Below are 288358 nucleotides of genomic sequence, written 5' to 3'. Positions count from 1 at the left end.
ATTTCAAATATGTTTTTTGCTTTTCGCATCTCCAAAATAAACCAGAAAAAAACATTTTGTAGCTGTGTGAATTTGATATTTTTGTAATAGTATTCAAAAAGAATAATATCAACAATTTTGTGGCTTTATCAATTCGTAACAAGAAAATCGAATGAGTATATGTTCTCCCATATAGTCTATGCCGTTAATTCAGCATGGTCAACGGTCATGCTGAGGGTGATGGGCTCGATTCCCGGTGGGTCCTGGAACTTTTCTTAAAGGAAATTTTCTCGACCTCGAGGACCTCGAGAGAAGTTTTGTGCCTGCCGCACGATAAACACATGTAAAATGGCAGAGAAAGTTCTTAGTTATAATTGTTATATTTATAGAACACTGAGAAGCAGGCTTTGTCTCTGTGGGGACATAACGCCACTAAGAAAATGAAGATGTTCTCCCAGGAACATTTCGATGGCAATCACCCTCATTCTTGTTTTCGATCGAATCTACTTTCGAACGAAAATCGTTCGCATTCCCGTTTACGCCAGCAAAATCAAATGGCCTACTGATTCGATCGAACCAAAAACGTTCGAAAGTCGATACGTCCGTAAACAAGAATGAGGGTGAATGTGATATGCGATGAAAGGGATACACTCATGTGTATGAACCTCTGCACGAATTTATGCTGGCCTTGCACTCACACGAAATTTGACGTTTGAGAGGTGTCGGCACCGCTCAAACGTCAAATTATCTGTGAGTTTAAGCAGGCCAACATAAATTCGTACAGAAGTTCATACAGTTTCGGGAAAATCCCACAATTAACGCAAAATCAACGGAGTCGTTAACGTTAATTTAACGCTTAGCGTTAACGTTAACGTTGATCAACGGCCCTGAAAAATCAACGCAAAAAACGTTAATCGTTACAATTAACGTTAACGAGTTAACGTAACGGCGTTAATCGTTGATTAACGTTAACAACCCTGTTTCATACTCAGTCGCCGGGTGCTAGAACAGACGCTGATTAAGCCACATCTCCTTTGGGAACAGACGCTGGAGACGCATTTCCTCAGTCTAGTTGTAGCTGAAGTAAGAAGGATAACAGTACCCACACACTTAGAAATTCTGAAATTTCCACGAAACGGAATCACCAAAAAACGTAAATGTTTTCAAGACTGAATCACAAATTGGACTCAATTTTACGCGCATCATGTAAGTGCTGGTTGGTTAACAAATCCGTTTCACCAGAAACGTAGAATCAGTATCACGTTCATCAGCCTCCTTTCAACTCGGTGGAACAGCCGAGAGATAAGAGATGTGGCTCACGATCAGCTGATCCGGAGTTCGAATGCCATGCATGACAATATTTGACTTTCCTATGTTTTATCTGTCAAATCGGTTCTAGCGATTGCTAGACGGTAAGAAAAAATAAGTTTTATTTTGGGGGTGCCTTGAAAGACGTAAATTTACATGTTATAACCCCTAAATTTGTGTTTTTGAAGATGCTCGTATATGTCAGGTTCAGGACACTTAAAATTACATGATATTTTCTAGGTGTGCAGGCTGTTCTACCAGACACAATTCTTAGCTAGCGGTTTTTTTCATCGACTGTTCCATGTCGTACAAACTTATGCGGACCAGTGCTATGCTGGATCGTACAAGGAGTTAACTTAATCATTTCTGGAGGATTTCCGGTAAGCTAAAGCGGGTTCTGCTGCTTTCGTGTTTGCTCATATAGTTTCACGTTTTACCGGGTATTATGCTGCAGCATGATGCATCTCCTCCAAAATCTCTCAGTTCTCTTCGTCAAAACAATCGTTCCTTCAACTCCATGTCACGTACTCTACTGTACTCGGCTACGTTGTCTATTAAAACTCTGCGCGAATACGAGGGCGCCAGTCGGTTGCTTCAGTGACGTATTGAGGCGGTCGTCAGTACCGAACATAGTTGACCATAATGTTTTTGACGTAGCTTGACAATCGGCAGGAAGTGATCAGTCTCGATGTTCAGAGTCAATGGTAAGGCTAGGAGCGCGTGTTGAATACCGCACTTTGCTTACAGTACCATCCCCTCCAGCAGCGGTGGTTTCAGTCCTACGGATAAAACAGAACAAGAAGGCGTTCACTAGATCTCTAAGGGTCCATTCCTTTACCTCAGCTCAACCGGTAAGCCAGGCTTACTCATATAGGTAAACCTGGTTTAACGCTTAAGCCGTTGTGCGGTATTTGGAGGCATGATTCATGAATGAGTTTTCTTCACGTTGAACGGGATTTTTTTTATCTTATAGCATTTTCCCAGGTTTCGGCTACCTTCTAGATGCTGGGTTTGCGTAGAGTAATTCATCCTTCTCCAGCACGACACCAAAGATAAGAAGGACACGTCGTTTGAAAAGTTCGAGTGTTTGCAGGTCCTCCTCATGTTCGAGTGTTTGCAGGTCCATATCTCGTGTCTGTTGTGGAATACCCAAGGAAATAGCGGTCTTATAGGTGTTTTGGGCATTTGATTCGAGGGTGAATCTGCTTTGACCACAGTTTTTTATGAAGCCCGTAGTAGGCAAGACTTTCACGATTGATGCATTTTCGAATATCAAATCTCACATTATTGTCAGCCGTCGGTATGAAGATGCAAGGTATACGATTTCCTCCACTACCTCGAAACCTTCACGTAGTTTTGTGTATGTGTTGTCCATCGAAGCTTTGATCAGTCTGATCAACTTCCCAGGAAAGCCGTTTTCGTCTATTATTTTGCATATCTCTGAGCTGTGGATACTGTCATATGCTGCCTTGATGTCGATGAATAGGTGATGCGTTATCAGGTCCCATATTAACGGCATTACCTGAAGATTTTTCATTTGGTGTAAATCTGGATTGTTGTCAACCGGTCGTCAACGAGCCCGCTTGATGAAGGATTGGACTTTGATCTGAGATTTGACGGCACATAGAGGTGGCATTCAAAATGGTGAATGCTCAGAAGTTCTCACATTCCAAACGGTTACCTTACTTGTGAATATGACAAATTATCCCTATCATCCACTCCTCCGGTTCCCTTACGGTTCAGTGAATGTCATGCTTTACTTGGTGTTTGATTTGGATCATATCCGGCCCCTACTGTATTGGAGTAGTCGTTTCATCTGATGCCTTGTTTTCTCGTGTATACATTTTCAGTACCAGGTGCTCACCGAAGTGTTTCTTCCACTTTTCAATCACCTTACCTCTGTTTTCCCCGAGTACTCCAAAATCTCCCCGCAATTCGTCGTTCCTAGTGCCGATAGAATAAGTTCCGATCCCCAGAAAACACTGATCAAATGCTAGTTCAGCAATCTATCGCGATCTTGATCCAGTCTACAACAGCAGAAATAGGCAAAACATGAGGCCGCTCTGGAAGGCCAAAAGAGCAATCCCAAAACCCCCTTATTCCTTTCTAGCCGTCACCCTGTGATCCGGTTTTCCTCGACGATTTGGAGCTACTGCTTCCGACATTTTTTTCCTGCCCTGTTGGGGAAATTAAGCCAACAGGGGGAAAAAAAAAACACCATCAATTTCATTGTGTCCGCGAATGATACCCACTCGGACATAAACTAGCCTTTCTCTTCAGGTTTTTTTGATACTTACACCAGAAGGTGTATTCATGTCAAGTAATTTGTAACAAAGCATCGTACTATTTTGCATTCCTCACAACACAACAATACATCATTTCTAGCTTCTATTTAAAGTTTTTTCCTACAGGGTGCGGCAGGAAAAAATGCGAAAACTTCAAGGCGCTATCACACACTGAACATGGGATATATATGACTCTCAGTGTATCAGTCAATGTGAAAAACCAGAACATACTAATCCAGAGCCATGTAGTTTCACATACTAGATGAAATAATCACATATGTATGATGACATTGTAGAGAAAATTAAAAATTGTGTTTTATCGGATATGAAATTTAGCGACCTGTGTAATTTTCAGAGGTTTGAAAATATTGACTGTCTTAAACTTCAAGCGCAGTCTTGTAAACATTCTAAATTATTTTTTTTTATAAAATTTGCCTGTTAGAGGTCACGGAATGTTGAAACATAGATTGGTTAACGTCAAATGGACGAACATGAGGGTTGAAGTTGAAAAAATCCTTTCGCATTGTTTCCTGCCACATACTGTAGATCTAGTGTTACACACTTTCCAAACCGAGTCAGTAAATCGTTTTCACGAAATTTCTTCTCATTTGTTGTTTTTTTTCCGGATCTTTGGCAACTCTAACTACGTAGCAGTGGTGAGTTTACTTCATTTGCTCCATTTGAAGTTCTAGTTGACAATCGTCTCTTCGTTTTGGATGTGGATTCCCGTTCGTTGTTCTTCTTCTTCTTCTTACTTCTGATTCGGTGGTGCTTTTCTTTTGCGCACACACCTCCTAATGGACCGGCATCGCAGGCCATATGTCCAACCTGTCACTATTTATACTCCGTGGAGTTTACAAAGTTTCTTCTTTATCGACTGTTTTTGGTATGGTACAGTGAATTCCTGTTAGTCCGTAGACTTTTACAATTCTGTTTTACCGTCCGGAGACTGACTTTTCTTTTATAGTCCGTAGACTTCCCCACTCACCCCTGGAGGGGGTGGGAATTGAACCCATGACCTTCTGATTCATAGTCAGAAGCCTAACCACTACGCTAGATCCCCCCCCCCCCGTTCGTTGTTATCGCTGCTCTCGTTGTCGTCGTCATCGTTGCATTGTTTATCGTCGTTGTTGTCATCTTTCTCTTCGTTTACTCCATCGTCCAATTCCTTGCTAGTGTCCCTTTGAACTAATATCGGTTCGATAGCAATGACATTGTAAATCATCTGCTCTGGAGCAGAATTGGAAGTTGATGTTTGATCCTGCTTTCGCTCTTGCTCAGGTAATTTGTTATGGTTAGAGTAAGGAACGGTGGTGCTTTCGTTGTTGGTGACAATGCATGATGGCACTGGTTTGTCGTATTCTCACAACTTTTACTCCGTTGGGTATCTGTTTAAAAACTTCATTGTAGACGGTGGTCACTTTGTCAGAGTTCTGCATGTGATCAAAAATTACGGCATTGGGCATTTGAGGTGGAACATCATGAATTCTAACGTTGATGACACTGCTCTCTACGAACACCGATATTTTGTAATGTATTACATTACATTCCAAGGAGTGTTGACAATTGTGTTTGTTGTCGAATCTCGTAGCGGTACTAAAGTCAGTCATTTCGATGAACGCATACTTCTTTAGGTTATGGAGTTTAATATTTTTAACGTCAGCTCTATCGAGCTGAATTACCTTTTCTTTGCCGGCTCCGAACGTTTTGAAAGGACGCTGAAGTCCACGACTTAAAAGTTCTTCTTTTGCTATGACATTTAGTATCGAGCAGATACAAAACATTTTCACAACAGGAAGTAACAGAACTAAGTGTGGAATCCGAGGTCTTCTTTTCCCATTCAGTCGATTCCACATCGGCCGATTTTGAACCGTACTAGGGTATCGGGATGCTTCGTTGGCATAGTCCCCTCATTCGGCCTATCTCAACGTTAACCAAAAACTCAAACAAACACGCCGAATTGGATATTGGAAAAGCTTTGCGCCAAACAACTGTAACATTTCGTTTTCAATTTTAGCACTTTGGAGTATTAAAATTGTATGAAAATGTCACTTTGTTTAGCTTTTGTAGACGCCATGATTCTTCAGCTTAGTGGGTAGTCTATACACATGGTCAAAAATGGCATGATTCTGGAATATTTCGAATTACCTTTTCAATAACTGAACATTTGATGCGACGGTCAAAGATGCTAGTTTGAATTTGTGTGTTTGTTTTTAACGAATAATAACTATTTTACAAATTACATGTGGGCCGAAAATTGAGGACATTTTTTTCACTATGTACCCAAATCTTGGCCCATCAGTAAAGTGACGTCAAAAACACCGATAAAGTGACGCCAACAACATTGCTTGCGTAAAAACCAGAAAGAACGAACAGAAAAAAATAGATTTTGTGTGCGGTGACTATAGAAATAGGGGAAATTACCTATTCTCGGCCGTTTTGTTCTCTTCGTCTAAGGGGGTTTTTTGAAACCTATTGAGCTATGAGTTGGTCTCAAATCCTTCCCAACTAAGCTGAATTATATAGCCAAGTTTCAGACAATTTGGCTGACAAAAACCCCCCTTGACGAAGAGAACAAACCTGCCGATAATACCCATTGTCACCCTATAACACAAAAATCGGGTTGCATTGTTTTCGTTACTAAAAAAGAGAGAACTTTAGTTTAAGTGATTTATTTATAGTTTTTTGAAAATTTGGCTCCGAAAATGTAATTTGAAAGTATGATTGGTGAACAAACAGAGATAATACCTCAGCAGAAATTTTGAAAAAATAAGATAATAAGTGGTTCTAGTGCATGGAAAGCAATAGGCCAACGTTGTATCCACTAATAGGCCAATTTTTGTACCATAGACCAACGTTGCATACCATCGCATCGAATCTTTTCAACTTAGTTAAGTAAATTCTTGAATATTTACGTTAGTTTACTTCTAATTGGTGAAACATGCATTGCCTAGAGTGCGTAATAGGGTCAACATATTATTTATAGTGCTATTAATTCATGAGTTATGGTCAAAATTGTCGAGGCGGTTTGCAAATTAGGCCAAGGAATGATCCATATACCCTATAACACAAAATAACACAGACATTCGTCCGTCACATCAACGTTCATTAAATTGAAGTATCTTCGCGCAGCATGCGCCGGATGTGTAACCACGGTATGGGGCTGTCCATAAACCACGTGGTCATTTTTTTAAGACTTCTCAACACCCACCCCCCCCCCCCCCCCGTGGTCATTAGTCCATACAATTTTTTTTTTCGTCCATACAAAATGGTCATTGACCAAACCCCCCCTCATGACCACGTGGTTTATGGACAGCCCCTATACAACATGCAGAGGGTGATACATTCCGGAAATCCGACGGTTTTTTGATGACGTGATTTAATCGTTCAAAGGCCAGTAGTACACAGGGTCAAATATTTGACAAGGAAAGAAATCAAGAAACCACATCAGTTTGACACTAATGAAAATTCGATCGAGTAAACAAGATGTTTGAGCATTGGTTTCTTTTTGGACAACTACCCGAGTAGAGGAAAAGAACTCAATAATAGCATATTTTGATATGGAGATCAAAAAGTGATATGGGTTTGATTGACATAAGAGATAAAAGATCTAAAATTAAAATCAAAAATTTACTCCTGGAACATCATCATCATATCATATTTAGATTTTGTAAGATCTAACCAATAGCAGCGAGCTATTCGTTTGATCTTGAAAAATCAAATTTTGATATTGTTCAGATGTTCCAGGAACATTTTTCAGATATTATTTTCAGATCTTTTATCTCTTATATCAATCAAACCAATATCACGTTTTGATCGTCAGTATTTTACCTCTACCCGGGTATTTGACCCTGTGTACTAACAGCTAAAGGCATGATAAACATGATCAAGTGCTTCACACATTTGATGTTTAAATAGATATTTACTTACACTGTGTTGGTCTTAAAAGATGAATCATTATGTGATTTCATATAGTTCCAATGGATAAACTTTTGATTATTATGTTATATGTTCAGATATAAACAAAACTCTCGAAATTTCGCAAAACCAGTTACCTAGTTCTAGCATTAAGGGGGCGAAATGCTTTCGATCGAGGAATTTGGTCGTATCCATCAGCGGTAACTTCTGCGATAACGTAGAAGATTCAGTCGTCATAGTCGCGTACTGAATGTTTCAATCCAGCGCCAGTTGGATTCTGGTCGAAGGAGTCCTACCGAAGCAGGAGATAAACATAACCGAAACCAATTTCATGTTGGTAAAACACATTTTTGAGACGAATCTTCTACCAGCTTCTATCGTAATAATACTGTGACGGCGTAGATCAAAGCCCAGAATTGTGGAGCAGACCATGTGTGATGGTTAGAACACGTGACTAACACGCCGAGGACCTGGGATCGAAACCCACTCCCGAAAAACTCATGTGGGTTCTTCCTTCAGAAGGGAAGTAAAGCAGTAAAGCTCGGGTCCCGCGATGAACTCACCTAAGGCTAAAAATCTCGCAAATACAGAAAAAAAAGGCCAGAAGACAGGGACACAGGCGAATTTATGAAAAAAATGCAACGCCAGATAATGCTTTCCATTACTCATCTCTGAAGAAGAGGAAGTAGAAGTTTCCCATGCTCCTTTATTTAAGCCATAAGAAGTTTATTCCAGGATTACTGCAGGAGTTTATTCAGGATTTCATCTGAAGTTTCCTCGGGAATTTTATCAGGAGTTCAATTTGACATTCCTAAAAAAGATCCATCTGGGTTTCCTCCAGCAATCCCTGGATTTTTATTTCGACCTTACGTCCCTTTGACCACTTGTATTTTTGACCTTTCAACTTATTGTTCTGGTTATTTTTTTGACCATTCGACCTTTTGTCATTTCGATCTTTTGACTGTCGACCTTATGACCTTGGACATTTTGACCTTCCAGCTTTTGTCATATATCCTGACTGATGTGGATTCCTGGACACTGCGATGTGACCGGCAATGATGCAGCTGATCAATTAGTTGGAACCGGCCCATCGGGACCGCGCTACAAGATACGACATACCAGGAAGCATTCGCGACGCTCTAAAAGACGATTTGTCTTCGCTGGTGGCGCACGGTGCCAAAATCTCGATTATTATCAAACTTTCATTATTACCTCGGATTTTTCTTCGAAAATGATTAGTATTTGGGCTACATTTTTATGATCGGAAAACTAGAAAATATTCTATGGCCCTAAACTGTATGTAATGAATTTTAGTATGAAAAACAGCCTAAATCATGTCTGATGCCTTAGGCAGTTATCGTACTCGCGTTCAAGCTGCACGTAGAATACGTCCTTGTCATCATCAGGGCTTCCAAAATTAGGGCTGTGCACGTTAATTATGCTGAAGTTGAAGAAACGGCCCTTCCCAAGTAACAATCAGCATGCCTTGAAGGTTTATTCATGTTTTATCCTGGTTTTATACGAGTATGTCAAAAAGCTAGTTGTTCTAAACTAGTTTTATGTTGTCGTTTTTTACTTTGAACCTTTTGCGTTTCATAAAACTATCATATAACTTCTGCTATAAACATCTTCAGTTAAAGACTTGCAAGTCGACATGAATTGGTTTTATCACTTATTATATACCATTTCAATAAAACTTGCATTTGCGGTTGCTGTCGGAGAGATTTTTTATGTAAACAAATACACAAAACTGTGAGGCAACGCATAAAACCAACAAAACATTTCGTGGCCGTATCATAAACCAAAAAAATGCTGTGGTAAAACCACTAGTTCTATCATGAGCTCAGTTATGACTACCTTAGGAGGGTTAGCCCTATTGGAGGAATCATCAGGAACACAGAGTTTTATCAGAAAAATATGTCGCCTAGCCGGGATATTTCATGTAAATACAGAAAAAATATTACTCAATTTTATGATTTCACGTACAGCTCAAGATCAAATTAAACCATACAACACGTTTCCGTCATTTTATTTTGTCAGAAAAATTACATAATGTCTTTTGTCTTTTAAACTCCGCTGTGTTGAAAAAACCTTTTTTGCACCCAATTCCACCGTGTAAATTAAATGCATTTAACTTCCAAATTATGCATAGTTTGTGTGGCGCACTTAGTTTTTGTCATTATCACAGTCACATTCACCACAAATTTTCCGTGGCATGTCTCCTGACACGTATTAAATAGGAAAACAAATCTGAATTCTATATCTGCATCTTTCCAATTGATGGCTGGATAAATAACCAAGCATAATTTATTCTGACTATCGAACATTGCGAGTGAAAAATAATCAAAACAATTATTTGACAAGTCAGAAGATGGTTTTATTTAGAAGATTGATAAAACTATGATACAACCCGAAATCCTAAGCCGGTTTGCATACGAAGTCCTGTAGACCCTTATAAGACTGGGCCAACTAGCCAGAACGTGGGCTTATTGAGGCATACAAGAACTCGAGAGCATTTTCAAGTCGGCATCAATGGTTATATGCTTAGGATTTTTGAATCGCTAAAAAACTTTGATAAAATTAAAATTGTTACTTGGGTTGTGCTCAACCTGAACATTCTTCCGTTGATGAAAAGTATTCCTAGCTCACGTGTATTGGAACAACTCTGATAGATGGTATGACTACCTCCAAACGTTTGCACCATGGATTTTATCCAACAAAGCTCCTGGAATCGTAGCAATCTCACGGTCTTTCAGAAGATTGGTGAGTATACGAGTGCTCCCAACGATCTTGAGTCCTTTTTGTTCACTGGGGACAAAAACTGCCGTTGGTATCGGTTCGTATTACTCTGTTGGTGATTATCCGTTGCAGTACTGCTGGCTCACATGGCCGGACATCAAACCTTTACTTTTCAGACAAACACTGTAAAGTTCAACTTGGAGTCCTTCCCTGACCCTGGCACGTTGATCAGCGGTCCCTAACATGGGGATCAGACGCTGTTGTGAGCCACTCCCCCTGGAGAACAGACGCTCAGATTTTCAGAAGTATACACACACCACCCTCCCTTCCCTGTCAGCCTACGACCAAAGCTCCCGCCATCAGGGTTGTTTAACCAGCAGAGGCTAATGGTACTCAATGGGATCCAAATTGCGCGAACTACTCAGCTTTTTCCGTGGCGAGCTGAATCGAGATAAATACTGTTCCTTTTCATTTCAACTAGTGTTAGCATCCTAATACATATATCATTTTTCAACCTCAACAGTAAGGCCGTCTACAATCTAATCCACAGTTGCTTCTATTCAACTTTTTGGTATTTTACTTGTTAACATTTTTACCAAGTGCATAATATCTTCATGGGATTCAATTGGTGTTTTTCGGTGATGATTTAAAACTCATTTTTACTCTTCTTTACGTTTCAACATATTTTATTGCTTTCGGTCATCTTCAGAAGATTCTGAAGATGACCGAAAGCAATAAAGTAGGTTGAAACGTAAAGAAGAGTAAAAACGAGTTTTAAATCATCACCGAAAAACACCAATTGAATCCCATGAAGATAAAGTAAACGGTGATCAAAACAACGATAAGATAAGTGCATAATATATCCTGATATTCAAGTATTGAATTCTGTTCATTATAATGTACACATTACACAGAATGTCAGATTCTATAGTTTGGATATCAAATTTCAGTGAATTATGCTCTTAAAGTTGACTGGAATATATGAATACATTAGAAGGTATACGAATCAAATGTATTCTCAATTACAACCTGTAAAATAAGCACAATTCAAAACTGTTCAAGTTGTTAATTTACCCAATCCATCAACAATGCTCGTCCATCGCGCACCCACATGACCGAAAATTCGATGCACTTATCCAGGAGGAGGCCACTTTCCATGTGCCTCCACCCATCCGCCCCAACCACAGGCACCAGCGCCAGCACCAGCGTGGGCCGCATCCCTTGCACATGCGCCCTCCGGTCCACCCACCCAGAGCACGGGCCGTTTTGACAGCTCTGTTTTCACCCAACAGACCGGCACTGCAACCTGAATGGCTCCGGTTTGTTTTTCCTTTTACGCCAACCCGAGCCAGGCCCCGCTCGCACACGGTTGGAGCCCGGAAGTTGCCGAAGAAGAGCGGCGCACTCTGCTGAACTGCTGAATTGCATTCGGGACCTCTACTTCCCCGTTGGAGCCGAGCCGGGAACGAACTTTTCCAACGAAATTCGGGTTTGCGACCCGAAGAGCGACGACGACAGCTGACCGATAACGACGGGCAGATAGTAATGGCATTGGATCACAGAACACACAGCATCCTCCGTGCGATGCGATGCGAACTCAACCGATAGCCAGATGCAACGCAACGAGAGTTCGAAGGCACAGCAATTTATTTATAAAATCGGAATAATCTATTCATACCTTTTTCTGTCGCTTCATCACCGAGAATGTGCCGGGCATGTTTAGGCCGTGCATCGGATTGCCATTTTTTTTTCTCGCCACCGGTGACCGAGAGTCGGATCGATTTTACCCCGTTTCTCGTGTTTCCGTGCCCGGGTTATTCAAGTGCAGGTAGGCACTGCTTCTGTGTGGTGCCCGCCGTAGCAGGTGTTCTGTCCTAGCCGTGTGGGAAATTCGATTCAAGCCTATTTTCCTCCTGAGCGGTCGCTGTAGGAAAATTTTGTTTGCGACAATTAAATCCGAAATATGACTAAAAAACTTTAATTCAGAGAAGCTTATGTAGTGAAAGCGCAAGCGGTCATCACAGGTATAATCAACGAGATCAAACTGAGAGCGACCGGATCGATCCCCGTTCAATCCATTATATTTTAAAAACGCATCAAGGATATTTAGAACAGCATCAAGCATGCTGTTGAAAAAACCAAACAAAACGAATCTAGCATGGGAGTAATCGCAAGCAGAAATCACAACATTGACTGGGAAGTAGAAAAACTACTCTTACGTTTACATGAAGCTTCACATTTGATTGCATGAGAGTTCCATCAGAAACTCTTGAAAAAATCTCCAAATAAATATCGAAGGATTCATTTGAAAAATTCTCTAGACGGTTCCGAGGATTCCTGTAAAAATCCTCCAGAAATTTCCTCAGAAATCCCTCCAGGAAATATACATGAAATTCTTATAGGAATGTTTTCGGATATTTCACTGAGAATTCTTTGAAAAAATATTCTTGGGTTTCTTTAAGAAAATTCATAGTTTTCATTAGTATTTTCTTCAGAGTTTTCTAGAGATTACCACAAAAAATGTTGTTAGTACTCTTTTATATTACCTTCCTTGGATTCCCTCCAAGATTGCTACGTGCATTACCTTAGAACATCTTCCATGGAATGCTTCAGATTTTTTGTCTAGAGGAGTAAAAATTTACTTGGTCATGTGCGCTAACTCCCGTCACATAAGACGGAAAATAGCCAAACATTACAGATCTTCCAATTTTCCTTTGCCAATGCCCCATTAGATGGAAGCAAAAAGATGTAGATTATCATTAACCAACCTCTTTAGCACTGAAATTCGAATAATTAACCTAAATTTATTGTTGCAATTTCACTTCACTTACAAGTTGACAGTTTTTCTCGTTTTGCGTACGACGAAGGACACCCAAGGAGTAGATAGGTTGTTTTTCATCACCGTTCAATTTTCAATTCACTAGATTCACCTGTTGAGCCTCCCTTCTATTGACACCCCACAAAAGCTCTGTGGGACTTCACAGTTGGATTTCACTGCTGCAGAATTAACTATCGAGCGATCACGCTGTTGTATTTTGTACAACACGTCGCTTTTGTACTCAGCTTTAGTGTGGCGCTGACGGTGGTAACCAACCGCGCGAGTTACGGAAGGTTAGGCATAATTTGCTCAATTTATTACATAAATCATTTTTTTCTCGTCGGTAAAATGTAAACAACAAGTTGTCTTCGTCTAGGAAAGATGCAAGCAAATATGGGAGTGGATTTTCTGCATACGAAACATCGTATTCCGCAACCACAGCAAAAGATTTCTTCGCTGCACTGTGATGGTGTATTATTATCTGGTGGCCAAATTTTTTGACCAAAATTTAAAATGTTTTTATCATTTTTCCTACGTCCCACAGTGGGACGAATTCAAAAAGAAGCCTTTGATGTTCTGTAAAGATCAAACATAATAAAAATATGAAAAAAAATTACACTGAAAACCCCATTTTAAAGTGGTTGTTTTCAATTTGATTTTTTTTTTTTCAAAAATACCACACGATCCCGTAATGTTTCTTATGTACTTCGATAGTGGATGAGTAACTGTGTGCGTGGTGCAAAAAATTAGCTGCTAATATCTGCTACTCTTAAAGTTGCAAGACTTCGAAATTTGTACCAAAAAAGTGAAAAAATTACCGTACTACCTTTGAATGATGAGATAGAACTTTGTAGTCTTCCGAAAAGATATGCATTTTTACAGTATCTACAACTTTGCTGAACATTGTGAACCCGAGAAAATTGAAACAAAAAAGTTATGTCGAAAAAACACTTTTTTAGCTAGTGTTACACTATATGCTTATATTGATGCTCATAACTTTGTAAGTTTTGGAGATAGAATGTTCCCATCTTCGGCAAAGTTTCTCAAAATGGCTTATTTACAATGTTTTAATAGTGGTCGATCGATTTTGACCACTAATTAAATAAACTATTTATTTTTATCTTGGTGTATTACCCCCTTAACCTAAAAAATGTTACACCTTTAAAAAGTATTTAAAAAACTATGAAACTTCTCCGAAGACACCAAATGGCTATAACTAATAGTTTTGCCGCAAAACCCAATGTCCCACATTTTTTGACTTCGTCCCACTGTGCGTCCCCTTCAATTTACAAGCTTTCTACTTTTTGAATAATCACCTACGGTCATAAATTTTGACCATCCTGCGTACCATAGTTTCACAGAGAAGGCCTGCCGGGGATTGAATCCAAATTGTGCCCGAAATAGACGTGGACTAGACGGAACCAGAATTCCAGTGAAACAATTATTCAATCTTATTTTTTTAAGGAAATTATTTTACAATATTAGTTTTACGATATGGATGGTTAGTTATAAATAAGTATTTGATACCAATCTGGCAATAAGGCGTTAGGAAAGTTGCAAGAAAAATTTCGAGCATTACTAGTCAGTGTTTAAATAGACGGGAATTAGATAAAAACACAATTTCCATCAGAACTTCATCCAAATTTTCCACCAGAAATTTATTCAAAAAATTCTTGTGAAAAGCTTCCATGGGTTTCCTCAGAAATTCCTCTATAGATTCATCCAGGAAATCATAAACAAATTCCTTCAGAAACGCTTTCAGGATTTCTTTCAAAACATCAAAATTTTCATATTTTTTCCATATTTTTTTTTTAGAAAATATTACTCTATTTTTTTCCAAAGCTCCTTTCAAAAATGTTTCCAATGATTCCAAATGAAAAATCCCTGGAGAGTCTCTCGGAAATTCGTTATGATATTCTTTCAAAAATATTGCTATGAGAAAACACATATTGATTTCTTCCAAAATTGCTACATAGTTTCGTTTAAAATTGGTTTCATGAATTTGGTCTTGACATAGGCGCCAACTTAGGGGGGCAAGCATGGTTTCGCTCCGCAATATTTGACGATTTTTCGATTTTCCCATACAAAAAATCAGAAAAAATCAGGCTTTGCACCCCCAATAATTAGATTAAGTTGGCGCGTCTGGGTCTTAAAATCTACCAAGGTTTTATTCAAAAACTCCACCAGAGATTTCTTCAGAAATTCTTCCAGGAATATTGTAAGGGCTTCTTACATTCCCTCGAAATGTGTTTTTTTTTTTCAGAATTTTCGCCTAGTATTCTTCTATGTTGAAATCCATGGGTTCCTTCTAAAACTCCGCCAGAGATTACTTTATAAATTCGTCTTAGGAAATAATCTTTCTGAATACATCAGTAATGCTTTCAAAACTGTTATCATAAATTCTTCCAGTGATTTGTTCACAAATTGATAAAGAATAACCTTTGAAAATTCCAGCAAGAATGGATCCATGAAATTCTTCAGATTTCCAGGGAATCTTGGATTTTACATTATTACTCGCATTATTCAGGCAGCGATCTCTGCAGGAGTTTATAAAGAGGTTCCTTCAGGGTTTCCGCTAAGTATTTCTCAAAGAAATTGCTCCGGCATGAATTAACCTAACAATTTCTCCACGAAACATGTTCAATGAATTTCTTCAAGAATTCCTTCAATAATATCTCGATTTTTTTTAATCTTTACAGAAGCTTAGCAAAGCATTATCCTAGGTATTCCAACAAATATTCATTCAGAATTACGTCAATATTTTGCTCCAGGAATACCCCTAGAAAATCCTCCAACATCTTCTTTAAATTATTTTTGAAAAACTTTCCTAAGTATTGCCTTGATTTCTCCTCCTAGATAAAAAAAATATGAGAAACTTCTGGAGAGACTCTGTAAGCAGCTTCAAGGTAAAAATTACTTGAGAAATTTTATAAAATATTTGTAAAGAAATCCTTAGAGGAAGTTTTGAATAAAATTTTTAAAAATGCGTGTAGAAATTGCATACAAAATTACTGGTGAAATACTTGATGAAACCCTCCAATATATTTCTTATTGATCCAAGGAGGTCTTTCTGAAGGAGTCATTGGAAAAACTCCTGGAGATACCTATGGCGGAGTTCAGGCCCGTGCACAGAAGTGGCGCCAAGGGAGGGGTTTTTCCCGATTTCGGCAAAAGTCGGAGGGGCGCCTAGTGTATTAAGCGTCGGTAATGGGGAGGGTTTAACACCCAAAACCCCCCCCCCCTTGTGCACGGGCTTGGCGGAGTTCTTAGATGAGTTTCTATATAATTTCTAAAGGGATTCGTAAACAAAAAAGAAAAAAATTCTGAAGTAAATTTTGCTGAGATAAAAAAAAATCCTGTAGGAAGTTTTCGGAGAATCACTGAATTCATTTCTAAAAAAACATTTTCTGAAGGAGTGTTTAAAAATACCCGGGGGAATTGCAGAACCCTCTGCAAAATGCCATGTAATAGATTCTGTAGAATTTTTTGCAGGAATTGCTAAGAAAATCTTTGGAGAATTCCTCGAAGCATTTTCGAGCATATTTCTGAAGGAATTGCTGAGGAAAGGTCCATATGAACCTCTAGAGGAATTTCCGAAAAACCGCTTTTAAGTTTTCGAGAGATATTCCTGAATACATTCCTGGAAGAATCCCTGATTATATAGAGTTAAACTTGAAGGAGAAACTCCAGCAAGAAAAAAATCTCTCAAATAATCTCAGAACCTTCATAAAAAAATACTTGGAACTACATTTAAAAAAAAAGGAATTGTTTAAAAAATTCTAAAAGATTTTCTTGAGAAATTTCTAAAAGAAATCTTGGATAACACTCAAATAATATCTCCTGGAAAAAACTCTGATGATATTCTTGGAGGAAATCCTTCAGAAATGTTCAAAGAAATATATGTAGCAATCGTAGAATGAATTTCCTGAAGAATCCCTGAGGAATCTTAGCAAGAACTTCTGAAGGATTTTTTGAAGAAACACGTTTACTAGCTTCATGATAAACTGTTTGAGAAACTTTTTGAGAAAATCCTGAAAAAACCTAAATCCGGAAATGAACCTTGGAAAAAATCCTGAAAGAATCTCTGGGGCAACTATTGCAGAAATAAAAATAGAAAATCCTGCAAAAATCCAATTTTTACGCAAATTCCAGATCTTCTTTTATATATATATATATATATATATATATATATATATATATATATATATATATATATATATATATATATCATAGGAATCCCTGAGGGTAATTGTGAGGAGTTATGGAGTGGTTTCTCCAGAATACTTAATTCTTAATAAGGTGCAATATTGAAGTAATTTCAATGGAGTCGAACCAGTACAGAATAAGCTTAAACTTGAAAACTTTGATTAACCAGCTCTGATTTGACCATGACGGCACTGCAAGCAGACTTGACGATTCAGTAACTACCTCCATTTTGGACATATACCAATAACGTACCAACCCAACGTAGCCGATCGGACATTGATCTGTAGATGGACTAGATCACGCCCGACGTCGCCGTAAAGGTAATCTTGATCTTTTCTTGACGAGTGTAAGATCGATTTGTGTTGTTTTGTCTCGCGTCACGAGTCATTTTGTTCTTACGCTAGGGCAACTAAAAAAATAAATTGCGTATTAAAATAGAATCCACATAAAGGAAACAGCATGGAACGAACTCACCGAATAATCGCAACCAGCTAGTTGTCTAAATTTGCCACTGAATGAAGCACCCAAACGTTTTGCCCTCTAAACCACATCGAAGCATCACTCGCTTACACCGCTTGCTGAATCTCCAGTCGCCGAACGAAGCACAAATCGAAAAAAAAAATCGAGAGAATTATCGTTAGCTAGTGTACACGAATCTAGAATAATACACTGGAACCATTTTTTATGCACCTGGATGGGGTGCATAAATAAAAATATGCATAAAAAAGGAATATTTTGCATAAATTATGTTGAGGTTGTATGAGGGAACTTAATTTGTGAGAACAGATCTTGCTCCTGGGTGCCAAGGGGATTTCCCGGAAGTTCCCAGAGAGCCCAAAGAAAGAGGTGCTTCAGGGGCATTTCAGGGGGTTGTTTCAGGGGATTTCATAAGCATTTCAAGGGCGTTCCGTCAGGTTTCATTGGATTTTTATTAGGATTACGAGGATGTACGAGGACATTTCAAAGGCTTTTAAGACAGTTCTAGAAGCGTTCCAAGGGGTTTGAGGTTTTTTTTTTTCTGATTGAAGGGCATTTCAATGGGGTTACGGAGGTTTAGGAGCGTTTCAATGTTTTTCAGGTTACGTATCATGAGGGGTTCCAGGAACACTTTTGGATCAAAGGGGAGTTCAGGGGCATTTCGAATACGAGGAATTCAAGGACTTTCAATGGGGTTATGGTTGTTCCAGAGGCGTTTCATGGCACTTTAGTGCGTTTCAAAGGGTTTCAAGGGTTTTTGTGAAGGTATCTCTACAAATCCTCTAAAACATCCTGGAATGCTTCCAAAATCTTCTTAAAGCCCCCTTGAACTACATGTAACGCACCTGAGACCCTCCAAAACCCCAAAAACGTCTTTGTAACGCCTTCGTAACGCTTCTGAAATTCGCTAAAAATCCTCTGAAACCTTCTGGAATGCTTTCCAAATCCACCTTAAACCCCCTTGAACCGCAGCTCAGACTATTCAAAACCCGTGAAAAAGCCTCCGTAGCGCCTCCATAACGCCTTTTGAACCTGCTGAAAATCCTCCGAAACTTCCTGAAATGCTTCTAAAATTCCCCCCTAAAACGCCCTAGAACTCCATGTAACGCACCTGAGACCTTCCGAAACCACCTTAAACGTATCCGTAACACCTCCAAAATCCGTCAAAAAATTTCTGAAACTCTCTGCCTTTGAAATGCCCCTCAGATCACCAAAAACGCCCCTGGAATCTGCTCCGAAAATCAATGTTCCCACAATCTCATGAGATTCCCTGGAAGCCCCTGAAGCCCTTTGTTAGAACTGTTTAACCCTTCTGCCCATGTTAGCATAGTCGATGTAACCACCATTGCCAATGTCAGCATACAAAAGCTTATATGTATCGCATGTGCATATTTCTGACCAGTTTTAATTAGTAAAGTGCAAGATTCAACCGTCACTCAGATGTCAACGAGGAAAAAATCGTGAATTTAATCTTTATTCATTATCAAAATTGCAAATGTGTGTTGAAAACTACAGTGGCGCTTACATCGACTATGCGTATTAGGGTAGTGCTTCTGAATTCTCCTTGTACTCTACTGAAACCCTTTGGGTCCCCTGGAACAACCTTTCAGCTTCCATTTACTTTCCTCCATAAACGTCCCCTAGTCGTCGTTGCCATGGTAACCGTCATTATTACACTTAGGCTGAGTGTACCAGTTATCGCCATAATAATTCCCTATTTGGCTATAGTGGTTATTTGAGATAATTAAAAATTTTGTATCATTTGAAGAGTTTTAATGACAAGATACATTTAAATGCTTGCTAATAAGACTTTCATAATACGTCAAAGATTGAAAACTTTCTGAATTTCCACTATGGCCAAATAGGGAACCATTATGGCGATAACTGGTACACTTGCCCTATGCAAAATATTGGTGCTGAGTAGCTGCATAAAAAAAAGGTTTTCTCGAAACCTCCTGAAGCCCCTGAACCCCCGTGCAAACCCTGAAACCAACCTGAATCCTCTATGTACCCTGTACCCCTGCATTATCTGCATCCTCACTGAAGCGTTCTACTGCACACTAGCGAAATACCCTCCTCTTATGCTGGAGAACTGCAGTTTCTGTAACCAACAAGATAGTGTCTAGGATCGACCTCTCCTTCTGGATGCCGAACAGGTTATTCTAGAGTCCATCTACACCCTCGATATTCCACAGTATTGTGTTGAGGATAATCCTCTTGAGCGCTTTTCCCTCCATGTCGAGAAAGTATGTTGGTCTATATACCGACAGACCACTGCACTGGCCGTACTACTAAAACCTCTAGCAAGCCTCCCTCGTTCAAACATTTGGGCATAGCAGATCGGATATCTAATGATTAGAGCATCTGCAATAGCTACTTTTATAGCAAGATTAGAAGCTCCGTTCAGCATTGAGGCTTAACATACTCTAAGAGTTTTTTAAAACCTAGTAAGTTGCTCATCGGTGACCTTTAACTGATAGGCAGCCCCTGTTCCTAACGGTTCTACGGAAGGAAGCCAATAATTTGGATCATGATGCGAGAAGAGTCCTGCGAAGGTCCACTCCAGCATCTCTGGATATATCGTTTTTAACCGTTATGTGTCCGACAAACTTTTTGCCTTGCTTTTTGCTTTTTTCTACACCGTGCTTTTTAAATGGGCGCTGGGTACCCGGGTACCCATAAGGGTTAAAGTATGACGCTTCCGCCTGCTACAGTTTGGCCTTGGCCTTGTCGCTCTTTCCCACTAGCTGTTGTTATTCCTAGTTCCAGTCGAAACTGAACTCGTTAAATCCTTCTAGTCGATCTAGTGAACCGCCACGTGGTTGCTGTGAGTTCAGACATGATCTACCTCTCAGCTCGAGCTACCCAAGACTATGTCGATGATCGACTTCGCTACGTTCCGGTTAAAAAGGTACTTTTATAAACGACAGCCAGATCAACATGCATGGCTATGGCCTCGTGCAAGATCTGACTCCACCCGTTCGTGAAATTGCTACCCCAATCTACGACCCAGGCATTGAAGTCACCCGCTATTGCCACCGGCCTGCGCCTTGTCATCTCAGTCATGATACAGTCCAGTATGTATCTGTGTGAACTACTCGCTAGACCACTGAAGAGGCGCATAATAGCTACAGAAGAAGGTCCCGTTGACCCCGTCCAACCACGAAGCCCTCGTAAGATGTAAACACCAACACCTAGGAGAAGTATTTAACAGTTGTCTTTATAACTACCTTTTTGAATCCATCCGCGACCAAATACCCTTTACTCGGGCAACGAATTACGGATTCACTATAATGCATATCTGAACCTACAAATGACCTCCTGAAACACTCGTGGATCCCTTTATTAACCCGGGAGCGGACGCATCGTGTACTGAGTACACGCACCACGAAAAATGCACGCTTGTGATACACAGCGTGAACGTAGTGCCATTGCAGGTAGTCGAAAACGCGACTGCTCGAAGGTAAACCTCTATGAAGCCTCCCTAGACATCCCCTGAACCCCTCAGAAATCCTTCTGAAATTCTTTGAAATTCTTGTTAAGCCTTGGCATGGTATTCTATTCACGACTGTAATAAACTGATTCTATTCATGATATTTTTCAGTAAATTTTGCATTTGTTCACCCTGGACCTGAAAGTTGGGGTGTATCTTATGGTGGCATCCAATAAGCTTCGAATCCAAACTTATCCCCGAAAGAGAAAGCATGGACAAAAGTAGGAGTCTATGGGAACTGAAATCGAAATCGTTCACTTCGTTAAACCGGCTTTCTGATCTGAATCTCATTCATCTCGCTGCTCAGTCCTGTTTGTTCATCTCGTTATCGTATCATAATATTATGATTTGAATATTTAATACAAATTTGATGCGTTGGGCATGACATTCGATGAATATTGAATGATGATGAATTATGACGACTCGGTTGCTGGGGCGCTGGGTTGCTGGGTGGTGTGAAGTCCTACTGTCCTGGGGGAAAGAAGCCCGAGGCAGGAAATGGTTTCGGAAAGTGTTACAGCAGCTGGTGTGCGGTGTTTCGGTGGTTTTCCCGTGGAATGTCAAGTGGCACTGCTGCCGCCGGTCAGTGGCACCTTTGGTCTAGGTATGGCTATGGCTAGTCCTGCCTGCCATCGCTGGCCAGTTGGGAGCTTGTTTGTGGCCGGGTTGGATAATTTGATTTATTTATCAGAGCATTTGTGCACCGACAGGCACCGACCGAATGACCCTTGGGCCATCTGTGTTTACCCCCGTTCGTTGGTTGTTGGAGGATGCACTTCAGCGGTGTAAATTTAGGTCATCAATCAAGCAACAGCCGTACGGTACATATGTGGATTGAGCAAGAAAAATGCTTACGACGTAAATTAGGTTACGGAAATCGATTTATGGGCTTTGAAGTTTGCTGTTACATTGATTAGACCTAATTAAATTTATTTTGAATGTTTAACGGGGAGAAGTGTACCGTTTCAACCAAAAATAGGTTCATGTTATGGGTGTCGTCCGCTTGTGACTGTTATTTACTATCGGACTCCTGTTATCTTCCCCATACCTAATATGGTTAGCATGAGTTGCACAGTTTTGAAACCTGAAACTCAATGCAGCCATCTTGGATTTTCTGATCACCATTTTCGGACTCTAGACATCTTCCTCGATGTATGTATGTATCAGATGTATGAAAATCATTTCAACGTTTAATGCAGAGCATTTGAGTTCGATCATTGCAAAAAGAATTTATTCTATCTGATCTGCATTCAACAACCGTAAAATGACACTGCCATCACTTTAACCCCTGTTGTAAACTGACCTACCGCAATATAATCGAAACGGACACGTGTGACAAATTACTGCGAATCAGGATATCATCATCATCAAGTACAGCACAACTCCGTGCACACCATAATTCCCTCCCAATTCCTCCGAATCAAACGACAAGCCACAAAAGAGCAACACAGCAATCGAATGCACTTAGCCCGAGGCGGCATTATTGCATGCAACAAACACGGCCTGCACTTAGTTAGTTACTGGCCCGAGTCGAGTGCTGGGGCTCAGCTCGGCTGCAGCATGACGAGATTAAGAGCTTATCATTAGGACATGCATTCGATCTAATCGTTTTAAACGCCATCCTGATACGACTAGTTAGTCGATTATTGGCATTGAGTCGGAAAATTCGACTCTTCCTTCGGATGATACCCACAGTCAGTCCAACATAGGAAGGCACTTCAATCGAAGAGTATTGAATGTGGTTGGTCATCAGTAAGCATAACAACAACAACAGCAGCAGCAGCAACAGAAACATCAATAGTAAGAAGTCCACTTGACTGCACTAGGTAACATGTCGTGCCGTGTCGGGTTGGGATATGCTGCCTTGCCACACAGTGTTTCACAGAGACAATAACAGATTAGAACCGTATGTAGTCCGGAAAATTTGGTTAATTGCTGCCATTTTGCTTGGCCCTGTTATTCCATTCCAAGCAACTGGGCGAGAGTCAAAGTTCACCGGAAAACATTGGCCCCCAGCCCAGCCGTATATTAGGAAGTGTATTCTTTGAAGTAGCTGAACGGCAGAGGAACGACATAACAAGGATTAAACGCAACACCCTAGCTGACCGCAATATCTGCAAACATAGTGCAACATAATGTTTACCGGGACAATTTGTTTCCCGAGGCATTTCCTCTCGGGTTTGAGATAGAAAAGATTGAATCTCGGTAGGGTGATTTTTCGGCAAAGTGTGGATTGAGAGATTTTATCGTTTAGAATTGGGTGCTTTACTAATTCCTGCATTTGATGAATGTATTAGTACAATTCCTGATTTCTAATTTTGTTTTAATATTTTATTGAATCCATGAGAAAGCTACAGTTACAGAAAGCTACTGAAATGGCTCTGGCAAAACTACTTAAAGGAATGACAAAAACGGTACCCAAGTAACAGCCACTAACAAGGTTTTTCTTTTTCAGAAGTACAATAATAGAAGACCCTGAAGGCATCCTTACTAAATTCCAAAAAAGGTTTCAGGCAGAATTTTGAATTTTGAATTTCATCAGAGTTTCAATAAAATACTCAGAGATTTCCCTGGAATATCTAAAGAATTCGCTGAAAGATTTTCTGCATGCCTGGAAGAACTGTTGAAGCAATACATAAATGTCTGTAAAGATTGCTACATCTATCCTTAAAGAGATAACAGCAATAACAAAAAAAAAAAGGAGTGATCCATGTAGGAATTTCCAAAGCAATCTATAGGAGGGGGTGGGGGGGGTTCTTGTAGCAATAACAAGAAATATTTCTGGGGTAATTTCTGAAAAGATTCTTGGAGGGATTCAAGAGGAATTTCCGGAGGGATTCCTGGAGTAATCCCTGGAGGGATTCCTGGAGGGATTCCTGGAGTAATCCCTGGAGGGATTCCTGGAGTAATCCCTGGAGGGATTCCTGGAGTAATCCCTGGAGGGATTCCTGGAGTAATCCCTGGAGGGATTCCTGGAGTAATCCCTGGAGGGATTCCTGGAGTAATCCCTGGAGGGATTCCTGGAGTAATCCCTGGAGGGATTCCTGGAGTAATCCCTGGAGGGATTCCTGGAGTAATCCCTGGAGGGATTCCCGGAGTAATCCCTGGAGGGATTCCTGGAGTAACCCCTGGAGGGATTCCTGGAGTAATCCCTGGAGGGATTCCTGGAGTAATCCCTGGAGGGATTCCTGGAGTAATCCCTGGAGGGATTCCTGGAGTAATCCCTGGAGGGATTCCTGGAGTAATCCCTGGAGGGATTCCTGGAGTAATCCCTGGAGGGATTCCTGGAGTAATCCCTGGAAGGATTCCTGAAGTAATCCCTCGAAGGATTCCTGAAGTAATCCCTGGAGGGATTCCTGGAGTAATCCCTGGAGGGATTCCTGGAGTAATCCCTGGAGGGATTCCTGGAGTAATCCCTGGAGGGATTCCTGGAGTAATCCCTGGAGGGATTCCTGGAGTAATCCCTGGAGGGATTCCTGGAGTAATCCCTGGAGGGATTCCTGGAGTAATCCCTGGAGGGATTCCTGGAGTAATCCCTGGAGGGATTCCTTGAGTAATCCCTGGAGGGATTCCTGGAGTAATCCCTGGAGGGATTCCTGGAGTAATCCCTGGAGGGATTCCTGGAGTAATCCCTGGAGGGATTCCTGGAGTAATCCCTGGAGGGATTCCTGGAGTAATCCCTGGAGGGATTCCTGGAGTAAACCCTGGAGGGATTCCTGGAGTGATCCCTGGAGTGATCCCTGGAGGGATTCCTGGAGTAATCCCTGGAGTAATCCCTGGAGGGATTCCTAGAGTAATCCCTGGAGGGATTCCTGGAGTAATCCCTGGAGGGATTCCTGGAGTAATCCCTGGAGGGATTCCTGGAGTAATCCCTGGAGGGATTCCTGGAGTAATCCCTGGAGGGATTCCTGGAGTAATCCCTGGAGGGATTCCTGGAGTAATCCCTGGAGGGATTCCTGGAGTAATCCCTGGAGGGATTCCTGGAGTAATCCCTGGAGGGATTCCTGGAGTAATCCCTGGAGGGATTCCTGGAGTAATCCCTGGAGGGATTCCTGGAGTAATCCCTGGAGGGATTCCTGGAGTAATCCCTGGAGGGATTCCTGGAGTAATCCCTGGAGGGATTCCTGGAGTAATCCCTGGAGGGATTCCTGGAGTAATCCCTGGAGGGATTCCTGGAGTAATCCCTGGAGGGATTCCTGGAGTAATCCCTGGAGGGATTCCTGGAGTAATCCCTGGAGGGATTCCTGGAGTAATCCCTGGAGGGATTCCTGAAGTAATCCCTGGAGGGATTGCTGGAGTAATCCCTGGAGGGATTCCTGGAGTAATCCCTGGAAGGATTCCTGAAGTAATCCCTGGAGGGATTCCTGGAGTAATCCCTGGAGGGATTCCTTGAGTAATCCCTGGAGGGATTTCTGGAGTAATCCCTGGAGGGATTCCTGGAGTAATCCCTGGAGGGATTCCTGGAGTAATCCCTGGAGGGATTCCTTGAGTAATCCCTGGAGGGATTTCTGGAGTAATCCCTGGAGGGATTCCTGGAGTAATCCCTGGAGGGATTCCTGGAGTAATCCCTGGAGGGATTCCTGGAGTAATCCCTGGAGGGATTCCTGGAGTAATCCCTGGAGGGATTCCTGGAGTAATCCCTGGAGGGATTCCAGGAGTAATCCCTGGAGGGATTCCTGGAGTAATCCCTGGAGGGATTCCTGGAGTAATCCCTGGAGGGATTCCAGGAGTAATCCCTGGAGGGATTCCTGGAGTAATCCCTGGAGGGATTCCTGGAGTAATCCCTGGAGGGATTCCTGGAGTAATCCCTGGAGGGATTCCTGGAGTAATCCCTGGAGGGATTCCTGGAGTAATCCCTGGAGGGATTCCTGGAGTAATCCCTGGAGGGATTCCTGGAGTAATCCCTGGAGGGATTCCTGGAGTAATCCCTGGAGGGATTCCTGGAGTAATCCCTGGAGGGATTCCTGGAGTAATCCCTGGAGGGATTCCTGGAGTAATCCCTGGAGGGGTTCCTGGAGTAATCCCTGGAGGGATTCCTGGAGTAATCCCTGGAGGGATTCCTGGAGTAATCCCTGGAGGAATTCCTGGAGTAATCCCTGGAGGGATTCCTGGAGTAATCCCTGGAGGGATTCCTGGAGTAATCCCTGGAGGGATTCCTGGGGCAATCCCTGGAGAGATTCCTGGGGTAATCTGGAAGGATTCCTGCGGCAATTACTAGAGCGATTCCAGGGACAATCCTTGGAAAGAAAACAGAGGTAATTCATGAAAGGATTCCTGGGGCAATCGTTGAAAGGATTCTAGGGGTAACAACTCCATGGAGTGAACCCAGGGGAATTTTTGGGGTTATCTCTAGTTGGGTTGCTGGGGTTATCCCTGAAGGGATTCTTCAGATATTCCCTTGAGGCAATGCTTTCCAAACTGTGCACTGCGGCGCCCTGGTACGCCGTGAACATCACGGTGGAGCGCCGCAGGCTCTTGAGCCAAACCAAAAAGAAAAAAAAATGTAGGAACGTATTTTTTTGTTTGAGGAACTCAGAAGTGTTGAGTTTTAGATTCTATCAACAGCTTGTATTTAAAAGAAAATAATTCAAAAAAAATATTAAAGTTCTTTCCAGAATAATTTCCGTCATTCTCCCGGTCTTTTCTCTTCTGGTTAGGATGAAAAATTAAGGAAAACTATGTTACATTCAGAAATTCTTTAAAAAACGAAATATTCAGGCATTTTTTTTATAAATTTTGTGTACAAAAGACACTCCTAAAAGTTTATCAACTGTTTCAATGGTCGTTCAAATTAGTCATCCAAAACTCGTGTGAAAGATAGCCCTTCAAACTATCCTCAAGAAATAATTATCAAACGCATGGTAATGAATGATCCATAATCATCCTGGTCATGAACATTTTTTTTTATTTTCGTTTTCTTAAATTTTCCACACTATATTCTTAACTAGCCATTCTTGAAATCCCTGGCGGGATTCCAAGGAGTAATCCTCGAAGGGATTCCAAGGAATCCTGGAACAATTCCTAGAGGTGTCCTGAAGCAATCCCTGATGCAATTCCAAGAGGAATTCCTGAAGCAATAATTGGGACAACTCCTGGAAGGATTCCTGTGGCGATCACAGGAGGGATTCCACGAACAATACCTGAAGAGATTCCAGGTTATTCCTTGGAAGGATCCTTGGGGTAATCCCTGAAGGATCCTGAGCTAATCTCTGAAGGGATTCCAGGAGGCAAACTCTGGAAGGAGTCCAAAGGACAATCCCTGGAGAGATTCCAAGGGGCAACGCCTACAGGGATTCGAAGGGACAAACTCTGAGGCAATTTATAGAGGGATTCCAAGGAATCCTGGAACAATTCCTAGAGGTGTCCTAGAGCAATCCCTAGAAGCATCCATGGTGCAATTTCAAAAAGGATTCCTGAAGAAATAATTGAGACACCCCTGCAAGGATTCCTGTGGCAATCACAGGAGGAATTCCAGGGATAATCCCTGAAGAGATTCCTGGGGTAATCCCTGGAGAGACTCCAAAGGGGCAATGCCTGGAGGGATTCCTAGAATAATCCCCATAAACAATCCCTAAAGGTGTTCTAAAGAAGTCCTAGAGGGCTAGAGGGATTCCTGAAGAAATTTGTGAGTCGGTCACTAGGAACTGAATGGACTCCAGCAGCAATCCATGGAAGTATTCTGAAAGTAATCCCTAGAGAGATTCTTGCAGTAACCCCTAGGGGGTTCCTGGAGCAATCTTTGGAAGAATTCCTGCAACAATCCCTTAATGGATTCCTGGGGACGGAGGAATTTCTTAAAAGATTCATGGAGCAATCCCAGGAGAGATTGTTTTGGCAGTCCCTTAGAAGTTTTCTGGAAATAGTCTGAAAGGGTTTTTGGAGCAATCTTTGAAAGCACCTTTGCAGCAGTTTTAGAATACTAATGCAATCATTGAATCAATTTCTGGAGAAATTGTTGGAGATCCTCGAGAAATTCAGATCCAGATTTCAATAAAGAATTCAAGAATTGGTTCATGAAGTAGCTTCTGGAGATATTCCCGAAACTCTTTTTTGCTATTACTATTACGACTCCGAACGATCTTACCATCGAAGAGAAATGAACCTCCATTATCAAGTGAATGAGGCATTCTGCCAATTTCTGAATTCCAAATCTCTTCCAAACCCAGCCCATCATTAACAAGATTTGTACGACAATAACAAATGAGAAATAATAAGGGCTCCTGTAATTATGCGGTTTGCTTGAATTATTCCTAAACCAACCACCACAAATTTCCATCGCCACTCGGACCGAGGAAGCGCTGGCGCTGCGTTGAATCCTTTCGGACCATCCGGATGATATGGCATAAGGATCTCTGACCGCACGATTCGTTCCGCTGCTGTTCCACGCCAAATTCCCCGTTGCGACCAAGAGAGGGGGGCCGACAGCAAGCAAGTGTAATCGCAGACAAGCGTCCCGTGAAACCACAAGTTGAAAATCGTGGCCACCATCATCCCCCCAACACCGCATCGGAAAGGCGTTTTGGACATTTCTGGCAGTGCTAGTAGTGGGCTTGGCGTGCAACAGCAGTCAGAGGGTCGAGGAAGGAAAAAAAACACGGTCGGTCCTCTTATCCTCAGGGGAACGTTCATCCTTTTTGGCTTTGTTTGGTCCTCGCGCGCGTGGTCACATCTCTTCTGCGCTAACATCGGACTCTGGTTGCTGTCGTAGGACGATGCGATGCAATGCAGTCAGAGCCGGATCAGGCTGGGGGACATGTGGATTACACAAGATCGAGGGCCCTCAAAGCATTCAAGAATGATGTTTACGCCTGATTTAAATTATTGTTGAAGTAGCTCGTCAATTGCAAAGTGAAATCATAGAGCAACAAAATCTTATTTTAGTGCACTTGCACCCACCCTGCCTACAATGAGCCATATCCAGGGGAAGTAAGGAAGACCCCGAAAGCACATTACAATAAAAAGCAATCAGTATGAAAATCAAATTACACCCAGGGCAGCAAATTTGCAGTGAATTGTTTTTATCTCTCTCCGCAGGAGTTTTATAGGGCCCATATAGCCGAGGCGGTAAACGCACGGGTATTCAGCATGACCATGCTGAGGGTGACGGGTTCTATTCCCGGTCGGTCCAGGATCTTTTCGTAAAGGAAATTTCCTTGACTTCCTTGGGCATAGAGTATCTTCGTGCCTGCCACACGATATACACATGCAAAATGGTCATTGGCAGAGGAAGCTCTCAGTTAAAAACTGTGGAAGTGCTCATTGAACACTAAGCTGAGAAGCAGGCTTTGTCCCAGTGAGGACGTTACGCCAAGAAGAGGAGGAGGAGGAGCAGGAGTTTTATCCTTGTCGGACGGCGGTGGGTGGAGTAAGGATCTTCCATATCGTTGGCCCGTCGCTTTTTGTCACCCTGTGTGGGTCGGAACTCGGAAGGGCACACATTTTCACACTTTTTTTGTTGCTTTCCTCCGAAAGTCCTCATATGAATGTGAATGTGCATGTGAATTGTGGATACGGTTGGTGGATAACTGCCACCAGTCACAAGTGAAAGCGGCCACCCACCCTCTTGGAACTCACTGAAACAAACCGTTGCTGGTTGAGCCTGAGGGCAATTATAATCAACTTCATATTCATTACTTTCTTCAACGATGAAACGTCGATTACATAGGGTAAAGGTACTCTTTTAAACGTTATGCCTCTATGTCCAACCTGTTTAAAAAGCAGAAGATTTGGACACCAAATGTGCCCGTTCATTTTGTTAACATCTCTTTTTACTTATAACAAAACATACATAAACAAGAAACAACGTTCAACCCTTTGTTCTAAGTAGGGCACTATGCTGAAGACGGGTCCTGTTACCCTAAGCCCAGACAGATGTACATAACCATAGCTTGTTACTGCGAAACGGAATGAGACTTGCCAAAGGATGGAAGCGACAAATGATAATCTGATAATGACATGAGGAATAGTGTCTCGAAAGGAATGACGATGGCGTGCCACGAATGGAAGATAACCATTTAATCAATTAGTGACCTATTCTTTTGCAGAGTTAGAGGGTTAGAAATACACGTCAGTTCTAGAAGAGTTATGATTAGGGTCATGACATATACTTTATTCCTTTCGTGACGAATCAGCACAATTGTGCTGTTGGGAAAAATCAGTTTTGAATATTTTCATTTTCACCTGTTTAGTCTTTGTTTTAAGCTATGTAAACACACTGAATGCGAAACTGGACGCTTTTCCTCATTTTTTTTTTGGTTTTTGATTTTTTTATTAAATAACGAAGCAATATTTTTAAAATCGGTTTTAATACACAGTTAGAGAATGGATCGAGTTATCTCCTGGATTTTTTTTTTCAGGTGTAAAACTTTTACCAATTTTTCACAAACCATATTTTTCTGAAAATCCATTCAAAAATGGTTTCCTTAACACTGAAAAACATTTTCCAGTTGAAAAAAAAAATCAGGAGATACCATGATCCTTTCTCTAACTGCGTACGAAATATTGCTTCGTTATTTAATAAAAAATCTAAAACCAAAAAGTGGGGAAATGCTTCCAGTTTCACCTTAAGTAAGATTGCCGAGACGCAAGAATTTCTCAAGAAATTGCAAGAGAAATTCGTTAAAAACTTTCGAAGAAGTTGCCGAAGAAACAAGAGAGTTATCGAATTATTCCGAAAAATACTGCCGCTGGAATTTGCAATATAATTGCTGGAGAAATCCCACAAATTCCGAAATTATTGCAGGAAAAAATCTCAAAAACAAATCGAAGGAAATTCCCAAATAAATTTAAGAAATAATGTTTGATAAAATGAGCTGAAAAACTACTACCGCAGGACTTTCCTCACAAATTTATTGCTTAAGAAACCACCAATGAAACTCCTAAATTATTTGCCCAAAGAAATTTCGAAGATATTGCCAACTTTCATAACAACTCACGACTTCGAATGAGTGTAATCAGTTTCCTACCTTTTAATTCCGCCCTATTTTGCTTATCCTTTGACAGATACGCGTATTTCGACTATCCTCAGTGTCAGTTATCCACAGATTAAAGGGTTCGAGGGTTCGAACAGTCGGTCCAAGATCAATTCAAGAATGATTCCCGAAAGTATTGCTGTGGAGAAATCGCTGAAGAAATCTTAAGAGAAATTTTTCAAGAAAATTCTCAAAAGAATTGCTAAAGAAATTGCCGAAAAAAATCCCAAATTTTTTTTTTTTTGAAATTTTGTTGAAGGAACTTCCAAAAGAATCTACGAATATTTCCACTAAATGTTGGCGTATTGTGTATTTCAAATAAATTACTTTCCCAAACAAATTTGCCTGATAAATATCCAAAGCGACTTCGGTTTGAACACTAAAATATTGTCGACAAAATTTTCAAACTATTTGCCGGAAAAACATTAAATAAAATAAACAAATAATTCTCCAAAGTGCTGCCGTGGAAATTATCCAAGAAAATCATAGAGAAATCCGAAATAGAATTTCTGAACAAATTCCCTTGGGAATTGCCAAGATTAATTCCGAATAAATTGCAAATTATTTGTCGAAAAAAATAATTAATGAATAATTCTCAAAAATATTTGTACAGGAATTTTCAAAGGTTTTGCTGCGCAAACTGAAAAAAAAAATAAAAAATGTATGAAGGATTGTTAAAGAAATTCCTTTAAAAATTTTCGAAAGAAATTTCGAAAGAAAGAATTTCAAATATTTTTCAAATATATTGCCGAATGAAATTTTAATGCAGTGGGGCACGTGAGATTTTACATTTCAAAATAATCCTTCATGCCAAAGGATTTTTAAAAGAATTTGCTAATAATTCTCCAAAATAATGCCGCAGAGTTTTCCAAAGAAATCTCCAAATGATGTGCTGGAAGACTTTCCGAAAAATTCTGGAGGAAACATTTTTTTTCCTGTATTAACGAGATTTTTAGCCCTAGGCTAGTTCATCTCGGGCGCATTGGAGGAAACCCTGCAGAAACTTACGAAGAAATTGCTGAAGGTATTTCTAATTGTTCTTCTATTTACTTGCCGAATAAATTTTTGAAGATTTCCAAAAAACAACTATCGAATTATTTCCGACATTATTGCTGCCAGACTTTCCAAATAAATTGCTTGAGAAAGCGAATTCTGCTTTCTGAGAGCCGCAAAGAAATTTTCGAAGAAATTCTTAAAATATTTATCGAAAACATTTTTGAGCACATTGCCAAAAGGACGCCTAAAAAAATTAACGAATAACTCTCCAAAATATTGCCGAGAGAATTATCAAATGAATTGCCGGAAAAATCGCAAAAAAATCAGATACTTCTTGCAGAATTGCAGAAGAAATTGCCAAAAATGTTTGAATAAATTTGCGAAAGAACTTCCTACAGCTTAAATTTTTTATACAAAATACTGCTTGATTGTTTAAAAAAATTCTGGTCTCAAAAAATTCAAAAAAAAAAAAAGATTTTCATAAGAAATTCATAAATAAAAAAAAATATATTTAAACATATCTTTCTTTAAAAATAACATTGTTTTTCAACGAAATCAAAATTTGAGAAAATGACAAAGAGACAAAAAACTAGCGGATTATTTCCGAAAATATTACCGCAGGAGTCTACCGCAATAAATTGCCGAAAGAATGTTTGAAGAAATGGCCAATCTATAAAATTGCCAACTTTCAAAACAAAAACAGAAGCAGTGTAAAAAACTAGCTTAATCCTTTGGAGCCGGACGGGTCTTATATGACCCCGATATAGAAACGACTGTATGAATTCACACTTTCAATTAAACAGAAAACTGTATCAAACCTCTTGCAAATTGAGTCCTCAATTAACCCGTAAACACCCGGGACCATCTACTTTTGGCAGAAATGCATTATCTTCTTTGTTTTTAAACATTTTATTGGAATATAGTCAAGGGGAATAGTTGTGCTAAGAAATGCATGGTACCTCCCCCCTTTGCACTCTTCCCCCTTTTGCTGGTAGCCTAAAATTCGTGGCTTTTTTTTTGTATTTTTTTATAAATTCTACATGTTTCTCCTCAAATTCCATCTTTTTGCTAATCATCTGTAGTTTTCCCTGATCCTTGACATGCAATGTATTACTACCCATCATAGTCTGTTGAAGTTTTGATCCCAGAGCTATTCTAAGGCCTCCAAAGTACTCCGAAGTTTGTGTCACAAATCCAACATTCTACTCCAAATTTTATACGATGAATCATCACAGAACATAGCCTACGGTACTCAGAAAGCCTCAAAGCTTCCCTAGAATATTCACGGTACATGAATTGGGTGATCTAGGTCATCCAAACTACTCTGGAATTCATTTTCTTTAGATCTACAACATCTACCACCATTTGTGATCACTCTGTTCATGACATTTAGTCACGTTGATGTCCATTAGACTTCGTAAAACACTTTGAAGTTTAGGTTACGATATCCACATTCTGTATCATGCTTTGAATGTAAAAAATATTCGTGGGATGTAGTCTGCAGTATACTGCTGATGGAGCCTCAGTGCACAACTGTACGCCTTCTGGTACATTCATGGGGTATTCCAGGCTTTCCAAACTATTTGGAATTGAGACCTTCAAGTTCTACAGGCTCTACTCTTGTTTCTGTTCACGATTGTGTCTGTTGCACCTCATAATATCGCGAGTATCTCTATGTGTTGCTATTTGGGTGTCCACTGGTATTCAAATAGACCCAATATATTTTGCAGTATGGGTCGCAATATCTGTAAATCTTATGATATTTTTATTGTAGCAAATGTTCGCCGAATAAATCTTCATTACTCTTAGAGCCTCGGAGTGCAATTCTGATAACTTGGTGATCTAGGTCATCCAAATTATTCAGGAATTAAGACCTTCAAGCTCCACTAGCTCTACTGAATCTCTTTACTTGGTCGGTGTAGCTTCTCCAAAAAATCCCCAGGATTTCTTCCAAGACTTTCGCCAAGAATTCCTCGAGTAATCTTTCCAGATATTCCTCCAAGTATTCCTGGAAGAATTCTCCCAGGAATATTTCAAGAAATTCCTCGAAAATTCTTCCAGGAGTTCCTCCAAGTATTCTACCAGAAATTCATACATGAATGCCTCCAGAAATTTCTCCAAGAATTCCTTCCGGAATTCCACCAGGAATTTCTTCAAGAATTTCTCCAGATATCACTCTGAAAATTCTGCCAAGATTTCCTCAAAGAAACCCTATAGGCATTCCTCCAACAATTTCTCCAGGAATTCCTCATAGACTTCTGCTTAGAAATTCTCCAAACATTCCTCCAGAAATTCCCCCAAGAGTTTCTCCAGGAATTCCTCAAAGAATTTCTCCAGTAATACGCAGGTGATCGTCCAGAAATTCTTCCAAAAATTACTCCAGAGCAGTGATGCCAGACGATTTTTTTAAAAATCTGTATCGCTCTCTTCAAAAATCTGTATCCCATACAAAATTTGTGTGAATAATCTGTATCCCATACAAAAATAAAAAAGCTCTACCAGCTCAAAAATCTGTACTTTATATAAAATGAAATCTGTACGGATGCTCAAAAATCTGAATAATCCAGATAAATCTGTATGTATGTCATCCCTGCTCCAGAGATTCATCCGAGATTACCTTCAGGCATTTTTCCAGAAATTCCACGAGGAATTCGTGAAGAAATTTTTCATGGAATTCCAACAGAAATTTTTTTTTTTTAAGATTGCTAAACTTCCCTACAACTACGAACTTCCACATCTCGAGCACAAACCTGAAGGTAAATGTGGGACGCGGCCGAGAATGATTACTGCAGACACGAATCGAGTGTTGTGGTGAAGAATTGTTGATTCAGTTATAATATAATTGCCATTAAGGCTAAATAAACAAAAAAATGCAGTAATGACGGTAATGTTGTGTAATATAAACCAGCAAAAAAGATATTATTACGGCTGTGGACTCCTTGTTGCATGTTGTCCTATTGCAGGACAGTGTGTATGCTTCCGAATATTCCGAAGCTATGTCATAGTCTCTGATTGTATTCTGTGAGCTCCAGCATAACTCTATATAGCCAAAACAGAAACTTCAATTGATGTAGAATCTACATGTTAGATTTTGGGCATTATAATAGTTTGGATGACCCCCAGCAGATCTGATGTTGTCCATTGAACATTAAGAAGACTTACTGGACATGATAGAATACAAACGTAGCTTTGTATAATGAAATATATTACCGTTACACCCGTAGACGTTTAAACTCAACAATAGTTTGAAACTACTATGATATCCTGACTGATCTGATACTGTCTTTTGAACTTTCAGAAGTCTTACTGAACATGGTGTGTAGAATACACATCGTAGCTTCATACAAATGAAAGAAGTTACTGTTACACCCGTGGATTTAAGGATCTAATCTCAAGAACAGTTTGGATAACCAAGGATATCCCAGATCGGGTTGATCTGATACTATCTTACTGACATGATAGATAACTGAAGACATAATAGATTACAAATCGTAGCTTTGTATAATGAAAGTAGTTACCGTTACACTTGTAGACTTCAGGATCTAAATTTAAGAACAGTTTGGATGACCTAGGACGTCCCGACTGACTGATAATGTCTTTTGAACTTTCAGAAAGCTTACTGGACAGGATAGATTACAAATCGTAGATTTATGTAAAAAAAAGTTACTCTAAACTCAAGAACAGTATGGATGACCTAGGATAACCAGAAAAAATATTCTGCATAATATTCTATCCTTTTAACCCATTAACGCCCAAGGTGTCCCACAATTTGAATCTTTAAATATATTTGTTATCAAGGGACAAGTTCCAATAAAATAAGCATGATTTAACGAAAAAATGGAAGTCTATGGTGTAGTTCCAAAAAAATTCTTCATTGTGGGTCCTTAATATCTGATAATTTTCTCAAGTTCTATTTCAACACTACTTCTACGCTATCCTTATATTCTGATCCGTATAGATACAAAACAGCTCAAACAAGTGAGAGAGATGATAATTACTCACAAAGGTTAGAAAGAGGACTTATAAATTGGGGCAGAAATCTAACCCGATAAACGCCTTAAAGTATGCAAGGCCTTTGTAAGTTCATGTAGTTTCAACTGCAGTGTTCAATATTTCTCGAATTCGGGCAAAGACCACGGTCCACACAAATTAATTTCTTTTTTGTATGAACGAAAGACCATTGGGAGGGGGGGGGGGGGGGGTGTGGTTGGTTTCGGAATCCACCAAAAAAATTACCACGTGGTTTATGGACAGCCCGCTAGCTATTTAAACTCCGAATATCGTTAAGTTGCAGCTTTGTTTCATAGGAATTACAAATAACATCGTATTTAACATCGATTTATGGAGGCGGAGCTTACATATTCCTCACAAGTGGCAATACAGTCAGCTTGCATTAAATGTTATGCTATGTAACACACATGAAACATCTTACTCTGGTTTGTTTGTTCAGATTAGGTTCCAAATGTGTTGCGGAAAACTTGCGCGTCTTTTCATTTTGACAGCTTTCTAATTTGTGGCAAAGACGGTACAATGAAGTAACGCGTAACTTCAGTAGCTTTTATGGTGCATTGAGCAGCAAATCTTTCACAGAGCTTCTGGTGTAATATGTAAGGTGAGTAGTTAATACTCCTGGTGTCCATGGTTCGAGTCTAAATATATTTTTTTCATTTTTTTTATCATTCCCCCTAGCTCAAGTTGCACAACGATTTAAAATTTGCGCTTTTTGCGTTTCAAAGAAGAAGCAATTGTGTTCTGTTGTCCTTAATTTGAACAGTGAATACATTGCACTGATGTTGCTGGTACTGGTTTTGAAACAAGTCGTGTTGCTTGGGTACCTTACTGTCCTCTTAATCGTTTAGTTTACCCTACTCTCTACCCTCATTCTTCATCTACCTTCAACCCTTCTCACCATCCCTACTCACCATCTTCTCTATTGTCTACCCTACCCCCTACCCTAACCTTCTACTCCACCCCCTCTACTCTATCCTTCACCCAAACTCTCTACCCGACCGTCTGCTCCACCGTTTACCCTACCCGCTACCCTACCATCTACTCTGACCCTCTACCTCACCTTCTACTCTTTTACTCATCAAGCTTGATCAATAGATACCCATCTTGGATATGGTCCGCCATCTTGGATTTCAAAATGGCGTCAGCTATTCATTTTTGAGTTCTACTCATGAAGCCCGATCGATAGATACCCATATTGCATAGTATCCGAAGCAGCATTACCGTTAAATAGCATACATTATGGACGCCATTTTGAATTCCAATACCCCTACTACCACCTCCACATCCTTAGGAACATGTATGCCAAATTTGATAGAAATTTCTTGACGCATTCCAGAGTTATGCCGGAACATACAGATATATATACATACGTACATACATACACGCAACCTGAGATTGGCAGATTCTAATACAGTTGGGTATGAAACATATACAAATATTGTATTAGGGCCTTGCAAATACAAAAATTGGTAGGTGGCAGTATACCAAAAATTGTATTGGCTTCCTAGAACCTGGAAAAGGAAAATTTCGCATGTGTGCGTGTGCTCTGTCGCACTGGTTTCTCATTATTTGTTCTATTTTTAGACTGATCATGGCAACAGCGGCGGCATCAAATACCAATACATGTTTAAAAAGAAATACGGGCGGCGGCGAGATTCGAACCGAGACACTATCATGGTGATACACGGTATCCTGCGCTCTAACCAGCACGGCTAAAACTGCACATAAATAGACAAGAGGCTGAAAGCCATCATGATCAACACAAACGTGGCTTGGTGATGGAAGTGATACAGCCGCCACACTGCACAATGGGTCCAGAGCCGTATTTGCGAAGACAAAACTGTTTAAGCTTCAGCTTTAAGTTTTTAGACACATATTGTGTTTTAGAAAGTTTATTTTCAATTGTTAACCCTATTCCTTATTATTGTTATGTTAGGGTGGTTCGTCTGGTTAAACTGATTCAAAAATCTGCTTTCTAATAATTTTATTTGCGATGCCATGATGTATGGTGATGGATCGTTTAATTACAAATTCCACCAATAAACGGCAAATTTTAAATTTCATATATCTCAGGACTCTCACCACTTAGAAAGTTGGTGTCTTCGACAACGTTGTTAAGTGAGTCAAGGGATTACAGTTAATGGTCCACTAGGCGGCGCTAGTTACACATTTGCAAAATCATTCAAATGATTGATATTTTTTCGTGCAGTAATCAACAAGCTGTAAGTTTGTTTTCTTTGAACGTGTCTAAGTCAAGTCAAAGGTTTTTCAAAGAGCTATGTATTAGTCATAATTGTGCAATGTCGCATTTCATTCGGTCCCCTTGATCCAGAGATATAGCAATTAAACGAAGAACACTCAAATATGAACTACTTTATTAGAGTTGCTCCAATTTTATGTAAAGTTATCCAATCGAGCCCAAATTTGTACCGTTTATAGCTTACTAGTTGTGCAACTGGCAGGAAAAATTTGAGAATATTTGGTGCATTATTGAAAAAGTTACAGCTTGCTGAATATATTTGAAATAATAAATTAAAGTTGCATGCTTCAATTAATTCGTAACTACCGCCGCCTACTGACAGAACCTTGAACCAATCAGCTAATCAACTGAGCGGCCGTAACCAACCTAACAACATCGCCGAAGACATCAACTTTCTAAGTGATCTGAGTCCTGAGATATATGGAATATAATATTTGTTTGCTCACTAGCGCTGCCTTGTGGTGGAATTTTGAATCAAACGGCTCATCATTTGTTAGTTCTTGACCAGCCAAATAATATTGCCGAAGACACCAACTCTCTAAGTAATCAGGATGATGAGATATTTGGTATAAACATTTCATCAGTATTACGTCTGTTTGTCTCTGGTATGACAGATATCACAGACAGCAAGACGTAGCACTGGCGAAATTTCCATACCGTACATCTTAGCACCATGATTACTTAAATATTCGGTATACTTGGCAAAGTTGTTAGGCCAGCCAAGGTTTTACTGGTGATGGGCCGTTTGATTTAAAATTCCACCACTAGGTAGCGCTGACGATAAATTAATTATTATATTCCATATATCTCAGAACTCTGATTACTTAGAAAGTTGGTTTCTTCGGCAATGTTGTTTGGTTTATTAAGGCGTTTCAGTTGATTAGCTGATTGGTTCAGGATTCTGCCAGTAGACGGCGCTAGTTGCAAATTAGTAGAAGCTTGTATCTTTAACTTATTATCTCGAATATATTCAGCAACCTGTAACTTTCTATAATGTGTAGGGAATATTCTCAAATTTTGTCTGCTAGTTGCACAACTAATACGCTATAAATGGTACAAATTTGAGCTCGATTGGATAATTTTACATGAAGTTGGAGCGACTCTAGTAAAATGTTTCATATTTGAGTGTTCTTCGTTAAACTGCTATATCTCTGGATTAAGTGAACCAAATGAAATGAAATTTTGCACATTTATGACTAATATATAGCTCTTTGAAAAACCTTTTGACTTGACTTAAATATGTTCAAAAAAAAAACTATTGATTGATTGATTGATTTGTCTTTATTAAAGAGACTTTCAGCCCTTGGCTGGTTCGTCTCTATCTCGAAAGAAAACTAAATTACAGCTTTTTGATTGCTTTACGAAAAAAAACATTCATTTCCATAATTTTGCAAATGTGTAACTTGCGCTTCCTTGTGGCAAAATTTCGAAACAAGTGGACCATTAACTGTAAGCCCTTGACCTACCAAACAACATTGTCAAAGACACCAACTTTGTAAGTGACCAGAATTCTGAGATATATTAAATTTAAAATTTGCTTGACCTCTAGCACCGCCTAGTGGTAAATACAAAAGCATGCTAAGTTTTAAAAATTGCCTAAAACATTTTTAGCAAGTTGTATCCTTTTATAAAGTCCACCAAAACTATTCAAATTTCGATTACTTGTTCCTCAACGAGTTTGATTTAATTGGTGCAAATTTGGGCTTGATTGATTATTCAACTTTACACGAAATTAGAGCCCTTCTATCTATATCTAGTTTTTGGCTTCCGTTTATCAAATTACTGTACCTTAGGACTAAGCGAACCGAATTAAATTAAATTTTGAAAGTTTGTGACTAATGTATTGGTCTTCATGTATCGTTGGACTCGACTAAAATATGACCAAAGGCAAAAAAAAAAACAATTTATTGAATACTTTTCGAAAAGTTCTAATGATTCGAATGTTTTATCCAAGGGATGAAAGTCTCTTTAATAAAGACAAATCAATCAAATCAATCGAATGTTTTATTTTTGTAAATTTGCTATGACTTTGTAAAACATTCTGATATTGTATGGAGAATAATTAATCAGCAGATTTTTGGATAAGTCACACTTGATTGATCGTAATCAATTCACAATAATGAAAAAAAAAGAAATGACAGAACTTGGCAGAAACATTTTTGTCTTCGTAAATACGACTCTAGACCCATTGTGCACTGAAAAGCCCGCATCCAGCAGGTTGCTGTTTGCAAGTGGAAAATTCCATGTAGACAATAGGACGCGAAGCTCAGCAGCGAAGCGAAAGTTATTTTTAGACGCAACCCGGTTCAACTTCTCGGGTTTGAATGGAGGTGTTTGTGTGTAGTGGTATGGAAGCTATGGAACCGTGTAGTGCATCTTAATACAACGAATGGATTATGATTTATCACATTTTCTGTACGTTTTTAATACATAAATTGGTAGAAAAGGCATATCGCAATTTTTGGTAGCTTTTCTTGTTTTGCGTGTATAAACATATAAATAGACAAACATATAAACACACAAGCATATAAACATACAATCACACACACATCGACTTTTGAATGTATTGAATATTAACTCTTCCGATTAATTATAAATTATGTATTAACACTTAAACTACTGAAGGGGTGAAACTCCCGCGAACTACCAAAGGTCCAAAAAAAGTCGGAAGTCCAACTTTGGCAAGGCATTTCTCGGCCGTTTTTCAACCGATTTTAAAACTTTTTTTTCGCGATAGAACCGGACAGGCTTCAAGAACATCGTCCATTTAAAAAAAAATGTAAAATAGATGCGTCTACCCAAAGTTTGGCTTTAAATTTCCAATAGAATTTTGATAAAATTTTAAAGTTCACATCACACTAATATTTTGTTTTATCAAAAAATGTACAAAAATATCACATTTTTACACAAAAAAGCCAAAAAGCCAAACTTTAAATCAATGACATGTAGTTTTTATACTTTGAATTTATCGTAGTAGTTTAGTTGATTTATTAGAACAATACTAGTGATGTTTTTGTAACACTCATATCTTATTTCACTCGAAATACTAGGAAAATGCCGCATTTTTCACACAAAGTTGTCAACAAATAAAAATTGGATGCAATCAATGTCACGAAATTATTCGTAATAAAGTAATAGAAAAGTTTTGGAATCGGTTGAAAAACGACCGAGAAATGCCTTATCAAAGTTAGACTTCCGACTTTTTTTGGACCCTTGGTAGTTTAGGAGTTAACCTTTGTCAAGATTCCAGGGAAATATTTTTTTTTGCATAGGAAGTGAAGCTCATAGATCGTGACAATACACAGATCGAAAAAAGAGTATAAAATTCTGTGACATATGATGCACATGTTTGGAGCGTGGGATATCACAGAAGTTTACATGACATATCATGTAAAAGTCATAAAATATCATGTAAATTTACATTATATGTCATGTAAATCTGCATGACTCTGAGAGTTTACATGACATATAACACAAATTTACATGATTTATCATGTAAGCCATCATAACACTAAGTTTACATGAATAAAATGAAGTTTACATGACGTGTAAATCTCATTATTTTTATCTGTGTATGTAATCTTTGTAGCATCGTTCACGCCACTTAGTGAAACAGTCACAAACTATATCATCCACTATGAGCAAGGTATGGATGTGGAGAACATCTTCTCTAAAGAAAGTAATTCTAAAATTTGGCAAATATCTGGAGATATTCACATCAAAAAGACTGTTCTATTTATAGCGTTGGGCGTTCGGGGCATCTGTCCTACAAATAGGACGCTGAAAGGATATGGGTTAATGCTGTTAAGCACCAATACCTTAGAAACATGTAGAAAAATTGCTGTAATAACGTTTAAAAATCCGGCTTCAAAGGGTTAAGGCTCAAACTCACAAAAACAAAAAGATTTGACGAAAGCATTTTTGAGGAAATTTCAAATAAGCTTTTTAAAGAATATTACCAAAGAACTATTCAAATTCTTAAATAAAAAATTCAGATTTTTTCCTAGTGTTGAAAGAGTGTTTGACATCACTTCCAAAAATCTATATTGCAGTGATAGAATTGTATTCAAAACTACCCCAACAGTTGTCTTGTAATGGAGCACTTTTAGAATAATCAACATGTTAAATTTTCTTACGAAATGAGGAGTAAGCCATACTGGCACAGCAAGAGAGAAGAGTATATCATCGACGTAAAGGCGTACAGGATTTTATGTTACCCAAATTTTAAGAATCAAATAGTTCGAAATAAATAATAATGCATGTAAAATATTACTCCTCAATCAAGACATCCAAGCTTGAGATATCCAAATCAAACTGCTTTTAAATTGTAATTCTGAGTGCAAACTCGTTCGCAACAATCAACCCCAAATTTACTCGTCTGGCGAGTGTGGATATGGCTTTTCCTTTGATGATGATGATGATGACGACAACGACCGCGCCGCCGACAACGACGACGATGATCATGCTGATGATGTGGTTCATGGCTACGACAACACCATTCGATTCTAACAGTTTGGAGTGGATGAGAATGTCTAAACCTAGTACCTAGCTCTGGTGCTACTGCTGCCACTGCAATCAAGGGCTTTCGAATGTGGTTTCCGTTTATGCCCTCTCAAATCCCACTGCATTGGCATCTGCAACTAGCAGCAGCAGCAGTAGCACCAACATTATCATCATCTGGTCCTTTCAGTCTCGTATGTCAACTACTCTAATGCGCTTCCTGCAATTCTTGCCTCACTTCCACCCTCGCACAGTGCGACATACTTAGTCCTTCCTTGATTTCATACATTCACTCGGAAAGAAGGAAATACAACAAAATTTCAAAGCTTTGTAGATAAAGACGCCTGTCTGGGGACGTTGGGGTTGATTTCACTATCTAAAAAGCTCGTTTCTTGTATTAGAGAAGTATCAAAATAACAATGATCTTTTACCTTTTATAGTTGCTTTCGCATTATTTTTGATGAATGTGACGTTTCACTTGGTATTTCGCAATGGCACGTCTTTTCTGTTAGGCCCGTTTGACACCGGTTCACACACCTCCCTCGTTACTAGCTGAAGAGACGGCTGTGGCAAGAAGAGAGTTACAGGGAAATAAAACGTTGTTTACAGGCCCTGAATTCGGAATCAGGTTGAGCCCGTTTAGCTCTAGTTTTTTTTTCTCTCCCACCCCTATTCGCCGATAGTGAATTCGATTGGCAAAAAGTAGGAAATAAATCAGACTCGAAATCTTTATCTGGTCCACCGGATGCGAATTGGATTTTTTCCGTCCACGCCGGCTGCTGGCTGACCCGTGTGCTTTCTTGCGAAGATGCGCTGCTGCCTCACATGTCCAAATGAACCAAATCAACAGAGAAAACGGAGAAGTGAGCGAGCTGGCGAGCAAGCGTGTGCAAAATTTAATTTATTGACATGTTGCAAACCAGAAGAGGTCCCTGCTTACTCTAGAGAGGCCTGGTATCACTTCACCCGGATAGATAGAGGTGAGTTCCTGAGTGTGTACTCGAGATACGATTATGTGGGGATATCCACTCGAGGCCGAGATTGGAATCCCGGGATAAGAGGATACGCACGATGGCCTTTCGATTTACTATCATCCTCTTGAAGGGGACGCCCATTCACATAAACACACTACTGAAGTTAGTCGCTTGACCACTTATTTGATCTTTGAACGAAGATAAGGTTTCGCCTTCAGCTGGTGTTTCGCGGTTGGTTAGGGTGTACGATATGTGATATTTAAATTGGGGAGGAATTGTGTTTTAATATATGATTTAATTTTATATTTATTTATTTCATCGCAGACAGACAAAGTAGAAAACAAAAACGAAACAAAAAAAAACCTATTATTCTATGTTTACACTCATTGCACAATTATGGGTCACACACAATTATTAGTCACTTTTCACTTTAATAGATAAATACTATTTAATTGCAAGCTTTTGTTAGCCATTATCATTTTTCGTTCATAAGTTGATTTGTTTTGTGTCATTATACGTATCGCACACGGGCTTATACGTCAAAACATACATTTTTTCGATATTTTTTGTTCGGCGCAAAACCATATGTCAAAGTAACGCTTCGATTGTGAATATCGGAAAGTGCGTGCGCTGCTTTCGTAAGCTCTGTAAAAGCGAGCTTCAGTGATTTTCAAGTGCAAAATGTTATCGGCACCAGAACAAAGGTATAATTAACGTTCTAAATGTAGAAATTCATGTGATTGCAGCTAATTAAAGCTTATTTCCATAATTGTGCAATGAGTGTATCTCATTTGAAACACAGGTTTCGACTTATTTATATCAAGCATCACATCGTCAAACCCTCTTTAATAAACAGTATTCGGGTAATTCCGTGGTGCTATGACCTGGAATGTGGAACTTCAGGGTGATCACTATTTTGAATGCTGCCTAAAAAGTGCTATCCCAGATCATCTTCCGTTGTCTGTCACTAAAAACGAATGAGTTCGTGGGAAGTTATCAAACCGGCTTCATCGACGGCCGGTCGACAAGGGAGCAGCTCTTCACCGTACGGCAAATTCTCCAGAAATGCCGTGAATACCGGGTACCAACGTATCACCTGTTCATCGACTTCAAAGCGGCATACGACAGTATCGACCGCGCAGAGCTATGGACAAAACCGGCTTTTCTGGGAAGCTGACTAGACTGATTAAAGCAACGATAGACGGTGTGCAAAGCTGCAATGTATGTATGCATGTATGTATGTATGACCTGGAATAGTGAGTAAAGAAACATTCTGAACTGTTTTGGGAGAATAAGGACTGTTCAATTTATAAAACGGACAACTTTCTTGTGCGATATCTTTTTTATTTTTCAATAAAATCATTATCAATTTTTTGCATAACTTTCTATAGCTATTCTCAAATGTAGGAAAAATATAACATTGTGCAAAATGTTCTTTATTGTGTAACTGATGCGGTTTTCGTAAAACATCAATAAAAATCCATTTCTCAAAATTCGACATTACTTTCCACATACTTAACATGCACATTTTCATGAAATTTTTAATGTATTGGAATCTTATACTATCCTAATAAAGGTAAAGCTCAATAGTTGGTCAGTAATAACGCACAAAGCAGGCTCCAGCTTGATATAGTGAGTTGCCTTGTTTTCATAGAAATTATTAAAAAATGGTCATTTAAGTCCTGTGTTGCAATAGCATAACGGATTCGGCTAAAAATTTTTCCAGAGTAGTAGAATATTGCTCTCTAAATGACACAGAAGGAAAAATTGCTTTTAATTGCCTTTTTCATCAAAAATTTAATCCATAAAGATGGGCATATTAAAAAATTTCATACTTTTTGCTGCATTGATGCAGATTTTCGACTCTAGCGAATCTTGTTATAATTTATTTTCAACAAAGTTGGTCCTATGTTATTGTACACCTTATTTAATAATAATCAGATGCAAAGTTTTTATTTCCAACATCATTGTTACGCAAAATTTGCATTAGGTTGCATTGTTATTTGGAAGAACCTTCAAAGAACGAAACTGTTTTGATTACTGTGTCTGTAATGGCGCACAGTAACCAAACCAGCAATGCTATTAAGAAGCAGTTTTCTGCTTTTAAAACCAGATCATTCCCACTTTCGACTGGATGCATAAAAAAATTGAATATTTAATATTTTCATGCCCTTTTTGCTTTACAATTGAATTTTATTCAAAAAATCGAATCTCACTTGAGACTTCAATATCTCAACACTTAATTTTCCAATTTAGTTTAAATTTTGCCAGTATGTTTATTACTCATGCTGCTGCAGCGTGGCACACACTTTTCTGGTATTAAAAACGATATACCATAATTGAACAGTGATTTTATATATATTTTCAATTAACAGCAGTCGAAAAATTCACCTCATTTAACACCTGGCCGATTTTCCATTAAATAAAACTATTTTTATTCGATTCAAAAATGATTACTATAATGAAAGATGGTGTACTGAACAACGAAGCAAGGGTTGTTAAATTTGAACAAAGCGTCTTCTTTTTATAGCCTTGTAAAGTTGTCCGTTTTATAAATTGAACAGTCCTTAATACGACGTCTTGGGCATACAATATCTTCGTACCTGCCACACGATATACTCGTGTAAAACGCTCATGAGCAGAGAAATCTCTTAAATTACTGTGGAAGTGCTTATAGAACACTAAGCTGAGAAACCAGTTGTGCCAAGGTGGGGACATTACGACAGAAAGAGGAAATTTCCATTGAATTTAGAAATCAATTTGGGTTGTTTGCCTATTGTTGAACGCTTTGAAATATCTGTTACAAATTTGTCATACTTTCATTTTCAGGTTTCATGGGTTTTTCATAAGGGCTTCGGAGGGGCTCCCGGAGGTTCCTTGGGGCTTCTAAGCGGGTTTTAGGGCGTTCAGGAAGGTTTCGGAAAGGGTCTCTGGGACATTCAGGGGGACTTTTTAGACGGATTTTAGGGGATTTCAGCGGTCATTCACGGTCTTTCAGGAATCCAGGTGATATCAAGGGATAATATCCCCAAGAACGCCACTACAATCGCCTTGAATAAGCCAAAAACTCCCTTATGCCCATTGGGGCCCATGGAACAGGCGTGAAAAACGTCATAAAATGTAATTTTGTTATTTGATAATTTCTCTGGCCCTATTAAGACATGTTTATCGACTACATCATGGATTTTTCATCACTTATCACCATTAAGGATTGGTTATTTAAACGGACGGAAAACACCGGAAGTGGTGGAACTGTTAAATCATGACATTTTTTCATCAAATGCCATCAAATGACATTTCCCACCCATGCCCTAGAACAACCCTGGGACGCCCCTGAAACCCCTTAAAACCTCTGGATCGCTTTTAAAATTACCTGAAGCCCTCTGGAACGCCACTGAGCCCCCTTGTAAACTCTTAAAGCCTCATGAAACTCTCCTGAAACACCCCTGAATCTCCATGTGTCGTAGCTACAGTAGGGTACAGTGAATAGCCCGTAACCGGTTTTAATAACAGTTATATTTATGATTCAACTGTAAGTAAATTTCAATGGTAAGTACACATTTTACAATCGCCGATCTAGTCCCCAACCTTTGGAACGACTAGCTGTAAACTTATTTAGTTCAAACTGAGCACAACTTGCTTCGCCAACAACCTTTACAATACTGATTTTCTCCGTCCCTCGTGTTAATCAGTCAGATCAGTCTGAGTCTTGCTATCACTCCGCTGAGACTCTGAAACCACGTGAACACCTAAAAATAAATCCCCATGAGACAACCGCGAATGCCTGGGGAAACTCCTAGATGAATTTCTGGAGGCATTGTTGGTGAGTGGAATCCTTGGAGTGAATTCTGGAGGAATTGCTGGAGGAATCCCTGGAGCAATTCCTGTATTGCTAGATATTTTCTACCTGGAAGAATCTCAGGCGAAATTCCAAGGCGAAACCCTAGATCAATTCCTGGAGAAATTCTTGGAGAAGAAATTTTTCGATAAATGCCATGAGGAATCCCTGGTAAAATTCCTGGTTGAATTCCTGGGGAAATATCTGGAAGAACTTCTGAAGGAATCCCTGGAGGATTTCTGGAGAAATTCCTGCAGGAATTACCGAAGGAATTCCTAGAGGGGTTCCTGGAGGAATTTGTGAAGAAATTCTTGGAGAAATTCCTGGAGCCGTTCATGGAAAAATCCTGAATGAAATCCTGGAGAAATGCAGAGCCCAATTCCTATAGGAATCCCTGGCGGTATTTCTGAAGCAATTCGTAAAGGTATCTCTGGAGGGATTCTTTGAGAATTCCTTGATACCTGGATGAATTCCAGGAGGAATTCCAGTGGAAATTTCTGAAGGAATCCCCGGAGGATTTCCTGGAGAAGTTCCTGGAGAAGTTGATGTAGATATTCTGAAGGAATTCCTGGAGGAGTCCCTTGAGAAATTCCTGATTAAAAACTTGGTGTATTGCCAAGAGGAATGCCTGGAACAATGCATAGAGAAATATCTGGAGGAATCCTTATAGAAGTTCCTAAAAGAATTCCTGGAGGAATCTCTGGAGAAACTCCTGGAGGAACCCCTGAAAAAATCTCTGGAAGAGTTCGTGGAGGAATATCTGGAGGAAATGCTAGAGAAATCCCGATAGGAATCTCCAAAGGCATTTCTGTAGAAAGCCCTGCTGAAATTCATGAAAAAATCTTAAAGGCATCGCTGTAGGAATTCCCAGAGAAATTTCTGGAATAACTCCCGAAGGACGAATCCCTTGATGAACTCCTGGAGGAATTCCTAGACCAGGAATCTTCAGGAAGGGCTTCTGAAGAAATCCCAGGAGCAGGTACTGGAGAAATCCTGGAGCAATATTAAAGCGAGTTCGTGGAGGAACACCTGGAGGAATCTCTGTAGCAGTTCCTGAAGGAATCTCAGGAGAAACCCCAGGAGGAATCTGGAAAGCAATCCCTAAACTTTTTTGAATTTTTCCGACTGTGAGAGTTGCAGTAGCAATTTCTTTCTGGCTTGCTATGAGTTGGCTCATGAAACAATTATTGTTGCTTCATCAGATTGATCATAAGATCCAAACCGGGATCAAAATGTTGGAGCAAAAATATGTTTTTCGTGAGCCACCACATAAGACTGCAAGCCAGAATGAAATTACCACTGTAATACTTAAACAATTCCTGGAGGAAGTTTTGGATTAACTCTTGAAGGAATTTTCGAAAGAATTACAGGAGGAATTCCTGAAGATTTCCAAATTCTGAAGGAATCCTTGCAGGGATTAAAAAAATCCCTCTGGAGTTGTTCCTGAAGGTATCACTGAAGGCATTCTTGGAGGAATACCTGGAGGAATTCTTGAAAAAAAAAACCCTATGAGGAATTCCGGTAGCAATCCCATGAGAAATTCCTTAGGAAATCGTAGTAGAACAATTTTAATGGACTCCTGGAAAATTTTCTGAAAGAATCCGTGTCTACATTATTTTCTGGACGAATTATTGAAAGAATCCTTGGATGGACCCCAAATGTACAAAATTTGAGGAATTTTTGGATTAATTATGAATACCGTCAATGGGGGTGACAATGGGTCTGGGGGTGAGATTGGGTCAAAACGGGGAAACATAAAATTTGAAATAGCTTATCAACTATCGCTAATTTATATTGAAAACTTTACATTATTTCAAAGAGAAGATGTTTTTATACGTCGTGATGCAGAATAAGATGTTTAGCAATAATCGTTTTTAATTAAAGTTGTGGCTAAACTCATATGATGAAACTACTAGTAAATTACATTGAAAAAATTTCTCCTTCGTAATGTTTCACACAAGTACCTAACCATAAATTTTCTTATAAGTGGTTAGCTGTAGGTATAACCTGGTTGATGCATCGAAAAAAGCGGGCTGTCAATGCACTTTTTATTTAAAATTTCAATATTTTCGATCCTATATCTGAATATGAAGAATGGGGGTGAAATTGGGTTATTCAGTTCCCATTTGACATTAGAGTGGTGCCATGTTTACCGTATCTTCATAAAAACACGCTATTTTTATGTCGAAGAAGTGGCAAGCGAGTGTATTCATACGTTTAGTGCCTAAAATAATTTATAACAATAAACCCATGCGTTTGGACAGCTCCTCTAATCATCAGCAAATCTTTAGTGTACTGCAATATCGTAAGCTCGCAAAATAGACTTAATAGCGATCTTCTTCTCCACTCATTTTTGAAATTTTAGGGAAATATCGTGAAACTACCAGACGGTAGTAGGATCCAGTAAATACCGGGACTATTAAACCGGTAACATAGCACAATGTCGGAAAGCGAACGAACGTCGAATTGCGGCATACGAGATTGCTTATTGAGTTTTCAACTTGAACTTTATGAATTAAGAGTGCCATATGAGGATCATTCATAAAATACATAAAAATACTAAAAAAGAAGAATAAGTCTGTCGTTGTGTTGGGACTCAGACAGAATTTATTTAAAAATCCGTTTAAATGGTACTGCGGGAGAGGGTCTCATAATGTGAAATCTTGTGTAACATAATATTTGAACGCTCCATCTTGAGAAGGAGTGATTTGCTTTGGCAATATACAGGGTGTTAGGTTCCCGAGTGCAAACTTTTTAAAGGGTGATAGAGGACCATAAATGGAGGAAAAAATGGTTCTACGCATATGGTCAAATCTCAACCGTTACGTAGTTATTGAACTTCCCATGTTTATAACTCTTATTGCCTTAACTGGCAATAACTTGAAAATGGTCAAACTTATCGAAGTTTTTTTACCCTTATTCGAAAGCTTATTGAATTTTCTAACAAATGGCATGTTTGAATCGATTGGTTTAGTTAAATAACTAAGTTTTCTAGAGCAAAATGACTAAAAATACTGTATTTTTATTGGTTGTTGTCAATTATCTTTGAAACATGCGTGATAAATAAAAATTCTTTCTTAGGCAAAGTTGTGGCCCCTGTTACACTCTACAATTCGGTCTTTGACACCAAACTTCTAGCTCTTATCGTTTTCTTGCAATTTTGATTTGAATGTGCGGCACAATGCGCAAAAAAGTGCTTTCCATGACAGTTGCAAATTTATGATCTGAAATGCGATGTTAAAATCGAAATTGCAACACAACGATAAGAGATAGAAGTTTGGTGTCAAAGAACGAATTGTAGAGTGTAACAGGAGCCACAACTTTGCCAAAGGAAGAATTTTAATTTATTACGCATGTTTCAAAGATAATTGACAAAAACCAATAAAAATACACTATTTTTATCTATTTTGCTCTAGAAAACTTAGTTATTCAACCAAACCAATCGATTCAAAGATGCCATTTGTTAGAAAATTCAATAATCTTTCGAATAAGGGTAAAAAAACTTCGATAAGTTCGACCATTTTCAAGTTATTGCCAGTTAAGGCAATAAGAGTCATAAACATGGGAAGTTCAATAACTACGTAACGATTGAGATTTGACCATATGCGTAGAACAATTTTTTTCTCCATTTATGGTCCTCTATCACCCTTTAAAAAGTTTGCACTCGGGAACCTAACACCCTGTAGAGGTCAATGATGTACATAAGAATTTATAACGGAGGGTTTGGTTAAACATTTCTTATGCAGTATACTAAAAATATCATGTTTCTTTTCAAACAATCTTTCAATGCGCCCCTCCCCCATTGTAACCTTCCCCTCCTCTCATGGAGGTTGAAACTTTAAATGGAGATGATTATGGAGGCATAAAATGGCGATACAACATACAAACGTTATTTTATCGAATTTTAACCATTTTTTCGGTTGTATTTGCCCTTTTAGGTGGATTAATCATCTTTTAAAATTACCTAAGCTTTTATTCGTCATAGTTACATTGTATTTCAAGTAGGTTTACAAGATATGATCAATAAAATTAACTTATATTTTTAGATAGGTGACTTCGAATACTTTGACCCATTCTCACCCCCTCTAAGAGGTGAGATTGGGTCAATTTTCAACCATTTGTTGTTTAGTAAGCAATTCATATAATGTGATACTTTCTTGCTAAACTATCATTACCACATAGAAGAGCATACACACCAAATAAAAAGTTATCCCGACTTCAATTGCATTTACTATTTAACAAACTATCTTTGAGTATCGTTTTTTTGAACCATTCTCATCCCCAACGTCGGAAATTTCTATTAAAATTGTCAGAAAGAATTCCTGAAAAAAAATCCTACAGAAATACTTCGAATAATTTCAGATGCAATTACACTACATACTGGAAAAACTTGTAATTAGAAGGCACATATTGCCCATTTTACTCACTTGTAGTTAGTGGGCACAAACAGGAGTGTGTTGTGGATTGGCATCCAAGCCGAAAAGAGAGATGAGTATGTGAAATAGGAGTGTTCACGGTGCGTCTTCGGAGTCAGTTTGACTTTCTATTCCGCAGAACTATTATCTGTTCTGTGGCTTAGTTGGTTAAAGCGCCGGTCAAGCGAATACGGAGCCGTGGGTTAGAATCCCACCAGAACGAGATTTTTTTCACAAATTTCATCTCTCAATTTGTCAATTAGCAACATTTCGTGTCTTCTGATTACAAGTTTTTCCAGTATGTTTCAGACATACCGGCAAATCTGGTAAAGTGCCAGTAAAATGGGCAATATGTGTCATTGCAATTACACTAGTTTACAGCATTTTTGAACTCGGTAAGCTGATGATCATTTTTGGTGTAGAATCATGCCCTGAAATTGAAAATGCGAAAGAAAAAATTATAGTAGAGCGAAAATTTTTTCAACTTTCCATACAAGGTTGATGATTTAAAATCGATTTTTGTTCTATTTTTAAGCAAAGTCACTCACTTCAAACATCTCATTTTCCGTAATAAATGCACCGATTGAGCTGAATTTTTTACTGTAACTCGCCTACATACGATATGTCAAATAAACGTTGAGAAAGAATTTTTAGATTGTATTTTCTTATTGAAAAAAATACATTTCTTCATATATTTGGAAATTTGGCTAAAATTTAAGGAGATTGTCCCTAAAGCTCGCCAATATATTGAATTTCATCAATCTTACACAAAACTTGCATTCAGATGATCGAATGGTATTATAATAAGCTTTAAATTTATGGAAAAAAGATTTAAAATTGGTTAAACAAAACGCAAGATATTTAAATTTTAATAAATTCCATATTTTTTATAAGTTGTAAGACTCGATATTGAGCTAGAAGCACTCGAAAACTGTTCTACTTAAAAATTTTGAAGATCGGTATTGAAATCAGCGTTAAATTGTGAGCATGAGCATATATGACCACACAATTCGTAGTTGCTACTCCGTTATTGACCAGAGCAATCGAAATTGCACAAGGAATTAATGAATAGGGCTTGGGACTAGCTTATTTTTCTCAGTGTGCACAGTTCGAGAGCTCTCAATTATAGTAAGGCCAAAAACGGCGCCGGCCACGTCCTTGCGGTCATCGAGGATGGGAGGGAATGTTAGTGAGACAAACGTTGTTATAAAGACCGCGAATCGCTGCATCTCCACGTTTGTCTCAGGAAGGAATTTTTGTTATTAGGGTAGGGTACATTGTCAATCTGGGAGTCACCTATGGTTGGTGATGTAATTTGACAATGGATTAATAAACACTAACTTTCGCGCACAATCGTCCATTTTTCTAAACGAAAACATATCTAATAAAATAAATCTTGTCACGCGTCTCCACCCCATCAGGGAGTAGAAACTTTTAGCCCATTCCACGCAGAAATCAACTGAACGCAACAAACGACATATCAATAAACCAAACCATATACATTCACAACATGTTACAACATAATACTAAACACCCGCGCATCTAATGTTTTCGTTTTCGCGCGAGATAATTGCGATCGCGGACGCTTATGCTACGATACTCACTCCATACAGGAGCGATGCATGCACAGCAAAGAACAACACGATACTCTCGACCATTTTCCGCACTTAAACAATCTAAAAATAAAATCTTATCGCGCGTCTCCACCACAATATGAAGTAGAAGTCTTTAGTTCAATCCACACAGGAATGAACTGAACGCGACGCTTAGAGTTATATTTACTAAAGAATGTATCGTAGGATCATGATTCACTTTGGTCATATAACTTTTTGATTTTGAATCATGCCGTGAAGACTTTCGCGCTATTGTTCGCTTCACGCGGAAAGCAAACAACGGATCATTCACGTCAGATAATCGATAATCGCAAAACTTAATATTATCTGCAAAAAAGAGTCAGCGCCGTTACTTGAAGTGACGGACTATACAAAGTGTGCTTTAGAGAACACAAAATAAAGTCTACGACTATCAAAGTCATGTTATTTTACAACGAACATTCACAATAAAATAATAGCATGAAACGAGCTCACCCATTTACGTGTTGTCGCTGGTTGTCTGTGTATCTCGACGTCGAACAAATCACAAAGGCAAGCGCGCACTAATTTGGATGATTTGCTGCAAAGCTACCGCACAACTCCGATCTTCAGCTACCGCACGATCGAAACGGAATCAATTTCGGCTCTAACACTCGCGTGCCATAAACTAGCTGTATATGTAATGTATCCTTGCATTTGCATCTACGCACATGCTTTAAAATGGGGACTTCGATATGGTGCCCCGCGAAGACACCACCGACACATAATGATAAAAGACGAGAAAAAAAACGAACACACGCGCGCCGACCGGGTGGCTTTACGAAGCCAGCGCGCGAGGCTCTGCTGCTGTCGAACTACACAAATTCATGTCAGGCAAAGAAAGATCTCCAATTAATGACAGTGGAAGTGCTCAAAGAACTCTAAGTTGAAGTGAATCAGGCCAGCATTTCTTGGAACAAGCCTGGAACAATCACTATCGGAACATCGCAAACGTCCGTAGAGGAATTCACAAAGAAGAATGTTTTGGAAAAGTCCCTTGAGGATTTTTTTGGAAAAGTCCCTGAAGGACTTACCTTACCGGTCAGGCTAAGGCCGGGGTGGCCTCTGCTGTACATAGTAGCCGCCTCCATTCCACTCGGTCCATGGCTGTTTGTCTCCAGTTCCGCACTCTGCGTAGGGTCCGCAGATCGTCCTCCACTTGGTCGACCCACCTAGCTCGCTGCGCTCCACGTCTTCTTGTACCGGTCGGATGACTCTCGAGAACCATTTTAGTCGGGTTGCTATCCGACATCCTGATGACGTGACCCGCCCACCGTAGCCTCCCGATTTTCGCGGTATGGACGATGGTTGGTTCTCCCAGCAGCTGATGCAGCTCGTGGTTCATTCGCCTTCTCCAAGTCCCGTCTTCCATCTGCACTCCGCCGTAGATGGTACGCAACACCTTCCGTTCGAAAACTCCAAGGGCGCGTTGGTCCTCTGCACGTAGGGTCCATGTTTCGTGCCCATAGAGGACGACCGGTCTAATCAACGTTTTGTAGATGGTTAACTTCGTGTTACGGCGAACTTTATTCGATCGTAGAGTTCTGCGGAGTCCAAAGTAGGCACGATTTCCTGCCACAATGCGCCTCTGAATTTCTCTGCTGGTGTCGTTGTCGTCGGTCACCAGTGAGCCCAAGTACACGAATTCTTCAACCGCCTCGATTTCATCACCGTCGATATGAATTCGGGGTGGCGGGCGCGGTGATTCCTCCCTGGAGCCCTTTGCCATCATGTACTTTGTCTTCGACATATTAATGACTAATCCGATTCGCCTCAAATTTACGAGCAATAATATCAATATCATCGGCGAAACCAAGCAGCTGAACGGACTTCGTGAAAATCGTCCCACTCGTGTTTATCCCCGCTCTTCTTATTACACCCTCCAAAGCAATGTTGAACAGCAAGCACGAAAGACCATCACCTTGCCGTAACCCTCTGCGAGATTCGAAGGGACTCGAGAGTGTCCCTGATACTCGAACTACGCACATCACTCGATCCATCGTCGCTTTAATCAACCGTATCAGTTTATCCGGGAATCCGTATTCGTGCATAATCTGCCATAGCTGTTCTCGATCGATTGTATCATACGCCGATTTGAAATCGATGAACAAGTGATGTGTGGGCACGTTGTATTCGCGGCATTTCTGCAACACCTGGCGGATGGCGAACATCTGGTCCGTTGTAGCGCGTTCACCCATGAATCCAGCCTGATATTGCCCCACGAACTCTCTTGCAATCGGTGATAGACGGCGGCATAAAATTTGGGAGAGTATCTTGTAGGCAGCGCTCAGTAGTGTGATCGCGCGGTAGTTTCCGCAATCCAACTTGTCGCCCTTTTTGTAGATGGGACACACGATACCTTCCATCCATTCCTCCGGTAATACTTCCTCCTCCCAAATCTTGGTAATGACCCAGTGTAGTGCTCTCACCAGTGCTTCTCCACCGTATTTTAGAAGCTCGCTTGGTAGTTGATCTGCTCCAGCGGCTTTGTTGTTTTTCAACCGGCCAACCTCCTCCTCAATCTCTTGAAGGTCAGGGGCCGGAAGTCTTTCGTCCTGTGCACATACTCCTAGATCTGTTACCACGCCAGCTTCGGTACTTGCAACGTCGCCATTGAGGTGCTCATCGTAATGCTGCCGCCACCTCTCGACCACCTCACGCTCGCTCGTGAGAATATTCTCGTGAGAATAAGTCCCTGAAGGAATCACTGGTGTAATTCCAGAAGAATTTCTTGGGTGAATTCCTGAAGGTGTCCTGAGAGGAATTCATAAATAAATCCTATGTTTTATGCTCTTAGCATGACGTATGTTTGAATTGAAAACTAATGAATTCGTGAATTTTGAGTTACCAAGCTTGTTATGTAGTTAAATTAGAGAAATACTTGGCGCAATTTCATGTGTTTTTCCAATAAAAAAAAAGTTTGATGCTTATGGATGAAATCCTAAATTAATAAAATTTAGAATAAAATAGATTATTTCTTGGAAGATATTTTCTGGAAATCTTGAGTTGGCTTTATCGGTGAGAGGGGGTCACGCCCACCTCCTGCCCCCCTCTGGCTACGCCCATGATTTTGCCTACAAGGAATCCTCCAGTGATTCTTGCCAGAATTCCTCCAAAACCACTGATTGGACTGCACCTGGGATTTGTACAGAAATTGCTTATGTGATTATTTCATGAATACCTTAAAGAATTTACTAGGAATACCTTTGCATTTCGGTTGAAATTGCTCCCGAGATACCTCCAGGAATTTATCTAGGGATTTCTTCATGGATTCCTTCAAGTGTTCTTTTTTTTTTGGTTTTTTCCTCGGGGAGTCGTATTTGTTTCAAAAATATGTATTTTTCATCCGTTTTATTTAGGATTTTCGAACAAAAATCCCAAATATTATATGACATTGTCATTATACTATCATCCCAGTGTATTTCGATAAACAAAAGATCAGCACACCCTAGTCACTTCCGATATAGGCCGAAGTCAAACCCCAGATCATAAATCGAAGCCATGGTTACATGGGTGAAAGAAAGTTAAAGTGACACTTTGATTGGGATGTGACCCATTCAATAGTCGAAAAAGTTCTGTCAATTGCAGCCTCCACAAGTTGCTGCCCTTTTGGATGCCCATCTGACCGAAAGCGGTGGGCACATAAATAATCATTGGATCGGAAAATTAAGATTACATTAAGATTTATACCGATCCAAATCCTCCACGGCTGACCAACTGTGGCTCCAGTTCCTGAGTAAAAGTTGTTTGTTTCTCTGGAAACGGTCTTCCTTCTCAGTTGAAGAACATTTTGCAATATTTATTTCCTCGGAAAACCGACTGGATGACTGTCAACCAGCCAACCAATAAAATCGGTGCATTAAATTCTTCGCAAAATCTTCCCCTTGTCGCCTCGCAGTCGCACCGTGCTGCCGCAAGGCTGGTTGCAATGCAAGACAGTGGGGGCCAAAGTATGATTACTTCTACATCCACCTCACGAAGCGCACAAATCGTGAGCCGGATCAACTCAAACTTCGGTTCGGAAGCTTCGGTTGCACACCGGGGGAAAAGAAATTCTAGCAAGAGGACCCTTTCATCCTCGAAAATCCTTCCCAACTATTTATCGGATCAGGTTTTATTGTTTTTATCTCTTCGCTCGAAGACTTCTTTGAGACGCTGGCTGCTGCTGTTCGTTCGTCCTTTCGGGAGCGCCAAATGCACGTTCCAACCTTCCGGGTAGGAAGCAACTTGTTCGTGAGTTTCCTTCCTTGAGTTTTTTTCTTTTCAATCCACATTCGACTCGCTTCCGAGGGCCATGGTTGAGTGATAAACGCATCCCGGGGAACTTTGTGTAGTGCAATCCAGGATACCTACCCATATCCATTTACCATGACGCGGTGCGATACCACTTGTGTGTGGCTCATGGACTGCACCTTTCCGAAAGAAGATACAAACGCGGCAAAAGATTTCCGAAAGCCACGTGGCGGTGGTGCGGTGGTCTCCTCTGTCTATAAAAATCCTATCAGAAAAGATTTAAAAATCTCTCTTCCGGAAACGGAAAACTTTTTCATTTTGTGCCAACTTGGGAAATGCGCTTGCTTCCCCGTAAGCTAGTTTACCTCTCTGTAGTTGAATATTGATTAGACTGGTGCGAAAACAGTGTTGATGCATTCAAAAAAGAATGATTAAAATCCTTTGATTTTCGGCTCATAAGACTGTTGCATTGCTTTAGTTAATTATTAGCTATTAATTAGTTAACTATTAACTAATTAATAATTAGTTAATAAGCTATTAATAAGCTATTAATTAGTAAATTATTAACCTATTAATTAAAAGACGCGGACACGTTCAATGCTTCCAGTGAGCTTTTTGCTCTTTTAAGGAAGCACGACACTAGACAACGGACTAGCATGCAACGCCCAGTGGCACAGCCGAAAACTTTTCCTGACAGCTGCGGCGGGAATCGAACCCGCGCTCCTCAGCACGATGCGACTAAGAGCTTGGTGACCCTAGCCGCACGACCACGGAGCCACAGAGTTATTATCTCTGAGAAAGCTCAAAAGCCGGAACAAAACATTGGTGAAGATTGGCAGGTTTTAAAAAAATCACTTTCTTAGAATCCAGTGCAATTTTAAATAATGTATATATTCTATCCAGTAAGTAGGTTTAAAATAAGAAATAGTATTTCAGTCTAAATTTTAGTACTAGTAGTAAAGCATAAAATAATGTGCTTAATTTTTGCGACAACTCATTTAGAATTGTACGGTTGACGGTGTGGATCGGGAGTTTTCCATTATCAGTCTATTTATTTATATTGTTGAAATGGGACCAGTCTCTTCGAATTGAATTTGTAGCAGACTAGAATTATTTGAACTAGAAAACTTTTACAGCCTTTTCTTAGTTAGTGTGCTATGCACCTGCTCTAGGATGGATTTTAATCATCTATATCTAAGTGTACAATTAGCTTTTAGTTGAAATACACGTTAATGAAAATTAAAAAAAAAAAAATCATCCACAAATGTCCTGCCGATGCAAATTTTCGTAATCCAAACTGTGATGATATACATTCATATCTTAAAATTAAATTTAGAGCATTGAAATCATTAAACAATGTTAAAAAAAACTCCTTAAACCCTGGCCACTTACACCATTCTATAAAATCATTAAAGCAATCTGCATTACAATAGTTATTTATGCCACGAGCTGCAAAATGATGATTTTTAGAGCACCAGTTTACATTTATCCAACGAAACTTGCCGAGTTGGATAAATACGACGAGTACTGTAAAAATCGAATTTTGCAACGAGTTGCATACAACATTTTTTGCAATGTCAAAAATATTGTGGAATATGATTATTTTCATCAGTACCATCATGCTTGGCGGTAATTCAATGGGTACGACCACGTGCTCCATCATGCTAGACACGAAATTTGGATCAAGCAAGCCGTGCTATAACTGTCGCAGTTTACAAGACAACTAAGGTTGAAGATCAAAATTGCTGTTGACATTCAATCAATTTTATTTTTGGTATTTTTGTAGACAATGTTGTGCCCAACAACTCTGTTGAAGGCCATAATATGATCCGACGCTTGCGAAAATGTGCAATGTGAAGGGGAACATTTAAATTCCATTTGAGATCATCATCTTTCTCTTCTTTCTTTTCTTTTTCTTGACGTAACGTTCCCACTGGAACGAAGTCTGCTTCTCAGCTTTTGTGCTATGACCACTACCACGATTTTGTCCGTGAGTGCTCGTAGTTGCACCTAAACCACTGGGACGCTCGAAATGCCCCGAAAACCCACTAAAACTCCCCTGTGACCCCCAGGAATCCGTGGAACCTCCATGAGCCACTGAAGTGCCGCTGGGAATCCCTTCAAACCTCTGGAACCTCTTTAACTTCGTAGTACTCCCTGAACCTCCCTGGGAATTCCAGAAGCGCCCCTGAATCCACCAGAAAAGATCTTGAGACTTCAGATGTCCTTCCTAAACCGCTTGGGACCCTCTGAAATGCCCTTGAGACTACCTATAATATCGCTGAGATCCTCTATAAATGCCCTGAAATGCGCCTGTCAAAGTAACACACTTGTCACAGAAAAGTCACGGCAACGCAGGTTTTGGTTGCGCTGAGGTCACTGTGACTTAATTCTAGCAATTAAGTATGTTTTATGTTAGAAGTAAATCATCGTGGCTTTTGCGCTGCCGTGACTCTTCTGTGACAAGTGTGTTACTTGGGTACAACTCTCCTGAAACGACTCTAAAACGACCTTGAAACCCCCTAAAACCCCTCTGAGACCCCCTTAGACGTCCCTGAGACCTTCTGAATCTGCCCTGAGATCGCATGGTACCTCCTGAAACCCCTAAAGACCCCGACGAAACGCCACTGAAATCTCCTGAAACCCTCTGAATCCCCATGGGACCTCCTGAAACGCTCTTGAGACCTCCTGGGACCCTCTGGAACTTCCCTGGAATCTCTTGAGATCGATTGAAGTGCCCCTGAGATCTCCTGAAAAGTCCCTTAGACCATGTGGTGCACCCTTGAGCTCCAGTGGAGTCCCCGGGAATCCTCTGAGACCCTCTACAATGCTCCTGAGGACCCTTGTACCCTCTGGGACTTCATGGTACCTCCTGAATCTCGCTGGCATCACCTTAAAACGTCCCTGAGGTCTCTTGGAACCCCGTGAAGCCCCATGGGGCTCCCTGAAACGCACTTGCAACTTTCCGTTGCTCTTCCCTATTAAAACTATCTAGCCGCCGTTTGTTATCATATTACATTTTCTTATACACAATCATGGTTCAGAATAGCACTTCATCTTATGCAGGGTACAAAAAAGGTGCAATCTTGAATAATGTATGAAAATAGATTATTTAAATGGTTTTAGTGAACCCAGAATGAGCTTCGACATTTTTCTCAGCACTGTTACTGAGAAAGTAAAATGAGGAATACTTGTAGGAATCCCAGAATAATTTTTTTCTGGAACCACTGAAACAAATTATGCAAAAATCTCTACATGGACATTCGTTTGGGGATTGGCAATGAAATCTCTTGAGATATTCCTGAAACAAATGAATGTGTAAAGAAACCTCCGGATGAATTTCCGAAAAGAAATCCTGAAGAAATTTCCAAACAACATCCTGAAGGAATTTCTTTGGGAATCCCAGAAGGAATAAAAAAACACTACACCGTCATCAATCGGATATCACACAGACTGAACGATCACAAACATGAGGCAACGGACAACATACGTAACACCCAGTGGTCGAGTGTAGAATTGTTCGTTCGACGAAATTTTTTTACCAACTCTCCGAAGATTAAGAAACACCTAGACGACTGACGCCTCCAACCGTACGGCCACGAAGCCCAATTTCTGAAAAAAAAAAAACCGCAGGAGATGTTTATAAACTAATCCTTTGATGATTTTATGGAGGAATCTGATGATATTTGTGAAGGAATCCATGGAAGGTTTTCTAAATGAATCCCTCGAGGAATTTCTGAAGGAATCCATGAAGTGTTTTTGGAAGGAACTCATGGAACCATTCTTAACGAATCCTCGGAGAAATTTCTGTAGACATCAGAGGAATTCCAGCAGCAATCTTTGAAGGAATTGCCACACGAATCCTTGAGTGAATTTATAAATACATCTTTAGAGGAATTTCTGTAGGATTTTCTTTAAAAAAAAAAAACCCTGTAAGAATTTCTAGAGGGGGCTTTGGGAGAGAGTGAAAGCTTTTATGGAAGATTTTATAAAATAGTTCTTGGAAGTGTTCCTGAAAAATTCATGGAGAAAATCTTAATAAAATTTTCCTAAGAAATCTTTGAATTGATTGATTGATTTGTCTTTATTAGAGAGACTTTCAGCCCTTGGCTGGTTCGTCTATCGAGAAATCTTTGAAGTAAACACTGAAGAAATTCATAAAAAGATTTCTGAAGGAAGGCTTTCACACATTTCTGGAGAAATCTCTTAAAGAATTTCCGATGGAAACTCTGGAGGAATTTCCGCAGATTTTCCGAAAAATCTTAAGGAATGCAAGAATGACTTTCCAATGGAATACATAGAGAAATTAGAGACAGATTTTTTGACTAATTTCTGAAAACAACCCCTGAAAACATTCTAAATGCCTCTCCGGTGGAGCCAGTAAACGCGACATGGAAGGTTTTCTCAACTTTCCTTATTTCTGTTGGAATATCTAGTAAAAAATCTGAAGTTGGTGGAATTTCAGAATGAATTAATGGAGAAACTTGTAGTAAAAGGGCATTTTTTTTATTACCGTACGGGATTGGACCAGAGGGCCCCAGATTCTCATGAAACTGTTTCCACAGGCAGGGCTCATGAATATGTGTACAAAAAAAAAATATATGAGAAAATATAGCCTCGTCTATTTTTCCGGAAAACTCAGGTGGAAATTCATTGTTTTCCCCTGACACTACTTTGAAAAATCATAACTCAAGAACAAAGCATCATAAAAACAAAGTTTTTTTTTTAAATGAAAGCAAATTTTCTCAGAAATCCAAAAAGTATGAACTGGAAAAAGTTCTCCACAGTAGAGAAAACTCGTAAAGAAAAGCCGGAAAAACAATGCCCGAACTCGTAAAAAATATAAAAAAAAATATTTTTGAGAAGGTTAACGAAAAAAAAGTGCATTCCAAAAATTTCGGAGACTAAAGTTTATGGTTTATTCGCTATAATATTTGGATGACACTTTTTTTCGTTTTTGAGTTATGGCCAATTTTGTTGAAAATGTCCAAATGTGTCATGTAAGCCTTTTCTTTGAAAAATCATAACTCAAGCACGAATCAAAGTGTTTTTTTTTTTGAAAATGAAAGCAAACTTTCTCAGGAATCCAAAAAAAATGAAAAGGAAAAAGTTTTCCACAAAATTTTCCACCGTTGAGGAAAACTATGCCCAAACTCACGGGAAATAAAAAATAATAATTTGAGCAGGTAGTTTCATATTTTTCGTTCTTGAATTATGGCCAATTATGTTAAAAATAATTGCTATTTTTCACAAAATTGACCATAACTCAAGAAAAAAAGAAAAAGGTCATTCCAAAAATTTCAGCGATCAAAACTTATGAAATTACCTTCTCAAAATATTTTTTTTTTAATTTTTAACGAGTTCGGGATTAGTTTTTTCGGCTTTTTTTTTAATTTTCTCAACGGTGGAAAATTTTGTGGAAAACATTTTCCACTTCATATTTTTTTTTTATTCCTGAGAAAATTTGCTTTCATTTTCATTAAAAAACTTTGTTTCTACGATGCTTCGTTCTTGAGTTATAATTTTTCAAAGAAAAGGCTTATATGATACATTTGGACATTTTTCAACAAAATTGGCCATAACTCGAAAACGAAAAAAAGTGCATTCCAAAAATATCAGCGATTGAAGCTTATGGAATAACCTCCTCAAAAATATTTTTTTGAAAATTTTCCACGAGTTCGGGCATTGTTTTTCCGGCTTTTCTTTGCGAATTTTCTCAACTGTGGAAAATTTTGTGGAAAACTTTTCCAGTTCATATTTTTTTTGGATTTCTGAGAAAATTTGCTTTCTTTTCCTAGAAAAAAAAAACTTTGTTTCTATGATGTTTTGTTCTTGAGTTATGATTTTTTAAAGTTAGTAGTGTCATGGGAAAACAAAGAATTTCCACCTAAGTTTTCCGGGAAAATAGGCGACCCTAATTTTTTTCTCAATTTTTTTTTTGAAATTTGAAGAAAATCTGAGACATTTCGGCCCAATTTGTACGAAAATAAAAAAGAATGCCCAAATATTTTTAAGGAATCTTTGGTGGAAAATTTCCACCTTGATGTTTTTTTTTTAAATCCTTGGAAGAATCCATGTAGAAAATACTTGGTGGTGTGTTTGAAAGAATTTTTGGAAGATTTTTTTAAAACCCCTCTTCAGGATTACCAGGAACCTCTATGGGCTTTCTGAGGAAGTTCATGTTGAAATTCCTGAATAATATCTAAAGAAAACCCTGGGATCCCAGGGAGTTCATGTAGGATTTTTTGAAGAATTCTTTATGACATTTCTGGAGAAATTTCTGGTGAAATTCTGCAAGTTTATCTGGAGGAATTTTAAAATAAATTCCCGAAGGAAAAAGAAAATTTAAATCCTTTGAACATTTTTCTAAGTAATCCGCAAATGAATTCCTGAGGTATCTTTCCAAAAATATTATGAAGGAATCTCTGGAAAAATTTCTGAAGAAATATCTAGAGGATTTTTTGAAGAAACTGGGCGTAAAAATAAAAGATTACCAGCAGTAACACACAGAAGGTGAATCCAAGAGGCATACTGTTGTTTTTATTAATAAGTGCACCCTCAAATTACCAATCAAGTTCAAGCTTAAAGTATTGCAATATTGGTACGTCCATGCAACTTCTAGGTATAAGATTCCTTGAACTGCTTTCGAATCGAGTATGAAGAAATTAATGGACAAGAATCCACCTTTCCGAAAAAAAACTACAATTTGACCAGATTAAAATGACGAAATCTTCTAGAACTAAGTTCAGTCCTCTCGTATCATTTAGTAATTCACGGGCTTGGAAGTCCAGAGGCTACCGCTTCTGAATCATATGCAGAAGATCCTGGGTTCAATCCCTGGTCCGTCCCTTTCCTACTACTTTGTATCTTTCCATATACTTTCTCCTCTCTACACATACAACTCATGATCATGTGGATCATGGTCATCGATATAACATAGAATAAACCTTCATTCCAATTTTGACAGCAAAGTGTGGATCTATCAGATAATGCCTACGAGTTATGCAATCATGCGAAACGAGGGTTCACACATTGGTGCGTGGATGCCAGGCGTAATGTGAAAGATTAGTATGTTTATCACTTTATAGATAATGCGGCGCACTCTAATCTTTCACCTAACGCCTGGCATCCACGCACCAATGTCTGAACCCTATGCCAACCCTATCTCACCAACACTCCGACATCCACAAAAATTTGTGCAGACGTAAATGTATATTCAGTCAGCTGTGGATACAAACGATTGCAATCATCACTTCCTTCCCCTTTCCCACATTGACCTGCAACCTGACGTGGCAGGCGCCATTGTCGCCTAATAACTAGAAGATCATCAACATTCACACATTGAATATGCATGTTAGTCCCTGGCAGATATCTCATTGATTCCTCGTGTGAGCGTAGCTAGTCTGGCGATACTTGAGTAGCATCCACGTGCGGTCAATCAAGCTCAAGAAATCGCCTGCTCCGCAGAAAAACTTCAAATTGACCAGATTAAAAAGACGAAATCTTCCATAACTAACTTCAATCCTCTCGTTCCATTCAGTAATTCAATCCGTCTACCTCAATCCAACCTCACAACCAGCACCAAACAGCCAAAACTTTGCCACGGAGAACGAAACGAAAATCAAATCAAATATAAATGGTAATAACAATAATTTGAGATTATAACTTTTCACAAAAGAACGTTATTTTCGATATTTCTCGTTCTCTTTTTCTTATTCCTTTTTTTCCACTGCCTCATCATTGCCCCCGCAGTGTGTACCAAAGTAAGTAACCTTATTATTGTGCTTCCCAGCTCTCTACCACTGACTGCCTGGTGGGAAAAAGATTTCCAACTCCTGAGGCGAATAAATTGCAGCTCGAGTGTTGTACAAGGGAAAGCAGGAGGGAAATGACCCCATTGATTTCCTTTCGGTTGTCTTCCATTGAAAACAACCTATCTTACAAAACATTGTTTATGCTTTATCATGATTTTTATCATCAATTACATGTCATTTAGATTACCTTTAGAATCTAAATCGAAGGAGGTTTTCTTAAACTTTTAAACCTTTTCTTAAACTTGTTTTATCATCTCACCAAACAGATGCATTCAATACCATTTTCTCCTCGAAAAAGATGAAAACTTCGCGGGTTTTCCATCGCCTTCATCATCATCAAGAATCATGCTCTCGGTAACAGACCCGCACTTGAATCAGCACGTTTAATTTGTCTGGTAAATTTCGCTAAGTAAGCGAAACTTTCTGGTCCGCCTTCGTGATCATAGCGAGCCAATCGAGGGTGGTTTTAAACTTGTTTCTCTCTCCGCTTGCTTCGGCGAGTTGCATTATGTTCTGGGATGAAATAATTGATCAATTGAACGGAAACATAAATTAAAGCTTAAAGAAAGTGCTTGAAACTTTACATGTACTTTTTTGTGGAACCAAACCCAACAATAATTCTGATAATACGGTCTTCCAAAGAAGACCAATTTTCATATAATGTCAAAATGCCAAGAGGCAAGTGCTAGTCAATTATCCACCAGTAAATTGCAATCGATACTGCATTAACGATTTGTGCTCATATGGCAAACTGAAAAAAAAAAAAATATCCATTTTCCCTGCCTTTCCCAAAAAAAAAACTCCAGATTATTTAGTTCGCTGTGAAGGCCGAGGTAAATCGCGCTCTTTTATCCCGGTAGTTGGTCCTTCCGTTGGATGCACCACTCTGCTGCTGCTGCCGTTGCTGCCGATGCCAAAGTACATTTTATTGGACAGATTTTCCAATTTTACGGACCAACGGTTTTTACGCCTGTGCGCGCATCCTCCACGTCGTCGTCGTCCACGCGGGATAGAGCAAACCGGCCAGCAGCAGCATCCACGACCAGGACTATAGTACAAGCTGGCTCTTTATCCCGGTTCATTTCTCTTCCCCTACCAAGGACGACACCCGACACCGATTGGAGCCGGGGGAGTTGGGACACAGGGCAATAGTTTGCCACCATCACCACCGACCGCCGCTCGGCCGAAAGTATAGATTGCTGTCCGCCGCCACCGATGCCGATGGGGGGTTGAGCGCTGCTTGCTGTTATTTTACCTACGTGGATTTTGGTGGGTTTGGCTTTGGCTCTTAATTCACCGGTTGGTCGTTCTTTATCATCTTTCGGGCGTACAAGCATTTGGGGATATCGTTGTTTGGCGGGTTCGGCCTTGTTTTTGTTATGGATGGCAGTTTTGTAGTAACTCTCTGTATTCAAAAAGCCACACAGTGCTATGAGTAATGGGTGGTGCTATCTCTGAGCAAATGTTTTTCAAGATTCTTGAAGCGACACAAACTAGTGTAATAGAAGGATGAATGTGTTATGAAAAGAGAAAAGTTCATGAAGAATTTTTGTGAACTGACTGTAGTATTTCTAATTGTTCTTCATCAAATCTTTATAAAAACTTACAATTTTAACTTTTTTGGATTGGCTTTCTCAGTGACTAAGTAAAGACAAGTATTTTATACTGTTCTGACGTTTCGGCATTTTGGTTGGGGCCTTCTTCAGGGATTGTATTGTCTACTGTCCCTGAAGAAGGCCACAACCAAAGGGCCGAAACGTCGGAACAGTATAAAATACTTGTCTTTACTTAGTCATTGAGAAAGCCAATCCAAAATAGTTGATCAGTATCAAGTCAAAATCGCCATTGCACTTACGATTTTACATGTGTGTACGTCAACAATTTAATTGGCACTAAAAAAACAGCAGTTTCCAACTCAAACGGGTGAGCTTGTTCCATACTAATTTCTTATACAGTAGTTCTCTATTGTTCTGTGTACTCAATTTGTCCCCAATTGTTTTGTGAAGATCATTTTTAGGCTCTTTTATGATGGCATTACGTTCCAACTGGTACAGAGCTTGCTTTTGCTATAACTTCTTCACAATCATCAGTTTCAATCTACAAAATGTTTATGCCGTTTCTACGTTAACCCTCCTTTGGCATTAGGGCCATTTTTGTTTTGACCCAAACCGTACACTACGTCAGCGAGCTGCTGCCAACGTGATGCAAAAGGAAGGTAAAATATGGTTACGATGCGCGTTCAGCACATAAACCAATAATGAACACCATAAATTAAGTATAATTTTTACTAAGAAGCTCAGATATTGGGAAGCATGGTTTTACACAACGTGATAAAATATCACTGCCTCCTCCTCTCCTCTTCTTGGCGTAACGTCCTCACTGGGACAAAGCCTGCTTCTCAGCTTAGTGTTCTATGAGCACTTCCACAGTTATTAATTGAGAGCTTCCTCTGCCAATGACCATTTTGCATGCGTATATCGTGTGGCAGGCACGAAGATACTCTATGCCCAAGGAAGTCAAGGAAATTTCCTTTACGAAAAGATCCTGGACCGACCGGAAATCGAACTCGTCACCCTCAGCATGGTCATGCTGAATACCCGTGCGTTTACCGCCTCGGCTATATGGGCCCTATCAAGCAGTCCCATGAACCGGATATATCCCGGGTGCCCCCAGGGATGTGGCCAAAGTGGCCATTCTAGCAACATTGTCAGAATCATTCATGCGGCACCTCGAACTTCATGATTCGTCGAAACATGAAGGAAAATAGTCCTTCCATGCTCATAAGACCCCTCGGGAACGGCCTGGCCATACCCGGAATGTTCCGGGTGCCTCCAGGGATGTGACAAAAGTGGCCATTTCCATTATATTATCAAAATCAACCGTACGACACCTCTAACTTCATGATTTGTTGAAACCTAAACGAAAACAGCCCTTCTAGGTCCTTATGGCCACTTGGGACCGGTCTGGCCATACCCGGTATGTTCCGGATGCCCTCAGAGAAGTGGTCATTTCTCAAACATAGTTTAACTGTGCACAGTTAAAATAGAAATGTAATTTTAAGTTTATTTACATGCACTTATTTGGAGCATGAAAATAAACACAAATTTAAACAACGATTTAAAATTACATGACCTGAAAGACGAAAAGGCTGCGTTGAAATTTAAATGTCGTTGAATTTTACACGAAATACTGCTGGTGGCTCGCCTGGTGCTTTGTTCCAATTCCCACTTCGTTCCCATGGATGCTGCTTTGCTCTCCGAGCTGGAGGTAGAAAAATGAAATAAAACGGCGCCTTTCGGGAATGTTTTTTCATGACTTATTCAATCTATAACTTCGATAATTGTTATATTTGAATTACATATGCATATTCTTGTCTATGGTAAGCATTTACTGCATGCCGTCTCCGAGCCGAAGTAGCGCTGCCGTGCGCGGTGCTGACTGGTGATGCAGGGAAACAACCCCAATTTCTGAAAGCAGTTCAGTTGAATTGTTGAGTTCACAATCACAGCAGCATTCGATCATAATTCACAGGTTATCTCTCACTTACCTGTAGATAAAAACCAGCTTTGGCATTGATGTTTTTGGCAAAAACAAAACTTTTCAGCAGCATTAAATCAGTAAATTTTTCCGCAAAAAATCGCGTTTATCTCAAAATTGAACGCGACGGCCATACTACTATCGGTGCTGGTTTGTTGTCAATAATTTACATGTCGATTGAAATTTAAACGTTTCCCAATTGAATATTCAACGTTTATCGACTTACTTTTGTGAAGGGCATGAAATGTACAATTCACAGTAGTATCACGGGTTTAATATGGTAATACTGAATGTATTTTCATGCTCCAAGTTTGTGCATTGATTTTAACTCAATATTAAATAAAATTGTTGTTTCAAGTTATGTAAATTTAAAATGGAAACGATTTACATGTCATTGAAATTTACTTTCTTTTTGCTGTGTAGAGAAAAAAGAATGAAAATAATAAATTAACAATGTTTTCAGTGCATCCAGTCGAAAGCATGAATACTGCAATTTCAAATGCAGAACCCCGCTTCTTGATAACATTGATGGCTTGGTTACTTTGCTCCATGACAGTTACCGGAGTCAGAACAGCTTCGTTCTTGGAAGGATGTTCAAAATAACGATGAAACTTGCAGTTATTATCAAATATGGTGTATAATCACATAGGATCAAGCTTTGTTGGAATTAAATAATAATAAGCTTCTCAAAAGTTGAAATGTTGCCTTGATGGAGCTAAAAGTATGCCATTTTTCACTATGCCCATAACTATGGATTAAATTATGATGAAGAGTGTACTTTAACCCTTTCACCCCGTAACGTGGGTAGCTCACCTTAGAATGGTGCGTTGCGGTGTAAGATCTGCCAAATCAAATTTTGATCTTGATATTTTACGTATTTTTTAATAAACTCCAAGATCAAAGTTTGATGCTCTTTTCCTTGTGTTTTGTAGTATTTGTGTTTCAATTTACTGCTAAATAACATTTTATTTCAGCAGGATTCAGGTAAATGTATCGTACGATATAAATAATATTTTAAAAATATGAAACTGTGGCGAGCGTGCCACTAATATGTAGCTTATTTGACGTACGATGTTAATATTATTTTATATTTCAGATTATCAACCGAAAAATCTAGTAATTCAACCAAATGCCAACAAGATGACGAGGAAACCAGGATGAATTGGGCAGACAACTGATCGAAGCAGTCTAACAATGATGTGCCTGAACGTTAACCAAGCGTATCCTTTGGAGTTTACCCTTCCACTAACAACACCCAAATTCCCGTGACACCTAGGCCTGAGAGATCGTACAGTTGTCTACATTTTTCATAGGTGTCCAAAACTAACCATCCTTTCCCATTCCTCAGCAGTCGCAAGGACGTGGCCAGGACAGTGCTCGACCATTGGAGGATTGCGTCAGTCTTGTCTAAGTCTTGTCGAAAGCAAGTTTACTTTTATGATGACTGCAATAAACCTAGCAGTGTCGTAGTTTCTGCATTTCCACCAACAGATGTCGTTACTAATCGAACGGATCGCCATCTGTTGAGAGTTTGAACAGTTTTATTGTGGTAATAATGAATGCCAGAAGGTTTACATACATAGTGTATCGGAGAGTTTTGTTTACTCTTAAAATCTTTATGGATATCTTCAATGGTTTTCATAAAAATAGTCATAAAAGTAGTCATAAAATTGTGAGTTATAATTATAACTATTATAAACCCCAATAAAAACAAACAAATCCAATCTACAATGGAATTGTTACTTGGGTTGCTTTATACTTGGAAGGGTTCTGAATGATGGACCTTAGATTTGTTTTGCATTGATTTACGACTGACATAGGCATGATATTATAATGGATTTCAATTGGTCCAAGCATGGCTGAAGTTGAAAGTCATTAGCGTCCACTTTATTAAAATCGTATTTTACCTCGTGTTTTCTCTAGCACAAAACAGGAGATGCACCAAACAAAATGGCTTGAAAATGCTAGACGGTGTTTACTGCGACTGGTGGGGATCTACGGATATAAGACCTACATAAGACTTCGTGGTTCATGAACAGTCCCTGAATGTGCAAATTACTTCAAAGAAAGCTTAATGCAGTGATGAAACTTAAGGCGAATCTCTCGTGATGATTTTAACATTAAGCAACACATTCAATTCAGAATAATATATGTAACAGACAGAATGTTATGTTTCCTTGAAATAACTCCGCATACTATCTCTCTCGAATATCATCTTGGCTTATCCATCGCCAAACTGTCGTCTCCGTAATCTACTGACAACTAAAGTTAATTCACTCAGTGCCAACCGAACTTCACCTCCTCTCGCCGACGAGGTCATTCGAAGATGCCAAAAGAAATTACCATCATTAGTGTTGATCCTCCCAGCTGTTTGTGTAAAAATTTGAATAAAATTTCAACTACGAAGCCAAACTTCCTCCGATGTTCGTACTACACACAGCGCATCCCTTTTTCCTACCTGCTGTTCCATCCCACAATTTCCCTAATTGCAGCTGAACCCCGCTACCAAACCGGCCGGAATGATCAAAAGGTAAACTTTTTAACTTGAACATGAGCTTTTCCCGCCTCTCTGCCATGCATAATTTTACTCGCACACATACCTACATAAACACACACCCACTCACAGTAGTGTGGCCCTCGAGCAGAGTCACACGTCTACTCTCGCTCAGTGTGTGAGCCTTCTGGGTGCACTTGCTGATGAAATATAAAAGTTGAATATGACTGAAGTTTCCTTTTTTCGGTCCCACTCGACCCCCCTCCGCCACAAGGACCACCTTCTTGTGGAATAATCCCAGCTCCCAGCCTACCTACGAGCGAGGCATGCCCGTCCTAAACGATATGATGCGAGGTGATGGAATCCACATTATGCAATCCGACCGCTTCTGCCACCACGGACAGCAGGCAAAACTTTCTTTATGCAATTCAGTATCATAATTTCTATTTTATACTACTCATTTCAGTATCATAATGACCTACTTTTCTGTATCAGTTTATTATGCAACTGTAATGAGTTGCATAATGAAAAATAGTTGCATAATATTCATTATGCAACTCATTTGAGTTGCATTATGAACATTATGCAACTCTAATGAGTTGTATAATGAAAAAATCATTGCATAAAATTTTGTATGGAACTCGTTGCAAAACTCGATTTTTTCAGCACTCTTCGTACTTATCCAACTCGGCAAGCCTCGTTGGATAAATGTACGACTCGTGCTGAAAAAAGCAACTTTTTGCAACTCGTTACATAAATAACTATTCAGAGGCACCCGTCTCACCCTAACCACCCATCCCATTGCCGGGGACTAGGAATTTTAAAAATAATAAAAACATCATTTCAAAGTTATCTGGCATAATTTTATGTGTTCGCATTCGGATGTCGCTCTCTACTCTACTCGACGACGACGACGACGGAGCGAAGGATCATCTCACCCGGCCCGGTCTGGCCTGGCCCAACCCAGTAGCATAACAAAGCAAACCGCGCAAAGCGTTAGAAATGGTTGCATAATTTTAGGCTACTTGAACCGTCTATTTCGGGTCTGGGCAAACGGGGTTTCAACTGCCTGCTTTACCGTTCCATCTAATGGCGCCTAAGAGGCAAGTGCTGCTAGAGGGACATACACGTCGTATGGCACACATCAAGCAGGCCATTGTAGAATTTGTTATGATAATGTGCTAAAGCTTTATTGCCATCTTTTTGGGGAATAGAGGCACATTTGGCGAGAAGATGTATATAATGGGCATGGGAAAATGATGTCCTGAACAGTCTACAGTTTTTACTTTCTCGTTTACCAAGGTGTACTAAATGGATGTTTGTTAACTAAAAAAATGGAAAAAATTCTTTTAAAAATAGGGTTTGTAAGTTAGGAAAATGTTTTTGAAAAATATTTTAGATTTTCTGAAAAGGGTTGAATAAAGATAACCGAACGTCGGATGTAGGATGTCGGATGTTGCTACTAACTCAGACCGCCAGTTCCGAGAAATTTCTATCAAATGAATTAAGAAAATCCATGAAATCATTCACTAATTCCTCAGAAGCTTCCTAAGGATTCATCAAGAAACTAGGAACCAAAAAAAAATTATCACTTTTTTTGTAAATCCTTCTATGGATTCCTCCGATGCAGGATCATCAGGCCAAATGGTCACTAGGCCGAATCATCAGTAGGCCGAATGGTCATCAGGATAAATTGCAATTCAGCAGTTATGAAACTAGAAACGGAACTGTTGTTTTACCATTTTCAACAATAATTGTTAAAAAAGTTTTTTAATAATGAAACAAGAAATAATAGCCGATGTTTAAAAGAAGGAAAAAATATGATTTAAATATTAGCAGTTTCAGCGCCAAAAACTATTTTGGCAGTGTTACTAGAAGGAACGACCTATGAATAAAAAAAAAAGAAAATCGCGTTAAGTACTGTTCCTCTGAATTCCACTAAGAATTTGCATCCTTTGACAGATACGTATTTCGACCTCAACTGTAAGGTCGTCTTCAGTGTCTTGTACTTGACTCGACTCGAGTCGAATCAAGTACAAGACACTGAAGACGACCTTACAGTTGAGGTCGAAATACGTATCTGTCAAAGGATGCAAATTCTTAGTGGAATTCAAAGGAACAGTACCTTACGCGATTTTCTTTTTATTTACAGATATTCCTCTAACAAGCCCAGGTTAATCATCATCAACGACCTATGTTCTAAAGAAGGAAAAATTCATACTGAAGGCGACGGGTTCAACTCCCGGTGGGTCCAGGAACTTTTCGTAAAGGAAATTTCCTTGACTTCCTTGGCTATAATGTATCTTTGTGCCTGCCACACGCCACATGCAACATGGTCATTGGCAGCGTAAATTCTCAGTTAATAACTGTGGAAGTGCTTATAGAGCTCTGCTGAGCTAAGAAGCAGGTTTTATCCCAGTGGGGACGTAACGGCCAAAATAAGTTCCAATGACAATTCGGCCTACTTACCATGCAACCTAATGACCATTCGGCCTAATAGCCTTCGGTCGAATGGCCTGACACCGATTCCTCCAAAAATTTCTTTCAAAAAGTTCTCTATGGATTTTTTTTTAAATCGTCCATGCATTGCTTTACAGAAAATCCTCCAGTGTTCCATAAGATACATCAGAAATACCTCTATGGATTTTTTTTTTCTTAGAAATCTCTCTTGAGATTTTTTTTGCAGAAAATTCTCCCATCGATTTCTTTTAGAAAATCAATAACTATGAATTTCTTCAGATTTTTTTTCTTTAGAACATATTTGAAAGTTTTCTTAAAAAATTTGTTTTAGGGATTCCTTATAATTATTTTAAGGGATTTCTTAAAATAATCTTCCTGAGGTGCATAAAAATGGGGTAATGTTTTCATTGGAAATTATACCAATGAAATTTCCCCAGAGATTTCTTTACAAAATCTTCTGTGGATTCCTTCCATAATTGCACTATCAATATTTTCAGCAGTTGCTCCAGGAGCCCATTCATAAAATCTTTCAAGAATTCTTCCAGAGCATCTTTTAGAAATGTCTAAGAGGGCTTTTTTTTTAGATATGCCCAGAAGATTTTTTCAGAAATCCCACCAAAAATTCGTTTCAGAAGTTTTTATTAATCCCTTCTAAAACTTCCCTTGGGAATAACTTCAGACACTATTCTGGGATGTCCTTTGAATCCCTCTGAACTTCATGAACACATGAATTCCTCCAGGGTTTATTGCATTATTACTTTCGGTAATTCTAGCAGGAGAAATACTTCCGGAGATTCCTTAACCGACATGTGAAGAATTATCTTCAAGTTACGAAGTTCACGAATAAAAGCATAAACAATCCGGATATTCCTGCAGAAATGCATACAGAGATTTTTTCAGTATGTAGTATTCTTTCTGATACATATTCCCCTTCAATACATGTGAGGATCAAAATGATCATCTCTACTCCGATGCGATGTGCAACAAGTGTATTTGAAATAGCCAATATGCAAGCCTATTGGTTTTGAATTACGATAGTTATTGTTAAGATGTCGAGCTGGTAGCAGCTGAAGCAAATAAAGAGAGTGAATTCGTTTCGATCGCGTAATTCGTAGTTGAGGTTTGGATCGATACTCCGAAAACCAATATACATCCACCCCTTTTCCCAAGGATGTCTGTTGTTTTTGCCTTTCTCGTACACTAAGTGTACTGGAAAGGCTATATGTTCACTCCAAAAATGACTTTTTGATAGGAGGCCCGGAGGGTCGAGTCACATATACCAATCAACTCAGCTCGACGAGTTGAGGTGATGTCTGTGTGTGTGTATGTGTGTGTGTGTGTGTATGTATGTGTGTATGTGTGTGGTCAAAATAAACTCACATCACTTTTTTGAACTAAACCTCAACCGATTTTAATGACCGACGGTTCATTCGACGCGGAATCTGGTCCCATTGTTTCCTATTGAAAATAGTTCGAATCGGTCCAGCCGTTCCGGAGTTATGACCATTTAGGTGTTCCGGACCGGTACCCCAGGAAGGGGCCAGATATGAAAACGCTACAAACCCATCCATGCGGCACATCAAACTACGGCATTTTCGATAACTTGATGAATGGTAAGCAAAAAAAATAGTCTGAGACCATATCTGAACCGGTAGTGTCCCGGAACCGGTTCCGGGTGTCCCGACGGAAGTGGCCAAACATAAAAGTTAACTAAACCCATGCATGCGACATATCAAATAGTGGCTTTTTTATATCCTGATGAACAGTTAGCAGGAAAATATCCTCAGACCATATCGGAACCGGTTGTGTTCCGGAACCGGTTCCGGGTGTCCCGTCGGAAGTGGCTAAATATAAAATTGATCTAAAATCATGTATGCTACATATCAAACCGCGGCTTTTTCGATAACCTGATGAACAGTACGCAGGAAAGCATTCTCAGACCATATCGGAACCGGTTGTGTTCCGGTACCGGTTCCAGATGTTCCGCCGGAGGTGGCCAAGTATAAAAGTTAATCAAACCCGTGCATGCGACATATCAAATAGTGGGTTTTTTTGATATCTTGATGAACAGTAAGCAGGCAAATATTCTCAGTACATATCTGAATCGGTAGTGATCCGGAACCGGTTCCGGGTGTCCCGCCGGAAACAGCCAAATATAAAAGTGAACCAAACCCATGCATGCGACACATCAAATCGCGGTTTTTTAGGTACACTAAAACCTCTTTTTATGCAGGTTTTTTTATGCACTTTTAATTTATGCACCTTTTTTTATGCCCTGCATAAAAAGAGGGAAAGCTAATTAGAACCAATATTGTGCATAAGAATATTTAATAATGACAGGAACTATTGCAACGGCGACCGGGAGGTGTTCACAGATGAGAGCAAAGGAAGGTTACAGGTTCGATTTTGGGTGTTTCCGAAGGTCTCATGTGCGTTACATAGGCTCCGAGGGGATTTCGGAGTCGTTTTAGGAGTCTCAGAACATGTTAGGCTGGTTTCAAAGCCGTTACGGAGGCGTTTTTGGGGGTTTTGGTTTAGGAGGATTTTTTTAGACATTTCAAGATGTTTCAGATCATTTTCGGCGTGATTCAGAGGCGTTACGAAAGCGTTACGGAGGAGTTTTCGGGGTGTTCGGAGCTTCTCAGGTGCGTTACATGGGGTCCGAGGGGGTTTAAGGGGGATTATGAAGGCATTTTAAGACATTTCAGAGCATTTTCGGCGGGATGCAGAGGCGTTACTTATGCGTTACGGAGGAGTTTTTGGGGTGCTCTGAGCTTCTCAGGTGCGTTACATGGGGTCCGAGGAGGTTTAAGGGGGATTGGGAGGCATTTCAAGACGTTTCAGAGCATTTTCGGCGGGATGCAGAGGCGTTACTTATGCGTTACGGAGGAGTTTTCGGGGTGTTCTGAGCTTCTCAGGTGCGTTACATGGGGTCCGAGGGGGTTTAAGGGGGATTTTGGAGGCATTTCAAGACGTTTCAGAGCATTTTCGGCGGGATGAAGAGGCGTTACTTATGCGTTACGGAGGAGTTTTCGGGGTGTTCTGAGCTTCACAGGTGCGTTACATGGGGTCCGAGGGGGTTTAAGGAGGATTTGGAGGCATTTCAAGACGTTTCAGAGCATTTTCGGCGGGATGCAGAGGCGTTACTTATGCGTTACGGAGGAGTTTTCGGGGTGTTCGGAGCTTCTCAGGTGCGTTACATGGGGTCCGAAGGGGTTTAAGGGGGATTTTGGAGGCATTTCAAGACATTTCAGAGCATTTTCGGCGGGATGCAGAGGCGTTACTTATGCGTTACGGAGCAGTTTTCGGGGTGTTCTGAGCTTCTCAGGTGCGTTACATGGGGTCCGAGGGGGTTTAAGGGGGATTTTGGAGGCATTTCAAGACGTTTCAGACCATTTTCGGCATGATTCAGAGGCGTTACGAAAGCGTTACGGAGGAGTTTTCGGGGTGTTCGGAGCCTCTCAGGTGCGTTACAAGGGGTCCGAGGGGGTTTAAGGGGGATTTTGGAGGCATTTCAAGACGTTTCAGAGTATTTTCGGCGGGATGCAGAGGCGTTACTTATGCGTTACGGAGGAGTTTTCGGGGTGTTCGGAGCCTCTCAGGTGCGTTACATGGGGTCCGAGGGGATTTAAAAAGGATTTTGGAAGCATTTCAAGACGTTTCGGAGCATTTTTGGGGGATTCAGAGGAGTTACGGTAGCGTTACGGAGAAGTTCTCAGGGGTTTCGAAGCCTCTCAGGTGCGTTACATGGGGTCCCCGGGGGGTTCAAGGGGGATTTTTGAGGCATTTCAGGAAGTTTCAGAGCAGACTCTGAAATACCTTAAATCGCCCCTCAAACCTCATGTAACGCCCTTTAAAGTCTCCTGAGATCCCTAGAATTGCCCCTAAAGCCCCTTGGAACGCCCCTGAAACCCACTTAATACTATTGAAACACCCCAGAATTCTCCGTAATCCCATGAAAACACCAAAAAATCCTGACAGAACACCCTTGTAAGGCTCCTCAAACCCCCCGAAACAACCCCTTTAAACGCCCCTGAAGCCCCTTGGAACCCCCTTTTTGGGCTCTCTGGGGACATTATGGAAACCCCCTTAGCCCCACCTCATCTGCCCAGGAGCAAGATCTGTTCTCGCAAACTAGATTTTATAATTGAAGCCTAAACTTAATTTATGCATAAATTTCCCTCTTTTTATGCCTTTTTTAATTTATGCACATTTTTAATTTATGCAGTCCTAGCCATGTGCATAAAAAGAGGTTCCAGTGTATCTTGGTTTGGCAAAAAAAAGGTTTCCGGCCATATTGGGGACAACCGGTAGTGTTTCACAACCGATTACAGTTGCTCCATCGGAAGGAGAACCAAATCTATAAATTCGACACATTAAATGACTCAAAAAGGTAACCTGATTAACGGTTAATAGGAAAAAAAGACCATACTTTGGAAAACCAATAGTGTGCCGAAACCGGTTCCAGATGCCCCAACGGAATTGGTCAAATGTAGAACGAGCAAGAAAATAGTCTCAGGCCACATTTACCGGTAGCGTTCCGGAACCAGTTTCGAGTGTCTCGCCGGAACTGGCGAAATGCACAAATGAACCAAACCCATGCATGCATTACATAAATTTGCGACTGTTAAAAAACTGATTAACAATTTGCATGAAACTAGTTCTAAGGCCACATCAATGACAATCGGTAAGTGGTAAAATGTGAACCAAAAGTGATAAAAATAAAATGTGAAATTGAACCAAACCCATGCGTGTGGTACCATAAAACCACGTCAATAATTGCTGTCAAATTACCTGGGTAAACTTTTAATTCGATAAACAAACTGTATTTTAGTTTTTATTGAAATTGTAGGATTTGTTTATGAAAACAAATCCTACAGATATTGTGATGGTACGAATTGATAGCTTGTTCCTTTTACGATTGTTGGCTTATGAAGTTCACTGCGGTTGAGCACCAAACGGATCAGGTGTCGGAAAGCACCAAATTTGAACTTCCGGAAGTAGCAGCTGCACGAGGAGCCGCTGCAGGTGTGAGTAACATCACTTATCGGATCATTCGTAAATACGTATTACACTGTGACATTTGATCATTTTTTTCAATTCGACAAATGTCGAATGAGCGGGCTACGAATTAAAAAGTGTCGTATTAAGGACAGACTTGTTAGAATCCCAAAATTGCCGCCACAATGGCCGACTTTGGCACCTACTCACGATTTCAAGGGCACAAATCTCTTAGTAAACAAAACCAGCGCACCTGAGCTTCTCATTTTAAGCTTATTACGAGTGAGCAAGAACAAAATAATAAAATCCATTGTTGTTTGAAGCTTCCTTCTTGAGATTTGTGCGTCTGAAGTTTTGATGTACTGTTGAAGCGGGATCTCAAGATGTTTGTCCTTAAAGAGTCATGAATACACGGGGTTTGACAGTACATCAAATAGCAGCTTTTTTGATAACTTCTTCTTCACTACGTTCTTGTTTTCAACGGTCAATAAAATACAACCTAAAATGTGCAGAAAAAAACTTTGTTGAAGACCGCAAAGTGATCTGTGATTGTGTAATTGTGTAAATTAATCAGTCAACTGAGAAATCTGATATTATTCAGCTCTGCTTATACGTCGGACTATGTGCCATCAATAAGTTTTATGTCAATTCAATGATGGCTTTGATAAAATGCTTGCTTTTCCTAAAAAATATCAGGATTCAGGAACACTTTGAGTAACGTTGATGAAAAGATCGTGAGAACATATACGACGAGAAAGGCACAATCACCACTAGGTGGATTAATTTGGGTTTTTTTTTTCACGGATTCAGAAATTTCTCCATATATAATTCCTAGGAACAATTCCACTAGACATTTCTCAAGAGATTGTTTGGATTTTTCTCAAGAAAATCAAGAAAAATTTTTTTGAAATGCTTCCAGTTTCCAAAAATCAGCTAAATAAAACTCCTCCTGTGATTCATTCAGGAACTTGCCTTTCAATTCTCAGTAATTCCTCTATGAATTTCCTCTACAATTTCTTCAGGGATTTCTTAAGAAATATCTCCACATTTTTCAGTAATTCAAGGATTTCTTTATAAATTTCAGCCAGAGGTTTCTTCAGATTCCATGTTTTTTTTTTCATAAAATTCTCATCAAAAAATCTAGCGGCGATTCTTTTTAGAGTTTCTCCATAAATTCCTTCAGTTATTCCTGCAGAAATTTCTACAAACGTATTTTTTTTAATTGCTCCTGCGGTTCCGCCATAAAGACCTCCTTAAATTTCTTCAAATTTTCACCAGAGAATTTTTCAGCAGTTCTTCCAGAAAATGCACAAAAATTCATGGATGAAGTTAAGAATTTCTAAAGGGATTTTCTGAAGGAATTCGTGAAAAAACTCCAGACGACAGCTGCAGGTATCGATTGGTGATGTGATGCGTAAATGCAGTGGCTGCACAAACGATTTTTCCATGTTGAGGATTGTTTTATTATTTTATTTGTTAATTATTTCAACAACAATAAACTTAATACCTGATGCAATACATGTGACAAATATTTCCTTATATTGCTAATAGCTCTTTAGATCGTTCCCAATCATTCTTTACCATTAACCAATCATTCATTCGCTTCCGATACAAACTACAAGCAAACAGTAACGATTAACAAAGCGAAGCGCATCGCATCACTTGTACCATTTTTCTTGTCATTAATGCTTGTAGTGCATCGGCAATGTGCTACAAGCATTAAAGTTGGCAGGTCCACTATGCTGCGTCATTGAAAACAATTGAACTAAGCCATAGAACGCGGCATCTCACCAATCACCCACAAAAGTAGTATTATAAATATGATGTACACTGTGGTGCATAATTGATCGGACAAACGCCGATTTTCATACAAAATGGCCAAGTTTGAGATGCTGTAACTATGGTTTGCTTTGATGGATTGAGCTCAATTTTTGACACGGAGCTACAAATATGCTGAATTTTGTGTATACAAATGATAAAATGTTTTCGTTCACAGGTCTGGGCGTGGCAAGGCGTTGAAAAAATTGCAAAAGTGATCGGACAGCGGCACGCGTGTAAATCAAAGGGGTACCGCTGTCCGATCACTTTTGCAATATTTTCAACGCCTTGCCACGCCCAGACCTGTGAACTAAAACATTGTATACTTTGTATACACACAATTCAGCATATTTGTAGTTCAGTGTCAAAAATTGAGCTCAATCCAACAAAGCAAACCATAGTTACTTGGCCATTTTGTATGAAAATCGGCGTTTGTCCGATCAATTATGCACCACAGTGTAAATTCTTTCGGAGTGACGTTGCTGAAAAAGTTAATGCCACTTCGTTGGAGCTCCTCTTCTTGGGATGGACATAGGTATTTTCTCACTCGTTCGTCTCTGTAGCAGTGTTTTTTTTTCCAAGATCTAATTGGGTGCACAGCATCGCTAACTTCGGCCAGACATATACAAGCATCATTCCTGGAAAAGATTATTTATCCTGTAACTTACCTTCGTTAAGCCCGCTCAGTCCCAAGGATCCCCAGCCTACTCAGGGTCGGATAATTCCGCCGAGGCTTCGCAAGAAGAGGGAAAACAGAGGATTTTGATTTTGACGGCTTTATTCTACCTAAGTCCCTACGGCCCTATCTTTGCCCTAACGCAGTACTTACGGCAGTGTGTGGTGTCAGTGTGGGGGGCCCTGATGACGCTGCCTGGAACCGCACTGTCGTCCTGACCGTCGCTTGGCCCTCGTGGAATGGCTTCGCCGGCCAGAGTTTCACGTGGGGCTCACGGGCGTTCTGCCGTGGCCGGCTTGGTACGTCTCGTCCACCGGAATTCCTCTGCGGACCCGGAACACCTTCACTCCACACTCGTGGTCTTGGAGCGGTCTCGCATCGCCGTCAAGAATGGTCCTCGTAGTCTCGGCACGGCTCTCAAACTAAGTTCCAAAACCTGGGCTTCACTTCTCCGCTTTCGTCTTACGCTTCAGATACAGTTCACTGCTCGGGGTGTAATTCGTCAGCAGCTTGTGGATCCTATGGCACCACGGCTTTGGACCCGACTCCGTCTTCTTCTGCACCACGGATTGGACCGGATTGGCGTAGCCCGTCCACGCGGTCTACGAACGGTGAGTATTGGCCAGCACTGTGGGATTCGTGGGTCTTGCCGTTCGAACTGGCACTGTCGTTAGCTGCCAGTCACTGGCTACAGTTCACTTTAGGGAATCTAAACATTCCCAATACTTCTAAAACAGTTTTGATTAGATTTAGTCTTCGAGAGGTGTTGAAGCTATAGTTGTCCTCTAGCAAGTGGACGAGTCTCGGGCTCCCGACCTACTAAGAACCAGCAAATAGCCCTTTTTCGTCTGTTGGTAGCTGCTCAAGTGCTAAACTGCATCGGCTACCAAGCGCAATCAGCGTGGGGTGTATTGTGGGTGTGTGGTGTTGTCTGTCATTTAACAAATTGTGTTCTGTGTTTGTATAAAATTTTGATAGGACTGTTTGCCGTCCTCCTATCTATCTGATGTGATAATTGCATGGGTATTGTTTATATATAGCTGCATGATTTTGTAATATTTTAAGTATTTATTTATTTATTTATTTATTAATATTAAAAGCATAATCTCTCTTACTAGCTAGCTAATGAAATTCTTTGTCGTTCCTCTTAAATTTATTTATTCCACTGAGTCAGACTGAAAATCTTTGAAAAAGAGTGGACATCGCAAAGCGACTGGTCACAATCCTCTAGGCCGACGGATGAGTGGGCCATGGATGGTAGTCCAACAGCGCATCGCAGGGGAGTTCCAGCAAGATGAAAGCCAATATCGGTGGTACTTTTCACACGTTGCGGAAGTCGATAGAAGTGTTTTTTTTTGCTCGCAAATTCTGGAAGATCTGAACTGACCCGTAACGTGGGTAGATCACCTTAGAATGGTGCGTTGCGGTGTAAGATCTACCAAATCAAATTTTGATCTTGATATTTACCGTATTTTTAAATATTGCAAGGTCAAAGTTTGATGCTCTTTTCCTTGTGTTTTGTAGTATTTGTGTTTCAATGTATGTACTGCTAATTAACATTTGATTTCAGCAAGATTTAGGTAAATGTATCTTACGATATAAATAATATTTTAAAAATATGTAACTGTGGCGAACGTATCACTAATATGTAGCTTATTTGACGTGCGATGTTAATATTATTTTATATTTCAGATTATCAACCGAAGAATCTAGTAATTCAACCAAATGCCAACAAGATGACCAGGAAACCACAGGATGAATTGGGCAGACAACTGATTCGAAGCAGTCTAACAATGGTGTGCCTGAACGTTAACCAAGCGTATCCTTTGGAGTTTACCCTTCCACTAACAACACCCAAATTCCCGTGACACCTAGGCCTGAGAGATCGTAGAGTTGTCTACATTTTTCATAGGTGTCCAAAACTAACCATCCTTTCCCATTCCTCAGCAGTCGCAAGGACGTGGCCAGGACAGTGCTCGACCATTGGAGGATTGCGTCAGTCTTGTCTAAGAGTCAGAGATTAGTTCCAAATCTTTGTGCTTTGGTCCGGACGGGAAGGAGGCAACCCTCATAACAGCGGTCTAGGACTGTACCACCTACGAATTTGTGCGACTCGCTTAATGCTAATGCTAATGCTAATGCTAATGCAAATTCTGGAAGATCTGAACTGTTCCCTTGGTCAACGGGTGAGCGCACTCTGGACGGTTGTCCAACAGCGCACTTTGTCGAAGTCAGCAGCAGTGTTTAAAAATGTGCTCAAGAAGTGTGATGCACGGACTTATTTTTCCACTGCATTGTGCATTAGCCTGTGACAAAACCAAAAAACATTTTTATTGCTGTAAACTTTTTGAGTTCCGTTTTGGTACCACATCAACAGTGCAAAACTTCAGATCAACTTGAAAAAACTATATTTTAGCATACGTTGTTCATAGTTACGATCTTTTTACGATTTACTATGGGGAACTTTTTCAAATAAAAATCGCCACAGGTTATCATTTAGATAACCCCTGAAGATAAGTTAATGAATGATTTCTGTTGGAAATTTAACGATAAATCAACTCTTTGAAGATCGCAACGCATGAAGCATTTGACAAAAGTTATTGAGTGATAGCCAATTAGCAAGGCAACGCGTTTTTACTTGTAAGGAAATCGATAATCAATAAAAAAAATCATAATTATGTCGTTTGGGTATGGCTTAATAACGTTTTTAATGAACGTCATATTGTTTGACGGTCTTTGAAGGTTTATTTGGTTGATTACTTGTGAAGTTCCCTGCCTCGACTTGTTTTTAGGGAACAAGAGGTGTCCCTCTTATTTTCTTCAAAAAGTTTTTTTGCCCGTATTAAATGAAAACTTAAAACGATGAGTGCTAAAATATGTAACATCTATTAGTACTCGCCAAATTCATTTGAATAAACCTTCCAAATAATTATAGTCAAAAACAAATAATACCAAAAGGTGATCACATTTATTTCCGTGTAGTCCAGGGCCGGATTTACAAATGTGGGAGCCCGGGGCCACAGAGTTGTGGGGCCCTTTATATAGAGGATATATTTTTGCCCATATAACATACAAAAAATCTAAAAAAATATGAATCATGCTTACCATTATGTTAATGTTATTGTGGATGAATTTGATTGTAGAATAATAAGCAGATCTAGGCTTGGTGTTTGCTAAATTTACTAAATGCATAACATGGTTGAAATTCTAGCATGAAAACAATGATAAAAGAAATTTGTATAAATTAAAAAAAGTGCTTTTCAAGAGTGTATTTGCAGCTCTGGATTACAGATATAGTAAAACTTCATGCTAGAGTTCATAGAGAAACTGTAAGAAAAAATAACAGCAAAAAAAAATGCAATAAAAATTGTAGCGCAATCGGTAGTGTCGTTTTTGAGAAATCCATAGAGAATTTCCAGTGGATTCTTCTGAAAAAAAATGACTGCTCGATCACCATAGCAATGAACACTTAACAAAAACTCGTTCCAACGTGGGAGATACTGGCCACTTCACAAAATAATGTTTCACAAAACTTTGAAATCATAGAGAAAATTCTAAACGATAATATTGAAGCAATTTTGGAGATATCCCATTACAAATTTATGATGGAATTTCGAAGTTAATTTCCTATTAAACTTCTTGAAAATCTTTAGCGGGAAACAAGGGCAAATTTTAGCCAATTTCCCCACAAATGTCTTCCGAATTTCTCAAGGAATCTAAATATTTTATCAGGAGTTCGCCGTGGATTCATCCTAATTTCGTTAAGCAAATCTCTCAACTCAAAAATTCGAACTGAAATTCTTAAAAATAATCTGCTTTCGATTCATGCTAGATTTCCTCTAAAAAGATGTTTTAACAGTTTTAGGATTTTCCGATTCGCAAGCTGATGAGCTGATGAGCTGTCTAATTAAAATCAAATTCATGAGTTCCAAAAATACTTCGCAGGAACTTTTTTACAAGGCTATTTATAGAGTTTTGAAGGTCCATTAGAATTCAGTCAAAGATTTTCTTCATTTTTTCCGCCAACTTTTCTTAAGCAATTACACAAAAACATAAATGTAAATATGATTTGGAGGCAAAATTTAAAATTCCATAAATAGCTGGAAAAATAGTTGCAGTCTTTCTCAAAGGAATCACTACGTATAACATACATTTTGCCAGTAGACAGTCATTTGAAATTATTGTGACAAAAATCAAAAATCTTGCACTACTTTTTTTCTCGCTTCACATTTTTTTTGAAAAGGGAAATGTTGTGGGGGCCCCTGAAATGTGGGGGCCCTTGGGCCCTGCCCCCCCTGCCTCCCCCCTAAATCCGGCACTGATATAGTCGCATACAATCCACATTGAAACTGTAAAGCATTCGGTCTATAGGGTCTTGTATCGTTGGTGTGTTCGACTGTTTTACGAAACTGTTTCGTGGTGGCTTGTCAGTCTTGACAAAAATAAAACACTATTTATGTTATTTTGTCCGACGTTTCGGTCCGTTTGGGACCTTCTTCAGGGACTCAATAGTTACAGTGTTCTCGTCCAGTGTGGTTCGGTAGAACCTGTAACTGTCGATTTGGTTCGAATTTTCCCGCACAATCGCAGCCAAATTGGATGCCCTATCGGGGGAAACTCGTTCCAAAAATTAGCACTCCGGAATTTAGAACCTACTTCGCAAACGATCACCATTGCACGAACAGTATCTAACTCTGTACAAAAATTCAATTCAATCGGTTTGAAATTGTCTTAGTTATAGCGACAAGTGCCAATAGGTACACCTGCCCAAATGGTACAATACCCTATATACTAGTGCTGCCACCTGGAAGTGGAACAGCTCGAGTTTAACCTTCACGTACCCGAGCCCCAACATCTAATTTTCAAAATGCTGGCATTTTGTCAATTTTCATCCAACTTTTTTGAAGTTGCCCTCAATCGATCATAATTTGGTGCTATTTTATTACCCCCAAGTGGCCATGCAATATCCGGAACCATTCCGGAGATATTCCGGATTGTACTGGGGTCAGGGAGGGTGCCGAAATGGCAAAAAATGATTATTTCGTGTGTTATTGTTTTTCAACCATCGATTTTCAGCGGAATTTTCATTGCGAACAATAAACCACATCTGCGATAATCAGATTTGAATAAGTTGACCCATCCGGATCACCGTGACAGGTCCCGCGGGGGCCTCATTGGGGACACTTCTGGTTTTCATCCATAACATGTCGTGCGACATATCAAACTTCTTGATTTCGAATGATTCAGTCAGAAATGATACCCTGAAGTCTGTATCAACCAATATGGCCACCCCGGAACACCTAGCATAGGTTCCACGGGGGTGACATCCGGAACATTTCTGGTTTGCAAACAAAACATGCCGTGCGACGTATCAAACTTCATGATTTCAAGAGAACGGGGCAGAAAAAACTGATTGAAGTATGAGGCAACTGACATGGCCGCTCCGGAACACCTGGAACAGGTTCCGTGGGGGCCTCTCAAACACAATAACACACGAAATAACCACTTTTGGTCATTTGGCAAAACAGACCCCTCCCCCACCCCATGACCCCAGTACAATCCGGAATATCTCCGGAATGGTTGCGGATGTTACATGACCACTTAAGTGTAATAAACTAGCACCAATTTATGATCGATTAGGGCGACTTCAAAAAAATCGGATGAAAATTGACGAAATGCCAGCATTTTCAAAATGAGTTGTCGGGGGTCGGTAATGTGAAGGTTAAGTATGTCGGCAAGTTTAGAATTTCAAATTATACAATGTATCAATGGTTGCATATCAAAGGGCGAATTGACCAAACCGTAGTTAATTTTCTCACTGCGCAATTTCCACTCCTGTGGAAAATTCCGACCTTTTTCCTATTTCAAATCAGTAGAAGACTTATAGAAAAGTGTACAGCTTGCAGAGGAAATTGCGTCTCAGCTATTAGGTATAGGTATCCACCAATTTGTATCGCGAGCGCCGTTTCATTTTAAGTGAAATTCAAACTAAAATCGAAGTAATTTCCGCGATAGTGATCAAACCAGTAAGTGTGATTAATAATCGAAATTAATATTACAGGATTTTTATAAGTCTTAGAGTAAATTGTGTACCAACCGTGTGTTCATAGAACTGGTTAGTTCAGGTAAGCCAATGCTAAAATTGACCTTGAGTGAAGAAGTTTGAGTGATTTTCCAACGTTGAATAGGCTACGCCCATCCAACGAGGGCGGCTTGTCCTGATTTGGGCCACATTTCCGAGGACGAGTTGGACATCTCCCGGGCCGATACAGCTAGTTCTTCTTCTTTATGGCTCTACGTCCCCACTGGGACTTGGCCTGCCTCGCTTCAACTTAGTGTTTTTTGAGCACTTCCACAATTATTAATTGAAGGGCTTTCTTTGCCTGCCATTGCATGAATTTGTATATTGTGAGGCAAGTACAATGATACACAATGGCCCAGGGAGTCGAGAAAATTTTCCCGACCGGGACGGGAATCGAACCCGCCGTCTCCGGATTGGCGATCCATAGCCTTAACCACTAGGCTAACTGGAGACCGATACTGCTAGTGCGAGTGCTATTGAAGCTCCCAGCAAGAAACAACCACGTGTTTCGAGTGGAAGACCCTTTTCGAGGGTGAAGTTCGAAGTTGAAGGACTGTCCGCGTGCTAACGGCCAGTATTTGTCACATTAAGTGGAGACCAGGTAGCATAATTTGAAGTCGGCGTGTGTCAGACTGCTCGAATCCCGGTCCGTTTCGTAAAGTGGGACGACTCTGAGCCTCAAACACGTGCTCTACACTCCACTTCGGACAGGGACGCCTCTACCCTGGAATTGTCGTCACCCACGGGCCAAGCTACTGTCCCCTCAACGACGGCCGAAGGCGGAACTGCTTCTCAAGACTATTTGTAACGGAGTAAGTAGCTCGAACCCAGCTTGCCCGCCGAGTGTGGACCTGCTGTAAGTAGCCATCGTAGGACAGCGTGGGAGCCCCACCGTTCCAGGTCAAGGTCAGCTTAGACTAGTAATTTCCTAGGAATACAGAAGAATACGTTATTAACCATAAAAGGGATACCTTCATGGCCTCAGTTTCGTCACCTCGCTGAGTGTGTTCCGTCAAAGACGAGCTCTGAAAGGCGCCTGGGGTCCAATGGACCCCAGTTATCCCTTTTAGGGTTAACATTGTCAAATCGAGCTAGTCGTAACGTCACAAAGTTATAGTCGTTATTTCAATTAAGCTTCCCAATTTGAAACTGTAAAGCTTATAACAAACCTGAAGAGTTTTGATTTGTGGGTTTCGATATTGGATGTAATAAAACTGATTGATTCGATTTAAGTTCACGCTCCGCAAGCCCGTGACGTCTGGAAGATTGAGTTGATTATCAAATTGATTGGTCCAGTTAGCTGAGACACCAATCAACTGCTTGAAAGTACAATAGTCTTCTAAGTTTTTAATTTCCTTTCAGATTTTTTTTGTGCATTAAGAAAGATTGCTTTATCCGTTGGGTCAATTTGTTTCAATTCTGTCCGTTAGTAACTGTTTGGTCTGCTCTGAGATAACGGTCTCTTGCCGGGATATAAATCAGAGTTAACGGTCCTTCCAAACGAAGGTGGCGCTTAAGCCGTTAGCTTGGCGATACCGGAGGATTGTTACAAATATAGTTGAAATTATGCACAGTTGATATGAGACCAAAATAGAACTCAAAAAGCATACAGGTTTATTTCATGTTTTATATTTTTCCGTATTCCAGACTTCTGTGCGTTCCACCGATTCTTGGTTTCATGGGCTTTTAGTCGAATGAACGGAAAGTTCGCGGAAGTCTCATGGGGATTTTCAGATGGCTTCGAAAGCGCTCCAAGGGGCTTCAAAGCATTACGAGAGGTGTCGTTGAATATCATGGTGATTCTCTAGAATTTAAGGGAAGTCTACGGGTAAATCAAAAGGGTTTCAAGGCATTTAGTCGATTTCGTGGGGCTTCAGGTGGATTCAGTATATTTCGGTATTGTACGGAGTCTCAACCCTATTGTTTCTAAAATTCTTCGAAAATGAATACTTGCACGTTCTGTTGCATCAAACATTTGTTACTTGCTGTCATCTGCACGGTAATCATAAAAACTAGTGAACAAAAAGAAAAACCTCGATTTTTTCATTGATTGCGTTACCACTTATTATAACCCATGAGAACCCAAAATTGTTTTCAGCCGAAATAATCCACACAAAGTTTGATATAAAATAACATAAATGTTCATCATAGGAAAAATAGAAAAATCCTTGTAAATTGAGCATTTCTGAAAAATTTGGCTAAAATCTTGTATTGAGCAACCTAAATAGATCATCTAAATGGACTTCACCTGAATGGGAGTTGCAGTGTAAAAATTATGTTTACCATCTTATCTCACACTTTAGACCATTGTTCACTAAAATATAGCACAATTTCTCACATGAATCTGAAATTAAAATGTTCTCACTGCCAGTAGGCATAGAAGGAGCGAGTCCCATCATAACGAACCATTTTTCGGCAAATCATACGTGTACACTGGTGGCGAAACCTTGTTTGCACTGTTTCCTCCCCCGGCTTGCTTGCCTTCAGATGTGTACATTTCCCGTACCAACTGACCAAAAGCGGCGTTGGTGTTGAATTGAAACAGTTGGTCAAACGAGCTACCCTACCATTTCCTTGTTTGACTGTTCAGTCCTTTTAATCCGTTTCCTATTGAAAGTGGGCTTTCTGGCGGGATGGAATACGAAATAATGCCGAACTGAACTCGTTATTTTATTGACCGCCCCAGAATTTAGCATATATGATTCCGGATGGGCATGCATAACTTTCAGGGACATAATGGCCATAAAGGTATATTGGAGACAATGTATTCAGGGTTTTCGAAAGGGACTTCTTTAAATTATTCCGAGAAAAAAACACGTCAATCCCATCCCATTCAGTGAAGTCTGAAACTTTCACACTTTCATTGTAGCAACTTTCAAATTCATTCGGAATTTCAACTAACTTTGCGGAAATCACCCAGCGAAGTCTGGTCTTGAAAATCCGTAAACATCGTAAGAAACTCTCGTAGCCAACTGCGATTTCCTCCCTCAACCTACTGCACCACCCACCACCAGTCAGTCAACGCCTGTCGGAAAAAGTCAGTCGCCAAATGATTGCTTTGCTGGCTTACTTTTCTGCTTCGGGAAATTTTCCGGTGTGCTTTGATTATGCCACGCTCAACCTACCAGCGCAAGCAATTGTTGCTTGGTACAGGATGATTTCCTCGAAAGTCGGAGTCTGAACAAGGGCAATCATTTTAAGCTTTCCACGGAAAACGGAACGATCATTGTGTGATGTACGGGAGGAATAACTTGGGAACCTTAGTCAGTAGTCGTCTTCAGGCGTTGTCGACAGAAAAAAAAAGTTGGAAATGCCGCAAAACTACGTGATTAGCATCCGAAATGATCAATGTGGGAAATCGGTTTTTGGTAGCACGTATTTGAGCTTCAGCAAAAAAAAACACAACCGAGAAACCCTTTTCTCCAATAGTAGCGATGAGGTACAAAACGAGCAAATGAAGCACTGAGTAGCTTCGCCGCTCCCATTTCGCCACTGCTGAACAAATGTCAATATTTGACCAATTCAACACCAAACCAAAAAGCTATTTTCGAAAATGTGCCTCCACTCGTCCCGGCTGGAATTGGAAAACTCTTGAGCTTGAGAGGATGGTTGTGGCGGAACGAGCTACCAGGCGATTCAAGTGAATGGATATTTGTTTGCCTAGTTTTCTAAAATTGTTCATTTTGCTCCAGTTGTTTGACTTTGCAGTTATTTCGTGCTTTGGTGGTTTGGTTTTGCCAAAAAATGGGAACCACTTCGAAAATTGTTCTACAATTTCCTCCACGCTGGCATGATTTATATTTCAACGACCGGAGTTAATCGGATTAAAAATTTGATCTGATTGGCTTTCCATGCGGATGACCGTTTATCCTGGGGCCGTGTTCCGCGTCATGTGGCGAGACAAATGAGACCAGCACATTGTCTGGACTCTGGATGGTAGGAGAGGGATGAGTCTAACGAAAAAAAAAGTCCTGAAGTAGTCTGAAGTCCTGGTAAACCATTTCACTTTTAACGTTTTGAACCCGTACCTAGATGAAATGATGATCTGAGTGAAAAGTAAAGGTTGAACAGACTGTCAAATTTGCAATTAGCTTGAGCTCGAGCTGAATTAACCACCTGTTTTGTCAGATCAGTTACGCGTACTGAAGAACCTATGAAATAGTTGCATTCTCAGTGTGTGAATATTGATGATATTCTAAACAAGAATGGCGTTTGCTACGTCAGGTTACAGGTTTATTTAGGACAAGACAAAGAACTGGTTATTGTAATCGTATTCCCACAGCGGATCGTATGTGAGGATATCGGAGTGCTGTTGAGAAATGGTTGTTTAAAAGAGGGTTCACGTTTTGTGCGTGGATGTCAGGCGTAAAATGATAGATTGTGTTTTTATTAATCTGAAGATGACGCGGCACAGTTCACTTGATTGCATATCTTGTAGGTGTTATTTGATAAACTGACACTATGCTGAGGAAGTTGGAAGGAAGGAACTGCATTCTAAATCCGTTTTATGGATCTAGCAACGACTATGAACTAATGAATACACACGAGTTGTATGTATAGAGAAAAGGGAGAAAGTAGATAAAAAATACGAGGAACGGAACGGACTAGGGATTGAATCCAAGACCTTCGTATACGAATCAGAAAGGGTAGCCACAAGTCCACCAGTTCTGTCTGGCTTAATTCACAAGACTTTAAGTAGCATAAATTCACAGAATAGCTAAATAAGCTTTTTCGCAGATGTCAGGTATATGTAGCCATAATTGATGTTAATGGTTGAACAATGGATCGAATTTTATGTATTCTACTATAAGTGCTGCCAAACGTATTTGATGGGAATCGAAACTGCATTCAGAATTAACCATAGAATCCATCCCAAATTTATCCGTTAATAACATCTGAGTATCCTTCAAGAATTCTTTGAGGTATAACTTCAAACAGTCTGTTGCCTCGATCAGGGTTTTCGAGATGGGGAATCAGTGCCCTTGATTGGAGTTTCAGGAACGACACAACTTTATTACTCCGTAGAATCACTTTGGACACTAGGTTCGGGTGATGTGTTTTATTGCGCGTGCGAAACGTAACCAACTAATCTGATCTACACTTCGTTTTTATCTCGTATAGCGGGAAGATGAGTGGACAGTAAATTGACATAAAAACTACCTACGATCAGATCACTGTCGGCAGCATCATTGGATGCTGAGACGGAATAATAAAAACGGTACGGTGGAACGAGTGCACTAGAAAATGTTGATTTGAGCAGTTAGACTGGTACATATTTCACGTTGCGCGTGAACACAGTCCTTTTGAGATTCTTCCAGGCATAACTCCTGGAATTCCACCAGAAATGTCTTCGTGAGTTTCTTCTGAGATTCCTCTACGAATTTCCTCTGTTCCTTTTTTCCACGAGTTCTTCCAAAAGTTCATTATGGAATACCACAAATATTTCCTTCTAGGAATACTTTACTAACTACTTCCGAGTTTGCTCTATCAATTCCTTCAAAGATTCCTCCATAATATTCTTCCAAAATATCACCAGGAGATTCTTCTGAAACTCTTCCGAGAATTCTTTCCGAAATTCCACTTGGAATTCTTTCCATGACTTTCTTTCGGAGTTCATTAAAAAAAATCTAGAATTTATCCAAGAGGTGCTTCCAGGAATCCTCCTGGAGTTCTTTACGGAGTTCATCCAGGAGCTACTCAGGAGTTTTTTTTTTTCAGAATCCACTCAGAAGTTCCTGCAGGAGCTCCTTCGGAATTCCTCCAGCAATTCTTGTCGGACTTCTTTCAATAATTTCTTCCAAGATTTCTCCAAGAATTTCTTCCGGGAACTCATCCAGGAGTTTCTTCATGAATTTCTCCAGGAAATCTTTCCAGAATTTCTGCAGGAATTCCTTCCAGGATTTTTGCGAGAATTCTTTCCGTCATCTTCCGAGATTTGCTTCCGGAATTCATTCTGGATTTCCACCAGGAGGTTCTTCCGAAATTCACCCAAAAAATCCTCCTGGAGCTCTTTCCGGGATTTTCCAGGAACTTCTTCCGAGATTCCATCGAAAGTTTCTTCTGGGATTTTTCCAGGAGTTTCTTCCGGAATTTTTCTAACAGGTCCTTTTGGGATTCCTTCCGGAGATACTTCTGACATTCCTTCATTAATTACTTCCGGAATTCCTCTAGCAACTAATTTGGGGAGTTCTTCAGGAGCTCCATCTTACTCCAGAAGTTTCTTCCGGAATTCTTTTAGAAGTTTTTCCCGGGATTGTTTCAAGACGTCCTCCCGAGATTCCTCCTGGCGTTCCTTTCGGAACTAATTCAGGAGTACTCCAGGAGTATCTTTCGGAAATCCTCTAGGAATTCATTCCGGGATATTTCAAGAAATGCTTTCCGAGATTCTCCTGACATTTTTTCAGAGATTTCTCCAGGAGTTTCTGCCGGTATTCCTCCGTGAGTTTTTTTCCCGTGATCCATCTGGGTGCTACTTCAGTAGCTTCGTCCAGGAATTCCATACGGATTTCATCCACGAGTTCAGCCGTATATTCACCAGAAATTGCACTTGAACAGATAACTCGTAAAGGAATTCCTGAAGATTTTTTGAGAGAATCTCCTGGTGGATATCCGAATGTAATTCTTGGAGGAATCAATCTCTGGTGAAATCCTGGATATGATTCTTGAAGAAATTCCGGAAGGAATTCCAGGAGGGAATGAACTTGTGGAGGAAACCCGGAAGCAACGAAGAAATCTTGGAGGATTTCTTGATGAATCACCAAATAATTCCCTTGAAAGATCATGGAAGAAACATTTGTTGGAATATCAGACGAAATTCGCGGAGTGATTTGAGATGTATTTTCTGACGAAGTCCTGATAAAACCCTTTAAATAAAATCTTGCAATAATCAAAGAAAAAAAACTGGAATAAGCACTGAAAAGAATTCCTGGGAAAGTCAAGGTAAGTACTTCTCAGAACTACTTAAAAAGAATTCCAGCAGGAACCCGGAAAGCATTCCGCGGAGGAATCCCGGAATTTCAAAACGAAAACCGGAAGCATTTTCTTGAGGATTATTATTATTAATTTATTATAAAAATTTTCAGCCCTGGGTTCATTTCCAAACTTCTAGAGGAATCGGAAAAAAAAAATCTAAGAATAATCCCGGAAGAAACTCCTGGACGAATCCCGGTATGAGTTCCTGAAGTAGCTTCGAAAGGAATTCTAGTAAGGACTTTTGGAGGAATGCGATTCCTGGAGGAATCCCTGAAGCAATTCCTGAAGCAATCTCAGAAGGGATAATCTTTTGAAGGAGAAATGTTTTGGACGAAGAATGCCAGCAGGTGCTTCTTTCCAAAAAAAAGCTGCTGAAGGAAGCACCCATCTAGAAGAAACATAGAAGGAACTCTTGTAAGAATCCGACAAGAAATCCACGTAGGATTCCTCAAAGTTTCAGGAGATATCTTTAAAGAAATTCCATAAAAAAAAAATGCGAAACGAGTTCCCGACTACTCGACGGATCGCGAATGGGAGCTCTTGGAGCAGTACCACAAAGAACTTTTGGGGATTTCCTAGCAAAGTCATTCCTTAGAAGGAAGAATTCATGAGGGAGTCGCGGAAAAAAATCGTGGACAAATGCCAGAAAAAACTCCTGGAGACATCCCAGAAAACAAGCCAGAAGGAACTCCTGGAAAAATTTCGGAAGAAGGAATGCGTAAAATAATAAATAGCCAGTAGGAGGAATCTCGAAACAACCTCCTCGAGGAGTCCCAGAAGAGAAGGCAGAAAACCTTAAAATAAACTCTTCGACGAATGCCAGAAGGATTTCAGAAGGAATGTCTGGAGAAATACTAATCTGCAGTAGATGAGGTCACTGGTAATTGTTTTTCTCGGCGGAGAACACCATGAAAACGTAAACAAACAACTATTTAATTTCACTCGACAGTGTGCACATTGTGATCTGAAAACGACAAAGCGAAACAGCACAATGGCAACGACAGTTTTAGTGCATTCCTTGCTTGCTGTTTTAAATTATCATCCAACCCATTAGTCAGTACGGGTGGGCCTGGCCATTTTAATATTTAATATCTCTGATAGGCTACAAATATTCGTTGTGACGAAAAAGTAGCAGATTTTTTTTTATATTTCCAGGATGCTTTTCAATACTGTTCCGAACGGAACGAGCCGTAAAAGAGTCCGATGGAAGTTCCAAATAACGTACTAGACGCACGGTATTGTAATCCGCCAACAACCCACACTCACCCGAGTGTAGCCCCCGATACGATACACCCTGCCAACGCCTCTGAGATCATAAGTGCCATGAGTGTCATGCGAATTCCAGTGAGTACCATCAAGAAGTGACAACTATCAACTGAGTTACCGTAAGTTACCAAATGAACACCCGTGAGTGCTGTCATCGGCACTCATCTTCCACAAGGTTCTTCGTCAGCTAAGGCCTTTTCACCCAGTTACCCGAGAGTTTTATTGCTTCAAAACATTCAAACAACGCTGACGAGCGCTTTGGCTCCTCATGTTTTCGCTCTTACAATCGTTGCTTATGCCCTTGAATGTCTCGCCATGCCGATAGGCCCTAGCAGTGCGCTGGAAAACCTCGCTGATTAGATGATGATGGTGGGGCACAATGTCATCGCTACTGTACTGAAACTGGGCCGCTTAACTTCCCGGAAAAATAAGAGCCCGTGTCTTCAAGTCTCAGAGTCGACAAGACTTTTCACTTCAAACTGTCCTCTTATGCACCTTCTTCCTGTTCATTGCGTCTTTCGAGTATGGTGGCAGACTGGATGCTCCAGTAATCCGTGGAGTTGCTGAGTTTTGTTGGCACCCTCGATAATCGTACAGGGTTTCTTCTTCTTCTTCTTCTTGGCGTAACGTCCTCATTGGGACAAAGCCTGCTTCTCAGCTTAGTGTTCTATGAGCACTTCCACAGTTATTAACTGAGAGCTTCCTCTGCCAATGACCATTTTGCATGCGTATATCGTGTGGCAGGCACGAAGATACTTAATGCCCAAGGAAGTCAAGGAAATTTCCTTTACGAAAAGATCCTGGACCGACCGGGATTCGAACCCGTCACCCTCAGCATGGTCATGCTGAATACCCGTGCGTTTACCGCCTCGGCTATATGGGCGTACAGGGTTTGGCGCCCCTAAATTGACGGATAGGCTAGGTATGGTTTGGGATTAAAACTACAGGATTTACCTGTATTTATATCCATTTTTTTTTCTTCTTCTTTCACACTTTCCCGTGCTACTTCAATTTACTTCTCCAACTGTACTTTTCTCCGATTTACTTTTTCCTTCAGTTTACTTTCGACCTTCGTCTGTGGCGATCACCAGGTACCCGACCTTGAGCCGTAAACGCCGAAGATCCTCATAATCATGACTAGTTATTTCGCCTTCCATGAGCTACCCATTCGAGCCTGGTGGAAACTAGTGAAACTACTAAACTTCTAGAACGTTTTCCTTTTAGGGTAAATGGGTATAAAGCGCTCCACCGCACCGGGGCAAAACGCCCCCTTCATTTTCTAGCGATTTGATCGCTTGTCGTATGCGTGATCGATTACTAATACTAAATTTTAAAGATTAACTGCCATCAAGCTGCTTCGTTTGTTGATTGGTACAGAAAAACTATGAAAAATATCAAAAAGTCTGAAACAAGGGTTTTGACGTAATATACTGCCCCTCGTAAGGTGACTCAGTTGCAAACGAAGCTAGATCTCCTCCGTTGTGCTATTTTGCAACTTTCACGTCGTTAAACAGTTGCTGAAAACCCCTCCTAGGATAAGCATGTTGTGGAATTACCCTCTGGGACAGTTTTATCACGGGGCTGGACGTTTTTCCAATGAAACGGCAAAATTTTGAACGTTTTCGAAAAACGTTTTAAAGCTTCCATAGCCGCCGCTCCAAAGACAAAGTTCGCATGCAACACTGGACTGACTTTGAGAACAACGATTTGCAGTGGACAACAGGTGGAATAAGTAGCTAGTAGACCGGCCCACATTTGTATGGCGAGAAAAAAAAGTTGCAAAAAATCACGGGGCACCCTCTAGAATCGTGCCTTTGGATGAGAAGAACAATCTGTGAAAGATTCAGCTCAATCGGTTTAAAACTGAGCTGGCGCAAATGAGTTGAAGGTTTGTATGGGATATTCAGTCCAAATATATGGGAAATTGGATGACCTACAGTCTCTCACTCAGTACGCCGGTTCAGCGGGTTCGATTTAGCTCAGAATTGAAAAAATGGTAGTTGATACCCTAAGGAACAACTTTGTAGAAGACCATATCATGATAAAACTTAATTTAGTTGCTGTTTCAGCCAACGAAAGCAGGATGAGGACATCTTCCCCCGTTTACTCTCGGTTGTTACATGAAGCACGTGTTTGTCGGTCGAAGCTTGCGCGCTACATCATAGGCAGCTATGTAATCCTTCACTATTTCGATACCCGCCCACGTGCGTGAGCAATTGAAATGAAGGACAACATAGCCGCCTATGATGTAAAACTGTAGTTTCGAACTGCAAACACGTGCTGCATGTAACAACCGAGAGTAAACAGGGGAAGATGTCCTCATCCTGCTTTCGTTAGCTGAAACAGCAACTTAATTAAGTTTTATCATTCCATGGTCTTCTACAAAGTTGTTCCTTAGGGTATCAACTATTATTTTTAAATTATGAGCCAAATCAAACTCTTTCAACCAGCGTGCTGAATGAGAGACTGGAGGTCATCCAATTTCCCATATATTTGGACTGAAGATCCCATACAAACCTTCAACTCATTTGCGCCAGCTCAGTTTTTAACCGATTGAAATTTTCACAGATTGCTCTTCTCATCCAAAGGCACGATTCTAGAGGGTGCCCCGTGGAATTTTTCGACATTTTTGTATTTGGGCCGGTCTAGTAGCTAGTTTCAGAGATATTGCTGCTTAAGGGGGCCAAATTTATGACCTGAAATGCGATGTTTAAATCGAAATAGCAAGAAACTGATAAGAGCTAGAAGTTTGGTGACAAAGTACGAATTGTAGTGTGGAATAGGGGCCACAACTTTGCCAAAGAAATAATTTTATTTTATTACGCATGTTCCAAAGATAATTGACAAAAACAAAATAAAACACACTTTTTTGAGCTATGTTGCTCTAGAAAACTTAGTTATTGTGGAGCGAACCTGGTGTGATGGTTAGAACACTTGACTATCACGCCAAGGACCTGGGATCTAATCCCACTCCCGACATACTCACAAATTGTGGGTTCTTCCTTCGGAAGGGAAGTAAAGCGTGAGTCCCGAGATGAACTAGCCTAGGGTTAAAAATCTCGTTAATACAGATAAAAAAAAAAAAACTTAGCTATTTAACTAAACCAATCGTTTCAAAGATGCCATTCGATAGAAAATTCAATAATCTTTCGAATAAGGGTAAAAAAATTGCGATAAGTTTGACCATTTTAATGTTATAGCCAGTTAAGGCAATGAGAGTCAAAAACATGGGAAGTTCAATAAATACGTAACGGTAGAGATTTGACCATACGCGTAGAACAATTTTTTTCACCATTTATGGTCCTCTATCACCCTTTAAAAAGTGTGAACTCAGGATCCATACACCCTGTATATGCGATAAATCTCATCAGTTTTGGACATCACATGGACACTTGTTACACTGCGTTTGTTCAGCACATCAAGAAGACTCCGTAGTCATTTTCAACTGCTGCAGATGCGATCGATTTGATTTTCCGTGAAGCCATCACCGAAGAAAACCCATATCATTCTGGTCACATAACTTTGCGAAACTCTTTCTATTCATGCGTATTTCTCCGATACCATAGCTGAGATATTTAATCTCGGAAACTATCATTCAATTTACGAGTTAATCCAAATCTTTTACCTATAAGCCATATTAACGAAATTCCACTCTGTGACTGAAAAGCCAATCACGGCAAGCGTTAATCACATTTTCATACGACACGATGAAACGCAAATCGGGTCGATCAGGATTTTCGCCGCAAGTTGAACTGTGGTCGGTGAGAAAAAAAACACTCTCTATGTATGCGCCAGCCAAACCCGGATGATATTATTTCAAAATCCACCATTCAACACGGAGAGTTCAAAATTCATTATTTAAAACAAATTTTCAGCCGTGCAAATTAATGTTAATCTCATACATAAACTCACCGCACCAGGACGGGGGCGCGCACAATCACATGCGAATAAGGAGGGTATCGAGTTGAGAACGTCAGGTGTGTCAAATCCTTCCAACCTGTGGACTCCAACACTGTGTGTGGGTGCTGGTTGGCCGTCACTCGCCAGGATTGAACAGCGACCGAAATAATAATAATTGTGTTCACGTGTTTCACCAACCAACCAGCGCCAGCGCCTAGCTGTAGATACCTAGGTAGTCCTTGCGAGGCGAGATTCATGTTTGAATTTCGAAACGGGCGTAATTTATTCAGCACCCATGTTCACACAAACCATACATTCATTTGTCTGCCGGACGGGCTGCGGGTGTCACCTCGAACTCACATACACGAACGCTCTCACAGGGGCATCCTTTCGTACATTTCCGTACAAGCGCGTTGAAGATCCCGACTGGATTCAAGCCAGGAAGGTTAGGGAAGTCCAGAATTGGAAATATCAAAGAAACCTGGGTTCGATTCCCGGCACGGCTCAGAATCTTTTCGTAAAGGTGTAGTGTAGTACTAGATTTGTAGAAATGAGCTGAATTTTAGTATGGTGAGAACGTCAATTCTCCGTTTCTATAATGAAATGGTGCAAAAAGCGTGGGTATTATGATTCCTTGCCTAATTTGATGCTGTTTGAGCAAAACTTTGGATAACTATGTTGTTTATGTTGCAAGAAATGGAGAAAACAACAACACTGTTGCCCAAAGTTTTGCTCAAACATCATCAAATTAAGCAAGGAATCATAATACCCACGCTTTTTGCACCATTTCATTGCAGAAACGGAGAATTGACCTTCTCACCATACTAACATTCAGCTCATTACTACATATCTAGTACTTCACCGATCTGTCCTATTAATTAGTTAAGGAGGTTCTATGCTTAAAACTGTAAAAATGAGATCCTGGTTCTGCTCCAGTTAGTAGTTGCGTTTTTATTTTGAAACTGCAAGCACATTTTACTCAAACAATTGTTTCGGATCACCCTAAGGAATGGCAAAACGTTTAAAAGATGAGAATCGCGGGTGTGATAAATGTTATTAATTTAGATTTGCATTTATAATCGTGGCCCGCAGCTGTACTAGGTCTAGGTTCTACCTGGTCTCAACGCGGTGTGCACATTGCGAGGAGTCAAGTCCGGTGGCCGCCCATTTCAACGGGTGACAAAGCAGTCTGCTGACGGAGAGACTTTTTCATTTTCACACATGCAAATGGGTTGCGGACAGTCCGATGTCTCTATCGGTGGAGTTGATGATTTTGTCGGCGCATAGATTTGATTTCGTGAGTCGTGGGTATTTTGTCACAGTCCTTGTTGTCACGTTGTTCGTTTCCGGGAAAGGCTCGCTATTTGCAGATAAATGCCAAGCTATAGGGTAAAACATTCGATTCACATTCCGTCTTTGTTAAGCAAAGCAAAGCAAAGATACCCGTACAGATCGAAGTTGTAATTGAGCAGAACATCTGAAGGTGCTCAGAGAACCAAAAAAACCCAAGTAACAATGAATGCTAAACAGTGAAAATATTAGCTGAACAATAGCTGGTCAATGGTGTCATTAGCTGAACACAAAGCTGAATATTGGTCTAAAGTATGGCTTGTTCAACCTCTTTAATCAGCAATACATAGATGAATGAATATCAAGTTGAATAGAATGTAATTCATCTGGGTAACCATCTTCAAAACATACACCAACATGCAGAATAAGTCATCCGTTGTTCAACCTTTAATAAAATAATCTTTGACAGCTGACCCAAGCATGGTTTTCGTAAAGTCCACATCGCTTCTTTAGCCTCAATACAAACTCAGTTCAACTTATGTTCTTGACTATTCAGACACAACAAGTAATGCTCTTGCTTACGAGGATGAGTATACAATTGTGTGTGGTGTAGGTGCAAAGGTGAGTGACTATAAATCAAGAGTTCCGATTTCAATTCCCAGTTTTCCCACAGATTAGTTTATACATTCCTAAACATCTCTTATTGAAATATAATTTATTATTCATTAAGCGCATATTAATCCTTGAATCAGCCTTCCAATGAACCTCAAATCAGCTAAAGGTTGAATATAATCATCAAAATGAGATGTTTAGGAGCTGAATTGTACCTGATTGTAGCTCTTGAGCTCAGCTTTTACACAAATGAAGGCTGATTTAAAATAGTTGGAGAAACATTTGTACATCATCAAATTATTACCTGGGATGTGAGGCTTGGGACTAGCCACCATTCTCAATGTGCACAATTCGTGAGCTTGACATTTGAACGTCAATACGGCGTCGGCCACGTCCTTACAGTCAACTGATAACAGATAATGATATGATCTCGAAACTTTTTAACAAACTTGGTAACAAAACAGAAGCTAAAATTGTTGCGTACATACTTTTCAACACTTGAATATATACGATTTTTACTACATAACCCAAAATCGAAGCTGTTTGATGATAAATGTTCAACAACGTTGCAGTGTTTACCAACTCGAGGTTACCGCTCGAAAATAGCAATGCAAGGCTTGAAATCTCAAAACTCCTGATGTACGATCTTTATCCTGTTCTGCTCAATTTGGGACAAACCTATGTCGCATCAGGTGAATTGTCGCAACAAATTCAGGTTACGACATTGTCATTATTGTCGTGCGATGGTTTAAATTTGATGGTGTCAGGCCATTTGGTCGAATACTGTTTGGTAGAATGTCGTTTGGCAAGCAAAACGCCATTTGGTCGGATGTCATTTGGCCGAATGGGTCGTTTAACCAAATGCCGTTTGCCCGAAAACATCACTTTGAATAATAGGCTGTTCTTTACATTTACACTAATACGAAAAACAATGGGATGGTCCCTGTGAATGAATGAGTTCAGCATTTGTTTTTCGGCCAAATGGTGTTCAGGCAAACGGCATTTGGCCAAACGGCGTTCGGCCAAATAACCTGGAATCAGTTTGATTCAATGTGTACGGATCTAGGAGCCTGGTGATATGACCCACTATTTATATGGAAACACACATCGCAGTCTTCATCTCGTCTTCATCGCGGTCTTCAGGAGGTAAGTTGCACTTATTTCGTTTTTCTCTTTCTTGTGTTTGTTGATTAGGAGAATGTTTTGGGAGAATCCACCAGGAAGTTTTGCAGGGATTGCTTATCCCAGATATCCTAAGAAATTCCATCAAAAATTCTTGGAGAAATCTTGCTGATTCACTTAGTGAAATTTCTGACAAAATCTCTGTAGGAATCATAAAAAGATTTTCTATAGGAGTCCTTGGAGAAATATCTGGATGAATTATTGAAAGAATCACAGGAATTATGTGTATAGAAATCCTGGGACAAATCGCCAAGATAATCACAATAAGATTTTTAAAGGAATTCCAAAGGAAAACCCCTCTTGGAACGCCTCCAGAAATTCATCTAGAAATTCTTGCTGGGATTACAAAAGAAATATCTTCAAGAACTCCTCCAGGAATTTCTACTGGGATTCCTCCAAGGAGTCCACTTGAAATTCCTCTTTGAAAACTCCTTGTAATTGGTCCAGGAGTTTCTCCAAGGATTTCTTCGTGAATTCCTCCAGATATTTGTTTATAGTTTCCGCAAAAAAAAAAAATTCTAACGATACTTTATGAAATCCTCCAGGAATGAATGCTAGGATTCCTCCAGAATTTTTTCTTTAGATACCTAAAGGGATTACTCCATGGATTCCTCCAGACACATCTCCTGCAATTCCGTCAGAGATTTTACCAAGGATGAATCCAGGATTTTTTGCAAGAATTTGTCCAAGAATCTTCTGGCATCATAGCTGAAAGTTCTTGTCGAGATTCCAACAGGATTCCTACAGGTAGGATTTCTCCAAGAATTCCTGAAGAACTCTGAAGTACAAATATCATAGACAATCTTGCAGAAAATACTTGGAAAATATCAGCAAGAATTCCCGAAGAACTTCTGAAGGAGAAGTAGTTAATGTGTTCCAAGAGGAGTTCCTAGAAGAACACCTGGAGAATCTACGATTTAAACGGCTACGCAGTCTTTCAATATGGGAAAACGAGGAACCCCCGACGTTTTAACACAGGTGATCTCTTCAGGGGTACTAAAATTTAATACATTTACTAATTTGATGCACAATTCGCCTAGATTACTTTTCGTCAAAACGTCAGGGACCAGGGATGGAAAATGTCGTGGAATTTCTTGAAAAAATGTCATGACATTTTTCTATTTACACCATTTTTGGTGTAAATTTCTGTTCGTACGCATCACCAGCCCATAACGCTAATTAGTTATGAACAATCAATGATGTCGCCGATTAATATTTCCGACTAAGTGGATCGACGTCAGGACCTATCGTGGCGCCAACATCGACTCCGACCACTATCTGGTGATGGTCAAACTGCGCCCAAAACTCTCCGTCATCAACAATGTACGGTACCGGCGACCGCCACGGTACAACCTAGAGCGACTGAAGCAACCGGATGTCGCCTCAGCATACGCGCAGAATCTCGAAGCCGCGTTGCCAGACGAGGGCGAGCTCGATGAGGCCCCTCTAGAGGACTGCTGGAGTACAGTGAAAGCAGCCATCAACGACGCAGCCCAGAGCACCATCGGGTACGTGGAACGGAATCGACGGAACGAATGGTTCGACGAAGAGTGCAGAACGGTTTTGGAGGAGAAGAACGCAGCGAGGGCGGTAATGCTGCAGCAAGGGACTCGACAGAACGTGGAACGTTACAAACAGAAGCGGAAACAGCAGACCCGCCTCTTTCGGGAGAAAAAGCGCCGCCTGGAAGAAGTGGAGTGTGAAGAAATGGAACTGCTGTGCCGTTCCCAAGAAACACGGAAGTTCTATCAGAAGCTCAACGCATCCCGCAACGGCTTCGTGCCGCGAGCCGAAATATGCAGGGATAAAGACGGAGGCCTCTTGACGGACGGACGTGAGGTGATCGAAAGGTGGAAGCAGCACTTCGATCAGCACCTGAACGGCGTGGAGAACGTAGGCACGGGAGCCCACGGCAACGGAAGGAACGACGACGCCAGTGCAGCGGAGGACGGAAATGAACCAACTCCCACGCTGAGGGAAGTTAAGGATGCCATTCACCAGCTCAAAACCAACAAAGCAGCTGGTAAGGATGGTATCGCAGCTGAACTCATCAAGATGGGCCCAGAAAAGTTGGCCACCTGTCTGCATCGGCTAATAGTCAGGATCTGGGAAACCGAACAGCTACCGGAGGAGTGGAAGGAAGGGGTAATCTGCCCCATTCACAAGAAAGGCGACCATTTGGAATGTGAGAACTTCAGGGCGATCACTATTTTGAATGCTGCCTACAAAGTGCTATCCCAGATCATCTTCCGTCGTCTGTCACCTAAAACAAATGAGTTCGTGGGAAGCTATCAAGCCGGCTTCATCGACGGCCGGTCGACAACGGACCAGATCTTTACCGTACGGCAAATCCTCCAGAAATGCCGTGAATACCAGGTCCCAACGCACCACCTGTTCATCGACTTCAAAGCGGCATACGATAGTATCGACCGTGCAGAGCTATGGAGAATCATGGACGAAAACGGCTTTCCTGGGAAGCTGACTAGACTGATTAAAGCAACGATGGACGGTGTGCAAAACTGCGTAAGAGTTTCGGGTGAACTATCCAGTTCATTCGTATCTCGCCGGGGACTGCGACAAGGTGACGGACTCTCATGTCTACTCTTCAACATCGCGCTGGAAGGTGTGATGCGACGAGCCGGGCTCAACAGCCGGGGAACGATTTTCACAAAATCCGGTCAGTTTGTGTGCTTTGCGGACGACATGGACATTATCGCTAGAACATTTGGAACGGTGGCAGAACTGTACACCCGCCTGAAACGCGAAGCAGCAAAGGTCGGACTGGTGGTGAATGCCTCAAAAACAAAGTACATGCTGGTAGGCGGAACCGAACACGACCGGATCCGTCTGGGTAGTAATGTTACGATAGACGGGGATACTTTCGAGGTGGTGGAGAAATTCGTCTACCTCGGATCCTTACTGACGGCTGACAACAACGTGAGCCAAGAAATTCGGAGGCGCATCATCAGCGGAAGTCGGGCCTACTACGGGCTCCAGAAGAAACTGCGGTCGAAAAAGATTCACCCACGCACCAAATGCACCATGTACAAAACGCTAATAAGACCGGTGATCCTCTACGGGCACGAGACATGGACCATGCTCGAGGAGGACCTACAAGCACTCGAGCGACGCGTGCTAAGGACGATCTTCGGCGGTGTGCAGGAGAACGGTGTGTGGCGGAGAAGGATGAACCACGAGCTCGCTGTACTTTACGGCGAACCCAGCATCCAGAAGGTGGCCAAAGCCGGAAGGATACGGTGGGCAGGGCATGTTGCAAGAATGCCGGACAACAACCCTGCAAAGCTGGTGTTTGCAACGGATCCGGTTGGCACAAGAAGGCGTGGAGCGCAGAGAGCACGATGGGCGGACCAGGTGGAGCGTGACTTGGCGAGCATTTGGCGCGACCGAGGATGGAGAGCGGCAGCCACAAACCGAGTATTGTGGCGTACTATTGTTGATTATGTCTTGTCTTAATGATGTTGAACAAATAAATGTATGTATGTAAGTGGAGTGAAATTAACAAAAAAACGAGATTACATTTCCCATCCTTGCATCGAGCCAGGAGGAGCGACACTAATTTTGCCAAGCCAAAAAAAAAACAAAAAAAAGACGAAAAAAGACGAAAAAAATTCGCAAAACTTTTGCGGGTTTTAGCGACTTTTTTATGTCTTTTTCGGCTTTTTTGAGGTTTTTTGGCTTGGCAAAACCGGTGTCGCATCGGGCAAATAATAAACCTAGTTTTCCCATATTACAAGACTGCGTAGCCGCTAAAATTATAGATTAAAATCCTCAGTCAAACATTCAGAAAAAACCTTGGAGAAATTTCTAAAAGAATCATAGCCAGAATTGAAGAAATCCTGGAGAAGTCCAAGGAGAGTTTTTTGGAGGAACTCCAACAGGAGAGTCCCAAGGAAGGAGGAATCCCAAGAGAAATTGCCGGAGAAATCTTTTGAGCAATCGTCTTGGAATTTCTATTGTATAGAAAATCCTCTTGTGATTTCTCCGAAGAGTACTATAAATGATTCTCCTAAAAACTTGTTTTGAAATGCCAGCAGAAATTCCTGTTAAGATTACTTCAAAAGTTTTTGTTGGGATTTGTTAAACAATTTCAGCTGGGATTTCTCCAGTGATTGCTCTTAAGAGTTCTCCAAGTTTTCCATGAGGATTCCAAGCAGGAAATGTCAAAGTAATGTCATCTAGACTTCTTGTGGAATTCCACCAAAAATTTCTGAATTCCAGCAACATTGCTGGAGCAGTCGAAGCTTGAATTCTCTTATGAATCTCAAAAGGTATTCCAGCAGGATTATTTGGTCAATTGTAGGAATATTACTGGAGGAAGCCTTGGAGAAATTTCGAAGTGTATGTTGTGACAGAAACTGAAACTATTTAATTGAGGATCATATAGGAAAACTGTGACCAAGTGACCCACTGGAATAACTTCTGCCACAGGGACCATACCGACGTTCATAGTCCATTTTTATAACCTATACAAATACATATGTACCGGTTCAGATATGGTCTTAAATCATTTATCTGCTTACCGTTCATCAAGTTAACGAAAATGCGACACATCAATGCATGAATGGGTTTGGAGCGTTTTTATATATAGCCCCTCCCTGGGGTACCGGTCCGGAACACCTAAATGGCCATAACTCCGGAACCGCTGGACCGATTCGAACCATTTTCAATAGGAAACAATAAGTCCAGATTCAGTGTCGAATGAACCATCGGTCATTAAAATCGGTTGAGGTTTACTGCCTAGAAGTGATGTGAGTTTATTTAGTACACACACACACATACACGCACACAGACATCACCTCAACTCTGCTGATTAGGATTAATCACCGCGGAATCTTATTGATTTCAGTGGATTCTAGCTGCACAGCAAAAAAAAAATCTTGTGATACCGTCGTTCGGGGTGACATTGGGCCTAGAGGGTAACATTGGTCCATCGATCCCATGGATTCAATATAAGTCAGAGAATTCGTCGGTGGATGCAAAGTATCTTAGAATTATGTATTCTAGTAGTCTAGCACTCAATGGGCGTTCCCGTCGTATTCTAAACATGCGAAATAGTGGCCCAATGTCACCCCACTTTGGCGCAATGACACCCCGCACGACGGTATCACATCATTTTCGCTGCACATCAGTCGCGTCGTAAAAGTGATGTAAACAATTACATCATTTTTATGCAACAAATTAGCCGCCGCAGGTTGAGAATGGGTTTAGCAATCGCTAGAACCGGATCTATACACTCAAACCTCCATTTAGGTAGGATCCATTTAGGTAAAATCTATTTAGGTCCCTCCATTTAGGTAACGTTACCTAAATGGAATTTGATTGTGTTCAGATCAGTTGGAGTACTTAAGATTAAGTGTAAGATTGGTTTATGGGGAAGAAGTAGTGAGTGGTGTTAGTGGGTGGGTATGGGGGGAGGGGATGCAATGTTGCCCCCTAAACTCCACCCCCCCCCCTTCCATGCAGTGTTGAAAAGTGTCATTTCCAGCTGAAATTGAGATAATCAACCATCCTTCCATCATTCAATTGATATCAGCTCCAGCATTGATGACGTCAAACCCGACATCAACCTATCATTCACCTGTTTTTATTTTGGCCACCAAACCCAACATAGACCCAACAGTTGTTCGATGTTGGTCCAACAATGGCCCAACATACGATAAAAATTGATCCAACTTTGACCCGACATTCAATATTTTTTCAGTCTGGCGGAATTTTGCAGGGTTTTTCGCAAGTTTTTTGTGTTTCGTGCCCAGCTAGTCATTTGAATGTCAATTCTGATCTAAGACCCTCCAAAACCCCCGAAAACGCCCCTGAAGCCCATCCCCTCCTGAAACTCCTTGAAAGCCATCTGAATCTCCGCATGATCTCCTTTAAATCTCCTAGTAACTCTCCCTTGTTGAACTTCTTTGCAACCTTGTAATCCATTTAGGTAATAAACTGAATCCATTTAGGTAATGAATCCATTTAGGTAAAAAATCTATTTAGGCAGTCCCGACTCATTACCTAAATGGAGGTTTTGGTGTATATGAATCATATATAAGTAAAATATTGGCATGGATTCGTACACTGATCCGTTGATTGTGAGGCATATCCCTTACCTCTCAGCTATTTCACCGAGTTAGAAGGAAGGTGATAAATATGATACTGCTTCTAGGTATCTGCTGGAATGGGTTTGTTGAGTGTGATAATTGTTGGAAAACGATGTAACCGAGTGAAATTACGTTCGAAAATGAATACATCACCATAAATTACGCGCCTGGATATTACAAAATTATTTGCTGTGTATATGGTATTCTGATAAATTGACCAGAATGCACTTCAAACAAAAAGGCAGGGATAATCATATATAAATTAATACACATTAAATGTTGGTGTTTTGGTAGCTTCAGTTTTATTGCCAGATATCGTGGATGAAGTTTATTTCAATAAACGAAAACAATTACACTCAATAGAGAGTCAAACGATACACACACTGTTGCACTGTTTATAATCGACTTTTTTTCGCCGTGTAAATAAGAATTCGATCCACACGTGGTAAGAATACCTCTTCTGCCATCATCCTGCTGCCGCCGGTCCGACGCATGGAGAAAAATGCAATTGAAATCTTACTGTGACTAGCTTATCAAAACAAATATTATGTAAACAAAAAAGAAAACAGCAAAAAAAATAATAAACGAAATAAACACTCCTATGGATGTGATTGTGTACGATATCGCGTGACCTTACGCTTACTAACCGCTTACTAGTCGCTACTCTTAGGTGATATGTTTGGTTATAAGAATGATCTCGTTGTTCCCTTAGTGTGATTAATCCTAGTGTACATCTACTATGCTAAATGATCCCGATTGGAATGTGTTTGCTCCCTTATCTTTGATTTGTGTTTCGTTTGTTGTGTGATGATTCGATAGCACCAATGCATCGCCGCCCCCTAAACAAGTGTCCCCATGTTGGTCATATCGTCGTCGTCCGGAGGTTTCTTCGAAGCCTCCAGCCCGTGATGCTTCATTGGTTGAGCGTAGATAGCCGAGTTGAACAGCTGCTTCGGGCAGATCTTGTCATCCAGCATGGTATTGCAGTTGTTTCCCAGCTTGTGATTGCTTTGGATGAACTTGTTGATCTGATGGACGGAAATTTGGGGAACCGTGCTCTGAGCCGTCACCGGAAAACGTTGATTTCGAGGCAGGGTATTGGCGATGGGTTGTTGCGGTTGTTCACTGATTGGATACAGTGGGTAACTGTTTGGAACGGGAGGTTTGCTTTGAAGTGTCCCTGAAGCTTCCGCCGCAGGGCCCATTCGTCCGATGCTCAGCACTGGATTCGGCATGGAAAAATCCATTATGATGTTGCTCTGCACCTCTTGGTCTTCCAGTTCGTCTTGTAAACACTTCAGAAGAGAAGTTTTCTCCCTCAGCATCATTTCGGAGCTCTTCATGCTCTCATCGATCATCTGAAGTTCACATCCACTCTTTTCTAAGCTTGCGTTCACCTTGGATAAGTTTTCCTCGATCTGTGCTTGGGACTGATTCGGAATGTCCAACTGATAGCGTCTTATTCGATCGTACAGTTTCACCGCCGATTCCTCTTCCTTCACGATCTGCTTATTCAGCTGAACAATCTTCTCCAGCATTTTGATTTGTTCCTTTATGGTGCCATCCTTCTCCTCCGAAGTAGTTGGCGATTCGGCATCCCGTTCGACGCAGGATTCGACTTCCGGTGAGGCTGCGGTTGTGGCTTCCGATGTGACCCCGCTGTCTCCGGTGTTGCGATCTGCTTCGGACGTCGTTTCTGGCAGTCCCTTCAGGTAGGTTTCTAACAGGTAATTTTTGCCATGAGCTCTCTCGCGGACCCGGTGCCGATCTTCTTCGATTTTGCTGATCTGGAGCTCGCGGTCTCTGAAACATGGGAAGGAGTATGAGTTAGGTTTTGATTCAAGTTGAATACCAAGAAGGTACCATGCCATGTCAAGAAGAATTTTGAATTAAAATTGAAATAATTTTCAAATATGTAAAACTGAGTTTTCGAAAAGACTATTCAGGTGAATGACATCCAAGTTTATTGCAGAAGTTCGCGCAGGAGCTCTTCTTGCTGTTTTCCCAACATTTCTCGAAGAATCAATAAATCATTTCTCAAGTGATTTTTCCAATGATTCTTGCAGGGTTTCATTTACTGATTTCTTTAGCAATTCTTCCAGTGATTTTTTGAATATTTCTGGAGCTATTAATTCTAGAGTTTTTCCAAGGACTTGTTGCAGAAATTTCAATTACTAAGGCAACTCCAGCGATTCCAAGAATTGTTTGTCGTGGAGCCTTGTGGCCATGCAATGGGATGAGAGGTCATCCTGGAATTTCTTAAGGACTTTTTTAGAGTATTCTACCAGTAGCTTAATCGGAGACTCTGTCAAAGATGCTGCTGGCAACATTTTCAGGGATCATCGCAGAAACTACACAGAAAAAAATATTCGTGTAAAATTCAATGAGAAATCATGCACATAAAGGGAATGCTAGAGTTAGTGCATATTTACATGATATATCATGTAAAATTTCGTTACGATCGTGTAAATTTCCGCAAATAGTCGCGTAACCGGTTGGAGTCCATGATGGTTTACGTGATGGTTGGCGGAAATATACAGGATGATAATGTAATTTTATATTATATCTCACGTAAAAGCGCACTAACTCTAGCATTCCCTTTATGTTCATGATTTCTCGCTTAATTTTAATTACATATTTTTTTCTGTGTACTTAAGGATTGTTTACAAATATTTTTGCATGGGTGCTTCTGGGAACTCAAAGATTCTCATAATAAACTTTCTAAAAAAATTGTAAATTAATTCAGGGATGAATCCTTCACAATCTCTTCCAAGATACTTTCTAGATATTCTCCTTTATTCATTCAGCAATTTGTTGACGATCCCTCTTAAAGTTTTTCATCACGGAATTCCACAAGGTGTTTCTCGAGGAATTCCTAGTAGAATCTTTCAAAGGACTTCTGCTGGTGTAATCAAATGATTTCTCTAAAGAATTTTACAGAAGCTCTGCAGCGTTTGTTTTTTTTTTTTTTGCTGCTCTTGCTGAAATTGCTACAAGGATTGCTCCATGAATTCTTCTAGTTATTCTTCCATGGGGTTTTCGAAGCCTTTTCTCAAAGATTTCTACAGAGATTACTCTAGAGGTTTTCTCTTGTGATTGCCGCAAGGTTTTTTAAGAATTATTGTGGAGATTGGTTCAGAGCTCCATCCAATATCAATATCAATGCAGCAGTATTTTCCTAACAAACTTCCTGCGAATCTTCCAAAGATTCTTCAAAGAAGTTTTCCTGAGATTCTTTCAATGACTCTTCAAGGGTTTTTGCTGAAATTTTGTCAGTGATCATCCCAAGTATTCATTCACCAATTCTTTCTCGCATTCTTTAAAAATTTTTCTGAAAATTCTCTCAGGTATTCTCATAGCTATTTTTCAAGGAGAAACCCTTTATCTCTACATTTTTCGAAAAGTTCCACCAAAGTTAACTCCAGAAGTTTCTTCAGAGACTATTCCAGTTGTTCCACTTTATTGTCATTCTAGTAAAAGTTCATCCAGATATTCTTCAACAAAGAGGTAAGGAATTAGTACAGAACTCCGTCACTTCTTTTCAGACATTCCTTCCGGGAGTCTTCCATATTTTTTTTCAAATGATTTTACAGAGAGGATTTTTTCATTCCTTTAACAATTCCAGAGTAAATTTTCCAAGGACATTCAGAAGATTTCTCCAGGGATTTGTATGGAGATTTCTCAAGGAACAGTTCCAAAGATTTATCCAGAAATTCATCCATGTTTTCTTCAGGATTTTTACAGAGATTCTCCAAGGATTTCAGCAGTTCATGCAGAAATTGCTACAAGGACTTCTTTATGGATTCCACTTGAAAATATTTCTGGGACTTTTTTGAAAAAAATCTTGATGGATGGCTCTAGTTATCCATCAGTTATCAGAGGTTTCTACAAGATTTTCTGTTCTGATTTTTTTTTTTAATACAGTAATGTTCTGATTTTATCACGCCCTCCGCACACCAGTCTTAAAATTTTCATTCTTTTGCTGTAGCATTTGAGAACAAGTGTTTCCCCTCTTCTTCAAGATGAACGTTGAAGGCGCGTTTTGCAACGTTAAAATTATAGAAAATGCGTATTGATTTTGTAGAAAATTTAAAAGCATTTTTTAAAAATGGCGTGATAAAATCGGAACAATCTGTACACATAAAAAAAATTAAAAAATATGTTCTGAAAAACATCTTTAAAGATCCTAGCAGCATTTGTTAAGAAATTCCATCAGAGGTTTTTCAGAATTTCTTCCAGAACATGCACAAAATTGACTGAAGAATTATTTGAGGAGCCTCTGGAAGACTTTCTAATAAATCTCTTAAAGATTGTTTAAAAAAATCCTTAGAAACTACTGGAGATACCTTTGAAAACTTTGGTGTCCGGCCATTTGGCCGAATGCCGTTTGGCCGAATTCCATCTGGCCGAATGGTCATTTGGCCGAATACTGTTTGAGAATTCAGAGGAAGTTTTGACATTCCAACTACCAATATGCTCATCAGAAATATTTCTTTTCTTTAGGCTATTCTTTCTAGTTTTGACATTAATCAAAGATTTTTTATCTTTGAATTATAGGCTGTTCTTTCGAGTTATACTGATGCGAGGAAATGCGACATGGTCACTTAAGTTCAACATTCATTTTCGGCCAAACGGCATTCGGCCAAATGACCCTTTGGCCAAATGGCGTTCGGCCAAACAGCATTCGGCCAAATGGCATTCGGCCAAATGACTCGGAACCGAAAACTTTTAGGGGCCATCCATTAAGAGGGAGGGGGGGTTTCTGAGTTCCGTTTTGTAAAAGTGTGACAAGCAATGTATTAAGTATAGGAAAAACCCGTACGGGGTCGAAAATTCCGAATTTTAGCGTGACGTACTTAATGGATGATCCCTTAGAAGAATTTCTTGAATTTTTACTGAAGGAATTCCTGTACAAAAATTCCCGAAGCCTTTTCTGAACCTGTGAAGCAATTCCTGGATGAATACCTAAGATTAAACGTAGGAGAATACCTGAAAAATCGCCTTAAGGTATTTCCTCAATTCCGAGAAAAAATAATGAGAGGCTTCTGGAGTAACTCCGATTCCTGAAAAAATCGTAGAGGAACTTCGTTAGCAATCTCTTGAAAAATATCTGCACCAATCGCATGCAAAGGTACTTTTCCAGTGTACTGTTTATTTCCAGTGCAATCATAGTAAAATCAGAGCTAGTTGGTCAAATTTCCCCCAATTTCAGCGGCACATTTCCATGAATAAGTTCTGGGAGGAATCTCTGAATGAATCGCTTGACCAATTTCTCAAGGAACTGCTGGAATGTCTCCCTGCTGAAATTTTTGACGTGACTCTATTCAATATGAAGTAATGCATATTGAAGAAGTGTCTAAAAACATTTCCGAAAGTATCGCTGAAGAAAATATGAAGGGATTTAAAAAATACCTGAAGAAAATTCTAAACGAATTCGAATTTCTAGAAAAACAGGAATATTTTAAGAATCCATAGATGGATTTTCTGCAGAAATTCTAGGAGGAATATCAGCAAAAACACCTGAAAACCCCTGGGGGAATGCCTAACGAAACACCTCTTGAGATATTTTTGGAAAAAAAAAATCCTGGAGAAATCACCTGATAAAAATTCTTAACAATTTATCTAATAAATTCCTGGAGGAACTTGTATTGAAGTTCCTGAAGGTGCGCATGGAGTAATCTCTGAGAAATATAAGGAGGAATACCCGGTGGAATGTCTGAAAGAATGTTTTCCAGCCTTTCCATAAGAGTCCTAATAAGAATCTCTGAATGAATCTGTAGGAAAAAAAACCTGAAGAAATCCTTGGCGGATTTCCAAGACTTTCGCAAGATTTCTTTGGAGCAATTTCTTGAAGAGATATCTCTCTTGAAGGAATATCTAAAGGAATGTGAAGTAATCTTGATTTCTTATAGAATTTCTTGGAGCACTTCTTGGAGAAAATTCTTTAAAAAGCTTCTGAGAAAATATTGTAGGAGTTCTAAATTTATTGAATCTTGTGAATCAAGTTATAAAAAATCTATGGAGTATTTTCGAGAAAGTTCATGGAAAGTCTTCTAGAAGAATGCTTTTATAAAATACTAGAGGAATCCCTATAAAAAAAATCTGAGGAAATTCGTAGATGGAATCGATGCAAGTTTTTTTAAAAGGAATTCTTGAAGCATTTTTCAAAGGAATCCATGCAACATTTAAAGACACGGACACGTTCAATGCTTCCAGTGAGCTTTTTCGCTCTTTGAAGGAAGCACGACACTAGACAACGGACTAGCATGCAACGCCCAGTGGCACAGCCGAAAACTTCACCTGACAGCTGCGGCGGGAATCGAACCCGCACTCCTCAGCACGATGCGACTAAGAGCTTGGTGACCCTAGCCGCACGACGACCAAGCCACCCACATTTAAGAAAGCTATCCGTGTACGACTTTCTTAAAGAATTCTTGGAGAAACTATTGGAGGATATTCTAAAGTCTACAGGAATCACTAGAAGATTTTATGTAAGAAATTCTGAAAGAATTTCTTTACGATTTTCTCCATGAATTTTTATAGTAAATCTACGAGAAGTTTACAAAAGTGTTCCTGAAAGAATTTCCTTAAGAACCTCTGGTAGATTGTTTCAAGAACTCGGGAAATATTTTTTAAATGACTCCTAGGATGCATTTTACCAACGATACATGAGAGAACTATCAAGCAAACTGTGGAAGTTTTTTTTTTAAGTAATCTCTGGAAAAATGTGTAAAGAAATCTTTTTTTGGAAAATTTGGGAGATATTTCTGAAGAAATAATTAGTCGAATTAATAATTGAAGACATGGGAGATTACCTGAAAGAATCCTTTGAATAAATTGTGGAGGAACAACTAAGGGAGGTTCTATATGAATCCCTGCAGAAAATTTCCGAATAGATCTAACATTTTTTATAGAGTCCCTGGAAGAATATCCAAAGAAATCCCAGGAAAATTTTCTGACAGAAATTCGACTTTAAAAAACCCTTTGAGCAATTTTTATAGCAAACCTCGGAGAAAGTTTTGGAAAAAAATACCTTAAAAAACAGGAGAATGCTTAAAGTAATTTCGGAAGGAAAAAATCTCAAAAATATGGGGTTAATCTCTGAAAGATTTTCTAAAGAAATCTCTGAGGAAATTTCTTCAGTAACTTATAAACAACTTTCTTACACAACTCTTTGTGAAACCACTGAAGGGATCGCCTAGTGGAACTTATGGAAAGATTGTAAGTTACTGTGGGAATTTCTCGTGAAATCCTTGGATGAATTTCCAAAGGATAGTTTCTTAAAGCATCGCTGAAAGTTTTATTGGAATGAATGTCTAAACAAATTTCTGAAAAAAAATTTTGGAGGAACTTCCAAAAGAATCTCTGGAGATATTTCTACAGAAAATTTAAGAATAAATGAAGTAAAACCTAAAGGAGAAAATCAAATAGTTATTTCTAAATAGTTTCGAAAAAAATTTCAAATGTCCAAAGGAAACCCCTAGAGTAAAACGATTGCTCCTGGAGTTGCATCCTTTAAAGAAACGTTTAGAACACTTCTTGAAAAAAAAATATAGAAGAATATTTGGAGCAACCCCAAAGAAAAACACATAGGAAAACGTCTTATAACGATTGTATAACATTTCGCCGAAAACCATTTCGCGGAATTCCTTTTCGCGGTGTAACATTTCGCGGAATGACATTTCGCGGAATGTACTATTTCGCGGAATGCACCGTTTCGCCGAAAACCATTTGGCAGAATGTACCGTTTCGCGGAAAATCGTTAATAAGAAAGAAAATTTTAACTGATCGAGATACAACATCATGATAATATTGGAAATACTAATCAACAAGTGTAAAATGAAATGTTTCCCATCAACACAGACACAAACGTTACACTTTCAACACTTTCGAGTCGCGGACACATAATCGCTCAATACTGAAACTACAATAGACGTTCGATAACTGCAACATATTTACGTTTCACTTAGCGAACAAAATTCGATAACTGTAACGTCAGACAGGCATCAACAACCCATCAATTGACGTTAAATGAACGCAAAATCCATTCGACCGTTCATTTGGGCTAACTTGACGCACCGTTTCGATGGATAGCGGTGCGATAACTGCAAATTTGTTGCACTTACCAGACTTGCAGTTAAAAAGCATTGCAGTTAAACCGTTTGCACCGACCGAACGTTTCCTGTACTGAGTTTGGCCAACCATGAACTAGGTTGCGGTAGGGTGTGAACGTCTAACCCAAACAAAACTGATATGAGTGTCACGAGTGGTCAGTTAGCCAACTATCAAAGTTTCAAATTGGCAGTTAAATTGGGATTATTACAGTGTAACATCTGCTTATCTGTGATATCAATATTTCAATTTTTGTTACAGTAAACTTTGAAAGAACAGCCTATTTATTAAAGAAGGGAAATTCTCTGATAATATAAATTTAGCAGTTCTTATACCAACAAAAAGTTCAATCAATAAGGGTGAAAGTGTGGAGGCTGAGTAGCAGGTTCAGATACAGAATTATGATGCTGGTTCATTAGGCCGGAGGGGATTAGACTGAATGGACATAAGATCGAATAATCATTGGGGTGTTAGACCAAATGGATAATAGGCCTTGAAAGATCTGCTTATAGTTATAAGAAAAAAAACCTTAGAAAAATTAGTTAGGTACTGGGTCACCAAACAATTGATTGATTGATTGATTTGTCTTTATTAAAGAGACTTTCACCCCTTGGCTCACTAAACAACACTGTAGTACTGCCAAAGTCCAAATTAAGTCGTCGAACTCCCATACATTAGTGTGAAATTTCGGGGTTCATGAAGTACTAGATCAAAAATATATAATAGGGGGATTCACTTAACAGCGTAAACTGATTAAACTGTTTAAACGTTGCGATCACCAAGGCAATCTTTGATTATTTCATTCGCAAAATCATGAAACATTTCAAATAAGCAGAAAATCATGGCTTACGCAGCAATTAATTCAGTTTAGTGAGTACCCCTAATACCTTAGTATAATGTTACCTTGTACTCCGCTAATGTTGCTATGGGTAACAATCTCTTGTTTATACAAATATAAACACAAAAAAATCAGACTCTGGTGGGTAGCGCATTAAATGACCATTTTCTTCCAACATTTAAACATTTATTTTTATTTTATTTTAGGAAACGGAAACAGTCGTCAGCCATTCGGTTTTCTGAACGCAAATTTGTCAAATGTACGAATGCTTTATAGTTGTCGGCCATTTCAACCGCCTCCGGATTACCTACAGTTGCCGGCCTTTCCGGCCGTTCTCCTATCATCTATGGCCGGTGACCGTCGCTCCTCGATGCATCGATAGCTGTTGTTTCGATGTTTGGCCGCGACCCAGCTATTCTGGTCGATGTACGAATGCGCTATGGTCATTGCCCATACCGATCACTCCTCAATTCTGCTACAGCAACTCTCTGGCCTGACGACCGCGGCCGCATCTCTGATTAACCCACATTTTCTTCTTTCCGCACAATAAATCGTCCATTACGTTAATTAAATACTCCTGGTAATTTAGGAACCGAAAACTTCCCCCTGTTTTACGCTCTGGGACACGAGAGACAAATTATGGTCATGACTATCCACCTCGAAAGCGGCCGTGGCTGAGCTGTGACCAGCCGGTTGGATCTTTGGCCGTGCTTTTCTAAGTCGGCGCGATCGACTGCCGAGGTATAAAAATAGGTTTCAGTAAAAAAAATAGTTTTTTTTTTTGACTAACCCCCACACCAAAAAGCTTGCGTGTAGGGAGCCCTCTGGTTGTGGACACAACTAACAAAGAACAAAAAACGCGGAGATCAAGGAACTAGGACCAAAAAACTAATGTAATATTCCTAGCAGCATACTTGTGAATATGATCGAGTTTGATTTCGGTTTGACAACACACGAATTTGACATTGGATTCAGTGTTGGGCTCGGTTCATTGTCATAGCATACTAAAACAATGTTAATATAAAATGAGGTATTCAGTCAAATGTCAAATTTGGGTACCGGGGACCAAATGAAGTACTAGAGTTGGTACCCAGTCTGAGCCCGAGTACTACGACTTTATTTGGACTTTGGTACTGCAGCTTATAAATAAACAACCTATTCTTAAAAAGAAGGAAGGATCTCAGATATAGATATCTGTTTGCTCACCAGCAAGTGTTATGTGAAATTTAGCCTATTTAAAGAAGAATAACAAATCTCAAACGGAGTTAGCAGTGAGACCGCCAGTAAATAAAATAACAATACAACTCGAAAGAACAGCTCCTGGTTTAAAGAAGGGTAACGACAGTAGGATCAAGCCTAGCCTAGCTTCTAAAAAACTCACTCAGATAAAGTTAGACGTATGATTGCCAGCCAAAAAGTTCAACAATGTAACTTGAAAGAACAGCCTATTATCGAAAGAAGGTAAAATATTCTATGAAGTTTTCAATTTGTTCGCCGAAAACTGCACAATACTTGAACAGCCTTTGACAGGACGAATTGAAAGTTAGCCGTTGTTTTTACCTTTTCCAACAATTTTTGCCAAAACTAGTTTAACAATGAAACTAGAAAGAATAGTCTATGTTTTAAAGATGGTAAAATTTATGATTTTTTTTTTGTTCTTATTGATGTGTATTTTAACTTGAATGCTAATTCTACACTCATTTATGAATTAAATATCAGCAGTTTCAGCGCCAAAAACCATTTTAGCAATGATACTAGAAAGAACAGCCTATATTTAAAAGAAGGAAAAATTGATAGGTAAATTATCAGTAGATTCAGCAGCAATAAAGTATCTTCGTGCCTGTCACATGACACACACATGCAGAATGGTCATTTGCAGAAGAAGCTCTCAGTTAATAACTGTGGAAGTGTTCATAGAACAGCTGAGAAGCAGGCTTTGCCTCAGTGGGGACGTAACGGCAAGAAGAAGACCCAATGACCATTCGGCCTGATGACCATTCGGCCTAGTGACCATTCGGCTTAATGATCATTCGGCCTAATGACCATTAGGCCTAATGACCATTCAGCCTAATGACCATTCGGCCTAATGACCTTCGGCCGAATGGCCTGACACCTTTGATAAAAAGAAGGTATATGATAACATTTAGCAATTCGTTCGCCAAACAACAACGTGGACAGAACAGTCATATTTTAAAGAAGGAAAAAAACTCTGATGTTGCTAGCAACATAAACGCTTGAAAGTTCAATCTATTTATGTGACAACGATAGCTTGTTGGTCATTACGCCTAATGTCCATTCGCTCTTATTTCCACTTATTTTGATCTAATGACAGTCCTTTGGCCTGACATTCAGAATTCTTAAGAACAGCTTAGCTTAAAGAAGGCAAATATTTTTTCCAGAAAAGTATCATATTTACAACAATAATCACAGAGCTATGGTGATAATGATTGCGTATGAATCGGTGTAGGGGCGAGTAAAGTTTAGCAGAGAAAATAATTATATGCAAAATATTAAATTCCGCGAAATGGTATTCCGCGAAACAGTACATTCCGCGAAAAGTCATTCCGCGAAATGGTATTCGGCGAAATGGTTCATTCCGCGAAATGTTACACCGCGAAAAAAAATTCCGCGAAATGGTTTTCGGTGAAATGGTATACAACCTCTTATAACATTTCTAGAGGAATTCCTTCAGATTTTTTTAAGAAATATTTAAAGGAATACAAGCATGAACTTATGTAGCAATCCTTGGAGAAATTTTCTATAGAATCCCTGCAGGAATTTCAGAAGGAATTTCTGAGGAAACCCGTAGACGACTTTCGAGATCATTTTTTTTCAGAAATTTCTTTAGAGACTTTTAAAGAAGTCCAATACAAATTCCTGAAAGAATCCCTGGAGGAATCCCTAAAGATCTTTTTAAATAATGCATGGACAGGGATACATTCTAAAGGGTTACTAAGAGGAATTCTTACTTTAGCCATTCTGAGAAATCCTGCGAGAATCTTCCTTCGGTAAACATTTCAGAATTGTTTTTTTATAAATCTTTGAAAAATCCTCAAAAAACTTATTTTCGGTTTCCCTGGAGGTAATCCTTGAGAATATTCTAGAAATTATCAAAAGCATTTCTTGTTCATAAAACGAATGTACATCATCAAGAATGTCCCTCCCACGATAATTACAGAAAATTATGTGAAATAGTAGTGCATGAACGGATTTTCCGGAATAATTCTTTATTGGGCGCAATATTGAAATCATTTCTTTGAGGGCGAACCAGTGTGGGGAGCGCTGATATTTGGAAACTTTGAGTAACCAGCTCCTATTGTACCATGATTGCACAGGTACCCCCCACCAGATACACAAAGATACTTTTAAATCTGTTTTTTATGGATGACCCCAAACTGTAGAAATTCCTGAGTTCACCCAGAATTCATGAAGATCTGTCAAGAATTCCAAGTAATACAAGTAAAGTAATGAAGGACGATCTGCGGACCCTACGCAGAGTGCGGAACTGGCGACAAGCAGCCATGGACCGAGTGGAATGGAGACGGCTACTATGTACTGCAGAGGCCACCCCGGCCTTAGCCTGATGGGTAAGTAACAAGTAAAGTTTGTTTTGCTAACCTTGACTTAAAATTTACTTAAACTATTTCAGTATGTATCAGCTGCAGCACCCTTTAGAGAATTCTTAACCATTTTATGTGATTTTTTAGGTCAAATTCTTTGATTTTTTTTTTTAATTTAAAAATACAAAGACATTTTTAGAAAACTATAAAGTTTGTCATAATTAGGTAAACTAGATGAAATGCATCCAATACATCCACAGTAAAGATACCTCTTGTTCACATCGAGACATAGAGAACATCGATATAACACTAATACTGAATTAAGTATTGCTCTAATTTCCAGCTGGCCGAATTGAATAGACGACACACGAATGGTGACATCTCGATTGCTCCAGAAATTTCCCGCTGCGTCGATTCCATCATCGCATCGTTTGTACATTGATTGCCGATCATCGGTTGGAACCCCCGCCACGATCGATTAATCAATCCTAATCGCTCCACATTTAACACTCCAATTTTATGACCGTTGTTGGTTTAAATCACCACTAGAAAAAAAATGGTTTAAATACAGAAGAAGTATGACGGCCTTCAAGTCACGAAGACCTCCAGCTGAGCCAAAAACACGTCGTCGTGTGTCGGATGCGACCAATTAAAAATGTTATTCACTAACTAGGTGCTCGGGAAGTTTCAATCTCAGCTTGGCCGACGTGGCGCAATGTCACGTCGTGTCCCCCATTTGGAGCTCCTTTGTGTCGTTCACTCACCTTAATTTGGACAACTGCTGCTGTATAATGTCCCCTTGTTCTAGAATCAGCTTCATGAGACGCTCGATCGAACTTTTGTTGGACTTTGGATGGATGGTGGTACCGTGAGTCATCCACGCGAACGAAGACTTCGACGCTCGGTGCCGCTTCCGGCGCACTATTGCACTATTGATGCTCCCCGTGGGACTTCCCCGGCCACTGTCTTTGTCGCGCTCGGTGGGCATTCCGCCGAGGACACCACCCGCCGTGGTTGGCGGTGCCGCCGAAAACCCGTGAGATCCGTCCATTCGGTGGAGGATGAACTTAACCTAAAAAGTAATTGGAAATTTAATTTTAGCTGCTCGACAACAAGTATGACATCAGGTAAGCTGAAACGAGACCGATCGGCACCTATCGTAAATATCGTTACATGGGGCAGTTATACTGAGAACTAGAGCGTAGAACATTTGAACCAAAATTTAAGTTCACTTTATTTGCGCTAGAATCAATTAACGCCCTCCGTTCACGCACTGAACCCCTCCCAAGGAGGTGGAGACAATTTTCAGCGATATTCTTGTTAAATGCAGCTCTCCTGCCCTTACCTCTGGCTGTGCTTTACCCCAAGCCGACCATATCTGCAACACCTTCGTCTTGCTGTCCAGCACTTGCTCCACCTGCCGCCACCGCTCTGTGATGCAGTACTCTTTTGTTTCGCTTGCCGCGTTCGGCCCCGTCCCCAAGTTCTCCTGCTGTATCAACGCCTCTATGAGATCTCCACAGGTCGTTTCCTCCGTCACTCCGGAAATAAACCTCTGCTCCCCTTTGATCCACACCGGAACCTCCTCCGTTGAGTAATCGCTAACCGTCCCACATGACTCATCGTCTTCGCTCTGCGACTCCTCCTGATCTTCGTCGTCGTCATCATCGTCTTCGCTGACGATTTCGCTCGTCATCCTGGGTGCCATCAGCGGATGATTGCTGGGCAGCACCCAGCATTCTTTGGATTTGGGAAAGACGCCGCCGGTCGGTGCACACAGGGCACCTACCATGGCCGAGTTCGTCGGCGCAATTGCAGCAGTCGATGCACCCGCAGCGGCCACCAAAAGTCCATGACCAACAGATGTGGCGCTGTTGCTGCCGGTCAGACGATTAACGGCGGCCTGGGCGGCGATGTTCATCGTAATTGCTGTTTCCTACGAGCACACCGATCGATGCAACTGGTCCAATCCGTTGCTGGGATGGACATGATAACCGTTGCAACTGGGGCTTCCTTCGCGTCCGCGTCGCGTCGCCACTCTGAAAGGAAAATTTTGGAGAGAAGCAAAAAGAAACGATAATTTAGTAATCGGTTCGGCGAGATTAAGACGGTCGGATGAACGTAGCGTGAGTGGGAAATAAAAGGAACATGAAAAATCTAAACTCATATCGTGACGATAATTACGCCGGGTCGAGTGTCGACAACAAGGGTTATGCAACAGGTGCTTGGATAATCGGAGGCGGGGGGAGCTACTACGACGACTTCCTCTGGGAGGGCCTGAAAGGCACTGAAAGGTTTTTTCAATGTTCCAGGCCCGTGCACAGAAGTAGCGCCAAGGGAGGTTTTTTTTTTTCAATTTCAGCAACAGGCGGAGGGGCGCCTGTGTATGAGCGTCGATAATGGAGGGGCGCTCAGTTGACAAAAAACGGAATAATAATAATAACTAACAACTTTCTTTGAAAAAAAAATTTGAAACTGAAAATTATAATATAAAACAAATTTATAAAGTACAAATATGCAGCGTACTATGAAATTTAAATGTTCTTTGATTACACATTTTACACATTTTACAGTTATTCAATTGACGCCGACAAGTTTCGCCACATTTTTGAGACTCCGAATTTGTGACCACACTTTTGGGAATTTAAGAGGCTTCAGTTTACGTATCTATATATTTTTGTTGAACGCAAGAGTGACGCATATTACAGTTGACTGTGGGATGGCACCCTTCCTGAAATGATCTATCTTTCGGAACGTGATTTCTATATCTCAACAAAGAAGGATATTTTTCTTCTTTCCGGAATGTATTCCTCCAACACTAGCTTCTGAGATTCCTCCAGGTATTAAGTTCCTGTAGAAGTTTCTTCTGGGATACTTTAAGGTACATTCAAGGAATTTGTTTATGCAATCACATGGAACTTCCCAAGAACTTAGGATTTCCCAAGAATTTACTCCTGGAATTCCTATACGTTATCTCGTACCGTTTGGTTATCTCTTAGAATTCGATGAAAATTTTTCAAGGAAAGAGTAACATCAGGAATTTCTTCATGAGTTCCTTCTTGGATTAACCCAATCTTTCTTTATAAATTTCTTCTGGGATTCTTTCAGGAACTCCACGAGAAATCGAAACTCATTAGGAAAATCATTCCAATTTTACCCAAGACATCCTCTTGAAATTCATCAAAGAGTTGCTTTTGAGATTCACCAAGATTTTTATTCCGCAATTCATACAGGAGTTCCTCCGATTGTTCAAAATTTCCTACGAGAATTCTTCCAAGATTTTTTTAGATTATTTTCTGAAATCGCTTAAGAAATGTTTTCTGCTATCAATCTAGAAGTTCCTTCTAGGAGTCTTTAAAGAGTGTCTTTTGGTATTTTTCCAGGAAGTCCTTCTGGGACTCACTCTAAAAATTTCCCCACGAGTTCTTTGTAGGATTCCTGCAGTATTGTTTTTTGGTATTTGAGCACAGAAGGAGTTCCTTCTAGAACTTGGATTTTGAAAGCTTCGAATAGATTTTGCTGGATTCTATCTTTATTCGTCATTGGGTTTTCTCCGGAGTTTCTTACTGCGTTTCCTTCAAGAGTTCCTTCTGGACATCCTACCGGAGTAGACGTGTGCGCCGAAGCAGTTTTCACCGGCGGCGGCATTTATAGTAATTTGATGCAGCGGCGGCGGCGACGCCGGAGCCACGCCGTTCGCCCTATTCGGCGGCGGCGGCGGCGGCGTAATCGGCGTGACCTTATTTTTTTAGTGAAATGCTTAAAAACGTTAATACAAAATAATTTGTTCTTTGTACTTAAGTACAATTTTCATCAATTTTGTGTGAAAGGTGTAAACTTATGTAAATCGGAGATTTCAATTAAAACAATCCTTGCAAAAATTATGCTTTAAATTGTAAAGAGATTCCTTGAGGACGTTTACAAGGAAATTTATAAAGGAATCCTCTCGATATAAATTCACAACGTCGCACGTCTCTTCTTAGGATATTCTTTTCTGATACTCATTTCAGACCAGTGCTGTCATGGTAAAATCTGTTTTTTTTTCTAGTTCTGTTAGGGTTCTTTTCAGGAATTCCTCGTAGGATTCTTGCATGCGTTTCTTCAGGAATTCCACCAGAAAATTCTTCTGGAAGTTCTTCCAGGGGGCTTCCTGGAAAATCCTCAGATATTCCTCCACGGGTGAGATCGCAAACTTCTCTAGAGTTTTACAGGGTGCGGCAGGAAAAAATGCGTTCAAGGCACTATTATACGCTAAATCTATATATATAAAAATGAGTTTGAAGTTTCTTTGAGGCAACAAAACTCAAGAACGGGTGGACCGATCAGCATGAGTCTTGCATGGTTCGATTCGTATTCATGGTGGCTGTGTTTATAAATAGTAAAAGTTGTGAAAATCATCTAAAATAGTAAGAAAATTGATAAAAACCTGTTTTTTTATGAACTGGGAAGAAAATCAACACGATCGCAATAAAACCGATCTAGAGTACTGTGCTGCAATGAACCTAACAGTTGTCAAAAACCACCACAGCTTGGCAAGACAAAGTTTGCCGGGACAGCTAGTATGGGATATATATGACTTTTTTGACTTTTTCATGACAGTGTATCAGTCAATGTCTATATTCTAGCACTGGAAAATAAAAATGAACATATGTGATGTTTAACATGTGATAATGTAAGCCTAATAAGCGGGTATCAATAAACTGCGCGCCCAATGGACATTAAACAAAATGACTATAACAGTAACAAAATTAGCTTAAATTCGATGAACAACCAGACCACACGGATCCAGGGCCATGTAGTTTTACATACTAGATGAAAAAAGTACATATATTTGATGATATTGTAGAGAAAAAAAAATGTTTTATCAGATACGATATTTAGCGACCTGTGTACTTTTCTACGGTTTGAAAATTCTGATTGTCTTCAGCTTCAGGCGCCGTCCTGTAAAGGTTAGCGACCAAAATGGGAAAATTTTTAATGAACATTTCAGAAAACTAGCCTATTATAGATCATGGAACATTGAAACTTAGATTGGTTGAAGTCAAATGGACGAAAACGAGGGTTGAAGTTGAAAAACACTTTTTTCACTTCATTTTTTCCTGCCGCATACTGTATAGAAACTTTCATTCATGGATCCTTCAGATTTTTTTCCGGCGACCCTTAAAAAATCCCTCCAAAGCTTTTTTAGGAGTTCCTTTAGAAATCACTTCAGGATTTATTTCTAGACGTTTCTCCAGGAATATCGCAAGAATATCTCTTTTTAGAATTCTTGCACAGAACTCTTCAGTTTTCCAAGATATTTCTTCTTGCGGTTCCTTTATAATTCTTCACAAGTTCTTCTAGGGAACGTGACCATGCAGACATTATGCAAGAAATTATTTCAAGAATCCAGAATTATGCCTTCCAAGGTTTGTTCCAAATCATCCTTCAACAATCCGTTTGAGGATTTATTCAAGAATTCTTTTAATACCTTTTTCTGCAATTTCTGCAAGAATTTTCGATGAATTGTTTTCAAGGATTCCTCCAGAAACTTCTTCTTGATTCAACGATTTTATCAGAAACTAATCCAGGATTTTTTTCCTTGATTTTTTCCAAAAATTTCTCATAAAATTCAGGAGATTTTTTTGTCTTTCCGTGTTGGGGAAATAAACCACGGCGTCCAATTAACTGAACTTTTGTGGTGAATCTCAGGAGCTCCTCCAAGGAATTTCTTTAGAAATTCTTTCAGATAACCCTCAAATAAATAACTCCTACATGTTTTATGTAATTTCATAAAATACTTCTGTTAATATCTGTGGAGTAATATTTAATCTAATAATAAGAATTCCCGGAGGAATCTTCAAAGGAGTATATTTCTGAAAGAACCGCAGGAGGCATTCCAAAGAGAAACCTTCTAGGCATTTCTACGGTAACCCCTGACGATATTTTCCAAGGGATTCCTTGGAAGAAAATCATGGCAAAATGTTAAAGGTAATCGCTTACTGACATTCATGAAAAATCCTTAAACTACTGAAGGAGTCTTAAGTGTTATTTCAGATGGAATTCTTTAGTAGGCTTTAGATTAAATCCATGGGGGAATTGCTGAAAGAATCCTTGGAGGAATTTTTGAATAAATTGTTTATCTAATTCCTAAAGATTATGTGAAAGCATCCCAAGGAATTTTCTGAAACATTTCTAAAAAGAGTTGCTAAAGAAATAACTAGAAACTCTTCCTCAGAAACCCTTGGTAGAATTCCTACAAGGATTTATTAATAAATATTTAGAAAAATGCTAAGATAAATCTTTTAACAAAATTCATGGAGGATGTTTGGAAAGAATTCCCTAAGAAATTTAATAACATAGTTTTGAAAATCCATTAAAGAATGTCTGGTGAAATATTCCAACTTCTGTAAAGGTTCATAGAAATTACCAAAGGAGTATATGTTAAACTTTCTAGGAATTGTTACTGAAGATATTTCTCAATTTACTAAAGAATCAAAAGAAAAATTCCTAATGGTATCATTGGTGAAATACGTGAAGGAATACCCGAAGGAACTCATGAACATTTCGATTTTTTCAGAAATCACTTAAATAATATCTACTGGAATTAGAAAAAAAATAATGGAAGAACTTCTGAAGAATGTCCTGGAGATACTCCATGAAAAATAATATAAAAAAGCCAAACAAGAATTCTCGGAGTATCCGATAGAGTAATTCCTGAAAGAACCCTGGGATAACTGTGTAAATATGAATCCTGGAGTGATTTCTGAAGGACGAACGTCCATAAGTTACGCCACGCTTTTAAGAGCGAGGGGTTCCGAAGTGTGTGATAATTTCATAGGAGTCCTATACGAAGAGTGTGCCATAGAAAGGGGCGGGGCGTGTATTTTGAAAAAGGACATTTTTGCATGACCTTATTTATGTAATTTCTATTAAATCAATGGGGCCATTTCAGGAGGTGGAAAGTTTATGAAGAAACTTAAAACATCTCTTAAAAATATTTCTGAAGGGACATTCGAATTTTTTTTGAAGAATTCTTGAAATTTTTTTTTGAAGAATTTTTGAAATTCTGGACTTTTTATTTTCTAAAAATAAAACGCTGATAGAATGTCAGGAATCCATGGATGGTTTTCTGAAATATTCTCCGGAGAAATTTCTGAAATAATCCATGAGGGAGTTTCTTAAGCATGGAGTTTTTTCTACAAGAATTCATGGTGATTTTTTTGGAAGGTCCTCCATAGGAATTTCTGAAGATTGCATGGAATATATGCCTTCAAGAATGTCATTCGTAAATTGCCATGAAAATCTTCCAAGAAATAAACATAAAATATGAAGGAGGATGTGTTTATGAACCTTATCAGATCACCGCAAAGAATTTTGTTTATAATTCGTTATGGTTTACAAAAGAGACTCGCTTAGTACTTAAAATATAATAAATAAAGATCTTCAAAGCATTGCTGTAAGAAATTACTAGAGTAAATCACAAAAAAAATGTTATAAAAGATATACAAGAAGAACTTCAGAAAAATACACCTAATATGCAGAAGAAAAAACAATAGAAACTGTTTAAAAAATTGCTACAAGTTTTAAATATGTGGTTTATAAAGTGTTGGTGAGAAAAAAATGTTTGCCGTTTTCTCATCGGCGTGGGAAATTTTGTTCGGTGGCGTTGAAAAATATGAACAGCGGCGCGCCGGGTCAGTTTAACTGGCGGCGGCGGCGTGAAAAAATCGTCGGCGACGGCGGCGCGGCGCGGCGGCGCACACGTCTATACCGTGGTTCCTTCTGAGTGTCTTTCAGGAGTTACGTTTGGGAATTCTCCAAGAGTTCCTTCTGCAAATTATCCACAATTATGGAAATCTTCTGGCAGTTATTTCTGGGAATCCTCCAGAATTTTCATCAGAAAATCCTAAAGGAGTTCCTTGTTGAAAAGTTCCCGATTGGAATCTTGTCGAAGTTCCATCTAAAAATCCTGCAGGAGTTTTATCAAGAACTTTTTTGAAGGTTCTCAAAAAAAGGTTAAAAAAACGAAAACTTGCAGTCTTCCCATGTACTGTTTATCACAAATTGATGACAAACCTCAGCGTGTTAGTGTACCTGTAAATAAAAGAAAATGGATTTGAATACTGTTTCGTTTTCTTCAAACTATAAATTTGCATCCTATGACAAATACATATTTGGACCTTTATAGTTAAGATAATAATATCTCAGGTAACATTTTGATGACCAATTACTCTTGTAGATGCTTTGAGAATCGTCATAAAACCTTATACCTTTTATTTTGGTTTAATGATGGTTCTAAGAGCCTCTTGTACTGTTATTGACAAAAAACAGTGTTACTCAAGTGATGAGAAGCAAGCCCATATTTGGAAATAAACGAAACAGTCTTTTATTTGATTATCTTTTCCGGTACAATATGATTTTATTGTGTCATATTTTTTTTTTTAATTTAAACTGAAATCATCAAAACTCACTATGACCTTATTAGAACTCTTGCTCCACCTAACTATACAGATACTCATATAGTGTGATATTTTAGAGCCTGAAACTCTATTTGCATACTCTTCAATTGCCTAACTCATTGTTCCATGTATGTCTAACTTCATTGTTCTCATTTACTGCTTCACATACTTTTTTTGAATCTGGTGATAACCTGGAACGAGGTCAATATCAGAGAGATAAATTTTTAGGAAATCAACGTGAATATTGAGAATCAATATTCAGAGGGATCCACATAAAACTAATTTTGGTGAATGACTTTTTCCACTTACGCATTCATTTTTCTATCACTGCGAATTTTCGCTGGGGGCCTATACATAAACTACGTAGACTCTTAGGGGGGGACGGGGGGTTCTGGCCGAAGTCCACGCTCCATACAAATTTCAAAAACTTTGTATGATCAAAAGTCTACGGAGGGGGAGAGGGAGGGTCTGAGATGGCCCAAAATGAGTCTACGTAGTTTATGGACAGTGCCTAGGAAACATGACATAGCCAACTCTCATCTATATTTCCTTTCGCCAAAATTCAGATATAGTTATTTATTGGCATCCCAAGAATCTGCTCCATTTATTCATTATGGAAAATTGTGCATAACCAGTAACCACAAGTTATTTATTTAACGATATGTAAGCATATATTCACGACAGAAAATGTTTTATTCAAGGAGAGATTTTCAGTCAACAAAGACTGGGGCGAAACGAAATAAAACAAATGAGAATGGCAATGTTCACTAGGCGCTGTCCATAAACTACGTAGACTCATTTTGGGCCATCTCAGACCCTCCCCCTCCCCCTCCCCCTCCGTAGACTTTTGTTCATACAAAGTTTTTGATATTTGTATGGAGCGTAGACTTCGACCAGTTACTACTGCACAGTAGCGAATCCCGCTTCTCTTACGCTCTTACGTTTTTGTAACCGACAGGATAACGTCTACGGTCGACCTTTCCTTCCGAAAGCCGTACTGGCTACTCGAAAGACCATTTACCGGCCTTCGCCCTGTTAGCACGGTCGTTAAGCGGTCCAGCATTTGCGTGAACCGCTCGATCGGCCACCGCGGAGGCGCATAACAGCTACAGAAGAAGACCCCGTTTACTTTGGCGACCACGAAGCCCTCATAGGTAGTAGACACCAACTCCTGCACGGGGTATTTACCCGTCGTCCATATCGCCGCCATTTTCCTGGTCCCATCCGAGACCCAGTTGCCGTTGCCGGCGGGTACTCGGTATGGGTCCGAAATGATGGCGATATCCGTCTCCCACTCAGAAACCGCCTGACAAAGCAGTTGCTGAGCCGCATCACAGTGGTTCAGGTTCAGCTGCGTTACCTGCACTGTGATTTGTTGATCACTGCGGCTTTCTTGAAGGCCGGGCACCCTGGACCACCCATCGGATGTCTGTTTTTCGAGGATTTCCCGGTACAGATCATGCAGATGGGCGGACTCGTGCAGCTTTGGGCCTTATGATCTTCAGCGCCGCATCACCTGCACAGTTTGCGCCTGTCGGGGCCTTTGCAGTCCCACGACTTGTGTCCTGGTTCCAGACACCTGAAGCAAACCTCGGGTGGCTCGTGGAATGTCAGGTGACCTACATACCTGCCCACCTTTATACTCCGTACTTTAACGGACTTTTTAACGTCCGCCACAGGTAGCTGAACCAAAGCTATCTGTGTCCCTGCTGGCCCTCTCCGAAGCTTAACGGTTGCGGCGGCCACCTGCACATCGCACTGTTGCCGCAGTGCCGTGACGAGCTCTTCCACTTTGGTGGTCTCGTCAATGTCCTTGACCTTCAGAGTCGCCTCATGTGTCAGAGCCCTCACCTGCACACCCTCACCAAGGACCTCTTCTGCCAGCCTCTTATAGGCGGCGCCCTTGTGTTGCTTCTGGCGCTTCAGCTCCAGGATCATCTCTCCCGTACGAGTACGTCTAATACTGCGTACGTCGGCTCCCTCAAGACCCTCAAGCTTGGCGTCGCTTCGCATCGTCTTCAAGACGTCCGAGTACTTGGACTGTTCCGTCTTGATGACGATCGCGTCGCCTTTCTCGCGCCTGGCACCTGCCCTCCTACGCCTTGGCTTGGCGTCCTGCACTACTACCTGCGGATTCACCTTCTTCTTCCTCTTCCGCTCTACCTTCGTCCAAGGGGGGTCCTCCCCTTGGATCACCCTGCTCTGTGACTGTTGAGGGCCCACCAGCGGTCGCAACCCCTTGTTCCCATCGTTCCGGGACGAGCCAGCCTTTTCAGGCCCACCCTTCCCAGCTTTCCGGGAACCCTGGCTGGGGTCCGCCTTTCCGGCATTATTACCGACTTTCGGGGTAATGATTCGCCTGGCCTTGCGGGCACCACCAGACAGCTCCTCACCTGACGGTTGCCCGCTTCTGCGATTGCTTGCCCCGTTTGTCTCGAGCAGTCGCTTCCGCCTTATTCGGACTTCCTGCGAAGGAGAAGGCCTCCGTTTGGGTGAACTTCGGCACTTTCTCAATTGCAGGCTCCGCTGCTGCAGCAGTCAGCAACGCGAGTGCCGCGTGCTCCTGCTTGGCATCGTCGATCGACACCCTAAGTCGAAGCAAGGCTGTTTTCAGGTCCTTACTTATGTTCGACTTAGTGGACGCAAAGTCGATGATTTTGCCAAGCTGCTGCTCAGCCACCTCTATTGCGGACCGTCCAAACGTGGTTGACGGCCCTCAACAGCCACGCTCCGTCCATAACCTCCACCGGCTGGCTTGCCGGGAAGTGGACTGGAGCACCCACGCTTGAGCTGCGTACGCAACTCCCAGCGCCTATCTCCTCACTTCTCCTTGTCGGAAATCTCATCAACCCGCTTCTTGCGAAGGGGTTGATCGCACGCATGGTTGATTTGCAAACTGAGCATTTACTTATTCCAAAGTTATATTTCTTTGCTCTTACTTAGAGTTTATCGATCAAAACAACCAATTCCCATCATTCCATATAACGTTAAAATCTGCATTTGTTTCAACAAAATGAGGACCATAAACATGGCCCGGAAGCACTCACACATCTTCAAAATTCTTACCCCAACATCGCCACAACGAAGAAAGTGTAGCAAATCCATCACTCCAACCTCCAAGTGCAGTTTTGGCCGTGATGAATAACGCGCAGGTACTGAAGACTGCATCCAAAAAAAAGTTGGTCGGTTTCGATTTTTTGCCTTTTTTTTTCATTCGTTCTCGCTTCCATCCGCTTGTCGAGTGTCTACAAATAGATTTTCGAGCTGCCGCAGGAGCTGCCGTCACCAACACAATCACTTCCCGGCTTTGTTAGTGGCAAAAGTGCAGTCGTTTAAAACAATCTGTTATTTTATGTTAAAACTACCAAATCTCTGTTTGTTCTAACAAACTGTCAAAAATTTCGGCAAATGAAAGTATTTGTACTATCCAACAATGGAACAGTTCAGTTTAAATTAGAAATCAGTTTGTCGCTATAACAAACTGAAAAATTGATTAATTTGAACTAGAATTTAATTATGTTTACAAAATATTTTTCTGCGTGCAGGTACCCCACAGGCTCCGTTAAAGATCGAGCATCTTTTTCACCCCCTCGATCACTCATTCCTCGGCACGGGTCGCTTGACACCTTGAATTGGGGTTAATCTATTCTTAGCCAGCAACTACGCGGCTGACTCACAAGTGGGGGGTGCGTCAGGCCCCAGGACTTTCGTCCCTGCTGCCCCATCCGAATGTCCGGTCTGGTTTAGAGTATACGGTGGAACACGTTTTGCTCGTGTGCCCGTGTTACTGCACAATGCGTGACCGCATGCTTGCCACATGCGGGGAGGACAAAAATCCGGACATTCTTGTCCAGAGGATGTGTAGGGATGAGTTTGGCTGGAATGCTGGTTCAACTGCTATCATCATCGTCTTGGAGCTACAGAGAAAGTGGCGCGTGGACTCGGAGAATGGCTAGTTCAGATTCGGTAGAAGAGGTGCCCTGCGATCGAAATCGACCCTCTCAGCGGTTAAGTGGCCGCGGGGAGAACATCATGATAGCGTTTGTTATCGTGGCGTCGGTCTACTGGGTTGGATCCAAGCCCGCGGTTGGAAAGGGATTCTCAGCAAGGTCGGGGCAGGTGGAGACCCCATGTCGACACGTCCTTCTGTGTGCTGGCTGATAGGGCCTTACTTACGGGAAGGAGAAATCGCTGTGTTCGTGGTTGTTCTTCATACTCGATGTGCAGTTGGAAGCAGACGTGGTGTCAACCCTGCCTGCCTTCCGAGGACAAAGAGAGTGGTAACAACCACTCGGGAAACAGCCTAGGCGCCAGCATGCTACTTTGGAGGACTTCCCAAAGCGAGCCATCGGTGTCCGTTGCTGCAGGCTACGCAGCTAACCTTGAGGTTGCCCCTAGCCCCTGAAGCAATGTCTTCTCGGTGATTTGGGCGACCATTTAGTGGATCGAAAAAAGGGCTTTCACTTATTACCTACCCTGATCACCGCTTCTTGCTCCGACTTTCGATGGGCTACGGAACGACCCCTTTGAACTTATTGCATTGTGGTACTCTTATGCGTTACTGATGATACTATTTCCTCTTCCTCGGATGAATGCCAAATAGGCTCGTATTCATGGCGATGGCACAAATATGTGATTTAATTAAAATGCAAAAATCGAACATTCCAACAAACTTTCAACGAGTTTAGCATCACCAAAATGTTAACGGATGTAGCTGAAAATTTGACCAGTGCATACTGGCGGTATATATAAAGAAATGAGAAGGGGCCCATTGAACATTTTGACACGTGGTATCTGTTCTGAACGGGGTCGAAATCACGGGCGTAATTTTCGGAGAATCACTTGGGCACATAAAACGACGCGATTACTGATCGAAAACCGAATTTATTTTGCACTAAAAGAGGCACTTTATTTGCATGTGGCTGAGTTCACGGTGGTTTATTAACTATATCTATCTACACTACTGTGCTGGTGACCGGTCTGGTTGGGCGACAGCGAAAAAAGGAAGCTCAAAATCGCCTAATTAGCTTATGGAATGCGAGTGCGTTTTTACACAATACAATGTGAGAGTGCGTTGCAATACGCAATTTTGGTAGAAGCTGGATTCTATAGCGAAATTTAAATTTAAATATTGTGTTGAAATATTTCTAATCCTAACATAGACCGGCCACCGAAATGAATATTTCAAAATTACAATAATAATGCAATTCATTGATGTCGAATATTTTGTAACAGTAATTCACTTATCTGAAGTATCTTCTGCTGTTCCTACGGTGTCTTCCTCCATCGCCGACGGTAGAAGACAGAGCTTGGACGCTGGTCTCTTGAAGACTCCAGAAGCGGTACGTATGGTCACAACGCGTACCACGCCGTCTTGACCAGGGTGGAGCTGCATGATGCGGGCCAATGGCCAGCGAATCGGTGGAAGCTGTTGATCTTGGACAATCACTACTTGACCAACCTTGAGGCCGACCTTTCGTGGGTTGATTGTAGCTTGATGTTGTAGCTCCTTGAGGTACTCGGAAGTCCATCGGTACCAAAACTGTTGCACCTTCTGCTGCGCTGATTGGTACCTGTCCAGCCGGTTGGCCGGGACGTCTCGCAAATCCGGTTCAGGAAGCGCTTGAAGATTCGAGCCCACCAAAAGTGCCCCGGTGTGAGCGCTTCAAGGTCGTTGGGGTCATCCGATAAAGCGACCAAAGGACGGGAGTTCATGGCTCCCTCGATTTGCACCAACACTGTTTCCAGGTCCTCTTGCAGCAACGAACTAATCCCAATTTGACGAACGAGGTGCTTTTTAGCCACTTTAACTGCAGCCTCCCAGAGGCCGCCGAAGTTTGGAGCACGAGGGGGGATCATATGCCAATTGATCCCATTCGTTGCGAGACAGGTAGCGATACGAGCATTTTCGGTTCGGTTATTGAGCATTTGGTAGAGAGCATGAAGTTCGTGTTTTGCCCCAGCAAAGTTTGTGGCATTATCCGAATATATGTGTTCGGGTAACCCACGACGAGCAATGAATCTCCGTAGAGCAGAGAGAAAGGATTGCGTCGACAAATCTCCGACTAGTTCAATATGAACAGCCTTAGTGCTGAAACATACGAACAGTGCTATATAGGCTTTGGTTGGAGCAGATCTGCGTATTTTGGATTTAACGAACACCGGTCCGCAGTAATCAATGCCGGTTGAAGAGAATGGGCGGCTAGGTGTGATTCGGGCAGATGGGTTTTGACCTACCGGTTGCCTAATTGGATGAGGATTGACACGTGTGCAGCGGTGGCAATTCCATATCGTACTACGAACTGCCCTTCTTCCGTTGGTTGGCCAAAATTCGTTCCGCACAACAGCTAGTGTATGCGAAATACCGCCGTGCAGCAGCTTGCGGTGATAGGACGTTAGGAGCAGTTTGGTAAAATGGTGAAAGCCAGGTAGCAATATCGGGTGCTTTGTTCCATAGGGCTGAGCAGAGAGTCGCAACCGGCCACCGACTCGTATTATGCCGGATGGATCGACGAATGGGTTCAACAGCTTCAAATTGGATTGAGTTGCAACTGTCTGTCCCTTTTTCAAAGCACGGAGTTCAGCTTGGTAGCACTCAGTTTGAACCATTTTGACCAGGGCAAGCACTGAGTGGTCGAGCTCTTCGGTGGACAAGAACCCTGAGTTTACCTTTTGCTTCATTCGGGTATTGTTGACGAAACGAAAGCAATAAGCAACTGTTCGAACTAGTCGGTGGTACGAAGAAAATCGGGTGATTATTGGATTAGGTGGGGGTGGGGTCTGAATTGCGAAGCTGGTTATCTTCCGCTCTAGTAGCTCATCGTTGTCCGACTCGTTTAAACCAACTTTCTGTTGTGGCCAGAGGTCCTCTCCCTCCCGCAACCAGTCAGGTCCGTGTCTCCAAAGTTGACTCGACGTAAACTGCTCAACTGCCATGCCCCGCGATACCAGGTCCGCGGGATTTTCCATCCCGGATACGTGTCGCCATTTGGATCCGTGGGTTAGGATTTGGATGTCTGATACACGGTTCGATACAAAAGTCTTCCATGCTTGTGGCGGGGAACGGAGCCAATGGAGAACCACCATTGAATCTGACCAGTACCAAACGGAAACCGCTTCAATCCCAAGAGCAATGCGAACCTTCGACGTAAGATGAGCAGCAATTTGCGCAGCACACAATTCCAAACGGGGAATGCTACGTTTTTTGAGTGGCGCCACTCGGGACTTCGAAGTGAGCAGCTCGACCTTCACATTTCCGTTGATCCCAGTAGTACGCACATAAACACAAGCCCCGTAAGCGGCATCAGATGCATCTGCAAAGCAGTGCAGTTGCACATCCCCTTCCTCAAAAGCATAGCGATCCAGTCGGAAACTAGATAAGGCCGGTAGTTCGGTGACAAACGCCGTCCATTTGGCTTGTATTTCGACGGGTACCTCCTCATCCCATTCCAGCGAAAGCATCCACAATTGCTGCATCATTATCTTGGCCCTCACTACTATCGGTGCAATCAATCCAAGTGGATCATACAAACGCGAAATCTCCGACAAAATCTTGCGCTTTGTAATCGGTCCATCCTTCATTCCTACGTTGACGTCGAAGCGAAACTGATCGGTTGATGGTTCCCAGCTGAGTCCCAAAGTTTTGATCGTCTCGTCAGGGTCAAATGTTCGGTTGGATTGAGTGGCTAAGTCGTCCTCTGGTACTCCTTCAAGGACCTCCTGGAAATTGGAACACCATTTTCTCAGCCGAAAGCCTCCACGGTTGAGTAGCTCCGTCATCTCTTGTCGTAAACGCACAGCTCTGTCGATGGTATTCTCTCCTCGGATGAAATCGTCCATATAAAAATCCTGCTTTAGGGCTTCGGCTGCGAGTGGGAATGAACTGCCTTCGTCGTCGGCTAACTGGTGGAGCGTTCGTGTAGCTAAAAACGACGACGGGGATAATCCATACGTTACGGTGGTGAGAGCGTACTTGGTGATGGGATCATCTTTGCAAAACCGAAACAGTACGCATTGGAGGGGCTGATCGTCAGGGTGCATGCGGACCATACGGTACATCTTCTCGATGTCTGCCAGTAGAACTATTCTGTACCTCCTGAACCGAAGAACAATCAAATACAGCTCGTCTTGTAGAACCGGGCCGACCATTAGGGCATCGTTGAGGGAATAGCCTGAGCTGGTTTTTGCGGATGCATCAAATACACCACGAACCTTCGTGGTCGAACTTGACTCCTTCACAACCGGGTGGTGGGGGAGGAAGCACGTCGCAGGGGGCAGTTTCTCTTCGGGGGGGATTGCACGCATGTGCCCAAGGTTGATGAATTCTGCCATAAACGCTTGATACCTTTCCTTCAGGGGCTCATTCTTGTCCAGCTTACGTTCAAGGCCTTCCAACCGCCTCAATGCAGTGGGGTAGGAGTCGCCAATCATTCGAGAAAAATCCTCCTTTTTGGGATATTGGACCACATACCGACCAGAGGGATCTCTGGATACCGTCCGCTTGTAGAATTCCTCACAGTACTGCTCTGTTGGGGACAGAACCTTCGTGTCAACTTCCTCTACTTGCCAAAACTTCTCGATGTTTCTGTCTAGCGATTCTAGGGTGGATATATGACACAGAGGGGGGTGGGTAATTGGAGCATACGACGATTTCCCAGATACAAGCCATCCAAACACGCTTTCCACAAGTGTCGGCGATGACTCTCCCAAATTTATCCGGTCACCTTTCAGGAAGGTGTAGAAGTGTTCAGCACCGATAATCAGGTCAATCTTGCGAGACACGTTGTAGTCTGGGTCGGCGAGGTTAATGCCCTCAGGAATGGACCAATTGTTCTTCGGGATCGTAACAGCAGGCAGATTTGTTGTGATGTTACGAAGAACCAGGCAATCTAATGGTACAGCGAACTTCTCCAATCGTGATCGAGCTTCGGTACTAACCGAGCCAACAGCCCGAATCTGCGCTTCACCGACACCGAAGATGGGCTGGTTGATTCGGCGGCGAACCAATCGCAATTGTTGGCAGAGTCGTTCACTCATCAAACAGCATTGCGAACCCGAGTCCAATAACGCCCGAGCAAAGTGCTCTCTCCCGTACCCATCAACAATGATAAGTACGACGGTAGACAAGAACACATTCACACTGTGAGGATCAGACACCGAGTTGGAAGATATGGATTGTTCAGTTGGCACTGAGGTCGTCTCGATTTCACATCGTGCCACGCTAGTTGACTGAGGTGGTTGACCTTGACCGGAGTTCAAATTTCCATTACCGTTCGTTGACGAGTCGAACCCAGGATGCAGCAAACTGTGGTGTCTTTTCTGGCAAATACGACACGAAAACTTGGAGGAGCATTTGCGGACGAAGTGGTCTCCGCGGAAGCAGTTGCTGCAAATCTTCTTGGCATTGACCAAATTCAACCGATCCTTCAGCGGCATTTTCTCGAAAGCGGGACATTTCACCAACAGATGTTGTTGGCTACATGCATGACATCCAGGTAGGTAGTTTTCCGTTGCAGCATAACTATTGATCCTAGACGAGGGGGGACCTTGGGACGACTTCAAAGGCTTTGAGGGGGGACTGTGCTTGTTTGGGCTGGATAGTGCGAAATGATCTGCATTGATCGATAGAGATTCCAGAGTGCGTATCTTTTTGGTGAGGAATTCAACCAGATTGGTGTACGTGGGATCGTTACCAGCGGAAACGTACTCTTCCCAATCTCTGAGGGTTTGCTCATCAACCCTGGAGCAAAGTAATTGAACCAGCAAACTACTCCATTGAGCTGTTGGTTCACCCAACTGTTCCAAAATTTTAACATGCCGTTGAAATTCCTCTACAACGACACAGAGTTTGGAAGCGGATTTGGAAAGCGATTTTGGGGGAAACGTAATCGCTTGCAGGTGTTTCTTTTTCAACAAATACTTGTTGGAATAACGGTTTAGCAGAGATTGCCAAGCAACACTATAGTTCGCGGCGGTGATTGTCAGGGATTCAATTAGCTTCAGCGCATCGCCCTTCAGTGCGGAACGGAGATACTGGAACTTTTGGATGCAAGGAATATCCCCGGAAGAATGTATCAAGGAACTGAAGGAATCGTGAAACGTCAACCAGTCGTTCAGGTCACCATCAAATTGCGGCAGCGTAATCGTCGGAAGCTTCACGCCGATCGAGTGGGAAACTGCCGGTGCCGACGGAACCGCCGTCGGTATTGGGACTGCTGCGGGAGGAGGTTGCAGCGACGTAAGACCACCTTTAACCCGAAAATACTGCTCTTCTACCTTTGCCCTAATGCTCATATTGCTCTTCACGAATTCATTGGAATCATCGAAAGTTTCATATTCACCTTGAATGTCCTCGAAGTTCTCCATCAGCTTGTCCAATCTAGCCAATCGTATCGCTACCTCCTTGGTGTCTCGTTCGGGATTGAAGTTGATCAGGAACTCATCGATGCGGGCGATCGAGTCCATGATGTTCCGACGCTTGAGCTCCTTCTGCTTCATCTTCTTCTCCGACATAGTGTGCGCCGGACGACTTCCAAATGGGAGCTGTAATGATCGAGAGGACCCAGGAAGTACCGAAGGGGGAGGTATGAAAACTTGGACAGACACTCACCTGTGCCTGTCCAAAGACAGGCCTTGTGTTATCTTTATAGCAGGAACCTCGAACACGATGCTAATCCACGGACGTGGACTATCCGCTCGCGTGCATACAAAGCGGCTCGGCAGGATATCAGCCGAACGATGATTAGATAATTTAATTCAATTTAGCACCGGCGGTGGTGCTATCACTGCAGCAACAGCAACAACCAGTTTCAATCCAGTGGGGGGAATGGGCAACCATCCACAGCAACAGCAGCAACAACCTCGTGTCTCCCAGCAGCAATCACACCAGAAATGGACTGAAATCGATCCAAAAAAACACCAAGGAAGCACCGTACAATGGGGATGGGAAATAATGGACAGATACTCACATGTACCTGTCCAAAAACAGGCCTTGTATGGTTGTACGGTACTGCAATCCTTCGGGAAATCCTCCCGACGGGTGATGGGGTTAGGTGTTAGCGTCGAAGTACACGATCCAGAAAGTGATTTTCACACACCCGTGATCCTGGTCACGGCACCAAAATGTTCTGAACGGGGTCGAAATCACGGGCGTAATTTTCGGAGAATCACTTGGGCACATAAAACGACGCGATTACTGATCGAAAACCGAATTTATTTTGCACTAAAAGAGGCACTTTATTTGCATGTGGCTGAGTTCACTGTGGTTTATTAACTATATCTATCTACACTACTGTGCTGGTGACCGGTCTAGTTGGGCGACAGCGAAAAAAGGAAGCTCAAAATCGCCTAATTAGCTTATGGAATGCGAGTGCGTTTTTACACAATAGAATGTGAGAGTGCGTTGCAATACGCAATTTTGGTAGAAGCTGGATTCTATAGCGAAATTTAAATTTAAATATTGTGTTGAAATATTTCTAATCCTAACAGTATCTTTCATGCATGCACGCGCCACCCTAATGATATGATGGGGGTAGGGCCTAAAGCTTAAAATGTGGATTAGACACTATCTGGTAAGTGTTATTTCAATTGACTCGGTAATCCATTACATTCGATTAGTCATCCCCAAACAAAAAAAAAGCCTTCCAGTGCACAGTCGCAAGCCACACATTTCAAAACGGTGACGATAATCGCCCCTATCCGTATTCAAATTACACCGAGCAAGCAAACGAAAATATCAAAAGTGGACTGCAAAGGCGAATTTCAGAATGAAGCCCCAAAACAGAAGACAGAACTGCATCAACCGATGAGTTCCAAACTGTTCCCAGCAAGCCCCTTCCAGCTCCTGTGTGGGCACACAAAAAAGAGGATCAAGGCGAAGCAGGGCTATCATCCATCCATCGATGCAATTTGTCGGTAGTTACTGGAAGTACCTCCGTCATCGGAAGTAACGTTTCAGGTTAGGAGGAAAAAATTCCATTGATCTCCGCTGCTGTGGTTGTAGTCATCAGAGTAATTGCACAAAATTTGACTGATCCAAATATTGGAACAGAAAAAACTGGAGCACAGTTCCTTCGCGCTGATGGTAAAAGGTCATACGATGTGTTATATGCCCATTTAGGGTACTACACCGACAATTGATGATCCATTTTAAGCGCAAATTGTGACTATTGCAATAATTGGAACTTACTGCCCTTTTTGAGCAGCTCCGGGCTGCTCCTTGCACTGCACTTCTCCACGCTGCAAGCCGCACAGTACCAGCCAGCCGCTGTGGACGGGGTGAGGTCGTTAACCAACAAAGCGAAAGCCATCCGCAATAAATGCTCGCGTAGCACTTTTTAACATCTGATGGAAGCTAATTAAACACAAACCGCGGAGTTTTGGTCGTCTGCTGGGCTGATTTTTTTTTTCGTTTCACCTATTCCACTGGCACTGGTAGGCAGGTACCTGTAAGGGTAATGGCTGTTGACTGTCCGTTAAATCACCACACCAATTGGGCCTCTGGGCTGCTGGGTGGAGGGCACACTCTCCACACTCCCCCGGGGTGCGCGCGATGAGCAATTTCACCTACATGCTGTGATGCAATTGTAACACTACACTATGTTGAGGCTGAGCTGACCGAGAGATGAATCCCTTGGCCTCACCCTCGCCCGCAGCCGAAGCGATGCGATGCATGCTGGGGTGGTAGGCGCGTAATGAGCTTCTGCAATTAGACGTATATTTAGTGCAGTGCAATTATACTCTTTTTTGGGGTTGTAATGATGACTGTGCGCTGAGAGGTGCTCTTCAATAGGTCAGTGATTCCAACTGTGATTCAACGAAAAATTCGACAGGCGGAAAGGTGTCGGTTACGACGAGTATTTGTTTGGGGTTTGGGAGTGGAAGCTAGCTTATGGATATTTTTATTGTTAGCTGCTTTTTGGACCGGCTCTAGTTTATGATTCAGGGGACTGGTTTTAAAGTTCAAGTATGACACCAAATGACTCCTAAGGAAACGAACAGCAAGAGTACAAGGTAAACCATAAAATATATTCAGTACCTATAGTTTGACCACCAAAAGTTTATCGTACAATTTAGCATTTAACAATACAAAATCTATCTGCTTCAACAAAAGTTCCCATCTGGAAGACACTCTGCTTCGCTTAGTGTTGTGTTCTACAACCACATTACTCTACATTACAATTCAATGGTTATTTGGACAACCTTGGCACTCACTTCCATTGCTTAGGAAGGATATATTGCAAATTTTACTATGAGTTCACACCGAACGTCAAATCCAACATCAATGCCATGGTCAGTTCCTTCTCTCGCTGAAAGCTCAATGATGAATCGAACATGCTTTTCAATTCATTAAAGCATAATTATTATTCATATATGTGCATAAGCATTCAATACATGCATCCAGCGCAAAAGCTCCACTCAGTGTCTAAATAATCGTCCATGACATAATTAAAGAATCTATTCAAATCTTGTGAACGAGAACGCATAAAGGTATTGAGTTAGCGCGTACCATCGCCGTCACTGTTAATTCCATTGACTGAATAGAGGGCACAACATCGATCCGCTCCGCCAACAAGTGTGCTGCTCCGTGTGGCTGGCTGCCTGGCTGCCTGCTAACGATCCGGTAGATGTGTCAAGTAAGAGCCACGTCGGAGCGTTACAATCTTAAATCTCTGGGGCTTGGTGGATTGAGGGGAAAAAACTTCCACCCGAGTCCAAGAGCAAGTGGTGTTTGCTTGGAAGTGGATCAGATCAGAGGTTTTCGACAAGGAGGTCGCTGGTTGAGAGTCTCATTCACAAACTGCACCCAGAATCAACGTGGCGCTGTGGAAGCCGATGTATGAATAGAGGCACTGAATGGGATCAAGTCCGGTTAAAAGGTGCTTGCTTTGCTGTGGGATACTAGTGCCATAAATCTTTCCAATGGGGTGGTAGATCGATGATATATCAATTGCGTACGGTAAACAACTACCGTGTGGTGAATTACGCACCATAATTAGTAGTTTCCCAACTACGCACTGGTATAACAGGTTGGTCAATTGAGATCAACATCGGTCAGATTTTGGGCTTGGCTGTTTTGCCTTTCTCGTACACTAAGTGTACTGGAAAGGCTATATGTTCACTCCAAAAATGACTTTTTGATAGAAAGCTCGGAGGGTCGAGTCACATATACCAATCGACTCAGCTCGACGAATTGAGTTGATGTCTGTGTGTATGTATGTGTGTATGTGTGTGTGTGTGTATGTGTGTATGTGTGTGGACAAAAAACTCACATCACTTTTTGGCAGTAAACCTCAACCGATTTTAATGACCGACGATTCATTCGACGCGGAATCTGGTCCCATTGTTTCCTATTGAAAATGGTTCGGATCGGTCCAGCCGTTCCGGAGATATGGCCATTTAGGTGTTCCGGAACGGTACCCCAGGAAGGGACCAGATATGAAAATGCATCAAACCTATGTATGCGACACATCAAACCACGGCATATTCGATAACCTGATGAACAGTAAGCAGAAAAATAGTCTAAGACCATATCTGAACCGGTAGTGTTCCGGAACCGGTTCCGGGTGTCCCGCCGGAAGTAGCCAAATATCAAAGTGAACCAAACCCATGCATGCGACACATCAAACCACGGCATTTTCGATGACCTGATGGACAATGAGTAGGAAAACCATCTCAGCGCATATCTGAACCGGTAGTGTTCCGGAACCGGTTCTAGGCGTCCCGCTGGAAGTGGCCAAACATACAAGTGAGCCAAACCCATGCATGCGACACATCCAACCACGGCATTTTCGATAACCTGGTGAGCGGTAAGCAGGAAAATAGTCTCAGATCATATCTGAACCGGTAGTGTTCCGGAACCGGATCTAGGCGTCCCGCTGGAAGTGGCAAAACATACAATTGAATCAAACCTATGCATACGACACATCAAACCACGGAATTTTCGATGACCTGATGGACAATGAGCAGGAAAACTATCTCAGAGCATATCTGAACCGGTAGTGTTCCGGAACCGGTTCTAGGCGTCCCGCTGGAAGTGGCAAAACATACAATTGAACCAAACCCATGCATGCGACACATCAAACCACGGCATTTTCGATGACCTGATGGACAATGAGCAGGAAAATCATCTCAGACCATATCTGAACCAGTAGTGTTCCGGAACCGGTTCCGGGGTTCCCACCGAAGTGGTCAAATCTGAAAGAGAAACAAACCCGTGCATGCGTCACATCAAATAGCGGCTTTATAGATTACCTGACACATCAAATCGTGGCTTTTGCGATAACCTGATGAACAGTTAGCAAGAAAATAACCTTAGATCACACTGGAGACAACTGGTAGTGTTCCGGAATTGTGCATGTGACACCTTCAATTTGCAGCGTTTTTGGTTAACCGATGAACAGTTAACAAGACAATAGTGTCAGACCATATTTGGTTCAACCGGTAGTTACCCGGAATCAGATCCGGGTAGTAAAATGTAAAATTTAACCAAACCCATGGATGCGGTGTCAGCTTGCTTTGTTACATTTGTGCGATCAATAAACATAAGAAAGGGCCAAATTAATGTCATCTGATACGATGACATTTGTCTAATTCTAGATTTACGCATAGATTTTCAGCCAATTCAGATTATGAATGTTAATATTAGTTTATTCTTACATGTTGCATGGAATACGACACACAGATGGGCAACATAGCTCTTATTATGGAAGAAGACAGGAATAACAAAAACCGAACCGTCTCTTTGTTTGACATTTTTGTTTCGGACAGTAGTTTGATTGCTTGTGTTGCGAATGTCGAAGACAAAGGAAGGCCGAACTTCGACGATAAGGTTCAAATGACTGTGATCTCTAACAAGACTGATCACGACTTATCGACAACCTGATGGAAAAATAGGGTTAGACCACATTAGATACCCGGTAGTGTTGCGGGTTCAGCTGTGGCTTCGAAAGTAGTTAAAAGTAAAAGTGAATCAAACCCATACATGCGATATATCAAATCGCGGTGATTAGGTAAAAGTGAAGAATTAGTAATAAAATAATCTCAGACCATAATTGGGACAAACGGTAGTGTCATGGAATCAGCTCCGGGTATACCACCGGAAATTACCAAATATAAAAAATGAACCAAACCCAGACATACGACACATCAGATCGCAGATTTTTTGATAATCTAATGAACGGTTAGCAAGAAAATAGCCTTAGATCACATTAGAGACTAGCTGTTGTGTAGCAGAACTGACGTTCATGTGAAAAATTAAATCGTGGCTTTGTTTAATGGCCTGATAAACGTTAGGTATGAACAACAGTGACGAATATGTCTATGTTCTCATATATGAAAGAAAACAAAATATAGGCAAAACTAAAGCGATCTCATCAAATCGTACCATTCCAGATTACTAGGGTGTAAATTTATAGTACGTTAAATGGAAAAATAAGAATTTGATCGCGTCAGCAGAAGATGGCGGCTGTTTTAAGGAATTTTGAGCTCTAAAACTGTGTAAAATAAATGTATTTGGTATGGGAAATATGTTCGGAGTCCACCAAAGTATCCAAGATAGCGGTCCAAAATCCAAGATAATGGCCCAGTATTCAAGTTAGCGCCTATTTTATAGGATTTCAAATTCTTGCATTATGGGCATATTTTGTAAAGAAATATGTCCAGGATTCAAAATTTGTAATCAGAAAACCCAAGCTGTGCGCTGTTTCACAAGGTCTGCAATATGACTATAGTTTGAATGGGATGGATGCCGGTCTTCGTCCAAAACAGGTAACCAGAAAATCATAAACGGCATGCCAAAATTCAATGCGGTGACTATTTTATGTAATTTTAGGTGCAGAGTCCAAAAATGAATACCAGAACATCCAAGATGGTGTCTCAGTATTCAAGATGGCGCTTAGTTTAGTTGGGGTAGATATCCGGAGTCAAAAAATGATGACCGGAAAATCTAAAATGACGTTGCGAAATTTTGCGGCATCATGACACTTGTTTGGTTTGAATTTTGGACCGTTGTCTTATATTTTCTGAATATTGGATGTTATGCTAATATAAAATGTATCCATATTGAGTAGATTTAGCAAGCAGTTTAAATTTTGTATTTATGTCAATGTCATCAACACGTCACTTGAGTTTTGTAGAAAGGATATTTTAAAGCACGAGAAAGGCACCATCACCGCTAGGTGGATTAATTAGGGTTTTTTTTTATCTAGTTCATTTATTTGGGGCTCAATCGCGTATAACGCTTTACGGAGCTGAGGATCTTTCTTTGTATTTACTTAATAGGGCAGTGCATGAAATTATCTCCTTCTCTTTCACTCTTACAGACATTTTGTAAACAACAAGGCCACGAAACGTCAAAATCCCATACAAAATCAAAACAGTGCGGTGCCCTATAGGGGCTTGGCTGTTAAAAAAACACTGATGGACTGTGAGATTTAGTCATAAGAACGAAATTTTTCATTTCGCATTTTTTCACTAAATCAGCCTAATAACCCTTCTGTTCAGAACTACAGGTCTACACTACACTACACAGAAACTATTGTTGGCAAATATTACACGCCAACCAAATTATTCTGAAGAACAGAACTTTAGATCTACACTTATAATGATTATCATATACACAATACAGAGTTACATTGCAGAATCAGCTTTGATTTTTGGACCTTTAAATAGATTTCGTTGAATACTTTTGGAATATTCAAAGTTGTCCAAACTGACTTGGAGTTAGATCCGAAGCTTCTACATACAGCTTTTAAACAGTTGTTTCTAATGTAAACTTTGCATACACATTTTTGAAGTATCATGCAAACAACCCTAGAGATCCGAACTTCAGTCCATACTCGTGACATTAGCTGTTTCCGTTATAAAAAGCAATGTCACTTAATCGATAATTCTCACAGAATATATTTGAAAATGTATGAGCCTTGAAAGTCTACAAGAGAAATACTAGTTACTTCCATTATCAACAGTTGGATAACATAACCAAGTATGATTTTCTGAAGACCACAACCCTCCAAGATGCATGTCCAGAGCTCTAGAGTGAGATAAAACTGATCTAGATCATAAAAGGCAGATCAAGATCCAAACAGAAGACGTAGCACTTTAGCAAAGACTACCACCTAACAAAATATCTATAGCTCTGGAGAGGTATATCAAAAGAAATAAACTTATCTAGATCAGTTGCAGCAGATCTATACCAAAACCGAAGTTGTAAAATGTAGCAACAATGAACCAAAAGAACTTTGCGAAGAATGCAACCCTCTAGGATGCAAATCCTAGTGTTCTGGAGAGACATTCAAAGAGACAAAAATGTCTAGAGCAGTAACAGCCAATCTAGATCAACATCAGAATAAGAACACAAAATCATATCGAAAGATACAATTGATATAGATCTGTTAAAGAATATCTAGGTAGAAACCAAAGATGTAAGAATGTAGTACCAACTAATCAAAAGAACTTTGCTGAAAAATCCAACCCTCTATGATGCTTGACAAAAGCACTTGAACGCTAGTTCGTCGAGAGCCGCAATTGATCGTAGCTAGGGATACTCAAGTTAGTTGCGAATATTTCGAATTACCTGTGCATTATGCCTTATTAGAAGAAATCCCATTTTGCTGTCATTCAATGTTATCACGACTTAAATCTGATATGCAAATAAAAAATATATCATTTTTTTGAACGTTCCTCACTCACGCTATTCTGGGGAAAAAATAAGCATCCCTAAAAACATGAATATTATATAAAATAAAAGTAGAAAAGCCGAAGATCCTTGAAAGAACATTGATAATCGGTTCGTAGGCGAACGGTAAACGAGCTATTCAAAATAAAAGTTCCCATTTTTTTTCTGATTAAGCGTAACGTTTTTTTGCCTTTCTCGTACACTAAGTGTACAGGAAAGGCTATATGTTCACTCCAAAAATGACTTTTCGATAGAAGGCCCGGAGGGTCGAGTCACATATACCAATCAACTCAGCTCGACGAATTGAGGTGATGTCTGTGTGTATGTATGTGTATGTGTATGTATGTGTGTGTATGTGTGTATGTGTGTGTACAAAAAAAACTCACATCGCTTTTTGGCAGTAAACCTGAACCGATTTTAATGACCTACGGTTCATTCGACGGGGAATCTGCCCAAGTAACACACTTGTCACCGAAGAGTCACGGCGGCGCAGGTTTATGTTGCGCAAAAGTCACTGTGACTTACTTCTAGCAAGTAAGTGTTTATTTGTTAGAAGTAAGTCACAGTCACTTCTGCGCAACAAAAACCTGCGCCGCCGTGACTCTTCGGTGACAAGTGTGTTACTTGGGTGGTCCCATTGTTTCCTATTGAAAATGGTTTGGATCGGTCCAGCCGTTCCGGAGTTATGGCCATTTAGCTGTTCCGGATCGGTACCCCAGGAAGGGGCCAGATATGAAAACGCTACAAACCCATCCATGCGACACATCAAACTACGGCATTTTCGATAACTTGATGAACGGTAAGCAGAAAAATGGTCTCAGACCATATCTGAACCGGTAGTGTCCCGGAACCGGTTCCGGGTGTCCCGCCGGAAGTGGCCAAACATAAAAGTGCACTAAACCCATGCATGCGGCATATCAAACCGCAGCTTTTTCGATACCCTGATGAACAGTAAGAAGGAATACATTCTCAAACCATATCGGAACCGGTAGTATTCCGGAACCGGTTCCAGATGTCCCGCTGGAGGTGGCCAAGTATAAAATTTAACCAAACCCATGCATGCGACATATCAAATAGTGGCTTTTTTTGACATCCTGATGAAAGGTAAGCAGGAAAATATTCTCAGACCATATCTGAACCGGTTGTGTTCCGGAACCGGTTCCGGGTGTCCCGCCGGAAGTGGCCAAACATAAAAGTGCACTAAACCCATGCATGCGGCATATCAAACCGCAGCTTTTTCGATACCCTGATGAACAGTAAGAAGGAATACATTCTCAAACCATATTGGAACCGGTAGTATTCCGGAACCGGTTCCAGATGTCCCGCTGGAGGTGGCCAAGTATAAAAGTTAACCAAACCCATGCATGCGACATATCAAATAGTGGCTTTTTTTGACATCCTGATGAAAGGTAAGCAGGAAAATATTCTCAGACCATATCTGAACCGGTTGTGTTCCGGAACCGGTTCCGGGTGTCCCGCCGGAAGTGGCCAAACAAAAAAGTGAACCAAACCCATGCGACAAATCAAATCGCGAATTTTTAGGTATCTTGATTGACAAAAAAAAGCTTCCGGCCATATTTGGAACCACCGGTAGTATTCCTCACCGATTAAGGGTGCCCCATCGGAAGTGATCAAATGTAAAGGAGCACCAACCCCATAAATAGCTGTTTAAAGCTGTATACCTGATGAACGGTTAACAAGAGAAACAATCATAGAACACACTTTGGAAAACCAATTCTGTGCCGAAACCGGTTCCAGGTGCTCCGCCGGAAGTGGTCAAATGTAGAACGGAACCAAACGCATGCACACCGCGCATTAAATATCGGCTTTTTCGATGACGCGCAGAACGGTCAGCAAGAAAAGTCTCAGGCCACTTTGAGACTACCGGTAGTGTACCGGAACCACTTTCGAGTGTCTCGCCGGAACTGGCGAAATGCATAAATAAGTGTTTGACAGTACATCAAATAGCAGCTTTTTTGAATACACGATGATCGATTCGTAAGAACATAGCCTCAAACCATATTTTTGACAACCGGTAGTGTCCCGAAACCAGTTCTGGGTGTCCCACTGGAAGTGGTCAAATGTGAAAGTGATCTATACCCACCCATGCATGAGATAAATCAAATCGTGTTTTTTTTTGGGTAACCTAATGAACGTTAGCAATGAAATAGTCTCAGACTATATTTGGGAGACCCGGTGTGCTCCGGAACCTGTTCCGGTACCGCATCGAAAGTAACCAAATGTACCATGCAACATATTACATCACGGCTTTTTGAATAACCCGAGGAACGGTTAAATAGAAAATAGGCTCACACCACATTACAGACTACCGGTAGGGTTGCACAACCAGCGTTTGGTGCTTCGCCGGAACTACGAAAGTAAATAAAATCAATGCAAGCGATAAATATGTGTAAGAGAACAAAATCATACAAATTAAACCCACATACAAACAGACGTCGCACTATACTCACTACCTATCGCTCTTGTTTTCAACGGTCAAGAAGATATAGCCCAAATTTTCAGAAAAAATTTTTGTTAGTATCGTCTTGATATTGATCAGCCTCCAGTGTTAGTGAAGGTGCTCAACAAAGTGCTCAAGCAGTCAACTGAGAAGTCTGATATTTTTCAGCCCTGCTTATACGTTGAACATAACGTCGGACTATGTGCAATCAATAAGTTTTAAGTCATTTCAAAGATGTATTTGATAAAATGCTTGCTTTTCCATAAAAATATTCGGATTCAGAAACACTTTGACTTACGTTGTCGGAAAGATTGTGAGAACATGTTCGACGAGAAAGGCACTATCACCACTAGGTGGATTAATTTGGTTTTTTATCATGGTATTTGGAGTGTTAAACAGCATTATTGTATGCCCCTAAAATTTACACTCAAACCTCGTTTTACTCACTCTTTATTTAAGCACCCTTTTTGTGCTCTGCATCAGGAAAGATGTTCAGAACCAATACTGTGCTACATTTAGAAGGTGATACATTCCAGAAAACCGAGTTTTTTTATGACGTAATTTAAATCATTCAAAAGTGTGAACAAAATAATCTAGTACCTAGTCTAGTACTCCATTTCAATTTATTTAACCTTCCGTAACTCACGCGATTGGCCACCTCCGTCAGCACCACGCTTATGATGAGCACAAAAAACGAGATTTTTTCAACGTGTCGTTCAAAAGCGCGACAAAACTTATGTTTACATAGGAAAATGACCTGTCTTGTCTACTTGTATGCCGGGACCGGATGGGAGTGAGAAAAGGTAAACCGCAGGGGTGTTGAAAGAGGTTCCAGGGTATTCTCAGGGGCATTTCCGGGGGTACCAAGAGGTCTCAGCGGCGTTTGAGGGGGTCTCTATGACATCTAATGGTGTCTCAAGGAGCGTTCTACGGTGCTTCTGCTTCAGAAGGTCTCTGGGGCGATTCAGGTGTCTCAGGGGTGTTCAAGAGGTCTCAAGTGCGTTTAGGGGATCCAAGGGTGATTCAGGAGGTCTCAGGGGCGCTTCACGGGATATCAGTGGCGCTTTAGTGGCTTTCAAAGAGTTTTGGACAGTGATCCGTGCAGTACTTCCTTACCATTATTGTTGTTATGCTTTTAGTGCCATGACTAGTCTTGTGTACTATCTTCACACATTACATTCATGCTACATTCGACACATGAACGTTGTTTGCCTTGAATACAGTGTCCATTTTTGTGTCTAAAAAACTGGTCAGGTTTTTAGTTGTCGTATGTTTCGAACGACTATCCACCAACGCAACCGCGAAACTGAATGCGGTGTCCAGGAAAAGACTTTGAAAAGCAGATGACAATTCAACGCAAAGCTTCTTGCAACATACGACGGACGGTGCAAGTGTATATCCCCTGAAGAAGGCCCAGTTCAATGGCCGAAACGTCGTAATGGAAAAAGAAGAACAAGTCTTGATTAATTGTTAGACTGAAAAGGCACCCGACACTTGAACACTTGAAATGTTCATGAACCTCGTTTGATATAAGAGTGTTCCTAAAACCCTCCTAATACGACCCTGTCCTGGAATGCCTCTAAACGCCCCTGAAACATTCGTAACAAGTGGAAATGCCCATGAAATTATCGGTGTCAGACCATTCGGCCGAAGGTCATCAGTCCGAAGGCCATTTGGCCGAAGTTCATTAGCCGAATGGTCATTAAGCCGGATGGTCAATAGGCCGATTGGTCATTGGGTCTTATTTATGCCGTTTCGTCCCCACTAGGACAAAACCTGCCTCTCAGCTTAGTGCTCTATGAGCACTTTCAGAGTTATTAACTGAGAGCTTCCACTACTATTGACCATATTTCATGTGTATATCAAGCAGCAGGCATGAAAATATTCTATAACCAAGGAAATTTCCTTTACGAAATGTACCTGGACCGACCGGAAATTCAGCCCGTCACCCTCAGCATGATTTTTTCCTTCTTTTGAAAATAGGTCGTTCTTTCTAGTATCATTTTCAAAATTGAATTTGGCGCTGAAACTGCTGATGTTCAAATCATAATTTTTACCTTTTTTTAAACATCGGCTATTCTTTAAAATTTCATTGTTAAAATAATTTTTGGCAATAATTGTTGAAAAGGGTAAAAATAACAGATACGTTTTCAGTTTTAAAACTGCTGAATTGCAGTTCATCCTGACGACCATTCGGCCTAATGACCATTTGGTTTAATGACCTTCGGCCTAATGGCCCTCGGCCTAATGACCCTGCATTGAAATCACCATAATCAAGCTTCTGAAACTCCTTGGAACATCTTTGAAAGCTCCAGAAACCACCAAAAACGCACCTAAAATCCCTTGAAACGCCCATATAGCCGAGGCGATAAACGCACGGGTATTCAGCATGACCATGCTGAGGGTGACGGGTTCGATTCCCGGTCGGTCCAGGATCTTTTCGTAAAGGAAATTTCCTTGACTTCCTTGGGCATAGAGTATCTTCGTGCCTGCCACACGATATACACATGCAAAATGGTCATTGGCAGAGGAAGCTCTCAGTTAATAACTGTGGAAGTGCTCATAGAACACTAAGCTGAGCAGCAGGCTTTGTTCCAGGGAGGACGTTACGCCAAGAAAAGAGAGAGAGAGGATCCCTTGAAACGCCTCTGAAATGCTATCAAATGTCCCCAAATCCTCTAGTTTTGAAGTTTTGAACTGCCTCCGAAATGCCTTGAAACGTCCCCCCTTGAAAGGAATTTCCACCTTTAATGCCCTTTAAAGGCTCCTGAGACCTCCCCCCTAAATGGCCCTTAAACCCCGTGAAACGTCCCTTAAACCTCCTTAAAACTTTGAAATGTCCCTAAAATACCCGTTATCCAATCAAACGTCCAACGAAACCTGTTGAAATGCCCTTAAAAAGCTCCTGTAATCCTTGGAAACAACCACTTGTAACGCACCTTTGGAACCCCTTTTATGGGCTCTCTGGGAACTTCCTGCAAACTTCTTCGGTCCCATCTCGAATGCTCAAGAGCAAGACCTGTTCTCGTGAACTATATTTCCTTATTAAAGAAAGAGGTTCCAGTGTAATGAACATTCTACAGTCCACTGCACTTTGCATTGATTCATGGTGTTTCAGAGGCTTTCAAATGAGTTTTGGGGATTTAGATAAACATGAAATGGTCTTTTATAAGTTTTCAGAGGGCACAGGAGGTACTAGAACGTTTGAAAGAAATTCCAGGGGTTTCAGGTGTTTTAGGTGTTTTTAAGAATTCTCTGGGGGTTTCAGAGGCATTTGAGGATAATTTATCCAGAGGTATCCAGGGATGTTTTACAACGTTTTAGGGGATTTTCAAGGGATTTGCAGAGGAATTCAAGAGGTCCCATGGGCATTCAGTGAGTTTTCAGGGGTATTTCGTCGGATTTCATGGGGTTTAGGGGTGCTAAGGATGTTTCAGTAAGGTTATGGGATGCTTCAGGATCTCAGATTGCTAATCGGGTTTCAGGGGCTTTTTTTGGAGCGTTTCAGCGTATTTCAGAAATGTTTATAAAATGTTTTAGGGATTTACAAACGCATTTCAGGAAGTTTCAAGGAGTCTCAGGAGCTGTCTTAAGAGAATGCTTAGAATTCCAAAAGGTTTCAAAATTTTTCAAAGAGTCTTAAAGGCGTCAAAAGGCATCCCGGGAGGTTTCAGAGGAGTTCTAGAGGGTCTCAGGAGGATTCTGGGAGCACTCAGGGAAGTTTCAGGAGATCTTAGGAGGATTCAAAGGGGTTTCAGGGAATCTCAGGGCCTTTCAAGAGGACTTAGAGGGCTTCAGGTTTCTGGATTCAGAGGCATTTTAGGGAGTTTCAAAGGTGTTTCAGAGGTAGTAGGTTCGTTTCAGGGAGTCTCGGAGGGTTTCAGGATATAGGATTCAGTTGAATTTTAGGGGATCACCGAAGGTTTCAGGGTTTTTAGAGTTGTTCCAGGGAAACTCAGGGTCATTTTAGGGGTTTTCAGTAAACTGAAACCTCCATTTAAGTAGTGAGTCGGAGATACTTAAATAGATTCTTAACGTAAATCGATTCAGTTTTTACTTAAACAGAGTTCATGCCTTTCCGTTGCAGTTTACTTCGAAATATACACAGTATTATCGAAAAATCCCAGACAACCAATTTGCACGTATTACGAAGTTTATGTTCATGTTATACGTACTTTATGTGGTAAAGTTACATCGCATAAGATGCAGCAAAAGTGCCTTATGCGTATAAAGGTGGAGGCGCAATACGTGCATTGCCAGAACAGTAATAACGCTATATGACTTGAAGCGATATCTTATGCGATGCACCGTGTGCACTATTGCGACGTAACTCAGCTGATTAATTATCATGATAGTCTAACTCACCTCAGTGTTAGTTGGAATGCACTTCCCAACTAACAATCACTCATTTAACAGGCACCATTATGACGAATTAATTCAGCATAATGTTGAATAACATTTGAATTATTTTCACGTACAACCTATGTTCGGGTTTTGTTCACACAAATTTGGAGAAGTTATAAAGCATCATGTTGTGCACCAACTTAATTTTTTGTTGTTCAAAGCGTTTTACAAATGTACAAGAAAGTTGTTATTCAGCTTTGGCAAAAATGACTGAAAATAAATAAAATGCAAAAATGTTGAACCACTCGCGAGAGTAATTATTTACACTCATGTTGAGAACACTTATTATGAAATAAGAATTACATATAAAATTATCTAAATCCGGATTAGAACTCGAGACCTGTCGATTTCCAGCCGCATGCCTTCCTATCTGCGCCATCCTAGAGATGGTGAGATGCAGCACCCAAAGCAAAACATAATCTTCCCATGACTCAATAACGATCACTCATGAACTTGTGTTCAGCAGTGGTGAATTAGCACAGCACGTGTTAATCAACTGAACAACGCCTTATACTTCAACAGCTGTTCAGCCCAAAACACGTGTTTTCCATTCTGATTTTGCTGTCAGTATTTTTATCGCACGGTGAGAAAACTTGTATCGAATGTGGCCAAAAAGTGTTAGTCCTTATTGAAGATATTGTTTCCAGACGAAGTAATTGCAATATGAATATGTTTTTATTTTTATTATTAAATATCGATCTTTAAAAATGTATGACAATATGTGGTGCGATATCTTGTGCGATATGGTCTTGGACGTGGTGCATTCACAGAATCTGTTCAGGTAATCTACTCATGCTCAGTCGAAGATCCGTCAAGCATTTTTTTATTTATGCTTTTGTCATGGAATCTTGATATTATGTTCAATAAATAGTACATAAGGATGTTTAGGGATACTTGAAATTTGTCGATTTCTGAATGATGTTTGATTATCTAGGTGACTGTGGGAACAATATTCAGCACTGAAATGTCAAATGCATCGATCCAAGCGTCTCGTACAATCGAACTGCTGCGGAAGATAACAAAATATAATAATCAAGGTACAAGATATCTTGTTACATACTAATAATAATAAATAAATGCCTCATTTTTACGTTGATTACGTCTCTTGGCACTCAATGTTAAACTACATAATTCTATTCTGTTCTGTTTTATGCGATTCGTTTAAAATTTTGGTTCTTTAACCCTTCGCGCGCTACTGTAAAAAGTACAACACTACCAAAAATCCTCACTCGTCGTATACAGCGTGAGCGCGGTCCAGTTTCGGTTGCTTGATAGCGCGTCCTGAAAGGTTAATAACTTGGTTATCTAAACAGTTTAAGCCATGATTTATCCCATAATCCGAGCAAAGTTCCGAGTCAAACTATGGCGGGCTGAAGGCGTTTATTTGAAAAGTGAAAAGCACATTGTTCACGAGCATATGCTTATCGATACATCAGCTTAATAAGATGCAGACAAATATTTTGTTAAACTCTTTTGTTAAAGAATCAATGCTTGTCGAATAAATTTCTTGTTAAACTTTTGAAAAGTGTTTTAATCTATCATTGTTGATACCGATGAGGAAAGTCGAACATTAACTATTTTCTCAATTGAAAAATCATTTAAACAGTTACGTGTTGAGCATAATTTTAGTTCAGCTATCATTACCATTATTAAGCAACAATTCAGCAAGCTTGCTTATTTGTGACTTGCAATTGTTAGTTGGGTTGATTCACTTGCGCTGTGCGTGTTTGGCAGGCTAAAAACGACGATGCATCATTTCCCGTACAGTTTTCACTGCCCCTCTCTGGCTATCGCCTCCCATTGTTGATTATCAAGCCAACAAAACAAATAAAGATGACTTTGCAACCATAATTATGGCTGTTCACTTTCTTGTAGCTTTTCGGCACTGCATCCACAGTGCAACAGAAACTCTTTAATTGTTATCACATATCAAATCGCATAATGTCACAATAAATGCTTCTAGCTTATGCGAGTTTGTATGCACACTTTAACGAGCTTATTTGTATTTTTATGCGATTTCATTCATACACCAATGCCAGATAAACTGACACAACAAGAAAAGTACCAAGCGAAGTCGTATAATCATCGCAGTACGCAATTATGCGAATTCAATTGACACTTTGCGAGTTCGCTCTCACGGTTTTTCGAATAAGTCAAGCTCATCGCAATACAACATCAGAATATCATCCACAACGATGCACTCATACCTTATAGAAGTTGATTTGTATTCTTATATGACTTTACTTGATACATCGTAATAAGTTCAAAAAATAGCATGATATGCCGTACATATATGCGATAGACACTTAAAATAGTACTTTATACGATGTACTACGTGGTTTCTTATGCAACTCATGGTTGTCTGGGATGTCATTAGATCGTTAGGCCCTAGCAAAGATAACACAACTAGTCAGTCTGAAAGGGACCAATTTGGGGGCCAACAATCTGAGCAACGCGCGGAACAACAAACCAGCAAGCTATCAAGTTATACATAGAAGTTACATGTATCATGTTTATTCGACCAAATAGGACATTAGGCCGAAGAAGTCATAGAACCGAATATGTCATTAGGCCGAAAAGTTCATACGGTCAAATTGGTCATTGGGCCGAATAGATCATTAGGACGAATATTCCATTGTAACGAATAGTTCATTAGACCGAAAAGGTAATTGGACCGAATTTGTTCTTACGTCGAATAGGGCCTAACCAAATAGGACGAATGGGTCATTATGCCTGTCTTAGAGCTCATCAGTTATTTCTAGGGACGCAGCCAACAATAAGGAAATACTCGCCGTGTTCAGGCACTCCGTTGGAAGCTGAGCTACTGTGGTTAGGTAGTAGTGAAAAACTTCGCATCAACTCGGACTCTCGGACCACCATTTCGGCCTTATGACCTATTCGGCCTTCTGACCTTTTCGACCTTATGACTTTTTGAGCATTATGACCTTTACAGCCAAATGATCTATTTGGCTTAATAACCTATTCGGCCTTATGCTCTATTCAAATGACTAATTTCGTCTAATGATCTATTCAAGTAGACGTCTTTCCTCGCAATCTTCTGAAGAACAGATGTTTTCGAAACTGTCGCCTATGAAGGTATGTGTTGCTCTCTACAGTCTCTTTACAGCCAATTTCCATTTATAAGTAGCGTTATATAAATAAAGGGACTTTAATGGAGTTTACCTAAATAGATTTTGATTAAATGGAGCTTTCAGTGTATTGAGAATCCAGAGGGCCTCAGGAGTGTTTCAAGGGTTTCAAAAGGTTTCAGGGGATTTTAGGGTTGTTTCAGAACGTATCAGAGAAATTAATTAATACCTTTTTGGGGATTTCTGGGACTTTCAAATGGTTTTGAGGTGTCTGGAAATCTCCAGAAGATTTTTGGTGTTTCAAGGGGTAAGAAAGGGTTCTAGGGGGTCTCGAGGTTTCAAGGGGTCTCAGGAGGATTTAGGAGCTGTTGAGAATTTTTCCGAGGGTTTAAGAAAGGGTATAACGAAACAAAAGCTATAATTATCAAGAGCACAAATCTTGATAATCAATTCCAGTGCAATTCTGAAGCAAAACTGAATAATGTTAAATTATCGTTAAGATGTTGGAGAACTTACCTGTCTTATTAGTTTCGCGGCATCAAATGAAGATTATTCAAATTCTGTAATAGAAAAAAAACACGAAATTGATTATTTCAACTCGATTAGTTAATCAATTAATTAGGTTACAGTAATTACATCTGAGTTCTCCCCTCAACATAAAAACCCTACCTGAAATATCACAAACCAGAGAACGTGCCTGCATTGACAATCCTAAACATAAGATACGAAAAGCGCTTGCAACAGGCGTTTAAGTCAAGTGCACTAGCAGCTCGCCGAATGCATAAATTTGAATGGATAAACACAAAATCACTGCCACGGGTGCCGCCATCACCGCCGTCGTTGACGACGACGACGACCCTCCATAACCATTCATCAGCAACTACTCGAAAGCACTCTTCCAAGCATTTGGCCTTTACCTAGTAGCACCTCCAACCATCCAGCTGAGTACGATCATATGGACGGCGGGCGGTTTTTGCCTACTAACAGTGCTCCACTAGCGTCAACTCGCAAATCTATTACATCTCAGGTGCGCTCCATACCGCGCGCATCTAAGCCGCTTCTGTCGTCGTGGACCTAAAGAGGCCTCCAACGAGTTTCAAGGAGTGTTTCTCTCCCAGGCAGTCAGCGCAGCACCAGAGTTAGCGGCAGCGTCGTCGCCGAGTTTCTGGTTTTCAATTTGCAAACCAGCGGCAAATAATTGGCCCCGCCGAATTCAATTATATCTTCGACTCACGGCGGTGGGGGACCCACCCGGGTTGGACGACCTGCAGCAACAGCTAGTGCCAGCGCCAGCAGGGTAGGTTGGATTGGTGTGTCATCTTGTGGGTCGGGGTGAGGGAAGACTGTAGCTGTGGTCGGGTTAACCTTTTAAGAAATGTTGTAACCCGCGGTTACAATTTCGTTCTAAATTAATGTACACCACTGTGTTTTGAATCATTTTAAATTGTTATTTTGATATTTTTATTTGATTTGTGAAATTAGTGTAGGGAAATAAAATCGCACATATTGTACCGGTGAGGCATTTGACCCCCAAGCTCCCCCATCACATGGCACACATCGATCGAAACAGCAGCAGAAAACAATTGCATACGGTGGAGATGCGGTGTGTGTTTTTTTGTTTTGACAGAGGAGATCGTTACGAACCGCGAATGAAGTGCGACGCGTTTTTGGTGACCGTTTTTCCACCCGTGAAAAGTGCCATTTAGTGCCTTCCGGGAACGCGTTTCGCCAGTGGGAATACTCCCAATAGTATCCGGGAGTGATCGCGTGTGATCCCCGTCGAAGTGCCGGCCCGGTTCGTGAACGGTAGTGCAGTGCAAAAGTGCAGTGCTTGGGTGTAGGACCACCGCCATAGTGGGAAGCTAATCGTCAAGGATTATTCGCTTCCCGGCGGTACAGTCAAGTGTCCGGAAACCCACCGTCCTCGCTACACGGGCTCAGTCAGTAGAGCTAGTCTCGCCCGTGTAGCTAAACGTCAAGGAGGACGAAGACAGGTAGGTGTAAAGGGGCTCACCACCTGTGGTAGTCAATTGCGGTTGCTACCAGGGCAATTCACGGCGAGTGAATTTGCCCGGCGTTTCATCGCCAATGTCGCTAGGGGGGATCTGATAAAGGAGTACGCTCTTCCCCCTAGCTAAACGCCAAGGACGGTTGCTTCGGCGACCCGAAAGTGCCCAAAAAGAAGAAGAAGCAGAAGGAGAAAGAATAAGAAGAAGGAAGAAGCTCCGCATAGTCCGTGCGGGAGCGAAACAGCGACCACCACCACCACTGCAGCAAGGGCCCCAACGAAGTCGACCAACATAGTGCGAAGGGGAGAACGGGGTAAAAAGGTCAGTTAGAATATAAGTATTTAAAATTGCAAAATTTATTTATTTTACGAATTAATTCCATCCGAAGTCCTAATTTAGTGGAGGTACCCTGCTTTAGGCCGCCCTGCCGGGTAACAGCAGGTAAGGGCTGAAAGCGTCTCCTTACAATTGGCGCCCAACGTAAATTTGACGAAAAATCTTCGATTTTTCTCACTGAGCGAGGGGTACTTCCACCAAAATTTGGATTTTGGGTGGAATAAACACAGTGGTGGGGACATTTTTCACAGTCGCGTGGTCGTATTATTTATTTTATTTTGTTGTTTTGTGTCCTAAATCGGTTATTCGTCTCGTCTGCAGAACGAATTGGTGCATTTTGGGTCTCTTTGTTCTCAGGGCGGGATTTTTGATTCTTCTAGGCCGATTTGGGGTAGCATTTGATTCAACCTGATAACTGAAAACCATTTTGGAACCGTTAGTGAGCTAGAAAATTATTCCTCACCGTATTTATACTTACGAAACAGTTGGTAAGTTTTAATTTCGTCCACATTTTGAAAATTTGTGTTGCTCATTTATCAAAATGCTGATCGACATGTTGACGTTGGGGGAGTTCAACGTCGCCTACTTTCATTTGCGTGCCGATCACTTAGAAACTGACGAAATTGACTTTGAATTGAACTCCCGCGGTGTTGTTATCCCTCCTGAATCGGGTCAATCAAGTTCCAAAAAGCGTCGTCAACTGCGAGCGTTTTTGGTCAGTGAGCAGAAATGCTCCGAGACCGCTGTCCGCTCCTTTAAAGGGGATATTGACGCGGAATTGGAACTTTGTCGTGGCAAATTTGAGTCCATGAAGGAAGATTTGGGGTACAGGTGTCCGAACAAGGAGGTTTACCGGAGCAGATTGCTCCATCTGGGTGCTCGGCTCCAAATCGTCAATAACTATGTCGTGGGGGAGGCCAATGAGGTCTTTGCAGATTTGTTGAGCGATGTGGTAGCCCTCCATAACTACCACTTCGCGAATAGTTTAGTGCCTCCCCTCACGCCAACCGAGGAAGACAAAGAAGATGATGGTGAGGATTTGCTGGCTCAAATTGCCGCGGGAAAGGATGTTTCACCGAAAGGAAACCAACTTCCGATCGTTGAAGCATCCTCCAATCAGGCGGTGGGCGAAGAAATTCGCGATGTCTTACTTGACATAAGGGCGGAGATTAAAAGGACGCAAGAGCAAATCAATCAAAGCGAAACTAGGACTGCATCTAGAGTTGATTCACTCGAAGATGTAGTCAGAAAACTAGGTAGCGGCCTTGCGTCCATTGGTACGATTGCATCCGGACTACAGAAAACTAACCTCGAAGTGCAAACACTTCGTGAAAAGATTTCTGAGTTACAGGACATCGTCAACAAAATAATGCCTAACGTAAATTCTCCGAGTTTGCCGGTAGATACGCAAGATCTTCGATTGCAACAAAGTCCCGATCTACCGGATTTGCCTGATTTTGATCGGCAAGCGTTAGAAGGTTTGGGTACTCCGGAGAACCTGCAGAAGCAAACTTCTAGCAAGAACCTTGGACTACCCAATCAACCATTTCAAAGACGTTTTGACTTCCGTAATGCGGACAATTCCAAAAATTTCGAGAATCTCGGACCTTCGCACAATTCCCAGAACTTTTATCGAACTATTCTTCCGAATGTAACGCTTCCGCGTCAGCCGGAAAGAGCAACATCGGTAGAGTTCACCGGTTACCAGCGGCGGCCCCAACGGGTGGCCGATTGGAAAATCAGGAAGTATGCTGGGAATGACGAAGGAATGGGACTCAACGAATTTTTGGAATGTGTCCACCATTACGCTGAGTCAGAACAAATGTCCGAGGCAGAACTGTTTAGCTCGGCAATGCATTTGTTCACCGGTAACGCGTTGGCTTGGTTTCAAGCGATGCGTTCCCAGAAGCGGTTCTACAACTGGAACCACCTGGTGTGCGAGTTAAAGGCGAACTTCGTGCACCCGGAACTTGATGCTGCGCTGAGGATGAAAGCGTCTCAGCGGCGACAGCAGAGGAATGAATCCTTCCAAGATTTTTATCTTGAGATGGAGAAGATCTTCCGTGCTATGCCTGCGCCGCTAAGTTCCCATGAGAAGCTAGACATCCTCAAGCGAAACCTGAGGCCTGATTACAAACAGGTACTCGTCTTCAAGCCGGTGAACACATTGTCCGAGTTGATGCTCATCGGAAAGACTATTGATGCTTCCAAAACCTCCATTTACCAAAAAGTATTTGGAGTTCCCAAGGAAGCATCTACAATTTCAAGTAAGCCTGCATATGATGGTTATAAACAAAGCCAGCAGCAACAACAATCTCGTGACAATGGAAATGTATACAAACCAAGGGTATTCTACAACAAGAATAGCCCTCCATCGTCACCAAAACGAAATAGACCTCCACCTCTTCGTTTTAAAGAAACGGGAGGTCGACCCGAAAGAAATCTCCGAGAGAAGACTAGCCCGATCCCTAAATCTCCACAGTCGCGACAAGAAGGCATAATATGTTTGAGCTCCCTGGTGAACAAACACCGTCCGCCACACTTGGGAGTGTGCTACAACTGCGGAATTCAGGGGCATGAACATGAAAAGTGTTCAAAGCCCAAGCGTGTTTTCTGCGTACTGTGTGGGTTTAAGGGATTTGAAGCTTCTCGCTGCCCTTATTGCTTGCAAAATGGGATTAGATCCAATTAAACATGGTGGCAATCTAATCCCTTTGTAAATCTTCAATGAAAGTTCCCCGTAGCTCCTATCTGTACCAATTCTTCAAAGGCTGTTTCCATGTCAAAATTTCATAGCGTTTTTTCCCTATTTGGTACAGGAGGGGTGAATATTAATTTTCACTTCTAAGATAGTAAACTTTCCCATTACTTTGATCCAGGCATCCGTTGCTTGCATATTGCTCAATGATGACCTGCAAGTAGATATCAACTTCAGTGTGAGGTTGTGGGAAAAGTTAGTGGAACACCAGGGAGTGTCTGATTCCAGAACCCTAGCGACAGCCCAAGACTCAAACATTGGCTTGACGACTACGGTTGTCACCACTAGGACACAGCGGTTATTACACTAACTTTAATCACAATACTGACCTGAAGAAGAATGGTGTCGCCCACACAGCCTGATTGAGCCGTTGGAGGGAGACAGCAAATTTTCCCAAGCCAGCGTGAACATAAAATCTTCTAGGAGCTCCTCGGATCCACCACATCGACTTCACCGGGTTGCTCACTTGGGAGCTTCCGAAGATCGATGGATCCGGGAGCATCGCGCATCACTTCACGCTGGCAATCATCTTCTTTCCTCAGGAGTCGACACTTAAATCTCTCGGCACCTGACAACTCTTCGAGGTTGTGAACCTCTAGGGGTCACTACCTCATTTCAACCTCAATACACCCCAACATAATCTTCCTTCCCTGACAGAAGGACTCAAACCGCGATCGTCGGCCCATTCGGGAGGTCATCTATGTATGCGCACCTGTACGCTAAAATTATCTTCAAGTTCATTTCCCGCGCATAGATGACAACACCAATTTTAACCTTTTTTAATTTGTTTGTTCTTCGTTGTTTTTACCTGCCAGAATCAGGGAAATTCGACTGATTCCAAACGGAATCAGTTCGTAATTGATCTGCATTCACGTTCGGTGTCTTGCTCAAGTATCCTTAGGAAAGGATTTACTTGTAGCGTAAAAGACAATACCTTGCGTCCATTGCCCGTTTGTTTTGGTATTTTGTATGCTGTACGAGTGAGAAAATGTATTGTATGAGTGAAAATGAGAATGAATGAAAGTGTGTGAAATGGCGGGGTGTTCATTCAAATGTCTTGTGTGATTGTGTGTACGCGTAGGCCAGTGATTGGGATGAATGAGTGATACACTTTGGATGAATGTGGATTGAATTGAAACCCCATCTGTCGAGAAAGTATAAATACCGTCAGGACGGGAATACTGGACGTCGGAAGAGAAGAATAACAAGAAAAACAAGACCACGACAACCGTTCCTCTGCTATGCTACTTCCGACCGGAGGCTAGCAGGGTTTTAGGAAGTCAGGTTGTTTTGAGTGTTATCTCGAATTGGTCTGGGGGAGTTGAAGATTCTTAGCTCTCCCATTGAGAACCGGATGTGTCCGAGGGTGGTCTGGTGCCGTTAATAGCGACGGGTCCCAGTCCTTGTCTGCAGAACAACCACGAGACGATGTACCGATTTAGCTTTTTCTTTTTGTTCGGTCGTTCCCTGATTGTGTCTTTGTTACATTTTAATCTGTGGAAAATGTCTTTGTTTGGTTAGGTTAGGCAGATTTTTTTATTTACACTTTTTTATTTATTTTTATTTATTTCCTTGTTAATTTATTTCATTTTAATTCGTTATATATTTTGTTATCGGTGTTAGGTGTTAGGGTTAGTAAAAAAAAAAATGGTTTCCATTTTTTTTCTCCTCGGTGTGGGCGAGATTGTAACCCGCGGTTACAATTTCGTTCTAAATTAATGTACACCACTGTGTTTTGAATCATTTTAAATTGTTATTTTGATATTTTTATTTGATTTGTGAAATTAGTGTAGGGAAATAAAATCGCACATATTGTACCGGTGAGGCATTTGACCCCCAAGCTCCCCCATCACATGGCACACATCGATCGAAACAGCAGCAGAAAACAATTGCATACGGTGGAGATGCGGTGTGTGTTTTTTTGTTTTGACAGAGGAGATCGTTACGAACCGCGAATGAAGTGCGACGCGTTTTTGGTGACCGTTTTTCCACCCGTGAAAAGTGCCATTTAGTGCCTTCCGGGAACGCGTTTCGCCAGTGGGAATACTCCCAATAGTATCCGGGAGTGATCGCGTGTGATCCCCGTCGAAGTGCCGGCCCGGTTCGTGAACGGTAGTGCAGTGCAAAAGTGCAGTGCTTGGGTGTAGGACCACCGCCATAGTGGGAAGCTAATCGTCAAGGATTATTCGCTTCCCGGCGGTACAGTCAAGTGTCCGGAAACCCACCGTCCTCGCTACACGGGCTCAGTCAGTAGAGCTAGTCTCGCCCGTGTAGCTAAACGTCAAGGAGGACGAAGACAGGTAGGTGTAAAGGGGCTCACCACCTGTGGTAGTCAATTGCGGTTGCTACCAGGGCAATTCACGGCGAGTGAATTTGCCCGGCGTTTCATCGCCAATGTCGCTAGGGGGGATCTGATAAAGGAGTACGCTCTTCCCCCTAGCTAAACGCCAAGGACGGTTGCTTCGGCGACCCGAAAGTGCCCAAAAAGAAGAAGAAGCAGAAGGAGAAAGAATAAGAAGAAGGAAGAAGCTCCGCATAGTCCGTGCGGGAGCGAAACAGCGACCACCACCACCACTGCAGCAAGGGCCCCAACGAAGTCGACCAACATAGTGCGAAGGGGAGAACGGGGTAAAAAGGTCAGTTAGAATATAAGTATTTAAAATTGCAAAATTTATTTATTTTACGAATTAATTCCATCCGAAGTCCTAATTTAGTGGAGGTACCCTGCTTTAGGCCGCCCTGCCGGGTAACAGCAGGTAAGGGCTGAAAGCCTCTCCTTACAATGTGTGCGACTTGTTTGAATGCAAAGTCGCGACCGCAACAATCGGGGGATGATGGATTGATAGAGATTGTCGTCGTGTCGCCTCAAAGTTGTCCTTGGAGAGGATGACAATGAGTCGGATGGAAATCAAATCGGTATGAAATGCATTTGCATGGTTTGTTTCAATATCGTGATATTGGTTTAATCAAGATGACAAATAAAATATGATTCTTTCAAATGGCTTCATTGTTTCATATCGCATCGTCACTACTGATACCTTGATCTATTTACGGCAAGAGCAAAGATTCGACTGAGCGGAAGAAAACCAATGCACAATGGGTCCAGAGCCGTATTTACGAAGACAAAAATGTTTGTGCCTAAACCATAAGTTTTAGACACATGGTGTCTTTGGGAAACTTTCTTCTTATTTTTCGACCTTTTTTCTCATTATTGTGAAATTAGGGAGGTCCCTCTAGTTTCGCTGATCCAAACATCTGCTTTTTAATAGTGTTATGTACGTCTACAAAATGTTTTGCAAAGTTGTGAAAGAACTTATTTGGAGCAAGTTTGCCGAAGAAATCATTATTATATCTCTTATGGTTGGCACGGTAAAGGCTGGGTATGCTGCGCAATTCAGATCCCATTGTGATCCACTAGCCTCTGCCCAGCAACTCCTATCCCTACCTCCACGCGGTACCGGCCGGAAACTATGAGCAACCTAAGGGAAGATCGGGTAACCAACCCCGGTGGGACCTTTGGTCGTAGGCTGACAATGAAGGGGGGGTTTGCTTCGGCAAACCTGAGCGTCTGTTCTCCAGGAGGAGCGGCTCACAACAGCGTCTGATCCCCATGTTAGGGGCGGCTGATCTACGTCCGAGTGCCAGGGAAGGACTCTAAGCTCAACTGTGCACTATGGTCCTCCGGAAAGTAGGGGGTTGGTGTCAGGCCCTACGAGCCAGCCGTAAAAACCCATTGTAACGGAAAATCAGCAACAGAATAATACGAACCGAGACCAACGGCAACGACCCCAGCGAACAAAAATGACTTGCGATTGGAAACTCGGTACGTGGAACTGCCGATCTCTCAACTTCATTGGGAGCACCCGCATACTCGCCGATCTACTGAAGGACCGCGGGTTCGGCATCGTAGCGCTGCAGGAGGTGTGTTGGACAGGATCCATGGTGCGAACGTTTAGAGGTAGTCATACCATTTACCAGAGCTGCGGCAACACACGCGAGCTGGGAACAGCTTTTATCGTGATGGGTGATATGCAGAGGCGCGTGATCGGTTGGTGGCCGATCGACGAAAGAATGTGCAGGTTGAGGATCAAGGGCCGATTCTTCAACTTCAGCATAATAAACGTGCACAGCCCACACTCCGGAAGTACTGATGATGACAAGGACGCATTTTACGCGCAGCTCGAACGCGAGTACGACCGCTGCCCAAGCCACGACGTCAAGATCATCATAGGAGATTTGAACGCTCAGGTAGGCCAGGAGGAGGAATTCAGACCGACGATTGGTAAGTTTAGCGCCCACCAGCAAACGAACGAAAACGGCCTACGACTCATTGATTTCGCCGCCTCCAAAAATATGGCCATACGTAGCACCTTTTTCCAACACAGCCTCCCTTATCGTTACACCTGGAGATCACCACAGCAGACGGAATCTCAAATCGACCACGTTCTGATTGACAGACGGCACTTCTCCGACATTATCGACGTCAGGACCTATCGTGGCGCCAACATCGACTCCGACCACTATCTGGTGATGGTCAAACTGCGCCCAAAACTCTCCGTCATCAACAATGTACGGTACCGGCGCGAAGCCGCGTTGCCAGACGAGGGCGAGCTCGATGAGGCCCCTCTAGAGGACTGCTGGAGTACAGTGAAAGCAGCCATCAACGACGCAGCCGAGAGCACCATCGGGTACGTGGAACGGAATCGACGAAACGAATGGTTCGACGAAGATTGCAGAACGGTTTTGGAGGAGAAGAACGCAGCGAGGGCGGTAATGCTGCAGCAAGGGACTCGACAGAACGTGGAACGTTACAAACAGAAGCGGAAACAGCAGACCCGCCTCTTTCGGGAGAAAAAGCGCCGCCTGGAAGAAGCGGAGTGTGAAGAAATGGAACTGCTGTGCCGTTCCCAAGAAACACGGAAGTTCTATCAGAAACTCAACGCATCCCGCAACGGCTTCGTGCCGCGAGCCGAAATATGCAGGGATGAAGACGAAGGCCTCTTGATGGACGGACGTGAGGTGATCGAAAGGTGGAAGCAGCACTTCGATCAGCACCTGAATGGCGTGGAGAACGTAGGCACGGGAGCCCACGGCAACGGAAGGAACGACGACGCCAGTGCAGCGGAGGACGGAAATGAACCAACTCCCACGCTGAGGGAAGTTAAGGATGCCATTCACCAGCTCAAAACCAACAAAGCAGCTGGTAAGGATGGTATCGCAGCTGAACTCATCAAGATGGGCCCAGAAAAGTTGGTCACCTGTCTGCATCGGCTGATAGTCAGGATCTGGGAAACCGAACAGCTACCGGAGGAGTGGAAGGAAGGGGTAATCTGCCCCATTCACAAGAAAGGCGACCATTTGGAATGTGAGAACTTCAGGGCGATCACTATTTTGAATGCTGCCTACAAAGTGCTATCCCAGATCATCTTCCGTCGTCTGTCACCTAAAACAAATGAGTTCGTGGGAAGTTATCAAGCCGGCTTCATCGACGGCCGGTCGACAACGGACCAGATCTTTACCGTACGGCAAATCCTCCAGAAATGCCGTGAATACCAGGTCCCAACGCACCACCTGTTCATCGACTTCAAAGCGGCATACGATAGTATCGACCGCGCAGAGCTATGGAGAATCATGGACGAAAACGGCTTTCCTGGGAAGCTGACTAGACTGATTAAAGCAACGATGGACGGTGTGCAAAACTGCGTAAGGGTTTCGGGTGAACTATCCAGTTCATTCGTATCTCGCCGGGGACTGCGACAAGGTGACGGACTCTCATGTCTACTCTTCAACATCGCGCTGGAAGGTGTGATGCGACGAGCCGGGCTCAACAGCCGGGGAACGATTTTCACAAAATCCGGTCAATTTGTGTGCTTTGCGGACGACATGGACATTATCGCTAGAACATTTGGAACGGTGGCAGAACTGTACACCCGCCTGAAACGCGAAGCAACAAAGGCCGGACTGGTGGTGAATGCCTCAAAAACAATGTACATACTCGTAGGCGGAACCAAACACGACCGGATCCATCTGGGTAGTAATGTTACGATAGACGGGGATATTTTCGAGGTGGTGGAGGAATTCGTCTACCTCGGATCCTTACTGACGGCTGACAACAACGTGAGCCGTGAAATTCGGAGGCGCATCATCAGCGGAAGTCGGGCCTACTACGGGCTCCAGAAGAAACTGCGGTCGAAAAAGATTCACCCACGCACCAAATGCACCATGTACAAAACGTTAATAAGACCGGTAATCCTCTACGGGCACGAGACATGGACCATGCTCGAGGAGGGCCTACAAGCACTCGGAGTTTTCGAGCGACGCGTGCTAAGAACGATCTTCGGCGGTGTGCAGGAGAACGGTGTGTGGCGGAGAAGGATGAACCACGAGCTCGCTGCACTTTACGGCGAACCCAGCATCCAGAAGGTGGCCAAAGCCGGAAGGATACGGTGGGCAGGGCATGTTGCAAGAATGCCGGACAACAACCCTGCAAAGCTGGTGTTTGCAACGGATCCGGTTGGCACATGAAGGCGTGGAGCGCAGAGAGCACGATGGGCGGACCAGGTGGAGCGTGACTTGGCGAGCATTGGGCGTGACCGAGGATGGAGAGCGGCAGCCACAAACCGAGTATTGTGGCGTACTATTGTTGATTATGTCTTGTCTTAATGATGTGGAACAAATAAATGTATGTATGTATGTATCTCTTATGGTTCCTATCTTATATTTTTTAAGAGATTCATATTAGGGTGATCAATGAATTTCAGTTTTCCTGAAATAACTTTTAATTTGTTTGTTTCTCGTAAATACTTTGTTCCACTTTTAGAACTATCAACGACGCATATTTTTTCCAAAGAGCTCAAAGTTCTAACTCGCATAGTTAAAAAGATATTGGCATTTTTCTTCGAAAAATCACTTTTTTTCAAAAAATGATATCTCAAAAAGGAGCAAATGGGTTCTCAATATCTCGGTTGCATTGGAAAGATCGTACTCTGTTCTATTTATGATGAAAAAACTGCAGGTACCTTTTTTGTTTGAAGCTTTTTAATAAATTTCGAAAAGACGATTTTTTTCATGGAAAAGCATTTGTAACTTTGAAAACCGATGACATATAAACTTGGCATCTTCGAGAAAATTGTGAGTTTTTGGCTGCTCTAAAAGTGCCCAGAACAAAGTATTGCAAAAAAATCAATACATAAAATTATATTGAGTAAAAACAGATTTTCATATGAAATTCAACTCGTCTTTGTTAGATAGATCAAAGTAGCTTGGTAAATGGTCATCCATTTCATTCTAGAACCAATGTTTGTTTATACTGTCATCACCATTTAGGCACAATGTTGATAAGATATTGTAAATCATGTAACTTTGATAGGCTTTTACGTTAACATAAACATATACTAGTGATTAACATTTTCACTATCCACACATTGAAGTGATGAAATTAAATTAAATAGATGGAAATCAGCTCAAAATTACATTTTAAGTTGAGTTCATTGACAAATTATGGATTACAAGCAAACTTAAACATTTTCGACATGGTTACTTCGATCTATCTAACAAAGACTAGTCGGGTTTGCTGAAATTGTTACGCTTTCCATATGAAAATCGGTTTTTATTTAATATAATTTTATGTGTTGTTTTTTTTTTTTGCGATACTTTGTTCTGGGTACTTTTAAATCGAACAGATTACGATCTTTCCAATGCAACCGAGAGATTAAAAATCCATTTGCTGTCATATCTCACTTTTTGAAAAAAAGTGATTTTTCGAAGAAAAATGCCAATATCTTTTTAACTATGAGAGCTAGAACTTTCAGCTCTTAGGAAAAAATATGCGTCGTTGATAGTTCTAAAAGTGCTCGGAACAAAGTATTTGTTTCTCATGAATTAAAAGTTATTTCAGGAAAATTGAAATTCATGGAGCACCCTAATATGAATCTTTTAAAATAATATAAGTTAGGAACCATAAGAGATAGAATAATGATTTCTTCAGCAAACTTGCTCCAAATAAGTTCTTTTACAACTTTGTAGAACATTTTGTAAACGTACATAACACTATTAAAAAGCAGATGTTTGGATCAGCGAAACTAGAGGGACCACCCTAATTTCACAATAATGAGAAGAAAGGTCGTAAAATAAGAAGAAACTTCCCCAAAAACATCATGTATCTAAAGCTTAAGGTTTAGGCACAAACATTTTTGTCTTCTTAAACACGGCTCTGGATCCATTGTGCAATGTTCAAAAATACTGTATTTGGAAAGATCGTGCCAGACCGAATTTACGCATCGACTGAGTACTTGATAGTTATTTCTACCGCACTGCAGTTTACGATGATCCCCAAGAGTAACTTGCGTAATTTTTGTTTTTTTTAGTTTTTTTTTGTATTTGTGAATTTTAGCTTAATGCTAAAAAACTTGCGTAATTTAGGGAGTGATAACTTCCTCAAACGATTTTTTCCAGTATTTCTTCAATTATCCAAGGACTGCACCTCCAAATGCTCAAGAACTCCTCCGCAACTTTTATCCAATTTATGCAAGAATTTTCCAGAACTCCTAAGTATCCCCCTAGATTATTTTTCTCTTCGATTAGTTCGTCCAGGAACACTCTCAAGGATTATTCCGAGATTGTTTCAATCATGTTTTTTTTGCGGCATCCCAATTTTATTTCTAGAATTTACTTCATTGCTTCTTACAAGAATTCCTCCAGAATTTTTTTTTCAAAATTTCCTGTTTACCATAAAGATTATTCTAACCTTTTGACACCTCCAAGGACATTTTCAAGATATTTTCCAAAAGGCCTCCAAAGCAATCCATTTGAAATGCTTTCAAACCCGAGCAGAAGGGAATACCTTGTAAATACCATGCAAAGAACAGCCTGTGCTCTAATACCTAAAATTGTTATTATTATATTATTCTACAAAATGTTATGAGAACATCACAATAACAATTGAAGGTGTTTTAGAAAATGTTGATCTTGATGTGGTATTTGTTGATTTAGCAGTGGAATAACTGAAGAATACGTTTTGCTATTGCATCATGGAGCTATCGAACAAATGGGTAATTTAATAACAAAAAAATGTTATTACTTTGCTGTTCAATAACTATTGGATAATAATACAGCACTTAAAATTCTAGGTATGCCTTCATTATTGAAAAAATAATACTTGTCATTTTCTAGGTGTTATTCATACAAAATTATGGTATTCGTTTTTGTTATTTTGGCTCTTATGTCCACCTAATGAAAGGCATATCAAGGTATGTTAGTATTTAACATTAATACCTTGATATGTTATTCAGTAGCTATTCTCTTCTGCTCGGGAAGTCCTCTCCAGGTTTTTTCCCAAGAATTTTCCGAAAATTCAAACAAATGATCCCTCCAAGAATTCTTTCATGAAAACACACAATGTGAAAATGTTTACACATAAATTTCTATTTTATTACACTGATTTTTACTTTAATGAATTTATTGTATGGAATGTTGAATTCAAGCTTCATACTGAAAGCAAACTATTAATTTAAAAACAGATAGAAAAATGTGCGCGATATGACGTGATCCTTTTGTTACAGATTATGTGATGTAACTGTGTACTGTGTACAAGAAAAGTTCTGAAGAATCCTCCATAAGTTCACCCAGGGATACTTCTAAAGCTTGTTTTTTTCAACTAGTAAATTTTGAAGGGAACTATAGAAAAATTCCCGGAAAAATCGTTGGGATAAATCCTCAGGAATTTCAAATCTCTACAAGATTTTTTTTCAAGAATAGGGTCTGGGACCATTTGCGTAAGAGCACCTACTTTGGGCACTTGCTACTATAACGCAGTCAATTTCAAACCAACCGGCATGAATTTTTGTACATGGCTAGATACTATGCATATCTGATCGAGTTTAAAAAATTAAGTCAATCGGTTCAAAATTGACTGAGTTATAGCAGAAAGTGCCCATATTAGGTGTTCCTGTTCAAATAATCCCAGACCCTATTCTTTAAAGAAAATCTTGTAGAGATTTGAAATTCCTGAGGAAATCCTTGGAAGAATTCCTGGATACATCTTGAAAAAAACTGCCTAGAAGTAAAAAAATTTCTGAAAAAAAAACCGTAGATAGAAATTTTATTGAAATCTTTAGAAGACTACGTAAATAGATCTTTGGAAGAAATACTGAGAGTGCCCTTGAAAAAACCTGAAAAAATCTTGTAGAATCTTTGGAATAGCTCCTAGGAGAATCTTTGAAAAATATATTGAACATATTTAAAAAAAATAATCCTGAAAGAAACCCTTGAAGAATTTTCATTGAAAGGATTCCTTGATAAATCTTCGGGTAGATTCCTCTTTTGGAGTGAACGTAGGAAGAATATTTGGAGAAATCTTTGTAATGTTTTCTGTAAGATTTTTTATATTGGTTTTCAAAGGAAACCAAAGGAATTATCTACCTTGTTGTAGTCAATGGAGAAATTTCTGGAAAGATAGTTTTATCAATTTGGAGGAATTCTTGCATATTCATCCAGGCGAGCTCCTGAATCCTGAAAGAAATCTTGGAGGAATTCTGGAGAAATTCTTTAAAGTTCTTCGAAAAATTATGGGACAATGGCTAGAGATTCCCTAGAGAAGGCCTGTCCATAAACTTCGCGGACTCTTGGGGGGAGGGGAGTGGAAGTGGTCAAAGTATCGCTCCATAAAAAAAATCGTAAATTTTGTATGGACAAAAGTCTACAAGGGGGGAGAGGGGTGTGAGATGGCCAAAAATGAGTCTACGTTGTTTATGGACAGCGCCAGAGTACGTTGGAAGAATTCTTGAAGAAATTCATGTCTTTTTTTTTTTTTGAGAAATCCGTAGAAAAATTTCCGCAGAAAAAATACTAGGAAGAATTCTTGGAAGAATTGTAAGCCATTCTAAAAACCTGATCATTTTCGGCAAACCTTTAAGGAATCCTTATGAAAGTTTATGTGAATCCTTAGAAGTATTTCTATTGAAAACTTTAGATAAATTCCTAGAGAAATCCTTGGAAAAATATGTGGAAAAATCCTCGAAAGATTTCTCACCTGGAAATAATTACGAAAGTGTCCTTAAACCCTTTGGAGTCGAAGCGGTCATACATGATGTCGGCGATAACATCGAGCATATAAAACGTGTTCGCGGTAGCAACGGCAAAACAATTCGGCCCAAAAGGAAGAATTCCTGGAGAAATTTTCAAAAGAATGATTGGAGAGATCCTCGGATTAAACTTCCAACAATCGCGCGGTGGCTTGCCATTAGGAACTGTGTGTTCGGAGCAAAAGAAAACCGAACCAACTGCGATCGCTGTTCCTCATCGGCCGATTGACTCGTGAAGCAAACTGATTAGAGATCATTCGTTCTCACTTGCTACGGCTAGAGAGAAACATAAATGATTCAGTGGATTTATTGTTGCTCGAGACTTATAAAGCAATCATTTCGTTGGTAAGGGAATGTTGGACATGACAAAAAGGGGGCAAAATTTGCATGGTCATTGACTGAAAACAGCACGAATTTGAATGATTCTGCACTGAATATTCAAAACACATAAATTCTTTTTCGCTCTCCTTTTTCACACAGTCAGTCAATTCGTAGTCATTGAATATGAAGCCGATCGAGAAACATCTTCATAATTACCTACGTTTATAGCTACGATTCCTTCCAAAAACACTCGACAACAATCAAATGGGAAAAGATCTGTGTAAAGCTTAAAGCACCGTTAAAAGAAATCGAAACGTTAATATTTTATCAGCAATTTAACACTTTGTAAGATGTTTACAAAGATTCATTGACTTTCATGCAGTTGACAAATGAGTATCGAGCAGCTGAATATGAATATGCAGGCAAGTTAATGAAAATTGCCGCTCAGCAGCTGATGCAGCTCGTGATTCATTCGCCTTCTCCAAGTCCCGTCTTCCATCTGCACTCCGCCGTAGATGGTACGCGACACCTTTTGTTCGAAAACTCCAAGGGCGCGTTGGTCCTCTGCACATAGGGTCCATGTTTCGTGCCCATAGAGGACGACCGGTCTAATCAGCGTTTTGTAGATATTTAACTTCGTGTTACGGCGAACTTTATTCGATCGTAGAGTTCTGCGGAGTCAAAAGTAAACACGATTTCCTGCATCAATGCGCCTCTGACTTTCTCTGCTGGTGTCGTTGTCGGCGGTCACCAGTGAGCCCAAGTACACGAATTCTTCAACCGCCTCGATTTCATCACCGTCGATATGAATTCGGGGTGGCGGGCGCGGTGATTCCTCCCTGGAGCCCTTTACCATCATGTACTTTGTCTTCGACACATTAATGGCTAATCCGATTCGCCTAGCTTCACTCTTTAGTCGGATGTATGTTTCCGCCATCGTCTCAAATTTGCGAGCTATAATATCAATATCATCAGCGAAACCAAGCAGCTGAACGGACTTCGTGAAAATCGTTCCACTCGTGTTTATCCCCGATCACCTTGTTACACAATCCAACGCAATGTTAAAAAGCAAGCACAAAAGTTAATCACCTTGCCGTAACCCTCTGCGAGATTCGAAGGAACTCGAGAGTGATACTGACTCTCTGATACTCGAACTACGCACATCACTCGATCCATCGTCGCCTTGATCAATCGTATCAGTTTATCCGGGAATCCGTATTCGTGCATAATCTGTCATAGCTGTTCTCGATCGATTGTATCATACGCCGATTTGAAATCGATGAACAAGTGATGTGTGGGCACGTTGTATTCGCGGCGTTTCTGCAACACCTGGCGGATGGCGAACATCTGGTCCGTTGTAGCGCGTTCATCCATGAATCCAGCCTGATATTGCCCCACGAACTCTCTTGCAATCGGTGATAGACGGCGGCATAAAATTTGTGAGAGTATCTTGTAGGCAGCACTCAGTAGTGTGATTATATATAATGTATAATGTACTATTTGGAGTAACTATCGCATATATGTGAGGGGGAAGGACCATTTTCATCACATGTGATGTTTTTGTAAGTTTTTGCAATGTATCTAGTAATGTTGTATAAGAATACAAATTAACTTTTACTTTAGGCATGTAAACGATGTTCTGATGTTTTATTGCATGCGCATTGATGTACGAATAAAATCGCATAAATGTAAAATAAACTCGTTAAAGTGCACATACAAATTCGCAAAAGCCAGAATCGTTTATGTTGACATAATGCGATTTGGTATATCAAATCAATTAAAAAGGAAATGTTTGACTGCTTATTTAGTGCCAAAAGCTGCAGTAATTTGAAGAGCTATCGTTATGGTTACAAAGCCATCGCTTTTGTTTTGTTGTCCTGATAATCAACCATGGGTGCCACTAGCCAGAGAGAGGTAGTGTACGGGTAATCACGCTTCATTGTTTTTAGCTCCACATACAGGGGATGGCCAAAATGTTTGGGATAGGCAACTTTTTTTTCTCTCACAAAAATGTTCAACATGCTGTAACTTTTCATAGAGTGCATCAACAATTCTAAAATTTTTACTGTTTGTTAACCTATTATATGTGCATCATTGGTACAAGTTTGGGGTCGATAGGTTAATCTTTCACGAAGTTAGAATCGTTCTGGTAAAACACTATTTTTTAGACAACTAATTTTGAAATTTTCATATCTCGGAATCAGTGAACCCAATAGAATGAAATTTTAAACGCCAAATTACGTATATAGCCTCCGCTTTTGTACTCATAAGGCACTTTTGCTGCATCTTATGCGATGTTACTGTACCAGATAAAAGTACGTATAACACGATGATGATGAACCTGGACGTGTAAGTGGAATACCGGTAAGTAAAAGAAAATTGGGTTAAGTGCTGTTCCTTTTAATCCCAACTAATCTTTTTGTATCCTGTGATAGATACGTATTTTGACCTCAAGGTCGTCTTCAGTGTCTCGTACTTGCCTTGACACGAGACAGTCGCGTGTCAAGTCAAGTAGTACGAGACACCACTTGCGTGCGCAGCCTTTTCTTTTTTCTCGCTCGTTCATTCTAATGAACGCAAGAAAGAGCGAGATAAAAGAGGGGGCAAAGTGCCCCCTCTATTATCTGTTTCTTTCGCGTGTTTGTTTACGAGAGTGAGTGAGAAAAAAGAAAAAGCTGCGCACGCTAGAGCGAGACACTGAAGACGACCTTGAGATCGAAATACGTATCTGCCACAGGATGCAAAAACAAAAATAGTTGGGATTAAAAAGAACAGTACTTAACCCAATTTTCTTCTACTCACGTATAACATGATCATAAACTTCATTACACGTGCAAATTGGTTGTCTGGGTAATTTTAAATGCACTTCTATCTACTTATCAGCTTTAACCATTTTTATTTTGATCTGAAACGAGTTATCTCATTACCAAAGTGCACTCTGTTGACTCTGACAGTGAGAAGCATCGTGATATGAGTCATCAGCCCAGTAGAGTTTCAAGTGATATAGTTGTTTTTTGGCACTCAGTAAATAAATGCCGCTTAGTACTATAATGGAAATGCCATTAAAAGTCTGATGGGATTTAAGATAGCTGAGTTTTTTGACAATTCAATATCACCTAACAGATGAAGATGATGCTCGCAGAGGCAACGTGATCGCCTACATGGAGTTGTCCTCATTTGTGTTGTATGGATAATGGTTTATTGTTCTGTTTGTTCCGTGGTGGCGTGGGTCAATGAGCGAATGCAAGCCACCTGAGCAGTGATATTTCCCAGCCGTATATCATCGTATTGTGGCAAATTGAAGATGGTTTACCGGCGACGTTAAAGAGGTGCACTCGCATCGTACGCATCCGTACGCCTTAAATGGCACTTCTGCAAGCATCAAACGCCAAAACGGATTGGATCATCGCTTTGTTTAAGTGGGTCATTGAAGCTCGACCTGTGGAAGATGTATCACTGACAAGGCAAGTATGTGTTCCATTAGCACGATTGATTGTATCTGAAATTCAAAAGAACTTTTCACATAGATTAATAGGTTCGTGGAGTAGAATGATGAAGAGAGGTCACGGATAATGTGCTTTTATCTCTCAGTCTCAGGCACTACAATGATGGTTTACCGACAAGTTTGCAAATAACAAGGAAATGTACACCACTGTGACAAACACTTGTTCCGTTTCCATACTACAGCAACTATATTTTGACGATTCAGCTGATGATGAAACACAAAGGCATCTTATCTACCAAATAATCTGAAGCACCAAACCACGCCCGAAAACATCATACTTTTATCCATAACATATAATCAGTAAAACTTCTTGTCATATTAGGTCTTTAACCCTCATTAGAAGGAATTCCAACCCGATGAATGACCCGAAACGCCCAAATCCATAACAATCATGCTCGGACTAATAACTTAATTTGCCATAACAACGTCGAAACCTGCTGACAAAGCCCATTTATCACCGTTTAGCAAATGTTCTCACAATCAAATCACCGCATTGCCACCACGCCAGCAAAGTAGTAGATCTGCCCAAACTGGAGTCGAATGAGCCCCGGCTTCGACGGTCATTAGTACCCTTAAAGCTCTTGCTAATTAACCCACCGCACCGGTTTCCTCAAAAAATCCGAATATTCAATCTCAACCACTGATCGCTTAAGCTCGGAATGGCTACCTGGTTCAATTAAACCACCCAAGACCATGTCGACCTTCGGTTATCGCTCGCTGGCTGTCTGCTGTGGTCGAATAATTATTAAAACAAGAAAACCTCTGACCAGAATCGTTCAGGCAGGATTTTAAGATTTGCTCCAAGATCTCCTGAACATAAAAAAAGAGTTTAATCGAGCAGACAGCTTCCCGCGAATCGAGTCACGTCAACAACCGAACCGTCCAACCCCTCCCCGTTCGTCCGTGACTGCGTTGATAAATGGCCACACCATGCTCGATGATGACGGCTGCCGGTCCGGTAGCAGCTAGTTGCTACAGGCTCATCAGGAATTCTGATGGTTTCCGGTTGATGCTTTGTTTCACAATTTTATGATATTATGTCTACCCATTTGACGGGACTGCGGCTACCGGTCGTCATCAAGAAAGATTCAGATGAAATAGGTTGTTGAAACAGCAATAAGATTGTGGCGAGTTGGTGGGCTGCGACTTCACCCCGTTTGAACGCTTCTTCCAAGTTCATCTGGTCAAGTTTAAAATCGAAAGTATTTAGCATAGACAAACCACCTCTCAAAACGAGTTCATCGTAGATCACCTTTTTTGCGCTCATACATAGATCACTTCGTGGAGCTTCAAATCAACAAACCTGTTCCTCCTCTTGAGTGCAGCACTTGTTTTGAGCCACTCTTGTCAAACACTCAAACACCTATGAATTTCCAATTCAGAGTTGAACTTGACCCAGAAGTTGTCAATCTTGAAAGCGTAACACCCCCTTCACTACTTTTTGTTGGTTTGTACCCACATAATATCCAACGGTAACCAGATTTGATGATTGGCTCCATCAGTATACTGTGGATTGTCCAAATTGGTGTCATACAAAATTGCGTGTCATGTTTTCTAGTCACAAAGCATTAAATCAATTTGTATTCTGCGGTCGCTTTGGCCATAAAACAACACTTTTGGCCATGTTCTAGGAATCGATGAATCTCACACACAAAATAAAACAACTGTTCAATTCGCCTTAATGGTTTATGATAGTCCCACTAGTTTGCTAATTCCCAAGGTAAACGATGCGTCATTCGGCGGCTGTGATTAAAATAAAACTCTTTGGTACGATTTACCATGGTGCTAAGAAAGAAAGAAAGCTTTTGTATAAACGTAATGGTTTTTATTTTTATTTTAGAGACACTACTGCGAAAGTGCAGGAAAGTTTATTTTAAATAGTGATAGAGTGTTTATCAGATCCTTTCGTAAGTTGCTTTCAAGATTCTTGATAAACTCTCGAGGAAACCTTTGATGAAATTTCTAATAACTTTTCTTTGTAGTTGCACTATGCTTTCAAGCGGGTTTCACTTAATTTATTCATGTAAATCCCCTGAAAAAAATAATTTCCGAACGGTTACTTGACTTTTTCCAGTGAAATTGAAATGTAATTTCCTCTCAGTGAAGGAAGGTGTAAGCAACTAAGCAGTCAGTGGATGCGGGGAAAGGCACATCGCGGGGGTGGTGGAGAAGATAGCTGGCGAATTTGTGTTCATGGTGGGGTTTGGAGTCAGTTTGGCTTTTTATTCCGCAAAATGGGAACCTGTTCTGTGGCATAGTTGGTTAATGCGCCGGTCTAGCGACTACAGAGTCGTGGGTTCGAATCCCATCAGAACGCTTTTTTTCTTAACAATTTCATCTCCCAATTTGCCAATTAATCAACATTCTGTGTCTTCTAATTTTCAAGTTTTTCCCAGTAAATATGAAGTACACCTTTTCAGACCAAAATTATTATTTATGAAGCCCTCCTCAATTGAGTGTATCACGATTAGTGTTGGGAGAATAATCTTTTCTTCAACAATAATATCTGAAAACATGTCACGACAAAACCGTAATAACAATAGTTTGTCGATTATTTTTGCTCTCGCATGAAAAATAAGTGCAATCAACGTATTCCAACGATTTCATCAAGTATTTCTGCGCGAGAATTCCTTCAGGGGTATCTTTTATGATTTATTCTGCAGTTACTTCAAGGACTTCTACCAAAATTCCTCTAAGATTTATTTCAGAACTTTTCCAGGGATTGCTTCAGACATTTTGATTAAGGAATACTTATAAGTATACAATAATTCCTCCAGGAACTCTTCCAAGCATTTTTTTGAGATTTTTTTTTTCAAAAATTTCCCAAGGAATCCTTTAATGATTTTTTTTTGAATTTCTTCAAGCATTCCTTCAGGAACACCGCTAAGAATTCCTTCATAAAGTTCTTCAAGGAAACCTTCAGATGAACCTTAACCCGGGATGGCCGCATCGTGTGCTGAGTACACGCACCATGAAAAAAGCACGCTTGTGGTACACAATGTATGCGTGCTGTCACTGAGAGTGGCCGAAGACGCGACTGCTCGAGGGTTAACGAAGATTTCCAAGGATTTTATTAGAGATTGGTCCAAGAAAGAATCTTGCAGGAGCTCCTCATGGAAAATGTTTTTGACGAATTTCTGCAATCATGCTTGGATGAATCCTTGGGAGATTTTCTAAAGGAATTTCGGAGGAATTTCCAAAGGAATCCTTGTAGAAATGCTTGTAGGAATTTTTGCAGGAATTTATAAATGGATTCTTGAGGAATCTTGTAGATGAATACTAAGATGTATTCAGAAAGAATGTTTGGGTTGATTTTAGAGGTATCTTTGATGATATTCTTGAAGAATTACTACAAAAAAACTTCATGAAATCTAACATAAGGAGGAATTTTGTAAGCAAAGAGATTTTTGCAAGATGCCTGGATTTTTTCTCAAAGGAATCAATGGCAGAAACCCCGAAGAATACCTCTTAAATTCTAAGGTGCAAAACAAAACAAAATCTTCAACAGAATTGCTATAGATTTCCTTGGGGGAATTTCTGTAGGGCCCCCTGAGGAGATTTGTAATACAATCCTTTTGGGATGAGTGTTTTCAGCTTTGCAGAATTATCTGAAGGAAAACTTTGAGAAATCCCTGTAGATACATATCTTTGAAACAAAGCTTGAAAAAAAAAACATTTGAGAAAAAGATTAAATCCTTAGTGGAATTCCTTAAAGGCTTGTTGAACGAATTGTGAAAGAGAAATTCTGGAGGAAATCCCTGCAGGCATTAAAGAAATGCTTGAACAAATTCCTAAGAAATTCTTGAAAGGACTCATCATCATTTGAAAAATCATTTGAAGCATTTAAAAGGAACGCATGAAGTAATTAAAAAAAATCTTGATGGAATTCCTAAAGGATTCCTCTAAGAAATTACAGAAGGGATCTTGTGGGAGAGCCCCAATGGAATCGTTTGTTGAAATCTTTGAAAAACTCTTAAAAAAGGGAATTTCTTCAGAAACGCTCGGAGGATATCCGAAGCAATCGCTGGGGCCCTCGTAGGAAATCTTGGAGGAATTGATAAGAAGTCCTTGAAGTAATTCCTAGATGAATCGTCAAAGATATCCAGGAAAGAGTTCGTGGAGTTCCTCACTTGGAACAGATGCTTGTCGCTAGAAAAATGTCTGAAAAGTTTCGTGAAGCAAAACTGGACGAAATTGGTGTTATCGCTAAATCAATCTTTGAAGGTATCAATCCTGATGGAAACCTTGGAAGAATACCTAAAGGAACTATTGAAGGAACTCCAGTAGAATTTCTTGGAGGAATTTCTCTGAAAATTTCTCAAAGAATTCTCACATTTTTAATTCGAATTTCTGAAATATTCATTGAAGGAGTTCCTGAATTCTTGAAAGGCTTATTGAAGAAATTTCTAAAAAATTCTAGCGAAAACACTCAAAAGATCCTTTGGGGGAGTTCCTATAGAATTTCTTGGAGGAATTTATGTGAGAATCTACGAAAAAATCTTGCAGGAGTTATAATAGAAATGCATGAATAAATCCATGCATGAAAGAATTACCGAATTTCTTAAGGAACCCTTGGAAAACCTTCTTAGGAAATCTTCAAAAGAACACCAAGATGGGTGATGAATGCTTGAGCGAAGAAATCTCTGAAAGAGTTATGTGAGGAAATAATTGAGAAATCTTAGGAGAATCTTTGGAAAAATACTTGATTCCGAGGAAAAATCATTAAAGGAATATTTGGAGGATCTCCTGAATGAAACCGTAGAGGAATGTTTAGAGAAATTCTACGAAGACTACTCTTCAGCTGACGGAATTCCGATGTAATTTCTGAGAAGAATATCTGGTTCCGAATTCATTGGAGATTTTTTGTGAAGTAATTCTATCTAATTTTTTTTTTTTATTCTTTGGATGATCTTCAAGATAAATCCTCAAAGATATTATTGATAGAATACATGGTGGACTTTCAGAACAAATATTTCGAGAAATACTTGATGAAGTCTTTGCAATAATCTTTCGAAGTCCTATGGATAACTTTTGAAAACATCCCCGGAGAAAACACTGTAAGAATTCCTGAAGCTGTGCTTAGAGAAACACTGAAAGACATCCCTGCATCAACCACTTATAAGATTCTTGATGGCAAATTATTTTTCTAGAGAGATTTCTCAAAGAAAACGGTGAAGCAATCTTTTAAGGAATTCCTTAAGAATTTATTGGTGGAATTCCAAAATAAATTGGTTAAGAATATTTCGACATAATTCCTAGAAAAATATCCTACGCTCATTGATGGAACTCCGGGATGTATCCTTGCAGAAGCCCCCGAAGAAATTCATAAAGGTATACAGAAAATAAATTTTAACCTTCCGTCAGTCAGTTGGTTACCACCGCCAGCAACACGCTAATGATGAGTACAAAAAGTGAGATTTTTTCAGCGAGTTATACAAAATAAAACAGTGCGATCACTCGAGATTTAAATGTATTCATTTTTTATCTAGTTCGTTTATTTATGGATCAATCGCGTGCAACGCTTTACGGAGCGGAGATTCATTTTGTGTATTCAATTACATACAATGATATTGCTTTCCTATATCAAGGTTAGAACTGGGAGGAGGCCAGGGTACTCGTGACTGCTCGAGGTTAGCAGGTCACATAATTTTTAAAGGCATGGTCAGCATAAGGTTTCAGGGTTTGCTGTAGCATATCCGGGAGGTATTTTGGCTTTTGGCGTCGCCTCTGGTGTTGGCTTGGGCTTGTTAGGGATTCTCATCTGCCGGATGGCCAGGAACATAACACAAAAGGACAAAACACAGAGAAAAAAACACAGGGAGATTAAACTTTTATACAACACATGCGAAGGAAATCATAAATGGACCGCATACATATAGATAAGATCACGGGTTCCCAACACATCTCTTACTGTAACAAAGGGTTGTCTACCTCGGACCTCAAAGGTATATAGCGCTCTGGAGGCGTAATTATCCGGGCATTGCCTAGCGAGTAATGGTTGAACATAAGTCTTGACATCTCACGTATGAAGTCTCGACCTACATCCAAACCGTAATGCCACGCTTGCAAAGAAACATTAGGAATAATAGAATGTAACCACCACCCAGTTGGCCATCTCGCCAATCAAGTTACCAACTTTGAAGAGAACTCTGACGAACTAAATGGAAAAATTCATCGTGTGAAATTCTTCTATCATATATCTCGCCTTCCTGTGTGCCCACCTTTGCGAGAGAGTCCGCCTTATCATTGCCATAAATTGAGCAATGTGAGGGGACCCATACAAAGGTAATCTTGTATGATATTTCGACCAGTGCATACATCTGCTCTCTTATTTTTGTAAGAAAGTAAGATGTATGCTTTACAGATTTCATCGACCGGAGTGCCTCAATAGAACTAAGGCTATCCTAGTAGATGAAGAAATGGTCAGCGGGCATGTTGGAAATCATCCCCAAAGCGAAGTCGATTGCATCCAGCTCAGCAACATAAACAGAACAAGGTTCTTGAATTTTCCTGAAGGCGGTGGAATTTTCATTGAAGACACCGAAGCCAGTGGATCTATTAATTCGAGACCCATCCCGAGCAGAGGAAAAAAACTCAATAATAGCATATTTTGATATGGAGAACAAAAAGTGATATTTGTTTGTTTGAGATAAGAGGTAAAAGTACTGAAAATAATATCTCAAATTTACTCCTGGAACATCATCATCATAGCACATTTAGCTCTTGGTAAGATCTAACCAATAGCAGTGAGCTATTTGATTGATCTTCAAATATCATATTTTGCTATTGGTTAAATGGTTCAAGAACAAATTTTTACTGTTATTTTCAGTACTTCTACCTCTTATCTCAAACAAACCAATATCACATTTTGATCGTCAGTACTTGAACTCTGCCCGGGATCAGTGAAGAATCTCTTACAGGAATTGACATTTTGATACTTTTCGTTAAAAATGCGAGGAATAGTAGATATACACCGAAGTTGATCTGGTATTCCATGAATAACTTGTTTCATGGATAGATCGTATTTAATAGAGGATCTATTACACAGCGCAACATTTTTTTTGTCTTAAGAGCAAACTTATGTGTCTCCGAAGGATTTCGGGCCGCTGAATCCGAATCCGAGCTTAGATTTGCTCCAACACGTCACAATTTTGAGCTATACCTCAATTTATAGGGCAAAATATGCGATTTTGGGCTTTTTTAACTGCAAGCCATTAGGCTTGGAAATATTTTTTTGAGGCAATCAAAAGGTTAATTGGTCAGTTAACATCTAAATTAACGACTCATGCAAAATATTTCGTTTTACCTAATCAAATTTCATAGATTTAAGCATTTTATGTTAGTATGAAAACTTGCATGCAACTTTTGGAGGGTGACTTGTATGGGAAATATCGTACCTAACATAAATCGCTTAAAACTATCAAATTCGATTTGGTAAAACGAAATATTTTGCATGAGTCGTTGATTTAGATGTTAATTGACCAATTAACCTTTTGATTGCTTCAAAAAAATATTTCCTTACTTAATGGTTTGCAGTCAAAAAAGCCCAAAATCGTATATTTTGCCCTATAAATTGAGGTATAGCTCAAAATTGTGACGTGTTAGAGCAAATCTGAGCCCGGATTCGGATTCAGCGGCCCAAAATCCTTCGGAGATACATAAGTTTGCTCTTGAGACAGACAAAAAGTTAAATTTTGTTACGCTGTGTTATTGGTGAAGTGTGCACGAGGAGGGTTATGACCTGGGAGGCTTATGTCTGATGACATGTAGAAGAGATAGATTTTCATGAATTTCGACTGAGTGTTCAGTCTGAGCATCTGCCAGGACATCTAGGTTCGCATTATGCATTGAGTGCATGCAGCCGAGGGCAATACGCAAACAACGGTATTGAATTCGTTCCAATTTTATTAGGTAGCAGTTTGCTGCTGAGTGAAACAGAAAGAGCCATACTCGAGAACAGAGAGAATAGTCGTTTTGTAAAGTTTTATTAGGTCTTCCGGGTGAGCACCCCACCATGTTCCGGTAAGTGTGCGTAGAAAATTGATCCTTTGTTGACATTTTTGCATAAATGTATACATTTATCATTGTAAAATATGTACATCGGCAGTTTTAACCTTCCAGGACGCGCGCCATCATGCAGCCGAAACTGCACCGCGCTCGCGTTGTATACGACGAACGAGGTTTTTTGGCAGTGTTGTTCTTTTTACAACAGCGCGCGTCCTGAAGGGTTAATAGGGACCCACAAACTTGGTTTCGCACCGGGTCCTAAATTCCTAGCTACACCACTGAGTGTGCAAACGTCAAACAGGAGAAAAACCCATGCGAGCGCGAGATTTACGAACTACAGAATATTTGAACTTATCGTTAAAAAGGTGAACAATGGAAAGTAAGCAGAGTGAGATGTCTGTTTGTAATTGAACCATCTATATGGGTGTATGCGTTCTATTTCGTTCAGAAGAATTGAATTTGATATTAAGTAGATTTTTTCAGTTATTTTGACAAGGACAAAGATTGATATCATGTCACTTTCAGTATATGTATTAAAAGCACACCGGGATTGACATCAAAATTCTTCGGTTCAAACATGATTCAGATATTCACGTCTACCCAAGTCGGCAATAAATGTGGGTGTGGTAAAAAAGCATAACATGAGAGGCTAATAGGGACGTAAATCCAGTAGAAGAAACTATCTGATTTTCGAAAAATTATCGAGCTTTCGTTTCGGAGCAGCCAAAATTTCCACAGCAAAAGCAGCAATTTGCCAAAATTTCACTCATTCGATATGAATGCAAACATGCAGGCAGCCAAACTGAAACACAATGCTCTTTGAACCACATCGAAGACACGACAACTGACTCGGAAACAACCGTTTTCCTCATTTCAATTTTAATCGAAAAACTCAATCAATAAGAGAACCGCTTTTTCCGCTTTCCCCATTGACCGGTGTAGTTTACTGTTGTTATTATTGTTGTAGAAAACATGCATACAGCACATCACAGTACATACAATCATTCAATCGACCCGGTGGCGGCGGTGCGGTGCGGCAGTTGTGTGGTGATCGACTCTACCCCGGCGATGCCAGGAACGCACACAATTCGACCCACTCGCTACGACGACGACGACGACGGGGAGACGTGAAAATTGAAAAATTTCTACTGTTGTTTGCCAAAGTGGGCCCGCACCCCACTCACTGCAGGCTGGCGGCTGGTTGGCCAGGCCACTCGATGCACTCTGTCGTCGTCGTGGTCTGCTGTGCTGTTGGTGGGTTCAACTTCAGCTTCCTGCGAAACGCCAGCAACCGTGCCCGAAAGCTAACGGAAACAACCCCACGTATAGATAGAGATAGCTAATTAATATTTTGTTTTATACTTCACGCCGTGCATCGGGGACCAGCCAGCAGCTCGACTGGGACCCGTATTGTACACAAGAATACGTCGGTGACTTTATGGCAGAATAGGCATAAGGTACCTACTACTATTACGGTTTTATTTCGCGTTCGTTGTCTTATCGTGTACGCAGTGAACCATATTGACGTGTAAACAAGTATGTTTGGATGTTGCAATGAAATAAGCACATTTTCAGCCATCTCAATCTGCTTGAGTTTTTCTACTCCCATATTTAATATGTAAACTTAGGGTGGTAACAGGAAAAGGCATGGCTTGGAAAAAAAAAGCAAAACGTTAGTCGGATACATAATGGTAAAATTGTTAACAAAAAAAACCTGGGTCACCCTGTACATCAACAGTTAGAATGTACCAGCACATCTTGGTTGCACAATATATCCCTTTCGTGACGATCCAGCACAATTGTGCTGTTGAGCAATAAAAATTTTGCGTATTTTTTTTTCAACTGTTTAGGCTTTGGTTTACCTGATGTAAATTGTTTTTATATATTGAGCCATTACATACACTTGCATGTGTGCAAATAAACTTTTGTTTTTGTTGTATGACGAATTTCGCCCCAAATCGTATTCGGAGTTGGCAGCACCCTCTCAGATTACAATGAAACTTTCTGGGTATGTACACCAAAACTAGATAAGCCACTTTGCATACTTAGTTTCTTCAAAATTTATCTGGACTGACTTTTGAAAAGGGCTAAACTTTTTTTTATGGATTTTTTAAAAATGTTTTTAATCAAAAAATGACTACTCCTACAAAAAAGTGTTGTATGGGTGATTATCACAAAATAAGTCAAATTTTAAGAAAAAAATACTGAAAAAATCCAAAATGAGCCCTACACTGAAAAAAATAATTTCTAAAAATTCAAAGTTGATTTAAAAAAAAACACCATTTTTGATTTTGATGAAATTTTGTCTCAAGACAGGTAATTATGTTCCCTACCAACCGTCCATACATCACAAGATAGGCACTTTTAAGGAAAAAAAGTTTTTCTAACAAAAACTTTTTCATGTCCAAATTATTATTTTTTCAGTGTCTTTTTTTAAAAACAAACTAAACCAGTGAAGGTTATCTAGTAATCTCAAAATGCAATTAAACTTATTGTGTCATATGCGACAATGCAATGCACCCATATTCACGCAGCAGCACTCTAGAAGTACGAAACAATATACAATTAGAACACGCATTTCATACGTGCTGCTGTAATTTCTACCCAAACGTTTCTACCCCATGTTCTTACCTAATATTAGGTAAGGCTATTTATTAGATTCGAACTACCTAATCGAAAACAAAAACAAATCAAGAGTTGTACCTAAAGCAAATATGAACAAAACAAGAAAATGAATCGGTATCATTCAACGTGTTACTTCTCTTTGGTTATTAAAGGCAGTTCTGAAAAGTAATGGATCAATCGTATAAATCAAAATTCAACAAATTCAAGTGCAGTGCAAAAATAAACAATCCAAAGTGCAACCGTCATAATCTACGGGGCATGTCATTAAGATTGATAGATAAGATTCATTCCATGGGATATACACATGAAATCGACGAATCGATGAGTATTTGTGAGTCATGTCGTGGATTGATAAGTCACAACAGAAGCCCGAATACGAAAAAACGCCGATCGGATGGAAACGACGAAACTATGCAACCATCATTTAGTGGGCAGCAACATCATGATGTTCCAGAACCAGAACCGTCAACGAGTGGTCAACAAATCGAACATGAGCTGGGTAAGTAAGCCTTCAACGTGTTAGCTTCTTTTATATAACTCATTTTGCAGCTCGTTGAAAAACTACATTTTTCAGTATTCTTCATATTTATCCAACCCGGCAAGCCTCGTTGGATAAATGTACTACTTGTGCGAAAAAAAAAATCATTTTTGCAACTCGTTGCATAAATAACTATCATTAACTTTCCACTGCATTCATTATTATATTGTTAACCTTAACTTTTATCTTACAGATATGGTACCATCTATTCCATCATTGGAGTCAATTCCGTCAACAGATCAACTACAGGGTCCCCATAATATTGAGAAGTTTAATACCATTGCTGAAACATTGAGTTTATAGCCAATCTCATCTAGAAACATGAGAAGTATGGAATATCGCATAAACAAATCATTGCAGATTACGAAAGCAGTTCGAAAAAATATCTTCGGAATAGATTCAACAGATGTTGGCAAAGTGGAGGCGTATGACGAGATAATTATGCAGTTAAAGGATAAGTTCAATCACCCTACAACTGACAGAAGCGAACAGATTAAAATACTATCTGTACTTCCTAAGTCTTGGTCGGTAAATAAAATCACAAGAGAGTTTAACGCACCAATGTATATGGCGAGGCAGGTGAAGGATCTTGTTTATGAACAGGGTATTCTTTGTACCACCGAAAAAAGAAGGGGGCATGGTATTGATGACGATACAAAACAAATAGTAAGAGAATTTTTTGATGATAATGATATCAGCAGGCCAATGCCAGGAACAAATGATTTTGTTTCTGAGGTTCGAAATGGAAAAAAACAACAAGTTCAAAAACGACTGTTGATGATGTCGCTCAAAGAGGCTTATATGATTTTTGTAGATATGTACAAAACTGTGAATATTGGTTTCGCAGTATTTACACAGTTGCGACCAAAGCATTGTATTTTACTTGATTCTACTGGTATACATAATGTATGCATATGTACTATTCATGAAAATGTAAATTTAATGTTCAACAGTATAAGAATTGTGTCACAAGATGAAATAATACAAAAAATGCTTTGCGATATTTCCACCAGAACAGATAATTGCTTTTTCCGTGCTTGTGAAAAGTGTGCTTGTAATGAACACATTGAAGAGGAACTTACATTGATATTAGAATCAAATGACAAAGAAGAGATTATATTTCAGCAGTGGTTGAATACTGATCGCTGTAATTTAGAAACGATTATTAAACCTGTTGATGAATTTGTTCCGTATCTTGTTGATAAAATTGACAAACTTATAACACACGACTTTATTCATAAACAACAATCATCATTTCTCAGAAATAAAAAAGATACATTAAAGGATGATGAAATTCTTGCGATTTGTGATTTCTCTGAAAACTATTCATTCATAATTCAAAACGCTTGCGGTCCAGTTGTTCATCTCAAAAATGATAGATTTTATGAAACAATTAACGAACTTTTCTAAAATTTATTTTATGTCTGATGGGGCAGCATCACAATACAAAAATAAGAAGAACTTTGCTAGTCTATGTAGATTCCAGTCAAAGCATGCATTAAGAGCAGAATGGCATTTTTTTGCAACGTCCCACGGTAAAGGTCCATGTGATGCTATTGGTGGCACTCTCAAGCGAATGGCAAAGAGAGCAAGTCTTGCTCGAGATTATGGAAATACCATAACAACTCCACGAGAGTTATATAACTGGGCAGTTGTACAGACAGATAAAAATATAACTAAATTAAATTTCTGTTACGTATCCACTGAACAGTACATTAAAATGTCAGAAGATCTCGAAGAAATATATAATAACACCAAAACAATACCAGGCACTCAGAAATTCCATAGTTTTTTGCCTATTCCTGGCGACAAAGTAAAGGCAAACAGGTATTCTAATTCAGAAGATGAACCAAAAATATTTAGTATGATCGGAAAAAAATAGAAAAGAACATGTTTGAAATTGGCTCTAAGACACATATATATATATATATATATTTGAAAAAATCATAATTATAAATAATTGTATATTTAAAAGTGCACTTCAATACATATTGCGATCAAACATTACATTTCCTTAGAAAATACATTTGTAATATTTTGAAGTTTTTTATGTATAGGAAAACCCTTCCAAATGATTGAATAAATAACACAAAATCTCCTAGAAAATTGAGTTTCATTGGATTCTGGGATTGTAATGGCCTTCACTGGTTTTATTGTTGATAACAAAATACACTGAAAAAAAAAATCATTCGAACAAGAAAAAGTTTTTGTTAGAAAAACTTTTTTTCCTTAAAAGTGCCCATCTTGTGATGTATGGACGGTTGGTAGGGAACATAATTACCTGTCTTGAGACAAAATTTCATCAAAATCAAAAATGGTGTTTTTTTTTTAAATCAACTTTGAATTTTTAGAAATGATTTTTTTCAGTGTAGGGCTCATTTTGGATTTTTTCAGGATTTTTTTCTTAAAATTTGACTTATTTTGTGATAATCACCCATACAACACTTTTTTGTAGGAGTAGTCATTTTTTGATTAAAAACATTTTTAAAAAATCCATAAAAAAAGTTTAGCCCTTTTCAAAAGTCAGTCGAGAAAAAAAATTAGAAAAATGATGATGATGATGATAATAAAAGTGTACCCACCATTAGCGCAATGATTACCTATGGCTGCAGAATCATTCCGGAAGAGAATTATCTACCTGATGGTTCGTTGTAGCAGGGAGAGTTAAAATCGCTGAATCCTTTCGGTAGTCAACAAAAGCTGCTATCTCATGACAAAAGTCATGGCAGAAATGTCCCATATTAAGGCACGTTAGCCTCTGGAGCCGGCCTTCTGGTGGCAAAAGTCTTGCTACTCCACGAATTTAAGTCCGGTCATCAGTTCATTCATACATTATAGGCTACCCTTCCGTGTGTTTAACCCAGCAGTATAATGTATTTAGTCTAGTTGGTTCGAAATATTCATTAAAAAGCTAATAATAAAGTTGTTTGAATTGAAGCGGGCTCACCAAGTTTAGGCTCCTGTCATCTATCGAAATCTTCTTCTTCTTGTTTATCTTCTTCTTCTTCTCTCTCTTCTTCTTTATGGCTCTACGTCTCCACTGGGACTTGGCCTGCCTAGCTTCAACATAGTGTTCCTTGAGCACTTCCACAGTAATTAATTGAAAAATAAGTCAGTATCGATACCGATATCATAACTACCAAAGTCCGCGACCAGGAATCTACGAGGAAGAACTTTTGCTTTCACACACGGAAGATCGGCCAGTGGCCAGCGGAATCGGGGACAAAAATTGGTGAACAAAACGCAAAAAAAAAAACAAGCGATTAAAAAGCGTATCCATCTACGATTTTACGGCAACGCATAAAGCCTGTATCCGCAATAATCGGGACACATCGGCTGTAGCTCTGTAATCAATCGGTAAAATTGGCCAAATGATTGACTGAGAACTCTTTAGTGTATGTTTATTATTTGTGCCAAATTTCATAAAAATCGATGCACCACTTTTAACTGTGGATGAAAAACAAACAGACGTAGTTTTAGTCATTTTGTACAATCATGACCAATTTTCAATCGCATAATAGATGGTTCTTTAACGCTAAATTTCGAAGTTCTGTGATGATAATCATGAAATTTCGTTGGCAGTTATGATATTTATAGAGACACTTTCTTGCAAAATTTCATCAACTTTGATCAATTGGTTTGAAACCTACTGGTGTTGATAGGGGTGAGTGTTAGTGAAATTTTTTCGTATTTTTCATGTGCGATGTTTGTCTATTCATAACTTTTGAATTTCTTTGCCAATTTTCATGATTTTTTTACAAAAGGTGGTTGATTATGTGTATATTATGCCTATAAAATTTGATAATTATTGGTCTAGTACTTTCAATAGTACAATCGAAACAATAAAGGGTTCTGACTTATTGTTGTCTGAGGGGATAAAATCACGTTCAGTCTCAATACATGTTTCGACTATAAAATTACTGATAGTGCATCGATTTTTCTGAAATTTTGCCTATGCAACAAATGTAGATTGAGAGGTTTGTGTTCAAAGCTTCAGGCATTTCCTTTTCCAAATTCAATAGTTACAGCGCTGACAAGCAAAACTAGAGGCTCCACAAAATTCAATGGCGCACATTCTACTCTTCCATTGCTACAACAAAAAGTACTGCACCGATTCACATGAAATTTTGTAGGTAAAATAAACACATCTTAAGATGTTATTAGGCCAAATTTGAGCAATTTTAATGTATCTAGTGCAGAGTTACAGCTGTATTTCTGTGTCCCGATTATTGCGAATACAGGCTTTACTGCGCTGGACAGTAATTTCTGGGAATTCTCCAAAAACTCTTCTTGAAAATTGTGTTTCTTGTGAGAATCTTTCAGATGATCTTTTTGCTATTTTTCAGATATTTTTTCCTATAAATTCTCCAGTATTTCCTTGTGAGGATCATCCATGATTTCTTACTACAATTCTTTTGCGAGTTTATTCTGAGGATTCTTATGGTCGTCTTCAGTGTCTTGTGACTTGATTCAAAGCAGAATTGCCTGTCGATGTTTTTTATTTCAATTGTCTACATATGAAAGTAATACGATAAGTTGAATGAAGTGGAAACAACAGCCTTCTATTGTATAATGAAATTAGGTTTTCCATCAACTTTTTCATCATATTTTAACGATCACCTTCGTGAATGAGTGGTCAAAGATAATTTTTTGAGATCAAACCCTCATTTAAAACAATCCGTACACTGCATCAACCAACCAATCAATCTAAATTTTGCCTATTCATTCATTCGATCTCGACGCAAGGTCTCTAATAATAATGGGATTACCATATGTCAACCACCACTTGCCGCCACTCGGCGAAGCAGTAGCAATGCGTCTGTCACTCGCAACAAACTTACAGAAGTCAGAAAAAAAAACTCGCCATCCAACGCAGCCAAACAGAGAGGAAAAAGGAAATTACTAAATATCGACACTTCCTGCGTCGTGCAGCCAACCAACCAGCCATCAGTTGGCGATGGAGCATTGTGATTCGGGGCTGCGCTGTTACCTTGGAAAGGCACGTACCTCCTTCATCGCGTCTGAACGTACCCACCTACTCCCTCACGATTTGAAACGCGCCCAAAACTATGTGGCTTCGCCGATCGCACACGCCGCGTGCTGTAGCCACCCAAAGCCAAAGGATTGACACATAAAAATGCCAACCCCATCATAACACGGCACCTTCTGCACTGCAGCCTGCCAGCAGCGTTCCTCTCTACTGCCCCCGCAAATTACGTGCTGGACCAAGATTCACGCGAACACACGCTGTAAAAGAGTTGTTCCAAGGATTGGCATTAGAGTGGTCAAAAATTGGTAAGTTTCTTAATCTGAAACATTACCTTCTGGAATTATTGGTTTATTGGGCAGTAAACTCTCCAAAAAAAATGCGGAAAGTGTTGATGGCAAGAGTTTGACGTTTGTCGAATAAACGGTTTTAAAATAATTTAGTTGTACACGCTTCAACAATTTTATCTTATTGGGTTAGCAGACAGTATAAAACTGCTTGTCCGAACATCATGTAGACGTACATAATTGTAACGACATAAATTTAAAAAAAATCCTTAGGGTCCGGGTCCGTATTGCCTAAATAGTTTTGTAGGCTTTTATTAATGTGTAATTTAACTTTCTTGCTAAATCTACACTCAGACAAAGCAGTGAACGCGCAGGTATTCAGCAAGACCTTGCAGAGGTACAATTCCAGGACGGTCACAGTCCTTTTTATAATGGAGCACGACCTCCTGTCTGCCACACGATATACGAATGCAAAAATAATCAATTGCAAACAATGATTTTGGTAAATACTTGTGGAAGTTCTCAAAACACCAAGCTGAGAGGCAGGCTTTGTCCCAATGTGGATCGAGTAGAAACAGAAAAAGAAGTAGAAGAGCAACTATGAAAATCCACACCAGCTTGGGCCACTCTAGTTAAAACACACGCGCTGAGGTTGGAAAAGATTCAACAGAAATAAAAAAGTTGAGAGCAAGCTTTCGCAAGAACGTGGCGAGACGCATGTGCTGGATTTGTCGATGATCGTCGCGACAATCTAAAAGAGGAGATGGGAGTTTTTTTTTCTGCTACGGGGATCCTCCCCATTCAGCGTGTGACTGACTGAGGACGGCGAGTGTGGCGCGATGATGGCGATGACAATCAATCAATTTGCTTTTGATTCGTAACGCCAGCTGCATACCCAAATGGATGTGTCGTTCTCGCCATTACCTAGCAAGTCGTTAGCTCACGGGAAGCTGTTGCATGCCGCCCAGCCCAACTCGGGAACAACCGCTTGAGTTGGGTTGTTGGTAGAAATCCAAGTGTTTGCATTGCCTGGAAAGCGTCGATGACTATCTTCGCGGTATTGTTCCTGTTAAAGTAGAACGTCGCGTCGTTTTGCACACGATAATTATTAAGTCACCGGTTTGGAGCTCTGTGGTTACGGCAATAAACCTTATCAAAGAGCCCTTGATAATCAAAATCGCTGACCAGTGAGAAACCTGGATTCATTCAAGGCACCATCATATTGTAATCACATCACGATTTTTGTTGCGCCGAGTTGCGCAAAACACACAACAATTTCCCATGTTGCACACAACATCTCCACCGGGGAGTGTGGTGCGTCACAACTCAGATACCGTTCGCTGCGTGGAAGCGACGTGAGAGAATGCTTTTTGAATAAGGTACACTCGAAATTCTGTTCAAGAGAATGCGACGTGAGGTGAACTTGATGTCATCGGAACATAAGAACACAATGTTGAATGACACATACATTCATAGTATGTTTTTGTTGTTAAGTCTTAAGTCTTAAGTCATTTCCACACATAAGGCAATATAATCCACAATGCCATGAAACAAGTATTGATACTCACAGCTCACAGCTAGACTCGCAAATCGTTGGGTACACCCTTAAATGAAACAACACAGCGCACGAGTAACTTTCACGCAGCGAGCAAAAAGACAAAGGATTTTTCACCCATATCTGTGTACGACTGGATCAACGCAAAAAATGTGCTGATCCGGTGTTACACAAATCTGCGTGAAAATTCTTTTGTCTTTTCGGTCGCTGCGTGAAAGTTACTCGTTGCTCTGTGTACATCGAGTTCTGCGTGTAGCTTCAGTTGAGTTCCATGCAGATGCACAGCTTCGCCACCGTTTCAAATGTTACAGCAATAAACTATTGAAATCACTAGTCAAAGCACTGAACAACTGTCAAAGATCACATTGAACATATTTTTGAAAAAAAAAAATCAAGAATTTATATAAGACTCAACTAAACCTGCTGAGAGTGACAACTGGGAAATGCACTCATAGTGCCCGGCTATCTTGTCTTCGAGTAGCTGGATATTGTACGGAGTCAAAAATACCTGCCTGACAACAGAACTGTTGAAAACCCTGCATATCTGGTATTTTACCGTCAACAGCTGACCCGGTCTCATATGCCAAGGTGGGCACACTACAGATTTAACATATGTTAAGCCTGACGATCAACCTTCGGACCCTTGTTAAATTTCTAAGAAAATTCATTGACGTCTCTGTATACATATCAAAGGAAATTAAAAGATTCACCGACTAGGAAGTCTGCGCACGGTATTCTTCGACTAGGTGGCAGCAATATATCGGGTCATTGCTCGTGATATCGCTCTTCTATGGACTCAGTCATCGATAAGGGGTGATGTCTCAAGTCTCTGTCAACCAAGAAAATGCGGCTCAAACAGTATCTATTCTGACATTCAACGGAACTGAATATGATGTTCTGTATGGCGTCAGCTATACTCTGCGCGATATGGATAGTTCAAACCCGCTAACTACCAAAAAAAAAACAAAATAGTGCACACGGGTTGGTTCAACGGCAACAAACCATAAGACAACCAATAGGACAGATCGGTGAAGTACTAGATTTGTAGTAATGAGCTGAATTCAAGTATGATGAGAAGGTCAATTCTCCGTTCCTGCAATGGAATGTTGCAATAAGCGTGGGTATTATGATTCATTGCCTAATTTGATGCTGTTTGAGCTAAACTTTGGGCAACAGTCATTGGCGAAACTAGAGATTTTTACCAGGGGGTGCACTACGAACAAAATACAGTTGACTCTCTACATCTCGATATTGAAGGGACCATCGAGATAGGGAGAGATGGAACGCAAGAACCAATTTGTAATGCACACTAGATTGAAAAACCGTCCGTAACTAGGAAAAACCGTCAACAAACAGATGTCACTTCACCTTCCCAGAATGTTTTGCACCTAAGAAACGAGATCTAGCAACCTGTAAAAACGGGCATATCGACATATGGAGAGAAAATCTCGAACAAAAACGAACGAGATCGCATCGAGATAGAGAGATATCGAGATAAGGAGATATCGACATGTAGAAAGGTAAAATGTATGCAGATTGAAGGGACCGACCAAACCATCGAGATAGGGAGAGATATCGAGATGTAGAACATCGACATGTGGAGAGTCGACTGTATTCATTAGTTTATCTATTCATCATGCATTGCTTCATATCTCACAGCAATGCATTCAAATTCTAGGGGGTGCCTGGCACCCCCGGCACCCCCGGTAGTTTCGCTTATGGCAACAGTGTTGTTGTTTTCTCCATTTCTTGCAACATAAACAACATAGTTATCCAATGTTTTGCTCAAACAACATCAAATTAGGCACGGAATCATAATACCCACGCTTTTTGCACCATTTCATTGCAGAAACGGAGAATTGACTTTTTCATCATACAAAGATTCAGCTCATTACTACAAATTTAGTACTACACCGAACGTGCCCCATTATGGAGAATGATTGATAAGTCAAACTTCTGATAAATCAACTCTAATGTGGTAGCAATTTAACCAGAAGAAACGCTGGAACAAAACTGGAGAACGTGCATTACGAACAGTGGATCCCATTGCCAACACGATACAGTACAGTGACGGAGTTTGGGCAGAACGTGGAGGCAGATAAACTGAGGGTCCAGTGAAAACGGATGAGCGAGCTTAGATTGATAGGCTCAGACTAAGGCCTGAATATCCTCTGCTGTACATAGGAGTCGTCTCCATTCTACTCGGTCCATGGCTGTGCGTCTCCAGTTCCGTAATCTGCGAAGGCTCCGAATCGTCCTCCACTTGATCGACCCACCTAGCTCGCTGTGCACCACGTATTCTTGTACCGGTCGGATGACTCTCGAGAACCATTTCAGTCGGATTGCTATCCGACACCCTGATAACATGACCCGCCCACCGTAGCCACTGATGCTGCAGCGCCTTCTCCAAGTTCTGTCGTCCCCCGGCGTGGGGCACTGCGCTAAGTACCGATTGCTACTGTCGAAAGCTGGAAAGTACTTACAGGTTTATGTGCCTGAGGGTTGCGAGCGTGTACTGTACCGTGTCACACGACGCTCTCTGCGACGGTGTCCGGCCATTTGGCCGAATGCCGTTTGACCGAATGTCGTTTGGCCGAATGCCGTTTGGCCGAATGCCATTTGGCCGAAAGGGCCGTTTGCCGAATTCCGTTTGGCCGAATTTTTATCCAAAGGATTTGAAGGCGTGGGCAAACGCTGAATAACATTCTAGCTGCCAATATGATCATCAGAAATATTTCCTTCTTTCAGTCATAGGCTATTCTTTCTAGTTTTAGCAGTTGGCGTTGAAACTGAGAATATTTTTGTCAGAGATTTTTCCTTCTTTGAATCATAGGCTATTCTTTCGAGTTATACTGATATAGGAAACAGTGGCGTGATCACTTAAGATCATCATACCTTTTTCAGCCAACCGACATTCGGCCAAACGGCGTTCGGCCAAATGACCCTTTCGGCCAAATAACGTTCAGCCAAATGACCCGGAACCCTCTGCGTCTTCACTGGTATGGTGCCTATCGGCATCCTTATCCAGTGACGACATGGAGTGCTTCGAAATGCGCGGCACAAGAGGCATACGGAGGACTGCCAGGATGACCTCTACGGTTAAATGGCAGCGCGCGTGGGACAGTTCCAGCTTAGGAAGGTGGACCCATAGGTTGATACCGAGGATAGATAGTTGGACTAATAGTCACCAAGGGGAAGTAACATTCCATCTGACACAGGTCCTTTCAGGCAGTGGTTGCTTCAGACAGCATCTACACCGTTTTGGGCATGCTGATCTTCCCGAACGCCCTGTGTGTGTGCTGGTTTAGAGGAAACGGCGGAACACGTTTTGTTCGTGTGCTCGCGTTCCCGCACAATGCGTGACCGTATGCTTGCAACATGCGGAGAGGACACAACTCCGGACAATCTTTTCCAGAGGATGTGTAGGGTTGAGTTTGGCTAGAACGCCGTTTCAACGGCTATTACCCACATCGTCTGGGAGCTACAGAGGAGGTGGCCGATTGAGTGTCCGCGGAGAGGAAGTCCTGGTAGCGTTGCTATCGTGGCGTCAGTGTACTAGGTTGGATCCGAGCTTGCGGTTGGAAAGGGGTCCCCGGTAAGGGTCGGGACAGGTGGAGACTCTGCTGTCAGCAACTTTCTGGTGCATCTGATGGGGCTTGAAAGGTAATGATACCCTTCCCTACGGGCAGGACAGATCGGGTTGCACGTACGTATCAGTTCTTGATGTGGAAGTGGTATTCACAAGACGCGACGCGAGACAAGACATAACACTTATCGTTCTTACAATCGTCAAGGATTTAAAAAAATACCTTTTCTGTCGACCGGTTTCGCGTCTTGTCTCGCGTCGCGTCTTGTGAATGTCAGTTTATTCTTACGTTAGCGCAAAACATAAAAATGAGTGTTCAAAGGAAGTGGTGATACTGTGATCATCGATGTTCGTTGCTGCAGGCTATGCAGCTAACCTTAAGGATGCGATGTGCACTAGCCCCTCTCTGAAGCAATGCCTTCTTGGTGGTTCCGGAGAGACGAAGGGTTTGGCTACCATAGGAATGTGTTTAGTGGGTCGAGGAGAGAGTAGTCCTGGCTTTTACTTTTCTTGTAGATGGCCTTAACCCCACACTACCTTAACCTTCCTGTTAGGGTGTCTGTTGAGCAGATGGTTTAGAAGGGAAAAAAACATATTCTTAGCATATCTCTTGGAAGATATTTATGGAAACTTACGCATGAAATTCTTGGAGAATTTCCGTCGATATTCTTGGTGACTTTTAACAATTTTCTCCCGCTAAGCCAAATGGCTGACGGATGATTCGATTTCCAATCTTATTGAATATTAAATAGACTACAGGGATATTTTCAGAAATTATTCTAGAGATTCGAACAAAGATTCTTTTCAAAAAATTTTCCCCGATTTTCCCTGTCCCCAATGGCACACTTTTTGTACGAGACCTCTAAAATTTGTGCATGGGTTATCACACTTTACTGAACTCCCCTCCCTCCTCAAAGCGCAACGAAATTTATAGACGTTCCCCATTCAATAATAACTTCAGAAAATCTTCTATTCAATAATCCAAGGATTCTTTCAGGAATATCTCTTTCATAAATGCTGTCGGCGATTCTTATATAAATTTCTTCAAGGCCGCCTTTGAACATTTCTGCAGGAATTTCTGTTTATTTTTTTGTAAATCCTACTTTCAAGGAATTCATCAGAGACTTGGCCAGAGATTACTTCAGTTTTTTTTTTCAGAAAACCCTTCAAGGGTTACTTTAAAAATTTCTTCCAGCGGTTTCTCGAAATATCTTCCAGGGATTCCTCCAGTAAAGTGTACAAATACTTTTTTACGAACTCCTCCAGAGATTTGTTTGAGTATTTCTACAGTGATTATTTTGAAAATTCGGCAGGTTTTCCTCCAGAAGTTCATTGATGACACGTCAGATTCGTGAAGAAATTCTGAAATTTCTTCAGAAAAAAATTCTAAAAACACTACATATGTAAATTCTTTTGAAAATATTTCATTAGATTTTAAGAGTTTCCTCCATGAAATTTAGTAACAAATTTCTCCAGGATTTTTTCAAAATATTTATAAAAAAAATAGTTCAATAACTCCTTCTAGAATTCCTTCAGTAATTTTCCTGGAATTCTTTCAGATACTCCTCTAGGAATATTTTAAAGAACATCTCCAGGGATTTAAACAGGAATTATACGATACAATAGAATTTATTAAAACAATCCTCCAATTCTCCAAAGATTATTTCAAAAATTCCTCCACGGATTGCTTCCAAAACCTCTGAAGGATTTTCTTCAGAAATATCTCCTGAGACTCCTTCAGTAGTTTAAGAATTTCATCATGACCAGTACGGTATGGAAGGCCCATATAGCCACAGCTTTTAAGTCGTGGGTATTCAGCATGATTATGCGGAGAGTGATGGGTTTGATTCCCGGTCGGTCCAGGAACTTTTTGTAAAGAAACATTTCTTTGCTTCCTTGGGAATAGGGTACCGTCGGGCCTGCAAACGATATACAGATGCAAAATGGACATTTACAGAGAAAGTTCTCAGTAATTAACTATGGAATTGCACAAAGAATATTAGGCTGAGCAGTAGGCTTTGTCCCAGTGTGTAAGTAACGCCAAGAAGAAGAAGAAGATCAGCAAGTGATTTCTTCAGTAATGTTTCCATGATTTTTATTTCAGAAATTAATTTAGATTTTTAGTTCAAAAAAATTTTCAGCGACTCTTTCTAAAATCCTCTCTGAGGGGTTCTCCAGGAATCCCTTAGAGTTTTAAGAGGGGACGACACAAGTTTTCTCAACCTGAAGAACCCTGGTTGAATTCTGAAGTAATCGATAGAGGAATTTTGGGATGCATACCAGTAGGAAACCAGTAGGAATTTCCTGCTAGAATATCTTGAGGGATTACTAAAAAAATAACTGGTAGAATCTTTGATGAATCGCTAGATGAACGCCTCTTCCATCTGTTTAGGAATCTATGGAGAAATAGTTTTTTACGAAAAGTCGGAGGAATATCTGAAGAAACGCGTGGATGAATATCGTGAATAATTTCTTTAAAAAAAACTTCAGCTCTATCTTTAGAAAAATCTATAAAAAAAGGAAATTCCTCAGGAATTCTTGGAGGTGTCTTTGGAGGAATTCCAGCTGAACTCAAAAGCGAAGTTCCTGCAAAAGTTCCAGAAAAACTCTCGTGGAAATAGTTTTAATTGAAACGTCTGATTTCCTTATGTTCAAACCTTTCGTATAAAGTAGGCAAAATATGTACTTTGAATGTAGAAAAAAAAAATGGTTCTGTGGTGGCGTTTTTTGAGGACTATCAGTAGCAATACGTGAAAATAAAAGTAAAAGAATCACGCCGGTTACGCCACACGTCTATTGCAAAGTACTTCCAGAAGCTGGATGGGCGATTTTTATTGTCTGGTATCTGTAACAGAGAGCGGTACAAGAAAACGAAAGCAGCCGAGACACGAATTTACAGCCGAAAGAAGTAGCAGTAGAAAGAAGGTGTTATTACCAATGCACAAAACAGTATGAAACAAAATGATACGCAGAAATTTTGCAAAACTGTCAACGGCGCGAGGAGAAGAACTGCGCCGTATCCCGTTATGTGCAATGACCATGAAGGAAACTTGCTGACAGATAAAACTATGGTAGCTGCCAGGTGTATAGACTTTGTTGAATAGAGAGAACATTAGCATCAGAACAAGCTTCGAAGCCCCGACACTACATTAAGTAAAAGGCTACCAATCTGAAGAACAGTAAAGCTGTGAATTTGGTTGAATATTTGTTTTTGTGCTTGGCAGGTCATGCACAAGACGGCTGAACGAAAAAGGAACAAGCAGTATCCGTCTAACGAACTTGTAGTCGTGGGTTCGGTTTCTACCGGAGCTGATGGTTTTCTCTTCTTTCATGCAATTTAAATTATGTCCAATCAGCACGTGTTCCTGTTGTGTACATGGACGTCAACGCAAACCAAAATTTAAAAATTTGATTGATTGATTTGTCTTTATTAGAGAGACTTTCAGCCCTTGGCTGGTTCGTCAATTTAAAAATTTCGCTAAGCTTCTCAAAAGACCCTATCTTACAAACACACATACATTACATTTTCTTTTTCTGCTACTAAGGCACATTAAGCAATCCGACATACTTTTTGCATAAATCTGTGATCAAAAACATTGGATAGACAAAATGATCGGGACAGGCAAAATTCTCACTTTTCAAAAAATGTTCAATTAGCTGTAACTTTTCGAAAAGTGCATCAAATATTCTCAAATTTTTACTGTAAGTTCTTCAACTAGTTGTGTATCAGTGGACAAAATTTGGAAAAGATCGGACAATTCTTTACGAAGTTATAAAGATTTTTGAAAATTGTAAAATTATCCGATAGCCAACTTTGAGCTATTATATCTCCGGATTCAACTAACCGAATGTAATGAAATTTTGACCATTAATGACTTATATAATGAGCTATGAAAAACCATTGACTTAACTTAATATTCTTAACACGGAAGAAAACTATAACGATAAGATTATTTTTCTAACAAAACACCAAATTATCCAAAACATCAACATCGTTTCAAAATTCAAGATGCAAATTATAGTTCATTTAGTTTCCCTCTAATTGACGTTTTGAAGGAAAGTAACAACATAGCCGCCAATAAATTAAAAAAGTAATGGAATGCATATTAAAAATACACCAATTTACTAAAAAAATCGTGAAAAAAATAAAATCGCTATAACTTTTTCGCTTGTTAAAAATTTCAAGTTAAGTCAAATGTTTTCCTGAGTTCATTATATAAGTCATGAATGGTCAAAATTTCATTGCAATCGGTTCATTGAATCCGGAGGTATAACAGCTCAAAGTTGGCTATCGGATAATTTTATCTTTTTCAAAAATCTTTATAACTTTGTGAAGAATTGTCCGATCTTTTCCAAATTTTGTACACTGATACACAACTAGTTGAAGAACTAACAGTAAAAATTTGAGAATATTCGATGCACTTTTCGAAAAGTTACAGCTAGTCGAACATTTTTTGGAAAGTGAAAATTTTGCCTGTCCCGATCATTTTGTCTATCCCCTGTATATAGATCTTTTTTTAATCAAGTAAGTGGAAGTTTTCTTGTGAGCTAGTAATTATCTGAAGAGAAAAGGAAAATAGTGTCTCTCAAATGTTAGGTAAGTTGTTGAGAACAGTGAAGCTGGATTCATATTGTCACATAAATCATGTACAGGGCAATCCTAATCAATGAATTGGTATCTCTCTATGTTTACATATTTAATTTTCTAACGTGCCTACCATTATATTCCTTTCAAGATTTATGATTATGTTATGCCAAAATCAGGTTCCATCAAAAACTTTCCACTACTCACATCGAGCAAATAAAAAATCCCAAATCAAACACAATCATTTCACAAGTTTGACATGTCACGTACCTCTCGTTCGAGCATGATGTCACCACAGAATTTGGGGAACAAATCATCTTTATCTTGCCTGACTGCCTGCCTTCCAGTAGTCGTCGTACGCCGCGTCATCAAAGGCCTCCAAGCTCCAAGCCTCGCAGCTTCAATCATCGCCTCATAATACCTGGGCCTTTAATTGAATTTGGCCGCTCACAAATCGGCGAATTACTGCCAATTGGTTTCGTTTTTTGTGTGCTGACTGCTGCTGGTTGGATGGTTTTTTTTTTTTGCCATCTTCGCACGCTCTATGACACAAAGCCCATGCCTTGCCTTATAGCTAGCTACCAACCTACCTGTAGCACGAGTGAGGTATATTCAAACGTTAACCACCTTGCAGTTGGGCAAAAGAGACCTCAAACGAGCGGGGAGCGTTCAGCTGGCTGGCTGGCTGGCTGGTGGAGTCATTCACTCAGCCAAGCCAAGTGGTTTATCACGGAGCAGTGATCTATTCCATTTACCATCATCTTCATAGAGCTGTCTTCCGACAGGAGCGACGAGGAGACCAGGGGTCCGGGGGAGAGGTAAATCGCGAACAAAAGTCGTGTGATCATCGAGGATGAAAATAAAACAGAACATTACCAGCCATTATTAACGTCATGTGGTGTGGTTCTAAGACCCAGCCTGGTTGTTGCGCGAATCTTCTTTCCTCTATCGGTCTTGGTCCGATGGTTAACTTCGTAGAGTGTAGCGGACCTTACTACTCGTAGGTCTTGATTAGGATGGTAGTTGCTAGACAGTGTGGTTTTGTTTTATGATGACTTTTATTAGACCGTGCGGTTGCTCTTTAAGACTGATGAATGGGCTTGAGGTTTTGGACTACAAAGGCCAGCGTACTTGATGAAGGGAAAAGACGAAGGATAATCAAAATGAATGCTAGACATTGAAGCTCAAGTAATACATGGAAGGCTAAGAGGGAAGCACAACTAGGAATCCGTTATCCATGTTCTATGAATAACTGCAGTCAGTTATTATACACAGAGCGTGTTAACAATGAAACAAACTCACGAAACATATCGATCGTGCTTGCACTATACTATGATAAATACAGTAAGGACCCGATTTTGTCAGCCCCATTTTGTAACAAACTTTTTGCTCTCGTTATCACACGGTCAAACTTTAACCAATTCATTTGTATTTATCATCAAACTACAGATGTAGTGCAGAACATACAGGGATAAAATGTTTGAATAACTGGTCACTAATGTAGTTTGTTAGATGTATATAACTAGAGCCCTTCCGAGTCTTCAAAAGCTGGTGATTTCTTTAAAACTTCTCCGGACAAATGTGAGGTATTTCTGGAAGGAGTCAATGTGAGAATCCTGAAAAGAGTTCCTGAATGAACCTCAGAAAAATTTCTTCATGGAATTCCGGGAGGATTACCCGGATAAATCGCTGAATGAAATTCTATAGGAATCCCAGATAGACTTTCTGGAGGAATCTACGATATAATTCTTGGAAGAAACTAGAAAGAACCTCATGGGTAACTCTCGCTGAGACCGTCCCACTATTTACACCATGTCTTCAAAAATGTTTAAGGTGGCGATTTTCTGAAAGTCCTCCCCAAAAAAGTAAGGAAAATGCATTTGGTTAATCAAATTGGTGGGCCCTCTGTTAGTTAGAGCCACAAGCATTTTGGCGGACCCCTCGACTTTTGTCAATTGTTGGTTCATTTAAATTGTTATAACTCGAAAGTTTCGCCAGAAACCACATAAAACTATAGGTTGTTGAAAAGAGAGAAGATAGGGCTACTATTTACAGTTATAAAAAGTTGGGTCGGCCGTATTGATTTTGGCCGCCATCTTGGATTTTTATACCAAAACTGTTTTTTCACCATGTTGGCAACCACCGATTTTCAAAATTTTTGCGTCTATCGAAAGCGGGGACATTTTTACACAACATATCAAAAATTTAGAGATGTATCTTTTTCCTATCAAAAGTTATCTGCACTTTTGTGAATCTTGCCACTTTTGCGCACTGGGTCAGGTGCCGATTGTTTACATAAATGCAGCGTTATTTCACAGTGTTTACGAACATTTATTCTAAATCTGAATCCCCTAATGAAAAGTTGAAAGTTTCAGCTTTTCAAAACACCAAAAAAGTTTAAAATGCAATGCCCGCATCGTTGAGAAACAGTTAAAAATGAGAACGAACCTCCGATTTGCCCTAATTTTGCTGCAGGTGCGTTTGTGTATACAAGCAGGCGCCAACTTTGATGCTGTTGCGTGTCATTGCCGGTGCGCATGGAAATGTATGGAGAAAACGTGTCATGATTCACAAAAGTGCAGATAACTTTTGATAGGAAAAAGATACATCTCTAAATTTTCGATATGTTGTGTAAAAATGTCCCAGCTTTCGATTGATGCAAGAAATTTGAAAATCGGTGGTTGCCAACATGGTGAAAAGAATGTTTTGGTACATAAATTCAAGATGGCGGCCGAAATCAATATGGCCGATCAAACTTTTTATAACTGCAAAGAGTACCTCTATCTTTTCTCTTTCCAAGAACCTATAGTTTTAAAGTGGTTTCTGGTGAAACTTTCGAGTTATAACGGTTTAAATGAGCCAACAATTCACCAAAATCGAGGGGATCACCAAAATGCTTGTGGCTCTAACTAACGGGGGGTCCACCAATTTGATTAACCAAATGCATTTTCCTTACTTTTTTGGGAAGGACTTTCAAAAAATCGCCACCTTAAACATTTTTGAAGACATGGTGTAAATAGTGGGACGGTCTCAGCGAGAGTTACCCTCATAAGAATTATTTCCAGAAAGAATTCCTGAAGAAATTTTGAAGGTTATTTGATGAAATTTCAACTTGATAATATCACCTTGACACATTGGATATGTTAGCTCAGCACTCTTATGCAAACAATAAGCAAACTACAATTTTCCGGCAGCAAACCAGGAGAAAAACATCGAAGCGAGAAAATGGTACTTTGCCTAATGTTTGTATGACTGCCGAACCAATACAATCAATATCCCAAGGAATCTTGGAAGAAATTCATTGTTGAAAATGCTTTGACATCCATGTGCACAACAGCACATGTTCTGTTGTGCACATGGATGTCAAAGCATTTTCAACAGTGTAATTTCCCACATGGCTTGGTCAGCCAAAGCAAAATCAAGAAATTGACAAGAAATTCATGTTTAAAATGCGGAAGGAAAAAGTAAATCGTTTTAAGTACTGTTCCTTTGAATTCCACTAAGAATTTGCATCCTTTGACAGATACGTAGTTCGACCTCAACTGTAAGGTCGTCTTCAGTGTCTTGTGCTTGATTCGACTGAAGAGATCAATCGCAATCTACACGTTTCATACATCTTAGGTTAGTAGAAGGAACTTCTAAAGAAATCAGGGAAGTAATCCCGGTTTAAATTTCAATAGGAATTCCAGAAAGAACACTTGATGTAATCTCAGAAGAAAATTCTGGAAGAACCCCAGAAAGTCTTGTGGGAAGAATAGATGAAGGCTCTCCAAGAGAAATGCTATAAAGACATCCTTGAGGCATCCCGGAATAAGTTATAGGAGTAAATCTGAAATGATTTCCCAGAAAGAACCTCTAGAAGAATCCAAAATAAACTCCTAACGAAATCACAGATCTTGGCTTGGATTAATCATAGGAGAAAATTCTGGATGAAGCTCAGGAAGCTTCCTCTGCACCCTCATAGCATATTTTGCTTACCTTATACATGGCTCGTAACACAACTCCGTACTCCCCTTCCCCCCTAACAAGCTACGTCATTTAAGGACGCTTCCCTTTCTAAAAATTTCAGACGATGCTCCGGAAGAAATCAGGGAAGTTACTGTTGGAGAGATCCTAGAAGGAACTCCTGATCAATCTATAAAACGGAGGGAGGAGGAGAATCTCAGAAAAATAAATCCTCAACAGGAACTCCTACAAGAAACTGCAACTCCTGGAAGAATCTCTCTCTCTTCTTGGCGTAACGTCCTCATTGGGACAAAGCCTGCTTCTCTGCTTAGAGTTCTATGAGCACTTCCACAGTTATTAACTGAGAGCTTCCTCTGCCAATGACCATTTTTCATGCGTATTTCGTGTGGCAGGCACGAAGATACTCTATGCCCAAGGAAGTCAAGGAAATTTCCTTTACGAAAAGATCCTGGACCGACCGGGAATCGAACCCGTCACCCTCAGCATGGTCATGCTGAATACCCGTGCGTTTACCGCCTCGGCTATATGGGCCCCTAGTAGGGAATCAGGGAGATACTCGTGAAGCAACTGCTAGAGGATGTATCAGAATCTCAGAATAATCCCCAAAAGGAGGAATCTCTAGAAGAACTCTTTAAGGAATCCCTAATGGAACTACTTGATAAACCCCTGAAGTAACTTCTACGAAAACCACAGAAGAAACACCTAGAGGAATCCAGGAAGGATTTAGCAGAAGAATCTTACAAAGAATACTTTGAGAATTCCCAGAAGCAATTTCTGGAACGGATTGGATTCACTGTAGAAATCTGAAATTTAAGAAGTTCTCTCTTCGATTTCTCCAGACGCTTCTTCTGCGATTTCTACCTATTCTCCAAGATGTTCCTAATGTAAATCCTCAAGGGGTTTATTACGGAATTCCTTCAGGTGTTTTTCAAGGTATTCCATGTTGACAACTCCAGGTGTAGGTGGTTCAAAAGGAAATTTTCTTTGAATTTCTGTTTTAATTCTCACATTTTATTAAATTCTTACACAAGAACTGAAAAATAAATGTAAATGTAAGAACCTTCTCTTTTTTTGAGAAAATCGTCCAACAAATTCTTAAATAAGTCATGCAACTTTTTTTTTTAAGAATTCCTTTGAGAATTTCTTCTGAGTTTTCACAAATAGAAGTGGCAATATTTCTATCTGGAAATGCTTTCTGAGTATCTCGTAACGACTATCTTGATTTGTAAAATCTAATTGGGTATGTCTCGTAAGCCGAACACGTAAACAAAGTTCTAAATGTATGATAAATCAAAGTGACCTAATCTCCAGGATGATTTGGAAAACTTTATATAGGGGCAATTGTCTATTTTCAGCAGTTCTGTTCTCTTCGTCATGGGTTTTTTTTTTTTTGAAAGTTGTTGAACTCATCGTTGGCGTCAAATCCTTCCCAACCAAGCTAAATTATATGCCCAAGTTTCAGGTGTTGACCGACAAAAACCTATCAAGACGAAGAGAACAAACCTGCCGATAACACCCATCGTCACCCTATTCCATTTTTTGAAAATTGAATCGGTTGTATTGCGTATATAGTCACAGAAACACATGATAAATGGAATAGCCAGAAGATCTTTACTTCCGTTTTCCTTCATCAAGGCTATATATGATCGTCGCAATGTCGCTAACAAACATATTCACGACGAACGCATTGAATGAGAGCTCCTAGCATTGCTCATACTTTGCAAATCTCAAAAGCAGCCTAAGGGCGCCGTTATAGTTACGCGTGAGAGTGGGAGTGCGCGTGTGCGAAGCCGCAAAGAAGAATATCAACAATAGCAAATCCACGAAAATCCTATGGACGCGCACTCTCACTCTCACTTTGGCACTATGGCAGCGCGGTAACGCACGATGCAGTCTCTTGGAGGCACTATGACACTCGCTGACAAATACTTATCATCAAGCTAGGCCCGAACGAGAGTCACAGTTCTACACACGCAACCATATAAAGGTGCCATGAGACTGTTCGCTATGATGACAAATATTTGGCCAAACAAGCCCAACAAATGACCAACACAACGAGAATCATGGCACCCTTGGATACATGTCGAATTACAATGACAAATATAGCATAGAACAAAAATCCATGAAGTCGGAGCTTCGCGTTTTATCGTTGGTCTTTAGTGGAAGACAACGCTCGCTGCTATTGGATATTGTTAATACTGCCTAGAAATTAGAATAATTAGCCACAGAAGCCCAATGTCGCGACTGTTCGTGTGACTAACATCTAGTTTGCCACGCCATTACAGCGTCAGTAGCGGTGCTAGAAGTGTCAAATAAATTTTGTTTACCGAAACAAGTGGTGCTCTTAAGGACAAGTTATTTGGAGTACTTTGCTCAAAATTTCTAGAGCACCATTTTTTAAAACCATTGAACGGATTTGGATTGAAATGCATCACGCTATTGACAACCACTGAACAATTAGCGTGATGCAGTTTCATCCAAATCCGTTCAACGGTTCTAAAAAACGGTGCTCTAGAAATTTTGAGCTATGTACTCCAAATACCTTGTCCTTAAAGCTGGACACTTAAACCCGACTAGATGGACATCACAAAATTATAACAAGCTGTGTTATTTTGTTACAATAAATTTTTATAACATGGGTTGTTATAAAACATGTACCGTTAGTAGTTAAAATAACAAAAATTCTAACAAAATTCCCACTGAAAAGAACAAAAATGTAATAACTTGTGTTATGATCAGAACAGAAATATTACAAAACTTGTTCCATGAAATATGATAGAATATAACAAAATTATCTTTAATTATTTTTTGACACCAATTAGGGTAAAAACTATATTTTATACTCATATTTTGGGTAAATATTTTTAATTGTGTTATTCTATTTTTAGAAGAAGTAAGTAACATAAAAAATAGTTTCCAGAACTGTTATAAAATTTTTGAATGGGAACGGGATTTGAACCAACACACCTACCATCAGTAGAAATCTGGCGCCTCTGCCAATCAGGCCATCACGGCTCTTGAGAAGAGCGGTGATAAAAGCTTTACTGGTTCTACGTATTGCCAGCTCCGTCATTCAAATCCTTGTTTGTCAGACGTACACGAGAGGGGTAGTATGACGTCACATTGAGCTCGTTGACACAAAATAGACTTGATTTGTCGATAGAGATTTTGTTTTAATCGATCACAATTATATCATAGGCAGATATGATAACAACTTTAGATATAATTTCAAAATTTTATTTTGTTTTAAGCAATGAAGTGAAATCCATCACATAAGTGGTCATCCATTAAGTATATCGTTACGTTTAGAGGCGCCAGAGAGGGTTGAAAATTTACAATTTTAGCGTGACGTACTTAACCCTTCAGGAGGCGCGCCGTTGGAAAAAGTATAACACCACCAAAAAAGCTCGCTCGTCGAATACGGCGCGAGCTCGGTGCAGTTTCAGGATCAGACTGGCGTGCGTCTGGAAAGGTTAATGGATGCTCCCTAAGGTCGAAACAGAATAGGCTGAATAAATTCCATGATTAACTGAGCAGAATTAGTAGCACAGAGGGCATTTTTTAATGATAATAATTATTTAATTCCACCTTTGCTCTCCACGTTCAACAACATTCACTACTCGGTATACTTTATTAATTTCGTCAAAGAGCAGTATAGTACTGTTTTGGTATTTTCTGTAATCCATCTCATGTTTTCGTGTGTAGAGATACGACATTTGTGTAAAATTCAAGTCAAAAGTATTGAAAGTTCCATGTTACGGAAGAATTGTTCATCTAGTCGGAAATTACAGCACATGCAATATCCTTCGTTTTAGACAGGGTAACTTTGGGTATTATCAACAGGTGTGTTATTTTCGTCATGTCGGCCACATTGCCTTAAACTTAAACTTGCTCACGCAGAAAAAAATACGCTTGTTTAAAACTATGAAACGTATGGTTGATTATCAAACTGAGAATTTAGTTATTCCAAAGCTATATTTCTTTGTTCTTACTTTAGTTTATCGATATCAACCAAAAGAGATTTTTCAAAAAAAAAACTCATCAAAATTGCAATTAGAAAAGCTTTTTTAATAATGTTTGCTCCATGTTTCATTTTGTCAACAAAACACCCGAGTTTCCTTCAAAATTACACACTGTTAAAAAATAACGTATTTTGGGAATTGGAGTTTTTGTGTTAAAATATGTTTTTTTATGAGTAAAAAACTTGTTTCCTTACCATACTTGTTTAGATACATTTTCTGTAATACGAATGGTTACCGTATAACAGTTTTTCAAGAACATTCATGTTAAAAACATACGTTCTTCTCAAAAGTTACTCTCGAAACCAAACGATCTTTTCTCACGTAAAATCACTTATACTGTTATGCTGCATACGTTAGCTACGTTTCGCCTGAAACCGAGGTATTAAAGTTTTGTCGTTTATCGATTTCGCGCAGATTTGCTATATAGTGGATTCACTTCTACACGACTTTCTTTACGCAGCTTTTCCACAGTTTAGAAGTTACGCGAAGTTCATTAGAGAAGATTTTTCTTTCCTGTTAGCCTTTTTCTCCACCGGCCCTCCAATTTCTACTAGAGAACGCTACAAAAACTGCCACATTACAAAATAAACTGTATAAAAGCAACGGTTTTGTTGGTTGGATTCTTATTCGAGTGGTATATCATCCAGCAACTATTCCGGATTTGGATTAGAGTGCAATAAAAGAATCCCAAAAAAATAGAAACCAGATACCTGTGAATCATTTGATCTGCAGCTATATATCCAGCTTACAGTATATTTTGATAAAAAACCATGTTGATACCCCAAGAGTTTTTTTTTACTACAGCTTCTAGCTATAATGATATCTCATAACGATAGCTTCTAAACACTACTTGTTTGTGAATTTGGTAGATTAAAACTAAAAGATAACAAGTTCTGTTACTTTTTTCATAAGAAATGTGACGCCGTCCACAAATTACGTATCGTTCAAGGGAGATGGGGATAGACAACCGAGCGATACGGTCAATACAAAACTTTAGGACTTTCATTTTTAGTAGTGTACCGGAAGAGGAGGGGGAGCTAAAACATGACGATTTTAGCGTTGCGTTGCATTGTGTTATAAATGAATGCTACCTTTGTTATACGTTTTGTTTTTAATCTTTTGGCTCGAATGGTCAATATTACAAAAATGATCAAACTTTTTCGCGTCAATACAAAAATTTAACAAATTTTGAAATTATTTTGTTACAAAAATCATAGCAAATAACGGGTGTCCACTAAATAACGAGAATGCTTCCAAAGTGCTCTTAAAAATATATGATGTTCAAAAACGGCAATCTGAATCTATCTATCATAAAGGTTTAACACTGTACTTTCATGGAAAAATATAAAATTTTAGAAAATTGAACGTAGTAATTTGTACAGCATATTTGTGTAGTGATGTTGGAGCAACTGCTTTGTACGACTTTTAAAATTTAACTTTCACGCATTTTCTGCATCTGTGAAATAGTTAGTTGAAATAATTGACTTCCAAGCTACCTTTAGCATCTACACACTCAAACAACAATAGGAAAAAAAATTGGGGATACTGACTGGTTTTACTGCTTTGATGGCAGCCTTTTCTCGTAAATGACGTTTATTGAAATTTCCAAAAAATGCCGTTTTTCTGTATCATAAAAACGTGTCAATGTAATTTGTGCACTGCGGTTCATTGTTGACCTTTTTGTGTGCTATTTTATTTTATAACAAACCATTTACATGTTGTCCAACGTGTAAATGTGATTTGATGTGAATATTTGATATTTTACACGGCATTCTATTGATTTATCCAGCCCATGACGCAAAAGTACGTTTAATGATGTGAAATGATTTCATGCTTATTGATTTAGCTAGTTTACATCTATTTCCATCAGGATCTGTTTCTAGGGATGCCAGGTTGTAGAGTTCATTCAAAACTGGTCAGATTTTAGATTTTCTTTTAACTTTTTTACGGTTTTTTTTAGCAATCGGTAGAGCCGTCCAAGGCGCTTAACTAGTGCTTCCTGTTTCAATGTCGTTTTCTACAGAACAGAATAAGTTGAAACAAAATAAAAAATACGCTGACTTTGTGGATAGATAGATGATTGTTTAGCATAAAAAAACTTTTCTCTATGGGCGCTTGTAATTTTTTAATCAGTTGCTAAAACCATTCTCGTTATTTAGTGGACACCCGTTATTATAATAAATCTGTTACGAAATTATGTTATAGGCAATTATTTTAATATGCATAATGTAACAAAATTTTGTTATACACCTGTTTGAATTAATAATACCAGTTTTGTTATAGTTTTGTTTCTAAAATAATAACAAATTTTACAATTTTGTTATGGTCATTCACATATAAGAATCCTTAGAACAAAATTATATCAAATTCTGTTATTTCTAACAACGGTTGCTATAATTTTGTTATTATCTTGTTAGATGCTTCTGGTCGGGAAAACAATCAATTATTGCAATAAAAGTTAATCATTTAATTAAATAAGAAAAGTGACGACAGCGCCATTGGAGTTCTAGTGTATTTCTATTGCCTAGAACGATGGTTAGTTTGACTTACTTGAGTGTGGTTTGTCTTGATTTAGATGGTGTGCTTTAATCATTAAAAAAACCCTTGAAAAAACCCTTATTAATCCATCTAGCGATGATGGCGCCTGTTAGCACAGCTCCGTACCACCTTGCGACGGCGCAACCAGGGCGCAGCATGCTGTCCACACAGGATCCAGACAACACCCGTAGATGGATGAACCGTGCGCTGAGCATAGATGTCAGCAGGAATGTTGGGAGAGTGAGAGGAGAGTAGAAGTTAATAAAAAAAAATAAAAGATTGGAGAGAAGATAGACAAAGTGGTTAGATAGCAAACAAAAGCTAATAGCGCTGAGACGGATAAATTGTGGTAGTTTGTGATCCTGATTAGTGAAGGTGTATAAAGCAAATTTTGTGTTTATATTATTTGCATTAGTTCGCTATTTGTCTGTAGGATTCTAGTGAGCCGAACCCGCGACAGAAACCCACCACTCAGGTCCGGAGATATTAAGAAAGGCCATTAAATGTAAGCAGTCATAATTACTGATGTGAAACGACAAAAGAAATGATATGGTGTAAATGATTGTATATTTGTTATCGTTTATAATAAAAAGTTTCAAGCTGTCACACAACAAACAAGTGCTACTCTGAAAATTAGGTTCGGATAGGGTGGTCTGATTTCGAACAGCGCCTTTCTCGTGCCTTCGATGACCCATTTCAACAAAATTCAAGTGACATGTTGATGAATATCGTACTTTCATACGTTGAACAAAAATCCATTTCATGGCAGTATGGCACCAGAAATCATATCGTTTATTTGGCTTTTGATATTTGAGCCTTAAACTCTTGAAAAAAGCCAAAATCTTGAATTTTGAGCCACTATTTTGGCCGTTTTTGGACATCAGTCTTCATACCCATACTAGTTATACCCATATTGAATGGTTTTAGAGCCTAAAACAACATTGAACAGCCACCATCTTGAATTTGGAGCAGCCATTTCGGATTTTAGACCGCCATCTTGGTTAATCTGGACGCCATTTTTGGACTCTAGACATCTTCTCTATACCAAATATACCCTATATCCATATTACATGGTTTTAGAGCCTAAACCCCATTGTCGCCAATTGAATTTTGAGCAACCATCTTGGATTTCGGACCGCCATCTCGGATAATCAGCCCGCCATTTTTGGACTCCAGATATCTTCTCCATACAAATTATACCCATATTGCATACTTTTAGAGCCTAAAACTCTATTAGACAGCCGCCATCTTGAATTTTGGGCCGACATCGTGGAATTTCTAGTCTCCGGTGTTGAGTTCCGCACAAAATTCGTCAACCATGCTAAAGGTTACAAAAATCGCCGCAGTTTGATGTGTCGCATGATGGGGCTTGGTTCAGTTTTAAATACGGCCAGTTCTACCGGTGGTGCTGGTCCGGTCAACTAAAATGGCCATAACTCCGGAATGCCTTGGCCAATGCGGACTATTTTTAATAGCAAACAATGTGGTAAAATTCCGGTTCGATTCGTGCTAAAATCTAATAAATCGGCCAATGGAAAGAGCCTTAAAAGTGAGCGATATTTTACACACATACAGACATCAGCTCAATTCGTCGAACTGAGTTGATTGGTATGTGTGACTTGACCCTGCGAGCCTCCCGAGCAAAGGCAAATAACAAAATGATAACAAGTTCTGTTACCTGGTTATCATTCGTTAGATAATTGACTTTGTTATCATTTAGATTGAATTAAAAGTCAACATAACAAAAATGATAACTCAAATTTTCTTCTCGAATACCAACATGATAAGAAGTTGAGTTATCATTGAGTTCAAGTTGATAACTAATTGTGTTAGGAGTTAGGGTATCGCGCTACTTGGGCGATGGCTTCTATATTCGTCTGTTTTCCACTATAACTCAGTCAATTTTGAACCAATTGACTTGAAATGTTGTACACGGGTAGATACTATACCTATCTCACGGCATTCCAAAAATTGTGTTAATTGGTTCAATTTTGACTGAGTTATAGTGGAAAACAGACGAAAATAGAAGCCACCGCCCAAGTGGCACGATTCCCTATACAATATTTTGTTCAACATATTGCATTTAGTTACCAACATGAAAAATACATTTGATTGATAACGCATTTTGTTAGACATTAGTAGTCATTCAGAGCTATTTCATCGACGAAAAAAGTAAAAATCTACTTTACCGACATCATCAGCAATTGTAAAAAGTTTTTTATAATTCACAACCCATGTTTTCAACTATTGCGCTCAGCGGGTCTCGAACCCTGATCGAGTGATTGCCGGATGCAGCCGATAGCCCCTATACCAACGGGACTCAGTGAGAACAAGAATAATTGAAAGCAACGCTTTCGTTCTACAGTCGCATTGAAGATGGAAAGTGGAATCTATCTATTTTTAGATTTGAGGTTCATCAGTCTGTCAGTTTGTATTGTAACAAAAATATAACATAATCCTAACAAACCATGATATTTATAACTCACTGTGATATAATCATGTTCAACATCCTTGGTGTTTTCAAAATACCATAACTCAATGTTGTGTTCTAAACTCGGTTTTAAATATTGTTTGATAACTTATTGTATTATAATTCAGTTTTGAGTGTTCGACAACTGAAAATTAATGTTACAAAATTGTATCAAATGTTTAAAAGAAACTAGTAATTCTAAGGCTAACATTTAACTCAAATTTTGTAAAATTTGATATAATAATAACAAAATAGGTAATAATCTTGATAAGACCAGAGTACTGTTTGTTACAATTTTAGTTATTTCAACATCATCCTGCATCTAGTTTATATGATAATAAGTTATAGAAAAAATTATATATATGATATAAGAATATCATAACACAATATGATATAAACTTGATATATTTTTCAAGTAGGGAAAGTTTTAAAATATGCGTTTGGAAACTGATAACATATTTTGTTATCATTTAGTATTTTTATGTTATCGCGATAGACCAAAATTATCGATAACTAAATTTGTTATCATCTGGCTATCACCAATTGCAAAAGATGATAACAAAAATAACAAAATGATAACACAGTTTATTATCAAAGTGATATCACTATGGTATCCGGCTTCGCACAGGCTTCTATCGAAAGCTTATTTTTTGAGTGAACATATAGCCTTTCAGTACACTTTGGTGTACAAGGAAGGCAAAAGCATTCAGCGAAAACATAGCAGTAATTCTTGAAGAAACACCACAGATCACAGATGTTCCTACTAGCATACGAAATGTGTGTAAACTCTTTCATCCGCCATTTCAATAAGGAAATCTAACTAGTAATTATTTCGAGATGGCGCTACGATCGCATTCACAACGCCTGAGTGCAAATGACAAACACAAATAATCCCTGTTATATAGCAACTACAGCAGCAATTAGTCGTATAGATGAAAGAAGTGAGCAACGCATTTGGTTTTCAAAGATTTTACACAGGTTTGGAGTTAAATTTTGTTCTAGGATAAACATCTGATTCCTGTGGGAACACAATTTGTTTCAATTAAAAGAAAATTATATGGAAGAAAGAGATAGTGGACGATATATGAGACCAAGCTAAAAATATAGCAATTACCTTTTCAATTTCGTCAAAAAATAAAAACATTTCTTAAAGGGCCCATATAGCCGAGGCGGTAAACGCACGGGTATTCAGCATGACCATGCTGAGGGTGACGGGTTCGATTCCCGGTCGGTCCAAGATCTTGGGCATAGAGTATCTTCGTGCCTGCCACACGATATACACATGCAAAATGGTCATTGGCAGAGGAAGCTCTCAGTTAATGGAAGTGCTCATAGAACACTAAGCTGAGAAGCAGGCTTTGTCCCAGAGGACGTTACGCCAAGAAGAGAGAGATCTTTGGGAAATTGAGTGATGATTGTTGGAAACTTATCAAGATGTTCACTAGAAGTACACCTTGGATTGTTAAAGAAAACTCTCCTTCAATTTTGCACTGAATGCGATTCAAGAGGCTACTCCAGAAACTTTTCCACAAAAACCATTTCAAGAATCAGCTACTCATTTATTCTGAGAAACATCAACAACTTTTTCCGGTTAATCGTTAAGAAACTTATTTAACCTTATTCTAAACAATTTTTCAACCTTGTTCTGTCACATTTGCACGATCTATTGAAGCAATTGCGAACATTCTTGAGTTCTATTAACATACCAACAAGGAACTAGGCCGGAACGCTGCTGGTACGAATACAACTTGATTTGCGATTCACGATTTCAATTAAACAATCGAGCAGTCCAATTTAAGCAGTTCAATTCTGAGTTAAACTGACCGTTTAAGTCACTTCTCAACCATCGTGACTTTTAAACGGTTCGTCAAGGTTTGATAGGCCAAGTAGCAAATGCCCCAAATGTCAGCTAGGACCAGCTTTGCTTCAAACTACATCGTTTCTCAACACCAGTTCCATTCACCTTGTGCAACGGAGAGCTCTGAGCACTTGCATTACATCCAAAAACACGCGTTCAGCCACCAAACCACCAAACCAACCGACGACGACGACGACGACGCTATCCGCAAAAATATACCGTTGGCCGTACACCAAAACAACAATCATAAAACAACAAACGACACATATTCAGCCAATTTTGGACTAAACGTGTGGAACCAACTCGTCACGGTTCTGCGATGTTAAACTCTAGAAACCGAGTGTACAACAACCTCAACATTGAGAAAGAGCTGCAAAACAATCCCCTTTCCCTATGTGTTTCCAAACACCGGGTCGGCGAAGAACCATCATCATCGCTGCTCGTCATCACGATCGCAAGTCAAGTGCACGGCTCTGACGACGCTGGCGCTGGTTTGCCTCAAACGGCCTGAGAAATTGTTCGTGTCATAGTCATAATCGACTGAACAGGGAACATATACCTCTCGCCGGCCGTACATGTGTATAGCGTGCAAAAGTTAATTATACCTATGGCCTCTGCTGACAGCTTTGCGCCGCGCCGGTGCGATTCTTGAAGAAATGGAAACTAACCCTGGAGGTGCCCGAGATCTATTTCTCAGCGAAACCAGGACACGGAACTTGGTCGGTGCCCTCCGGAGTAGAACGCCATAGCCACAGTCAGTGGTTGCCGATAGCCCTAGGGCCTGTCCATAAACTACGTAGACTCTTATGGGGGGAGGGGGGGGTCTAGCCAAAGTCTACGCTCCATACAAATTTCGAAAATTTTGTATGAACAAAAGTCTACGAGGGGGGAGGGGGGGGTCTGAAATGGCCTGAAAAAAGTCTACGTAGTTTATGGACAGCGCCCTATTTGAGAAAAGGTTAGACCAGGACCACCTTGAGCTGTTGAAGTGCAAGCGTCGGTGACGGCGGCGGCGGCAACGATGTCTTATATTGTTGTCGTGTATGTTCTCCGATTGAAATTAATCATCAAACGTTAAGTGCTGCTGCTGCTGCTGCGTCGTCTGTCTGACTTCGGTCGGTCCAGGCTCTTTGAACTGGTTTCTTTCGAACGTGCTAACTATGCAAGCAGTAAGTCGGCACACTCCCTACTGTAGTACAACACTTGTCAGCAATATCGTTCGTTCGTCGTCGGTTTGCGGGTTTGTTCTCAACCGTTTCATAAATCACATTCATTATTAATCCAATGTTGGCGCGATAGGAGCGGTGCACACACGGTTACCATAGACAGGCTCAGGATCAGTGGCGGGGTAAAAGTGGTGTGACTTGAACCTGTCATGATGGATGGTAATTGGGTTTTAATTATGGTGCTGCCCGATTGGAATGGGAAAAATAGATACACGCAAAGATTCCAAGGAAAAGGACATTCCTGGCTTGAGATAAATGTCTTGTTAAATGGAAACGCAGATTGAAATGCTTATCGGAGCAGGTTGTCGCTTGGGAAGGTGAAGTCAATTGTGATTATGCGCAAACAGTGCGCTGTTTTACTGTAAGTGAGTTTGTTCATAAAATACAAATAGTTTATCGTCAATGTATTTGATAAAAAAAATCACTCAATTTACCATGTGAATGTGTTCGACCCTCATGTGATGAATTACCTGAAAATATAAGGAAAAAAGCAAAATAAGTCACTGTCTTTAAAACAAACTGAAAGCTTTAATTAAGTCGCTATAACATAATTCTTGCAGGCCCCATCAAAAGTAAGCAGTCATTACTCTCCACAACTCTCCACAACTCTATAGCTGAATTCTCTGGTTTATGTTACGCGTAATGCAATTCTGCCCCCTTTGCTCGATTGGAAATTTCTCCATAGATTACACTGCGCAACATTTTTTGTCTCAAGATCAAACTAATGTGTCTCTAACAGATTTTGGGCCGCTGCATCCGAATCCGGGCTTAGATTTGCTCCGTCACAATTTTGAGCTAAACCTAAATTTATAGGGTAAAATATGCGATTTTGGGCTTTTTTTGACTGCAAGCCATTAAGCATGGAAATATTTTTTTAACCCGTTAACGCCCAAGGTATCTCACAATTTGAGTTTCTAAATAAATTTGTTTTTAATGGTCAAGTTCCAATAAAATAAGCATGATTTGATGAAAAAAATGGAAGTCTATGGTGTAGTTCCAAAAAAATTCTTGATTGTAGGTCCTCAATATTTGATAATTTTCTCGAGTTTTATTTCAGCACAACTTCTACGCTTTCGTTATATTCTGATCCGTATAGATACAATACAGCCCTAAACAAGTGAGAGAGATGATAACCACTCTTAAAAAAATAGAAAAAGGACTTATAAATTGGGACAGAAATATAACCCGATAAACGCCTAAAAGTATGCAATGCATGGTCCTTGTAATTTCATGTAGTTTCAACTTCAGTGTTCACATTTCTCGAATTATTTTTTTTTAACAAATCAAATAAAAAGTGCTCACTATGTGTAGCATAACCAAACGTTAAAATACTGTAGAAGTTAGATTTTACACAGATACTGTTTTCTGAAAAAGTAATTGAGTTTTTCCTTCAGTACCCTACAAACTCTCTTTACGTACTCACCATACGTAAATTTTTCAGAAATGTTGCATGTTTTAAGAAGAAAATCGTGTTAAGTACTGTTCCTTTTAATTTGTATCCTTTGTCAGATACGTATTTTGAAATCAACTATAAGGTCGGCTTCAGTGTCTAGTACCACCTTCTCGAACGTAAGTGATCGCCCAGCAGTAAAGGAGGTGAAAGTTTCTGCGGTGATCGAAATTATCTGAGGATGACTGAAGAGAAACAATAAGCCGAAACGTCACAACGTTAAATCAGTAGTTTTCATTGGCTCACTGAGAAACATAAATAAAACAGTTAAATATCAGTTAACGGTGATTAACACATCCAATTAATTTAAAAATACGTACAAAAGTCTGAAAAACATAACGCTGGGGGAAGAACATTCCTGGTAGAGATCCCTGAAGAAATCCCGGGAGGGATTTACTGAAGAAATTCTGAGAGGCAAATCTGGTAGAATTCTGAGGGAATCTCAGCTGAAAGATTGGTAGGATTCCCTGAAATAATCACAGAAGAAATCCCGGGAGGAATTGCTGTATGAATCCCGAGCGAGGATCCCGGCTCTTACAAAGAATTCCATTAGGATTCTCTGAACATGTTTCAACAGAACACTTTGAAAGTATGCTAAAATGAAACTGTGAAGTAATTCCATCAGAAATTCATGAAAGAATGGTGGTTAAAATTTCTGAAAGAATCCTTTCAGGATTTTCTAAAGCAATTCAGGCAGAAATCCCTGAAGTTATTCGTAGAGGAATCCCGTAAAAATACCTTAGAGAGATCATGACAGGAATGCCAGCCAGAAGCTGTGCAGGTATTCCTGCAAGAACCATAGAAGATGTCTCTATGATCTAGGATTGCCTGAAAAAAATCTCGCAAGAAAGTTATATTTTTCCTTATTGTTTGGGAGGAATCCCTTAAGGAATCTCAGTGAGAATCCTTGAAGGAATCTTTGAAGGAATTCCAGCACACTCTCTAGCCCATACCTTACTGTCTTCTTTGCCCTCTATTCCAACCCTCTATCCTACGCTCTATCATAACCTTCAACCCTACCATCTGCCCTACCCTCTAACCTATCATCTACCATAACCACTGCCCTATCCTTTACCGTACGCTTTAGTCTATATTGTGGTTAATCGTACCGACTACCCTACTCTCTACTTTAACCTTTTTCCTACCCTCAACTCTACTCTTTATCCTACCGTCTTCCCTACCATCTACCCTATCCTCTACTCGAACCTTCTACTAAACTTCTTCTACTCTAGCCTTCACCTAAACCCTCTACCCGACCGTCTGCTCCAACGTTTACCCTACCCGCTACCCTACCATCTACCATGATCCTCTACTCTCATTAAGCCCGATCGATAGATACCCATATTGCATGGTATCATAGCATAAATTACCATTCCGTGGCCGCCATCTTGGATATGGTCCGCCATTTTTGGTTTCAAAATGGCGTCGGATATTCATTTTTGAGTTCTACTTATGAAGCCCGATCGATAGATACCCATAAGGTATGGTATTATAGCTCAAACTAGCATTCCATGGCCGCCATCTTGGATATGGTCACCCATCATGGATTTCGAAATAGAATCAAATATCGGTTTTTGACTTTTACTCATGAAGCCAGCTCGATAGATACCCATATTGCATGGTATCATAGCTCAAACTACCATTCCATGGCCGCCATCTTGGATATGGCCCGCCATCTTGAATTTCAAAATGGCGTCTGATACTCATTTTTGAGTTCTACTTATGAACCCCGATCGATAGATACCCATTTTGCATAGTATCCGAAGCAGCATTTTTACAGCATATAATCTGGAGTTTTGGCCGCCATCTTGGAACCTGAGCCGCCATCTTGAATTCCAATACCCCTACTACCACCTCGACATTCTAAGGAATGTGTATGCCAAATTTTATTGAAATTTCTTGACGCATTCCAGAGTTATGCCTATGTTTCGGCATACATATATACATACGTACATACATATAAACATACAAATAGACAAACATACAAACATATAAACATACAAGCATATAAACTTACAATCATACATACATCGACTATTGTATGTATTCATTAACAAATCTACCGAAGAAATGAACTATAATTTATAAACCATTGTCAAGATTCCAGGGAAATAATTTTTTTTCGCATTGGAAATGAAGCTCATAGATCGTGACAATTTGTAATCTTTGCAGCATCACTGTTGAAAATGCTTTGACATCCATGTGCACAACAGAACATGTGCTCGATGAACAAATTGAGATTTGAAATTATGAAAAGAAATCCACGTACTCCGGTGAGACTCGAACTCACGACTCCCAATTCGCTAGACGGGCGCTTCTATTCCTTCAAGCTACGGAGTCACTCGACTATCTCCGTCGCCAGCAGGCCTAGAACTGAACTCGATTCCACAATCGCACATGGTTATCTTCTTTTCACAATCCAAACCCCCTTCGGATGGGATTAGATGAACATCTAACACATTGTCTGATTGTGGAATCGAGTTCAGTTCTAGGCCTGCTGGCGACGGAGATAGTCGAGTGACTCCGTAGCTTGAAGGAATAGAAGCGCCCGTCTAGCGAATTGGGAGTCGTGAGTTCGAGTCTCACCGGAGTACGTGGATTTCTTTTCATAATTTCAAATCTCAATTTGTTCATCGAGCACATGTTCTGTTGTGCACATGGATGTCAAAGCATTTTCAACAGTGTAATTTCCCACATGGCTTGGTCAGCCAAAGCAAAATCAAGAAATTGACATTTGCAGCATCGTTTACGCCACCTAGTGAACCAGTCACAAACTATATTATCCACTATGAGCAAGGTATGGGTGTGGAGAACATCTTCTCTGAAGAAAGTATTCTAAAATTTTGCGTAATTCTGGAGATATTCACACCAAAAGGACTGTCCTATTTATAGGACGCTGGGCGGATATGGGCTAAGCAATCAAAAGGTAAATTGGTCAATTTACATTTATGACCGACTCATGCAAAATTTATCATTATGTTAGTAAGTAAACTTGCATGCAACTTTTGGAGGGTGACTTGTATGGGAAATATTGTAACATAAATCGCCTAAAACCATCAAATTAGATTTGGTAAAACGAAATGTTTTGCATGAGTCGTTAATTTAGATGTTAATTGATCAATTTACCCTTTGATTGCTTGAAAAAAAATATTTCCATGCTTAACGGCTTGCAGTCAAAAAAGCCCAAAATCGCATATTTTACCCTATAAATTGAGGTATAGCTCAAAACGGTGACGCGCTGGAGCACGGATTGCGGCCCAAAATCTGTCAGAGACACATGAGTTTGCTCTTGAGACAGACCAAAAATTAATTTTTGTTACGCTGTGTTGTTCTAGAACATAGATTCCCAAACTTTTAGGTGCGCGATCCCCTTTTGCCAGCAGACGTACTTTTCGCGACCCCCCATAGAAATTCCCTTATTTGTTGTCTGTTAAAGTAAAATATTCGCCTGTCCCTGGCGACCCCCTGGGGGGTCGCGTCTTACAGTTTGGAATACCATGTTCTAGAAAATCTTGCAGGTTGTTTAGGTTTTCGTGAATATTTTTTAAGAAATCCTCGAATGATTCTTCTGATAAGGATTTTGACAAGGATTTTCTTCAGAAATTCCGCCTGGGATTCCTTCAGGTATTCTTTAGGAACTTCCTTCAAGGATTGCTACAGTAGTTTGGGTAGGTATCAAGGATTGCTTTACATGATATGATGTGTTTTTTTTATGTATTTCTGAAAAAAAAATGCTTCATTAGTTGTTTTTTTTAATTCCCCCAGAAATTCTTCTTAAAATTTCTCAATAAATTATTCAGTAGGTTTTCCTTTAGAAATTCAGACATTTTTCCACAGGTTTCTTGGTTACTTAAGGTATTCAGAGGTTCTTCTGAAACTTTCTCCAGTGTGTTCTCCAGAAGTTCCTTGGTATTCCTCCAGGGGTTGCCTAGGATTAATGAATGCCTTTCTGTCTGGTTTTCTTCCAGAAATTATTTCGGAGATGCTTCATGAAATTCTCCAAAGATTCTCTCAATTCTCTCAAATCTTTTTTTATTATTAATCAAGGATATTTTTTTCAAGGAATTCTTTCATGAATACCTGCAAAAGTTTCTGCAGTTCTTACAAGTATTCTTTCAAAGTTTCCTCCAATTTTTTTTTTTTTGCAGGTGGTTCTCTACAACAAATCTTCACGATTTTTCTGTTTCTGCAGGATTTACTTCAGAAAGTTTATGTATTAATTACTTCAGAAATTATATAAGAAATCATTAGATAAATTCATCCAGAGATATGTCTAGGAGTTCTTCTACAGATTATTTAAACATTCCTTTAGAGGTTCTTTCAAGCATTCTTCCATTTATTTTTAAGAAAATTTCTGGAACAATTTCTGAAAAAAAAAGTTTTAGAGGAATATCTCAAACAATTCCAGCAGGAATCTCCAGAACCACAGAAGCAATTTCTAAAACAAACTTTGTAAGAATTTCCTCAGAATTCTCTGAAGGACTTTCTCAAGGATTTTTTGGTAGTACCATTGGAAGAATTTCCGAAGGAACCTTTTCAACAATTTTAAAGAAATTGCAAGAGGAGTTGCTTAAGCATTCAGAACGCGGGTCGATGTAAAAAATACAACAACTTGATGGTGCGCGTCCTCAAAGGTTAAAACTCGACGAAAAAACTTTTGAAGAAATCCTTTGCTGAAATTCTGGAAGAAATCCCTGAAATTCTGGAAGGAATCTCTGAAGAAATTTTAGAAGGAATCCGAGTAGAAATTTTTAAAAGAATCCCTGAAGGGATTTCTGATGAAATCTTCTGTGGAATTTTTGTAAGTACACTTTGAATCTCTAGAGGAAGATCTGAAGAAATGCCAGGCAATTTCTCAAAGGAATCTCTGAAGAAATGTTTGAAGAATTTCTTGGCCAAATAATTGTAAAAACTCCGCTGGGAATCCTTAGTAGGAAAAAATATTGGGAAATTTTAAAAAAATATTTCTGGAAAAATGCTTTAATAAAATTTTTGGAGAATTTGCTGGAAGAATTCCTGGAGCAATCTATGGACGTATTTTCGAAGAAATAATAGATGAGATCTTTAGAAAATGTACTCTTGAATCATTTCACAATGAGGTTTTTTTTGAAGAAATTTCTGGAGGATCCTCTAGAGGAAATTCTGAATCAAATTTTTGAAGGATTTCTGAATCAATCAAGATGTTTTAGAAGCATTTTTTTAATAATCCGTGGAAGACGTTCTGAAAGGAAATTGTGGGGGATTCAAGGAAGTTTTTATAAAGGAATTCCTAAATTACTTTCTGGGGTAATCTCTAAGCAAATTTTGAATAAAATAAAAAATGAAACTATGCATTTTCTGAAGTCATCAAGAAGAAAATCTCATGAAAATCTCCGAACTTATTCTTGGCAAAATTTCTTAGAAATCCTCTCGAAGTTTTTCTGAAGAAATTTTTGAAAGAATTCCTGATAATTTTTTTTTTCAGGATATATGGGAGAATTTCTTAGGATATCCATGGATAGTTTTCAAATTTGTGAAGGAATCTCTCAAGAGATTTCTGAATAAATTCATGAAGAAATTTCTAAACAAATCCTTTGAGAATTTCCTTAAATAATCTTTAGAGTACTGTTAGTGGAATATCTGGTAAAGTATCAGAAAATATCCCGAATATAAGAGAAAATTTTCGAATAAAAGTTTTTTTTTTCCAAAGATCCCGTTGAGGAATTTTTGGGGTAATTAGTAGGGTATTTCTTGAATACATTCGTGAAGAAATGACGGGATGAAGACCTGAAAGAATTCCTGAAATGTTTATTTTATTTTTTAAAAAGACACTACAACATCTTCAACCAAAGGTTGTACAGACTGAACAAGTACTAACATATGACAACGGACAACACACATAACACCCAAACTTTTGACATAACCTAAAATTGTTTACACGGAAGGAAATTATAGCGTTTAGATTAGTTTTCTGATACACCTCATCCTATTTTTACGTCCATGCATGGCTAAGCGACAAATAATTCTACCGCCAGGACAATGAGCAAACTCAACATTTTTATATTTTTTAAAACATTTCCGTGATTAGGAGAAGTGTACAAAAATATAAAAAAGTCAATTTTAATTATTATTTTGGCAGTAGAATTTTTTTTCGCTAAGCCAATAGTGAACGTAAAACGAGGTTTAGGTGTATAACACCAAATTATCGAAAATTTCAACATCGCTTCAAATTCGAGATAGTAATTATAGTTTATTTGAATTTCCTCTAATTAACTTCAATATGAATATGTTTTGACAGGAAGTAACAAAATAATAGGCAATACATTGAAAAAGTAATGGGAAGCACATAAAAATTAGACCAATTTTCTAAAAAATCATAAAATTAATAAAATCGATGTTACATTTTTTTTTCTTAATCATAATTTCAAGTTTAGTCAAACTTTTTTCAAAGCTCATTACATGAGTCATAAACGCTCAAAATTTCATTGAATTCGGTTCATTGAATCCGGAGATATAACAGTTCAAAGTTGGCTATCGTATAAATATAACTTTTTCTAGAATCTTTCTAACTTCATGTAGAATTACCCGATCTTTCCCAAAATTTGAGCATTGATCAACTAATTGATCAACCTCCAGTAAAAAGTTTAGATTTTTTTATGTGCTTTTCGAAAAGTTACAGCTTTTTCACCATTTATTGAAAAGTGAAATTTTTGCCAGTCCCGATCATTTTGTCTATCCCCTGTAGTGCTAGTGCACATCGCATCCTCAAGCTTAGTTCCGAAACCAGCAGCAAGGAACATCGGTGATTACAACTGTTCTGCAAGCACCAAGAACTGATACTTGCAAGTAAGACGATGTGGTTGATAGCCGAAGAAACGGCTTTCTGGCTAAACTCGTCATTACACATCCTCTGGACAAGATTGTCCGGAGTTGTGTCCTCCGAGTAGCACATCACAGAAGATCGTCCATGCCACTCGTCGTTCAAATACATCAAGTGCCTAAAGGACTTTTGTAAGCATGGTCCGTTCATTCCTGCATTCTGTACTTTTTGAATTTGATACGTGGTAAATCTTTCTTGACCATAGATGGTGCGTTTGAAACATGTAGTAGGTATGGATTCCACTATTGTTGCTGTTGCGTATTTTACAACTCAAATTGTTGTTAGACGTAAGCATATAAGCAAGGTAGACAAATTCTTATACTATCTAGATATGTCCAAACTATCTAGTATCCCGATTCCCGATAGACTTTCAAGGATCCAACGTCGCTCAGATTTATCTACTAGTATTTGCTTTGTTTCACACATTCACTACCATACCAACCATTGCTGCTTCGCATTTCAAGCTGGTGTACAGCTCTGCCATCGTTCCAAATATTCTGGCAATAATATCTATGTCAGCCGCAAAACAGGCAAATAGACCGGATTCCGTGTAAATCGAATCTTGGTTCATAGCTTACGATAGCCGTAATCGTAGCCCGGCTCTGTGTGGTTACGTTAGCCGTGGTATTCGAATTATGACTTCCACATTTCAATCACATCATGTCCACCAGTCTCGACATTCTGCACATACACTGTGATTTCATCATCATCCTCTGTATGTTCTGTCTGAAATGATTCTATGAATTTCACCAAAACTGTTTACGGTTGATCGGAAGACTACGGATAGAGAGAGGAAAGGATCAAGCAACATTTGGGAATAACCTGTACGAAGGCAAGTGATTTGATGATTGCCACTGATGCTAGATCTTTTGAGGGTGCGAACATCGACTCAGACCACTAACTCGTAGTTAGTAAGATTCAAACTCGGTTATCAATCGTTTTGGACTTCACAAACCCGGCTTCGATGTGTTTGTGAACATCGAACATCGATGAACACTTTGTGGGAGTCTATCCACAGAGCGATGAGAACGACAGCGTGAGAGGTGGTAAGCACTAATCAAAGATATCCTAGGAACGGTTAGTTCAACGAGGAGTGCCAGAGCGCAACGGACGAGAAGAATGTAGTCAGCAGCCAGATGTTGATGTCGGAGACCCGGCAAATCAGGGAGCAATACAGAGAAGCAAGAGTAGCTTTGAAGTTTGAATTCATCGCAAAAAGAAAAGAGAGCTTGACGAAAACGTGATTGCTCAGGAACAAGAGAGTATTTATAGAGCAGAATGATATGCGGAGGTTTTACGAAACTGTCGATGATGTGCGGAGAAAAACAGCGCCTTTTCTGCCATGTGCAATAACCGTAATGGAAACCTGTTGACAGACAAAACAATAGTGGTTGGTGTAGAGAATTAGGTGTTGTGCTATGTAACTGATTAGTAGATGTTGAGCGTGGCTTCGGTCAGTAATAGAATGGCATTGATGATAATAATGGTAACGCTAAGTTGTGTGCGTGCGCAGCGTACGCTTGCTTCGTTCCCGATGTCGGCATCGTGATTCATCATGAGGTAGATGAATGAAAAGGGAAAAAAATTGGCATAGGCCAAAAAGAGAAAGGACTACCAAACTCAGGAAACTCAATGACGGGAAAAGGTGTGCGTTTGAGTTTTAAACGGGAGAGAGAGAGGAAGCAAAGTCACGAAAAGATTAAATGTGTCGGTTAGGCGAGAACTGTGTGTGAGAGCAGGAGGGCGAGATTTTTGGAAGAGCCTCGCTGAATCGAGCATGAGGCTTTCTTCATTCTGTTGACGACATTTTCGGGTATCGGACGCGTGTGATTTTTTTCCAAAATAGAATTCGGACGAAAAAAAAATGTGGAGTATACCACAGTTGGTTGTATTGTTGAACGGTGGGAATGGAAGAGCGACCGTCGTGGTCGACGACAACGAACAGGCTGTGGAAACTCCAACGTTCAACGAGGTCAAGACAACCAATAGAGGGCTGAAAAACAATTTAATTATGTTCCTCGCAAAAAAATCCACCAAACACCATCCACAAAAATCCAACATTTATCACTATACGAGATGGAAAACATCTCTGATAGCAATAGTTATTTGAGATTACAATAAATTCAATAGCTAGTTTATATAAAAAAGGTTAAAATAATAGAAAAAAACCCAGATTAATCCACCTAGTGGTGATAGTGCCTTTCTCGTCGAACATGTACTCATGATCTTTCCTTGGTTGGGATACGACTGGGATGATTTTGCTTCACAATGTTGGCTTCAGCCTTTTGGGGGAATCGAAAACACTAGTTAATGATTTTTTCCGACGTTTCAGTCCGTATGGGGACTTTTCAAGGATTCAATCGGTCAAGGTTTCCTAGTCAAGATGGCCTTGATTAACTTAAAAATGTCACACGGAAGTTTTGGTATTTATTGAGTCCGTTCGGTTTGAAACCGTCGTGATGCGGACAATCTCCTACCTATCGGACGGTCTAGAATTCGGTCCCTGTTTTTGGAATCTTCGACTATTGCTTTGTTTAGCTAGTTTCTTTGCATGGGCCATCATTCCGAAGCATGATATTTCCGTCGACGTAATGCGAACTGTTCCTGAATCCTGAGAATACCTTATTTAGAAAAGCAATAATTTTAATAAAATTGGGAAACTTAATAATTGAACATATTCCGACGTAACGTTAAACGTATAGACAGAGCTGAAAAATATCAGAGTTTTCAGTTGACTGCCTGAGCACCTTCACTATCACTGAAGACCGATCAACATCAAGACGATTAGGTTAAAAAATATAATTTGGACATGTATGTAATTTGGACAGGTATCTACTTTTATTAGCTCACCGGAACAAGACATACATCAGTCTTGTTCCGATGAGCTAATAAAAGTAGATACTTCTCAATATCGCTTATTGGATCAAACAGACCCTATGCTGATGATTTACGTTGAAAATACGCTTAACAATTACTTCAAAATTATCGAAAATGTAAAATGTTTCACTAAAACCCCTCAAATGCACAGGTATGCAAGACGACATACACATTATCGTCACATACAATATTCACCTCAAAATAGTTGAATTAATGATTGTAAGAAATTTAAAAGCCTTATTGCAATAAAAAATGTTTAATTGAAAAGCATTAGGTAGCCAATCTCATTAACACTCATCTAGAACGCTTAAAATAGGTGGTGTCCAAAATACATTACAAGTTTTCTTCTGTAAATATGTTTTGGTCATCTGACGAACTACATGGCGATGCTATGCGATTGCATACTTGGAGGCGTACTCTGTGGGTCTGGCGATATTTTCTCGATTTGACCAAAAACTGTAAAAGTTATCAAAATAGATGCCTGTTAAGGACAAACGTCTTGAAATCCCGCTTCAAGAGTGCATGAGAACTTAAAACGCACAAATCTCAAGAAGCAAGCTTCAAACAGCAGTGCATTGTATTATTCTGTTCTTGTTCACTAGTAATAAGCTTAAAATAAGAAGATCAAATGCGCTGCTTTTGTATACGAAGAGATATGTGCCCTCGAAATCGTGAGTAGGTGCCAAAGTCGGCCATATATTCGGTGTACAAAATGCAATTCTAACAGGCGATTGAAAATTGTGATTTTCTCAGCTTAAAATGCATTCGTTATGGTCTTTGTCACCAGGAACGCAAAGTACAATCATATTATAAGTGTACAAGTAACTTCGCACGATAATCAATTGCTTTCTAAGGAAGCCAGAGGACGATTTTTCCAACGTTGTCCTCAGCCTGTCCAAAATACATGAATTACCCTATTACAAGCTAGGATATAACGTATTTCACAATCACAGATGGCTTTACGGTCTTCGACATAGTTTTTTCTTCACACTTTAGGCTATATTTTATTATCATAGGTTTCAAAATTCATGTAAAATTTGACAAAAAATGCAAGCAAGTGAAATTGCCCATCTAAATCCCATAAAAAAATTCCCAGTAGTTTTAGACGCAAAAGAGGATTGAAAAAGTTTTGATGCGATAATTTTCATTTTCTCATATAACGTTGACCTATCCTTACTGTATATTTTTACACCTCAGTGATTTGATGAGATTGCTTTAGTACAGAAAAAAAAGACATATCATTTGTAACATATTGCTATTATATTCATCGTTACAAAAAAATAATCGCCAAATGCAAATCAACGATTAATATTTGATTCAACCGTTGAAAACAAGGACGATGGAGAGCAGTCCTGCAAAATATCAGTGTCAGTGCCTGTTTTTCAGCCGAAAATGAATGACTGCGGCGGTCGTTTTCAGTTCCTCGATGTGAGAACTGACAGAGTCCGAGAGCTCCATTCGTGAGCAACTCAACAAGGTCAATTCCCAATCATTCACACACTACTCATGCTGACAGGCCATTCGTCTCAAGCGGTGGCTTGTGAGAGTGAGTGCCCTATACAATACCACGAGTGAAAACACTCAAATACAGAAAATTGAATGGAAATTTAGCCCGGTCAGCTCTCGCTTTCAGCACGCTGCATGTGAGTGTGAGTACCTATTTCATTTCGCTCCCGTGTTGCTGATCGGAAAGCAACATTGACAGGAAAAAAACAACGAAGAAAATGAAAAAAGCAAAATATCGCTATCATAAAGGCCTGTCGAAAAATTGGAGCACTGCTACTCACTCTCCAATGGAGAGTGAGTAGAGTAAGACGTCTGTATGTATGTGGCCTTAGTTCAGTCAAGATTTTGTTCTCTTACACATATTTATCGCTTGCACTGACTTTGTTCATTTTTGTAGTTCCTGCGAAGCACCCTACGAAGCACCCAATGCTGGTTTTGCATCACTATCAGCAGCCTCTAATGTGGTCTGAGCCTATTTTTTTTTTGCTAATCGTTCCTCATGGTTTAAAAAAAGACCGCGGTTTGATGTGTCGCATGCTTCCGGCTGGACACCCTAGATTGGTCCCGGAACACTATCGGTAGCCTTTATAAAGATCTTCGTTGTGGTCTGAGCCTATTTTCTGGCTAATCGTTCATCACGTTATTCAAAAAGTCGCTGTTTAATGTACCGCAGGCATGGATTTTGATCTCTACTACATTTGACCACTTCCAGCGGGACAACCGGAACCGGTTCCGGAATTCTATCGGTTGTTCCAAATATGATCTGAAACTATTTTCTTTTATTAACCGTTTATCAGGTAGCCAGAAGAGCTTGCGATTTGATGCGTCGCATGTAAGGTTTTGGTTAACTTTTGTACTTGGCTACTTCCGGCGTGACATCTGCAACCGGTTCTGCAACACTACCGGTTCCGATATGGTCTGAGAATATTTTCCTGCCTACTGTTCATCAGGCTATCGAAAAAGCCGCTGTTTGATGTATCGCATGCATGGATTTGGTTTACTTTCATATTTGGCCACTTCCGGTGGAACACCCAGAACCGGTTCCGGCATACTACCGGTTCAGATATTGTCTGAGAATGTTTTCCTGCCTACTGTTTATCAGGTTATCGAAATATCCGCTGTTTGATGTGTCGCATGTATGGGTTTGGTTCACTTTCATATTTGGCCACTTCCCGCGGGTCACCAGGAACCGGTTCCGGAACACTACCGGTTCATATATGGTCCGAGAATATTTTCCTACCTACTGTTCATCAGGCTATCGAAAAAGCCGCTGTTTGATGTATCGCATGCATGGGTTTGGTTAACTTTCATATTCAGCCACTTCCGGCGGAACATCCAGAACCGGTTCCAGAATACTACAGGTTCAAATATGGTCTGAAAATGTTTTCCTGCCTACTGTTTATCAGGTTATCGAAAAATCCGCTGTTTGATGTGTCGCATGTATGGGTTTGGTCCACTTTCATATTTGGCCACTTCCGGCGGGTCACCCGGAACCGGTTCCGGAACACTACCGGTTCAGATATGGTCCGAGACTATTTTCCTGTTTACCGTTCATCATGTTTCCGAAAGTGCCGCGGTTTGATGTGTCGCATGAATGGGTTTGTATCGTTTTCATATCTGGCCCCTTCCTGGGGTACCGATCCGGAACACCTAAATGGCCATAACTCCGGAACGGCTGGACCGATTCGAACCATTTTCAATAGGAAACAATGGGACCAGATTCCGCGTCGAATGAACCGTTGGTCATTAAAATCGGTTGAGGTTTACTGCCAAAAAGTGATGTGAGTTTTTTTTTGTACACACACATACACACACACATACATACACACACACACACATACATACACACACACAGACATCACCTCAATTCGTCGAGCTGAGTTGATTGGTATATGTGACTCGACCCTCCGGGCCTTCTATCAAAAAGTCATTTTTGGAGTGAACATATAGCCTTTCCAGTACACTTAGTGTACGAGAAAGGCAAAAACCTGACATTCTAGATAAATCACATAATTCTGAAACTGAAATCATTTCAAAGCCATGAATTCAGAAACATTTACATCGCTTCACTAAAACGCCCATTAAGTAAACAACATAGTCAATGCCCTCTTTGAACAGTTTTGAAAGAACAAACAGCATTGAACCGTTCAATCCAATCGTGAAATTTAATAAATGCACCCATAGGAAGCCACTTTTCTCTCGGTCCATTGTATCACTGCAATCGGAAATCAATCTTGAAACAAAATTTTCCAAACCTTTCTTCGCTGCTTTCCAGCATCGGCAAGTCCCGCTGTTCGCAGCACGTAGTGAAACCGAAAGTGAACCCCATCGACACTGCACTGTATTGGCCCGGCCGGCCGATGCCGTTCGATATAATTGATTTTCTCAGAATTACTATAATTCCGGCAGCCGAATCTGAAACCGATCATCTCGCCACGGTCATTAATCCGCGCATTTATAGTCAGTCAGTCAATCACTCACCCGCAGTCAGTCAGTATGGCAGGCAGGCAGGCTGGCAGTCACTTAGCTCTCTTGGTTTGGCTGAATGGCTCACGCACATCCCCAGGATCACCGTTCGAACCGTTGTTCGACCATTCGTTGTTGGTTCGATCAATGTAATAATCTGCATAGTTGATTCCCCACGAAAAAGACCAATCATAACTACGTACAACGGATGAAAAGTGAAATACAACAAATGAAACTGAAAATGAAATGAAACAAATGAATGACTGGGCTGGGACTGGGAGGTGAGTGCTGAGCGGAGTCGCCCCGGTGGAGGAACCAAAACGAGGGCAACCAGTCCACCACTGGCTGGCCCATAGTGACTGCTGCAACCACCGCGGCCGGTAGGTCCAGTCCAGTCCAATCGTCCATGGGATTGCGCAAATAAAAAGTGAGACCCCGGTCTCAACATCTCAAAGAAATGCTCCGAAGGTTTCGTTTTTATTTTTGCCTCAATGAAATATTAGTGGTATTTAACCGAGTGGCGCGCGCACGCTGGCTGCGCCTGTCGAGCGGAGAAGTTATCTCATAGTTCCAGTTCCAGGCATCGCAGGTTGTTATTCGCCTGCCTGCCTGTCTGCCTTGCTGCCAAGCCTTGCTCGAAGGTTGGTCGGTCGGTTGGATGCACCAAATACAAGTTAAAGCGCACCTCGCGAGATAGATCGTCACGTTGTTGTTTGTTGCGTTGCGTTGTTGGCCTGCTGGCGGACTTGCTGGAATGGTTAGATGACGTCGCCGAACCAGAAAGGGCTCGTCGCCTAACCACTGTCAATCGTGGACAGTGGTTACCAAATTTTCCTAAAGTGCTACAGTGCTATTCACATGATTTTCGGTTGAAATCATGGTTGAGAACCAGTCATCCAGAAAGAAGGGAAATCGCGCTCACAATTGTTCCAAAGAGTGTTTGCTTGCAACACTCCATCTATCTGCTCTCCAGTCAGTGTACATAGATAGGTACTACAGAAAATCAGTGTGGGCTGCGGGCGAAACTGTCTAGTTTGGAGATTAATGAAAATTTATCTTGGAACGCCACCACCGGCGAAGTCGTCATGAGCACATGACTGCGCTGGTCGGTTGGAGCTGCAGTCATTGGTTATATTTGACATAATGAATTTAATTTGATGCAGTGTGGTGTGGCCGGTTTAGAATTTTTTTTCTCACAGATTTAAACCGTAAGGGCCAGGACCAAGGGCGTAGCCAAGGGGGGGGCGTGCACCCCCCCCCCCCCTGACCGAGCAACTATATTCTAACTTAACCGAAAAACTTAGATGATCAGAGCTGTTTTTGACTAGTAAAAATAAAATTCTCCTGCATCCTCATATTTTTTTAATGTATGCAGGAATTCCTTCGGAAATTCTTGGAGGAATATCTTCGAAAATTTCTGAGGGTATTCCTTTGGAAATACCTGGGGGAATCCCTTCGCAAATTCCTGGAGGAATTCCTTCGGAAATTCCTTGGGCAGTTCCTTGGGAAAATCTTGGATGAATACCTTCGGAGATTCCTGGAGGAATTCTTTCAGAAATCCATAGAGAAATTCGTGAGGAAATCCTTAGGTGAATTCCTTACGAAATTCCTGGACAAAATAATTCCAAACTTCCTGGAGGAATGCTTTTTGGAAAGTCCTGGAGGAATTCCTTCGGAAAGTCGTGGAGGATTTTTTTCGGAAATACTTTTTGGATTTTTTTTTTTTTTGGAAATTCTTGCAGGAATTCCTTTGAAGTGGAGCGGTTCTGGTGTGATGGTTAAAGCACGTGACTATCACGCCGAAGACCTGGGATCGAATCCCACTCCCGACAAACTCGCAAAATATGAGTTGTTCCTTCGGAAGGGAAGTAAAGCGTGGAAATTGCTGGACGAATTCCTTTGGAATTCCAGGAGGAATTCCTTTAGGAATTCCTGGAGGAATTCTTTCGGAAATTCCTTCGGAAATTGCTGAACGAATTCCTTAGGAATTCCAGGAGGAATTCCTTAGGAAATTGCTAGGCGAATTCTTTTGGAAATTCCTGGAGGAATTCCTTCGGAAATTCCTGGAGAAATTCCTTCAGAAATTCTTGGAGGATTTTTATGGAAATTCTTTTAGGATTTTTTTCGGAAATTCCTGGAGGAATACCGTCGAAAATTCCTAGCAGAATTCCTTCGGAAAATCCTGAAGGAATTCTTTCGGAAATTCCGGGAGGAATTCCTTCGAAAATTCCATTAGGAATTCCTTCGGAAATTCCATTAGGAATTCCTTCAAAAAATTCCTGGAGGAATTCTTTCAGAAATTTCGGGAGGAATTCCTTCGGAAATTGCTGGACGAATTCCTTTGGAGATTCCTGGAGGAATTCATTCGGAATATTCAGGAGAAATTCCTTTTGGAATTCCTGGAGAAATTCTTTCGGAAATTTCTGAAGGAATTCCATCGGAAATTGCTGGACGAATTCCATTGGTAATTCCTGGAGGGATTCCTTCCAAAATTCTTGGAGGAATCCCTTCGCAAAATCCTGGAAGAATTCCTTGGGAAATTTCTGGAGAAATTCCATCGGAAATTCCTGAAGGACTTCGTTCGGAAATTTCTGGAGGAATTCCGTCGAAAATTCCTTGGCGAAGTCCTTCGAAAAATCTTGGATGAATACTTTCGGAAATTTCTGGAGGAATTCTTTCAGAAATCTATAGAGAAATTCCTGAGAAAATCCTTGGATGAATTCTTTAGGACGTTCCTGGAAAAAAATCATTCTAAACTTCTTAGAGAAATGTTTTTATGATTCCTGAAGGAATTCCTTCGGAAATTACTGGACGAATTCCTTTGGAAATTCCAGGAGGAATTCCTTCGGAAATTGCTGGAATAATTTCTTTGGAAATTACTGGAAGAATTCCTTCGGAAATTCCTGGAGGTATTCTTTCGGAAATTCCTGGAGGAATTCCTTCAAAAATTCCTGGAGGTATTCCTTCGGAAATTTCTGGAGAAATTCCTTCGGAAAGTCTTTTTGGATTTTATTTTTCGAAATTCCAAGAGGAATTCCCTGGAAAATTCATGGAGGAATTCCTTTACAAATTCCGTTAGGAATTCCTTCAAAAATTCCGTTAGGAATTCCTTCAAAAATTCCTGGAGGAATTCTTTCGGAAATTGCTGGACGAATTTGTTTGAAGATTTATGGAGGAATTCCTTTGGAAATTCCTGCAGGAATTCTTTCGGAAATTCTTTGGGGAATTTTCCGGAAATTCCTGGAGAAATCCCTCCGGAATCTCTTGGATGCATTCCTTCTGAAATTCGTGGAGCAATTATTTTGGAAATTCCTGGAGGAATTCCTTCGGAAATTCTTGAAGGAATTTCTTTAAAAATTCCCGGAGGAATTTCATTGGAAATTCCTGGAGGAATTCCTTTGGAAATTCCAGGAGAAATTCGGTCGGAAATTCCTGGAGAAATTCCGTTGGAATTCTCCATTTCCGAGAGAATTCCTCCAGGAATTTCCGTGGCAATTCCCCCAGGAATTTCCGAAGGAAATCCTCCAGGAACTTCCGGAGAAATTCCTCCAGGAAATTTCGGAAAAATTCCTCCACAAATTTCTGGAGGAATTACTCTAGGAATTTCCGGAGGAATTCCTCCAGGAATTTCCGGAGGAATTCCTCCAGGAATTTCCAAAGGAATTCATCCAGGAATTTTCAAGGGAATTCCTCTAGGAATTTTCAAAGGATTTCCTCCTGGAATTTCCGAAGGAATTCCTTCATGAATGTCCGAAGAAATCCCTCCATGAATTCTCGAAGGAATTCCTCCATGAAGGAATGCCTCCATGAATTTCCGAAGGAATTCCTCCAGAAATTTTCCGACGGAATTCCTTTACGAATTTCCGAAGAAATTCCTCGAGGAATTTCCGGAGGAATTTCTCCAAGAATTTCCGAAGAAATTCTTCTAGGAATTTTCAAAGGAATTCCTCTTGGATTTTTTAAAGGTTGTCCTCCTGGAATTCCCGAAGGAATACCTCCATGAATGTCCGAAGGAATTCCTCCATGAGCTTCCGAATGAATTCCTCCAGGAATTTTGCGAAGGAATTTCTAAAGAATTTTCCGAAGGAATTCCTACATGAATTTCCAAAGGAATTCCTCCAGAAATTTTACGACGGAATCCCTCCACGAATTTCCGAAGAAATTTCTCGGGGAATTTCCGGAGGAATTCCTCCAGGAAATTCCGAAGGAATTCCTCCATAACATTTCCGAAGGAATTCCTCCAGGAATTTCCGAAGGAGATCCTCCAGGAATTTTCATATAACTTCCTTCTGTAATTACCGAAGGAATTCCTCCTGGAATTTCCGAAGGAATTCTTTCATGAATTTCCGAAGGAATTCTTTCAGGAATTTCCGAAGGAAATCTTCCAGCAATTTCCGAAGGAATTCCTCCTGGAATTTCCGAGGGAATTCCTGCAGTAATTTCCGGTGGAATGCCTCCAGGAATTTTCCAAGGAATTTCACCTGGAATTTTCAAAGGATTTCCTGCCGGAATTTCCGAATGAATTCTTTCATGAATGTCCGAAGGAATTCCTCCAGGAATTTTCGAAAGAATTTCTCCAGGAATTCCTTCACGACTTTCCGAAGGAGTTCCTCCATAAATTTCAGAAGGAATTCCTCTAGGACTTTTGCGAAGGAATCGCTCAAGGATTTTCTGAAGGAATTCCTCCATGAATTTCCGAAGAAATTCTTCCAGGAATTCCCGAAGGAAATCCTCCACGAATTCTCGAAAGAATTCCTCCAAGAATTTTCGAGGGAATTCCTCCAGGATTTTCCCGAAGAATTCCTCCATGAGTTACCGGAGGAGTTTGTCCAGGAATTTCCGTAGGAATTCCTCCAGGAATTTTCAAAGGAATTTCTCCTGGAATTTTCAAAGGATTTTCTCCTGAATTTCCGAAGCAATTCCTCTACGAATTTCCAAAGAAGTCCCTCCCGGAATTTCCAAAGAAATTTCTTATAGATTTGTCTTGAAATACCTCCAAAAATTTCCGAATGAATTCCTCCAAAAAATTTTAACGGTTGTCCTCAAAACATTTCCTTAGGATTTTCTCACATAATCCCCAAACGTGTTTCTGAAGGAATGTTTGATGAAGTTTCTCAAGTTTTCGTAGGAGTTCCGCAATACATTTTTGAAGGAATTTCTTGAGGAATTTCCGAAGAAACTTCTCAAGGATCTTTCGCTGGAATTCCTTGAGGAAAGTCGTAAAGATTTATAAAAAAAAACCGAAAAAATTACTCAATGAACTTATCAAACAATTTCTTACGAAATTTCCGAAGGTATTCCATAAGACATTTCAGACATATGTCAAAAAAATTTCCAAACGAACTCCTTTAACAATTTCCGAATTTTCCTTATCAAGGCATTTTTAAAGGAATTCTTCAAAGAATTTCCGAATGATTTCCTCTAGGAAATAAAAATCACAAAAAGCATTTCTTCAGAAATTTCCGAAATATTTTTTCAAGGAAGTTTTGAAAGATTTTTAAAGAAATTCCTTATGGAATTTTAGAAGGGATATCTCATGAGACTTTTAGTGGATTTTTTTTCAATATTTTCGAAAGAATTACTTCAGGAATTTTGGAAGGTATTTTCACAGAAATTTTTGGATTAATTCCTTCCAGAATTTTTGAAGGTATTCCTCAAGGAATTTGCGGAAGAATTCCTGAAATTATTTTTTAATTGATTCCTTTACAAATTTCCGAATGCATTCCTCTAGTAACTTCCAAAGATATGCCTCCAGGAATTGCCGAAGGAATTCATTTAGAAATTTAATTCCGAAGAAATTCATTAAAGGATTTTTCGAAGAAATTTCTCCAAAAAATTCTTAGGGTATTCCTCAAGGAAAAGAATCTTAGTTTGATTATAATTTTTGAAAGAATTCCCGGAGAAATTCTTAAAGTATTTTCTGGAGCTTCTTAAACGGATTTCTGGTGGAATTAAGAATGATATTTGTCAAGAATTACTGGGGAAATTCTCAAAAGAATTCATGATGAAATTCGTAATAAAACTTCAGGAGGAATTATTGAATAAATTTCTGAAGGTATTCCCAACGGAATTACTGCAAGTTTTCCGAAGGTAATTTCTGCTGGAATATCTACATTAAAATAACCTGGAAAAATATTAAAGAAATTTCTGGAGAAACTGCTGGATAAATTCAAATTCATTATGGCATTTGTTAAGAAATTCCTGAAGTAATATCTTGAGGAGTTCCTCAGGATTATAATCATATATGATTCTTCCATTGAACCATTCCTGTTAATCACCCATATTTCATACTTCACTATTATTTTTTTTTTTTTGAGCATGAGCATGAGCATTGGTGACCGTACACTTCGTAGTTGCTACTCCGTGATTGACCTGAGCTAGCGAAATTGCACAGAGAACCAATAGGCTTGGGGCTTGAGATTCACCACCATCCTCAATGTACACGTTTCGAGAACTCAAACTTTATTGGGTCAATAACGGCGCTGGCCACGTCCTAATCTACCGGGGAAGGAAAGGAATGTTAGTTCGACAACCGTTGCTGCTAGAGGTTGTATGTACTACTGGACCCTCCACAGTTGTCACGGGAAGGAGTTTTGTTAGTAGGGAGGGACTTTTATTTTTTTTTAAATGATGAAGTATTTGAACTCCTTGTTACTGCAAAGTGCTTTTCAGTGTAAGGGTGCTCGCCCCCCTGGCTGAAAAGCTGGCTACGCCCTTGGCCAGGACTGGTAAATGGGATCTTGTACCAGTTATTATAAGTTACTTTCCTAATTGTTTAGCTGTAGAAAGCTTGCAGTTCGAATTGGTTTGTACAGGTTTGTTGCACTGTTACTTCATATCTGTTATCAAATTGTGCTTTTGATTTTGGAGTGACATGACGACATGCTTTACATCCCCAACTAGATCCAAAGTTGTGGCAACAACATTAAATGTACAAGGGAATCAGTTTTTAAATAAGGAATGGAACCTATCTTAAACAAGGTGCTTCCATTTTCATTTTGCTTAAAATGAAGCAAGTAAGCGCTTTTTGCTTTTTGTCTGTTTTTATTTAAAATGTTCGGTACGATGATAAGTGGGTTGTATTCTTTGATAGGTCACTGCTTCCCGAAAAGTTGAAGGGAGACTTGTGTCTTTACTCAAATCGGAATACTTAACACCGGTTTATTCTCGGTACAACAATTTAGTTTTATTATATCGAAACTATGATCGCGTAACACATATAGGGTCGAGTGGTACTATTTCAAGAGGGATTCATAACTCTAATTACCCTAGTATTTATAGGTTGCAGTAATGGTAAATCTCTATGTTTGTCTTTGTCTAGTTCGTATTTGTCTTTATTCCTCGGGACTCGTCTAATTTAACCCTCTAATACCCAAATTTTTGATTTTGATCTAAATATCATTTTTCGTCATCTAAAATCGATTTAAACATATTTTTTTATTTTTATTTTATTGTTCACTATCTTCGTCATGGACGCACGGATTGTTTGATTAAACTAGGTTCCTTATTCTATTCTTAAACTCTAATTTAGACATATTAAAATCGAAATCTGCACTAACTACATTAAAAGCTTTCAAACACGCACAAAAAGGGCTATTTTGACCATAGTTGGTTCTATGAAGCGGGATTGCAAGAAGCGTTGAGCTACGGAATCGTCGCGGTGGAACATTTAAGGGAATTTCACCAAGAAGTGTTGGACAATCGATGTTACCATTGAGGAGATCAAAGACGAACAATCGTTGAAGTTTAACTCTCCTCGCCGCCAAAGATTCTAAATTAATGAGCTGGCAACGGTCTGGATAACTTGGAAGGTTAGTTGGATCCGACCATGGAAGCTGCCGCAACGCAAATCGCAAGAATCTACGTTGTAGACGTTCAATCCTTAACGTTTGCGTTAAATGGAACGGTGTCCAAACTGGTGCAGCATACTCTAAAATGCTCCGAACTAGTGCGCAGAACAGTGTTTTCAATGCGTAGACGTCAGTGAAATCCGAAGCATGCCGGTGAATAAAACCTAACGCTGACCACGCTTTGCCAATAACTGTAGAAATGTGCTCGTTGAACCGGACTTTCGAGTCGATTAAAACTCCGAGATCGTTAATAGACTGAACACGCGCTACTGGAGTCGATCCGATGAAGTACTGGTTGATGACCGAAGTGTTGCGGCGAGTGAAAGATATAACCTTGAATTTGCTTTCATTGATAAGCATCCCGTTGTCACCGCACCACACAAATAGCGTGTTCAAATCTTCTTGCAAAGCCACGCAGTCTAACGATGAAGTGATGGCACGATACAATTTCAAATCGTCAGCGAAGGACAGCTTACCGCATGCAAGCAGCTGGTATAGGTCGTTCACAAAAATGATGAATAGCAAGGGTCCTAAAACGCTGCCTTGAGGTACTCCAGAGGAGATGCCGAAGTTGCAGGACCGCGCCGAGTTAACTGAAACACATGCTGAACGGTCCGAGAGATAAGAATATAGCCACTTTATCACCCAGTGTGGAAATCCAAGGTGGGTCATCTTTTCTACGATTGTAAAATGAGACACCGTGTCGAAAGCCTTCGCAAAATCAATGTAGATTGAATCGACCTGGCGATATGATTCCATCACGCGTGATAGTTCAGTGACGTAACACATCAAGTTTGTTGTGGTCGAGCGATTCCGTACGAGTCCATGCTGGCATTCGGATAGGACCGGCAAGGTGGCAGTGTACAGTGCATTGTGGACCAGTTTCTCAAGAACTTTGCTCAAGCAGCATAACAGTGTGACTCCACGATAATTTTCGACGCGATTGAAGCTCCCAGATTTGTGAATTGGCACTATAACACCACTTTTCCACGCGGACGGGAATGTCGTTTGTGCGAGCGAGCGATTTTGGAAGATGATTCTTTTTAATACTCGATTTCGTGAATTCCAGTTTTTGATTTTTCTAATTTTTATTTTTCAACATCTCCACACTTTTATATTTTTCGTGGAAGCCAATTTGGAAAACGGATTTTGTGAGATAAAAGCATTTTGAGATGTAAGGATTATTGTTGAAATATTATTATTTTAAATTTTATTCACAGAAAAATTTATTTTCCGTGTAATTTCAAGGAAAATAATTTTAGAGTGTATTCGATTCCCTTAAACTATTAAACAAGGATAGAATGATTGGGGAAAAATTAAAAATATGTTAATTGTAGCGATTCAATACAAAATAAAGGTGACTAAAACATCAATTTTTTAAATGATTTTTAAAAAATGTAAATACGCTTTAAAATACACCAAAAACTATTTTGAGATATACATATAATCGGTACTTCGTTGTATTGCTCACTCGGGACCTAGCTCGGGTCTTCACACTTGCATCGGATCTTCATACAATATGGTTGCTTGTTTCGATGTCGTTGTCCCTGATTGGCAGCAAGCTGAGTCGTGATACAGATCGCTTGTATACGCCTCGGGCTGTGCGTACTGTTACGACCCGCACGATGTCATCCTTGCCTGAAAACAGTTCTTCGATTCGTCCTAGAAGTCACTGCTGAGGAGTAACGTTGTCTTCACGTACGATCACCAGTTTTCCTACTTCCACTGAAACCTTGGTATGCCATTTGGAACGCTGCTGGAGTTGATGAATGTAGTCGACGTTCCACCTATGCCAGAAACGTAGAACGTATTGCTTGATTTTATCCCATCGGGACAAAGAATACATGTTTGCTCTGGTCAAGTCGGATTCAGCTACTGCGTTCAGTATCCGAAAGATCAAAAAGTGGCCAGGTGTCAGGGTGTTGTAGTCTCTGTAGGATCGTCAGATAGAGCACATAGCGGTCAGAAGTTCAATGTTGCTTCGATTCTCGTCAGAACTGTAGTCATCTCCTCGAAGGTCGCTTCACCAAGAGCTCGACAGAGGTGGTGCTTGAGCGATCGAACTCCCGCTTCCCACAATCCTCCAAACGATGGCGCACGTGGTGGGATGTAGATCCACTGGATGGCCTTTTCTTCGGGAAAGTCCTGGAGCTTCCTGAGGAACGGTTGGGAGGTGAACAGTTCATGAAGTTCCTTTAGGTCGTTGTTGGCTCCGACGAAGTTTGTCGCATTGTCGGATATTAGCTTGGCACATTTTCCTCGTCGAGACACAAACCATTGCAGGGATCCGATGAATGCAACTGAAGTCAGGGATCCATCTAACTCCAGATGAATCGCTTTGGTTACTTGGCACACAAACACACAAATGTAGGACTTCACACGGGTCGTTGAACGGATAGCTGGCTTCAAATACACCGGTCCGCAGAAATCCACTTCAGTGTTGTAGAATGGATAGACGAGCTCGACTCGGTACGTTGGTAGCTGCAGTGGTTTCGGTTTTTGACGGAAACATCGTAAGCCAGCTCATGCGTTTAACGGCAGACTTGCCACGTTGAATCCAGAATTTCTCGTGGATCATTGGCAGTGTTAGCTGGTTTCCGGAATGCATGTTTTCACGATGATACTCTCGGATGATCGCTTCCGTAGACTTGTGATACGTAGGCAGGATGTACTAATGCTTCTTCATGTCAAAGTTGCAAGTTTTATTGTGTAGTCGTCCTCCTACTCGCAGAACGCCTTGGTCGTCGATGAACGGTGAGAGAGAGATCAGCTTATGATTCGTGTCGATCATCTATTTTCCCTTGCTGCAGCTGGCGAACTAGTTCAGGGTAGGCCTCCCCTTGCACTAGCTTCACTAACTGTTGAACGGCTGATGTCTTCTCGTTGATACTCATGAATGATGTTTTCGGGACGTACTTACCTTACCGGTCAGGCTAAGGCCGGGGTGGCCTCTGCTGTACATAGTAGCTGCCTCCATTCCACTCGGTCCATGGCTGTTTGTCTCCAGTTCCGCACTCTGCGTAGGGTCCGCAGATCGTCCTCCACTTGGTCGACCCACCTAGCTCGCTGCGCTCCACGTCTTCTTGTACCGGTCGGATGACTCTCGAGAACCATTTTAGTCGGGTTGCTATCCGACATCCTGATGACGTGAACCGCCCACCGAAGCCTCCCGATTTTCGCGGTATGGACGATGGTTGGTTCTCCCAGCAGCTGATGCAGCTCGTGGTTCATTCGCCTTCTCCAAGTCCCGTCTTCCATCTGCACTCCGCCGTAGATGGTACGCAACACCTTCCGTTCGAAAACTCCAAGGGCGCGTTGGTCCTCTGCACGTAGGGCCCATGTTTCGTGCCCATAGAGGACGACCGGTCTAATCAACGTTTTGTAGATGGTTAACTTTGTGTTACGGCGAACTTTATTCGATCGTAGAGTTCTGCGGAGTCCAAAGTAGGCACGATTTCCTGCCACAATGCGCCTCTGAATTTTTCTGCTGGTGTCGTTGTCGTCGGTCACCAGTGAGCCCAAGTACACGAATTCTTCAACCGCCTCGATTTCATCACCGTCGATATGAATTCGGGGTGGCGGGCGCGGTGATTCCTCCCTGGAGCCCTTTGCCATCATGTACTTTGTCTTCGACACATTAATGACTAATCCGATTCGCCTGGCTTCACTCTTTAGTCGGATGTACGTTTCCGCAATCGTCTCAAATTTACGAGCAATAATATCAATATCATCGGCGGAACCAAGTTTTCGGGTCGTCTACCTTCTTTTTCAAGATGCTGATGAATCTCTGCACCCACGCCATAACTCGAACCATTCGGCGGTAGGAGCTGATGTTCTTAAAAATTAGGGAGTGTTTCAGCTGGTTGCTCGGCACACACACTGACTGTTTCTTGGACTTCCTCGAGTTTTTAGTAGCCAGTGGGCCACGCTGGTTCTTCGGCTTGTAGAAACTCGGGACCATTCCACCACAATCTTGCGTTTTGGACCTCGTCCGACATGAAGCCCCTTGATATGATGTCCGCTGGGTTGTCGTTAGTGCCTACTCTACTGCGACCGTCCTGGTCCTGGCGGCGGCTACTGGGCTACTCAGAGCAACACACAAGAACGATACGGTGTTGTCCACAGCTCTCAGAACCAGCGCGGCCTTGACATAGCCCTGGTGACGGAACAAGAACTGCTTCAGCATGGTGTTGGCAGCGACAACCGGGACCGTCCTTCCCGTGTTCAATCGGTGCAACTCCAAATTGGAAGCAATCATATAGGTGGTCATCTCCGTATCGGCGGCAGTTCCGGCACCACACCACGGATGATTCTAGATAAGTTTCGGGAACACAACTTGCAGACTCACCATCTGTTCATTGATTTTAAAGCAGCGTACGATTCAGTGAAAAGAAATGAGCTTTGGCAGATAATGTCAGAACATGATTTTCCGGCGAAACCAATTATGCTGATACGCACAACGCTGGATGGATCGAAATCAAGTCTTCAGATCACGGACGAAGTGTCTACTTTGCACTAGGGCAGAACGCTGTTTTGGACATACAAAACCTCTAGTGCTCTGGAGTCTGGATATCCATCCTAGAGGTTTGGTGTCATCAGAGAAGTGTCTTGTAAGAGTTTGCCCTAAAATCTGGATACATGATTTTTGATCTAGACAAATTGCAACTGATCTAGATCAGTTTTAGAAATTTATAGAAGCGTCCTAGAAGAAAACTTCCTTCTGCAAAAGTTGTTCATTCTTTATTGTTTCACATCATGTTTGGAGTTGAAAATAATTGGCCTCAATTGCTAATTTCATTTATTTTCGAGTAGATTTCATACTAGTGTATAACAAAAGCCCCGAATTACTCCACTTTTCTTTCCCCATAATATCAATGCTGGTGGTATTGACATGGTTTGGCCAAAAATTCAGCTGTCTCCACCCGCTGCTTCATGAGTTATCAAATAAATTGTAGATCACCTTCTTTAGTTATTTTAATATAAGAAAAACCTCCAATTTCCGTAATTATGTATTTAGATTTTTGTTATGGAATAATATTTTTCTTATTTATTTTTGCTAACCTTAGGCTCGAATTTTTTTTCTTGATCAAAATCGATTTTTTCGACTTTTTCAGTAAAGTGGCCTTTGTGCCTTTTGTGTGCATTTTACAGTATAAGTGTCTTTAGAAGAAATGTCAAGAATAGCATAATCAACAACTTTGCAGAAGAAAGTTTTTTCCTAGGACGCTTCTATATAAAGCTAAAACTGATCTAGATCAGTTGCAACTTGTCTAGATCAAATATCATGTAACCAGATTTTAGTGCAAACTTTTACAAGACACTTTTTTGAAGATATCAAACCTCTAGAATGGATATCCAGAGCACTACAGGTTTTGTCTGTCCAAAACAGCGTTCTGCCCCAGTGTGCGTCGTTTGTGACCTTGGATGGGTTGAAGCAGGGGGATGTTCTTTCAAATTTATTGTCAGGCGTGCAGAGGAATGGCTCGATCATCACACGGTCGCACATGCTCCTCGGTTCTGCGGACGATATTAATCTCATCGGCATCGATCGTAGCGCAGTGGAGGAAGCTTATGCTCCTCTGAAGAGAGAGACAGCGAGGATAGGCTTGACGATTAGCTCTGCCAAGACGAAGTTCATGATAGTGGGTATAGACAGAAGCAGGCCTTGTGGTGTTAGTGCTGAGATAGTGATTGAAGTTGTTTGAAGAATTTGTTTAAGTTGTTGAAGTTGTTGAAGAATTTGTTTATCTTGGAACACTTATGACATGTGACAATGACGATTTCCGTGAAGTGAAAAGGCGTATTGCAGTTGCGAATAGGGCCTTTTACGGATTGCGTAGCCAACTTAGGTCCCGTAACTTGCAAACGCAAAAAAAAATTAGCTCTGTATAAGACGCTGATTCTTCCGGTTGCCCTCTATGGCCACGAAGCGTGGACGTTAAAGAAGGTAGACCGAAAAGCTTTTGGAGTTTTTGAGCGCAAAGTGCTGCGGACAATTCTCGGTGAGAAACAAAAAAATGGAGTGTGGCGCAGAGGCATGAATCACGAGTTTTACAAAGTGTACGAAGATGCGAATATTGTGACTTCAGTGGGCTGGACTGGACACGTCGTGTGAATGTCGGAAGAAAGAATAGCGAAAACAATATTCAGCAGGGAACTCGGTAGAGGTAGGCAACTTCGTGAGCGGCCGCGAACTCGCTGGCTGCACGCGGTTAAAGAAGATCTACGATCCCTACATGTTCGGGGAAACTGGAGGAACATCGCCCAAGACCGACGAAGATGGTGCTCTACTATACGCTCGGCGTTGGAGCAAAATTACTTTGTAGCCAACAAGGTTTCAAGGTAAGGTAGGTACCCTAATTGAAACATTTTTGGAGGATTTGCCGCAAGATGAAGATTTGAACCGAGCAACAGTCAACGAAGCCGGCTTAATAATAATAACTTCCCACAAATTTATAAACTTTGCATGAAAGACGACGAAAAATGATCTGTAATATCACTTTGTAGGCGGCATTTAGAATTTTGATCGCTTGGAAGTCCTCGCACTCCAACTTGTCACCTGTCTTGTAGATGGGGCAAATGACCCCTGCCATCCATTCCTCCGGTAGCTGTTTGGTCTCCCAGATCCAATTATTGACTGGTGCAAGCAGGTGACCAACTTTTCCAGGCCCATCTTAATGAGTTCAGCTCCGATACCATCCTTGCGAGCTGACTTGAGCTCACTGTTCTTGAGCAGCTGGATGCTTATGCATGGATAATTCCACGTAAAAAATCTGTAAAAATCTCTGGCAGTCCCTCAACGGCAGTCTCCAAAAATTCTTGGAAAAAAACCCTGAGGTAATTCCTAGAACTATCGTTGTTGGGATTCCAAACGAAATCTTTAAAGAAATCTCTGAAGAAATCCCTATTAGAAATCCATATAAAATTCCTAGAGGAATCCATAAACAAAATTCTTAAAAAAAAAACAGTTTTGGGGGAATATCAGGAGCAACTCTTGAAGAAATCGCAGCAGAAATGTCTTGGGAAATTCTATCATGAATTCTAGAAGAATTCCCAGCAAAAGAATCTAGAAAAATCTCTGCCGAAGTTCCGGAAGAAATAACAAGAGAAATTCCTTAAGCAATTCCAAGAGGTATTCCTGTAGGATAAGGACGAAATCCTACAGGAATTCTTGAAGTTATCCCTTAAGTAATGTCTGTACCAGGATTGGAAAGCGTCAATGTCAACACGAGTCGTCACGTGATTTTTACAGATGTGCCTCTGTCATCGAATCGGGAGACGATGACTAATGAAGTCTAACAATATTCGCTCATTTTTCGGTCACGACGGAGCGAGACATGATTGTAAACAAGGTAGCACATCGATGGATTTTGTTATTTTTTGAATCCCCTAAATCATGAATGTATGTCCTCTCTATCTAATAAATACAATGACTAGCCTAAATTTGCTTGGATAAGGTGAAAATTTTTATTTCAAAACAATATGGAAGTTTTCGTCATGACGAAGTGCGCGAGTGCTCGTTTCATTTTGTGACGATGAAAAGGCCTACTTTTTCATCGTCATGGGGTGGTCACGACCAACAGCAGCACTAGTGATTTCCTGGAACAATTCCTGGAATAATCGTTGTAGGAATTCCTATTGAAATCTCTGAAGAAATCCTTGTTACGATTCCTTGAGAAATCCACGTAGGAATTCCTGGAAGAAACCGACTCCGGATAATCGAGTCCGGCCTATACAAATTTATGAATGAATCCATGGAGTGAATCTAGAAGAAATTATTGGAGAATTCCTATTTTTCCTAGGGAAAGTCTTGCAGAAATGTCAGAACGAATTTCTGAAGGAACAATTTCTGAAGATACCACAAGAAGAATGATTGGAAAAATTCTAAGGAAATATCCCAAAGGAAAGTATTTCTGGAAGAACGCTAGCAGAAATTTTTGGAAAATTGCAGCAAGATTTTCTGGAGGAATCCCATCATGGATTCCTGAAGGGAACTTAGAAAGAAATCCCATGATAGAAACTAAAAAAAAAAAAAACAAAAAAAAACGGAAGAGACAAACCAGCCAAGGGCTGAAAGTCTTTATAATAAAGACAAATCAATCAATAAAAAAAACGATGCGAGAAGTCTTTGAAGATAATTCTGGAGAATTCTCTTGAACAATCCCTGTAGCTACTCCAAAAGCTATCGTAGCAGGAAATCTACCACTTATACCCATAACAATCTCAGCGAGGAGTTTCATACAGAAATTTGAAATTGGAATATTGTTTGAAATTCAATATTGGTATTTAGCTTAAACTTTGGCCTGCAAAACCGGTAAGTCGATAAGGAAAGTGCCCAACATAACTCTGATCCTCACAAGCCCCTACCTCATGCTTAAACGGGTCAATCGATGACGAAGACCGCCAGCTTAGAGTTGTGTGCTTTGCTGGTAGGGCAGCTTGAGTACTGTTGTCCTTCTGACGTCAACCCACCAGAACCTTGCTGAAGTGACAGGTCTATGGCCTTCGATGGAGAAATCAGAACTGTCGATGGAAAATTTTGTCTGGTCATAGGTCAAGACGGTAAGGCATGAAATCGCCTAGGGGATTCACGTTGGCCCCTTCCATAACCATGAACTGAAAGTAAGTATGTAATCAGTTTCACTAGTTTTCACTCATCGTAACTTTAAAAAAAATCAAAACTATCCATCTATCATGTAATGCGCTCCCTTGTTAATTCGTTAATTTTCACACAAAATCATTTAGGATTCGATACATTTAGCTAACACAAAACTTGCACCCAGTCAGTGGAGACCCACCATGGTTTCACGCGATCACTTCGACGCGCGTTTCACGAAAACAATCAGCCACCTTAGCTCCACAACAAATTGCTCCTTCACGGTGCTTTTCACTGCCACCACAGCACGTGTCTGTCTGTACGTATATTAACATAAACAGGCAGCAGCGCCACCGACCGACCAACCAACCGCCAGACGACCGGGGCGGCCTAAGCAAGCCCACATGTGCCGCCGAAAACGAGTGTGAAAGTTGACTAGATTTTCCCCTCCAAATTGGTTGTCGAAATTTTCTTTCATTTACCTTTTCGAATTCAGCTCTCACTGCACTACTGGCTGGTTGTTTTCTTTATCGGGTGAATTGTTTCCCATTCGGCACGGATTGACCACCACACATACCCAAACACATACCAAACCGAGTGTTACAAGTGGATAATTTTTCACTGCTTTTTCCCAATTTTGTGTTTTGGATCGTATGCATCATGTCCAATGGGTTTAGCTTGGATCAAATCAGAGAAAAGCGGCGAGCAAATGCAAATTTGATATGGAAATGAAAATCAGTGTGGGTCAACGCATTTTGTACGGTGAGTGAATTTGCTCAACGCAATCATTTTTAGATTGTTCACGATAGCTGAGTTTGATCTAGCTAACCAAATTTTAAATGTTTTGAAAGTTTTGAGTATTATATCCATTTTTTATCTAGACTTATTATTGGCAAATGACTATCCATAGGATTTAAAAGCCCTTCTAAGGTTTAATATTTCCACAAAGATTATACTGAGCCAAACTCCACGTAACACTCGCAAGCATGAATGCCGAGTGCTCAAAGTACAAATTGCGAAATGATACAAAATCATACGTTACATCTTCGATCTTCTCAACACTAACACTGACGTAAGCTAACTAGTTTTCAGAAATTACCAATAGGTTCGTTATGGTGTTTCTGGAAGACGCCCCATCAAAGAAAAACCTACTGAAATCAACTCATTCATTTTCAATCAGTCACGAGACCGTTAAGAATTATCGCCGAACAAGCTCCCGGCAAGAGGCAAAAGCAAGAAGAGAAAAGTAATAAATTGATGAGCTGAGTGCCCACTACTTGTGCTGATTGTTTTCCAGAAGCCTTCGCCTCCAAAATATTTCTTGATTCGGAAGCGTTGCGCACCTACGCGTAGCAATCTCCACGTAGCGTTGCCTAATAACGTTAGATTAATTTGGAGTTTTGTAGGTCCCATCTAGCAACAGCAGCGCCAAGCAATTGTTTTTCGTGGTTCAACCGCTGCTAACTATTTTGGTATTTTACCGAAAAAATCACCTCATCACCCCAAACCAGGGAGGTAACCCGTACCCCCAGGTTCAAGTATTACTTGTTTTTGCTCTCAAACTTGCAAGCAGTAAATCAAAACTCTCAGTACAGCGTAACCAAGTAAATTATACGTCTTTTAGTTTATCTCCTCTATTGTGATTACGATACCGAGGGATTTAAAATGCTGACCACCGCCCAGGAAAAAAAAAGAAAAATGCAGAAAAAAACTATTTAGCTTCGTAGTACTATAAAACGCGAAAAAAAATAACACCCATGGACCGCGGAGTGGCAAAACACCGCACTTGGACGGTGATGCCGCGGTGATGATGGTCAAATGGCAGCCGGGGAAATAAAAAAAAGTAACAATAATAATAGCAACAAGATAGAAAACAAAAAAAAAACGCATAACACCGATGAATGTGGTGTGGGCCCAACAACAGCTGAGATAGACAGAGAAATAAAGAAAAACTAAGCTGACTTTTTCGCACCATAAAAATTTGAATAAAGAAGCTGTAATGGTGCGACTAAACGATATTACCGATAATCGAGCCACTGGCACTGCGGCTGATGGAAGAGTGGGAGCGAGCGCTAGGGGAAAAGTAATAAATAAATAAAAGGTTGTTGGCTATCGCTGATGGGCGGACAGGAACAAACGGAAATGTGATGACGGATGACGAAAAATCAGAAATAATGAAATTTTGAATTTTGGAAAAAGATTGTTGAAGCATTTCTAAAAAAAAAAAAGTATCAACTGCAATCCTTAACCAAATTCTAAAAAAAAAAAAACAAAACTAAGACAAGAAAGACTTTGTAAGAAGCAGTTAAGAAACCATTTGGATTGTTTCATGTTTCAAGTGGTACGATTTATGGCTGAAAATTTTATGACATTTATGTAAGAAAAAAAATAAAATTTTGTCCCCACAGTTGGCTGCTATGTTAGAGACTGACATATCTTGAAAATTTCTCAAAACGTTCAGAATGTATGTTGTAGGCACAGTAGTATTAAAAAAATCTAAGAACATTGTTTGGAAGTATTTAATAAGAACGCTGATAAAGTTTGATGGAATGCATGGAGATGTTTCCGATAGATTTAGGTCTGCCAAATATTTAAAAAAAAATGAAAAAAATCTTTCTTTATACAATTTTTGGGGCGCTTGTAATGGAGTATCCTGGAAAAGAATTGGGGAATTATGAGAAATTTTTTAATTCTGGTTACTAACAAAAGTTGCAACCTTCGAGATACATTTTCTCCAATGCCTACTTTTGTCGAATATTACTACTCTGCGGCTACGGGCAGAGTAATTGAAATGATTCCTTCTGAACACCTAGAAATCTGGCACAAATTTTGACCATAAATAATGTAAACCACTCTAGAGTGAAACATGTAGTCTTAAAAAAAACTAAGTAACATTTAGAGGTCGATTAAATTATGTCAATACAAATTTTTAATGGAAAGATTATCTTGTGAAATTTAAATTCTGACAGGATTATAAATCAACTTATGGTAGAACTTGCTGAAGTTCAGGGTGGATTTTTAAACTCAGATAGAGAACTTCCAGAGATCTGAAATTACTCAGGATTTTTCGACAAAAATTTAAATGTTTGCAGAATGGAAACAGAGAAAAACAATGGAAGGTTTAATAAAAGCACTTATTCATTAATGCATGTACGTTGAAGAACGAGCACTGAAGGAATATGGGCGAATCTTTGGAGCGGTTTTTCCATTGAAGATTACTCAAGATTTTTTCTCCACAGACTTATCACGGAAGACACCAAGTTTATGAAAAATATTGAAATATACAAATTGCGAAAAAGTGACATACAAAAAAAGATAATTTAACTTGGAAAAAAATTAAAGCAGTTTTTATTTGTTTAGTGGCGACTGAAACTCGTGATATTCCATGCAATCTGTTTTCATTGCATTCAAGTGGTAGTTGTTGCCAAATATGTTTAACCAAACATTGAAGAAACACTTACTTGTTATACCTCGGAATCAATTTAGTAGCCACCCATGCGAAACCAATCAATGGACGTGTAATTGACAAGATTTCATGAAGAAATTTTGGCCGAATTCCTGGATAATTTCTGCCGATACCTCGGATTTTTTTACGGAGTTTTTGAATAAACAGCGATTGAGAAGTTAAAGATCTCGATAAAAGAAAGAAAAACAATATTAATACACCCATTACATAGACAACCGAAAGAGTTGATCTCAAAAGGCCGTAATACTTGGTGGATTTCTTGTTCGTTTGAAAATATAAGGTCTGCTTTTTGTTCCATAATGTCATAAGGGTGACCCATTTTAAAATAAAAAGGTCAACAAATTCAAAAATTAAAAAAGAAATAAAATTTAAAAAAAATTGGAATTTGTTTGCAGAGTATCAATATCTGTATACGTTAATTTAGGGGTTGTATGACTTGATGGGGGTAGGAAACTAGATTTATTTTTCTTATTTTGAGAGTATATTATCTACACAATATAACTCCATATTTTATAAAAAAAAATGGGTGCACTAGAAAGAGTGTTGCGCGCAACCTTCATACAAACTTCCCTATTATAGAAAGAACATTAAAAAGTGTTCTTGAGGAATATATACATTCAGAGTAAAATATATCTATAAAAAATATGATTATACATAGTAGACAATGGAATTTTGACGTCTAAAGAAGAGTTGTTCATTTTGTCAATATGAACAACTTCTTTCAAGAAACTAACTCTCTAAAGTGTCACAGTTAAAAGACGCTGGCGTCACCATTACTGTCACTGTTACAAAAGATCGAATATCTCAAAAACCCCAAAATATACCTCTCACATTTTTTGACAACATGTTCGCCTAGTATTATTGTATATATGCTAAGAATTTAAGGTTAGATTTTTTGCACTTTGTAAGATATTAAAATTTGAAAATAACGTGACATTTTCGAATTTTATTTTTGTTTTATTGTTTTTGATGTCAAAATGCCACCAACTTCTTTAAAAAATATTTTTGGCATATCTACGCAGGGAAATAGATTTACAAGGTTTCTGCTAAAAGTATCAAAATAAATTCAAAACACTGATTTAAGTCTAAGTAAGAGTTGCTTATTTTGTCAAAATGACAACTATGCCGAAGACGCGAAGTCTCTAGCACTTATAACTAAAAAGTTAGATGGTGGTGCCACATATGCGGAAAAATTGCAAATTACTACATTCTTGACAATTGATGCCCCTGATTAGGCCGAGATCAAGGATTGTGGGGGTCCGAGCGGACAAAAGCGAAGACCAAAAAAAATTTTCTTCGGTTTCAAACAGTATTTCAGCAATCTTAAATATAAAGTAAATGTGTAATAGACAAAAAAGGGTTTCGCGGGGGCTCTTAAAATTTTTGGAATGTGATTTTTTGAATATGAAGAGTTATTAATTTTATTCCTCTAATACCCAAATTTTTGGTTTTGATTTAAATATCATTTCGTCGTAAACCAATTTAAACATGTTTTGGAAAGTAATTCTTTTTGATTCGTGATTTTGTGAATTCAAAAACCAAGATTTTTCTTATATTTATTTTTGAATATCTCTACACTTTTATATTTTTTCCTGGAAGTCTATTTGGTAAACCGATGAAAGTATTTTGATATGTTATGTTTGTTGTTCAAAATATTTTTATTTTTATTTTTTTCATGAATAATTTAATTTTCCGTGTAACTTCTACGAAAATCATCTCTTGAACTATAATAAAATGATTGAAGAAAAATCAAAAATACGGTAATTGTTGTGATTAAATACAAAAGAAACATTGACATCTAAAAGGTGACCAAAGCATCAAGTTTTCAATAATATAAAAATAAAAAGGGTAATATTTTAAAAGACGCCAAATATTATTTTGATATACGGAACAGTCACAAATGTCAACTAAATTATAAAAGTTTTGATTGCCAACGCAAAAAGGAATACAAAAATGCTCAAACTATACCCCGTTTAAAGGCGGCGTTGGGTATTAGAAGGTTGATACTAGCTGTTCTAAAATTATCTGATATTGCAAATCCTCATAAAACCACGCATCTGATTTCTTTTTGATAGATTCCTGGTGTTTTTGTACTAATAGTTTTATAAAATATCAAAATATAATAAAATTAAAACAAATCTCTTATCTCGTAAGCCCCGAGACCATGAAAACGTGAAAAATTAATATATTTATATATATATATTTTTTTTTGACTCTAACCCCAACTTGGATAGGCATTTACTTCCTGAAAACCACAATTACAATACCTTTCAATCTAGAAAAAAACATTTGAAACTGGTCAACTGGTTCAAAAATTATGATTTTTTAAACAAAAAAGTTTTGAAAAACCTTGATTTTTTGGACTAACCAATCTGAAAATTTATCACCCTAATTATTGAGCATGAGCATGAGCATGATTGACCGCCCGCGGTTGCTCTTCTGTTATTGCAAGGACAACTGCACAAAATATAGGCCTTATTATTTTCGAAAAACTACAAACCCACCAAGTTTCACGACAATCGAAGTCAATTAGGCCGTTACAAATATTTATTTCACTTTTTGTCCCACCACCCTTCGGCTGGTCGAGGGGGGGATAAAAATAATAAAGCATTTAATCTGAAAAATATTAAAAACTCATCGGATTTGTTGAAGAATTTTTGGTTAAACCCGAAATGTTGATAAATATTTTTTGTCTGCCCCCTCAAAATGCAAAATCCAGCCAAAAATTTTTGAGGGGGGGGGGGAGACAAAAAGTGAAAAATAAATTTGTATCAGCCTTATATCGTTTTATTATGGAATGGCTGTATGGGGGCATCCATTTAGTTCGTCACGCAAAATTTGGGTATTTTAGACCCCCTCCCCCCTTCGTACGGGTTTCTCGTATATCTAATGCATTGCTTGTAACACTTTCCGAAACCCTCTTCCCCCCTCTGAGCGTGACGTACTCAGTGGATGCCCTCTTTATTGACTTGTTAAATGTGCGGAAAATGTTCGAATAGCGTGCGAAAATATTGCTTCATATGTCAGGGTTGAGCAACAATTTAATTTATTTACACTGTTATTATTTTGAACAATTTCGCATTGTGTTTGACTTTCTCTAGAGTAATGCGGGGCAAAAGTTCGCACCTAACAGTCTTTAGAAAATAACTATTAAACAAAAAGAAAATAATATCGTTTTTCCTCGTTAAACGAATCCCTATCATGTCATTTTCGAAACGTAGATTCTAGATTTTTCACGTTCCTTTTGTAGTTCTAGTAATAAACATTTCAATACAAGTACTCAAATGCGAACTTTTGCCCCATACTGGGGGCAAAAGTTCGCACATTGTGAAAGATAGTTTATTGGTGTGATGTTCATTTATTTCATGTTAATTCATGTTCACCCTTTCACTCTAGGCACGACATGTATTTCTTTTTATTCATGGCATTACATACCAACTGGAACACGGCCTGGTTCTCAGCTTAAGTATACCATGTATTTTATGAACATTTCCACAACTTTTAACTAAAAGTTTTGCTCTCCAGCGTTATTGAAGTTGTCGAAATACATTGTGGAGTAATTATAATTATACGTGTTACACAAAATACTAGAAAAAAAAATCGGATATGGAGCAAAACTATTGAACGGGGCCGTAATTTTAATCTAACCTTCGTCAGTATGGTGATGAATTATAAGTATGAATTTACAAACTAAGCTATGAAGAACCCCAAAAAAGTAGAACAACATAAAACTCCCAAAAACTTTCAAAGGATGACCCGAGACCCGAGTATGGCAAAAAAAATGTTCCAAAATGTTTTTTCAGCCATTTTTCATTTTTTTGTGTTAAATTGGCGAACACACTGATTGCCTTATAGTCGAGCTTCTTCCAAAAATAAGTTCAAAGAACGATTTTAGGATGCATACTACAAATATTATACATAATATGGTAGTTTCTATACGAAATCGTCATTGCTTCAAATATTTTGTAACTATATTGATGCTCTAGATTCAGTTATGTAGTGCGAACTTTTGCCCCAATGTCGAAGCTTTAACAATGTTCCTTCCTACAAGAAGCATTGGAAGATTTTTGTTTGTTCAAGTGCACCTCTCGAACTTCTATGGAATGACGATTCTCCGACATCAAGAGATTATGTAGTTCTTCTTCTTTCAGTCATTACAAATTATTATTCCAAAAAGTCCTAAAATTACATCAAAACAGCTAGAAACATTTTTTTTTGCATAACTCTGCTACTGCATAACGAAATTGTTCCAATTTTTTTTTGGCGAGCATCTGGCCTGACAATGTGTTGAACCCCTACAAGCTTGCCTGGGTTCTTAACTCGTGCGCAGAGAAAGACCCACTGCGAACTTTTGCCCCGCATTACTCTACGTGCTTGATTGAAGGCCGCTGTCAAGTTTTCAGCTCAATCGTTCATAGGGAAACAAATTTGCAACATGTAGAAGTTGGTCATTTTGAATGGAAATCGGCATTCACTGTTATTTTTATGAAGATAACTTTATATTTAATCCAATTTCACACATTTTTTCCGACAACTAAAATTTAAGCACATTTACTTGACAGAATCATGTTCAAAATCGTTCAATTTTATTCAAAATTATGTTTTTTTAACCCGGAAGTGGTTGCGCCGTGTACTGATCAAATGGAACCAAGGATCAAATTTAAAAAAATAAATAAAAAATGCAGTCGAGTCAAGTACAAGACACTGAAGACGACCTTACAGTTGAGTTCGAAATACGTATCTGTTAAAGGATGCAAATTCTTAGTGGAATTCTTTTTTATTTAAAAAATGCAAGTCATATTTATATAGTTTTAAAAAGAAGCCCCAGGTTGAAGCGGGTAAAAAGGATTCACACGTAGTAAGGAAAAAAACATTGAAAGGGGAGAAAAATGGATATCAGACAGGGAGGCTTATGGGAAGTAAAAAATATCTTTAGTGGATTCAAACGAACGTGTACTGAAAGCTGTGATGAGGAGAATCCAAGGGGTTTTCAAAGAGATTCCAGATGCAGGGTAAGGAGAAGGTATGTGAAGGGTTTAAGGGGAGGCTAAAGGAGTTTCCGGGGAAGACTCAAAAGGCCTATGAAAGGAGAGTTAATGGTGGGACAAGGAAAGTTTCAGGGGAATATCAAGAGAAGCAGACAAGGTGGAATTTCGAAAAGTTTAAAGTAAGTCAAAAAGTGTCTTAAGGGGACTTCAAGTAAGGAATTATGAAGGGTTAGATGGAGGCTCAAGGGGCGCCAATGAGGTTTCAATGCCCGAGTAGGTGGAAACATCTCATGAATAGTATATTTAGTTATAACTGAGTTAATTACTGAAGAACAAAGACTGTTATTGGTTTGATTGATATAAGAGGTAAAAGATCAGAAATAATAGCAAAATCTAGTATGGTGAATTGCTCAATAACAGCTCGTTAAGACATTACCAGATCAAAACAATAGCAGATTTGTCGACCTTTTCTTGAAAAAAAAAACAAAAAAAATGCCAACATCCAACATCGAACCTTAGGATCCACAAGCGGCGATAGTTATGAATATCATGAGAACAAGAGCATGAGGTTCTTCGTCGTTTTCACAGTTTAGAAAGGAGCACATGACATTTCATTAACACTGAGCTATCTCTATGGGTGTATGTGTTCCATTTCATGCAGAAGAGCTAAACTCTAGGCTAAACTTGATCTTATGTTGAAATTTTCAGCTATTTCGGCAAGAACAAAAACTGATATCATATCACTTTGAGCTATTCGTGCGATATTCTTAAAATTTTTGAATAACACATCAAAATCACATCGAGCTATGACAGCAAAAATTGTTCGATTTGAGATATGATTTAGATATTCTCGTCTTCCCGGATGGTGTTGAAAGAAGAAGGGAGTGGCTGGGGTGGTGTTTCACGGTCTTTAACTACTTTGAATGGCGCCAATTGACGTTTTCTTTCACCCACCTCTTTTTTTAACCTTCCAGGACGCGCGCCATCAAGCAACCGAAACTGCACCGCGCTCTCGCTGTATACGATGAGCGAGGATTTTTGATAGTGTTGTACTTTTTACAACAGCGCGCGTGCTGAAGGGTTAAATTCCCTCGATACCTGTTTAGTAAATCTCCTACAGACCTCTTTTGACTCCCCAAATCATAATACCTTCATGTGATTTTTTTGGGTTTCTATCTCTTGGCGCCTTTGACCCTCTTTATACGCACTTCCGAAGTCATTAACTGGGAACTTTCTCTGCCAATGACCATTTTCATGTGTATATCGCCTGGCAGGACGAAGATATTCTATGCCCAAGTCAAGAAAATTTCCTTTATGAAAAATTTCTGGACCGACCAGGAATTTAACATGTCGCCCTCCGGACCGTGCGCATAGTTCGAATAGCCGTATGCTTACCGCATCCACTATATGGGTCCAGTCCAGTGATATCTCCTTTTGTCCCCTATCCAGAACACCATGGGATCTTCAAACTCCCCTACGCACCCTTTGAGAGACCGTATCTGCCCCCTTAATCTTCCCGGAGACTCTCTCTTGACCTTCCGTTCCCCGTCAACTTAGACTCATATGATAAAAGTAGTTGTAACTCAAAAACGATTGGGAGCTCTAGAAAAGGCATTCAAAGATGAAGTTAATTTAAAAAAAAATAATACATAATAACCTTTTTATTTGCGGGTTATTTTTATGCATTTAAATTAAAGCTTTTTATGCACCAACATTGTGCATAAGTAAATATAATAACGGTAGCTAATGGCAACTACGGCCAGAGGGCGTTTATAGGGAAGAGCGAAGGAAGGTTTCAGGGGTGTTTTAAGAAGGACCTAGGGAAGTTTAAGGGGCTACCAGGGGGCGCTTCAGGAGGGCTCAAGGAGGTGGTTTTATGATACCTTAGCGGCGTTTGAGAGGGTCCCAGAGGGTTTCAGGGAGGTACCTGAAGATCTCAGGAGCACGAAAAACGACAAATCCTGAAAAATTCCGCCGGGCTGGAAAATTATCGGATGCCGGGTCATAGTCGGTCAAATTTTACCCTATGTTGGACCACTGTTGGGCCTGTATTGAATAACTGTTGGGTCTATGCTGACTTTGGTGACCAAACTAAAAACAGGTTTATGTCAGATTACACTAGTTTACAAAATAAAACGAAAGTCGTGAACTTGTGTCAACGACCAAAATTTCTGAATTTCAGTTTAGCACTCATTTCGAAACCGAGCTTCAAAAAATTTTAAGTAGAGCAGTTTTAGAGTATAATCTCAATATCGAGTTTTACAACTTTTAAAAATATGGAATATAATAAAATTCTAATATCTTGCATTTTGTTTTCAAATCTTTTTCCATAAATAAAAAGCTGAATACAATACCATTTGGTCAACTGAATGCAGGTTTTGCGTCAGATTGATAAAATTCAAGATATTGGCGAGTTTTAGGGACGATCTCCTTAAATTTTAGCCAAATTTCCAAAAATATATGCAGAAATGTATTTTTTTTTTTCAAAAAGAAAAAAACAATTTCAAAATTGTTTCTCAACGTTTATTTGACATATCATATGTAGGCGAGTTACAGTAAAAAATTCAGCTCAATCGGAGCATTGATTACGGAGAACGAGATGTGTGAAGTGAGTAACGTTGCTTGAAAATAAAGCCTGCGCACTTTAGAATCGGTACGCTTTCTACCGGCTGCAGATCAAAAACGGTTTAACCTAGAAAAAAATGTTGTAAGAAGCAAATGAAGCTTATTTATTGTATTTTGTAGGAAAAATATGAAAAAAACAGTTTTTATTTCTTCAAGATAAAATTTTGATCTGATTGTGAAATTCATGCCATTTTATTCTGCACAAACCAATGATCGTCAATGTTTTTAAATTTCACAGTTTACGGGCTGATATTTCAAGAAGAAACAAAATTATACTCATCAAACATATGCTCAAAACAAGTTACGACATTAAACTCTTAACAAATATGGTTCACAAGACCATAATAAACTTATAGCCTTATTGTCCATTCACGCTATATTCAAAACATCATTTTACTCAAACTAATTTTTTATGAAAAAATACATTCTGAGATCGTTTTTTTGGATCTCCAATTCCCCAATTCAAGTGGCCTAACTTAATTCATATCGAAACCTGGATTATTTTTGGAATTATTAGCAGTTTTCCCTCACAGTAGTCGGAAATTAACAGTCACAAGACTGACTCCTCATAATTAGCCTAAAATAAGATAGTTTTCATGGATAAAACACTGAAAACCATAGAGATTATGGAACTATAGATGTGATTCTATGATCACAAATAAAAAACTTCTGATTAGATTCAGTTTTATTCAAAAAATCGTAAGATATTTCACGTCATCAAAACACATCCAATGAATTTCGTCAGCAATAGTCCATACAGCTTTCGATCCACGATTATTTATATTGTGCTGCATCAAATCATTGGTTTCTTGTATACCAATTCTATTCGTATAGTATCCTTCCCGTATGCGTATTTGCCGAACTAAAGTTTATGCAAAAACAACTTTTTTGACCTTAAATATCTATGCAAGCCTTTGATTTTCCATAAAACCATTCAAAGGCTTATCATAGCTATATTGGAAATTTTAAAACACTCATGGAATATTTTTCCTCCCTTAATCAACAATCATAATACCAACAACTATTCTATACTGCGTAATTGGTGGGTTTGGTAATTATATATTCCTACACAAATCTTGAATCTGACAATGATTGGTTTTTGCTCAATGTGTGCAGAACAAACTGGCACTATTTACGAATTCAGATCAATAGTTCATCTAAAAATATAAAAAACAGCAAATTTTATATTTTCCCTACAAACTACAATAGATAAGCTTCAATTGCTTCTAACAACACTTTTTTCCAAGTGACACCGTTTTTGAGCGGCAGCCGGTTGAAAGTGTACCGATTCTAAAGTGCGCAGGCTTTAGAACAAAAATCGATTTCAAATCATCAACCTTGTATGGAAAGTCGAAAAAAATTCCGCTCTACTGTATTTTTTTTTCCTTCGCGTTTTCGAACTCAGGGCATGATTCTACACCAAAAATGATCATCAGCTTACCGAGCTCAAAAATGCTGTAAACTAGTGTTATTCGTCATCAATGACGATCAATGTCCTGCTATACCACAATGTATGCTTGCTATCTGGGGCTCAATTGCATGATATCTGAATTGAAGTCGTCTGCGAGCCTTGACTACTGCTGGCGTTGGTGTCAATTTAATGGTCTCAGTGGCGCTTCAGGGGATCTCGGCAAGGTGTCATGATGTTCCAGAAAATCCCAGGAAGTTTCAGAGGGGTGCTTGGAGGTCTCAGGGGTGTTTCAGGATCATATAATCATATAGAATCATGGGGCTTCAGGGGATCTCAGGGGGTCTCTAGGGTAATCCAGGGAAACTCTAAGGAACTTCAGGGCGTTTCAGGAGCGTATCAGGGAATCTCAATTCCAGTGGATCTCAGGGAGTTTCGGAGGGTATCAGGTGCATTTCAAGGGCTCCCAAGAGGTTTCAGAGGGGTCCTGGACGTTTCAAGAGCGTTTCAGTGGGTCCCAGAGGGTTTTAGAGGGGCTCCTGGAAGTTTCGAGGGCATTTGAGGGAGATTCAAGGATACCAAGAGGTCTCAGAGGTGGCTGAGGGGGTTTTAGGGGAACTTCAGGAGGTTTCTTGGAACGCCCTTAAAGGGTCCTGAATCCACTTAAACGTCCCTGAAGCCCCTTCGAACGCCCTTCTTTTGGGGTCCGCGGGGTACTTCCTGGAAACGCACAACACAAACTCCCAGGAGCAAGTCCTGTTCGCGAGAACTAAATTTCCTCATTAGATTGAGCCCTGATTCAATTATTCCATGAAATTCTCTCTTTTTATGCCTTTTTAAATATATACACATTGCACATTTTAAATTTATACACCCCAGCCAATGACATAAAAAGGGGTTTCAATCTTGATTCCAGTGTATAATTTTGATGCAAATTTTGAAACCGACATGTCCACAAGGCTTCCACATCAAATTCTCAACTGTATCTTTGATCAAATTTGGTTGAATTAAAAAAAATCACAATGACCCATCCTAATAGATAAAGATCTCAGGCCATTGAGCCGAAAAGAGAGAACCAACGCTTACTGCAACTAGTGTTGCTTCACAGATTTTTTTAAATCTTCAAATGTTATATGGATTGTCTCTAATTGTGTATCCTCCTTAAACTTTTTTTTTCAACATATTTTAAAATTTCAGGGGTTCTGAATTTTTTTGGAGAAATTCTAAAAAGGTTATTTTTTGACTTCTGATATTTCAGCTTAGATTTGTATTTTATTAACAGCTTGTAATACAAAGTAAAGGTTTAAAGTCATGATCTTAATTCATTTCAGGGTAATGATTTCTGTTCTCCTGATCTTAATCTCAAGCTATTTTCTTAACATTTCATTCTCAGTGAGGCCATTCACCAAAATCTCGTCTAACCTTTGTTTAAATACGACACTTTACAAGTCGATTAACGTCGAGAATAAAACCATCGATAAAGCACAGGCTCTGGAGAAGATCCAAACCTGAAGACCGTACGCGATGAATTAATGGAATCAATGCTTATTTCTATGACTGCATGCCGTTTGAAGTCCCAGAATCACAAAAACTCAGTCAATCTTAAATTTATCAAAACATTTCGTCCAAACTTACCTGTGAGTCCCTGTGCCGCTGCAAGCTAGATTCGACGGCTGTGTCGAACTGCCAAATCTTAATAACAACAATAAAACATTATAAACACCTCCTGCCTTCGGCACTTCCACTGAACGGGGCGGGGAATCAACGATAGCTAACAACAACCAAGCGGCTTAGGCCAGCACAAATCCAAGTCATTCACTCGCAGCCCACAAAACCACCATCAGCAACAACAACCAAACCAACCAGCAAACACTTCACTATTTGGACGGATAGCTTAAGGGTACGAGCAGCAACGCACCGTCAATCGCATAATCACCGCCAACAAATCCGCTTCCAAAAAGACAGTGAGTCGGGTTTTTTTTTGGCTTAACCGCTACTGCTTCTGCTGTTGCTGCTGCTGGGCGGTATCTTCTCCGTAGGTTTTTGTTTCACGACGCCCAACAGCTCCAAGGCGAAAAAATCCTCTTCGTCATCATTCATTCAAGCACAAGAGCACGCGCGTGCGCACGCCATGAAATCAGCACAGCACACACATATGGGTGTGATTAGAACGGGGGCGTTGAAATCTCTCCTCCCCAAAAAAGTGACCTCCTAATTTCTCACTTCGACTCAGTTCGATTCCCAATCTCGCACGCACTTCTGAGCGATTGTCAAGTGGCTCTTCAATTCAACACCCTCTTCTCAATCCGTGGTGCGGTTTTGTTGGAGTTCCCAATTTTCAAATTTTCCACAGGCACACCACCGTCGAAAGTAGCACTACACCTACTCCCCCTCGACGAGAGCAGCCAGCCCAAATGTTCTTACGGGACCGGGGCGGAACAGGTGTTCACCGGTGTACCGGTCGGTTTGTTTTTTCGAGTTCGTTTCCAACGCGACCGCGCACGTCAAATATGACCACAACTGGTGTTTCAAAGATATCGAACGACAGCAACTCTCCGCACTACATATTCCGTGTGCTACGCGATCCAACTCGAAACCAGCACTGAGCGCACGGTTGGACCTCTTGGGCCGATCAACCCCACAGCCACATGGGACTTCATCAGTTCCAGACGGTTGTCGGTGGCGGCGGCGGCGGCAGTTGAGCCACTTGAGCAGAACAACAACAATCGCTCTTCGAGTTGGTGGAATGCCAAGTGCCTTGGCTAGGGGCTCTCTTTCTCTTGGTTGGTTGTGCTCAAAAAGCTCAAGTGCTGGCGCTGCTCACTACCTACATAATGGGAGTTGGAGTTATGCTCAATCAATGTGTTCTCTTGCAACTGTATGTTGTTGCTCTTTCTAAGGTGGCTTAGGCCACATGGCCACCGCGATGAGCATGCTTGATGTGATAGAGTTCTAGGGGAAATTTATAGCGCGAATAAGTTGGATTATTCTCCCTTGCAGCAGGTGTAAGAATTCCGTTAACAAATGTTATATTCTGAGAATTTGTTGGAAGTTGCCGAAGAAGGAGAAATGTAATTCAAATTTTCAATAGATTTTATATCGATTCAAAAGGAACCTGTATATATATTTTTTTAAATTTCATTCTTGGATTATTCTTCTTCATCTTCTTTATGGCTCTACGTCTGCACTGGGATTTGGCCTGCCTCGCTTCAATTTAGTGTTCTTTGAGCACTTCCACAGTTATTAATTGAAAGGCTTTCTTTGCCTGCTATTGCATGAATTAGTGTATTGTGAGGCAAGTACAACTATGCCCAGGGAGTCGAGAAAATTTTCCCGACTGGAACGGGAATCGAACCCGCCGTCTCCGGATTGGCGATTCTTAGCCTTAACTACTAGGCTAGCTGGAGACCCCTATCTACGATAGTCCATCCTTTAACGCAGAATCTTTCTCCAAAGAACCCGATTCTGATGATAAGAATAGATGACCGTACAATTCGCAACGTTGTCTTGTCTGATCCCATCCGGGTCATTGCTGGAGTGCACTCGAGTGAGGCAAGGATGCATACTGCCACAGCTACTGTTCCTCATCGTAATCGACGAGAATCTGGTAGGTGCGATTTATCGTGGTCCAAATCGTGGGTTGCTGTGGCAGCCCATTACCATTGTGCACCTAAATGACACTGCGCGCACTCTGATACGCAGAGTAAACTACAGGGGATAGACAAAATGATCGGGACAGGCAAAATTTTCACTTTTCAAAAAATGTTCAATTAGCTGTAACTTTTTGAAAAGTGCATCAAATATTCTCAAATTTTTACTGTAAGTTCTTCAACTAGTTGTGTATCAGTGGACAAAATTTGGAATAGATCGGACAATTCTTCACGAAGTGATAAAGATTTTTGAAAAAGGTAAAATTATTCGATAGCCAACTTTGAGATGTTATATCTCCGGATTCAATGAACCGAATGTAATTAAATTTTGACCATTAATGAATTATATAATGAGCTATGAAAAATCATTGACTTAACTTAATATTCTTAACACGGAAGAAAATAATAACGATTAGATTATTTTTCTAATAAAACACCAAATTATCCAAAGCATCAACATCGTTTCAAAATTCAAGATGCAAATGATAGTTCATTTAGTTTCCCTCTAATTGACTTATATATAAATGCGTTTTGAAGGAAAGTTACAACATAGCCGCCAATCAATTGAAAAAGTTATGGGATGCATATTAAAAATAGACCAATTTACTAAAAAATCGTGAAAAAAATAAAATCGCTATAACTTGTTCGTTTGTTAAAAATTTCAAGTTAAGTTAAATGTTTTCTAGAGTTTATTATATAAGTCATGAATGGTCAAAATTTCATTGCAATCGGTTCATTGAATCCGGAGATATAACAGCTCAAAGTTGGCTATCGGATAATTTTATCTTTTTCAAAAATCTTTATAACTTTGTGAAGAATTGTCCGATCTTTTCCAAATTTTGTCCACTGATACATAACTAGATGAAGAACTTGCAGTAAAAATTTGAGAATATTTGACGCACTTTTCGAAAAGTTACAGCTAGTTGAACATTTTTTGGAATGTGAAAATTTTGCCTGTCCCGATCATTTTGTCTATCCCCTGTAGATGATATTGACAGTCGCTCCTCGGCGGCAGGTCTTACCATCAACGTTAACAAGACCAAATCGTAGGATGTAAACAAGGTTAACCTTTCCATCTTCACGTTAGCTGGGCAAGCAGTGGAGAATGTTGAAAGCTTCCAATATCTTTGTAGCCAAATGCTAGTTTAACCCTTTGGAGCCGTAGAGGTACATGACCCCAACGGCTGTATAAAATCATCCAATCAATATAACAAAATATTGTCTTCGGCAAAGTTGTTGGAAATTGTGTCCTCTATTGAGGAAAAATGGAAGTATTTGTATTTGGGGCTTCAAGAACATCCTGAACACCATGAAATTTTTTGGTGTAGAATAGAGATGGTCGGGTTTCAGATTTCAATCACCCGAACCCGACCCGTACCCGAACAATTTTCAATTTCAAAACCCGGACCCGACCCGTACCCGAAAAATTTTCGTCGATCAAACCCGAACCCGACCCGAACCCGAAGAAAATCTTTGTCAATAAACCCGACCGAAACCCGAGTTGAAAAATTATCCGTAAATTCATCGGATATAACAAATAAAGCATTTTTCAAAATACTGATTTACCTACACTGGTAGCAAACCCGACTTGAACCCGACGTTTTTCAAACCCGACCCGACCCGTACCCGAATATTTTGAAATTGTTGAAACCCGGACCCGACCCGAACCCGAGCTTTTCTCAAATTTCCAAGCCCGAACCCGACCCGTACCCGTCGGGTTCGGGTTCGGGTCGGGTTTCGGGTTTGAAAACCCGAAACCCGACCATCTCTAGTGTAGAATTAGCTTAATGTTAAAATACACATTGATAAAAACGAAAAAAAAAACCCAGATTAATCCACCTAGTGGTGATAGTGCCTTTCTCGTCGAACATGTACTCATGATCTTTCCTTGGTCGGGATACGACTGGGATAGTTTTGCTTCAGAATGTTGTCTTTGCAGTCTTTTGGAGAAATCGAAAACACTAGTTTATGATTTTCAAGGTCAGGGTTTCCTTGCCAAGATGGCTTTGCTAAACTCAAAAATGTCATACGGAAGTTTTGGTATATACTGAGTCTGTTCGGTTTGAAACCGTCGTGATGCGGACAATCTAATACCTATCGGGTGGTCTACAATTCGGTCCCGGTTTTTGGAATCTTCCATTTTTGCTTTGTTTAGAAAATTTCTGTGCATGGGCCATCATTCTGAAGCATGATCTTTCCGTCGACGTAATCTGAACTGTTCCTAAATCCTGAGAATACTTTATTTAGTAAAGCAATAATTTGAATAAAATTGGGAAACTTATTAATGGAACATATTCCGACGTTATGTTAAACGTAGAGCTGAAAAATATCAGAATTTTCAGTTGACTGCATGAGCACCTTCACTATCACTGAAGGCCGATCAACATCAAGACAAGCTAGGATATAACTTTTTTCACAATCACAGATGACTGAACGGTCTTCGACAAAGTTTTTTCTTCCCACTTCAGGCTATATTTTATTATCGTAGGTTACAAGATTCATTTAATATTTGACAAAAAATGCAAGCAATAAAACCATAAAAAAATTCCCAATAGTTTTAGACGCAAAAGAGGATTGAAAAAACTTTGTCCGAGGTTGATGCGATAATTTTCATTTTCCCATATAACTTTGATACTTCCTACTGTATATTTTTACACCTCAGGAATCTGAAATGGTTTGATTTGTTGAGATTGCTTTAGTACCGACAAACAGACATATCATTTGGAACATTTTGCTGTTATATTCATCGTCACGAAAAAATAATCGCCAAATGCTAATCAGGTTGCATTTCACAACCCGCTGCTGGCTTGATGGCGGTAGTGAGGAAACGTCAATCGATCAAAAACGATTTCACGCGTAACTTTACCAAACACCGTATCTAACAAAATCCACGAACGAAGACGATCGAAGTTGTTCCCATAGCAACTAATACATTGAGCATTTCAGAAACGTAAAAAATTCGGGCATTTTTTCACAAATCATCCCTAAAGGTGAGTGATACAAGTTACCTTAACGAAATTCAGCGCCTCATGTGAAAATCTCTTTTATGTTTACATAGAGTAATGCGGGGCAAAGGTTCGCACGGGGCAAAAGTTCGCAGTGGGTCTTTCTCTGCGCACGAGTTAAAAACCCAGGCAAACTTGTATGGATTCGACACATTGTCAGGCCAGATACTCGTCAATAAAAACTGGTACGATTTCGTTATGTAGTGGCAGAGTTATGTAAACAAATGTGTTTCTAGCTGTTTTGATGTAATTTTTGGACCTTTTGTAATAATAATTTGTAATGATCGAAAGAAGAAGATTTACAAAATCTCTTGATGTCGAAGAATCGTCATTCATAGTAGTTCGAGAGGTGCACTCGAATAAACAAAAAGATTCCAGTGTTTCTTGTAGGAAGGAACATTGCTAAAGCCTCGACAGTGTGGCAAAAGTTCGCAGTAGCTGTGGGGCAAAAGTAAACACTATATTTCTGAATCTAGAGCATCAATATAGTAACAAAACATTTAAAGCAATGACGATTTCGTATAGAAACTCATATTATGTATAATATATGTAGTATGCACCTTTAAATCGTTCTGAAAAAGGATTTGAACTTACCTATTTTTGGAAGAAAATCGATTATAATTATAAGGCAATCAGTGTGTTCGCCTTTTAAAAATGAAATCGCCATATTCATGTCAACCTTTGAAAGTTTTTGGGAATATTATGTTGTACTTTTTTGGGGGTCTTTCATAGCTAAGTTTGTTAATTCAAACTTATAATGCATCACCATACTGACGGAGGTTAGATTAAAATTACGGTCCCGTTCAAAAGTTTTGCAGCATATTTGTATTTTTTTTTTCAAGTAGTTTGTGTAACACTTACAACTGTAATTACTTCACAATGTATTTTGACAACTTCAGTAACGCTCTTTGTTATAAGTTTTGGAAGTGTTCATAAAATACACTGTATACTAAAGCAGAGTACCAGGCCGTGTTCCAATTGGCATGTAATGTCATGAATTGAAAGAAACACATTTCGTGCATGGAGTGAAATGGTGAACATGAATTTACATGAAATAAATGAACTTCAAACTATGGGGCAAAAGTTCGCATTTGAGTACTTGAATTAAAATTTTTATTACTAGAACTACCAAAGGAACGTGAAAAAATCTGGTTCTACGTTTCGAAGGTAACATGACAGGGATTCGTTTAACGAGAAACAACGATATTATTTTCTTTTTGTTTAATAGTTATTTGATAAAGACTGTTAGGTGCGAACTTTTGCTCCTCATTACTCTATGTTACATAAGGTGTTTGGTAAAGTTAGGCTTGATTTATTTATATTTGATTCAACCGTTGAAACAAGCACGATGGTTAGTGAGTAGAGTGAGACGTCTGTACATATGTGGTCTTAGTTTAGTCAAGATGATGTACCGTCAAGGCGCCATTCACCGTGGGGGCTCCATTCACCGTGTGCCTTCGAATATTTTCTCATTATTTCCATATTATGATTGAATGATATGACAATTTTCCTTCAATTTCACCAATACAACACTAATGTATTGTTACCATGCCATAACGCTCATTAGAAACATTTAAAAGTATCATTTTGACACTAAAGTGTGTTTACATGAAGCGGGTTTCTGCTCGTTCACTGCATTCATAGGGAAAAAACGAAAACTGCGCTAAGGTGATTTAAGCGATAAACTAAATGTAGTAACATTTTTATTCCACCAAGAAGCAATTAAATTCACATATCAGGTATGTATTTTGCATTACCGACGTAAGTTTAACAAGAAAGTACGATTACTCGTACTTTTTAATTGAAACAAAAAGGCACGGTAAATGGGTACCCTAAAAATCAATGGTCTCCATTCACCGTGCCCCATATTGTCCCATATATCTAGAAAAAATCGAAAATTTGAACATTCGTTTTTCTAATAAAATCTTGCAAGTTATTACTTGAAATGAATTTAAACGAAGAAAATTCCCTTGGCTGGGTTGTTTTGATCATTTTTAAACAAAGAAGAATAAAATTTCTCATACACGGTGAATGGGTCCCTACTACCACGGTGAATCGTGACCTACCACGGAATTAGGCGACCCTACTACCCTTTACTAATTGTACTATATCACCAAATTTTGTGCAAAATTTTCTACTTCTGTGGATATTGCTTTAATTTTAACCTATAATGAAGGCAATTAAAAGCGGCACCAACAATGTTTATAAGACTGGTGTCAGATGACAGCCCTTATTTGCCCCGAATCTTCTTAGATCCACGGTGAATGGTGCCTTGACGGTACTCTTATCTACACATATTTATCGCTTGCATTGACTTTGTTCACCACCTAGTTCCTGTGAAACACCCAATGCTGGTTCTGCATCACTATCGGTGGCCTCTAATGTGGTCTGAGCCTATTTTCTTGCTAATCGTTCCTCAGGTTAGGGAACGTCCATAAATTACGTCACGCTTTGAGGGGGGGGGGGGGGGGGGTTGTTCGGCAAAGTGTGACGACCCATACTAAAATTTTAGAAGCCTCATACAAAAAGTGTGACATAGGAGGAAGGGGGGTTGAAAATTGTCAAAATTTGTGTGACATAATTTATGGACGTTCCCTTATTTAAAAAAAACCGCGGTTTGATGTGTCACATGCATGGGTTTGGTTAACTTTTGTATTTGGCCACATTCGGTAGGATATCCGAGAAGCCCAATCCTGAACACTACCGGTAGTTTTTGAATGCGGTCTGAGCCAATTTTCTTGTTAACCGTTTATCGGGTTATCTAAAAAGTCACGATTTGTTGTATAGCATGCATGGGTTAGGATCACTTTTTCATTTAACCACTTCCAGCGGGACACCCGGAACCGATTCCGGGACAATACCGATTATCCCTTATATGGTTTAAAAATAGTTTCTTGCTAACTGTTCATCAGGCTTCCTAAAAAGCCATGAATTTATGCGTCTAATGGATGGGTTTGGTTCATTTGTGCATTTGACCATTTCTGGCGTAACAACTGAAACGGTTCTGGAACACTACCGATATTGTCTAATGTGGTCTGAGCCTATTTTCTTGCTAACCGTTCATCAAGTTATCTGAAAAGCCACTATCTGATGTGTCACATGCATGTGTTTGGTGCCTTTTGGCATTTGGCCACTTCCGGCGGGACACCCTAGATCAGATCCGGAACACCATCGGTAGTCTTTAAAGAGATCTTAGTTGTGGTCGGAGCTTATTTTCTTGCTAATCGTTCATCAAATAATTTAAATATCCGCTGTTTAATGTGCCGCAGGCATGAGTTTGGTTCTCTTCCACATTTGACCACATCTGGCGGGACACCTGGAACTGTTTCCGGAACACTATCGGTTGATCCAAATATGGTCTGAAACTATTTTCTTGCTGAAGGTTTATGAGGTTGCCTAAAGAGCCGCGATTTGATGCGTCGCATGTGAGGGTTTGTTTAACTTTTATACTCGGCCACTTCCTGCAGGACATCTGGAACGGATTCTGTAACACTACCGGTTCAAATATGGTCTGAGAATGTTTTCCTGCCTACTGTTCATCAGGTTATCGAAAAAGCCGCTGTTTGATGTGTCGCATGCATGGGTTTGGTTCATTTTCATATTTGGCCACTTCCGGCGGAACACCAGGAACCGGTTCCGGAACACTACCGGTTCAGATATGGTCTGACAATGTTTTTCTACCTACTGTTCATCAGGTTATCGAAAAAGCCGCTGTTTGATGTGTCGCATGCATGGGTTTGGTTCACTTTCATATTTGGCCACTTCCGGCGGAACACCAGGAACCGGTTCCGGAACACTACCGGTTCAGATATGGTCTGACAATGTTTTCCTGCCTACTGTTCATCAGGTCATCGAAAAAGCCACTGTTCGATGTGTCGCATGCATGGGTTTAAATCACTTTCATATTTGGCCACTTCCGGCGGAACACCCGGAACCGGTTCCGGAACACTACCGGTTTAGATATGGTCTGAGACTATTTTCCTGCTTACCTTTCATCAAGTTATTCAAAATGCCGTGGTTTGATGTGTCGCATGCATGGGTTTGTAGCGTTTTTATATCTGGCCCCTTCCTGGGGTACCGATCCGGAACACCTAAATGGCCATAGCTCCGGAACGGCTTGACCGATCTGAACCATTTTCAATAGGAAACAATGGGACTATATGCCGCGTCGAATGAACCATCGGTCGTTGAAATCGGTTGATATTTACTATCTAAAAATGAGGTGACCTTTTTGTACACACACACACACACGCACATACGCACACACATACATACACACACACACACATACACACACACAGACATCATCTCAACTCGTCGAGCTGAGTCGATTGGTATATAAGACTTGACCCCTCCGGGGGCTCTATAAAATTTTCGTTTTTGGAGTGAACATATAGCCTTTCGGTACACCTTGGTGTACGAGAAAGGCAAAACATGAAATTTGGAAAAACGAAAAAAATTACATACCAGATGTTCTAAAAGCTGAACATGGATATGAGTGACGTTCATATGTATTCTAGCGTGGGTCAACGGAACCGTTTTCTCAGATCAAAGCTTTTTTGGTTCCGTTTCGGGTCCTGAGTATCTGTGCAAAATTTGAGCTTGATCGGTTGCATCTACACTTTGCGCATTGCGATTGAAATTTGTATGGGATTTTGTATGGGAAAACACACTTTTTTGCATTTTTGTCATAAGTTGAAAAAGTTTGTCTGAAACTTTTTAACCGACACTGCAAAATGATAGCTTAGGATGTTCTGAAAAACTTTCTTTAAGACTGCAAAGCGATCCGATGTTTGTGAAAATAGTTACATATAACCAACGAACCGCATGTATGTGTTTATGTTTTAACATGTAAACGAATAACAATAGCAACAAAATCATGCTGTTTCGCTAAGCATGCCAACGCTATAACTTTTTTCATAAGCATCAGATCACTTCGCGGTCTTCGACAAAGTTTTTCAGGACACCCTAGGCTATGTTTTAACTTTATCGGTTACACGGTTTCAGAAAAATTCGAGCTTGTTATGAGAGAAATGCAAAAAAGTGTGTTTTCCCATGTAAAACCCCATACAAACTTCATACGCGATGCGCATAACGTGGACATAATCGATCGTGCCCAAATTTTGCAAACTTATTTGGGTCCTGAAATGGGATCAATAAAGCTTTGATCTGATGGGATACCATTGAATTTTTCATTTTTCCATATAAACGATGACCCACTCTAATGGAAGGAGAGCACAGTAGGCGTAGCCGCGTGCAGACATGTTTTGTTTTGCTCGTCGCGTTTATTTCGCGTTCGCCAATTTTTTTTGTGATTCTGCTGACGGTTTGGCCGGTGCTACGACATCCGGATAGCTTCCGCTTGTGAAAGAGTGCTTGTTCTGTGAGAATTTCAATAGTGGATTTATTGATTTCGAAAAGAATCATCATTTCCAAATGACTCGTGCGATAGCGGGGGGTTTCAAAGATTGTGTGTTTGAATGTCGCTGCTAAAGTAGCTCGCGTTCGGAAACGGTGCTGAAATTCGTTTCGAGAGTGTATCAATGTGCTGTCTATTTCGCGTTTTCACGTAGAACAGTCAATGGCGTTACGCCTTCACGGGTAAAATTCTGCTCCCAAAAATTATAAAACGACTCATGATTTCATGAGCCTAGTACATTTTCGTTTTATTAACCTTCCGTAACTCGCGCGGTTAAGGGCCCATATAGCCGAGGCGGTAAACGCACGGGTATTCAGCATGACCATGCTGAGGGTGACGGGTTCGATTCCCGGTCGGTCCAGGATCTTTTCGTAAAGGAAATTTCCTTGACTTCCTTGGGCATAGAGTATCTTCGTGCCTGCCACACGATATACACATGCAAAATGGTCATTGGCAGAGGAAGCTCTCAGTTAATAACTGTGGAAGTGCTCATAGAACACTAAGCTGAGAAGCAGGCTTTGTCCCAGTGAGGACGTTACGCCAAGAAGAGAAGAGGAGGAACTCGCGCGGTTGACTATCTGCGTCAATACTACGCTAATGCTGAGTACAAAAAGCGACATTTTTTCAACGTGTTGTACAAAATACAACAGCGCGATCGCTCGTAGGTTAAAATACACCATGATTTATGATCATGGTAGTATGATCCATTGTCTCGTAACGCTACCAATGCGTTACATTTTTCCTGAAATCATGAAGCTAAATTATATTTTTGAGATTTCGAGTCTTGGTTTCGGGTGCGCATCGCTTATGAATCTGACAGATGTTCTAGGACCATGAAGCTAAATCATGTTTTGGAGATTTCGAGTCATGGTTTCGGGTGCGCATCGCTAATGAAAATGATAGATTTTTTAGTTACTTATGCCGTTTTTCTTTTTGATCCAGTTCCAACCTGGGTTGGAACTGGATGAGATCACAGTTTCAACCCCAACCCGATTTCGGTTTCGCTTGTACTAAAGTTTGTTTGACGTTGTTTGTTTACACATTTTCCGCCAATCCAGTTCCAACCCAGGTTAAAAAAGAAAAACGGCATTAGAAATCATTTTTTCACTCTCAATTAGAAGACCTTTTCAGGAGTTTTTTTTACTCACGTGTCGTTAAATGGAGCCGGACAAGAACGAGAAGATGTAGTCGGGATGGGGCTGGTGTCGTTTCACGGCGGAACTCGACCAAAGGAAGCCGGAACGGAATTGGACGGAGCTGAAACGAGAACGATGGTGTGCAATAGACTTGAGACATTAGAGAAAAAAAACGTAAGAAAACATCTTCTGCATTTTTTTACTTACAGTTTCTTTGGAAGAATGTTTTCACGATTCCACGCTAGACCACTAAGAACACAAAAAAGAAACTAATAATTCAAATCTATATTCCCATTTGAATAGTGGCTTTTTACATTTTTGTCACCAATCGCCAGCGATACCACACACTGAATGACCACGTTTTGACAGGTGTGCGGAGTACGCGTAACTCTTGAAAATTTTCATGAGTTTGAGCTCATAAAAATGGTTGCAACGAATGATGATATTAGTTGCTCGGATAATGGTCATGAGTTCCAGCTCAGAAAAATGGTTGCAACGAATCATGATAGTAGTTGCTCAGTTCATGAAATTATGATTCGTGATCATGATTTCATAAAATGACAAACCTTTATGTTTTATGATTTGTGAATCATAAAAATAGGATCAGATTTGTTTCCGTGTTCCAATAATTTTTCATTGTAAAGTCCCTATGACTGCAGTTTTGTTCCGTGTTTTTTACGTATGTGGCTATTAAACTACCGCCATGCCATCAGTGATTAGCGAGGGATTAGAGAATCATCCCGAGTGGCTCAACATTCATAATTTCAGCGCAACGGTGGCGAGACGAAGAGGTAGCCTGACTGCTCAATGAAGACGTTGCAACGTGCTGCCTTGGTGATGGCAGCGCTACCTTGGATTGGATGGATTCCGGTGAGAATGTTCCGATTACTTTTACTACAACAAAATGAACTTAATACGCGCCAGTTTCAAAGATTCTCTTTGAATCAGGAAGTGTGTTTGCATTATCATTATCCAAATGATAACGGTAATGTACACATGCGGGGCTTATTGTTAGTGAAAGTGACTTCTGAATGGACGTGTCTCTCCAGCCATTCTGAAATGGGTCTCTGAATCTGCAATAGTGCTATCACCTTCTAACTCCCGGACTAAAGCTTTTTGCAAAAGCATCAAAATTATATTTCAGAAAACTTTCTTCCATAATACCACTGCCGGACAATGGGGGTTAGTAAGATCGCACACACACACACACATAAACGATGACCCACTCTAATGTATTCATTTAACCTTCGATAAGGATATCAAAACGTGGTTGTGGACCGGACCTGGTGTGATGGTTAGAACACTTGACTATCACGCCGAGGACCTGGGATCGAATCCCACTCCCGACAAACTCACAAAATAGTGAGTTCTTCCTTCGCAAGGGAAGTAAAGCGTGGGTCCCGAGATGAACTAGCCTAGGGCTAAAAATCTCGTTAATACAGATTTAAAAAAACATAGTTTATATTCTTGGATGTTCTAGGTGTTCTAAACTGTCCTGTTGTTAAGTCCGTCAAATCTACAAGAATAATTTTATGTATTTTCGCCATAAATAATAGCACTGCATAACCTACTGGGATCCTTGAAGCTACTGACATCTAAAGCTTTGTATGTACTCTAAAAAAAGGCACCGCAGAAAATAGTGTATAACTTTTGATTGAACGCATCCAAACAGCTGATGTTTTATACATTTAACGTATAGTATGTGTGGATGATGCCATGAAAATTTCATAAAAATTGGTAAAGTATTGGTAAACATATCATCGCAGACGCAAAAAATGTGATTGTTTTAAATTTTCTGCACCACTGCACACTGTTTCCAAAGGCCCAATTTCGTGATCGAAATTGTTTTGGGCATGAAAAATTTATTTTAGAGGCTTGGTGTCTTCGAAGAAGTTGTTTGGTATATCAGATCCCTTCTTTTGGAAGTATCACTAATGTGATTAATCCACCTAAAAGTGAGATAGAAATTCGATTTTTTCTTCATAAGTGAAGATAGCGTGTTTATGTCTTCAGCAAAGTTGTAGAAAATGTCATTATGAAAAAACTTGCCGAACAAACTTTTGCTCTATCTATTCAATTTCTTGAGATATGGGCCATTATTTGTGAATGGCCCCTTTAAATCAGTTTTTTTTGTTGTAACTTTTTCCAGGCATTTTTGGGGATTTTCAAATGTTCTACAAAGTTATTAAATATGACAAAATACGTGTTTCTTCTGAAGACGGCAACATTGTATCTTTGATAGTTTTTGAGATATTTACTAATTTATTTTGAAAATAGCCTTTTTTCGGCTTTGTGACATTAACAGAAGCAAAATGGGGCAAGATTTTTCAATTGAATATGAAAGAAGTTTATAATAGGTGTTAATTTTGTTTCAACTCAGGCTGGACACTTGCTTCCTTGACAGTAAAATTGAGCTGTGAAATATTTTAGTTCGTAACTGAAATTTTCGAAAAACTCAAAAAGTATTGAAGATTGAACTTTGTCGTCTTTAAATAAAACATGTATTTAATCATATATAATAAGTTTGTAGAACATTTAAAAATTCCTGAAAATGTCTGAAAAAAGTTACAAAGAAAAAACTGATATTTAGGGGTCGTTAACAGAAAATGACCCATATCTTTCAAAACGGAACAGATAGGACCAAAGTTTGTTGCAAGAAGTTGTTTGATAGACAAGAATCCGTCTTTTGAAAGTATTAGTTTTGTGATCAATTCACCTAGTAGTGAGATGAAAATTTAGTGTTAACCATATGTGAATATAGTATACTGAAGTCTTCGGGAAAGTTGTAGGAAATATGTATCATTATAAGAAAACTTGCCGAGCAAACTTCGCACGATGTTTTTCAATGAAATTTGTTCTAAGAGTTACTTCTGTTTCACTGTGATTGAAGCTTAGGTTTCCATGCAGGGTTCCTGATTTCCACTTTTCATCTTCTTCCCCATTCGAAGACAGTCAGCAGCGAACGGTTGTCGCTTGAGTTCGTGTGTGTACTTGTCAGCGACGACAGCAAACTCCGGCGAACGGTGGGAAGCCACACTTGGAAATTATTCATTCGTCCACATTCGCATCGCAAGCGAATGCGATTCGTGAGTGATGCGATTGATATTGTGCATACGAATTATTGATGTTTTCGAATTATTTTCTTTGCTAATCTAGCATTTCAGCGACAATACAGTAAAAATGTATGCATTACATGCAGAAATTCTCTTCTACTTATGATAATAGCCGCTTCGATCGCTCACCAGTATTCTTCACCATTCGCCATTCATTCATTCGCTTGCGATCCAAACTGCGACGAATGGCAACGAATATTCATGTCAAGCAGATGGCTCATCGCTTCCCACTGGTGATGGGGTTGCGTGTTTGATCACGACGATCCGTTTGCTGCATCTTTCTCGATTTGCTTCAGCAAAGAGGAGTGAATATGAATGGAGTGAGGCGAATATACCGATCCTTGTTTCCATGACCCACCAGCCAGGTTACTGGGCTTAGCTAACTATACATTATGTTTTTTTTTATCTGTATTAACGAGATTTTTAGCCCTAGGCTAGTTCATGTAGGGACCCACGCTTTACTTCCCTTCCGAAGGAAGAACTCAGATTTTGCGAGTTTGTCGGGAGTGGGATTCGATCCCAGGTCCTCGGCGTGATGGTCAAGAGTTCTAACCATCACACCAGGTCCGCTCCCTATACATTATATGTGGCAACACTATAAGCGGCATGATGGAACTGTGTCGAGAGCGCTAAGTGTTGTTAAGCCACTAATTATTCTTCAGCAACTAAAAACTAAGCTAACTTAGACTAAAGCCTGAAACACATAACAGACGTTTGCATTGACCTTGATTCCATCATTTCAATAAACTCTGAAAACCTTCGTATCAATTTATACGATAATAAAAAAAATCCCCAGGTGATCGATCGGCATGCATTTGGTGATTTTGAACCTGAGGCACTAAATGAACAATAGTCAACGATAAAATAGAAAATGGCAACTGGCGGAGCCTCATGCATCATAAGTTATAAGAAGGGCCAGATAAAAAGGACCAGAACAATGGCAGGCGAAAATAGTATTCGTTGAAATTCTAGGGTGGGGGAGCGACTCCATTCAAATGAATGTAGTTTTAAAGTAATTTTGGAGCTCCTGACAAACTATGCATAATATCATTGATAAAATATCATTAGTGCAACAATCTTATCGCGTTTATATGTTAATATTAACCGAAAGACTCAACATTTAACATTTTTATTCATTTCTGTTGCACTGATAGTAAAAGCAGTTATCAACTAGTTTCAACTTGCGGTCACAGGAACGTTTTTCTGTTCTTACTTTTGATGTTTTAACCGTGAAAACTGACAACATTACAAAAACTTGAGTTATCTTTACTTGTAATATCGTAACCACAAAACACTGCTGTCAGACTTTGCTCGGTATACGATGGCTGTTCGTTTTTTGAAAGATTCCCAAAAGCACCTAACGTCCAGAGCAAATTGGAAGTGATTTGCTCAGGATCGGGTTTATTAGAGAGGAATTTTTGATTCAGCGTAGATTCCCACATATGAACATATGAACATGCATATGAGAGAGTACATATATAGAAAGATAAAAAGTAAGAGGAAAGTGACGGGCCAGCAATTGAACCCTGGACCTTTAGCATACGAAGCAGAAGCGGTAGCCACTAAAAAACCAAGCCCATCATCAAATGAATCGTCATTTTTCAGAGCAATAACACTTGTGAGCCTGTTTTGATCACTACAAACATCTTACAATTAGAGTGATTTTGTTGTAAGCGAAATCGTAAATTCGTTGACTTCTTTATATTTGTGAAACAAATTGACTACACATATAAATACAATATTCTTTGATTTATGAACAAATACAACTGAAGCATTGATTTGATTTGAATCGCCATCACAACAACTACGCAATAGTTTAATGATCCAAATGCAAGCAGGTAGAATTCAATTGCGATTAATTGACCAATTAACATGGTTTAAGCATTTAATACGGCTGAAATTAACCTAGAATTATCTGCTTTTACACGGCGACCGTAAAACACATGACAGGTACCGCCTATTAATGAGCCGATTCTGGTTCACCCATAACATAGACTAATAAGATCAACTTTCAAAGAATCCGATCGAGTATTAACACTCATCAAAGGGTCATAAAAACAATCCTTGCAGCTGAGACTGTTTTCTCGCGCGATCAGGTAGCTTGCTAACCCCCCCAACTGCACATCGTAAATAAAATGTATGCACTTACTGGCTGGTCGCCGGTCCTTGCTGCTGGCATCATGGACAACCAGTGCATTGCATTTATATCGACAACAAATTATCTGGCATTTTATGCACGCCTGGCGAGTTGAGCAATAATAACCACACTCGGTCAAACTTCCTGTTCGCGTTCGCTCGGTCTAATGGCAACCACCTCAATAGCGCTGGTTCTTAAAAAAGAGGTATATCTGAGCCACACATCAGACCTCGACCTACGCGCTCTCTGTGCCTATTTCTCCTGTTCAATTGAACCCATTTTCAGACCCATTTGGCCTTTCGCTATCTCCGACCGCACCTCGGTCCATGAGTTTTAGGTCCCCCTCTTCACACGGAAATTCCAGCATTGTTGTTCGTCCAATTTCCCTTTCGATTCCCTTTAATCGCGCTGCTGAAATATCAACACAACCACCACCGCCGCCACCACTCTTCGTAGTGCCAAACGCCAAACAGCGTAAAGTTGACCTTTTTTCTTGCCGCTTCGTTGCACTATCACCTATTTCCGTTCGTTCCAGGGGCGATTACGACAGTCTGTCAGTCTGTAAGTCCGTCGCGTCGCGCCTAGCGCGCACTATACCGACTGCCTGTAGCTGCGTGAACTGTTTTTCGGTTTCGATAGTTTTCGAAATTTCGTCCCGGTTGGGTCGCCAGCAGGTCAAACTAGAAACAAGTGTCTGTCGGTGATCGAGGGTCTCACCTGGCATTTTGAGTGTCATTTTATTAGGCCGACGTACAGTGGTGATGTCCAGGTGGGTATCTATTCCGAATTTCACGTCTTAAAAATTTTGAAACGTTAGAAATCGTTGTCAAAATCTGACACTTTTAACAGAAAACCATTTGTTTAAGGTTTGGGAAGTATTTATGTAGAATTTTTAGCTTAGGATCATAAACCATTGGTTATGGCTAGTTTGCTTATAGGTAATATTTTCCCTATTTCCCAAAATGTTCAGCAACGCCTATGGTGACTCAAAGTATTACATTATCGTTCCCACGACCACGGCTGACGGCAATCGTCCCAGTTAACCGAAAGCTCAATCGCACCTTACGCATAGTCGTAACTCTTGGTGCGTTGATTAGCCCTCAACAACCCCTCCGATACAACCGCCAAGAAAATGGTGTGAAGAAGAAGATGTATCTAGGCGGCACCTGTCTTACAGCTTCCCTTAAGTGCATCCACTCTAGGTTCATCTCACAAAGCCCATCATGTCGGTTTAGTTTCGATCAACACACCGCGCCTGGCCATCGAGAAGAAGCAGACAATGTTGCAAAGCCGGGGGCACTCCCAGGCAAACAAATTGATTGAATTTGGAGATAACCAGTTGTTTTTATAGACAAAAGCTCTCCCGATATGTGTGACCCGTTTGGCCGTGAAATGACGAAAGAAAACAATTAGCAGCGGATTGAAACACTCTCTGACAGAACGTCGAGACACAGAACCAGCATAACTAGATATCCTCGATGGCTCTCGTCGTCGGGTAGAATGGTAACCGGGCAGGCACTCTTGCTGAATGATAATGGACCCCCGCTCGAATGGGCTGGCGATGGTGATGTTGATTGAAAGAGCAGGAAATAAAGAAGTACATTTCATCGCTTATTCGGGCGAGCAAGTCTTTCTGGTCTGGGGAGGCGAGCGCGCAATTCTACTGGAAAGGACCTACCGTCTAGGAAGCTTGCCCCGACTCCGAGTGCTAAAGTGGTTTTCTGGAGAAGTAGAACGACGATGTTGATATTTATACAAGAGGTATTTTTCTGGATTAGGCATCGACGATATCTGTGTGTTATCTGTTATTGGATCTTGCAAATGTGCGATGGCTTTGCACCTCGGTTGCATCTCGATGGTTAATAAGATTATACTCATAAATTCATGCAAGACGAACACCTCAGAGACAATCGAGTTTGTAGTTATAACTGTACAGAATGTAGCACAATCTGTGGATATGGTAGGTACAGTTAGGTAATCACTTGTTCTACAACATTTCCATACCTTCTGTATATTACGACGTTACTTATGGTTAAAATAAGGAATCCAAGTAGCTACTATCTCCATATTGTGTGTTCATAGCGAAGCCCATGATTTTATAGCAAATGTATTTGGGTGTATTACTTTTTTGAAACAAGCTTTATATGGTCGACTTTGAGTTACATGCTCATGTTAAATACTACCATCTGGACGCACGTTAAGAACAGCAGCCTGGCAAAGACTGGCGCTATTTAGTTCTGCAGTTGGAAATAATGTCAATGAACAACTCGAAGCTTCTAGGAAGCACACCCAGTTCCGTAGGTAAGTGGATTAATGCCAAGTCCTGGAGGGAGAAGAATTGCCCTTCAGCTGGTTGGATGCCTTATATGCCAAGCCGACAAGAAAGAGCACATACTACAGTATGCTAATCATAGAGAACATACCCTTTACGATTCGGCGTAGATAATACGCTGCTCAACAGACTGCGATCTCTTAAGGAGTCCTTCGTCGGCGAATACCAGGCTGGTCTGGGGATACCCGAATATCTGTACAAGATTATCGGAAGCTATTTTCAGTATCGAGTACTAGTTTACGACACAGAGGTGCCCAAGTAACATTGGTAGCTGAACACTGAGAGTCAAAGCTGAACAATGGTTGGTTAATGGTTCCAATAGCTGAATAAGCCGTAAGCGGAACATCTAGTTGAAAAGTAGCTTGTTGAGTTTACAAACTATCCTTTGTTCAGCTTATCATCGTATGCTGAAAATGATACTCGATACTCGATTATTCAACTTCTCTATATCCAGCATTTCTACAACATTGAAAGTTATGCGCTAGTACTCTTTTATTCAGCCTTTAATGATAATAACAAACTTATTACCGCAATTAAAGAAAAGACGTGAGAAATGTGAAAAAGTGTTGAAGACCATATTTTCTGAAAATAAAGAAAGAGATTTTGTCGTCTTCTATCACCGAACGATGGATTGCGAACCTGCTGCAGAAGTTACACTATCGAAAGGTAATCAGTACAGAATTTATAAATGATAAAGTGTTGCTTGACCAAATATTACATTTGTATATTTAAAAGGCATCAACGGTATTCCTGATGTTGAACAATAACCAGGGGGAGAATCAGTCGGTCCCAGTGACGCGGTCAGTGGTGATGACTATGGTATTGAAGGTGATGGTATAACTGATTCACTATCTTATGAACCGGCGGAAGAGGAAATCGATCGTATGGCAGAGGTGCTCGACTGTGAATTAAACCTCTACAATGAAGAACCAAGAGAATCATTGGGCAATTGAACATAACATAAGGCATCAAGCCTTAAAAGATCTGTTACGGATTATATAACACCAATATCGAGATAATGATCTGCCTTCCGATCCACGAACATTACTGGCCACGCCTCAGACCACGAGAAATTTCATCAAGGACATTCCAGGTGGAAGATACTGGCATCAAGGTTTGGAGGTTTGTCTGAAAACCAGGTTCAAAGACATTTCGGAGGATATCTCCGTTAAGCTTAACGTAAATATGGATGGAGTTCCCATTCATAAGAGTTCAGAAGACCAGTTTTGGCCAATTCTTTGCAACGTGTACGTTATGCCACAAATAAAACCAATGGTGGTTGGAATTTTTCACGGAAAAACAAAGCCACTGGATGTCAACTCGTACTTATCACCTTTCATTGACGAACTTCTTCCGTTTATGGATGAAGGTCTAATGATAAACGACTGCAATCTAAGTATGAAAATCAGGTGTTATGCGATTCTGAAATAAATTCTGAAATAAATGATGAAATAAAAATATTCGTTTGAGTTGTGACGGCGTCTAAACTGAAACATATGACGGTTTTTATTTAATTTTTCAATGACTTCAATGATTAGAACGAAGCATATTCAGAAAAATTTAATCTAAGTTCTTCTAATTTATGGTCTTTACATTGGTACCGATATGTGTTATCAAAGGGTTTTTTTTTCGGCATGTAATCGCATATCTGTCCCATCTTTGTTGGTTCACCTAAGATATATAAATGGGACTGTTATGCGATTACAGACAGTTTAGGAAGCTCTTAAAAAGAACATTAAAACCACATAGCTACTTACTTCTTCTACCCCGATGACACATTCATCATTCGTTGGGTATGTGATGCCGTCCGGAACAAGTTGGGGTTGCTCGAATTGCAGGGTCTGCACGCTGTGTGTCTCTTCTGAGGGCGATTGAGCATGATCGTGACTCGGTGGACAGATGTGATGATTTTCCGATGATACGGATGGCTCTTTTTAAAGTAATTCGACAATGATTTTTCATAAGGGCCGAACTGACTTGATCGATTTCTCTTCGTCGACTCTCTCTTTCGCTAATAACTTGATTAAAACAAACAAAATCATGATTCTTTTTGTATCTAAAGCCACATGTAGTCGTCTTCTTCGCATTTCATCCAAAAAATCTTTGGAAAATTCAATACTCATTCTGTGATAACACAAAGAAGGGATCGATGAAGAGAACTCGAAAATATCAGTTAGGCCCAAATGAAAAATCAGTGTCGAATTATTGCTGTATTCGATTTAATTTGGAAATGATCGTCAGTTTATTACCTCTGAACCGAGCACTGAACTGTAAACAAAACAATAATGTTTTGTCAGCTAATCCCTGCATTCGAAACAAAGCACTTCCATCGCTTATTCAACCTCAACACAGCCTTTGTTCATAATTG

The 288358-nt window shown here is 40.1% G+C and overlaps 3 protein-coding genes and 1 non-coding gene across 4 annotated transcripts; 1 reads left to right on the top strand and 3 right to left on the bottom strand.

Annotated features, from left to right (window-relative positions):
• Nucleotides 1-4563: 4563 nt before the first annotated feature.
• On the bottom strand, nt 4564-4638 carry Trnah-aug (transfer RNA histidin (anticodon AUG)). Its single transcript has one exon. It is a non-coding gene; the product is annotated as a tRNA-His (tRNA).
• Nucleotides 4639-108628: 103990 nt separating this feature from the next.
• LOC109425976 (ras association domain-containing protein 10) lies at nt 108629-267878 on the bottom strand. Its single transcript, XM_019701394.3, has 5 exons — nt 266834-267878; nt 159364-159407; nt 123122-123815; nt 122541-122848; nt 108629-111069 (listed from the first exon to the last, which is right to left on the bottom strand). Exons 3-5 carry the CDS (start codon nt 123695-123697, stop codon nt 110106-110108), a joined length of 1848 nt encoding a protein of 615 aa, XP_019556939.2. The 5' UTR covers nt 123698-123815; nt 159364-159407; nt 266834-267878; the 3' UTR covers nt 108629-110105.
• LOC134289887 (uncharacterized) lies at nt 133846-149408 on the bottom strand. The gene is made up of 2 exons (XM_062856583.1): nt 140827-149408; nt 133846-140759 (listed from the first exon to the last, which is right to left on the bottom strand). Exon 2 carries the CDS (start codon nt 140727-140729, stop codon nt 135666-135668), a length of 5064 nt encoding a protein of 1687 aa, XP_062712567.1. The 5' UTR covers nt 140730-140759; nt 140827-149408; the 3' UTR covers nt 133846-135665.
• Nucleotides 177940-195399, top strand: LOC134289886 (uncharacterized). Its single transcript, XM_062856582.1, has 2 exons — nt 177940-189988; nt 190221-195399. Exon 2 carries the CDS (start codon nt 190349-190351, stop codon nt 191435-191437), a length of 1089 nt encoding a protein of 362 aa, XP_062712566.1. The 5' UTR covers nt 177940-189988; nt 190221-190348; the 3' UTR covers nt 191438-195399.
• Nucleotides 267879-288358: the final 20480 nt, after the last annotated feature.

The sequence above is a fragment of the Aedes albopictus genome, chromosome 3, assembly GCF_035046485.1.
Source record: "Aedes albopictus strain Foshan chromosome 3, AalbF5, whole genome shotgun sequence".
NCBI lineage: Eukaryota > Metazoa > Arthropoda > Insecta > Diptera > Culicidae > Aedes > Aedes albopictus.
This window is presented reverse-complemented; position numbering and strand designations above follow the sequence as displayed.

Bases quoted from the DNA above. Each gene is read 5' to 3' on its own strand.
- LOC109425976 (XM_019701394.3), bottom strand. From the start codon at position 123,697: ATGAACATCGCCGCCCAGGCCGCCGTTAATCGTCTGACCGGCAGCAAC. The intron at 122,849-123,121 runs GTAAGGGCAGGA...ATTACTTTTTAG, and splicing joins GGGGTAAAGCACAGCCAGAG to GTTAAGTTCATCCTCCACCG. The intron at 111,070-122,540 runs GTGAGTGAACGA...CCCATGTTTCAG, and splicing joins CAGCAGTTGTCCAAATTAAG to AGACCGCGAGCTCCAGATCA.
- LOC134289887 (XM_062856583.1), bottom strand. From the start codon at position 140,729: ATGTCGGAGAAGAAGATGAAGCAGAAGGAGCTCAAGCGTCGGAACATC.
- LOC134289886 (XM_062856582.1), top strand. From the start codon at position 190,349: ATGAGAAGTATGGAATATCGCATAAACAAATCATTGCAGATTACGAAA.